The sequence below is a fragment of the Pseudonaja textilis genome, chromosome 3, assembly GCF_049901715.1.
Source record: "Pseudonaja textilis isolate UNSWEBS1 chromosome 3, rPseTex1.2, whole genome shotgun sequence".
In the NCBI taxonomy this organism is placed as follows: Eukaryota; Metazoa; Chordata; class Lepidosauria; order Squamata; family Elapidae; genus Pseudonaja; species Pseudonaja textilis.
Window position 1 is genome coordinate 37,013,282 of NC_141992.1, and position 288,358 is coordinate 37,301,639.

Sequence of the window (288,358 nt, forward strand, 5' to 3'; positions counted from 1 at the left end):
GGTCACCAAACTTTTGGACCTCAGGGACCACTAAACTCATAATTTTAAACCCTGGAGACCACTAATATGAATTTTGACTGACGGTGGCTTTCTGGCATTGGTGGGAGAGAGAGAGAGAGAGAGAGATCTGATCCAACCTCTCTCTTTTCCTCTCTCTCACACACACAGGCAGGGGTGGGATTTAGACCCTTGATCTAAAGCTGTCAAAACTCCAAAAACTGGTCAAGTAGCTCTGGGGAGGCCAGTCATAAATTAGAACACTTGCTAAACAACCAGTCATTAAGTGAGGACCGCTTGTATTTGGTTTGCCAGTCACCTGGCCACGCCCACCCAGTCACATGACTAGCAAGCCATACCCACCCAGTCATGTGACCAGCAAACTACACCCTCAAATTAGGCCACCCCCACAGAAATTTGAATCCCACCCCTGGGTAGGGAGCACCGAGGATGAGTTTGTAGCACCAAGGGGGTAGTGGACCAAAAAAGGTTGGGAATCACTGGTATAAGGTCTGAGACTAGAAAACCTCCCAGATCCCTTCCAATTCTGTTATATATTCTGTAGCTATGCAGATGAAGGCTGTAGGAGATAAAATTACAACTACTACAAATAAAAGCATGTTTCTGCTCATTTTGTTATATGGAAGCAAACGTTAGCACGCCTATTATGGTTAGTTAGAATAAATTGAGGCCAAATGAATGTGGATTAAGTGAAAGAATGACTGGTACAAAAGAAACAATTTGAAGTGATTGTCCATATGGAAAGAAAGAATATCAGATTACTAAAATACATGGTTGATAAGGAAAATACCAAATAATTTGTGGTCTTTCCCTTATCAACTGTAAACTACAAAATAATCCAAAAAAAAACCCCTGGCAAACTGTTTAAGGACTTAAAGTCAATGCATGAAGTGATATTGCGGCGGGCTGCTGGGGGTTTGCAGGGGTCCGGGAGAGCCCCTAGCTAAGATTCTGTGCAGTTCAGAGAACCCCCACTCCTGGCTGGCTACTACCACCCCACCTTGCCCCTCCCAGGAGTCCCCATGTGGTCCATTTTGGATGCAGGTAAGTGCAGGGCATGTGCAGAGGCTCAGGGAGGGTGAAAAATGGGCCTCCTGGAAGTTCGGGAAGGCCAGCTTCCAGAGAGTCTCCAGAGCCCAGGGAGGCTGTTTTTGCCCTACCAGAGGCTCGAGTGGTGCAGGAGGCTGACGAGGCCACACCCACCATGGCCACACCCACCCAGCAAGTGGGCAGAGAACCCGTTGCTAAAATTTTTGAAGCCCACCCCTGAATAATATGCAGTTATTGTGGAAACAGAGATGGTCTATCAGAATGGAAAGCTACAGAGAAACATAATTATTTACTTATAGAGGGTTTTTTTTCCTTTTATATCCTCTCTTTTAATTTCTTTTTTAACCTCTTTTCTGTACTTAGCCTTATGCTATTTGACCTGAAAGGGAGTTGTGCAATGTAAGTTAAAAATGGCAAATATGCTGAGCCCAAACAAGCAAACCACATTATGATATGTGGTATGTGAACCCAGATAATTGAATTAAAGGACTACTGCTCTGACATCAGTGTAAAATTGGTTCTTATGATCCATTTGCTTTACTGAAATTCTTGACTCATTACAAGGTCATTTGGTCAATATTTAATAAATATGAGACAGAAGTTGTGTTCTTTCTTACATTATACAGTCCTGTTATAGTGGAGTATCAGAATACAACAGTGGTAAATAATTAAATAAAATAATTAATTGGTTTAACCACTTGACTTTGGCTTGTTGGAATTGTGAATGTTTGTTCCAGTGTTGCAGCAAGTGTTGAAACACGTGATACTAAAGCATAGAAGGTTCTGTTCACTTGTGCCAAAAATTAAAGATTTTCCTAATCATTTGTGGGTGAATGTCTGCACTTCCTTAGAGTGCATAGCAGATAAAAATGTGCTCCATTGTAAACAGATGCAACACTGCTGATTCTAAAACTTTAAAACACCCAGAGTTATATTCAATGCTGTCAGTCAGCCAGAAGAAAATATTCCCACCCATAAAACTGTTCTGGAAGGAAGGGGATCATCCAGACAGATTGAGGAAGTCTAGAAATGTTGGGAAGTGAACAAGGGATACTTCTAAAATATGAACAGAGTGCTTGGGATTTTTTTCCTTTATTATTATTTGTGGGGGGCATGGTGTTAAAAGACGATTCTTAGTTCTTATTGACTTTTTCCAAAAGTACTTGAAATATTTACCCAGTTTCATGCCTGTTTTCTGTAAAGGCTGTGTAGGTCAATACTCACAATTTACTATAAAATTATAGTTTTGTTCGCATTTTATAAAAAATAGATCAGAACAAAGCTGCCAGGAAGTAAGTTCATGGCTTTCTAATTCCTCTATTTATCAAAGATAAGGCATAAGCTTTTTTTTTTAGATTCATCTTGGAGAACTTTCTTTGGCAAGGAATATTAAATTCATAAGCAATGCCATGCTAAAATGCTTGCCAGGTTTATGAAGAGTAATTAACTAATATGAACATGAAACACTGTTTCTGGAGGGGTTTTTAGTCCCAGTTTTGTTCTCAGAATGGGCATAAATTTATAAACTTAAATGGGCATAAGCATAGGTAGAATTATTCAGGAATTAGAAGGACACACTTAGAAAATTACAGAACCACAGCAAATCTACACAGATGTGAACATTTTAGAGATGCCTTGCTCTTTTTAGTAGAATGACTGAATTTACACATTACTGTAAATTATGCATTTTTCAAATGAAAATTAACAGCAAAACACTTTTGGCTCTATTGAACTCATGCAGTGTGTTGGAAATATGTGATTAAATGTATTATAATCTTTAAAAGTTAATTTCATACTCAAGAATCCTATTTTGATACAGTCATTCTGAAATTATGTTTGTGTTCAGTTTAAAAGCGTCTATCATAATCAGCAAAACTTTTTGGGGAAGCAAAACTTTTGGAAAAAAAATGTTATTTGCTTTCTAAACATATGATCCACATATTTTTCAAAATTTTATTAACACAAGAAGAGAGAAAAGTCAGATACATGTAAACCTTCAAATACAGACAAGCCAAAGTCTCTATGTTTAATATGGTAATATAACTGTGTTCTATTATGTTTCAGTGGGTATTTGATGTTATAGTGTAGATGGGCTTTGTAACTCATGAATAAATTTGAGGGGAAAAGAAACTGAAATATTTATTTTAGCTATATACAATGATTTAACAGCAATAAAAAGGACTCAAACCTGATCTGCAATAATCTGCCAGAAATGTCTCTTGGCACTCAGCTAAGTTTTCTATTTTACTTTTTTAGATTCTTTTAATTTAAAAAACAAGAGGGTAGCATGCTACAGAGGAAAATATTGGCTTTCCAATGTCTTTCTCACAGAGACAGCATTCCAAAGCATTCTGAGAAAATAAAATGGGGAAGCAGTCAGAGATCAAAGTTTTGTTTGTATTCTGGTAGCTAGGTACTTGTGATTGGCCACATGGCAACCATTTCATTTGATGACTTGAACATGCTCTCAAAAATCCAATGTGCCACCTAACATAAAATGTCGAAACTGCCCAGGCTAAAACATACATACTTGATTCATATATTGAATTTTCTAAAATTTGATTTGCTGACTGAGACCCTGTTAGCATGATTTACACAATGCACTAAATGTATATTAAATAAAACAAGTTATTATTTATAGCCATGTGGGTGAGTCCAGTCACAATGAGCATATGAGTACTGAGACCTCTTAGTTGAGTGGTCCACTGGAAAATTATTTAGCTGCTACAAGAAACCCTAAGAAATGATAGCTTCCAAACTTCTGAAGTTGCAAAATGAACTAATTTATCATTTTTACTATACCTTCAGATTATGTTTGTGCAAGAATAAACAGTAGACAAACAGTGGGTGTACATACTGTGATTGTAATATTTAACTATTATGCAATGGCATTTTCAGGAAATGTAATATACTGTTTTTCTGTTTAAACTGTAAGCTGTTTAGGAAAAAGACTTTGTTATTTTGTACCTCTAGATTTGAAAAGGAAATCTGAAACATCACCCAAATGCTGCTAGTTTAAGCATAATTTGGAAAGAAGGCAAGCACCATCAAACTGAATGAAACCACACATTCCAAAAGCTATTCACGTTTCTATGGGCATGCATGTCTGTTCTATCAATGCATGGTTGCCAGTATTTGTGTCACAATCAGAACAGGCTTACTGAACTTTGATATCTATGTAAAAGCTTGAATAATGATTAAGCAAGTAATACTTAAAGCAAATTCTATCTTTCCTCTTACAATATTTATCAATCGGTAGAAGTACCATTGGTTAGAGATGCTAAATGTCAATAACATCTGAAAAATCACTCTGCTCTAAATTAGAATATTAGAAAAATATTCAGTGGAATGAATATTCGATTTTTTAAAAGTTCTTTTAAAATATTTACCGTCTACATTCTAGACACGCAGTGCAATTCTATGCATGTCTACTCAGAAGTAGATATATTGAAAGTGATGCTATCAGATTCCTAATTTCCTTCCAGACAGTTGTCCATGAAAACATGGACAATAAATCTGGTTCTTTGTTTTGTAAATTTAATTCAGTGGCACATTCTTCAATATACACGTGCTTTAATTTTGAACATATAGTTTCCTTTGTGAATATGTGATTACAATTTTAAAATTCCTTTCACTTTCCTCAATCTGAATTTCCTATTCACTTAATGGACTTAATGGACTTAGTGGACCTCATTTGGCATCGACATTTTTAAGGCATATGCTGAAAATATTTACAACAGTCCTTTCTGTTAAATCTTCCCTCAGCTTTGGAAAAATGTAGAGAAATGGAGAAATTTTAAGATGTACAAATGCTATAGAAAGGTGGTGGGTAACATATAATCTGTTTTGAGGAATAACTATCGGAAGCAATAAAAAAAAAATTATGAGTATGCTCCTGCCCATTTTGTTCTATGGAAGCAAGAGTTGGGTTTATAAGATGAAATACAAACATTAAATGGAAATTGGATACTTTAAAAAGTGTACATGTATGTAGTAACAAAAGAAGAGATAGAATAAAAATTAATTTACTGGTATGAAGAAGTCAATATAGTTTGGTCATGTAGAATGAATGAGGATGCAATCCCAAAATGTACAAAAAGTGACTGGATGGAAAGGAGAAGATGACTGAAGAGGTCATGATCAGGTCGAATGGAGTTAATGAGATTAGCAAAGGTGTGAGAATTTTAATAATATATGAATCCACGTGTGGACATGCTTTGTCAGTTTAAAAAGATATAGAGAATGGTGTATAAACTCATTTAGCTCTTTTTACACCTCAATTTTTTTATTGCTGTCCTCATCAGTCTTGCATGCACTACACCAACAGTGAACAATCTGATGGATATCTATGTATCTAATATCTAATATCTAATTTTAGTTAATAGCCAATGTGATCCAACAAAATCAAATTTATTTTTACTACTGGCCACACTATTTAGAGCAATATGGCCCTTGCATTCTATTCAAAAGCAGTGCAGGAATGGGATCAGTAATTACAGTATAATTCTGTATCTCTTTTTGTTGAAAGAGTCACAAAATCGGAATGACAGAAGAATTTATAATTTTATTAATTTATAAATGTAATTTATAATTAATTTATAAATGTAATTTATAAATAAAATATTATTTATACATAAATGTAATTTTTTTAACCTGATAGCAAAATATTTTTTTAATAGAAATTTTATTTGGGTTTTCACAATACATAATACAAGTAAAATTTCTTTTTTTGAGAATAGCATGGTCCCGAGTTATCACTTCTCCATACAGGCACAAATTCAATTTCATATTTATCTTTGTGTTCTATTCCATATCTTATTACTATTTTAACATTTTCTCCATAATTTTTCCCTTCCCTTAGTTTTCTCAATCTTACTTTTAATTATCTCATTCCTTTCTAAATTCAATTATATATATGGATATCTTTTTCTAAGTTTCAATATCTTTCTAGTCATTATATTTATACTTTTTTCTGTCCTGCTTCAATTTCATATTTTCTTTTTTCATTAAACAAAAATTTTCCCTGTAGTTACTAATTGGAGTATGACACCTTTGTATCTTTTAATTTTTATCCATTCAACTCTTATTTACACTTCAGTTTATGCCTTTACAATTATAACATTCAATATAACACATAACTTCCAGTCGAATTCTGCTTGGTACATTCTTAAAATCTGCACTAAGTTATTAAAGAGAAAATATATATATAACAATAATAAATAAAATACTTATTCTATTCCAATTCAGCTCTATCATTAATGTTACAATCTTTGACATCTTTAACATTTATTTTCAATAGGGTATCATACTTCTCGGAACACTTATAATATTTCCATATTTTTTTATGTTTCTTTCATATTCCTCTTCACTTAAATTTTTATAACACATTTATAATAAATGTTCCCCTCCTTTCCTAATTTCATTCTCTCATTCTGTTTATTTCATTTATTTACTAAACATTCCATTACAATGAGTATTTTATCTATCATTTTAATCACACTTGTTTTATATTTCAAAGTTCATTTCTATTTCTAATATAACAATACTATCTTATGTACCCTTGCAGAATCCCCCTTTCAATTAAGTTTTCACCCATTATCGCTATGTCTCCTAAATAGGCTTATACCCTTAATCCTTGTACGTTTTCCCTGTTTCTCTATGTCCTGTTTCTGTCCTTTATAATTTCTTTTCCTTTCCCTCTTCCCCCTCTTTTTCTCCCTTCCCTTTTTGACCCCTTCTCTCTCTAATTCTGATTCTCTCTTCTGTAATCCTCTCTTCTGTTTCTTCCTAATATTGTAATTACTTTTCAAACTATTCTTTTGGGGGGTTGTTTTTTCAGATCTTAAATTTTCCACTCTCTTTCCCCACTTACCTTCCTTTTCCCTGCATAGAAATACTTGGTCATTGAAGATGGCTTCTTCTTTGTCCCGCCCTTCTTGTTCTACAGGCATTTCTTGTTGTTTCTCATAGTTCAGGATCTCCATTTCTAAAAATTGAAATACGAAGCCAAAAGAACCTCTTCCTTCTTGTGCATCTTCTGTTTTTTTAAGTTCCATTCTCAATTCTTCCAAGAGTGATACCATTTTAAAAACTTTTAAACAACCACCTGATTAATTTTAGTCCTTTAGATCCAATAGCCAAAAATCCAAAAACCACCAAGTAATCCAAATAAGCCAAAGCTGTTTCTTCTTGCTTCTTTTTTCCACTTTCTCTTCCTGGGGTTCTCTTATCTTGTTACAAAGTTTCAGTTAAAATGTATCTTTTAGGAATCTTGTTAAAGTTTCACTGTTAATTCCTTTCACTTCCAGGTGGCTTCCTCCCTTTTTCCAGATCCCACCCTTTTGTTTTTTTCCTTCTTTTAAAACAGGGGTCTCAAACTCAATTTACCTGGGGGCCGCTGGAGGCAGAGTCTGGGTGAGGCTGGGCCGCATAAGGGATTCCACAAAAAACGTTGTTAAAAAAATATCCTCAAATGTCATCAACAGTTAATGATTTCTCCAATACATGAACTTCCTGAACACATGAATGGAACATTGAATGAAGATCATGACAGTTCCTCAGAACATGGCTTTTCCAGCTTACTCCTTGCTGCCAAAGACTTGACAACACTTCCTCTCACATATCTGAGCCACATTTGGCTTGAGAGAAGAGGCACTTGAGACCCTCAGTATGGCTTGAAGATGATCATCAGTAAGTCTGGACCTGTACTTGGACTTGTTAAAGTTCAGGGTGGAGAAGAAGCCACAACAAGGAATGGCGGGTGGGACTTCCTTCAGAGGTCCATTCCCCCTGCGGGCCGCACTAATATTATACTTTCATATCATGGTGGGGGCCACAGGATATCGTCCTGTGGGCCGCAGTTGGCCCACGGACCGTGAGTTTGAGACCCCTGTTTTAAAAGTTTTTGAGAATCCAGAAATCTTTATTATCCCTTTGACATTTTATTTTCAGCCTAAGTACTTCTTAATGTCAAAGTGGATTTTTGCTGGTTTCTTGCTTAAATCTCTTAGTTGTCAATATAGGGAAGAAAAGAAAAAAAACCAAAAAAAAAACCCTCCCTCTCTCATTTGCCGCTTCAAAATCTTCTTTGGGAACAATGTTGTTCTTTATAATTCAAATTCCAGGGTACCTTGTATTGTTGCTTTTTCAGTTCGACCTGGTCAGCCAAAACTTTCTCTCTTATCTTTCTCCTGCACATTCTTTTCCAGTTGAGTTCTTCTTTGTGGTGGCCATTTCTGACCACCACTGTAACTGCCTTCAGGAAAGGGAGTAGCCAGCTGGGGAGGAGAGATGCGACTCTCCTCAATCCTGCTGGCACTCTCCCCCTTCTTCATCACCTCTACGGGGTGGCTTAACCCCAAAACCAGCTGGCTCAGGACGCTTCAGTGAAGAGCACAGATCGAAGCTGCGCACGATTGCAGATTTCAGTCTGTCACCAAAGAAGCTCAATAACCGGAAGCTCGATAGCAAAATAAATTTTTGACAGCACAATAATTCCAGGGAGAATTATCACAAATCCAGGGAGAATTTACTGTGTTTCTAACATCACATTAAAGTCATTATATACTCTCTTCATGTGCATCATATGGATATATAAAGGGAAATTCACTCATGCCAAACATTGATCTTTATTTGGTTTAGTTCATTAAAAACAATCAATATATGACACACTAGTATGAAAAACAAGGGTTGTCAAAATCAGACATGGTTTTGAAATTGAGATCACCCTAAATACGTTGTAATAAATACGTTGTTAATTTTATAATGAAGTAAAAGCAATTATATGAATTAACTCTAGCATCTGAACCAGTGCAGCTGATGTGCACTATCCTGTTGCTTGCCATACAATCTCTATGTGTGGTATAACAAACATAGAGGCAAGATGTTTATTGTGTTTAGTTCATTACCAGGTTGCATATTTTCCCCCAACATATAGTAGTTTTGCCCTTTTGCAGGAAGCATTGGTTAGTTCGTTCCTATCTGTATTTTTCTTCTTGGGTCAGCTTTGTACTTTATTTGACAAAACGCAGCTATGTGGCTAAATGTTATTAAAAGCATTAAAGCATTAACCTCTCATAACCTCATTTTTCACTTTGTACACTTCCATAAGGATTTAATCGAACTGGATTTAAACAGAGAAAACTTGGAGAAGTCAACTTTCTACATTCCCTTTCGTTTATACAAGGCCAGTATGATAAGCAAAAGACAAAAGAAAGCAGTATGCATAAAATACTTATTTTTTTCTTCATTGTAACTTATTTAAATTGGCTCATGGATATGGGTTAATTTGATATGGGCAAACTTCTGGGTATATATTATGATTTCTATATGCAAAAATTTATTCAAAAGTACCAGGAAATGTATGGATGTATGTACAGAAAGTATTACATCTGAAGAATGAAAAGAATATACATCAAATTCACAACATATTTTTAAAGTTAAATCTTATACTGCTTAGTAATGTATGTCATTGAAGGAGTCTATATGTTTTTTTTTCCAGATGCAGCTTTTTATTTTGTATAAATCTTCCTTGTCTACTTTTTTAATTGTAATATATTATGGCTATGACTGAAACATCAAAATACCAACACTTAGAACTGTTTCTTCCCCATAATGATGCCATGCTATTTTGAAAATATTTTCCCCTCTTAAACCATTTGCTTGTTGGAGGCAACAACCTATTTAATAGCCCATAGTAATTGTTTGACAATAGCAACAGGAACTGCTGGGATAGCTGTTGCTAAGCAATGGATCACATGACATCACACTTTTACAGTGATACCATTTCATGACAGAAATTCTGGTCCCAACTGACACAACCCACAATAGAAAAATGGTTGCTGAAAATGATGGAACTTGCAGATATGGCTCAATTGTCTGCCTTGATTAGAGAAGAGACAGCATCTACATCTATGGCTGACTGGAAACCTCTCACAACCCCTCAAACTTTTTACATGAAACAGAAAACATGCACTTGTGACTTGTACTTTTGAGGATAAGAAGAAAAAATGGGTAACAGGAAAAAAAATGAGGTGTTTTTTTTTTGTAAACCTACAGTAAGGGATAATTTGGTAATCATATTTGCTGCAAAGGAAATTGAAAACTTCTTTCTATTTTTATTTCTGTACTTTTTTCTTTTTCTTTCTCTTTGTTTATTCTTGTGTTGGTTTGTGTTGACTTTTATGATAGAAAGGCAGGCAGGCAGGCAGGCAGGCAGGTAGGTAGGTAGATAGATATACACACACACCCCACACATATTCTGGTGCCAATTACCATTATTAACTGAAAGCTACCTATACTTTATTAGGTTCATATATTTTGCTAAGCCAAATGGATTTGGTACTGACTTACATTGTTGTATAAATAATCTATCTGTAGCTTATTCAATGATTTATGCTTTAATAACATGTTTTACCCACTCTTGGATCAATTGAAATCAGTGGGACTTGAGTTAGTCATGAATAATTTAATTTCTAATTGATTCACTTAGGTGAGATGGCAGATATATAAATGTGATGAATAAATAAATTTCCGTACTATTTAAAGGATGATGTGCTATAGAATTCCACAACATTTTGTTAAGAATCAGCTTGAAGGACACCACTGTAGTCTGAAGCTGCAGTGATTTTTGATTCAAGGTTTAGTCATACTGTTTTAAAAGGCAAATAGTTTTGAGTAATTACAAATAAAGAAAAAAGCAGTCAGTGAACAAAGTCCGATCAAGGACATCAAATCAGTAACAGTATCTTCTCTTAGCAAATAAGTAACAAAGTTTCCAGTCCCCGTTTCAGAATGTCTGGAATGAATGTGTTTCAAACGGAATAGAAAGGTCTGTTATGAAGACGAACAAATAAGATTATTAGATAAGAAGACATATTGACAAATCTCAGCCTGGAATTCATTAAACACTATTTCAGATGGTATTTAAATAGATAACCAGGGCCTATCAGGTCAAGGAGAGGAGTTAACATGCCATGCAAATACACCAATCCAACTATTTACAGTATCTACCATAAGAACAGTGAATCAGATACAATTCAACTAACATTCAGTTAGGAAAGCTGTTTTAAGCCATATTCCATGGATTCCTTGGGTTTCCAAGAACTTGATAGGATTTTGTGAAAGATTAAAGCAAAGTCTTTCACAAAAGTCCATTTCTATTCCCACTGCTGCTCTATCAGGGGCTCAGTGGTTTTTATTAATACGTTTCTGAAAAAGTTTGAATTCCAGCAAGTTAGAGCATGAACACACATAGGTCAGTTTTTCAAAGAGCACACACATGCTGTAATGATTAGACCAGGTAGATAATCAGACATTTGGAGATGTTACTATTGCTCCCATTGGCCACCCTGACTACTGCAGGTGGGAACTGCTGTTCAACAAGAATTGCAGAACCAAAGATTAATAATGCTGGATGAGTTAGTTGAATCTTTAGTTGCACTGAAATCTCCATTTGGTTATGAAACTCACTGTGAAATGTCTCTCGGTGACAAAAGTCATACAATATACTAATCTACAATGTGGTTAAGGCTAAATACTCTGTGTAATCCCAAATAATTGTGGCTAGTCAGCAAAATATGGTTAAGTGAAACATTAGAATTGTTGATTTATTACAAAAATGAAGAGCTTATATAAAAACGTGAACTGTTTTAAGATAATGCTTTTTCTGGGAAGAAGACATAACATATTACATTGTTAAATAAAATTAAAAATTCAAATGGACTAGTCCTTTAGCAATGCTAACTTCACACATTGAGCCAACAAACTAGCTAAACACCTTTTATTCTAGCATGGTGTGAACCTAGCCATTAGTGTCATAAGTTGGCTTATGTAAGCCATAAGTTGTGTGAACCTAGTCATTAGTGTTCACAAGAACCCAGAAAACTGGGTTGAATAAACAATGTTTAGGTTATATACAGTTAGAACAAGTATAGTTTATGTATTTTGCCTTTTGAATAAAGATGGCTGTTTCCATTTCTGCCACATTCTTCAGTGATCATTCTTCAGTCCATGAGGTGCATTTGCATTTAAATACAAAACCAGGTCAAAAGCTTTCCTACACAAAGTCACAGAGAACTCAGCAAAGAAATTATGAGAAGAACAAGCTGTAATCAAAATTGGAAATATTAATATTGTCAAGATAACAGAGCAATGCTTTTATATTTAATGGAAAAGGAACACCCCTCAGATTGTTTTCTGAGAAATATTTGATTGTTTAGAAGATTAATTTTGTCCCCCACAAGTTATTCAAAAAACCTGAACAATCGTACACAAACTTTTACCATCAAAGCAATAGAGAGATTTCAGGCCATTTATTTTGCAAAATACTTGCCATATCAGCTCCACAAATTCAACAGCAAATAAGAACACAGTGCAGTGGGATCTGTTTATAAACTTTTGTTTACAGAAATGTTTAATTTGCCAAACTTTTGTTTCTTGGCATCATAATGGTTTAAAAACAGCATTCCTTACATCATCAAATTCCTTCCTTCCATGAACAGACCACTCTAATATAAATTGTGGTGAGGAATTAAGAGCCCATTAGAGAGGAGATACATAATACAATTTTGCAAATGTGTATTGGGCAGATTCATTTAATTGCTTACACTCCGGCTGCTAAAATCTCTGTGGTTTGCTTGATTTTAATTTACAATTATGTGCAAATAATCCAGATATTGTAGATTATAAACCATGGTGTATTGTATAAGCCAAAAACTGTTATCTTATTCAACAAACTATGATGAAACAAACCATGTCTTAATGCAATGAGATTGACCTGGTTATTGGCTGACTTAATAAATTTAGTATATGTCAATTTACTTAAGTGTAAGCCTCAGTGTTTAACTCTCAAATAAATATGCATCTCAATAATAAAACTTGTTTAATTTTTGACCTAATCTGTATTGTGTGAATCGAACTCTAATGATTTATAAACTGTTGTTTATGGTTTAGTATTCTGCACAAACTAATTGTTTTATTCTATAAACCATGGTTAAGCATATCATTTTAATATATGGTCCTAGTCTTTAGGCCACACTTGTTTTAAGTAAGCAAAGTGGCTTACTTTAACACAGGCAAATCGTTTAGCACTTTGTTGAATCAACTGCTATTATACAAATGTTGAGACTAGCTTTTAAGGCAGATATTTTCCCCTTAAAATGATTCTGATGATATTTTCCAGCAGCAATATACTGTATATGCTTAGCATTTGTAGCACATGTAATTCAGATAAGACACTACACTGGGCTACTTCTGTAGTATTTTTGCAGTCTTGTTTACATTTATTCAGAAGAAACTTTTGATTTTACTCAACAAATTAATATGCAAAGTTTTAATAATTTATGCACTGCACAGCTTTTAATCTTATAGAAGGAATACAAATCAACACAGCATGAGAAAGTATAACGGTACAAACATAAAGCTAGTAGCTCAAGGATCAAGAGTATATATATTTTCTAATAATCAACAAAGTATTGTGGTCTTCAACTCCACAATGAACCTGTTTATTCAGGTGCAGGTGCAAGTATGTGTATGAGCATTAGAGACCAAAGCATTCTAAAAACATTTTGCCTTAGTGTGAGTGCATGTGTGCCATCAGTCTGTTTTTTATTCAATTTGACAAATAGGATTTCTAACTGGCCAGCTACTAAGACAGACAAGGTTGAACAAGTGCTTTTTGTAATAGCACCCAAACTTTCTTTATTTGGTTTTGGGGGGCTATAACTTTTATTATTCTATGTAACTATACTATTACTCGGATACTTATTTGACAGAAATGTTATATTTTTGTTGCTATTTTAAATATTTGATGGTATTGTATGTTACATTTGGACATTATGATTTATTGCTTAGAAAGGACATCAAAATTCAACTTCTGGGTATTTTTATTTCATTACCACCAATACCATTTGGTTACTGCAAAATTGGAAAGATATGGCCTCATTTGCTCAAAATATTTGCATTAGATAATTATATATAGAATTGTAACTTTTTACTGAAATGACGTTTATGCTTTATAGCTTGCTTTTTGTACTGTATTTTTTTTCACTAATTTTAAACTAATTTAAAACATGTATTTTATTATGTGTGTCTTTTATGTATATGTATTTTGTCTGTTCTGTTATTTTAAAAAGCAATACATTTTTTTAAAAAAGCATTGACATTAGCTATACAAGGCTTCTGATGTCTGGAATATTTTGTATTAAGCAATGAATAATAGTATAATGGTAGACAATGTTCAGTTCTTAAATTATTTTCTTATATTCATCTAATATACGGGTGGCCCTTTACTTACAAACATAATTGAGCCCAAAATTTTCTTCGCTAAGCAACAATTTGTTAAGTGAGTTTTGCCCCATTTTATGACATTTCTTGCCACAGTTGTTAAGTGAGTCACTGTGGTTGTTAAATTAGTAATATGGCTGTTAAATGAATTTGACTTTCCTACTGACTTTGCTTATCAGGTCGCAAAGAAATAATCACGTGATCTTGGGACACTGCAACTGTCATAAGTATGAGCCAGTTTGCCAAGTGTCCAAATTTTAGATATTGTAACCACAGGGATGCTGCAATGATAATAAATGTGAAAAATTGTCATGTTGTAACTTTGAGCGATCAGTGAACAAAAGGTTTTAAGTTGAGGACTATCTGTAACAGATGGAAAAGCTAGATGAAAAGGCTGAAAAATCTCCCAGAAGAAAATGGCAAGCCATATGCTGTCGCATTTCTTGCTGCCAAGAAAACTAATAGGCGTGTGGTGACGCCATCCCTGAAGGAGCAAGTCTTCAGCTGGATGGAGCCTTCTGCTGGAACAGCAAGTATAGGCTGCAGCATGGGATGAATGAGGACTTTGCACAAATTGCAGTTGCTGCCCTACTTGGAAGAGGAGGACCTCGCTACAGTGACTTGTACCTTCCTTACCACCCATTTAGACTACTGTAACACACTGTACCTGAAACTGCCTCTAATCACTTGGAGATTGCAGTTGGTTTAGAGTGCCAAATATCTTTATTTGCCTATGACTTATATGTAAGCCCCATAGTGGTTACTACTAGACTTCTGGATGCTAAAGTGCTAGTGCTGATTTATAAAGCCCTACATAGCTTGGTATCATTTCTGTAGGACCATCTTCTCCCACTGGAATTGGCCCAGCTAATTCAGCTGACCTAGGCAAAGCTACTAGTGGTCTCCCACATAAGGGTAGTGAGGGGGGCTAAGGATCACATGGTTTCTTTTTGGGGTGGTCGCACTAAATTTTAGACCAGTGTGTCAGTTCAGCAGCATTACCTTCCAAAAACAACTTGAACCCAGCTCTCCTGGATAACATTTGGGCTGCAATTCCATTTTGGTTGGATTATCAATGGTTTTGTTATTTTATGTTATTCTTTTTAACAGTTCTCAAAGTTTTATTTATGTATTTATTGTATCTTGTTCATTGTGTATTTTATCTTATAAGCTTCTGATAATCATTTGGGATAGCGGTGGTTCATAGATGTGATTAATAAGTTACCTGAAATGAGATTCAATTTTAATATTTTGCTTATTACATACTTGGGGTAAAGAAGATGGTAAAATCCCAAAGAATATTGCAGACAAATTTGTCATATCAACTTACAAGCTTCTTCTGTGTTCAGTTCCAGTGGGGGAAAAGACACTGGAAACATGGAGGCTGTTTGGAAGGATGGTTTAATGATGGACAAGACCACATGGCTTGGAGCTCCAAAGAAGAAAGGATGATCACATGCTTCAAGATGTTGGGTGAAGAAAAAAGAGAAGGGCTGATATGCTGAGAGTGCCTAGTTTTATACCCTCTGTTAGACTTGAATTTGAGCTTGTATTCTGATTTGTTGTCAGACTTCCATGGGGCCATGCAGGGGCAACTTGTGGGCTGTCCTGAGTCCCAGGCTTGGTTGAGCCTTGCTGGATGATGATGTAATGAAAAGGGCTTTGGGAAATTCCTATAGCTCTACCTGGAGATCTTTGTTATGTAAAATAGCCTGGCCTAAGCCAGAGTAATGGCCCATTAGCAAAGGTGGAGGGGGGCTGAGTTTTTGCTTTTGAGAGGAGTTTCTGCTTCTGAGTTTCTACTCAGAGGAAATATTCTGCCTTTTTAATATTTCCTAGGATATTTCATTTTTCTAGGAGAGGGGTGGCTGATCACTTCCTCAAGCACAACTATATTTCTGTATCTATTTACCTGGAAGTAAAATATCACCGGAATGCACTTCTTCGGTATTCATATGTGCCAAGAGTGCCCGCGAGAACATTTGGGTTTAGTCAGGGAACAAGGCAGCAGTTTTAACCAGAGTTAAATAATTATGTTAACTCCGCTCTTGATTAGGCTGCCTGTTGGACATTTTACCTGCTTCTACTCGGGCTCAAGTGCTTGTCCGCTTTAGAGATCCGTTAGAGCAGGGGTCTCCAACCTTGGCAACTTTGGGACTTGTGGACTTCAACTCCCAGAATTCCTCAGCCAGCAAAGCTCCAAGTCTCCAACCTTGGCAACTTTGGGACTTGTGGACTTCAACTCCCAAAATTCCTCAGCCAGCAAAGCTGGCTGAGGAATTCTGGGAGTTGAAGTCCACAGGTCTTAAAGTTGCCAAGGTTGGAGACCCCTGCGTTAGAGAGGCTGCTACTTTAGGGGCTCTCCAATGGCTTTGGAGATATATTGCTGTACAGACAGCGCTAACCTCCCGCATCACTACCATTGCCACTAACAAATGCAAACTACGCCAGATGAACCGCCAGTTTGCACGTATAGGTCCCATGTCTCCCCTCCCCTCCCCGCCGCTTCACTGGGGAGCGGAAGTCCCTTTGGAGAACCATGACGTCCTTCGTTTCCGAAACCGAACATTACACCGGAAGCGACGACAATTCAGCGACTCGGAGCCCGTGACCTCTGCGCCCTCTAGCGGTTCTTACCCACTCCTCGTTCCTTCAGCTAAGATCCAGTATTGCGTGGCCAAGCGGGGCCGCCACACAGGTGTGTGCGTGTGTGTGTGCGCGCGCGCGCGCGCGCGGGCGGAAGAGAGAGGACGTCGCGGGGAAGGGGCTGTAACGCGGTTCCTCGGGATTTCCAAGTGAGCGGTAGGGAATTTCCTTCGTCTCTCCCCCTCCGGTCTTAAGGTGGTACAGACCAAAGATTAGACAGTGCTGTTTTCCTGACTTGTTACTAATAGCTAAACCTAAAGCCTTGAATTGCGGTCACGGTGGCGCGATCTTCTCACTTTTCTTGTTCCGGCTTGTTCTACAACCTGATGCGAGCCTAAGCTCTCTTAGCAAATGCTGGCAAGGTAGGTATTGATTCATTTCTTTAGCCTCCCCTCACCAAATCGTTACATCCTGTGAGCTTGGAATCTGGAGTCTCCCCTGTCTTCTCAGGAAATGGCCTGCACAATAGAAAAGATCTTGACAGATGCAAAGACGTTGCTGGAAAGGCTAAAAGATCACGATAATGCTGCCGAGTCTCTCATTGATCAGTCTACTATGTTGCATAAGAAAGTAGTAGCCATGAAAGAAGCTGGTACAACTCTTTCACACAAAGTGAGTTCAGGTTTGTTAATGGCACAAATGGATTGGCAGTGCGGGTTAATGGATGTGTTGCACTGTACAAGTCCCTCTGGCTCATACAAAAACGTTTTTCTTTTGCAAGTATCAAGAAGATGCAGCTGAGCTAAAGGATTTCTCTAAATACAAACCTCACATTCTCTTATCTCAGGAAAACACTCAGATCAGAGATCTGCAACAGGAAAATAGAGGTGAGCATTGTCCTAATGAAATAATTGTGACCTAAAATGATTTTTATGGAAGTATTGATTTACCATTAATTGAGGGCTTTACTTCAGAGCACAATTTAGAATATTTTAGGAATGTTCTGAGGCTGGAAGTATGTGAGATCTGATGTAAATAACTTTGATAAAATGGGTATTATTTGAGCCACATTTCAGTGTATATCTTATTTATGCAACAAATCATATGGTAAAAATACCAGCTTAAATCATTTTATTATTGGTGTTCCCCATGGCATTATATACTGGTTATATAAGCATGCCAAGACAAAAAAAACTCTCAAATTTTGTTCAAGTTTATTCAACTGCAACTTATTCAAAAAATAGATTGTAACCTCACTGATTAACTGTTGTTATATAAATAGGTGACAGATAGTCTGCCACACATTTGCATAACAATAAGCTTCAGTGAAAAACAGAAATGTGCCCTCAAATGCATAGGATTAGACTATAAATCAAATTTGTTTGATTATAAAATACTAATCCAGAGTGGCCTTGATCAAAAAAGTCTAGTCTTTCCCTGGTCTGCCATCAGGGAAAGAATTTGAAATGGAAGTGTAACCAAACAAATAGTAATACTAGGGACCAATGTGCATCCTACCAATATAGTCATAGCATGGAATTACACTTTTTCCCCCAGAGCTATGGATCTCTTTAGAAGAACATCAAGATGCACTGGAACTTATTATGAGCAAATACAGAAAACATATGCTGCAGCTCATGATGAAAAGAAAAGATGTGGATTCTCAATCGGTTTTGCAAGTACATCAAAGTCAGTCTGCGGTAAGAAATTACTATGTTCTCTCTAAAAAAAAAGTAGAAATAGATTTAGGAGAGTTGCTTGGATGTATGCTCTGTTCCTTTTGACTCTTGCTTTTTCCTCAAGAGTCTCTTCTCTGAAATATTTCAGAAGTGCCTTTTCTTTCTAGGAGAAAGTACTGCAGCTGAGACGTAACTTAAGAGTTCTTATAAAGTAAATAATTGTAAATACCATGGATGATTAAATTATTTTTATGCCACAAAAAACCCTACAAAATTTCATTACATTTTGCCTCCAAGTAGGTCTATAAATTTATGACTGTTCAGAAGGCATTCCATATACTACAGATCAGCTGTCGCCAACTGGTGGGCCGTGGCCCACTGGTGGTCTAGAGGAAATTTTAGTGGACCGCAGAGAAATGTCCACCACAAAGCAAGTAATCCAGGCTGTGCAGGAACACAAGGCTGTGCAGCTCACATGGCCTGCCCACCCGCTGGCCCCCACCCTTCGGCCAAGCACAAACCTGCAAAAAGCAGCGCAGCCCTCGCCAGCCAGCGTGAGGTGATGGTGCTGTTGCAGCAAGAGGGGGTTGGCAGCACAGGCGGGCTAAAGCGGCGATGGGAGATGGTCGGAAGGTGCAGTAGCGCCATGCTTACTTGCATTTGCGTGGAACTCCCGCACCTTCCAGCTCGCATCTCTTGGCCTGTGCTCTTTCTCAATGGCTGCGGGCTGTAGGGATGGCCCAGGGCAGGAAAAGTACCAGCTGATGGTGGTGGGAGGGGTGGAGTGGACAAGTCTGCACTCACCAGTTCAGAGGTCCAGAATGAAGTGGCGGCAGCATCAGTTTTCTCGTCCCTCTCGGCGCTCTGCTCTGCTCCCCTCCCCTCCATCGCTGCCCGGGGAAAGCACAGGAAAAGTAAGCAGAAACATAGCTCTCACTCGGGTGACAGAGTGGAAATCAAAGAAGGCACAAGCAAGAGAAGAAAGAAACTGTCCCCTTTGAAAAGCACCGCTTTCTGTTGCCTGTGCTTTCTGATCTCCGCTCTTTCGCCCCAGCAAGAGCTATGTTTCTGCTCGCTTCTTTTCCTGTGCCTTCCTCAGGAAGCAATGGATGGGACCAGCGGGGGGCAGCAGAGACATCAGGGCTGCTCTGCCCCCTCAGCAAGCCAGGCCTGGAGGAACGCGAAGAATTGTGGGCGAGCGCCGGAGAAATGTGTTTTGGAAATGCCAACACACATTTCCAGCATGCTCTCCTCTGTCCTGAAGTAGGATTGAGTGGGGGGAAGAGAGCAGGGGGAAGGATAGGAAGGAAGGAGAAACCTGGCTGGCTTTCCTTTGGCGTGGGGGTGGGGTGGGGGGAGACCAAATGCCCAAACCAAAAGAGCACTGAGGAAGATGGGTTCCTCATAACCAGCCTGTTTGTGCAGGCAAGAACTTTTCTGGGCTTGACCCCCACTTTGCCCTTCACATAGGGAGGGACTTTCTCTGCTTGGAAGTGGCAGGAGAAACCTGGAGCTTAGCCTATGGGGGGGGGGCATCTTCTTGTGTGGAGGCCGAAGGGGGGGGTATTGCCTGGTTATTAGGAGCTCATCTTCCTCAGCGCTTTTAGCCTGGCCCTCCTTCCCTCTCCCAACTCCAGGCAGCCACACCTGGCTAAGGAGAGAGAGGTTTCCTCTGACTTGGAGGAGATATGAAATGACAGGAGACCAGATTGGAGGGGCTCTGCTTTGCTTCCGTTTGAGGGGGAGCCATATCTGTCCATATCTTCCCAGTCTCCAGGCCCCTCTTTCTTCTCAGAGGATGAGAGAGGCACCTCCTTTCCCTTTGCTCTGCCCCACAATTATGATTTTGTTACAATAAACATTGCTATAACTTTAAAAGCACAACTATAAAGACATGGGAAAATACCCGAACAAAACTAAATATCATATATATAAATACCCGCGAAAACATAACCCATATATGTAATATTAAATTTATATTTAATATAAAAAATAAAAATGTTATATTAAATATAATATTTTTTTAAAAAAATTCATATTAGTGGTCCTCGGGATTTAAAAGTATGAGTTTGGTGCTCCCTGAGGTCCAAAAGATTGGCAACCCCTGCTACAGATTATTTGAGTTTTTTTGGAATGGAAAACATGACTAGCAAAGTAGATTCACAAGAGAGGGTACCCATCTGCTAGATCCAAAGCCTTCCTGTTTTCCAGTTTGCTCCTAAACTGGTGTGTAAAATAATAGTCATGGAGCTAATGAGAAGTAACAAGAATAGCTTGTATAATATAAATGTTTTTTATATAGGATTACGTAGTCAATGCTGTGATTGTGTTAGTAATTGGAGCACCATGTCAGTAGCAATACTATATCCTTGTTAAGAGGATACAAAAATCATGGATGCATTGCAAAAAAGTTGAGGGTTGAGGGTATCTGTGCAATCTGTGCGGGTATTGCAATGAGGAAAAAGGTCTTTTCCAGCTCTTAAATGAAAACTGAGTATGTTGGTACGGCATGGCGAGACTGGATCATGACTACATTGTATAAGAATAGCACATATTAGAAATATTTCAGAACAAAATGTTCCTTACTAAATAATAGGGCCTGTCTTAAATTATGGAATAACAGGATTATTAAAAAGTGTATGATGGCAGTAGTTGATTCCTACTTAATGTAGTTCCAAGACATAAACCTGCCATGGTATTGTATATTAAAAAAGTGAAATATATGGTAAATAAAATGTAGTATAAAGGCACAACTTAAAATTAGCCTTTTAGAGTTCAACAGTCATTCATTAAAAGTTTTCTTGACTTAGATGGACATGTCTCATTACAGATACTTTTACTTTTACAATACCTTATTATGGACTGATTATCATTTAAAGTATACTGCTTGTCTGCTGCATTTTTTTTACTTTCTCTAATAAATTGCATTAATTTAAGGGCGTTTTTATAATCTGAAAGATTTCAACAGTTCAGTCTAGCGAAAAGGTTTATTGAAGCCTCGTTACAGTATCAGCTGTTCCCCCTTGTTGAAAAATACAAATTTAATTAAAGAAGCCAATTCCTCCAGCCGAGCATTATTTTTCTCTCTTCATTAGAGTTTTTAATTTGCAATAGTGATGAATATCTGTTTTTACGTGTTTTTAATTGAAAATAATTTTGTTTTGCAACCTATCTTCAGGAGATTGAGAGTCAGATCGACATAATCTGTGAAATGGGAGAAGTTATGAGAAAAGCAGTCAGTGTTGACAGTGATCAATATTATAAAATACAAGAAAAGCTAGCACAGTTAGAGGTAAGTACTGAACCACTGTGAAGTGTGGGATTGTTGAAAAGGAAGATATTTGTGATTTTTCAGCATCCAAATTTAAAGGAGCATTGAATGTTCTCTATTAAAGGTTGTTACATGCATCATACTGAAGTAGCTTCATAGTTGTATAGTATGAATAACAGAGTTGGAAGGGTTTAAAATTCTTTTAGCCCCTTAATCCATTATTAATTTTACAAAATCCATATACCAAGCCCATATATAAAACATTTACAATTAAACTTACACAATTATCATCTGATGAAAAACCTTGCCAGTTTGAAAAATCTTAATCTCTACAAATATGCAAACTTTTTTTTTTTAATCCAAAAAAGTGATTAAGATATAAGGCTCTCTCCAGGTTAGTGTCCATAATGGTTGCTTTGAGAGGTTGAACTTGATGTAAATCCTAATTCTCAGCTACTCCATTCAGAAACTGATCATAAAAAGCGATAGTTTTGGTGGTCTATTCATGAGGAGCAGCTATTTGGAATCGCAAGGATGAGCTCAACAATCCTTTGTTCCAGAAAGATTACATTGACTTGGATCCAGCATCCAATAGTAAAATTCCCTTAACAAAGCTGTATTGCTAGTTAACAAAAGCTAGTACTATGTCTGTTCACCATGGTGCTCATAGGAAGTGTTGGACATTTATCTGATGATAGATCTTTCAAAAAGCGGCATGGAAAGATGATAGGAGTGATATATGGGAAGTAACTACAGATGTCCCCAAAATTACATTTTTATGGCACTGAATGAATATATTGTCTCTGTCACTAACAGATACATTATTATTTTTAATTTTCAGCTTGAAAATAAAGAGTTGCGAAAATTATTATCAATCAGTAAAGAATCTGTTGAAGTGAGGAAAGAATTACTTGATGTTGCATCTCAAGCTACAAAACCTCAGTCCTGGAACAGTTGATCCTGGAAATTGGAAACTCTACTGCAGGAATGAGTATGCTTCATTTCTGAGTGTTCCTTTAATTCCCTTTAGTCTTCTCTTGGAAACCATTCCAAGCCTGTTACCATATTGTAAGTTCTGTGCTGGGGAGGGGGCTGTAATGGCCCCTTTCATTAAGATTTGTTTTGCTTAATCCTGCAGTAGAGTGAAGTAAATGTTTTCTTTAGGTTACCCCTGATTTTAGAAATCTCAGCAGGATGCAGCAAGGATCATCTTAACTTTTCTAGTGTGAGCAAAGAATATTAAAGTCAAATCTTTTAGCATGACTTAAATTTAAGTGGCATTCAGTTCTTAAATATGTTAAGGTGCACTGTTGTACAAAGCTTGGGCACTCCTACCCTTAATGCTAGAATTTCTGCTTCTAGCATTGTTTTTGGTGCTGCATTTATTGTATCATTTAAAAATATACTGTCATATTACCTATTTCTTAATATCAACAGTCACCCAGTGTCACCTGGTAGGGGAGTTGAAATTTAGCATAGAAATTTAATAAATGAAATAAATAAACCAATACTGAAAGTAACACACAATGCCTGACTATTTCACGCAGGAGATGTCTCTGCGGGTTATAACAAAGTCTGGTATTTCTGCCTACCTAGAAGGTTCAATGGGTATGATAATCCATTATGGGGCATAACCTTATTAGTTCCTTTTCTGTCTTTCTCAATATCTACTTGATCAAGGAAACTGACTTTAATTTCTTAGTCACATTAAGCCCCTGTGCATAGATGTCAGGAAGGAGAGATGCGTAGAAACAAGTCTCTGTTATACCCTATAAAGATTACTCTGTGTGTAGGCATTTGCACAAATATATATATTATTCCTGTAAAAGATGAATTTACTTTTTTGCAAGCACCTGCCAATATTTTAAAAATTATTTTTCTTGAAAGATTGATGGTTGAAGATAAATATACTTAATATTTGTTAATATTGTTCAAATGTACACATTATAAATGTCTCTTTTAAAATTTCTTGGGCATCCATTCTCTGATGGTAAAACAGAATCTATGAAATGTATTGGGCATATTTATTCTTGCTGTCCTGGTTTAACTAAGTTTTAGAAATATAACTAAACAAAATTTATGTCATTTTGCTAGTTTCCTTCTTGCCCCATACGTTTGATGGAAAGGAGTGATAGGCTAATTGATTAAATTCATCTGGGGGTATTTTCAGGTTTTCACATTGGAAATTTTATTTTAAAGGCTGAGCAGATTTTTTAAAAAATTCTTAAAATGTGGGCCCTATTTGCATAATGCAATCAGCTGAACAAACTCAGAATCTTTGCAGCATTATGCCTTAAATATACGCCTTCCATGCCATCTTCAGAATCAATAAGCTCTTGTTATGAGCTGCAATTTGCCCAGTTTTTGTATAGGCTGTGGATTATTTTGTAACTATCCTGTAGGATGTAAATTTAATTACCTACAGAGATGCTGCACTATTGTTTACCATCTTATAAGCCTATTCTATTCAGTAAATTAAAAATATTATCTTTACCTCTCGTCTTATTAAATATGTATATTGGCTCATTTTCTTGAAATAAATGTTTTGAGGCAGTATTGTGTGCTAAGGCTTTTTTGTACAGAGAATTATTTATGGCAGAGGACGAGGCACTATTGGCCATTTAGATGTTGTTGTACAGCCCCAGCCATAATGGCTGGTAATTAGGGATATTAAAACTAATTTTTCAACATGAAAAGGGCCATAGGTTCCCTCTTTTTTTATGTTTTTGGACATATTTTAAATTTGACTGTTATCAAAGTTTCTGGTCAAATCCTTGGACATTCGAGTTATATTCTGTATTCTCAGGTTGTTAATTAAATTTAATAAAGAAATGCTGTAGCTTCACGTTTCTGAAAGTGATACATTGACTGTGAATTGAGGACCAATAGAACACTCCTCAAATAATGTGATCAACTTGTCAATTCTATTTTGCAAGTATAAAAGTCTGCTAGATTCATGTACTGTTTTGACCCTGCTTTATTTACCAAGCCAAAAACAAACAAGCCATATTGTAACTTAGAGCAGAAAGATTATTCTTTCACATGGCTACTAATAAATTTATTGTTGCCTTATGTTATGTATCAAATTATTTTCTTCACATCCTGTAAGCAACCAGCTGCATCCTTCTGCCACTCAAAAAGCAGGTTTGCCTACATTTTTATAAACATGCACCTAAGCATTACTTTGCAGTAACTAGGCTACTCCTAGAATAAACTGTATGTCTTAAAGTGGAAAAATTATTTAATGACACACATTGCAGTTGCCTGTTTTACAATTGTCATAATGGCTCAGGCCCAATATAAGCGTGTTTGGTTATGGACTGTTTATTTTCAGCTTTTCTTATGGTTACAGACCATATTGTATAGAAAGCCTATCCTAAAGATTAAGCAGAAGCAGTGCCTTCTGAATTTGGGGAGATAATCTTATTAAGCTTGTGGAAAGGGTGGCTACTTGTTGCATGCTAAATCTCTGGACACAGTTACAGTATTGATTTTTAGGACTGATCTAGAGAAATAAAATTATAATGAATCTAGATAAGATGGACGCAATAGGGATAGAAAAGCCTGATGATAAAGAAGAGGACAACCACTTCTGAATGGATTTTGAAAGGGTGATTGCCTACTTATAAAATAGTTACCATGGAGATAACGGCCAATCAAAAAAATTCATTTATTGGATGATAGCTCCACTATATTATCTGCCACCCCACTTTTTCCACTGACATTTCTATAAATAAATATGGTACTAAAATTATGTACTTGGCTGATATGCCAGATTTTTTTTTCAAAAGCAATGGAGCAGAGTGTCTGGTGGGTATTAATGGAAGTATCTTGAGTCAAAGTAGTACCCAAGAGACTTACTTCTCTACCCTATATCAGTAGCAGAAGAGAAGAAGATAGATGGAGAAGAGTAGACCTTTATTGTCATTGCATTCTACAAATACAATAAAATTTGAAAGCTACTCCAGCACAGTGTCCCAAACACCACATCACAATCACACTACAGAGTATTTAACAACAACGACGACAATAATAATAACAATAATAATAATAATAAACCTAGTCTAAAATCTATCTGAAACATACAGTAAGTTAGTTTAAAAATACCACTATATACATAGGACTAAATCACATATGCATTGTTTGATTCAAGACAATTATTGCCTTGGAAAAGAAACTGTTTCTCAGTCTATTAGTCCTCATTTTAAGACACCTATAGTGTCTCCCTGATGGTAACAGTTCAAAATATGAATGACCAGGATGAGAACGGTTGTGGGGATTTTTAGTGCTCTAGAGAGGAGTCTGGTCTTCGCAATCTCTTCCAAAGAAGAATATAGTATCCTGTAAAACTGTAATGATGCTTTCTTAAATCATGTTTAAGTTGTCATATACATGTTTGGTTACTCTTTGGTAATTATTAGAATTGTAAGTAAAATATGATGCAATATTCTGATTTGATTAATTTTATTTCACAATTGTATTTCCTAGTGTCAAATTTAAATTGACTATAGCTCACAGTGCACATATTGCTGGTACCTTTGCCACAATTTACTTGATTAGCTCAATTTTCTCTCATTTGTGTGATGCACTGAACAACAAATTAACCACTGAAGCTGGATGTCTGTGGAGATTCTCAGTTATCCAGGTCACAGTTGTTCCAAAGGTGCTTTTTCAAGAGGCAATTTGGACTTTCTGGTTTTTCTTTGAAGACATTTTGCTTCTCAACCAAGAAGCTTTTTCAACTCCAACTAGATGGTGGGGAATGGAAGGATGTATACTCCTTGCAGACGGCTGGTACTTATCATTATCAAATTATCAAATGACCAGCTGTCTGCAAGGAATATGGATCCTTCTATTCCCCACCATCCAGTCAGAGCTGAAGAAGCTTCTTGGATGAGAAGCAAAATGTCTTCAAAGAAAAACCAGAAAGTCCAGTTGCCTCTTGAAAAAGTACCTTTGAGACACTGGAACTGGATTTGTATATCACACTAAGATAATATGTTTCTTAAAACAATAATCCATAGAATATCAGGGATACAGAATAAGTTGAAGGGATTCCATAAAGTGAGTTTGTTATGCCACCAAATGCCTTGTAATGCCACTATTTCAAAGTAGACAGAAGCTCAAAAACAGCACTTTATAAAAGTAGCCTGTGCATTGTAACAGCTCAGGAAGGACTTTATCAGATACAAGGCCCGAATGAAAAAAATTATATCTGTACTGCTGTAAATTTTAAGAAGACAGAAAAACAATCCTTGGGATTAACTATTTCGTTAGCTGTATTTATTTTTTCACATAAACACTGCTGTAACGTGGGACAATTTTTTTAAAGCCCTCACAGATTAACTCTACATTGCTTTAATCAAATCTTAACGGTCCATTTCTTCATCTAAGTCAAATATATGCCTGTGAGGTTATTGCTTCATTCAAAAGGTGGGACATATATGGTGCTAAATGGCAGATGGGATAAGACACCAAAAATCAAATTTCATCGGTGGCTTGTGTGGTGTGAGCCCTAATCTTTTCATACTGCAGCAAAATTTCCTTCTGTGCTTCCAAGCTCTACTCAATTCTTTCAAACTTTTGAACATTGTAGTGAAGTGGTACCAGATTCAAGGAAATCCAGGGAATCCACCTGCCTTCCAAAAGCTATAACCACTAGTTTTCCTGCTGGTTTTTTTGCCCCCAAGTGAAGCTTTTTAATAATATTTAATATATTGGCAATTCATTTCTGGATGATGATTTCATACCACAATGCTGTGAAGAAATACCTCACTTCTTGAAGCTTATTATTTCTGCTCTTATCAATATGAAACCTGATAGCAATTTCTCTTCGTTCATGAACCTTTCTCATGTGAAATTCATCAGTTGCTATCATGGATACTTTGTTCTTGATCACACAAATCAGCTCTTTGTGCTTGATTAATTTTGGGGGGTGGGGCTGCTTTGGCTCACAGTATTCACATAGTTATGCTATGCTGTGCCTCTACATTTCTTTTTCTTCTGGACCATCCACTCCCTTTGAAAGAAAAAAAACCCCTTCTTTTATTTGACTTTTTTCTGTTTGCCAATGGGTTTCTACTCCATTCTCCTCCCACACCCATTTCAAAATTTTATGTTTATTGACATCCCCTCTTCTAAGCTGGGAAGAAAGCTCAAATAGGAGGAGAAGGTAGAAGAGGTGCTTGCATTTTTTTCTAAGCAGACAGCTTTTCCACACTTAACCAAATAATTGTACATAAATTTTAAGAATTGAAATAGGTTAGCCATATTTTCAGTGTTGACAGCTATATTAACAAACTTTTCAGGTGATAACATTTGTGTGAACAATTGTCTGCAGATATAAAACAATTGTCTGCAGCATGGAATCTTTGAAGGTTTTCTTTTGAGCTGGAATTCCTGCTGCAGCAATTGTGCAACACCAGTGGCGTCAAGCTAGTGTCGTCATGGCATCATGTGACGTATTGTGACCTTTTTCCCCTTTGCTAAACTGGATGTGGCCATGGCCAGCACATGATACATCCGGCCCATGGGCCATGGATTTGACAGCCCTGTGCAATACTCACACAGTAGTTGCAGACTGTCAGGGAAACTGAGAAGAGAGAAGGACTCCTTGCTCTTATTCATGACTTCAATTCTGCATGCAAATATAGAGTTTAAGCAGTTACCACCATGGGATATCTAACAGCAGATCAAAACTTTAATCTAGATTACAAAATCCATTTGGCGATGGTGGGAGTCTTAGGATGCAAAATATATTATGCCTCCTGGATGCTTAGTTCATTAAAAAAAATTGGGAAGGATTAAAAAAAATTACAATACCACCAAAAATTCATGCTTTTAAAGTAGTTTTACTGCCAGACTTGCTCTGGTGATGGAGCTATTGGCACTGGGTTCTCTTTGCCATAATTTATAACACAGCTCTTTTTTTTAATTAATTGGTTGCTTTTCATCTTCAATCTCTGCTTTCTGGGCTGTTTTCTAATTTTATCCCAAAAATACAGAGTGTTACTGGCTTAATCAAGTCTCCCCAACACAAGTCCAACGTCTTAACCACTATATAGGTTCACTATAGATACACTAAGCCAAAAACAAACCACATTTTGGCTTAGCATATTGTGTGAATTTAGCCAACATGTTCTAAAGCTGTTCCCTTTATGTCCAGAGATTTCCAAAGAATGAAGTAACTACCAACTGATCCTTGCAATTAAACCCTGGGATAATCTGCCTGACATAACTATTAATTACAGCTGTATCGCAAGGTTAATATAATACATTTTGCCAACTAAGGCAAGGCTGAAGAGCTAAGAGCACTTCTCACATATAAACATGAGTATTTTCAAAACCTATAGATCCTAAATACAAGAATTGGGCAGATGAAGCTGAACATTTCTTCAGTCCTTTCAACCCCCCCCCCCACACACACACACAAAAATAACAAGTTCCTAACAATTTGCAGCTTCCCAGAAGACTGAGAACCTGCTCCTTGAGGTAATGCTTCTTTTAATGACCTTTGTGAACAATGTTTTTCAAACTGTTCACTGGTCATTCCCAAGTGATACAGTAAAACCATGTTTGGATATGCTAGTGTAACACAGTAGTTCAAAAGATAGTCTTGCTTATGGCTACTATATTGTGACATTGTATTAATACATTAAGGGGTGATACAATTAACTATGCATATCTGCTTTCTGACACACTACAGTAAAAGTGAGATAAATAAGGGTTGGACTTCAGGATAGCTCTTCAAATTTCTTTTTTTTTTTACAAAGTTTTTATTTTTTACAACAAACATACGAACAAAACATAAAAACATAAAGCCCTCTTTCAATTATATACATACAGTGTGTCAGTTGGTTACAATCTTTTGTGCTATCCTTTTTTTACCATTACTCACAAGTTATGTAAATTCTCACATTATCGGTCTAGCTTGTGCTTATATAATAACAATTATTAAACATTCATTTGACTATTTTTCCATCATTTTATACGAGATATTCTAATTTTCATTATGATTTAATCGTATACATTCATCCAATGGTTATATATTTTATATTGTATTCTTCATCAGTCTATTAACTTTTATTGTAAGGCTTACTAATCTATTTCTTTACCATGTCCTTTTATCTAACCATTGATAAAATAAATCCCATATAAAATTGTTTATCCTCTTGTTCTCTAATTTCAAATGTCAATTTACTCATTTCGGCGGTCCATAATTTTCTTAATAATTTCCTCCGGCATAGGTATTTTTTCGTTTTTCCAATTCTTAGCAAATACAATTCTAGCCACTGTTAAAACATTTACAATCAAATATTTCAATTCTTTACAATATATTTCTGGTATAATTCCCAATAAAAATATCTCAGGTTTAAAGTCTATGTGTTGTTTTGTCATTTTTTCCAACCATGTGTGGATTATAGTCCAATATCTTTTTGCATCTGAGCATGTCCACCACATGTGGTAATATGAACCAGGTATCTGATGACATTTCCAACATTTATCCGATTTATTCTTGAACATCCTCGCAATTCTCGTCGGGGGTAAGTGCCACCTGTAAAATATCTTATACAAATTTTCTTTATATGCAGTTGACATTGCCATTTTATAATTTTGAGACCACAATTTTTGCCATTTATCTTAATCAATCCCATATCCGAAATTTTTCCCCCACACAATCATTGTTTCTTTTACTTATTCTTCTTCTAATTCAAACTCTAGCAAATGTCCATAAAGTTTTTTGATTACTTTTTCATCAGTACCTGTCAAAATTTTATCTAAATCAGTCAACTTATCATAGATACCTTCTGTTTTAACATCTTTATCAAATCTAGATTGTATTTGCAAATATGAAAACCAATTCATTTTTACACCTTGTTCTTACAACGCTTGCATAGATTTAAGTTCACCCTTTTCATTCAATATCTCACCATATCTAACTGTTCCTTTTTATATATTATTGGATAGGAAAAAGCTTCAATAGTAGATAACCATAGCGGAATTTTTAAATAATATTGCTTTTTTATCTTCTCCCAGTTTAGAAACAATGCTTCTCGAATATAATGTCTTCTAAAATACCCCTGCGTTTTAGTTCCCTTATACCAGAGGAAGGCATGCCACCCTAACAGCAGGTCATGTCCTTCTAAATTCAAAAGTCTAGTATTCCTTAGTGTTATCCACTCCTTTACCCACATCAGACTCATCTCTTGGTAGTATAATTCCCAATTGGGCAAAGCAAATCCTCCTCTTATTCTTGCATCTTGTAACAATTTAAGTTTTATTCTCGCTTTCTTTCCCTGCCAAATGTATTTTAGCACTATTTTGTTTAAATCTTCAAAAAATTCTTTCCCTAATCTGATTGGAATTGTCTGAAATAAGTATAAGATTCTAGGCAATACATTTATCTTGATTGTAGATATTCTCCCAATCAGTGATAATTGTAAATTTTCCCATTTTATCAAATCTGTCGCAATCTGTTGTTTAAGTTTAAGATAATTGTCCTCCTTAGGTGTGCTACATCTTGGTGTTATATGTATCCCTAAATACTTAACCTTGTTTGTGACCTGGATCCCCCAAACTTCCTCCAATTCTTTCTTTCGTCTTACTAACATGTTCTTTGCTAAAATCTTTGTTTTATCTTTATTTATTTTCAAACCTGCTACTTTCCCATACTCTTCTATCTTTTCTATCAGTTTAGGTGCAGACTCCAATGGATCCTCTAATATAAATACCAGGTCATCTGCAAAGGCTTGTAATTTATACTCTTCTTTTTTAATTTTCATTCCTTTTATTTCCTTTTCTTCTCTGATGTTCCTATTCAGCACTTCCAGCGTTAACACAAACAACAGAGGTGACAGTAGCCAGCCTTGTCTGGTCCCTTTTCTTATATCTATAAAGTCTGTTAACTCTCCATTTATCATAACCTTTGAAGTTTGTTTATATCTTTTCGATGGCTTGAGTAATTTTTTTACCGAAGCCCATTTGGTCCAACTGTAACAGCATAAAACGCCAATTCACATTATCAAAGGCTTTTTGTTCATCTATAAACATCAGAGCCATTTGTTTTTCAGGATGTGCCTCATAGTATTCCAGTGTATCTAAAATTATTCTCATATTATCTTTAATCTGTCTCTTCGGCAAAAATCCCTTTTGATCAGGATGAATAAAATTGTTTAAGTATCTTTTCAGTCTTTCTGCCAGAATTGAAGCAAACATTTTATAATCTGAATTTAATAGTGATATAGGTCTGTAATTTTTAACTTGCTGTTGGTCTGTGTCTTCCTTCGGTACAAGTGTGATATATGCTTCTGACCACGTTTTGGGTATTCTCTTCTTTGTCATAACTTCATTCATAATTTCTAATAAGTGAAGATTCAGTGTTTCCTGGAATGTCTTATAAAATTCCACTGGCAAACTGTCCGGACCTGGTGCTTTCCCAATGTTTTGCTTTTTTAAAGCTTCTGTTAATTCCATCATTGTTATATTACTTTCTAACATTGTTTCAATATCTTTGGTTATCTGGGGCAAATTTGCTTCCTGTAAGTATTGTTGAATTCTTTCTTCCTGAACATTCTCTTGATGGTACAGTTTTCCATAGTAATCTTGAATAATTTTTTTCTTCTCCGCATTTCCATAGCATACATGTCCTTCATTTATCGATTGATTTATTCTTCTCTTTCCTTTCTCAATTTATATGCTAGCCATCTACCTGGTTTGTTTGTATCTTCAAAATATTTCTGCTTAGCATTTTTAATTTTTTGTGCTATTTCTTCTTTTTCCATTAGCCCCATTTTATGCTTAGTTGTGTCCATTTTAATTTTAATGTCCTTTTTTGTGGTGATTTCTGTAGTTTTTTTTCCAACTTCTTGTAGTCATCTTCCAATATTTTAAGGATGTTTTTCTGTTTTCTGTTTCTTTTCCTTGTATAGTCCATTATCAAACCTCTTGTATAAGCCTTCATCGTGTCCCAGAGGTTCTGTAATGATGTATCCTCTTTTGTATTTTCTTTAAAGAAAAAAGTCAATTCTCTCTCAATTTTCTGTTTAAAGTCTTTTTCCTTTAATATTGTATTATTTAAAATCCACCTAGATCTCCATTTTTGTCCTTTCCATACAAGTGTTATTGGATTGTGATCTGCCCGGGTACTTGTTTCTATTTCAATGTCTTGTGTGTTAGAAAGCAATTCTGTTGATATCCATATCATATCTATTCTAGACGATGATGCATGTCTATTTGAATAAAAGGTATATTGTTTATTTTCCGCATTTTTCTCTCTCCATGCATCTTTTAAGTTTATCTCATCTACCATTTGAAAGAAGGATTTTGACAATGTCTTTCTAGTTTTCTTTGCTGTTTTTTGTGTTTTATAATCCAATTTGTCATTTATTATTCCATTGAAATCTTCCATCAGACAGATATTAGCATAGTCCAGTTCAATTATTTTCTTATGTAATTTCCTGTAAAAATCTTGATTATATTTGGGGCATAAATTGCTATTAAAAGTGTCTTTAGATTATTGTCCGTTATCTCCACCATCAAAATCCTTCCATCATCATCTGTATATATTTGTACCGCGGGGATTGTATCTCTAATGTATAACACCACTCCTCTCTTTTCACAGTGTGTCAACGCTGTAAATAATTTCCCTAATTTTTGTTGTTTCAATATATAATCATGTTGTTTTCTAATATGTATTTCTTGTAGGCAGATTATATCAAATTTTAATTTCTCTAACTTATGAAATACTTTTCTTCTTTTAATAGCTGAATTAAGCCCATTTATATTAATTGTAATCAGTTTTCTCTCATCCATTTTAGACTTTATAAGATAGATTTGTTGCTCTAGTACAGGAGTTCCCAACCTGGGGTGGTCGCACCCCCTGGGGGTACGAGACAATATTCCAGGGGGTGCGAGAAAAGTCCAGGTAAATAATAGGATATTGGCTATATGTTGGCATTTTTATTTTCTTTTGCAATGGATTAACTTAATTGAGCAAAATATAAATTTCAGGGGGTGCAAGGTTTGAGTGAAATTTCTTTAGGGGTGCAGGGCAAAAAAAAGGTTGGGAACCACTGCTCTAGAAGATCTTGGTTCTCGTTGTTCTCCGGGTACACCACCTACAGCTCCTTCTTTCAATTATTGCTGTACATTCCTCTTGAAATTCAATTAACGACTCTTCTTTTCTTGTATCTTCCTCTCTTCCTCTCAAATTTTCCAGATAGAATAACTCAGCTTTTTCAACTGTATCAATTCTGTGTCTTTGTTCCTGCCAGGTAAACATGAGACCTTCGGGTATCAGCCATCTATAATTTATTCCTCTCTTAAATAACTCTTTGATCAAAAATAAATATTCTCTTATCTCTCTCACTCTTCTCGGTACTTGTTTCAGTACCACTATTTCTTTATCTTTGTACTTTAGTGTTTTTTCTCTTTCCGCCTACAGTATTTGTGATTTAATTATTTTCTTAGTAAATCTGATATGAACTTCTCTTGGCAGTTTATTTCTCATCGCATATCTTGTATAAACACGAAAAAACCTCGTCCATTCCATCCATCATCTTCTCTTTAGTTACCTCTAATGCTTCTGCCAGGATTTCTGTCATCATTTCAGCAAGGTTTTCACTCTTTTCTTCTATATTTTGAAATCTAAGATAGAATTCTGATCTATCAATTTCCCATCCCAATGATTGCAGAGTTCTGCCCTTGTCTCTTTCCACTTCATTCAATCGGTTATCCATATCTCCAATCTCCTTATCTCTTTGTACATCTTGTTCTTCAATTTTCTTGATTCTGTCCTCGTATTGCATCATCATCTGTTGAATATTTTCAATTTTCTCATCTGTCTTTTCAGTTCTTTGCTCAATATTCTCTTTTCAATATTATCTGTTTTTACTTGTATCTTTTGAATTCCTTGCATAATCATCTGCAGTGTCACTTCTTTCTCCTTCTCTTGTTGTAACATCACCTGTATTGATCGTTGTCCTCCAGATGGTGAGGAGGAAGAAGTCGGGATTGAAGAAGCTGAGGCTTGTATCTTTCTGCTCATCTTAGAATACTTAACAGGAAAATTGAGAAGAGAAAGCAAGAGCAGCCAACTACCACTCCAATAAAAAATAAAATAAAAGCAAAAGATAAAAATAAAAAAGGGAAGGGAAAAAATCTTCAGGCACTTGAATACCTTAATCGAATTGGTTCCAATTATGTAGGAAAAAAATATAAAATGGAAAAAGGATGAAAAAATAAAAAAATTAGGAAAAAATTTAAAAAGACAGAAATCTGTATATTCTCCTTGCTAAAAAGGTAAAACAAAGGGAGGAGGGAGGCAGATAGCTCTTCAAATTTCAAATGCTACTGAAATAGAATGGAGTTTAAGGCAGATTTCACATATTTGCTTAAACCAAATGCAGGCAGCATTTTGGTGATTGGAACCTATTTCCTAACCCCCCTCAGGAGCTTTGAAGACTATGTGGGCAACAAAATGGAAAAGATGTATCATATGTAGTGATTTGGTGGGTGGATGGAGAATATAATTATTTTGATTCCAACGCAGTATTACCCTTTTATTTCCCAGTTTAAAGCATCCTAAAATTGTACTGTTCTCACTTGGAGGAATACAAACAAACCAGCAACCAACTACAATCCCTAATTTATATGATCCCCAATCATGTATCATTTACTCCTTTGCTCAAGCATCTTTTACTGCATTTGTGTGAATCAGAACTAAAACCAAAGGTTCCAGGAAACGATATTCTTGCACCAAATCTATGTTTCCAGGGACAAGCATGTAAAACATGCCTCCTGTAATTAGGTTTTGGGGTGAACAAAACTGATGTATTATGCAGGGAATAAAAAAGAGGAAATGGGACTGACAGGTTTCTCTCCCAATCACCGTTTTCGGGTCTTTTAATAGTTGCATGACTGGTAGAAATAGGAAACTGCAAAAAAAAAAAAAAAAAAGCTCCCGAAGTTTCTTAATCTGTTCAGTTGCCTCACAGGCTGCTGTGTAAAAAAAATGGAGCGCCAGGTATGGGAACGGGGAATGAAAAAATGGTAATCTTTGCCATTTTCAGGTTAGCAATAGATGCTCAGTGAACCACCGGTGTTAAAACTTGTCTGAGAACTGCACTGCTTCTGCAAACAGCACTGTACGCATGCGCCGTATGTTTCTACTTACTCGAACCTCTGCGCTTCGCTCCCCGACTCTGCTTGGCCTGGATTCCTGCGCATGCGTGAATCGATCCCGCTTTCCCCGCGAATCTCGCGAGAAGCCGGGATTTATTCCTACGTGCTGTGCCGTGCTGCTCATGGCGGCGCTGGAGCGGGGGCGCTGAGCTGTTGGGGTAAGTGAGGTTCTCTGAGAGGAAGACTAATGGCCGTTCTTGTCCTGCGTCGCGGCTTCGTGGAAGACAGACGGGGAGCTTGGAGTGGCTTGGAACACCTCCTGTCACAGTACCTGGGACCAACGGTCTAGTGCGGGTGGGACCCCTCCCCCACCCACCGAGTGCCTGCCGATTTGACAGCAAAAGGGAGCGGGGGGGGGGAAGGAACGTTGCCGAGACAAGTTCGCTCTCTTCGCCAACCCCTCGGTTTGCCCTTAGGCAGGGCCGAGAGAGAGAGAGACGGAAAACCAATGGGCCCAAGGCTCGACATTACTACGCTTCCCAGTGTGCGCGACGCGTTTTGCCTTTTTTTTTTTTCTCCCCCGCAGGGGCCGATGGGGGATTGAGTTTAGGGGTGCGGCGGCAGCGGCGATGAAAAACACTCCAATTCCCATCGTGATGCCTCTGAAAGATTAGGCTACTAGGCCTGCTGGGGGATGGAGTTCTAGGTATTTTACAGTGTACGGAGCGAAGCTAGCCGTGCAGACTACCTCTCCCAGCATGCAGCGTGTGGACGTGGGGAGGGGAAGGGGCGGTCAATCTTCCTTTGTGTGAGGGGGAGCGGCCGCCATTTTCCCTCTCTCTTTCTCTCCCCCCCCCCTTTCTTTTTCTCCCCCCCCCTTATCTTGTTCGGGGTGGGGAGCAAATAGTGGACACGCCTCAGATACTTGGGGGAATTATCTCAGGTTGGGATAGTAGCTACTATGTAGCCAGCAGCGGAGCGTGCATTTCTAGATTGCACTCTTACGTTTTTCAGTAGCGGTATGGGAGCAAGGCTTTTGCACTCTTTCTATTCGGATATAAAGCCTAGCCTTACCGCCCCTCAGTAGCAGGAGCCACCATTTTGCTGCCTAAGGACTGCATGCTGTGGCTGAACGTCTTTGTAAATCTACAGGAGGAAATGGGGTGGTAACTCACGTTTCCCTTATTTTCTTTAATGAAAACGTTCAAACAATATTTTTTCCAAAGTCTTAGATTCCCATTTGAATGCTACTAATACAATTGGACACTGGTCACTTACTGAAATGTATAATTCGTTTTATTCAATTTGTGTCTGAATGTCTCACAAAGCAAAAAAACAGGGTAAATGCGGTATAGTAAAAAACAACATAACAAAAACCCCGGACTATAAAAAAAAGGGGGGGGGAAACAAGATGACAAACCCAGTAGATGCCCATTTCACATTTCACATCCAGCATGTTAATATTCAGAGTGGTGGGTTTCAACCATCTTAGCCCAAGGCCTATGAGAACAACCATGGCTTTATGGTCTTCCAGAACACCAGATGGGTGGAAGCCACTAGATTTGGGAGGCCTGGGAACCTCATGCCAAGAAGATTTTAATTTTAGAGCAAATCATTGAGGCTTCATTGCCATATACTTTTTTTAAAATGCCAAATGTATTGCTGAGGACATTTTTTGTAGATACAAAATGGTTTCTAAGTACAATTTGAAATTTTAAGAATAGATTTTAAAGAATAGGTTTTTTTCCATTTTTGTTGATGAGTTAATTTGTTTTGAGTTTACTTTGTTTCCAAGCCAGAGGCTCCAATTCTGCTGGTTTTTCCAGTGAGAAAAGAGTGTAATGCCCTGTTTTCAAAGTCATGTAATCTAATTACAGGTCATTCCTATGCAGCTATATTTAAAAGCAAATTTCAAATTCAGTGGTGCCATGGTTAAACCCTTATTGCACAATGCCATGCATGATTATTCCAATGTAAGCCTCACTGAAATCTGTGGGAGTTAACTCTAGTATAGGATAGTCATTATAGCCTTTTGCTATGTCTTTAATAAAGTTATATTTAATTCCTAATTCTAAGTGAAACAGACTTTACTTCATATTTATTTATATAAAGGAATATCAAATAGCATGCATTGACTACAAATGAAAAGATATTTTGAAAAATATTTTAAAGTAACTTAAGCTAAATTGTCTTGAATATTATGCCCAGAAAAACTTTTTCATATCAGCAATAAGGGCTACTATTTAATTTATGTGTGCAGTTAGCTATAAAAACAATATTCATGTGTCCGAATCAAATAATAAATATTCAGAAGGCAAAAAGTCTGAACTTTATGCTCTGACTGACTTGGGCTAATCCTTCAGATCACATGTTGTATTGGAGACCACTGAATTGAATGAAAGCTTGGCAACTGTACTGGGTGTTTACCATCAGGAGGAATATTTATAGCTGCTGAGTTGAAAAGTAAAGAATTTAAAATAGAGGCACAAGTTAATTTCACGAAAGCTCTTCTAAGGTTTTGCAGCTTTGCTAAAACAGATTTGATCATCGGATGTAGGAAGTATTTGGAAATAATTTTATTTATGTTGTCATATTTCTTAGAGGTGAGCCCTGGTGAATTTAGGCATAGATACACATTTATCTCTTAGTAAAATAGAGAAGATTGGGATTTTGTTTTCTGTATTCAGCAGAAAGGATTTTCTGATTCTATGAATACTTACATTGAAAAAAGCACCTTTGAGATTTCATCTTCTACATAGGCTAGAGAGATCTTTTTAATGAAACTTCAGAGTTCCTATTCCTATGTTTAAGCAATCTTGATGTAGTGATTAAGGTGCTGGCTTTAAAAACTAGGAAACTGAGTTCTAGTCCCATTTTAGGCATGGAAGCCTGCTGTGTGGTTTTAGGCCAATCACTTTCAGCCCAACCCACCTCACAGGGTTGTTGCTATAGGGGAAATAGTGGGCAGGAGTATTATGTATGTTTCCCTACCTTGAGCTAGTTAAAAAGAAATAAAGGTGGGATAAGTAAAATATGAAGATGGGTACTTTTCAGTTTTAATTATTGGGATTGTTTTTAAAGCATGCTATGCTGGAATATAATACACGAAAGCCCTTCCAATTGGAAATGTTATCTTCCTCCCAAAATAAAGTTGATGGAAAAGGGTGTTTTAAAACTGGAGGAGGCATTACTCTTTCTTCTCTCCTATTCCCTAGCATTTGTTTCTGATTACTTCTGCTCCAGATTATAATCTTAAATATTTTACCTTTTCCTTTGGCTAAATGACTCAGTTGTTTCTTAACAGCATTCTATATTACATGCCCAGAGATTGTTGGTTGCTCAGAAAACTCCTTCAACATTAAACATGTTGAAGGGGATGTTGTTTACCCAGCATCCTGTCCTTTAACATACAGTATTTAAAAAAAACATCCTTGCCTGGAATGGAAAATTTGTAAACAGTTTCTGAAGGACTGCGTCTTTTAAAATATTCTTTTTCTGGGACATAGAATTTGAGAATAAAATTATCTGTAACACCATTGTCCCCTGTTTGAATATAGAATCATTGCATAAAAACTATTTTAGGAAAACATTTTAACAGTTTAATGTATTGGTGGAAAACTTAATTTAACTATATTAAGTACAGGGATTAGGTTAAAAGATACTTTTATTCAGTGTGCTACCTAGTTATGATTTTTTGTAATATAAGTACAGAAATGTATGCTACTACAGAAATTAATTTTGTGAATACAAAAATTTATGCTAGTAAGGAAAATAATTTCAGAAAAAAAACAAACTTTTATTGTGATTAAAAACAATTTATCTAAAACATGACTGTGAAGTCCCAAAACATTTCAAAGAAAGTAATTGAGTTTTGGTTTAAAAAAATCTAAATATAAGAAAATGGAATTTTAACGTTAAGATGTAAACCAAAAACACCTGCATTTCTTAATCTTCAAGTTCTGCCAGCTTCCACTGGCTTCAGTTATCCCTATGTTTGTCTTTTAAGAAAACTTTTCCCCCCATGACTCTTCCTCTTGAGGTTGTAGGAAAGTTTCCACAATAATTTTTATTGGGATATGCTATTATTAACTTGTAATCTTGCAATTCTGACTGTTTTTTCTCCCCTTACACTTATATCCAAGTATCTTAGCGAGAAGCCAGCCTGTGTCTCTTCCTAATACTGCCTTCTTTCTTAGCTCAAGGAATACTTCTGCCCCAGCATCCCTTTTTTTAATAAACACTTCTAAATTTTCTTTGAAGACCATCTCTGTAGCTGTTTACAGTATTCAAAATGTATGTCTTCAACTAAATATATTTATATACAGAACTTGAGGTTTCTTCATTACTGCTAATACCGTTAATTCTGTCTTCTATTTATATTGCCAATATTCTACCCTTCCCTTATTATTTAGGGAAGACCTTCCCTAAATATCCCAGGCCATTCCATGTTACAAGACAGGGGGGTTCAATTTCAATCTTTTCAGAAATTTCATTTTATACTGATATTTCTAAGGCCTTGATGAACAACCACAAAGTCCAAAACAAGACATGTTTTAAAAAAGAAAATCAATGACAGCCAAGTTGTAAGTGATCATAGTTGAGTGCTTTATAAAAACAGGATTAGGTGATGTTTATAGTTACTACATTTCTTGACATTAGAAAATGTTTCAAATTTATAATTACTCTTGTTTTTACCTATTATGTTGAAAAAAAGTGGACATTTAAATTTCAAATATGAAAATTGTGAGCCATGATAATACTTGTAAATAGTGAAATATCGTGATTAGCGTGATAGATGAGAATTTGCAAGACATCAAATTCAGTCATGAAGCTTAGCATGTGACTTTGGATCAGTTAGTATATATTTGCCTAATCTACTGGCATGAGTTTAAAATAAGACTTGAGAGAGCAATATGACTTTAGTTTCTTGTGGAAATGTTCTATATGAATCAGTAAAATATGTTTTTGTTTAATTGGTTTTATATTTAGTGCATTGGCAACACTTGTTTTTCATTGAATTCCTTGAAATTTGATTAAAACACTAGTAATGTCTGGAATTTTTGTGAGGAATTTTTCTTCTCAAAGGTGGGGTCGTATTCATAGGATACAGAATTGTCTAAAACGTACATCATAATAAATTTGTTTATTCTTTTTCCCCTCCAGTATGAAGTGTAACAGAATAGAATTTACCACCTGAAACTGCTGCTTCAAGTTCAGATCAGGAAAGGAACACATTACATCGTAACAACAAAAGAAGACCAAAGAAGAGTAAACTTTACACTGAAGACACAACACTTGATCTGAAACAAGAAGTTTGTGCCTACTCAACAGCTTCAAAAGAGCACGTCCCAACGCTGCTAGTAGTCTTTGTTTTCTTCAGTACTGTGCTGAAATTGCCCAGTGCAGCACCAGTTATTCTTTATTAGCTTGATAGATCACTTGTCTCTTGCTATTTCTTTTTTTTTTTAACAATAGCAATCTTCAAACTTTGAAACGTGTGCTGAAACGAAGAATCGGCAAATACTACTGAAAGTGCAATATTAGAATATCACTGCGAGGTTGGTCCATGTACTGTGTTGAATAGCAATATATTTATTTCAAATTAAAGTGCCATATAAAATGAGTTAAATAATTGTTTTTTTTAAATCTTGTCTTCATTGGTCAAAATATCAAAGCAGATCTTATATTTGGCTATGACGCTTGTCTTTTAAAATTATTGAAATTCTTTAAAACTGCCATTTTGTTCTATTTGTTGAGCTAACCATGGACTGCAGTCTTATTATTGTAACTTTCATTAAGCTTTCTGCTGCTATTTTCCAGTTTCTTGCTTTTGAAATCAGTTTACTCTAATGCTATAAATCTGGATCTCAAACTTTCTCCATATCCTTCTCTCAGTTACTGGTATCGGTCAGTGAGTCTCCATTTCATAAGCTGGTAGGCTAAATGTGAATTTTATGCTGTAAAGATAACTCCTTAATAGTAATCATGAGTTCAATTAGCAACCAGCTTGTGTTGTTCATTTTAGAACCCCCTCTAAAAAACAAAAAACAAAACCTAATGCTTTCTTAACTAGCACATCAATCCCTTCCTGTCTAATATTCTTGGAAGCTGCCACAATGGCAGCTTTTTTTATGACACTGGATAAGTGGCAGATATACATTGACAAGGTTGTCTTGTTTGATTTTGTTATATGCAGCATTATAAAATTAAGTTGAAACAGGCGTAAAAATATGGCAAGCACCTGGAAAGAATTTGTTGAATTTTCCATGCCGTCTTCTCCCCCTACTGCATACGTTAGTGCCAACCTGGGCAATGCATCTCCAGTCGGACTGAATTTATCACCTTATGGCCAATCAGTAAGTTCTTTTGCCATACTAGCAATATTCTTAAGGGTAAAGCCAAATTAGCTCAGATGGTGTGATATAACCCTTGAGCAAAAGAAAAAGTGTGGCCAATTTGCAGATAGCAGAAAACACTGCTCATTTTGTGACCTCTGAGCCTTCTTTTAATCATGCCAGAGTCATGAGCAGACTAAATATCCTTAGCTTCAGTTTGGAATCATTTCACACTCACACCTCATTCCCAATCATTCTTTTCATTGGTCATTGTGCCAGGCCTAATTCCTGTTTGAGGGCAATTGGTTACCTCTCCAGCTGTTTAAAGGCAAAGCTACCCTGGAACATAGATATCCACATCCTATGCAATTCAAAATTTGAAAGTATCCAGTTGAAAATAGGCAGTGCCCACATCTGTCAAATTTGCTTGTATGAGAATTTCACTTCTTAACAAAATATATTTGTTAATTATTTAATCTTTTTGTATCATGGTCCTTTAGAAGTACAGAAATTATGCTGGTTCTCCAACAAGCTTTTTAACAACAAGCTTTTTAAAATTAGCCAATAATCACTAAAATTTAGTAGGGTGGTATTTTAAGTTGATAGACAGGTCTTCAAACTTGACAGCTTTAAGACTTGCGAACTTCAACTCCCGGAATTCCTCCTCCAGTCATGTTAGCTCAGGAATTCTGGGAGTTGAAGTCCACAAGTCTTAAACTTGCCAAGTTTGAAGACCCTTGATCTAAGAGGTGCATTTTGTCTCTTATGTTTGGTGTATCAAAACACTAGAGAGAGCTGTCTTAACATTTCTAAAGGCTGGCTTTTTATTAAATAATAAAGTATAAGATAGTCATGACCCTGAATTATATGAGACAGCTTTCTTAGTACCTTATTTACAAATAGTTCAGAACTGTTGAAACCGAACTTTCAGAAGTTGGAAGGGAGCGTCTTAGCTCAATGATAGAGCACATGAAAATGCCTTTGTTTAATCTCTGATATCTCCTGGTTAAAAACATACATAGCAGAAAGACTTGGAAAGACCTTTTCTTAGGACCATGGATACTGCTACCAGTCAAAAGATATAGCATTGGCTAAGATTGATAGATAGATATGGGCAATGATCTGACTTGGTGTAAGGCAGCTTCATAGTTTTAATACAAGAATCATTCTAGGTATAGGCGTTTGCCTTATTTACTGACCTAAACTTTTTAAATTTATGTTGCATATGTACGTAGAAATGTCTTATGTCATAGATTTTGGCATACAAACAGATGACCAACAAATTTGTATGATTTAATATTAGTATTATAATGCATTCAGTAGTATGTAGGTCATAAATAAGTGATAAAGCATTGTCACTTGAATTCATCCATGTACAATTCAATTGATATTTGCTTAATATTGTGTATATTTAAGTTGCTGAAGAACTGTGATTTGCTGTAATCTTGCCATTCTTCCTAAGACTAAATTCAGTTAACCAAATTTTAAAGTGCTTGTACCTGATATTCAGGTCTTTCTATAATTTGTCCCCTAAATTAAGGATTGAGAAAATAGGAATGGCAGTCTCTATAGTGATGTGAAAATAGACTAGTATCTTAATTCTAAATAATAAATTATAACTCTTCAATTATTTTGGTTATAGCTTACTAAAGTCTTTGGGACTTTCATTCAGTTGAAAAATTTCAGTCACAAATGCAACTTGCATAAGTATGTGTTTGTTTGGGTTATTTTTTTGTAGCCCAGTAAAATTAATAACAGTTCTTAAATTCCGAGTTATGCTATCCCTTTGAAGTGGAAAAGGAGAAAAATAATAGATAATGAGTATATTATCTGCATTAGTGCAAGAATATTTGAAGTGGTACAGCTTTTAGCTCAATCCACTGTTTGCATATATTTCTTCCCAGTGACACATGTTGGATTTTTGAAAATATAAAACAACTATAATATTGTTGGAAAGAAATTACTGACTTAGAAATAGAGCTTGGTCATACATTTACACTAATTCCAGAACAATAAGGATATCTAAATGGACTGCTTTTGATTTCCAGCTAAGTCTCTTGAACCTGGATTTAATAGTTATTGGATATTACTAAAGATGTGCTAATTATTGACTAGTTATATTGTGTACTATGTTATCACAGCTGTATGAGATGGAGAACCATTATACTGTGTCATCAGATCCTCTCCCCCCTCCTGCAGCTCCCCCTCCTTCTCATCCTTTACCTTTTTCTTCATCTTCTACTTCATCTGGGTCTAAAAAACCGAAGAGGACCCCACTTTATCAGAGATCTGTAAGTCAGGGCACCTATTGGCAGACATGCCATCTCAGCATGGAAATCTTTAGCGTTTAACTATTCTCTGCATATGTTCTCACTTCTAACCTCACTGGTATTAAATCTCGTCAACAGGTTAAGGAGTAGAATTCATCTATACCAATGGGCAAACTTGCTGAGTTCTCAAAATTTGCTTTCCTGTATCTGTTTTAGAAACTTGATGAAAGCCTGGTATTCTTATACATACGTTGATTGTATTTTCATTGTATGCATTCAAAGGTGTTAAAATTATTTTATTGGCTTACAGATGTGAACAAAATGAACAGACTTCTGTCCTAAGCATATGCAAAAATTATTGTTTTTCTCCTCTAGATGATGTCAATCATGTCATTCTGGAGGTGGTATGGAGTTTAATCCAGCTCATGCTGTTCTGGATTAAATGGAACCATTTGTCAAATATCATGTGTTTTTTTTTTCAATTCAGCAGATTAACCTCTACAAAAATCACACCATCTCTGAAATGGCCAAATGGCTTAAATCTGGTTGATTATATTTATAATAGGAAACAATAGGATGGTGCAAAAATTGTAATTACTTAATGACTTCCATAGGAAAGGGTTGCATCTTATGATGCTATTCCTGAATTGTAACATACACATTTGTAGTTTTTAGTTTAGTTTGATTTGTAATTTTATGTATATATGAGGGCTTTCTGTTCTTATTTTTTGACAATAGTATTTCACATCATCACCAGTTCCTGCACTATTTGACTAAAAAAAATCTAATTTGTTTCAACTCTCCAAGGTACACTTAATCAGAAAGTTCTATGCTTTTGAAGGGATTTACTTTAAATAATTCTGTTTAGTGGAACCTTTGTAGCTACAGCAGCTGCATTCCACGTTAATTCATAGCATTGTCTATAAAGACAACCCTCTCTTAATATGAAATACTTTTAAAAAACCAAAACAGTTTGATCAGTCTCTGTCTAATGAGTAATTGGCTATTCATCAAATGTAGATTTTAAAGCTGCTTAGGTTTATAATTCTGAATACTTAATAGCTCCTTATGGTTATAGGAATGTTAGTTTGTTTTCTTAAACAGATACACAGGAAATTGCGTAAAATACAGAGGAACAGTATGCATGATTTTGGCATTGCTTTGCCTTGAACTCTTTGACTTGCATGAGATGGTTACTGTAAATACTTACAGGGAGCTTCTGATACTAACCTCTTTTTGGACTTAATTTAATTTGATAGCTAAACAGATTGGAGTTTTTTTGAAAGTGTGGTTTAAGAAAAAAATACTATAACATTTTGATGAGAACTTAAAATTTCAAACTTTCCTTTATTTTCTGTGGGTTTAAAAATCTCCATGGATGGAAAAGTATTTAAATTCAGTGGAGATCGCAATTAGCTTTGAAATTTAATAAATATTAAGCTGCTGGCTATGTTCAGAGAATAGATTATGAAAATTGCCATGACACTAATTTGATTTGGAAAATATCCTAAAATTGCATTTGTTAGGTTTTTTGTGGCTTTGCTTCGTTGGTTACCTCCATTGGCAAAGTCAAATGATGTTAATAGGTAACTTCAAATCGGTTTTATGTGTGTAAATGTGATATAGACTAGCATAGTAACTTTCAGTAGAAAGTTACTACTTCATTGTGGTGTACAAAAGTGTCACACAAAATCTGTTCAAATTGCTAGAAGCCTACATGCCTATTTGATATTGTTTAAGCATTGGCTATTACGTTATATTTATCCTGAATTAACAAGTAACAATATAAAGGGAAAAGAGAATATCCCTAGAGGAACTTACACATTTCTTTTTAATTCCAGATGAGCTTTGATCCAAACCTTCTCCATAACAATGGACACAACGGGTACCCCAATGGTACTTCTGCAGGATTGCGCGAAACTGGGGTTATTGAAAAACTGCTGGCCTCCTATGGATTCATTCAGTGTTCAGAACGGCAAGCTAGACTGTTCTTCCATAGTTCACAGTATAATGGTAATCTACAGGAGCTCAAAGTAGGAGGTAATTAACTAATGGAGGGTTGTTCTTGTACGCGAGAAGGCTAATTTCTTCTAGAGACATATCTACTACTGTAAAGAGTAGTGGCTGAACCATTAGATAATGAAAAGTAAAATCAAATTTCAGTTCAAATGTTAATAATGGGATCAAATTAATCATATGAAAGAACTTGCTGCTAAAAAAGTTATTCTTCATGCTGCATGTTGGAGAGAGCATTCTAGAAAGTTTAGTTAGGATTCCTAAATTGAGAAGATGAGAAATGGCAATAGTTTTGCATATTAGTATCTTTTACTGTGCACCTTCAAGAAACAGTTATGTATACACTAGGACTGCGCAAAGATTCAAAGGATTCAGAGGACAAAGTATAATTCAGAGCAAGTTGAAGGCACAGATAACATTTCTTAAGAACTTAAATATGTCTTGAACTTGTATTCATCTGAGGAGGATAAGGCACATCTATGGTATGTAACTAGGAAGAAACACAACTGCTTGAAGTTATGGACATATAACACATGTGCATTGCAACACAGGTTTTAGTATTTGATTCTGGATTTTGCATTATACTAGAATGAATATTATGGGACATGTTGAGAATAGTGAAATTTGAGCTATGTGGTATCTTCTATTTTTCTTTTTAAACTATGCAATGTTTTTTGGTACACAATGTGAAACAAATTCTATGGAATCGGAAAGTTAGAGTATAAGATGTTTATTACTGCTTTTTGAAATTGTGTGAGTGTTTTATTGACTTAGAAGTAATCCTAACATGGTTTTACCACTGAATTGAAGCCTATAAATTAATAAATATAATTTGTTTACAGATGATGTTGAATTTGAAGTATCTTCTGACCGGCGAACTGGAAAACCGATTGCAATTAAACTGGTGAAGATAAAAACTGAAACTTTACCTGAAGAACGAATAAATGGACAAGTTAGTGCCTATTCTTAGGGGGGTTTTGTTTTTCTTTTCAATATGCATGCCATTTTCAGCTGCTGTGATCAAACAAAAAAGGATAGAATTAAATGTAGCATGCCTCTCCTTAGTTGCATTAAAATATTTTTTTCAAATATACTTTTTTTTCCTCCTTTTGATAAGCACATAAAAATTAAGAAATTTACCTAACCAGGAACAATTCTTACAGTTAATAAAAGTACTGTAAGATAAAAGCTTTGCAGCATGGCATACTGTTATGGGTTACCTGTTAAATGCATCCCTGGGTGTGTTATAGAAATCTGATGCATAATGGTGCCTCTAGAAATAATTAGCAATGGATTTTTTTTTTGACTGGTAGGTTGTGTGTGCTGTTCCTCACAACTTAGAGAGTAAATCTCCAGCTGCCCCGGGTCAGAGTCCAACAGGGAGTGTATGCTACGAACGTAATGGGGTAAAAATTATGTATTTACTAAAAAATGTTTCACTGATCCTCCAGTGTAGTTTAAACTAAAATACTTACCAAAATAGACCGTTAAATATGTATTTGCTTTAAAAAGTTTAAATTGCTTATTTATTGATATATAAATGCATAAAGTTTAGCATACTGATTATAATTATGAAATATTTTCAAAATACAGATTAGAATAAAAGGTCAGTTAAAATATTATTAGCAAACAACTGCATTGTTGGAATTTATTTATTATAAAATTCTATAATGTAAATTTCTGACCACTTCCTAAAATTCCAAAATTCATGTTTAAACTAACCTGGAGATTATATTTTGTCTCACTTTAAATATGATAGCGAACTGTTCATGCAACCAAATTATAATTTACAGGAAGTCTTCTACTTAACTTACACCCCAGAAGATGTTGAAGGAAATGTTCAATTGGAAACTGGAGACAAAATAAACTTTATTATTGATACAAATAAACAGTAAGTGGATATCTTGTATTGTATGAAATCATTTTTAGCTGGAATGCTAAGATTTCTTTTTTAAAATGTATTTTTACTTGAAACATGGTTAACAAACTATGAAACATTCTTCTTTTGGATATAGTACTGTATATCTTAGGGACGTGGTGGCTCAGTGGCTAAGACACTGAGCTTGTCAATCAGAAAGTCGGCAGTTAAGTGGTTCAAATCCTTAGTGCCGCATAACAAAGTGAGCTCTCATTACTTGTCCCAGCTTCTGCCAACCTAGCAGTTTGGAAGCACGTAAAAAAAGTAGAAAAATAGGGACCACTTTGGTGGGAACAGTGCTCTGTGTGCCTTTGGCATTTAGTCATGTCGGCCACATGACCATGGAGACATCTTTGGACAGTGCTGGCTCTTTGGTTTAGAAACTGAGGTGAGCACTGCCCCTAGAGTTGGAAACAACTAGCATGCATGTGCAGAAGAACCTTTACTGTATATCTTGGAACAGTAATTGATAAAGCACTGTTTCAAGGGTAATCTGAGGTAATGTCAATCAGGGTTTATAGTTCTTGTTTTGTTAGATGCAAACTTAGAATATACTTTTCAAACAAAGTTGTAGCAATATGACGTCATCTAGTTTGTTCTAAGTTTTCCAATTATAGGAAATGACTGGTTTGTTCCAAAACTCAGTTATGAGAGAAAGTTTGTGAATCATCTAGAACTACCTATAATCTTGCAGGATTTTATCTTAAAATGTGATTAGAGCTTCATGTATGGCTTTATTTATTAATAAAGAGAAAACTCAGTAAAGAAATAGTATCCCAAATTGTGTACTATGTCATATTTGTATTGGAAATACTGAGCCAACATTTGTTGGCTGACTCCTTGATAGGAGTCAGCCTGCAGGCCAGATGTAACCTCCTCTCCATAATCATGCAGCCCATAGTCCCAAAACCAAATATATCCACTCAACCTGTGAGATGAGAGAGAACAATTGTTCATTTGGCTGCTCTTCTAAGCACTCATAATGTCTTCAGGCAGGCATTTGATAATGGTTTCACTAGCTGCTTAAGTTTGGATAGAACAAGTACCCTGCCTGATTCTGGCTAAAGCAAATGATGAGGATGAGATCGCAGTGGCATGGCTTTGGGCTCCTATGCAGAAGATGATTGCTTATTCCTGCCCTAGGATTACTAACTCTGGAGTAATTAAGTTAGAAATTCTAATCAATGAGATGATGTTTATGTAGCAGTTTGAGTGGTCCTCTCCAATCATTAACATACATGCTCTTTGGCATCATTGAAGTCTGCTGTTCCTGACACGGGTTGCCATCATCAGAGACTGCTCTCCAGGTATATGTCCAGTCAGAAGAGACCTCTCAAGAAAAAAGGGAAAATTGGTGCTCATGAACCTGGAATGGATTACAGAATTATTATCAAAGACCTTGCTTTCTATCAGATAGTGGTTAAGCAGTTATTATACAAATGGAAAAAATACAATACAATTGTTACCCTTATAGAAATGACTATCCAAGTCATTATAAGACCAAGGCATGCAGTACTTTAAAAAAATACAGAGAACCTCAAGGTGACAGCAAAGGAGTTGCAGGCCATTCGGATGTCAATGTTTATGAGTCTTCTATAAGGAAAACATTGAACAAAAGTGTGTATAGATAGAATTGCTATTGCTAAGTGACTGTTAAATGATTTGCAGCATCAAGGTTTAGACATTTCTCTGTCCTTGAAGGAACAATAGGTTCTGGGTGGCATCAGCAAATTCTACAGGAGAATGTCTGAAGTATCTATCTGCAAAGCACTTGCCTGAGCTGTAGCTTAAACTAATGTGAGTTATAGTACCAAAACAGCAATTATAGACACAAAAGCAAATACATAACAAAATGACTAAAGCAGAAGCAATTTCATATTTTTAGAATAGTTAAGTCAAAGTCCTGACATTAACCCAATTTAAGTATTGTAGGATGCCCTCTAGGAAGTAGTTCATAGAAGAAAACCCCAAATTATCAGTGAGTTGAGGTGATAGGGCCAAGATGTCTTCAAGCCAAATGTGGAATTGATTTAACAGGTATAGCAATTTGGTTGAAAACTTTGCTGTTAGTACTGCATAGTGTATTGTATGTTGCTTGTTTAATCAGGATCTATTAGTGGGATATAGATGAAGCTCAGATCACACCATCTATATCAGGGGTCACCAACTTTTTGGACCTCAGGGACCACTAAATTCATAATTTTAAATCCTGCGGACCAAGAGACCCTGGAAAAATCCCCCCAAAAGTCTGCAGGAAAATTCCCCACCCCATTCTCCTACTGATCGATCATTCTTTATTTGGGATCGCAGGGTACCGTCTCCAACTTCGTTCTCAGGGGGAGGGAGAGAGACAAAGAGACTTTTGGCTTTATGCGAGGAAAGCAGCAGAAACTACAGAAGTCTTTCTTTCTCTCCCCCAAACTCTGCCAGAAATGAGGCTTTGTGAGACTTGTCAAGCTGGTGCAGCCTCTTGGAGCAGGATATCTTGCAGGCTCCCAAAGACTCATTTCTGGCAGAGTTTGGGGGAGAGAAAGAAAGACTTTTGCTGTTTTCCTTGCATGCAGCCAAAAGCAGAAGAAGAAAGAAGCAGCCCAGTGGCCAGGCCAGGCACGTGGGGTGAGTGGGGCAAGTTCCCCCACTCCGCCCTTTCCCCCTTCCCCTCACTACCTCATGTTGTTCACAAGCCTTGTGTACCCATGGGCCATGTGGGCAGCACAGCCTTGTGTTCCCGCACAGCTTGGATTAATTGCTTTGTGGGGTGCTTTAGGGATGACATTTCTCTCTGGACCACCAAAATTTTCTTGTGGATTACCAGTGGCCCCCGGCCCACTGGTTGGCGACCACTGATCTATATCTCACAATAATATTGCAGAAATTTTATTTATTTTAGATATTTGCCGCCCATGTCATTTTGAAGTGACTCTGGGTGGCTTACAGCATTAAAAGCATTAAAATCATAGATAAATATTTCTAAATAAAAGGATTATGGTTCTAATTAATTCACAAACTAAAAATAAAACAACATTTTGTGCTATTCCCCCCAAAACCTTCCAAAATCCAAGCATTTTATTTTAAATTTAAAATGCTTTTCTTAACCATACTATATAAGAGGTTATTTCATAATACATTTGTTGATTTTTAAGATAAAGATTTTGATGAATGGCTGAATTTCCTTTTGAAGATTATGTTATAATGAGGTGTGTTTCTAAATGTGGACTTTGCATACAAAATTAAGATTCTCTGTAATTGGTAAAATAAGTGAGTGATCTTTATATAATCTTAATTTACTCTCTTCCTAGTACTGGTGCTGTAAGTGCTCGGAATATTATGCTTTTGAAAAAGAAACAAGCTCGATGTCAAGGAGTAGTTTGTGCCATGAAGGTAAGGAATGCTTTACTAAGTTTAGTTACATGTAATAGAATTAAATATGATGTTTGTACTTTTAGTATAAAGCCATAGAAATTTGAAGGCAATCTTATTTTTTATTTTATCTCTTCTAAAGCTGTAACTCCTATGTATCCTTTCTTGGGAATAAGACATATATTGTATCCAAAAAAGCTTCCTTTATGTCTTTTGCCATGCACCTTATTAAGAGTTACCGAGCAGGTGTTTCATACATGTAGCCCTTTGGGTTCTTTTGTGCAGCCATGATGACTCAAAGAGTTTATGACATTGCCAGATCAGATATTACATCAATGGTTATATAGTATTTTACTTTTTACATTGTATACATCATTTTAAATTAATAGCTAATATTAATAGTTGTCACATTTGTTCATGTATATGAATATTGCCCATTGATTATTGCATTTTATGTATTGTAGTGCTAATGTTCATTGGAGTTTGAGACCATATATATGTGTTCTGTAGCTGTGGAACTTTTTAAAGTCATTTTCTCTTTGATTACTACAGTAACCAATTACCAATTACCAGAATTGTCACTAAGTGATGTGGTCGTTAAGTGAATTGTGCCTGATTTTACAATCTTTTTTGCCGTGTCCATTAAACAAAATTTGATCACATGATCCCAGGGACATTGTGACAGTCATATGTGCAAGGACCAGTCATTTTTTTCATCACTGTCATAATTTGAATGGTTGTTAAATGAATGGTCATAACTTGAGGACTACCTGCAGTGACTAGATCTATCAAGTAACTTAATGTTTGAAGACATTTTCGCTAAATAATTGTGATCTTCCCTTAGGAAGCCTTTGGATTCATTGAGAGAGGTGATGTTGTAAAGGAGATATTCTTTCACTATAGTGAATTTAAAGGTGACCTAGAAGCCTTACAGCCTGGTGATGATGTGGAGTTCACAATCAAAGACAGAAATGTAAGAATAAATTTCATACATTTAAATTTTATTAAACTTAATACAATTAAAGATTAAACTTAATACAATTAATTAGTTTATTTATTTATACACACACGTGATTTATTGCTGGACTTTTTATGATTTGCATGAAGTTGATCATTTTTTTCAATGATCTCAGTGAGAACCAGTTAAATGTAATGGTTAAGCCACCAGGCTAGAAACCAGGAGGCAGAGCAGAGGCATTGAATTTTAATACTGCCTTAGGCATGAAAGCTGACTGTGTCTCTGAGCTAATCACTCTCAGCCCAACCCACTTCACAGGATGGTTTTGTAGGGAAAATAGGAGGAAAGAGTATCAGGTATGTTCACCACTTTGAGTTATTTATAAAAACAAGGCAGGAAATTAAATAAATAATGTTTTTTTTAATAGGGTAAAGAAGTTGCAACTGATGTAAGGCTTTTGCCTCAAGGAACTGTTATTTTTGAAGATATTAGCATTGAACATTTTGAGGGAACTGTAATGAAAGTAATTCCAAAAGTACCCAACAAAAATCAGGTAACAAACACTTTTTAAATTTTCCCATTTTTATTACTGTAGCTCCAAATGTGTGTCATAAGGGACTGATAAATGAGGTAATAGTGACCTAGTGAATTATGCTTGCTATTGGGAAAACTTTTTTAAAAAGGGAATAACTGAAAATGTAGGTTGAGTACAATCAGTATTATCTAAATTTCTTATGTGTTATAATTAGAACGACCCACTACCTGGACGCATAAAAGTTGATTTTGTGATTCCTAAAGAACTTCCATTTGGTGACAAAGATACAAAATCAAAGGTGACACTTTTGGAAGGTGACCACGTTAAATTCAACATTTCAACAGATCGGCGTGACAAATTGGAACGAGCCACTAATATTGAAGTTCTTCCCAATACTTTTCAAGTCACTAATGAGGCTAGAGAAATGGTAAGCACTTAATAAGAAATGTGGCAGAATGAAGCTGGAAATATGTAACGCATAATAACTTTTAGCTATGTGGGTGTTGTATTACTAGGAATGTATCATGGTGCCAAATTTATTATAGTGATGAATGTAGGGATGGGGTAAGTACCTTATCAATTCAGCGTGCTTTTATTCTTAGGAAAATATCTTGTAGGAGACAGCGCTGTGCCCTTAAGTTGAAGTTACAGAAAATTGAAGCATGGAGATTACAAGTACCAATAAAGGAGAGTAGCTCAGGGTTAAAATGCGAGGTCCATGTTGCTCTGAACTTGCTTGTTTTCTTGTAGGCATTGCATTATCCAAACTAGATAACATCATCAATAGCTGATCAGTAGCACTGATGATGATACCTAATTTGGGTAATGAAACACCTCCAAGACAACAACCAAGCTCAGAGAGTACCAAGGCATTTGTAAGTGTCTAAACTGCAAATTAAAGCCCTGCTATAAAATAATAAAATAAAGTTTTACTTTGCATCCATTTAGAATAATAAGTATTCCATTACATGTCTTTGTCCTTTTTAATGGCTTTTCCCTCCCTTCATAATGGTTTTCTGTATGTGTGAAATGGATGTCTATTTTTTCTTTCTTATTTGCATGGGTATATTCCTGCCTATTTAGTTCACTAGTCTTAACTGGGTTCTATAGGAGAAGCAGTGTAATTTGAAATAGGTGACCCCATATAGTTAGGGTTGAATTGAACGTAGTATAAATGTGTGGCCACTGGATAGTTAATATAGTGCACAGATTAGAAGATTAGATTCAAATTGAGAAGTCTGTTTTAACACTTTTCTCTACCACATTCTGATCAATAAGTTAATAAGCAAAGTCCTTCTAGCCTCAGCTTAGCTCTATTGTTGGGATAATAACACTGACTTTCTTTGCAGGGTTTTTGAAATCATGGCATATACAAACAGCATTGGTAAAAATCTTTGTATGCCCAGGGACAGGCCTGAGCATTTTATGGTCCACAAGCCAAATCTGGCCCTTTTTTGCTGTTACTGTCTGGCCTGGGGCGGTTGGGGATGGGAGGGTAGTGTCAGTCCTCCAGAACTGTCTCAGGCTCTAATGTGATCCCTTGTGAAAATTAATTGTCCAATAGTGTTCATAGGCCTTAAGCCTAAGCTTGCACAACTAAAAGTACAGGCTATTTATGTCCCAGTTTTTATCCTAGCTGTTAAACTCAATTTCTTTTTGCTTCACTTTCAGTATGAATTTATATTTGGCCAAATGCCTTTATTACTCCTGTGTTGGATAGATGTATTGGATAGATATCCTCTAACCATTCTTCGTTCTAGTGATAACCAATATTTCTGTTGCTTTTATAGGGTGTGATTGCTGCAATGAGGGATGGCTTTGGTTTCATTAAATGTGTTGATAGAGATGCCCGCATGTTCTTTCACTTCAGTGAAATTTTAGATGGTAACCAGCTCCACATTTCAGATGAAGTGGAATTTACTGTTGTTCCTGTAAGTGGAATCATAATTATGTAGAATTTGGGACACTAAATTTAGAAACTTTTAGGAAGCTTTCCTTGTTCAGGTAATGACCTGCTTCTTCCATTCAGGATATGCTGTCTGCTCAAAGAAATCATGCTATAAGGATTAAAAAACTACCGAAGGGCACAGTTTCATTCCACACCCAATCAGATCATCGTTTTATTGGCACAATAGAAAAAGAAGCCACTTCTGTCAAATCCACTAGTCCAAATAAAGGCAAAGAAAAGGTAGCTGTTTTATTCCTCCCCTTTTTCAAATCTTTATAATTGCCTTTCAGAAAATATTTAATTGTGTTTTATCCTATATGCATAGAATTATGAATACTTGATGATATTGCCCCACAATATTTATTACCCCCAATCCAGGTAGTCTAATGTCTCTTGTTCATTGTAGCTTTCTAGTAAATAGACATAGAAATTATGCTTGTCATAAATGCTTATTACATCTAGTGATTGGCTTGATTGGTGGTGGTGAAGCTTCAAATCAGATCAGAATTCTTCCCTCCTTTCAAATTAATAAACCAAATAAAATAAGTTTAAGTGCATAGCTTGTAGTGGTACTATAAATAAATTGCTCTGCAGTATCATAATTAATGTCCCAAAGATGCTTTTTTTCTTTGTCAGGAGGCAACTGAATTTTCTTGTTTTTTTCTCATCCAAGAAACTACTTGAGCTCTGACTGGATAGTGGTGAATGGAAGGATTTATATTCCTTACAGATAGCTGGACATTTGCCATCCTTTTAGAGGGTCGTTGAAGCACTTGGAAGTTTATCTGTGTCCTCAGGGTCACTTGAATAGTGCTCCTGGTTCCTACTCAGGTGATCCTGAGGATACAGATAAACCTCCAAATGCTTCAAGAACACTCTAAAAAGATGCAAATGTCCAGCAGTCTACAAGGAATATAAATCCTTCCATTCCCCACTATCCAGTCAGCTGAAGCAGCTTCTTGGATAAGAAGTGAAAAGTCTTCAAAAGAAAAAACGAAGTCCAGTTGCATCCTGGAAAAAAATGGGGGGGAAGCACCTTTGGGACAACCATGACCTGGATGGTTGAGAATCTCTTCAGACTTTTATCATAATTAATGTATCAGAAATACTTTTTAAACATGTTGCCACAGAGAATTGAGACAAGAGCAAAGTCGCACAGTATTCTTAATTTCAGCCTCAGAATTTCAGGATGGTTTTACCTCGGCCATAATGATATTTTTAATTTAAATAAACCCGTTTTTCATTTGATAATTTCCTTTTCTAAGTGGATGTTTCATGGTTAGTTACTTGGTAGATACACCTTATAGCAGTTGCCAATATTACAAGCGCAAGATCAAAAACATGGTGAAATTCTTTGAGAAAGCTTTTAGTAGTTAATTCCATTTAGGTCAAGGTAAAAAAGATTTAATGGCAAATCATTCCTTATCCAAAAATTGAAGCTCTTCTAACAAACAATGCATGCACAAAACTAAGTAATACAAATTATTTCCATACTTTTAATTTGTATCAAGTATTGTAGGGCTAAATTTTTTCATCCAGTATGATATAGTATTGAATTGTTATGAAGATTTTAGAGATGTTCCTATGTTGGAAATTTTTAAAGATAAACTTAACTAGTTTAGAATTCTGTACATAAAAATATTTCAGTTCATCATTTCGAATAAGATTTTGTTTTCATTGCAATTGTTTATGTAATGCTTTTGTTTTAATTTAGTAAGGTTCTATTTATCAAAAGAAAACTAGTAATTTATTTTTCAGAAGCAGACTTTTTGAATGGCCTGGATGATTAGGTTAAATGTACAATACATTTTCAATGTTAGTGTATTCTTGTTAGCAGTAAAGATACCGTACTTGTTACAAAATGAAGATCATATAAAAATCTTGAATTGCATTTTTTTTGTCTTAGCACTGAATAGTTATCCCCCTACACTACATTTGTGTTATTAGACTCTGGCCAAATGGATGAATTGAAGAACAAAAGTTCTGACATTCTTGCTTCTCCTTTTAGGAGCCTGAAGAGGGAATAATTGCTTATGATGATTGTGGTGAAAAGCTGACTATTCCCTATCAGGCTAAAGATGTGGAAGGATCTTTTCCTCAGATAGGAGATAAGGTAATATATTCATAAGTAATTATTTGAATATTTTATTGTAATTTGTTCTGTACAACTATTCCTAATGACTAATCAAGGCTATTTTAGTTGTATAGCTTTAAAATATTGACAAATCTTATGTTTCTTATGGTTTTTGCATAATAGTTGAAATTATAAGACAGTGGACCATATGTAGGGTGTATATTAAGTGTAGATAAAATTAGATTTTACTAATAACTTCAAATTATATGAGATTCTTTTAAAAAAATTAAATTGTAAAAGTTAGTATAAAATCACCTCTCTTGTTTTGATAGCATTAAAGTAAGACAAGTAGTCTCCTTTAACTTTTTCTTGTTGATACTTTAATGATAAAATAAAAAGAAAGCTTAAGTGTGGAAATAGTCAGGAAAGCTCTAATAGGACCATATGCCATCTTATTTCAGAAGACAGGAAATATATAGAGATAAATTACTCCTAAAGTACATGTAGCCTATCTAACCCTTCCAGAAAGTATTATTATTGTTAATAGGTACATTTTTTTGTGCAGGTTGAATTTACAGTCTGTGAAGTAAAAAGAACTGGGTTGCAAACAGCTACTTCTGTTCGACTGCTTGGTAGAAACTATAGTTCAAAAAGACTTTTGGGATATGTTGCAACTCTCAAGGATAACTTTGGATTTATTGAAACAGCCAATCACGATAAGGAGATCTTCTTCCATTACAGGCAAGTGATACTAGTAAAGATTGACTACATTATGTGAAAATGGAGTCTTTGTGGCATCTCTTACATAACCACAAAGAATCTCTTTACAAGATTATTGTTTTTTAAAAAAATAAAATATTTCTTTTAAAAAGTATATAACATTTGGAAAAAATAAATATACACTTCAGGGAAACAATGCAGTAGGATTTGATGACAAAACTTTACTAGTTATATATAGGGTGAATATTCACTAACATAATGTCTATTGAGTTATACTCATTGGATTATTCATTAGATTATCCACAGATTTAGCCACAGATGGTGTATCCAAAATTGTTGCTGCTTTATGCAGTGGTTTGTCTGTTCCTTTTTTAGTTAAAATTCAAGGTGCTGGTTGTCACCTTTAAAGTCCACCATGGCTTGGAACCAGATTATCTGAGGGACCATTTCTTACTGGTCACATCTACCCGACCCACCAGAGCGGGGTGGCAAGGAATGTTGCCGGTCCCATCCCCTAGTGCAGGAGTTCCCAACCTTTTCTATACCCCTATAACATTTCTGATATATTCTTGCACCCCTTACAAAAGTAAATGCCCCGTTTGAATTATGCATATACACTATAATTTTGAAACTTCTAAATCCAAGTTTTTGTGCCCCCTAGAATATCGTCTTGCATCCCCAGGGGATGTGAGTATCTCCAGTAGAAAACCCCTGCCCTAGGGAGATACACCTGGTGCATTAGTTTTATTGTTTTTATATGAGGTATTTATATTCTTGTAAGCCGCCTTGAGTAAATCACACAGGATATATACCATATAATATATAGAAATATGGAGGATGTCATGTAAAGCCTCATACATTTATTTATTTATTTACTTGCCTATTTATCATTTCTATATCCATCAATCTCACTAAAGGGTGGCTCTGAGTGGCAAACAACAACTGGATAAATAAACCCTGTATAAAAACAACAAGATAAAAGATATAAGAACACTTGAAAAATAAATATTGTAAAAATATACAAACCCTAAGTGAGAAGAGGATAATAGTAAACAACTCAGCAATGGAGTTATATCTCTTAATTCTCTGGGGTTCTCAGGTCTGATAACATAACCAGATCTTGAATCATCCAGAATGTCAAAAGGGATGGAGTTAATCTAATTTCTGGGGAAACAATTCTCCATGATACAGGTACCATGGCACAGAAGGCACATCTCAAGACTGACCAAATGCAGGTTCCTAGCTGTTGGAACTCACAGCATGATTTTTCTGCCATATCTAATGAGATATAGCCCTATGTATTTTTCTGTCCATATGTCTTTCTCTGAGAGCCTAAGGGGAAGAATGTTGTATATTGTACCATATTATTCTTATAGAAGCTTAATACTAACTCATTGTGTGGAAGTCAGAATAAAAACTTGAATGTGTTTTTGCCATCTCCACCCTCAACAAACTACTCAGTGGCATGAACAAACAATTGTAAAGCAATAAAAAACAAAGTACCAGAATTTTATTTAATAAAATTCCCATTAGTACAGTGACTATAGAGTACTATGTGGTGTGACTGTACATACCTTTAAATTTGAAGGGGTAGATATATATTGGAGTCTGCTCACATAGCACCTTTTGGCAACTTTTTGAACCAAACATTTTCACAGGATCGCTCTGCCTTGTGGAGGGCAGCTGCATGATCCTTGAAAAAACATACAGCTTTATGGAGTTGCTATTCATTGCTGTATGAGCTTTCTTTGCATACTTTTAGGAATTGTTTCCCCTTCAGATCTGAAGCTTTGTAATGCAGGGCTCCAAACGACTTGCGGACTTCAACTCCCAGAATTCCTCAGCCATCACTGGCTGAGGAATTCTGGGAGTTGAAGTCCTCAAGTCTTAAAGTTGCCAAGTTTGGGAACCCCTGTCCTAGTATTTGGTGTATTGGCTTAGTTTGTAAAAAGCTGAATTGATTAATGAAAATATTTATTGTAGCAAGAGAAAACAGTACAAAAATTCCTTTCATGTTGAGTTTGCATGTGACATGTATAATCATGTGAAAAAGCACACAAATTGATATTTGTGACTTTTTCAACTTATTTCAACATACAAATACTTGATCTTCATTTCAACAATATTAAAGAGGATATAATATAACTAATTTCTTGAACTTAGAGTTACCCTGAGATGAGTGGCCAATAAATAAATGTACTATTTATATTTTGTGGTCCAATTGTGTAATTTAAATAAACATAAATGCAAATTTCACATGTGAGAAAAGTAAGTACACCCTAAATTTATCATTACCTTAAATATTTTAAATAAGAATCAGATGCACCAAATTCTGTGCAGATGATTAGACCAAGTGCAGGTGATTAGATCAGTGTTAGGGGATCTGGAAGGGACATTGTAACTTAAATACTCAGTTGATTTGTTCTTCGTTGTTGAAATGTGTAATATAACCATGCCTAGATTGAAAGAACTCTCTGAAGTCTTCGGAAATAAGGTTATAGATACCTACAAGTCTGGGAAGGGATTTAAAGAAATCGTCAAATAGCTTAACACCAATCATTCAGTTGTCTGGAAGATCATCTATAAGTGGAAAAGATTTCAAACAATTGCCAACTTGACCAGGACTTCCAAGAAAGTTCAACCCAAGAGCAGAATACAAAATGCTGAAGGGAGTCCCTTTTATCACATGACCAATAGCCATTATTGCTATCTAAGTGCATGAGTCTACCATTAGAAAGAAGCTGCACAAATCAGATCTGCGTGGGTGGTGTATCAGGAAGAAACCTTTGCTGCCCAGAAGGAACATTAGGGCAAGAGTAAAAGATAGTTATGAAAACCTAGGCAAAGACCAGGGCTTCTGGAACAATGTGCTTCTGGACTGATGAGGCAAAGGTAGAGTTATTTGGCCACTTTTGTTAAAAGACAGCACTTCACCAGAAGAACCTGATAGAAAAGCATGGTGCTGGAAATGTTACGGTTGATGGTTACTTAGCTGCATTAGGACCCAAGCAGCTCACCGTTGCAGAATTCACTATTAATTCTTTGTACCAGAAGGTACTTGAGGATAATGTGAGACCATCTATCACAAGATTGAAACTCAACGGAAAATTAGTTCTTGTAATATGACAGTTACCCTGAACATTACAGTAAATCCACCAAGGAATTGGGGGGGGGGGGTAAAAGAGGATCTAAATTCCCCCAAAGGTGCTTAGGGGTGACTTGAAATGGGCCATGCGTGCAAGAACCCTTACACATTCCACAGGTGAAAAATTCTGCTTGAAGCAGTGGGAAAAGATTCCCTCCCGTCAATGTGTGAAACTGACATTTACAAGATAAACCTCCTCGAAGGGGCAAATACCAAATACTACATTCAAAGGTGTACTTAAGTCGTTTTTCATAAAAAGAAACAGCATCTCTGTTAAATTGAGTTTGCCATTAGTTATTCAACATGTTTTCATTTTTGAATTTATGTCTTTATTTTGATATACTGTTTTCAATGAAGATAAAATATTGATATGTCCATATAGGTTAAAAAAGAAAAAAATATGGGGTATAATTACTTTTACATGATTGTATATGGTAGATGTTAATATTTCTGAATAATTAATATTTCTGGAAATAATTCTTCAAAGAAGAGCTTCTTTAAGGTACTTGTCTTTAAATCCTATTTTTCTAAAATGTAAATTTATGCAGCAGTTAAACATTGATGCTTTCTGAGGGAACACTACTCTATAACCACAATTTATGTGGCTGTTTTCCACATTATGCTTTAAATGTTCAGCTCTTTTGCTGAACATTTAAAGATAATCATTAAATTAAACATTTAAACATTTTAGATCATATTTATGCATATTCAAGATTTTCATGTGATTATTTTCAGTGAATTCTGTGGTGATATCGATAGCTTGGAACTTGGAGACATGGTTGAATACAGCTTATCGAAAGGCAAAGGAAACAAAGTCAGTGCAGAGAAAGTGAACAAGACACATGCAGGTGAAGTTCTTTTTTTTTCTTTTTGATTTAAACAAACATTAGTCCTGGACGGTAAGAAGAAAATATACTTAATAATGATAGTTTTACGCATGTCTCTTTCTGAGTGTAACTATTTGAATCCTTGTTGGATTTCTAATGCAGTCCTATGTTATGAGGATGGCATCAGTAAGATCAAATCCAGTGCCTAGATAGATATCTTTACATAGTAAACAATTTGTCTCCTCAGTAGATTTAATCAGGTTCTTTCTGATAACTTTGTTTCATCGTGGGCCAATGTGATGTATAAGAAACCAAAGTTTTAGGTTTTTCTTTCATTGAGTTGCATGTGCTATGACGTGAACCTGAAGTAGAGGCAGTCAAGCAACACCTTAAAATCATGGATATTCAGTCAGATCTGACGTCTCTTAAATATGTATTTTATGTAGCTCCCGCACTTTTCCACACCTGCCAGGTACTTAAATTACTATTCCCAAACTTGGAGAAGCCTAATCTTGACACATGTCAGTGCACTTACAGCAGTTGTTTTAAAGGGCACTCCATTTGAAATTAGAATATGCCTATGTAGAGAAGGAAACCCTGGAAATTTTAGAGAGCTCTTAATATACTTTGTTTTATAATGATAGCCACTGTGAGTGAATAACTCCTACATAACCAGATTTCCCACTCATTCTGATCAGTTTTATTTACAATTACTACTTTCAGACTCAAATCATTTTATTTAATTGTCAAATTTTGACATATAATATAATATGTAAGATACGTGGCAGTTTGGCATGCACAATTAATTTCATAACTAATATTAGTTTTATGTATGTGGTATGTTTTAAAGATTGGTCATTGGCTGCAAGAAATGGTCTTACCCATATGAAGGGAAGCAGCATTTGACACGCTACAAAGTTTGTGAATTTTTCAGGGAAACAATTCTTGAAGGAGGAGAAAAAAACAAAATAGCTCTTAGTCTCTCAGAAACTGGAAGAGGTCCTTGGCCTGAAATATGTGTACATAATTCATGCGGCCTATAGTAAATATAGTGTTCAAAAGGTCTTGATTTGTTTCTTAGGTTCCTCTACAAACTTGCCCCTATTTTCCTTGCAAGGACTTGTCATATTCAAGTCTAATTCAATCTCTGCATTTTTTCCTTTTGAACACATCTCCTTTTTCTACTTAGTCTTGCTCCTGAGGTTAATCCAGAGTGGTTTTACCAAGGCCAAACAGGTCTATTTTCTATAATCTTCCTTGTCTATCTCTTGGTTTAGGATGGATTATGTAAGAAGACCTGTCTTTGTAGCTAATAGGTATAGGATAATATTATTTTGTCATATATTTCCAATAAGTCAGTGATACATTCTGTTAATTTTTCTCCCCGTCTCCAATAACTATATTGCTACAGAAATGCATGAAACCAAAGATGAAAACCTCCTAGAATGCATATGGGTGAATATAAAAGAAAAAAAAGAATGACATGGCCATAAGTGTATATTATAGGCCATCCAATCAAGCAGAAAATATAGATGTCCTTTTTGCCAGCCAGCCAACTAACAAACACACAACAATAGTAATGGGAGACTTCAATTATCCTGATATAAATTGGAAAACTAATTCCACACCAAGTGAGAAATCAAATAAGTTCCTAACCAACCTAGCTGACAACTTTGTTGTCCAAAAGGTAGAGGGTGAAACTAGAGGGACAGCCATACTGGACTTAATTCTTACGAACAGAGAAGATGTGATAAGGGAGTTGAAACTGCAGGAACCTTGGGTGAGAATGACCACGTCATACTAGAATTCAACATAACAAAAACACAAGCAACAGAACATAATGACACCAGAGTCTTGGATTTTAAAAGAGCTGATTTCAAAAAACTCAGAGAGAACTAGGGAAAGATTCCACGGATGAAAATCCTAAAGGGGAAAACAACTCAAGAATCTTGGGAAACTCTAAAAAGTATGATCATAGAAGCTCAGACCAGCACAATATCCCTGAGAAAGAAAAACAACAAATCCAAGAAGAAACCACCATGGCTACACAAAGATCTCTCTGGCAAATTGAAAGAAAAAAAGGACAAGTACAAAAAATGGAAAGAAGGACATACAACTAAGACAGAATATCAGCAGATAAAGTCAGGATAGCAAAGGCTCAGAACGAACAAAGACTTGCAACAAAAGTCAAACATAATAAAAAAAAGTTTCCTCCAACATATAAATAACTAGAAAAAAATCAAGGAAACAGTCAGTCCACTAAAGAGAGAAGATGGCAAGGAAGTAACAGACAACAGAGAGAAAGCAGAACTGCTTAACTCATTTATTGCATCCGTCTTCATGCAAAAAGAAACTATAGCTCAACCCACCAAATACATAACTAAAAGATAGACCAGAAATAAAAGTTAAAATCAGCCAAAAAAAAAATAGTAAGGGAACACCTGTCTGATCTTGATGAAAACAAATCACTGGGGCCTGATGGATTATATCCCAGAGTTTTAAAGGAGCTGGCAGAGGTCATCACAGAACCAGTGCACCATATCTTTCAAAAATCCTGGAGTACCGGGGAACTACCAGAGGACTGGAAAAGAGCTGATGTGGTTCCCATCTTCAAAAAAGGAAAAAAAACCAGATCCAGAAAACTATAGACCAATCAGCCCAACATCAATACCCAGGAAAATACTGGAAAAGATAATAAAAAAACATCTGCCAACATCTAGAAACAAGTAAAGTAATAACTAGCAGTCAGCACGGGTATGTTAAGAACAGATCATGCCAAAGCAATCTTATTTCATTCTTCAACACAGTGACTAAATTAGTAGACCAGCAAAATACTGTGGACATAATATAAGGCATTCAACAAAGTAAACTACAACCTACTTTTTAGTAAGCTAGAAAAAAGTAGAATAGATAGCACCACCACTAGATGGACTCACAACTGGCTGGCAAACCCTACTCAATGAGTAGTCCTTAATGGGTCTAAGTCTGCATGGAGGGAAGTAAGCAGTGGGGTGCCACAAGGTTCCGTCTTAGGCCCAGTACTCTTCAATATCTTCATTAATGACTTAGATGAGGGAATAGAAGGGGAACTTATCAAATTTGCAGATGATACTAAGCTGGCAGGAATAGCTAACACCCAAGAAGATAGGCTCAAGATCCAGATGGATCTTGACAGACTAGAACACTGGACCATATCTAACAAAATGAAATTCAGTGTAGAGAAAATAAAGTCCTACACTTAGGTAAGAAAAACCAAAAGTACACATATAGACTGGGTGAAACCAGGTTCAATAGCAGTAATTGTGAGAGGGATCTTGGAGTCTTAGTGGACAACCAGCTAAATATGAGCCAGCAGTGTGCAGCAGCAGCCAAAAAAGCTAATGCAATCCTAAATTGTATTAACAGAGGGATACAATCAAGATCAAGGGAAGTACTAATACCACTTTATAAAGCCTTAGTAAGACCACACCTAGAGTACTGCATCCAGTTTTGTTCATCACATTATAAAAAAAGATGTTGAGACTCTAGAAAAAGTACAGAGAAGAGCAACCAGGATGATTAGGGGACTGGAGGCTAAAACATACAACAAACGGTTGCAGGAACTGAGCTTGGCTAGTCTAGTAAAGAGAAGGACCAGGGGAGACATGATAGCAGTCTTCCAATATTTGAGGGGCTGCCACAAGGAGGAAGGGGTCAAGCTATTTTCTAAAGCGCCTGTAGGCCAGACAAGGAATAATGGATGGAAACTGAACAAGGAGAGATTTAACCTGGAAATGAGGAGAAACTTTCTGACAGTGAACCCAATGGAACAGCTTGCCCTCGGAAGTTGTGGGAACACCATCACTTGAGACTTTCAAGAAGAGACTGGACTGCCATTTGTCAGAAATGGTGTAGGGTCTCCCACTTGGGTGGGGGGGAGTTGGACTAGATGACCTACAAGGTCCCTTCCAACTCTGATTATCTGTTAAATCTGTTAAATAATCACATCCTGTTCCCCTTTTAATTGCTATATGCTTTAGAATTATTGTTGCAGAAATCCTATTACCCTTCTCCCTTCTATTTTGGTTCTCTATCAGATCAGCCACTTAAATATTTTTGTCACTTTCTCCAGCCAGACAGTATCAAAGAGGCAACATTCTCTTTCTAGACAGGAGAAAATGTCTCTGTCTGTCTGCTGCTGCTACTGCTCTTTTTTTTTTACTGACATTAAAAAAAAAGAAAACTTGCAAATTTATGATTATTAAGAGCTGTGATGGTGCAGTGATTAGAATGCAGTACTGCAGACTAATTATTGTGCCTGCCAGCTGCCTGCAATTTGGCAGCTTGAATCTCACCAGGTGAATGCAAAATAGCAGACTAAATGTGCTGACTACCAGGAGTTCGAGTCTCACTGGCTCAAGGTTGACTCTGCTTTCCATCCTCCTGAGGTCGGTAAAATGAGGACCCAGATTGTTGGGGGAAATATGTTGACTCTGTAAACCTCTTAGAGGACTGTGAAGCAGTCTATAAGTCTTAAGTGTTATTGCTATTAGGAGGATGAAGATTTCTGGATGAAATGGCAAATTGTACCCTTCCCAGCCATTCTAGCTGCAAACTTACGATTTTCCATTGCAGTAAGCTAGAGACCAACTCGCTTGGAGATTGGGAGGAACCTCTTTGCTTAGGGTGTGTGTGTGTGCATGTTTGTGTGTTTGTATCTATATATGAAAAATGAAAACTACAGATGTATTGCACTTCAAATCCAAAGTTTAAAAGTTCCTTTGAAATGAGCATCGGTATGTATGTCATACCTGTTCAAGTTCTCTGCAGTAATTTAAATCTATTTAATTTAAAAATAAATCTATGCAATTTAGTTATGTGTTGTATTTTTAAAAGTTACTGTGCTTTACTATAGTATGTCCTGAATATTCCCTGAATTATTCAACTTTTTAGTGTAACCCAAGGTTTTGGTATTGTGAGAGAGTTGGATATTTTTATCCCTTGAATTAAAAAGCAGTTTCTTCATAGTGTATTCGCTGTAGCGTAATATAGTTGGTTACCAACTACAACTCGTTTTAGTGATTATATACGTACATAGTTATTTAACAAGCTGATCAGCCAGTCAATTTCTGTTGCAACAGGAAATCAAACAAGCAAACAAAAGCAGGCCTTACTCTTGAAGGAAAGTACTAATAAGCACATTCAACATAGATTTCAGTGATTTTCTGAATTATCTCATGTCAGTAAGTTAAAACAATGTAGTTTCTGCAAATTATACACATTGTTTTGCCAAACTTGGTAATTTTATTGCAGTAAATGGCATCATTGATCTTTTATTGCAGTAAATGGCATCACAGATGAAGCTGACCCAACTTGTTACACGGGTAAAGTTATTCGCCCTCTCAGGAGTGTAGATCCTAGCCAAACGGAATACCAAGGAATGATTGAAGTCATGGAGGATGGTAAGTAATACGTATCCAAACTGTACCTTTAATATGTTGTTCTTGGTATGTATTAGGTAACTTTTTAGTCTAAAAGTACATTAGTTATAATAAGGATTTGCATGCTATTCTGTAACAATATAAATTCACAGAACTTAGTATTTATTTAGACTACAGGTAGTTCTCAACTTAGAACAGTTTGTTTAGTGACCGTTCGAAGTTACAGTAGCATAGAAATGTCACTTTCACACAACTGTTGCAGCATCTACATGATCACATCATCAAAATTCAGGTGCTTGGCAACTGACTTGTATTAATGACAGTTTCACTCTCCTGGGGTCATGTGATCACTTTTTGCAACTTTCTGACATGCAAAGTCAATGGGGAACCCAGATTCACTTAACAACTTTGTTACTAACTTAAGAACTGCAGTGAATCACTTAACTGTGGCAAGAAAGGATATAAAATGGAGTAAAATTCATTGAACAACTGTCTCACTTAGCAACAGAAATTTGGGGCTCAACTGTGGTCACAAATTGAGGACTATCTGTATTAGCTACTTCTTTTTTTTAGTGAAAGCACATCTTTGGTTTTGTGTTTTTTCTAGGAGAAATGAAAGGTGAGGTCTACCCTTTCGGAATTGTTGGCGTGGCAAATAAAGGGGACTATCTGCAGAAAGGAGAGACCGTGAAATTCCAGCTTTGTGTCTTTGGTCAGAATGGGCAAACAATGGCTTGCAACATAACATCTTTCCGTAGAGCCACTGTAGAATGTGTGAAAGATCAGGTAAGAAGATAATTCTTTATGCATAGCTTGTATTGCTTGCAAATAAAATAAATTTCAATTTGATATATATATATTTGGAATATATATATATATATTCCAAAGAGAATATATATAACTCAGCATTAAATTATAAAGTCCTTTGTACTCTTTGAGCTTGATTGCTTGCAGACATTTCATTACCTGACTAGGTATCATCAGTCCTAGTTGGTGTTAATCCATAAAGCACATTGATTTGGTAGGGGGGTGTTCTTGGGATATGTACTGTGCATCAGCAATTAACGTCTCCCTTTGCTAAGGTTTTTCTAAAACCAGCTTGACCACCTAGCATCTCCCTTTCCATGTAGGGCTCTAAATCTGTATTGGGTGTTTTTAAGTATTAGCATGTTATATTAAGAATGTTGTACAACAGTTTGAGCACTTTTGTTAAGTCTCCTTTTTTGGTTTAATATGTAGACTGATTTCCAATGTGCTAGCCACCATATTCTCCAGATTTATTGGCATAATTTGGTTAGAAACTTTACAGATCATTCTTCTGTTGTTTTCTACTTTTCTATACATAATCTTCTATATATATAAAAGCGATGCATGCTTTTATATGCATGCATCATCACAAAATCTCCAGAACCGTAAAGCCTACAAACTTCAGTACAGAATAGTTGAGTTCAGCCACACCCAGGGTCCTTGCTATCTCCTTAGTCACATAGCAAATACTGTTTCAGTTTCTAAACAGCCCTCAACTGTCCCACACTGACAGGACACTAGCCAGCTGAATACCGATGGATACTGGTAGGCAGAGGCAGAATTCCCCCCCCCCTTTTTTTTTTCCTCCCTAAAAACTAAGCCCAACCACATTGCTTCGTAGCGAAGCGTGGGTTTCGAGCTAGTACTTTAATAAACAATATTGTTGGATTTAAGAAACCCATAACTAGGAAAATATGGTGTTATGTGTATGCAGAATGTTATGTGTATGAAACTGCTGTTTTTTGAGAGCACGTGTTGGAACAACCACAGGTTTATTAGTAAAATGAGACTATTGTGGGCTCAGATAAAAATATGGGTATTATAGCAAAACTGACTTAAGGGTGTGAGAGAATAGCAAAGGGCATCAAATGATGAGAGAGAGGAAAAGGGAAGGTGCTGGTGGGTATTTCAGATTGGTGTCATGGTGGTAGATACTTCATGCTGGGGAGATTGCTATGGTGGTAGCTGAGGAGAAGCACTAAAGGAGAGAAGAAAAACCACGGGGAAGATTGGGAATTAGGTTGGCCAGTTAGATTTCTTGTGCTGGAAGCTAGAGAAGGAATTGGGGTAGCATACACCAGCGGTGTCCAACTTGTCTTATAAAATCCATCTGGGAGTCTTCTAGTTTAGAACATCTAGGATACGATAATTTGTTCTAAATGTGTTTAATACAAGATTTCACTTGAATGGTCTCCAGTTTCTGGAACATACCACCTAGAAACCTAAAAATTACTCCTGTGATATTCACATTAACGTTATTCTGAATATATGGAATAGTGGCCAAGTTTTAGAGGCCTTGTATTTGGCTTTGAACTAAATAAAGTAGCTAGTTTTAAATTTTTTAATTTGGGTGGAAGACTTAAATTGTTATGATAGGAAGCCTTTTACTAAATGTCTTAGGAAATGTGTGGTGACCGGAAAACAAAATCTGCAATCTGAAGGGTATAGGAAACATCTGTAGAAAACATTGATTACGTTGTTCAATTAACAAGATAATTTCCATTCCTCTTTCAGTTTGGTTTCATAAACTATGAAGTGGGTGATGGCAAAAAGCTCTTTTTTCATGTGAAAGAAGTTCAGGATGGAGTGGAATTGCAAGCTGGTGATGAAGTAGAGTTTTCAGTCATTCTCAATCAACGCACAGGGAAATGGAGTGCCTGTAATGTGTGGCGTGTTAGGTAAGAAAGTGCTAATCATTAGCAGTATTGTTCTTTTCACAGAAATAAATTAAGCAATCCTGATCTCAGGAATATTACAGAAATATTTCATTAGCTGTTCGTTTCTTGCAGCATTATATCAGTTTGAGTGAATTAATCGGTACCAGCATTTGTGCATGTTTTTTGCTTACCAAAAGTATATTCTGTTTAATTCATTTATTCACTGATAAATATAACTTGAAACCTTCACTGGTTGTTATGATGTTTCAAGAAAGCATCAGATCTTTTGAAAATAAGTATATAGGAAAGCATCCTGCCTTCTACTTGATTATAAATCTGTGTTTTGAGAAGTCTGCTAATACAACATTCTTTCCTAGTGTACCCATTGACAAAATTGTTATCTTGCAAAATAGTGTCATAATCAACCATTAATTGGTTCCCACAGATGCTATCAGATTTTTCTCCTTGGTATCAGGGCAGAAAGATATACAGCCATAGTTTATAATTCCCCATGTCTCATTACTTCAAATGACCAATTTAGAATACGCAATGTAACCATTTCTTTTTAGCTTTGATTATTTATATCAGATAAGCAATTTGTCTCCAAATTCAATTGAACTTTATTTGTGTGTGATTAGACACACAAGGAATTTGTCTCAGATCCAGAAGTAGCTCTAAATGTCATTTTAAATCATATTCCCGAATTTGAATTTAATGTAGTTTTTTTATTTCAGCAGTCCCCAACCTTTTTGATACCAGAGACTGGTTTTGTAGAAGATAATTTTTTCATGGACCAGGGTGGGGATGATTTTGGTTTAGCTTGCTCACCCACTGGTCACCTCTAGCTGTGTGGCCAGTTCCTAATAGGCCATGGACCAGTACCAATCCATGGCCTGGAGGGTTGGGACCCATTTTATTTACATTCTCAGAAATTAATAGCATAACACATTGATTGGAAATGATTTGGTAGGCCTCTCCTTTTTCAATTTGTGCAGAGGCTTATTTTGTTTTGTAAATGCTTTCTAAATATATGAATTATTGTGGTTAATACATACACCTTTTATGAATTCCCTATTTTTCCATGTTCATTGTTGATCCATCATAGTCACTTGCAAAACATGGTTTTTTACATTCATATATCTGTGTAGATTATTCTTTGTGTAACCATAACTTTTCTATCCCTAGTTTTGCCTGCACTTCTCCATACATTTTGTCTGAAATATAATTTTAGTGGCTGAAGTGTGAGAGGAATTCCAGAAATCAGGAGTTAGCAGATCTGATGTTTGGACTTATACTAAGAATGGGAGGGAAAGCAATATAGTACAGCTAGCCTTATTATGTAGCATTTGGACACAACACATTTTCTGATTAGTCTCTTTTTAAAAAAATTAAACTTTTTTTTACATATTTATTGGGCTGTCATTGAGGTTTTAAATATGAAGGTGACAGTTCAATTATGCTTATTGCAAAGGTGGTTCTATTAGAATCACCAGAACAATTTGACATTTCTTTGATTTATTCTGTACTAGAGCTTACATTTGGAATTTTATGTAGACATAAAATATTCTGAGTTTCATCTTAGTGCTCAAATTAGTAATCATTTAGGATTTTATGGAAGAAGAAACCAAAAGCCATAGTATTTTTATGCGTTAGTTCTTTTTGCCGCCTCTCGCCCCCCCCCAAATTGATTGGATTGGTTTCTATTAACAGTGAAGGTGCTAAGGCTGTAGCTGCTCCACGCCCGGACAGACTTGTTAATCGCTTAAAGAGCATTACTTTGGATGATGCCAATGCTCCTCGTCTAACTGTGCTTCGTCAGCCAAGGGGACCGGATAATACAAAGGTATGTTACTGGAAGTTTGCCCATATTTCAAAATATTGGAATTTCAGCTTTTATGAAAGAATGACATTATTTCTGATGGCTACATCATTAGAATGATATAATGAATTTATGAATTTCTTACATTTCCTATTTGAAATGGACCATGGTAGGAATAGGGTAGGAATAGACAATTTAGTATTGAAACATTTTAAACTACAATTCTTATAATCCCTTAACATTAGCTATTTTGCTGAAACAAATTGGTGTTATACAGTAGTCTAAATATTCTTGGCAAAATGATGTCCATCAGGCAACGAAGAATCAGATAGGATTGAAAAATGATGTTGGCATAAAACAGTAAATAAATAAACAGTTTGTGATGTTTGATTAATAAATGTTGATATAGCACCTTATTGGGCTTTGGTATCAGACAAATTAAATCTAGAATATCCAGAGATTAAACCCATAATAATATGACAATTGCTATTTGGAAGGGAAGGAAGAAAAAGGCAAGGAAGTATGATCATGAACAGATAGGAGTTACCTAACATAATTCAGACAAAAGGAAGAAATGGTTTTGAGAAGGAATTTGAAGAAAAAGAAGTTGCACCATTTGTTTGAAGGATATGTTTTCAGTGTAAGTTTCAGCAAAGATTAGGGCAGCAGTGACTAACATTTTGGGCTCCTGTGCCATAGGTTCACCATCACAGGATTAGGGTTTTAAATCTTTGACTTGTTTTAAAAAATAAATGTATCACAAGAGCTGGTAGTTAACATGGTTGTAATGTATCTTGCGCTTCAAAATAACAAAAGATAGATATAATAGCTAATATTAAGGTTATAGTCAGGATGTGGGCCTTATTTCTGAGGTTTCCTTTGAGACAGGACATGCATCTCTGTCTCCTTCTTCCACATCTGACAGGGAATAGAAACTCTTAAAGAGAACTCTATCAAAACTCATTTCAGATCTTTGTTCACTGAAAACATTCCATTCCAATATACCTTTTTCTTGCTCTTGCTTGATGATATTTTTCACATTTCTGAAGATATTCTTTGTGTTAATAATCTGCAGTTGTTTATTGTACTCCCTTTGCACAGCTGCACAACTCTTAGGTGTTACTCAGAATATATTCAGAACCTTCTAGAGCAGTGGTATCAAACTGATGGCCCATGGGCCAGATGTGTCACTTGAAGGCCACACCACCCCAGCTCCACGAATGGGGAAAACGTCACATGATGGCAACATGACATGGCGAGTTTGACATCCTTATCCTAGAGCTTACAGAATTATTTGCAGAGTACTATTTTCTACATCCACCCTGTGACTAGGTCTGGCTCCCATCAAGCTCATTTTGTTTCTCTATCAAACATCAGTATATTTGACCTTGAACTCTGATATTTATTAAATATTGTTTTAATTTTTATTTACATTTTTCTTTAATGTCACACTTTTTAAAAACAATTCTTGTCAGTCATACATGACTTACTATCTTAAGCCATCTTAAGGCCCCATTTTTGCAAATTTCTGCATTGTAGGAACAGAATCCCTACCAAATTTCTTCAGTTTATAATAGGTGGATCTATTTCCCAATTCTGTGTTTCACTATTTTGTTTCTCCACAGCTCTGAGAATCTATAAAGCTAAATGGAAAACTTTTATAAACTTTATCTGAAAAGAACAATTTTATTACCTCCCTCATATTTGACATTTGTTTCATTTAAAACAGCAAGTGTCAATTCTTCATTCAATAAAGGATATACTTTCTGATCATCTTTTTTTCTTTATTGAATTCTTCATTCAATAAAGGATATACTTTCTGATCATCTTTTTTTCTTTCAGTGGAAGATACCCTCCTTTTTTCCTAAATCATTGATAAAGCAGTTCATGAAAAGCTTGGCATCTCTATATTTGTGCACAACTCCTAATCCATCTTGGAGCTTTTTCCTTGTTCTTTGCTAATGTTGAAATTAGAATCATAGAATAACAGAGTTGGAAGGGACCTTGGAGGTCATCTAGTCCAACCTCCTGCTCAAGCAGGAGAGTCTATTCCAAAGATTAGCCTCTGCCTAGGATCGAACTGACAGCCTCTCAATTGTGAGGTGAGTGCTCCACCTCTAGGCCACCTATTCATCCCATAAAAAGAAGGCGCTGTGAGCAGGATAAATAAAATTCATTGAGCTTGTGGCTACTGTCCTATTTAATTGTTATGGAACGGAGCATTTTTGATAGCAATAATATCTACTCATCAAGCTAGAGAACTTTGTCCTATTAAAAATGCTCTCTTCCTTAGGTTTCATGGGGCAAATTAGTTCTTCACTCAAATATCTCCTTCCAAAATTGATCCCAATTTTTTCAATGCCACACAGTCCACTTTAGCTGCTAACCCGACACAAATTCCTGTTTGCAGGTCCTACTTAGGACCTGCAAATAAAGTGAAATAATGACTTTATTCTCTTAATATTTATTTTGTATGTTATTTAGAATGCATAGTATGATTCTGCAAAGACCAGCATAGATTTCTGACTTTCCAAACCCCACTTAAAGGTTGCTGATATTTTTCTAAATAGATACTGGCAGCAAAAAACTGCTTTGTTCAAAGTTGGCAAAGCAAGAATGTCCCACTTCATATTGGGCTCTTTATCCAGAATTAAGACTAGTCTTGTACTCCCAGAAAAGTGCAACTTTTGGAATGCTCACCTTTCCCCTGAGTAAGAAGCTATTACTCATATATATATGTGAATCACATGACCTGTTCTCTTCACCCCCTGCCCCCTTAGTATCAAATGACCTCAGTATTTCTTTGGATCCCATGTTAGCCTGTTAGCCTTAGGAATTAAGGTCTGGTGTGAGCTACATTTAACTGCCATGGAAAATTGGAAGAAGCTGTTGCTAGCAAAAAGTGCTATAAGCTCTAGGTTTCAAAATAAAGCTCAATACAATCTTTCTGCGTATATTCACAAATGACCATCCAAAGATTTTCAGTAAGAGATAAAAGTTACTAGTTCTTGACCAACATTTATTTGCCCCTTATAGACAAATCAGGCTTTAGTTAGGACTTTGCAATGGTTTTAATTATATTATTATTTTTGGTTTATATTTGGTTTTAGGAAAGAACTATAATTATTTTTCCCTGGAAGAAAAAAGTATATTTGGGCACTTCAGAGGCTATTAAAAAGGCAATTACTTATGATAATTTTTAATAGCAAAAAAGAAGACACTAAGTCGGACTTGCAAGCAGGAATGTGTAGAACATTCTATATTCATTTTTGGTTAATTGTAGGAAATATCGCGTCCACAAATGCATTGAGGTGTTTTAGAAGATAGCATAAACACAAATAAGAGCAAAATGGGGAAAATGTGAGCTTGGTAGCAAAATGAATATATGTGATGCCTACAGCTGTCCTTATTTTCACTGTTATTTCAACATCCAGTTTAAACTCATGATATATTTTGCCATTTACAGGGATTTGGTACAGAGAGAAAGATTCGTCAAGCTGGTGTTATCGACTAAGTGGTCTCAAAACAACTAATATTGGAATAAGGGTGGGGTCTGGTGGAGGGTACTGAATATCCTTGTATTCATCCCTTCCAAAATCTAAGGAGCTATTACACCAGTTTTAACACCTTCCTCATGTTATGTTTAAAAATAAATTTATGAAACAGTTTTAAAATATGCACAGTTGCATCCTGGAGAACCTAAGGTGGCGCCTTATATTAACACATTTTAGAAGCTTTTTGAATGGTGCATTTAAAGCAACTGGTAACTGCAAATCTACTTTGCCTCTTTAAGTAAATATTATAGACAGTTCTATTCTGGATGACCTTATGAAATTCTGCACTGAAAAGAAATATATATATATAGACACAACATGCATATATTTTCCTTAATTCAATTTTGCCAAGGTATTACTATGCCTTAGGTCTCAATTATTTTGTCCTCTCCAAGGCAGGAAAGGCTGATTTGCTTTCCATTTTCATCCAGTTTTGAGGCTCATATGAGGATAGATATACTAACTGTATTATATAGAATGTTATATGAGTACTCAGACATTTATTTGATGGCCAGATGTTAATGTTTTTTATGTCTCATTTAAATTCAGATCCATTTAGCAAGCAAAATTATCTCTTAGATCTCATTGAACGTATTTTCCAAAGTAGACTACTCGTTTTTTTTTTTTCTAATTAACTGCAATTAGCATGCATAGTGCAGAATTTCATAAGGATAAAGTGTGCCATCAGTATGGTAACTTAAAGATATTTAAAACAATGCACAATTTGCTGCTTACAACACTGCAGCTTCTAAACCCGGTTTATTTTACTGATTTAAAAAAAATTAAAAATTTGTGCCTGAAGTGAATACATTTTTTTTCAGCCAACACCCAGTGTACTGTAAAAGAATACTTAGGCTTTCCATAGCTGTATTGAGACTTTCATCAAGGTGAAATAGTTGATGTCTGTGTGCTTTTTTTTTCTCCCTTCCTTCCAGGCCCCCCTCTTCCCCATCCTTTCACTCCCTCAGCCACACTTTATCAAGCAAACAAACTGAATGATTGGTCTAAGTATTACTTTAACCAAAAAGATCAGGAGTTATTTACTTTGAATAGAGGGCAGTACTGTGTTTTTTCCATGTTACCTCTATTCTCAATTTAGGGTTTTTCTTCTCTGGGAGATGCATTATCTTTGTAAAACAAACATTGCTTTCTCCAATTTTTCTGTTAATGGCAAAGAATGGAAATAGAATAAAGTTTTACTGATTTTGAAAATTTGCCTCTGTCTTGTAACTTCATAAATATCTCCCACCCACTTTCCTGCTTGGCCAATTTCTGTTTTCAGAAGACATTCCAGATCCTGAATAAAAAACAAGACTTCCCCCATTTTTATGACCAGGCAATATAACTCGAAAAAACACTTTTTTAAACTTGCAACATTTTCTTCATTTTCTTTTCTCCATTTTACACACATGAAGATTAACATCTAAAATCCCAACCACATTTGCATATGCACTAGTGTCTGATGAACTGAATATTGGGTCGCATTAAACATGTCTTGGTATCAATTTACAATTCACACTAACCCAAATATGCATTATTTGAATTTGTGACCTATCTGTAATCCAAATTTCTGGCTTCATATTGTTAGCATTAAATATTGAATACTGAATTTTACTACAATAATTGAGTTTGTAGATGTTGTTTATCCTGAATCAAAATAATTCTGGATCTGGCCTGAAGCCAATTTAATAGGATTGTGCTTCAGCTTCAGTTCCAGAAAGATGCTTTCAAAGTGCAAGAACAAGAATTTATTTTATACATCAAATTTAGAAACTGCCCATCTCATAGAATGATCCTGGGCAATGTACAATTGAAACAATATATCCCACTAGGAGGCAGCTTAAACAAAAGTAGAAAGATTACAGTTTAAAAGGTAAGGAGAGGATCTTCTTTCTGACAGTGAGAACAATCAACCAATGGAAGAGCTTGCCCTCGGAAGCTGTGGGAGCGCCATCACTTGAGACCTTCAAGAAGAGATTGGACTGCCATTTGTCAGAAATGGTGTAGGGTCTCCTGCTTGGGCGGGGGGTTGGACTAGATGACCTATAAGGTCCCTACCAACTCTGATTATCTGTTATCTTCAAAGTTGTGGCTCCAAGGTTGTGTGTTTCTCTGAGAAACCCAAGCTAGTTGGCCGAATCAAGTCTTCAGATACTTCCAAAAGGCCAGGAAAGTAGAGGCCTAACTCACCTCTTGAGAAGATTCCAAAGGGCGGGGGAGAAAGCAAGAGTAGGAATTGAAAGTCTTTAACTGAAAAGATCTGTAACATACCCCCTCTGCCTAACTAGGTGAGACAACAAGCCAATGTAATAGGGAGAAAACAGTTCTGCCAGTAACCCATAAATATATGAAAGTACACCCTATAGAACCCTATTTCAGTTCTATGGTTTTATGTATCAGGGCATAGTTAAAAAAAAAAAATCACCCGGGGCTTTGCAATTCTTAAAAGTTGGTAAATGCAACCTCAGATGAACAACATATGGCATATTACACCATGTCATTTATTTTACATCGTAAAATCCATCAAGCATTTGGTGAAAATCATGCAGATTTTCAGTTGACAATATAGTTCTCAACTTACAGCCACAATTGGCCCCAAAATTTCTGTTGCTAAGCAAGACATTTGTTCAATTAATTTTGTCCATTTTATGACCTTTCTTGCCACAGTTGTTAAGCGAATTACTGCAGTTGTTAGTAACACAAATGTTAAATGAGCCTGGCTTCTCCACTGACTGTCAGAAGGTCGCAATAGGTGATCACATGACCCCAGGACATTGCAACCATAATAAATACATGTCAGTTGCCAAGCACCTGAATTTTGATCATGTGACAATGGAGATGCTGCAACATTCATGTGAAAAATGGTCAGAAGTCACTTTTTTCAGTACTTTTGTAACTTTGAATGGTTAATAAATGAACTATTGTAAGTCAAGGACTTCCTGTACAGCACCAACTACATGTGAAAGTACATGCGCATTTACATCCCCAATCAACACATCTCTCAGTACTAGCATGTTACATAATTACTGATACATGTATTAAAGATAGTCCTTGGTTAACAACAGTAAATTGGAACCTGAAACTTGTCATTAAGCAATGTGGTCATAAAACATGATGTCATGCGACCACACTTGATTCCAGCAATTCTGGTAGATCCAGTTGCTGACATTGACACATGGTTCTTAGTTGCAATATCACACAATCACCATTTGCAACCTCTTGCCAGCTTCCCTGTTGACCTTCCTTAGGAAAACAGGCAGTGAGGGCTGCAAATGATGATCACATATCTGCAATGCTGCAACGTAATTTCAAGCAGTTGCCAAGCACCTGGATCATGAATGTGCAACTGCAAGTATCCTGCGATAGTAGCAAATTTGAGGACCAATCGTAAATCTCATTCAGCACTGCTGTAACTGGTTGCTGAACAAGTCCTTGCACGAGGACAGCCTGTATACAACAACACACACTTTTGTCTTCCTATTTACTCTTGAATTGCATAAAATGTTCCAAAATTCAAGCCTAGTTAGTGTTATCATACACTCAGTCACACATTTCTCTATGACCTGAAGGGGACAAAGCCCCTAAATTGCATACCACGTGAAATAAAGCAACATTCGTCTTCCCAAATATTGATCATTGTCCTCTTGTTCCCTTTCCATCTAACATATTATAAATCCAGGTATAATTGTTATATATATCCTTTTATCAATACCCTAATTGTTATGGAAATGTAGTAGTATGGATACTACAAGAGTCAAGACTATAAAAGGCGTGCAGTCCAGAAGAATAAGACACCCAGCAAACCAACATGCTATTGCCAAAATCACATGGTGTACGTGCGGTGCATTTACACACTCAGAACAAACTCCTCGGACTTTATTGAACTCACAGTATTGGGTTTCATGGACAAGGGACTGACCCACAGTAAGATGACTCCATAATCTTTGTATTGTATCTCCAAATCTGATGTTCCGTGCTAGCCAGGCATGTGGAGCAGCCCTGCCATAAGTTCCTGGAGGACTGCAGGGGAACCTTCAATCGGAGACCAGAAAAACTTTTTTTTTTCAAGGCAAGGCTGCTCTCAGGAATATACCCCTATTCTCTCCAATTTGGACAGCGAGTCCTAAGCTTTCGTATAGTGAATTGCTTCACACCAGAGGCGACTTTATCAAACCCCAACCAGACTCCAGCATTCTCTGACCACAGCTCCCTCCCGAGGCGTTCGGCACCGGTTGATGACGTCAGCGCTGTGCTACGTCGGAAGGGCGTTCCGGCGACCGCGAAGCCTGGAAGTGAAGTAAGTGGAGGTTCATACTTAACTTGCCAGCCGTTGGGCAGGGAGGGCGGTGGGGGTCTCTCTCTTTGAAGTGTCTTCTCCCCGAGTCTGGGGTGAGAGGAAGCGTGGAAACGGCGCACCCGGTCAGGAGAGACAGCGGTCTCTCGTCGAGCCCCACCCGCTGTTGAGAGACGCTGCCTTGGAAGGTATTTGCTACCCTCAGAGTTGGGTGTGTCCGTCGCTCCCGCTCGAATCCCGTCTCCCTGTCCTCAGTGGGTGCCCGATGGGCTAGATGCCTTTCCTTCCTCGGAGAGCAGGGCGTTCAATTCAGCTGCCGGGGGTGGGTGGGTGCGCAAGCAGAAGCGGGGGGTCCTCCGAGGCTGATTATTCTCTGCCCGGGGATCTTGAGGGCTTAGTGCAGTCTTAGCAGCCACCAGGAGCTGATGGGTAAGGCTGGCTTGTGCTCTGTTTAGGTCACCCCAGGCCAATCAGGTTTTATTTAACTATGGTTGATAGAGCAAACCGTAGCTGGCATTCTCAATAATAAGCTGTGGTTTACAAGCCATTGTAGCTAGGTTGATAGACAGCCCTAAGGTTAAAAAAAAATGGTTTGCTTGTTAAAGTTCCTTGTCTTATTAAGGAAACGGGATTTCCTGTCTCGGTAACGATCCTACCATATATGTGAGATTGATAGTTTACATAAGGCTACCGAATATTTTTTTTTCTTTGCAGAATATGAATTTGAATCATTTTGCCATTGGTGCAATCTGATATGTGTGAACTGCCCAGAATCACTTTGGTGAGATGGGCGGTGTAGAAGTTACGTGATAATATACCTTCAATACAAAGTACGCTACACATTTATGTACTTATTTAGCAGGAAGCCTAACAATGTATTTGGTATCCCTTACAGTTAAGAATTGGGTTCAGCTCAATTGTTCATGTGTTTTCTTTCTGTGTTTAGGTGACAACAATATCTTTCTTGGGTGCTTATTAAAATTTTGCAAATGTAGTTTTGAAAAGCAAAATTGTTTTGGTTGAGAGTTTTATGTAAAAGTGACTTGGTACAGTTATGCCAGTCTGAGTAGCTGGGGTGGGAAAAGGGATAATTTATTTTGCTGCAACTTGAGATCTGATTTTAAGGCACTATATTAGTGCTAGGTCAGAAAGGGGGGAATCTTTGTAAATGGCAGTACCTAGTTAGGGAAGATGGGATTGACTAGATTGGATAGATTGATGACTCTTTGATGAAGAGAGGATGTCCCAAAATCTTGAATAAGGTTGTGGTGTATACATGCTTAAACAAAAAGAAGCCGTCCCAGAAATTTAGGACAAGTGCTGCCCCCATTTGGAGAACTCTGGAAGATCTTGAGGAAATTGGATAACATCATAGCCCTGGATTTACTGCTGAAGTAGTTATCCTGATAGGAATTTAATTGCCAGGAGAGCTACAGTACAGGAAACATATATCCTAATATCAAAGCAACTTTTGATATTGACCATCACTTGAATTGATTCAGGTTTGGGCATTTGAGACACTTTTTAAAAAAATCCTGCTTGCAGGATCTGCCCAGGAAGTGTGACAAGATACTTCTAAACTCTTCATGAAAGTTGTGCCATGTAGAGGAATACTGTTCAACATTCTAAACTTTTAAACATCCACATTAGGAATGGACAGTCTCTTACCAATGTGATTCTTATTTTTCTTAGGTTTTTTTTTTTTTGGTTGAAGATTTTGCTTCCGCTCATGTATAATTCTGTAACACAAAAATGTTGCATCCCTGTAAATAAATCATTTTGCATTGAACTTGATGGGATAATTTGGGAGTGCTACAGTACAGCCTGCAGACTGCGTATTTTTCATATCTGTCTAAAAGAATGGAAGCTCTGGATATGTAAATTAATCCTCTTTTTATTCCAGCCTATCCAAGAAATGTGCCAGGTGTCAATTAAGAAAAAAAGAGAATAATACAAACTGCAAAGATAAGAGATTAAGAAAATAAGATGAAGAGGTGGTGGTTTTTTTTGTATTTTAAGAGAAGGTGATGAGTTGCTAAAATTGTTTATACTTGTGATAAAGTGGTCATTGTTACTAATATGATTGGATAAGTGAATTGTGTTTTATTTTGCTAACTGTATTTTTCCTAATTACGTTTTTTGATGTAACATTGAAGTATATTTTATTTATCAAATTTATATGCCACTTATCTCTGCCTCTTTTCTAGGCAGTATACATTCTTGTTACATAGGATATTTTAATGGAGGGTGATTTGTACATAGAATAATATATATTTGTGTAACAAATAGGCCCCTGAGGAAGGCAATGACTGAGTACAAACTGGTGGTAGTAGGAGCTGGGGGTGTTGGAAAAAGTGCCCTGACCATCCAGCTTATCCAGAATCACTTCGTAGATGAATATGATCCTACTATTGAGGTAAGGCTTTGAGAGTATTAACATCTAAGCATACTAAATGTGTTTATGTCCTTTTCATTCTGTTTATGGAAGCTGTACTTGATTCTTAAACATTTTGTTTTATCACTTTTTGCCATCAATCACTGGTCTCTGATATTTATTTTCACTGCCTTGAAAAATTAATTGGAAAAGACTTGTTAGGAAGCATGTGGCAGAAGATGTTGTAGGATAAAAGTAAGGATGAACAATCAAACAGAGAACCATATTAAGCTTTGATGTTATAAACCATGCCACAAAGCTGAGGTGATATAAAAAATTTAATAGGGGGGAAATTAAATAAGAATATGTTTAATTAGATTGCTGAATTTTTAAAATTTAAGGTATTATGATTCTCCACCCCATCTTATCTCAATTATAATTTCAAAAATAGTTTTGCTCATTAACATTGAATGATTGCATATTTACTTTTGAAACCATTGATTTTCCATAGGATTCTTACCGCAAACAAGTTGTTATTGATGGAGAGACTTGTTTGCTAGACATCCTGGATACGGCAGGACAGGAAGAATATAGTGCTATGAGGGACCAATATATGAGAACTGGAGAAGGCTTTCTTTGTGTGTTTGCCATTAACAACAGCAAATCATTTGCAGATATAAATCTTTACAGGTAAGTTCTCTTTATCAATGACAAGAGATAAGATTGAGGGGCACATTGTCCACTAGCTCTCATAGTTTTAAAAGCGAGATGGTTAGTAAGGCAATGATTAATAACTGCTGAGATATTTTACTTAATATTGTATATTGGTGCCAAATTCAACTTTGAAAATTTACCTGACACTAATTGTGGTAGATTAAGAACATCTGGTTACTGAATGGATTAGAACAGTGATCCCCAACCTTTCTACCTTGATGGGGGGGGCATATGAGTGGCAGGCGCACAGCTCCATTGGTATAAGTGGGCCTGCGCATCCTCTGCTCATGTGAATGGAGCTTCGCACGCAACTTCCATGCAGGAAACTCCACTTTGCGGTCATGCATGAAACTTCACTTATGAGTGGCAGGCACGAGTGGAAGGCGCTTGAGCGAAGAGTGCTCATGTGTGAAGCTCTATTTCACCCTGAGTGGAGCATGCATATTCACTTGCCCACCACTCGTGGAGCTTTATGCACGCACTTGCCCATTGTTTGTGTGGCCTGGTTTAAAATTGGCCTTGGCCCAGGGGTTGGGGAGCCCTGGATTAGAAAATATATATATGAAGGTAACCATAAAATAGACTTGAAGGATATTTTTTTTCAACCTCGTTGTTTTACTAGCATAGTAGCAAGTAAATTTGATTTCATTTCTACCCCCTTTTATCTAGAAAATAATGCAATATAATATTGGATTTAATTCCTTCAATAGAGGGCGTTAATTTGGCAGAATTTTGGATTACAAGTCTTTTCATTACTCAGAAGTAGGTATCAGTTTTATCTGGGCTGTTCATCTTGGGCTGTTCATCAATGACAGCAGAAACTGTCAGAAAAAAAGCACAGAAAGTATGTGTTCACTGTCCCACTAACATATCCCATCATATCTTTCCTCAGAAAGATTCATTTTTTTCCCCTATCATCTCTTTCCCCAGGGAGCAAATTAAAAGAGTGAAAGATTCAGAAGATGTACCAATGGTTTTAGTGGGAAACAAATGTGATTTACCAACAAGAACAGTAGACACCAAGCAGGCTCATGAAGTAGCAAAGAGCTATGGTATTCCATTCATTGAGACATCTGCCAAAACAAGACAGGTAATGAATTCTTGTATTTCTGCTCAAATCTTAAGAAAATAGCTAGAGTTATTGTTAAGTATATTGACAAATCTGATTGAGAAGGGTGACATAACATTAAAACCTATGGGTAGGAGCAGCCTTCTTGTAGGCTATTTCATTTTTTTAATTTCTAAGAGCCACACTGTCTAGTACTGTTTGCATATTTATATTAATTATTAATCTAGTTGCCGAATTTTGAAGAAGTGCAGTCCACTTCCCTAAATATTTTCTGTTACTTAATAAGTTCTTAAGCATTTATGTTTTCTTTACTTTTAATTGTGAATAGCTGTGTAAGAAACAGTTTATGTTTGGGATGCAAAATCCTAGTTCTTTAAAAATAGAGGAGAATTCTTAACATTAATGAAGAACATTAAATTCACCATAGAGCTTTTCAGGAGGAATATGAGAAAATAAAGTGTAGGAAATAATTTACTTGCTTACACCATATGTTTCTCAACTTTCCATTCAGGGTGTTGAAGATGCTTTTTATACATTGGTTAGAGAAATCCGTCAGTATCGAATGAAAAGGCTCAACAGTAATGAAGATGGAAATCAAGGCTGCATGGGGGTGTCGTGTCTTGTGATGTGATGAGGTAGGATTAGACTAGCTAATAGCTTATGTTTGACAAATATGGTACAAATGTGGTGTTTCTCAGCCGTGATAACTTTAAGATCCATGGACTTCAACTCCGAGAAATCCACAGGCAGCACATTCTGGGAGTTGAAGTCTGCAGATCTTAAAGTCACCAACATTGAGAAACATTGAGGAATGATATAACATTTTTGAACTATTAGGTATTTTGAAGACAATTTGAAATGTATTGTATTTCCTTTTTTGTCATCAAGCTGGTAAGACTGATAAGGATATGCCTCTACAAAACTCATTTACATTAAAGGATTAGCAAAAAGTACTTTGTACTCTCATCATTACTGGGGGATGTTGCTTTATTATGTTGCAGATCAATTGAAGTTGGTGCAATTGGTACCAATTGCATCAAGTGTCTGGAAATCAGAATTAAATGTGCAGGTCTTCTTGGATTTTGAAGAGACATTCTGAGACAAATCTCTGCTAATAATATTTTACGTCTAATAGAACAGAGCTAACAAAACATATTTATCTATTTCAGCTGCCTTCGAATCATCCATCCAACATTGAATCTTAATTCCACTGTTGCATTTCATGAGGATGCCTTGGCCAGTATCATGCAAGTTGCCAATTGATCAATACTAAAACATTATATCAGCACCAGAAGATACTGTTTCTGAACATCTACCTCTTTGCTCAGTTGAGCATGCAAAGAAAATCCCATATGTTATGTGTGGGATTTTTCACTTTCCTTTCTTGGGTAGGTTCAAACAGAGAAACTGATCAAATGAGAACTATAGAGGCCCAATGCCTTGAGAGAAATAACATCTCATTTTCTGGAAAGAAGGCTGGAATGAATTGTGATCATGCTATTCCAAAAAAGCAATTGCACAGCATTGTATGGTAACATTATGCTTGATTTCCTATGCGCCATTTTAAACTAGGATAATATTTGTCACATTTCCTATACTATGTACTTAAATATTCCTATTGTACATTAAGTTAATCACATCTAGTTCTAACCTCTGTAATTCTGGCCTTTTTATAACAAACGTAACATTATTTGATTTTTCAAGTGCCTCTTTACAAAGGCAAGCTAGACCGTAAGCCTTATCATGCTGGTTGCAGCTCTGATTCCTAGCTGACCCATCCTGAATGTTTAAAGCTGACTCAGTTCATTGGTCTGTGTTAACCCAGTATTATCTATGCTTGGCTTTATTGTCTTATCCTTATGTGGGCTTCCCAATGAACTGTATGTGGGAACTTTTGCAGAAGGTATTTACCAGCACTGGGCTTAGTTGTCAGAGTTCCTCACATCATTGGCTGAAAAGCACTTTGAGATTAAGATTTTCCTGAGGAAATAGCAGTCAATTGCTATTTTCCAGTTTTAAATATAATACATTCCATTTACCTTGTGCTTGAAGGTACTGGTGTTTTCATCAGGACCACTTATTAGCTGTGAATACTGTCAATAGCTGTTACTCCATTCTCAGTCATAAAACATGGCTGTGTGAAGTTTGTGTAGAAAAAAATCTGTTTTATCCCAGCTATTTCTGCACTTCTATTTTTAGTTAAACTTGTTTACTCCTTTGATACCTTTGTCAAGCACAGTGTCTTTAGACGTCCTAGCAAAGAAATGTATTTAGGGAATCAACTTCATTGGCATTTGTTTTGAAAGCTCTCTCCCAGCTACTGCTGTGCAGTGAAACTAGAAGTAAAGAGCTAGGGTAAAATGGAACTAGAGAAGTAGAGGGTGACTTTAATTTTCCTGCTGCTTAAAAGTAGGATTAAACTGATAACTGTACATTTATCCTTACAAAATATGGAGCTGGATTCCTCAGTAGTCTCCATACCTCTATCATAAAAGAAAAGGAGCTGTGAGTTTTCCTTGGCTGAGGAGTAGTTGATTGGGTTACTATTTATATGATGTATCCAAAATCTGGTCCTGAATACCATGTGTGTATATCATCTCACTTTCAAGTGAGTGAGGGAACTGCCTTCACTGAAAGTAGATGCTTAAAATGATGTGAGGTGATATAAAAGCTGTCTGTGTGACTGTTTTACATATCTGATTGATGTGGTTATGTTGATTGAAGCACAGAAATGACTTCAATAGAAATGGAGTTTGTAGTCATTAAATGTTTACTGGTTTACAATATTGCCATTTTACTGCACACATTCTAAAGTTGGATAGAAAACCACTGTCCAACCTAATCCAAACTATCTAATCACCAAGTGAGAAAGTTGGCATATTATTTCCTAAATATATAACTTAATGGATCATTTCAGGCATACTTTATCTGAAGTTAATTTCATACAGCATTACATAGGGCTATACAGTAATGTGTTCATATGCTTTACTGCTGGCTAATGTGCTAATATTTTACCAAGAAAATCAGACCTCTTTTTCTTGAGAAACTGATGTCATCTGAGCAATACATTGATACTATTTAAAGTCCTTTTGCATGTTGCTCAGTGCTCCATAGAGTTCAATTTTTCCTTAGTATGATTCCTTTGTTCTGTGGTAGATATGTGGCATATGCACTGGTGAACATAGTGAAATTTGTTTAATTTCAATAAATTGGCCAGCTGTGTAAAGTACAGGAGCACTACTGCAGAACATGGGACCGCTTAAATAGAAGTACAGTGAATTGTTGGGCTCAAAAGAATTATTGATACATCACACCTCTTGGTTAGCATTTGCAGTTTGAAATTATAATTCCAGGAACCTGAATATTAAATGTCATTTTTGGCTTAGTGTTCTGCATGTTTGCCAATGAATCTGAGAAGCACATAGTAATATATTAGTAATTTTCCATCTGGGGTTCACTTGTATTAAATGATGTTTCATCACAAGTGAAACATAGGTTAATTAAAAAGCGGCTTGTAGAATGAAGTAGGTGAAATCAGTTAATTTGGGTGAGGGAAGCAATTTTCAAACAACTTTGCTTCAGCATGTAAAACATTTTATCTAAAAGTGGTAACATTTGTAATTCTTGCCTTCTTTCAGGTCTTGAAATTTCCTACATTTACATTTGTATTATATGCAGAGGATGTTTTGGTGGCTAATCTGGGCCACAACAATATATTATTCATGAGTAGTCTGATGTCTTCTCCAGATCACTGTTTGTCTCTTTCTGTAGCACTAAGCAAAAACGGGATTCAATGGAGAACATTTTAAATAACACACAGCAGTGATAAATATGAAGTTAAATCTCATGTACATGTAGTCCTTGACTTACAGCCACAATTGAGCCCCAAATTTCTGTTGCTAAGCAAGGCAGTTAAGTGAGTCATAAAGTCACTTTTTTCAGTGGCGTTGTAACTTTGAATAGTCACAACCAGTCGTTAAATGAGTGGTTGTAAGTTGAGGACTATATATTAGGAAATTTAGGAAAGCAAGCACACAGATTATTTATATAGAATGGTTGCTCACAAATTGCCATGAACAGATATATAACTAAAATAAGTGCATAGTTTTGAATAAGAGCATGGTATATGCTGATAGTGTGTGTTGGTTGCAGATTTAAAAAATAGTGTTTTAAAATAACTTTTACAACCATGTTCCTCGGCTGATCAGGCATATCTTTGTTATTATTTTAGAAAAGAATCTCACTGATTCATGTAAATCTGCAAGGCCCTTTCCAAAACCAGCTGGATTTTTATTTTACTCAGCTCACAATATTGAAACTTAGATATGGAGGAAAAAATCTATTGCAAGCTGGGCTTCCAGTTACGGTTCCTTTTTTTTCTTCTAACTGATTATAATAATGCTGTTGAAATTACACTAATAATTTGCTGTAGGTGTCATACATGTTAATTTTGCTGGACTGTTGAACAGAAAACAAGATTACAGTGTTTGATCTGCTTAATATTTTTAAACATTTTCCATTACTAAAAGGATATGCCTGATACAGCAGGATAATAATATGCAAACTTAGACAAAATGTTGATTCTTTTTAAAGGAAATGGTTTCCTTCACAGGATGAATGGCTTCTGTAAGTTGCCTACTGTGTCATGTGTGGATTGTCTTGTTTAATGTTTCAGAATGTTTAATATACTGTTTCAGAAATATTTGTGCCCATATGAAAATGTAATTGATCCACTGAATCTTATGGTCAGTTTCTTGTGTTATTTTCTATCTGTGGTTGTTTTGTTTTGTTTTGTTTTTTTAAATACCTATATTGATCTCTAAACTTTGGTAAGATACATTTGGACTGTTTGAAAACAAAAGTGCCTTTGTTACCTAATAAATTTGAATTCTTGGAAATGTATGTACAAATAGAAATTTCCAATCACAGCAAGTGACAGCAATTTGCCGATTTGGGCTGATTTTGGAAAAGCTAGGCGGGGTTGAATGAAGTTAGTATCACAAGACTAGATAAAAAAATCCAACAAACCATTCCCCTTTCACCCACCTTCATACTATTGCCATATAATCATTAGGAGTCAAACTTCACTAGAAAGACTTTAAAAATTCCATCTTTTTTATGTAAGCATAAAATATGATTGTGTATTGCTAGTCCCTTACTCATCTACCATAATATACTGTATGATAGAGCCTAGACATGTTTAGGCTCTATTTTACATGGACAAAACAAGAATGAATGGCAAGATGCTATGTATATCAGTGAAGGTCATCATTGATAAAACAATGAAGTCAAGATTCTAATCATAATTTAGAGGAAGCTAAAAATAATTCTTAACTTCTGGAGCTGATATTCTATCACTTTATGTTTATTTGGATAACAAAGTGACTTATTTTAAGAATACTGTAATATTTGCTGTAACACCTGATTTCACCTTTAGTTATGCTTATTTTGAGGTCTCATATAGCTGAATACCAGTTAATATGGGACAATAGATGCTGTGTGGATTAAAAAAAATAGGCCATGCTTCCATTGTATAGTATTTCATGAACTTACTCTCTGAAGTTCCAGACCACTAAATGTTAAAGGTTGACATATTGTCAAAGCACTAAGTCTAATTCCATTGTAATGTAATCATTTTTGAATATGTTTAACTAAATACTGTTTTCCCCCCTAAAATATACAAATATTTCTTTGGTGTGTTTGTTCAGTAATTGGATCAGAAACAACATCCCCTACTTTACACTGTGAAATGTGGGCAATTCATAATTACCAGAACCTGTAACTATTACAAAGTGAATGCTTCTCAATTGATGTGGACCACATTCAAAACACCTGGAGAGCTTTGAATAATTACAGTACATTTTGGCCGGGTCAGATCCTTAGATTGTTCAGTAAAGCAGTCCCAGGTATTATGGTCAGTCACAGATCTTTAGCTAAATGTTTGGAAATTAAACAAAAAAAAATTGTTGATATTTTAGACTGGCAGAAATATACATTTCTGTTAAAAAGAACAAGAAAACTTATGTTCACCTACTCTATTTTTTTTTTCTAAAGTACATTTTGTAGTATGGGTGAATTTCACATTCTTCTTCCTTAAAAAGTAATGGAAATTCCAGAACAACTCATTGACCACATGAGAAAGTTGTATGCAAGGCAAGAAACCACAGTATGCTATTTAATACTCGTTCCCCCTCCTATTTTCTCCACAAAAAATAACTCTGTGAAATAATTTGGGCTCAGGGAGAATAACTGGGCCAAGGTTATCCATCCAGCTTTCATATTGAAAAAAGTGGAAGATATAAGATGACAGCCAGCAGCAAGATAGATGGCTTCAGTTACAATGGGGATGAGTGTACCATTGGAAGACCTGAAAAACCAGATTAGGGATTGATAATTATGGGGAAAACCTATGTGGTCACTAAGAACTGAAAATGACTTGATGGCACATGATCACCTACAGTTTAAAAGATATAACCTGAAACCAAGGTTGGAAACAGATGGCCCCAATAACATCTTACTTAGCAGTCAAGATATGCAGAAAGCATCATCTAATAAGTCCTGGAGGGAACAATATCCTAATCAAGGACCTATCAAGGAAGAAGCTATAATCCTAGCCAAGCTGTTACATATAAACAATTAGCAAGCTCCACCCTCCTATGCACTGATGATACTATCTAGCCCTGGTAATGAAATGTTTGCAGGAAAATATGCTCAGAAGTCAAAACCCAACAGTTTAACCCTATGCTATGTATATTTTCTACTGGTGTTTCATTATGATTTTAGAAATACCAATTATTTCTATCTTGCAGACAATAAATCCTGGCCTTGAAAGAAGCAGAAGTTTCAATTTTCAATTTTGATATATTAAATATATATTTTACTGTAATTTTTAAAAGAAAAAATAATAAAATACCATCATAAAGGAGCAACTGGAAAAGACATATGAGACAATCAACATCTTCAAAGGAATACAATTCACAAGATAAAAAACAATATGCTATCCTTCCTGGATATCTGAGATGGATGGTTAAGAAATATAAAATATAAATAAAAATATCAGCAGAGGAAATGGCAGCAAATTAGAATGACTAATATCAAAAAAACTACTCGCACTAACCAAGTGTTCCACTATTAAAGTAACAACTCAAACTCCCACAAAAGGAGCTGTGTAAGGATATTATTCAGATGAGCAGAAACAACTGCAATAACCAAGAACAGAACAAACTGACTGCCTATACATCTTCCAACAAAATGGGTGTTCATCCCAAATTGTGAAAAGAAGCAAAACATCTTCAAAAAAAAAAAAAAACCAAGAAAGTCCAGTTGCTTCCAGAAAAGGGGCCTTTGGGACAACCATGACCTGGATGACTAACCATTTGGGATGAACACCCTTTGCTTAAGTAAGAATGGATTTGCAAATATTTCTTTATATGTAAAATTAAGGTAACTCGGCAGCTTACAATCATAAAAGGTAAAATCTAAAAACAAGTTAGTACAAAAAGTAAAACACTGGCACAATTAAAAGATGGGGAGGGCAGGAGCAGGATGGGGAGAGGTGGGATCTGTTGTTAATTGATCAACTACTTCCACTGTAGTTGATCAATTAACAAAAGTTTGCTATGGTTTATAAATTACAGTGAGTTCACAGAACATATGTGGATTAGCACCATGTGTATTCTAGGCCACAGAGATGTAGACTGGGGAATTGTTGCTATCTAAGGATCAAATAAGTTCAATTTATAAGCTGTCTCAATCATCCAAGTGACTCTAAGCAACAAATATTAAAGCAGTGACCAAAAAATAGCAAAGATACTGAGTAAATATATATTATGATGTTGGATGGAAATACAGAATACAACCAAGAATAAAATATCAGTGTCAGTGCACAGTACTAAATCATCTGAAGCCTGCTGGAAGAGCCACATGTTTTCCTAAACTGAGGATAAGGCTGGGGTTGTATAGATAACAAGGGGAATGTTGTATCTTTGTAGTTCTCTATCACAAAGCCACAACCTCCAAAATATTTCTGCACACATTTTTTGTTCTTTTTCTGATGACCCGACTCTACTTCATCTGTCTTTTTGAATAAAAGAGGTCACAAGAGCTCAAAAGGGAATTAGTGTTACTGTAAAGCCTGAAGGTCATTCTTGGTTTCAGATGCAGTTTTAATACCTTTGACATTAACTGCAGAAATATTAGAAGCAAATGTAGTTTTTACCGCCAGCTATAGAGGGCAGATAGTTTTCTGAAAACAGATTGAGAAAGCTGGGAAGGTCTTCCCAAGGATGACAGGTGGGACTGGACTGCCGGGATTCAGTAAATTAACATATTGAGCTGGGCCTGAACACTAGGATTCAGAAATGGTTCCAATTGCATTTCAAAATGAAAAAATATTGGAGGAAATTCTAACAAATAATTAGCCTCTTTGAGAGATCAGTAACTTGTGATTCCTGTACTCAATTGTAGCTGATGTGAAAGAGATTTTCTGGAGTTAAAAGTAGTTCTGCAGGTCATGGGTCTCCAACTTGGCAATTTTTAAGACTTGTGGACTTCAACTCCCAGAATTCCTGAGCTAACATGACTGGAGAAGGAATTCTGGCGGTTGAAGTCCACAAGTCTTAAAACTGTCAAATTTGAAGACCCCTGATTCTAAACCCCAAATCTTATCTGCACATATTGTGGTGAGTCCCTGTGGCAACATTCTCAGGTAGGAGATGCTGGGAGAGCACAGATTACAAAGATTTTGATAAGGAGAACTATGTTTCCTATCTGACCTGACCTTCAGCCCTTAAGTTAGCTTATTATTATTATTGGGCACAGTGGAGAATGCTGATCTGTAATCAATGCTAAAGTAAAATTTGGCTAACAAGTCAATAGAAATCCTTTGATGGGATCTTCTCCTTCAAGACAAGCAATAAAATAAAAATATTGGGGGGAAAAGTCTAGACATATTCTGACAGAATATCCTTTCAGAGGAAAAAAAGTATCCTTGTTAGGTGACAGATTTAGTAGTTAGATACTGCTTCTAATTTTTTTTCAGTCCCTTGAAAATATGCTGCCTGGGGAATTCTGGGTTGGTGTCCAGACCTGTTAAGTTGTCACGGTCCAGAAACACTGCTCTGAATTATGGGCAGTCTATGCTAAGTCTATGCTCTTCCATCAGACTTCATTATAGTTTAGGGCAGGGGTGTCAAACTCACAGCATGCAGCCGGATGTGTCACGTGCTGGTCCCACTCCCACCCAGTTTAGCAAAGTGTGGGGGAGTCCTGATACATCAAGTGACTATGCCTTGAAGACGCATGTTTGATACCCCTGGTTTAGGGTGCTGCATGAACCCAGTCTACTTTATAGCTTAGATTTTCTTTCATATGGGATACCTGTGGCTGGAAGCAGAACCTTTTTTTACAGCAATGGCTCTTCAGCATCAATTATTCCTGATTATTTTTTTGTTTATTTACGGAGAAAGAAGACTGTGGTTATTGATTATGGTTTTTAATACTGTAGTTCATACTGAACATTTGAATAAGCATACTTTGTGAATCTGTCAAATGCATAATAAAAATAAAACAAGACGTCACATTTGGTATATGCAAAATGCAAAAATGCTTACATAATAAATTATATATATGTATGAATATAGCATTAATATTTATATAATGTAAATGTAAGTATGTGGGTTTATATTATCTTGTTTTGGTTCAAAAATTGCTAAATGGGGTACATAGCCAACACAGTGAGGCACACATGCAGATTAGTGCACTCCTCTAAAAAGAGAGAGAGAGATAAATGTTGCTCAAGTAGAAAAGATGAGTGCCCATTGATGCCAACCAAAGCCCTACATAGGATGCTGCCCATAGTATTTCATTTGTGATGGTTTCAATATACATTTCAAATAACCCTAAATAAGTCCATGGCATTATTGGCTGCAGCGAAAAGTTAGTCTGACTGCAGCTTTAAATAGTCTGTTGCTTACTTGTTCATTCCTTTTAGAGAAGAGGAGTTGAGTTACAAGAGCACAGATAAATAATAAAATGAGCACTGGCTGGCTGAGAACTTTCACTCTTCCACTTGCCTATTCCAAAGTCAGTTCCTGAAAACTTTACTGAGGTGGTAAGAAAATGCCACAGGTGAAAATTCCAGGTAGGTCTACACCCAGTAGGTTGATAGGTAGAGTTAATCTCTAACTACATTGACTTGTACCTATAAAAGCTATTTTCTATTTTTTTTTAATTAAGTATTGTACTGGGGTAAAAATAATTTGAATGAGGGGTTTGTAAGCCTTTTAATTTTCCCCAAAGGAGTCATTTGATAGATACCAAATATGTGAAAAAAGATGGAACAGACTGTGAACTCAGTTCAGCAAAACCCATTCCACTCCCATCCCTGAGCAGAAACTTATAAGGTAATGAGTAAGATGGTAAACTGAGGCCAAATTAAATGTGCTAACCGATGCCAGCCGGAAGTTTACTCAGAAATTTATTATGAACATGGAACAGCTAGGAAGCTGAGAAAAAGAGGGGCAGGGGAACCAGAGAAATAATAAAGATACCACTTTTTGTTAAGTATAACTGTTTTGTTTAGGGGCAACTATTGAAATATTAACATTCTCTCAAAAGAATTAATAGGCATTGCAAATCTACTAACTTCTTTATGGAGCATGTAGTACATAGTATATGTGAAATATATATTTTACTAAGAAAATATTCATATCCAGTTCATTGATTTTCTCTGCACAACACTTATCTTTGAAGGTAGGAGATTCAGCTTGTGTAAGAGCTTTGGATTGATGTCTTAGGATCTGTGCAGTTAATATTTATGAATATGTAACTATTAAGGTATACATTGGAAGATACAATATATATTTGAAGAATGTGTGGAAAGCACCGTTGGTGATGTGACTCTCAGATTTATGCTTACCCAGGCTGAGTCTTTGAGAAACATTTAAATTTCTCTTGTGGAGTCCATGATGTCATCCAATGCTTTGTTAATGCAGGATCTAATCTGGGTCGGTGACCAGGACCAGAAGTTTAGTCTTCCAAGCTTTCGCACTCATGCTGGAGCCCGTCCTCAGGGAACTAACATTCCCTCTCACCAGAATGTGCTGGATGGGCTCCAGCATGAGTCCAAAAGCTTGGAAGACTAAACCATTGGTTCTGGTCACTGACCCAGATTGGATCCTGCAACATTAACCTTGGATACATTTATTTGCCTTCATTTGCTTTGTTAATTTTCTTTCTTTCTTCCTGTTGAACAATTAATAAAAAGTAATATGCAGAAAGCTTAAGCCACAGTTTTTTGGACGTTTGGCTATTGAAAATAAGAGAATGAAACATCTGCAATGTATTAAAGAAAGTATTGTCAAGGAGTCGATATTTGAGATACAGGTAGTCTTTGAGATATAACCACAATTGGGACTGGAACTTCCATTGCTAAGCAATGAAGTTCTTAAGTGAATCAAATCCAATTTTACAAACTTCTAGCCATGATTGTTAAGTTACTTCTTTATTAAACAAACCCAGCTTTCCCCATTGACTCTGCTTGTCAGAAACTGGCAGAAAAGGTCGCAAATAGCAATCACATGACTCCAGAATGCTGAAACAATCATAAATAGATGGCAAAAGTGTGAGGATTTGTCACAAATCACTTTCATCAATTGCATCATTGGCACAATTTACCCTGGGGAGAAAGCTGTCTGGCTATCTGGCTACTGCTGATAGAGCTGAATGTGAGTCACTCTGTTCAGCATCTCTGTATCCACCTCTGTATGGTGCTGCTAGGGCTTCTCTATTGTTGTAGAATGTGGCTCTTGGCAACAATGAAATGGGCTTATCAGATGTCCGGACAAAGGAGGGCCCCTTTTTGTCTTCTTGTCTTTTGGTCTGGCAGGCAAAAGCTTAAAATAGTTGTTTGGCTTTTTTATTGTCTTGTCTGTGGGGTTTAGGGACATTTTTCACAACAGTAGCTCCTCAAACTTTTGTGGATTGTGACCTTATAAATTCTCCACTTCTTCCTTTTTCTCATCTGTCAATAGTGTCAACATCCTTCATTTACATTATTTAATTTATTTCCTGATTCCAGCAATTACCTTCAGTTCAGCCCCTTGCAATCTATGATCATGGAGTCTGCTGGTCACATGATTCATCATATGTTTCTATTGTGAAATTTGAAAACTGCATTGTGGACAATTTTACGTTATTGCCATCATATGTTATTGAAAATAAAGATTGGTAGAAAAAAAAAGTGCAATTGAAAAGTCAGTCTTTTGATTTCATATATATGTAGGCCTAGGTATTTTTTGTGTGTGTGCATTTTTGCTGTAATTTTTGACATAGATGCCAAGTAAGCTAAAAAGCTAGCGAGTCTTCTCCCACACCCACACATTTGTCCTCTTTTTCAACTGTCTGTATCGTTAGCTGCTAACTCTACACAGAAAGAACATCTCTAGGCAGGAGGTAAAAATCCAGAACAGGACTGCCTCTCTTACCATCTTCTATTTTTTGTCTTCAAGTAGAGATGGCTGCATTCTTTCTAGCCCATTCCCAATATACAATGTCGCTGGCATTGCACACAGCTGTCACTAACCTCGTCTCCAGCATATCTCTTTAATCATTATGACACTTTATGCTTATCTTGTTTATTCCACCTGCCCATCTCTTGCCAAAGCATTATCGCCTCCTTGCTTCTTTGTATCAACAGATCAGATACCCATCTGATTATTACTTCACCTCTACTGTAAAATGGTAATATTAGTTGTAGTTTAATGTTGTGCAATACATTAGCAATCATTTGGATGTGTTGGGAATGCAGACTACAGGTACAATACTGTACATCTCCCTATGATTGAGAGATGGCTTTATGAATGTACACAGTTCAGCAATTCCAGCCCTTCCATGTGCTGGCAGAATTTGGCAGAAGCCCATGGAGAGAGGCCTGTAAAACACACTTGTTGTTTTCCCCATTTCCCCATCTCATCAACTTCTGATGAATGAATTGCAGTTTTAAAAAAATCTGGAGAAATCCAGGTAATGGGAAAAGAACAATTGTTTCAGGGAATGTCTATTTTCATAGTCATAGGAAAAATGTACAATCAGGAATTTTCATTAAGTACTTTATTTCAGTTTTTTCTTTTTTTTCTTTTTTAATTTCTTTTTTAATTTTAATTATGAGAATACAACACAATACACCCAACTTAACTTTGTTATACATATATACATTTTATTTCATCATTTGTAATCTCCTTATTTAATATGTTAATTACTAATTAATCTAATCATAACTACTAATATTTCTACCTTGTCTTCTGCTATATAACCATTGAAAAAAATTATTCCATGTTTTATAATATTTAGACTCTCCTTTGTCTTTTATTTCTAAAGTTAATCTATCTGATTCTGCACATGCCATAATTTTTCTTATTATTTCTTTTTCTGGAGGTATGATTTCATTTTTCCAGTATTGTGCATATATTATTCTAGCCACCGTCAATACATGTACTATCAGATACATTATTTCCTTCTTTATTTTTTTATTTTATTTCAATTTGATGTGATGTGTTATGCTAAATTTTGTTTCTTTGTATTTGTGCAAGACATAGAATGAGTTATTTAGTTCAGCTTTCAATCAGATCTCAGGCTTATATTTATGAAGATACAGTTTTCCTTTAGAACATACAGGCAGTTCTTGACTTATGACACAGTTGGGTCCACAATCTCAGTAATTATGTGAAGATCACACAACTACTTAGCTCAATGACTGCAATCAATGACTCCTGGATCACCCAATTGCAGTTGTTAAGTGAAGCATGGGGAGGTCCAGGGCTCACTGGCAAATGGAAACATGATGCAGGCCAGAAGGCATCAGTCAATTCCCCACCCAGTCACAAATGGGAGCTTTCAGCCAGCTCCAAGGTCTACCAGCATGTACGAAGTTGCAATGTGCCTGGATGCTTTCAGTGTGCTTCCCACTGAGTCACAACGTCACACACAGGCTCAGCCCTTTAGGAGGCTCCGTTTTAAGATTGCAAAAATAGCACCCACTTTCAGAATAGTCTATGCAGGAAGGCCACACCTTGTATTCGCTGTGCTTGTCTCTCAGAAGCTGCAGAAAAACAGAAAAGGAAACTGTGTGCTGCTGGATTCTGGAAAAGGCTAAGGTCTCCTGGTCATGGCCAAAGATATCTGGGCCATGGCTGCTTTGTGCATACTGGTAGGTCCTGAAACCATTCTAGGAGCCTCGGTGGCACAGTTGTTAGAGTGCAGTAAGCAAGCTACTTCTGCTGCAGCCAGCTGCCTGCAATTTGGCAGATCGAATCTCACCAGGCTCAAGGTTGACTCAACTTTCCATCCTAACAAGGTGGGTAAAATGAGGGCCCAGATTGTTGGGGGGCAATATGCTGACTCTGAAAACCACTTAGGGAGGGCTGTAAAGCACTGTAAAGCGGTATATAAGTCTAAGTGCTATTGCTCGTGCTACAGGCTCTCATGTATGGATAGAAAGGGAGGGAATAAGCTGAAAACCTCCAGGGCTCCTGGATATGGCTGGGTGGCTGGAAGCAGACTTTCTCTCTGTCCCCTCAGCTTATAACCTTTCCTTCTGGGAAAGCTGGCAGTAAAGATTGCAAATGGTAATCACATGACCGTAAGGTGCCAGACATAGGTATGAACAGGCTGCCAAGGGCCTAAAATGTAGCTGTGTGACCATGAGGAAGTGGTAGTATGAACTGGAAATGCTTTATGGGCAATTGAACACCGCTTGTGAGGCTGTCATAACTACGAATGGTCAATTAAGTACAGGTTGAAAATGAAGACTCTCTGTATAGTAATTTGCTCCCTAGCATTCTGGCTGGGGACTTCTGAGATTTGAATTCACGCATCCTAAATTGCCAAGGTTGAGAAACATTATATTATATTTTCTTTGAGATGTTTCTTTTTTGACTAATTTGCCAATTGACACAAGTGGTACCACTACCAAGCTAGAAACTGGGAGACCTGCTTACCTAGGAAAGCCAGCTGGATGACTTTGGGCCAGTCACCCTCTCCCAGCCCAAACTGAGAGAGGGTTGTTGTTGTGGGGAAAATAGGAGGAAGGTTTGACACCCTGAGCTGTTTGTAACAATAATAAAGGCAGGATATAAATATAAATAAATAATACAGAAAATTCTATAATTTATCTTCTATGCTGAATATTTGCATTTTAACCTTAAAGTTAAATAAGAAAAAGGGAAGTGTTACAGTATATTTTATTTTTTTAAACTAAGGTTGATTTTATTTATCTCTTTCAAGAGTGGTTTATTTCCCCAAAACAAGGATACCAGTTAGCATGAATCTACCCTACATAGCCAGGAGATGGCATTGTTGGAATTATTTCAATTTTTGCATTTTGATCTCTTTTGTTTTTAGTTCTTCATCACTGTCTGTTTCAGCAGTTTTCTCCCCACCTGTTCCCACATCACCCCATCACATCAACTATAATCAATAAAAGAGAAATGCAACTTTTCTTTGTAGTGCTTTATGTACAGGTAAAGCCACATTTAATGACTGTATAAATCTACTATAAGGTTATATTAACAGAATCTTGCAAATCTGAGAATATATACGTATATCTCCCTTCTTGTCTTTACTTTCCAAAGAACTAAGAAGGGTCCCTTTTGAAATGCTTTCTATACCCCCATTTCTTTAGTGTGAGGGCCAAGCAACATGGACTCTGTAACACTAGCAACATTATATTCCACAGATTATTGCAGCCTTCTTTTGCTGTGTTCTCCTTATAACCAATACAATTTTTTTCCACATGGGTCGCTATTTCCATGCTTTTTTCTTAGCACTACAATTTGAGAGGTTGATCTCTTCCCAGGATATATACAAAGTTAATGTGCACCTTTCTGATGGATCTGGTGGATTAAGATGACCTACTGATCTATTGCCTTTTCCCCACAGAAACAGATGATGACATGCGCTCCTTTGCAGAGTCGGTCTTTGCCTCAGAGGTGAAGGATGAAGGAGAACGGCATGAAATCTCTCCTTTTGATGTGGCAGATGTCTGCCCTATCTCACATCACGAAATGCAAGATCACATGATCAAACAGGACAACACAAATGCTTCTGATAAAAGGTGAGAATTGGCAGAGGTGGGATTCTACTAGTTTGCACCTATTTGCTAAAACCGGTTGTTAACATTCTAAGCAGTTCGGAGAACCAGTTGTTAGAAGAAATTACTGGCCTAATCCTGTAAGGAAGGCAGGAAGGAAACATTCTGGTGTTGCTTACAGAAACTGCCTCTCCGTTAACCCTTATTACATTCTTGGCAGGACTAGACTTCCTGTCTCAGGAACTTCTCTGGAGTTTTTTTTTCCTCCTTTGCTAGTACTTTGTTTGTGTGGAGTGACCATTCAAAGTTACAATGGCACTGAAAAAAGTGACTTATGACCTTTTTCACACTTACGACTGTTGCAGCATCCCCACAGTCATGAGAGGCCAGGTGAGGAGCTGCGTGCCTCGATGTGAGTGATACTGAGTTGGCCATGCCCAGCCAATAACATGACCACCAAGCCACGCCCACCAACTTAGCCATGCCACAGAACTGGTTGTTAAAAATTTTGAATCCCATTCCTGAGAATTGGGCATATGTCCTGAAAGTTTGGATAAGTAACAAGGCTAAGGTCTCTGCTATGGTGCCAGTGCCTGGCTATAGCCATCTTTCTCCGTACCTATTATGCTTTCAGTCCCACCTAATTATTTTAAGAGAGAAACTGACATGAAACTATAGCAACTATATATTTAACTCCATATAAAATCCATGTGCATTTTTGAAAAAAGAGAGAGAGAGAGAGAGGCAGGCAGAGTTTTGTTTGAAAGGGTGGACTAAGAAAAGGAAAGGAAAACACAAATCTATTAGGGAGTATTCTGCCAAGAAGGACTAGTGTGGGATGCTAAGTAAAATGGCAAATAATTATCCACCTATCTCTTTCCGTACCCATTTTATCAATAGGAAAATTCAGCAACACATACTCACCATTCCAAATATTTCACCAATACAGAAATCATCTGTCATAAGATGTGGCTGAAGAAGGAGTTATGTGGGTTTTATGTTACCCGTATTAATAAACACATGCTATAGATACACTTACATACTCTGATAAGCAAAATGGATTCCTGCTTGGAAAAGACTTTCAAGACTAGGAGGGTTTACAGAAGAAGTGGGCTGGATTCTTTGTGAAGTTAACTCTGCCAAATGTGGTCTTGACTCCTTCTCCTCTTAAAGTAACAAGAGAGAGGATCAGGAATTGGATCGTGGCTATGGTCAATATTTCCTTGGGTAAGGTGGACGTGCCAGTGGCCTGGGAAGAGATATTCATTTGCCACTTTCTCAGGGGATCTGCCTTAAATCTAAAACTGAAAGACAGTCACTGGTTCTTTATCTTTATTTTAAACAAATAAATATTGTTTCAGTAGGTCTGAGGATATAAGAATACAGTTATTAACTAGGTATTGTTTTTATAGTGTTAATATTGTGAATTGCTTAGAGCCCTGCTGGATTTAGGCAGTATAAAAATCTTATATATGAATGAATGAATGAATGAATGAACGAATGAATGAATGAACTAAACTGCTGCCAAAATATGAACAGTTTGAGCTTGTGTTCCATTCCTTTTACTGGCCCTCAGGAAGAAGATGCTTTTGCGGCTGAAAACCATTGCATTGGTTGTTCCTATTGCTGCACACTGTTCAACAAAACTGTCCACTTTAGATGAGGTCATCTCTACTACTGCTATGTATGAAGATGTACCCAAATTTCAGCGTGTGCAGATCACAGGGGATTATGCCGCAGGGGTCAGTAGCTAAAGATCCTGTGCTTTGTCTGTCTTAGCCTTCTTTTATTACTTCTTTGCACCATTCAGATGCTTCAGATGTGACATAAAATTATGTAAAATCTAATTTCCACTTGGAAACATTTCACTGTACTAACTTAGACAGCAAATAGAGGATAATAAGTATAAGAGGACTAATATACTGTCTAGCAAAAATTGCAAACAAAGGAAAAGCTAAGTGTTATAGACCTCTATTGCAAAGATGATGTTGCAAATAAGAGATTTTGCTGATTATTGATTACACAAAGTATGTAGGGAGAAATACATACTTTCAAATATGCATTAAACACTTTATCCTATGTCAGTCCCTGTAAGCTGGCAAGAGAGCTGCAGAATGGTATGGACAGAATAGAAACCTGTGACATGAGAACTACTGTAGGAGGCCAATATATATCCTGAGATAAAGTTTTGTCCTGAGTATATAACATAGCTATAAAATCTTTGAAAGTATAACTGAAACTATCTCTGACTAAATGGAGAGACTGCACTCTACATTAACATAATAAAATACTGTAAAAAAGTATCTTACTGTTACTTGTTCCCAATCCTTATTCCACATTCTAAATCCCAAAGGATATAACCCAGAAATGGAGTAGGGAAGAAAAGATACTAAGGCTTTTTTTAAAATGATAAATTCTACTTACTTTAATTAGCAGCAGCAACTATATTATGAATGACATAATCTGAATCCAAGAAAAATTTGTCATAAAAGAGATTTGGCATCTTATCACATCTTTTGATTTCCCTTAATTGCTGTCTCAGATGATGGTTCATTGGAGAAGATGGCTGCTGCTATAATATTTATTGGCCACTTTTCATTATGAATATAATAATCTCAAAGCAAGGCTACAAGATTAAAAGCAAAACAATTCACCTCCTTAAAAATTTGTTACACCCTCTCCTTCTCTTCAATACCTCATATTTTCTCCATCCGCTGGGATGGAGTGGATGGATGCTCCATCCACTGGGTGACTCCAAATTTGGCAAAGTGCTTGTCTATATTAAGATTTGTAAGGATTTACAGGTTGTAAGTACTGGGAGACATACACAATCTTTCTCTCTCCCTCTCCCCCCTCCCCCCTCTTTCTCTCTCTCTCTCTCTTTCCTCTCTCTCTCTCTCCATGACAAGTCTTACCAAGGGGTCTTATTGGATGTACTCCATCTTTACTGTTATTACTACAATAGCACAATGCATATAGATCCATAATAGATTATTGTAGTTTTCAGCCATTCTTGTGTCTTATGCTCTTATGATTATGAACTATCTGGAACTAGGAATCTTAACATATGTTACATTGTAGGTATCGGTGGAGGACTTTGAACTAGTCTGCCAGGGTCTGTATCGTGCTCTATGCATCCGAGAAAAGAATATGATGAAATCTTTCCAGCGATTCCCTAAGACTCCTTCCCAGTTCTTATGCACAATTGAAAATGATGTATGGAAGCCCAATGAAGAGATGTGGCCAGGTAACTTATGAATAAACTTCTTATTGGCAAGACTTGCTGAGAGTACATGGAAAATATAGCTATGCTTGAAAAGAAGGCTACTTGGGCTGTCCATACAGAATAAATGGAGTTGCCTTTAGAGTGAACAATACTTGAGGGAGCCCAGTCAGTTTCCCCTACAAGTGGTTTCCAAAGCAGAAATACCAAGTGATTATGGAACTGGATTCTCAATAATAGTAAAAATCTGTTGGTGCAGAGATTGAATACTAAAGATGAAGATACTTTTTGTCTTGTGTCATATCTCTTAGTGCAGTGGTCACCAACCAGTGGGCCAGGGACCACTGGTGGTCCGCAAGAAAATTTTGGTGGTCTGAAGAGACCACCAAAGCACCCCCCCAAAGCAATTAATCCAGGCTACATGGGAACACATGGCTTTGCGAACAACACGAGGTAGTGAGGGGAGGGGGGGGAAAGGGGGGAGGGGGGAACTTACGCAATGTGCCCCAAACGCCTGGCCTGGCCACTGGGCTGCTTCTTCTTCTGCTTTTGGCTGCATGCAAGGAAAACAGCAAAAGTCTTTCTCTCCCCCAAACTCTGCCAGAAACGAGTCTTTGGGACCCTGCAAGGCATCTTGCTCCAAGAGGCTGTGCCGACATGACAAGTCTCAAAAAGACTCATTTCTGGCAGAGTTTGGGGGAGAGAAAGAAAGACTTCTGCTGCTTTCCTTGCATGAAGCCAAAAGTCTCTCTCTCTCTCTCCCCCTGAGAATGGAGCTGGAGGTGGTATCCTGCGATCCCAAATAAAGAATGATCGATCAGTAGGAAAATGGGGTGGGGAATTTTCCTGCAGAGTTTTTTGGGGATTTTCCCTGGGTCTTTGGTCCACGGGATTTAAAATTATGAGTTTGGTGGTCCCTGAGGTCCAAAAGGTTGGTGACCCTGTCTTAGTGAGATGTGATTTCTGCCAGGCCCCGTGAGACCAGTCTATTAAATACAAAAGTGGAAGAGATTAACTTTCCTGAGGGAATTACAGAAGTCTGATTCTCATGTCATCTTTGACTGAGCAAATATATTCTGTTAAAGCATGCCTAACTTTGCTATCTTAGGTAGGCAGATAGTCAGCTAAAGCAGCTCTGGGTTTATAGTTAATGCGAAGGGAAAATGCTAGTATCTCATTTTCCTATATACGGATGATATTCTTCTATAGTACATGAAAGAGAAGTGAACCCCTGAACCCTGAACTGAGATGTCCCCTACCAATTGCATGTAATTTAAACTTTAATTGTTTTGATGGAATTTCTGTTACAAGTTTCTTGTGCAAACAAATGGACAAAACCTTGAATGTCCAATAGCACTAGAAAAATGTACAAAGTTCCTTAATGATAACAGAATTTAATCTCATCCTCCCTTTACTTTTTAGAATAGCCACAATACAGGTATGGTCAAACTCAGCCCCCGGAACCAAATGCAACCTCAGCAAAACTATTCCAACCTTATTTGCTTACCTATGTATCGGGGTGTGGGGGAGTGAAAAGGGGGAATGAAGATTACGTGGTGGAACAAATATATGTTTCATTCACTGGTGTTGTTAGCATGTAGTAGATTTTTTGTGTGGTAAGATAATTTAATAGGAACAACTCTGAGCATGTGATATAGTAGTTCTGCAAGAAACATTAAAAAGACAAGCAGGAGAAAGGCAAAGAGAAGTATTTTGGTCAGACAACCAAAATATAATAAGCCAACAGAAAGAATCTCAGCAAAAGTTCTTACCTTTTACCAAGGAAAGCATCACCAGAGGGGGGAATCTTCCCCCCAATATCAAGTTATTTTCTAATGATTCTAGATTTGTAGAATTTGTACAGATTTGGGGAGTGCATAAGAGCACCAATCATGCCTATTGTCCCTGTCCTATTGTTTCTTTTTATTTTTCTTATAAGTGTCTATCTCATGTATTCAAAACTATGTTCATTCTTATACCTGTATCTTGTAAGTGATTGATAAATCAAATAAATAAATAAATAAATAATTTGGATGTCTGGCATAGGTCCTATACCTTTCCTTATCTTCGCTTGAGTGTTTCTTTGCTTGATTTTAGTGTTCACTTCACCAGTGAAGGATAGTGCAGATCTTTGGCGATCTGACAATCTTCCCGAGAATCTGAACTACCATACAGAAATGAAGGAAGGGGTGGCATATGTCTATGCTGACAAAGAAGCTGCTGCCAGGGGTGAGCCCATGGACCTGTCCTATCCTAACCTGGAGGTCTTTATTGATGACATGAACTTCTTGCTTACCCTTATAGCAAAGGGGCCTGTGTAAGTGTCTTAAAGCAGAAGACGTTGAGGTGGAGAAAAGCAGCTTTTCACTCTTCTTGGGGTACTGAGTATCGCAAAGTAGATGGAGCCATAGTACATATCAGAGAGAAAAGAGAGTGTTTTCAATAGAAATTTGCTTGGTTTCCTTGCATTCCTCATCTGAAAATATCAGGAAGCTGTGTTGTTAATTTTTAATAGTCATATTCAGGGGGCTTTGAAAGCTCTGACAAAAATGGTCTTCCCTAGAAATGCTTCCTTGTGGTATGGATCATTGATATAGAAACTGGGTCAGCTTAAAAAGGCTAAGAGTGTATGTGCAAAATCTCCCAAAAGTGATTTTATGCAATTAAAAGAAGTAATGGTAAACCAATCACCACCAATTCCCTATACAGTATCAGTGTTTAGTGTTTCTCAGCCCTGGAAGTTTTAAGACGTGTAACTTTCAGTTCCCAGAATTCTACAGTCATTGCCCTATATTGATATTTGAGATCTATAGGTGAATGCAGCAGTTGTATAATAGAAGTGTCTTTCCTGTAGACACAAGAAGCAAGAGCCAAGTTGCCCTACTTGGTAACAAGTATGAGCCGGCTGTTCAGTTTTAAATGTGAGCTTCAATAAGCTGTCATTAAGTTTACAACAGTGGGGGCCATCATGCCTGGCAGATGGTGGTGATACTGGCAAATGCTTTCTTACTTTTACATCTATGTTTTTTTCCTAACTCTATGGGACACTTATGGGAAAATATGTGGTCTCTTTTTTGACTGTTGCAGTAAAACCTATACCCACCGAAGACTTCGATTCCTCTCCTGCAAGTTCAAAGTACATGAGATGTTGAATGAGATGGAAGAATTGAAGGAGCTGAAGAACAATCCCCATCGGGACTTCTATAATTGTCGGAAAGTGAGAGATTTGGATATACATTATCTCCTTATCAGAAAGCATAATGTCAAATAAAAAAGCTGGAGAGATTTCTCACAATGACTTTCACATTGTTACATTTCCACTAAATGTAGCAGTTATAGAAATTATTTCAGACGCATCATTCTTGCACGATTTTTGGAAATATATGTGTGTGAACAAATGAGCAAAATGTTAACCCCTCAAAGACAGTATTGCTTATTCCTGCTTGCAAAAACACATATCAAAGCTCTGATCTCCAAGATTCATTTTTTTCCTGCTTCCAAAAGTCTGTCTCTTCCTCTTTCATTCCATTCAAAATCTTCTGACTTTCCAAAATGAGGAAGGTAGGATGTGCTAAACTACATGCCCAATTATTTCATTTGTTTCACATATTCTATTTTGAGACACCAATTTTCTAAATGAAATTAGTGTGATTTTAATGCACAGAACTGAAGAGCTCCCTTTTTTATGGTTTGCTATGAATTCTGGGGGTTTTTATAACAGGGAAGCACCAGAGAAGAGCAGGCTGATCTAATCATATATCATTTTTATGATGGGTTTTGGGGGAGGGATTCCCAACAGTAACCACCATATTCTTCCCAACTGACCTTCGGCTTCTCTAACAGGTAGATACACATATTCATGCTGCAGCTTGCATGAATCAAAAGCATCTATTACGATTTATTAAGAAGTCGTACCGGTTAGATCGTGAAAGAGTGGTATACAAATCCAAAGAGGAAACATTGACGCTGGGGCAGCTATTTGAGAAGCTCAATCTTCACCCCTCTGATCTGACTGTGGATTCACTTGATGTACATGCAGTAAGTTCTGCCTATTTCTATTACTTAATTAAGGGTAAATCATACAAATGGTACATCAGTCATAATATTAAACAAGCATTTATGGCTTTGTGTACTTGACTATTCCTTTATGCTGCAGGGCCGCCAGACTTTCCAACGCTTTGATAAGTTCAATGCCAAGTATAACCCAGTGGGGGCCAGTGAATTGCGTGATCTCTACCTGAAGACTGAAAATGCCATCAGTGGCGAGTACTTTGCTACCATCATTAAGGTTAGATAGCATGATATATACATATTTTTGAGTCTGAATTTGAGCATGAAGAAATCTACTGGAAGCAGACAATTTATCTTTTAATTCTGATTTATCAGGAAGTTGGCTCTGATCTAGAGGATGCCAAATACCAATATGCAGAGCCACGACTTTCCATCTATGGATGTTCACCAGAAGAATGGCCCAAGTTAGCTAAATGGTTCACCCAACATCGTGTATATTCGCCCAATATGAGATGGATGATCCAGGTACCCAGAATTTAGTAAGTACAAAAGGGTGAGGTTAGCATTTACAAAAGACAGATTAAAACTTGGGCTGAACTCTTGGACTTTTCATTAGTTTTGACTCTAGCTAGGTTTTAATAGTTGCAAGTCATTATTGGGTTCCTGATTTGAATTTTTAAAGCAATTGCAAAGTAGCTTAGAAGAAACAGAAAGTAAAATTAAAATGCAATATATACACATACTGTACGCATTCTTGTCTGATTTGTCCTGGGTTTAATTCTGCTGTCTTTTTGTCCACCTTTTCTGTGGGCTTCTTCATGCCCTTGCTAGGTGGCATAAGGAATGAAACTGGTGAGGCAATGTTCCCAGCTAGATAGAACTATTATATATCAGGAATTTTAGGTTAGTCAAGCATCTGTTGACTTAGAAGAGCAGGAGGGAAAAAATAAAATGTGAACTTTGGCACATTTATATAAGGATTTTGGTTTCTGTTTATACCATGGAGAAATCTGTGTATGTATGGCTTCATTCTTGTTTGAAATAACAAGACTAATCAAGAAGGATAAGATCTGAAAGACTTCTGCCAAGTAAATCAATTTCTGAATAAGGGCTTCACTGTCTTGAGAGCAAAGATTTACTGCTCAGTCATATACGAAACCTGACAGCTGTTCGCTGGTTATGGCCATTCTCAGAATGCCAAGGAAACTCTAGCTCCTAATGTATTTCTCATAACTAAGGAAAAGTGTGAGATGGAAAATCCTGACCGTTACTCCAAGGCCTTGAATCTAATTCATTCTTTTTTTTTAGTTTTCTAGGGCTGTTACCAATATCTTTTAATAGTCACGTAGGAGAGGTAAAAGAGCCTGGGACTTGCAAGCCATATTTTTATATTGCAACCTTCACGTTGTGGGACACTCTCCATCTTCAAAGTAGATGGCAATTGTGGTGATGATTATGAAAACGATGAAGAAGAAAGAGGATTACATTTAGAGGTTGCTTAATTTCAGAACGACTCTGGCAGCTTTACAGTTTTTAAAAAAGAAAAAATTAGAGCAATAATTTGAAGTGTTCAGACAACCATATCCTATAATCTAACCTCCCTCCAAAAACGAAAACTAAGCCCCCATAACCCAACCCTCACAATCCTCACCAGTCCCTTCTGGGGAGCCATCAAGGAATGAATGGTCACTGTGATACAGTATTTACCATTTTTATATTGCTTGTGTTTATTACTTGTTTGTATTGTAAACTGCTGAGTATAATTTCTGTTGAATCTGGTGGCATCTAAACACAATCTATAATAAAAACTATGACTTCTGGAGAAGCTTGTGGGGGCAGGGATACATCCAAGACTTTTGTGAGGCAGCAGGTTTTACATCCTCACTGTACACTGTCTTTTCAGCCCATTTGCTTCTGTTGTGCTATAGGAACTGAGCTGAATTGATTCTCTTTCCTCTCTCTTCCCTCAGTGATGTCTTTAAGGCAAAGAACTTTCTACCACACTTTGGGAAGATGCTGGAGAACATTTTCCTGCCTGTGTTTCAAGCAACAATCAATCCCCAGGACAATAAGGAACTGAGTGTTTTCCTACGTTATGTGAGTACTTCCTGCCCAGAACAAAGAACATCCTAATCCTAATTCCATGGTTGGAAACTGCTCTTTAAAACTGCTTGCCAGAGACCAGGGATAGTGCTGTATCAAAAAGTCTGAATTTAAAGCAGCATATCCTTAACTAAAGCAGGTTAACAACTCATCAAATTGGGGGTCTTGACCCTAAGAATAACAAGAAATAAGATACAAACTACACCACTATCAGATTTTAGCATCTTGGATTAAGATGGCCATCTTGTACAATGTTTTCTTATTATTTGCAGGTTACTGGTTTTGATAGTGTAGATGATGAGTCCAAACATAGTGGGCACATGTTTTCTATGAAGAGTCCCAAACCTGAGGAATGGAACCATGAAAAGAATCCATCCTATACATATTATTTGTATTATATGTATGCCAATATCCTTGTGCTGAATCATCTTCGACGGTAAGCTTGCAAAGGATTATGCTTTGATGCTATGCTTTGATATTCCGAATTCCCTTTACTAACCCTTTAGTCAAGCAATGTTCTTAAGTTTGATGATTCTGATATCCACCCACTAACCCTGTTAGTGTATTATTGCCTAATGTATTTCAAGAATGTATTTGCATCAATCAGATCCCTTCATTAAACCCAGTTCTTAAGAGTCTTCATTCCAAATCCATTACAGAAGAACAAATACATGTAGATACGGTCAAGATGATTGAATTACCCTGAAATATAGATGTCCAATTGCATTCTGCTCCCCTCTCACTATACTTTTGAAATGGAAGGAAATCTCTCTCTCCCTCCCTCCCTCCCTTCTTTTGTGTGTGTGTGTGTGTGTGTGTGTTAGTATCCAATAAAGTCTTAATTAGCTGGATTCCTCTGTGGGACAGATCCTCCTATCCTATTAAGCTAAGATGTACAGTACGCATAAAGACTGCTTTATTATTTCCAGGAAGCGTGGTATGAACACCTTCCTATTCCGTCCTCACTGTGGAGAAGCTGGTTCTCTTACCCACCTCCTGGCTGCCTTCATGACTGCAGATAATATTTCTCATGGCTTGAACCTGATGAAGGTGAGTTGTAGCAATCGGAAAAAGAAAACAGATAGAAGCCACCCTTTTAAAATGCTTGTATGATTTTCCTGCATAGTAATACACTAAAATTGCATCTTCAGTTTGAAAACATGGTCTAACTGGCTTCCTTAAATGTTTAGATTTTTCTAGTATTCAGATCTCATCATAGATTTCTAAGAGGGGATATAACTGAAATGATTGGAACTTTTATGTTTTCAAGGGCTGAACAACAAGTAATGAATAACATAAGAGGGATAGAAACATTATTCAACTTTCTCTTAGAACAAACCTGAAACCTATATTCTCTCAGACAGGAAATTAGAAGTCTTGCTTCATGACTGTACTAACTCAGTTCTACTGTCTTTTTCCCCAGAGCCCTGTGCTGCAGTATCTCTACTTCTTAGCCCAAATCCCAATTGCCATGTCCCCGCTCAGCAACAACAGTCTCTTCCTAGAGTATGCCAAAAACCCACTCCTTGATTTCCATCAGAAGGGACTGATGGTATCTCTCTCCACTGATGATCCCATGCAATTCCATTACACCAAGGTAGGAAGCCAGTTCCCTTTCATGGATATTTATTTATAAAAAGGGATGGGAAATGGCTAAAAGGGATGGCTGCATGTTTGGCATTTGTCCTTTCAGCACTTTTTTTTATTCCTCAGGAGCCTCTCATGGAAGAATATGCAATTGCTGCTCAAGTCTTCAAGCTCAGCACCTGTGATATGTGTGAGATTGCACGCAACAGTGTCCTGCAGTGTGGCCTATCTCATGAGGTATGATGTTTCTTTCATTCAACTCTGATTCTTGGAGACTGCCTAGACATGTCCTGCTGTTTTCTTGGCAAGGCTTTTCAGAAGTGGTTTGATATTGCCTCTTTCTTAGGGCTGAGAAAAAGTGACTGGCCCAAGGTCTAGCTGGCTTTGGGACCAAGGTAGGATTAGAATGCATGGTCTCCCAATTTTGGGCAGATACCTTAACCATTACACCAAGCTGGCTTTCCATGAGGCTTACTAGAAAATCTCAAAGGAATATATAAAGTTGCTATATACCTGAGGATATGACAAAGTTGATCAAAGGGACGAAAAAAGATAACAGAGAAGGAAGAGGAACAAAAAGAAGCTCCTTTTTTAATTGGAGAAATTAGGGAAAATGTGATTGGAATGCATGTGTGACCCATTGCATCCCTTTGACAGGAAAAGCTCCATATTTTGGGCAAGAACTATCATGAAGATGGGCCACAAGGTAATAACATCTCCAGGACCAACGTGGCGCAGATCCGGATGGCCTACCGCTATGAAACATTGTGCTATGAGCTTGATCTCATGGCTGAAGGGATGAAATCACTTGACTAGGTTGGCGCATCTTGTATATCAACGGTTGGAACCATGGAGCTGGCTGGAGCCAGAAGAATAGCATTGCTATTTAGCATTAGTCAGTTGTGGGGAGGAAAGATAGCTTAGACAATATTGTTTCAGCTTACATTATATTTTCAAAACAAGAAAAAAAAGTACAGCATGTTTCCTAAGCCTTTTGGTACTGTTGCACTTCTTTATTCTACAAACATCAGTTTTTCTGACATCCTGGATGAAAAATCCTATTACAACTGAGTTCAAACATTTTGTTAAGCCATTATACTAAAGAATAAAAAATATATAATAAGAACCATAACATATTGTATATAACAAAAAGCACACTAGAAAAGAGGGAAAACAACAAGACGGTGAATGTGGCACAGCAAACAGAACACATACTTTAATATCCAGAAAGGGGCTCCAAATCACCTTAGCCCAAGGCTTGGGAAAACAGCCAGGTCTTCAAGGCCTTCCAAAACACAATCAAGGCAAGGCAAGTATACTTTGTTGAATTCACACACAATTGACAACACACAGCCTCTGGGCCTAGGTATCCCATGCCTTTCTTTTAAATGGATCACTTCTCTATCTCCCCTCAGCTCTTGTTTTTTTGTTTTGGTGCCTTTCAATATTTGTTGACTCTTGACAATTGCCTTGATTAGTCCCTGCAGTTTTCTTGGCAATATTTTTTTCCCCAGAAGTTTGCCACCGCCTCCTTTCTAGAATTGAGAGACTGTGACTGGCCCAAGATCCAGCTGGAAAATGCTCAACAAAGACTATTTTGTTGCGGTAGTAAAAACTCTCTGTCTGGAGAAGGAAGATCCTGCAACTTCCAGCTCTAATCCGACAGCTAGATCTTTATTTTGCTCAGCTGCCTTGGGCATAGTTGTCATCAAAACCAGCAGGCCAACTGCCCTGGATTCCTGGGTTTATACTCACAGCTCTCCTAATAGAAAGTTGTTCTTTGCATAAAAGGGTTAAAGAAGAATACAGTAGTTACTTGAAACCATGCTAGAGGACTTTTAGGTTTAGAACTGACATAGGAAAAGCATGTAAATATAGATACAAAGTACAACCCTATTTCTAAAAAAAGAACAGGAAACATTTGGCCTTCCAGTTGTTCTGGACCTCAACACAGCCTCTTCATGCCGCTGAGAAGATTTAGTATTTAAATCTTCATTTTAATTCATCCAAATCTATTCCTAACCAGATACCCTTACGAGAGATTCCTCCCCCAAATAGGTTTTCTCACAGGTCTTTTTCCCTCTCCAGATAATGAATCTGTCCATTTAGAACTATTGACCATGATGTACCTAGAATCATTTCCAAGGCTATCTGCTGGGCAGTAAAAATCTGGGTGACCAAGAGATGTCAGCCACAAAGATGGAGGTCTTTCATTTTTAATTCAGACTTGATTTCTGGCAACAAATCCATGTAGTTTTCTAGGCAACCTTTTGCAGAAGTAGTTTGCCTTCTTCCTAGGCCAAGAGAGAATGCCCTACCTAAAACTATGCAGCTGACATCATGACTCAGGCAGGACTAGAACTCACAGCCTTCCAGTTTCTAGCCCAGGGGTAGACAATTAATTTTCCCAAGAGGCCACATGAAAAACCGGGATTGTTTTGGAAGGCTGTCAATGCCGTCCTGCCCCCCCCCCCACAAACATTGCCCTCCCCCTGACGCTGCCCTTCCCTCTGGCATTGACACCACCGATGCTATGGTCTGAACAGGGACAGTGAAAGGACCAGGTGTGGCCCACAGGCTGTAAAATGTACAGGTCTGTTCTAGCCTGATGCCTTAACCGCTGTATTCTACTAACTCTCGGGACTAGGATATTGACTGTTAAAGCAGTAGATTTCCATGCATGTTCAAGGCAACATTGAAGTATAAGGTGTAAGAGCAGCTATATAACTAAAATATTTAGCCTATTGGGAAATAAAAAGTTCGAATCAGGGATCAACAGTCTGTTCTTTCATATAAATTCATTTAAATTTCCAGTTTTAATGGTCCAATAGCCAGCCTCTTCTAAATGATATTCTAATCTACGAAGTACAAATCTGTATGTGATTAGGCAAAAATAAAATCAGTCAAGTACTACCTCAGATATACAGACATTTTCTGTTTTGCTTAAAAATTCTGAATACTTAATTCAGTTGAAACTGAGGCAACTCGGACCACATCAACATAACTGCTGATATTTCATAAATATGGAAAACATCTGGCATTGAGATTAACTAATTTAACAAGACAGAAAAGTGTATCTGATTTGGATAATCATTCATAAAGGATTACCATACAGTGTCATGCATATGGAGCTATTTAATACAGCAATTGCTATACTAGGCATTAAGATGACAAAAATCTTGATTCATTATTACTTCATAGTTATCCCATTATACTATAGTAGGTCTGTCGCCATCTACTGAATTCTTTTCTTTTTCTGCTCAACTGTGTATGATTCTGAGAGTGTCTGGACAAGTTCCTGTAGTTTTCCAAGCAAGGTTTTTCAGAAATGATTTGCCATTGTCTTTCTAGGCTTGAAAGACTGACTAGCCCAAGGTCACCCAGTTGGTTTTTTTCCTAAGGTGGGACTTGAAGTCATGATTTCTCTGATTTCTAGACTGATGCCTTAACCTCTATACCAAACTAGCTTGCAACCAAATCTTGTTACAAAGATTCAAAATACTTGTTGATGTTGGATGATACCTGGGCTTTAGAAGATATCCACTGGAATTGAGTGGCCATAAAATTTAAATAAATAAAATGCAAATTATAATATTTACACATCTACACATAAGTACACATAAACCCCAATAATATTGATAGCATTTAAAAACCCATACAGTACTGATAAGTTTAAAACAAGATAACTTCAGGAAAGGAAATTTTTAGTCCCCTGGATTTCAAGAAGAGAGTTTATGTTTCCATCACTAGTGTTACTATTTCAAATTTTGGTTGTAATTAGTGTCATTATATTAAGTTTTGAAAAATGTCTTGAGCACCTGGTATATAATAAAGCAAGTTTCATTTTAATTTAGAGTCCAAGGGCAAAACAATTGAACATTAGCCATATGCTAATCCTGCATAGCTCATGATCATTGATCACCATACCGAATCTAGACCCTTACCTATGTATTGTGTCACAGTGAGAGACTGACTATTCCTCAAGTTGTATCCATATTACACAGATCAGTTTTCAAGTTTATGAGAAATGCAGTTCAGGACTCTAGGAAAGCAGCAAAGTCCTGCTAACATGCTCCTCAGCAATCAAGTCCATTCTACCTGCATATTCCATTCATACTTTACTATTTGGATAATGACAAGAGATAGTCTCAAGCTAAAACAAAATTGGCAGAACAATTGCGTTCAACTATTGGGGGGGAGGGGCAGACTAAAAACATTGGGACTACTCAGAAACTTTATTAGTTTGTATACATGGGGGAAAAAAATCAGCATTTATTCATTTGAAATATATCACTATGATGATATAGGATATTCTCTAGGAAATATCATTACCAGTATTACCAATTTGAACATGTCTCTCTTTCAACAGAGCCCAGTATACTGAGTGGATCACTTTCTTTCTCAGATTTAGCCTAGTTATTGAACAGAATAACCCCACCATCCAACCTCTGACGTGAAGTTTGTATCCCCAGAACTTTGTCGTTTTGAATTCTATTGAAATTTAGCCATAACTCAGGAAGAAGACCCTGTAAATTAGTCATGTGTTTTTGCAGTATGCCACAACATCTCACATTATTGCTCTAAATAGCCATTCTCCTTTCTTAATGTTCAAGTGTAAACAACAGCTTGCAGCCATTTGTTTTAACATTCTCCCATTTGCTGATCTGAATGAAATGACACTACATCGCTACAGTTCTAACGTGTGAATGTGAGAAAAGGTGAAAGGATTTGCCAGACCAAAGTCTCTCACAGCTTTTCAGCTGCAATGGTGAAACACTTGATTCTCCTATGTTGCAGTGGGTGAGTGGGTGGGCACTATGCCATTACAGCAGCTGAGGAGAAGTGCTCAGTGGGTGATTATTCTGCAGGTGTGTCTTCTGTGGGCGTAAGGAAAAAAATCAAGTGACTTCCAGTGACAACATTGCATTGAGAAATTCAGCTTTGGCAACAAATGCAAACATTCATTTTGCCTTCTGCCTTAAGAGTTGCATCCGGTCTGGGATAAAGTAATATTTGGAAGAACCATCAATAGCTTAGCATTGTTGTCTTTTTTCCCTGAGATAATCATGACTTTGAAAAAAAATCCCAGTTTTGTTTCTTTTTAAAAGATGACTTGGGATGTTACAGGACCTTTCTTCATTGCATTTATCTACCATCTCACTGGTGTCAAGCCTTCAGGGATCCTCTCCAGCTGTGAAAGCTGTCATCAGACAGGGAGACGTATCAGTAAGAAGGGCAATTTGAGTTATCTCCTGAAAACAGGAGGAAAGGAAAATATTTAGGCTGGATTAGGCCAAAGGTCTCTCTAAAAGACTTTGATCCCCAAAGTGGGCAATCACTTTGAGAGCGCTGCAAGGCTGACATGGAGGCAGAAACAACTCTCTTGCTTGTGATCCAGCAACTAGTATTCCCAAGTGATTGATCCTAGAAACAAAACAACTTATCCCTCCAAGAATTCTTGATTTTATGTTTGTTCTAGCAATATACAAGGCACTGGCCTCACAATTGAAAGTTGTGATACATTTTGGCTGTTAGGGGATCTACATAATCACAATTATCCATGAGTTGTGTAAAGTTGGCTAGTGGTTATTCAAAGAGGATCCTTGAGGTGTTTTAAAAGAAAAAGCCTAACACCAAATACAACTTCATATTGTTTCACATCTTCCTATCCCTTTTGATCCAGTTTTTACATCCATCTGTGAATGTCCGTCTGAACGATCCCACGGTATCCAAGTTAATTTCAAAGTAATTGGCTTGGCCCCGCTGCTGAAAAACTAGGGTTGCCCAGTTCTTTCATAACGAAAAACGGCAGCCTCTGCACACGCGAAGGTACAACGGCCTGAACGTTTGTGCTATCTGCGCGATGCGACGCGCGCACATCCAAGACGGCCAGCAACGAGGTTATATAGACGGGCCTCTGAAGAACAGCCAAAGCCGCGGCACAACAAGCCTAAGTTCTGTTGCTTGGGAAGGCGCCTCGCGTTTCGTTTGTTCATTTGGCTTTCTTTCTTTCTTTCTTTCTTTCTTTCTTTCTTTCTTTCTTTCTTTCTTTCTTTCTTTCTCTTTCTTTTTTTCCTTTTTTTGCCGAAGGGAGCTCTGACGGCATATTTCAGACATCTGTTGCCAGCCATCCTTCCTTCCACCCCGGGGCTGAACGGCTGGGTGTAGCACATGGCCAAAAGCGCCCGGCAAAACCAGCCACAACTGTCCAAAGTCGCGCCCACGTGTACTTGGGGGGTGGGGTGGGGTAGGAGAGCAGACAAGAGGGGGCGCAGTTGTATACCAGCCGAAGAAGGGATGGGCGGGGCCTGGCGTCGGAGCGACGGAAGCGCTAGCCAATAGGGCCCTGCCCAAATGTGTCAACTTCGGAGAGCCGCTCTGCTAGGTTCTTGCGAAGTTGCCAGCGGCGGCGGCGGCGGCTGCAGGAGCTCGAGAGGGAATTCCGTGGGAGCAGGGCAGCGATGGAAGTCGGTGAGTGGAGAAACGCGGGAACTGTCCTGCTATCGAGCTTCCTGTTTAACTTGAAGGGTTGTTTGCCTAACTCGGAACGGGAGGACTTTCTGGCTTTTCCTTCAGAGGCTGGCGGGGCATTTTGACCGGTGCTTCTCGTGGAGGGCAGGCTCTGCTTTCCTGCGGCGCTCAAACCCGAGGGATCCTCAGTTGTTTTGCGGAGACAGTTTATCTGGCCCCCTTCCTTTCCCGTGGGGATCTTTCATCGGGAGGATCGAGGAGAAACTTCTTCGACCCTCAATCCTGAAGAAAGCCAAGGAATGGCAAATCCGGCTTGAGCACGCGTAACTTCCCAAAACGTGAAAAACAGAATGGTAAACTGATGCCCATAGAATGGCTGGTGGATGGTTGGAATATTCTTGAAGGTTGAGGCAGATCCTCCTTTCTGTTTTTCCTGTAGTTCCTCTTAAATAATAACTTGAGTGATAGGATGCCTGGTTGATGCTTTATTATAACAAGACTGTTGCTAATTAGTCTATCTGAAAAAGTAGCTCTTCCCAGAACTCATAGTTAAATGAGTGAATTCCACCCACAAGATGGGGTTGATGGCCACTCATGTAGATGGCAAATGAAAAGGTGAAGAGAATTCACCCAAAAGAAAGCTTCTAATCACCAGTAGTTGTGGTGACCACATTTATCTTCCATGAGGTGGCAATGCCAATTTCTCGAAGAAAGAGCTATTCTCAGGTTCCACTTGTTGATTTCCAACTGGCTTCTAGTTGCTACTAAAATGAGAGGTTTTTGTTCCAATAGGCATGGTCTGATTCAGTAGGACTCTTTTTATCCTGTTGTAGTGACGATTAATAGCATTGGCTCAGGCTTCAAGCATTACCTGTTCTTGTGTCAAATAAGAATATGATGCTGAATGATTGCTCTGACTGTCCATCATAGCCAGGAGCAATTTTGCAGTTTTGTGCTTATTTGTTTTGTGTTGAGTCTTGTAGGGAAGCTTGCTGATCCTAAACAATATCTATTTATGTGAAGAATAATTTGGTGGGGTGATGGTGGTGGTGACTGTAGACTGCACAGTGGTGTGAATTCAAGAGGTACTTGAATTCATAATGTTCTGATACAGTCCTGAACTAGGAAGGCAACTGCTTCACACATGCTGTCAGTAAAATAAGATTCAAAGACTACATCTTGTTGCTGTCAAAGCAATCTATTCTTCAAACCTGTTTCTGAGTTTACCAAAATATTTCAATTAAAATGTATCTATATTGATATTTGAGTCTTGAGGATTATAGTTAGGATTTTAAATAAATATTTGGATTTAAAAGGTAAGTTGGAAATCTAATGCACAAAGCTAAACTCAGAATACAAGTATTCAGGTCACAAAAATGAAATAAACACGATAACTTTTGGGAAATATATGCCACTCTGGATTAACAGAAGGTGAGTGGCAACTTTCTGGAAAAAGGTAAGGACAGCACTATATGCTGTTAAGAATTGTGTTTGCAAACTCCAAAGGTTTGTGTTGGAGAAGAGTCAAAGGGTCTGCTTAGTTGAATTTTCCCCCTGCAATGTTTTGAAGCAGTTTCACAGCACTACCAGGAAATGGTGTAATGGTGTTCTGTGACCTTTTATTATATTTAGGAGAGAAGGACAATGCTGCTTTTCCTAGTAGAGAAACAAAGGGAAAATGTTGGCTAAGGAATTTTGAATAATGCTATAACAGCCATTGTAGGATCAAAAGGGAGTGTAATTGTATTGAATTGTCAGATTCCTGAAGTTGCTGATAAGAAAGTTAAGAACCTAAATTCTGGCCTTATATCCTAATGTAAGCATTAGCAAAGTTAAAGTTTACAGGACATAACTTATGTTGTGTTTCATATAACACTAATATTCACCAACTAGAATCTGTTATAAATTTATATGACCATACATTTTGTTTTAATTTTCAGCACTGGACAGACTTCTCAATCTTTTCCTATAATGTAAAATTTGATTAGTTGATGTAAAATTTATGGGGATAAGTAATGGTTTATTATTTTTGTTGCTTAGAAACAAGAGCCAGAAATCATTGCTCATCTACTGCAAATTGCTCAAAAAATTATGAGTAGATCCCAATCTACCTTCTATTCATTCTGCAGTTTAAAGGAAAGATATAGGAACTATTCCTTTCTGTGTTGTCCTGTTAAAAAGGGAAGCTTATCTAACAGGAAAACCACTTCCTTGGGCTTGATGCCTCTTTATAAAAAGAATGTTTGTCTTTACAAAAAAATAGAAACTTTTTTTCTATTATATCTGGCTATTAAAGTAATAATAACATTTGGATTGGGGAGAGTAACATTTCTTCAGCTTTGGTGACATTGAAATGGTTTGGATTGTTGCATTTTTAAAAAGAAAAATATTTTTAATGAAGTTCAGTGTATAACATCTAATTGTGTTGCAAGAGTCAGGAGCTCTAAGCCAACACAGATTTTAATTCTAACTTCCATCTGTTGTGTCCATTATTTTGTATGAGAATAAAAATAAGCCAAACTTTGTGGTTATTTGTAACTGTTTTGGAGGATCACTAAGAGTAGTGAGATTCTGTCCTTCTTTGAGGGAGTCAGTGGAGAGTGAAACAATTCTCTGTGGATGCCTGAAACTAATACATATTGCCATCCTAACCTGATGATTTGATAGTATGTGTGAAATCTTTGTGTCTCTGCATGCTTCTGAAATAGCCTTTGAAACATCCTTCACCTTAGCAATATGTTTTTGTGTGGTGGGTGATACCTGTATAGCTGGTTTGCCACTCTCACTGGGTTATAATTTTTTTTTTTTATCATCCAAGGAGATGAATCGCAAAGCTGCTTTTTCTATAAAACATGCCTGAACAGCCACTTGGTTTCACTTTTACAATTCATTGCATTTTCCAGTTGAGTGCCTGTAGTTTCTCCTTTTTAAGTTGCTTAAGAACAGAGAAAAGTTATAGTTCTTTAAGTAGAGGAGTTTTAAGAATGGGACTCCAAGCAAGAGTAAAAGGGGTCCTTGGTGCTCTCTGAGCTTGGTAGTTTTCTTGAAGCTGTCACATTTAGTGAATATCACTGAATTCTGAATTTCCACAGGATTTGATATTTCGGAGATATTTTGCCACATATATTTTTAAGGTTAATCCCTCTAATATATGTATGTGGACCACATTCATATACCCTGCACAGCCCTTCCTTTAGGAATTCTGCTAAGAAGTTGTACTGATTTTTTAAAAAAAATCAAGAATTAGAAAGGGCATTGAAGCATGTTGGAATCCTTTCCATAGGGCAATAGGTTGGTGAAGAATGGAGTGTAGCCAAGAGGAAAAACAGTAAGAGCCTTGTTGTGAAACTATTACAACTGGAGAACAAGGTTAAGTACTCTAATGTATGTATGTGGAGCAGATTCCCACATTGTATCAAGTCATAATCTTGTTTGCTGATTTAGATTATTGTGTGAGCCCAGACAGTGATGACTTGTAAGTTGTTGCTTATTAGTTTCTGCATTAATATTCAGTGACCTTCTAGTTATCACAGATTATAATTAAATGTAGAATCTAGAGAGCCAGTTTGGTGTAGTGGTTAAGGCATCCACTGGAAACTGGGAAACTGAGAGTTTTAGTACTGCCTTAGGTACAAAACCAACCTGGTGACCTTCGGCTAGTCCTTCTCACTCAGCCCTAGGAAGGAGGCAATGGCAAACCACTTCTGAAAAACGTTGCCAAGAAAACTGCAGGGTATTGTGCAGGCAATCTCCAAGAAGTGGACATGATTGAATAGAGGAAAAAAGGATTAATTGTGCAAGCATTTATTTGGTATGTTAAAAGAATATTTAAGATAAGTTATCTATTTGATATGTGTGTGAAAAGATTAACCCTAAACATTCTTTATACATGTTTTCACAGTGTGGTATATCGGGTTTGCCAGTTGCTCCCATGAACTGTGCTTCACTTCTTGACTATCTGTAATACTGCAGTGAAAGAACTTGTAATCTTGCATTTTCTGTATTTTTTCCACTTTGGCAAATCCTTCTGAGAAGCGTGGCCTTTACAGTCCTGTTTCCTGCACTGTATCCTGTATATCCATTTGAAAGATTTACATGGAGAACTTTGGAAACTTTTTCAGTAGGACTGCAGTGGTTGAAATGGTGTGTGAGAATGATCTCGGGAGACAGGAGGAAGAGCCACTATCTGGACAACAGGCATCTAAAGATGTCTCAGCCCACAGCAGAGGAGGCATAGGAAGCATTTCAGAAGGGACCTTCCCTTGTTTTCCAGATGGGGAAAATCTTGTTTTGCAAGATTGCGTTAATGTAACCATACAATAAAGATAGAGTATACACACAGTTGTGTTCTAGTTTTAGACTACGAGGCTGAGTTGATCTTCTGGCTTTGATGGTCTTCCTGTAAAGTGATACATCACATGTAGAGCAATTGATGACAAAATCTTAACTGGGTAATAGGATAGAGATAGAATTCATAGGGATGAACTTCTTGTAATCCCACATTTCTGAATAATATGGAAAGGCTGTCTGAGGTTGGATGGCACGCCTTTTCTAGAAGCACCAGGTTTTGGGAACACCTTCCTGAAGATGGAGATCAGGCTGGCTCCTCCTTTTGGATTTCTGAAAATGTTTAAGAGCTGAGTTGTTTTGGAGGGCCTTTCCTTCAGTTTATATGTGATGCTGTCTTGCTTTCTGTTTCTTGTTCTTTGCTATTGTTTTTGCATCATTATGTTTTTATGTGGGGTTCTTTGTGGTTTCCCACACAGTTGTTACAATTGGATTGATTGGTTTTAACTGTATTGTATATGTTTTAATTTTTGTTTAGATAGCTTGAAAGATGTTAAGAGTTGCTAGAGTGTGGCAGAAGTAAAATAAATAAGGATATCTTTTCATTTACAATTTAACATGCACATCCATGGATGAATGCAGCAAATGCAGATCCTTACCTGCAGAAAATTCTGCACCATGAGAGTTTGTCCATATATTCTCCTTTCTAGAACCTATCACCACCTCTAGGTAGCCCTTTAATTATGATCACAATTAACCAGGTTGTGGATAAAGTGATCAGTAAGTAACTGGTTTATTCTACAACTGCAATCCCAACTCTCCCAATTGTGGTCATTAAATAATTGCATAGTTCATTAAACAGCACAGGGGTGCTTTAGTGCCAGCTAGGTTCCTTAACAATTTCATTTGTTTTCATTTGTTCTGGAAAGCTAGTGAACACAATCGTTCAGAAGGCTAGAAAGAGGTTCTTTTATAGCCTTCCAAATAATCATGAGACCTGACGCTCTTCTTGAGAGTCTCCTTCTTAAAATTGTGCAATTTGGAAAAGGAGCCTTCTAATTGATCATGAAAGTGGTGCTTGCTTGCAGAATGACGTGATTCTACCTTTATAGGAAAGGCATGCTTCACATTGAGTAGAAGTGCCTATCATCAGCTGCAGAAAAATGCAAAGGTGGGTGGAGCGATTTACTTGCACTGCTTGGCCCTGGAACCAGTTGAGACCTTCCAAGTTTGGTGGAGGGAAGAGTTGTCCAGTGAGAGATAGAAGGATAGGGACAGCTGTGGTTGGTTGTAATGGGGGAGAAGGCTGCCAAGTGCTCAAATTTTCATCACATGACCATGGGGCACCACAATGGCCATAACTTTGGGTATAGGTTGTAAGTCTCTTTGTTCAGCATTGTTGTAATTTTGAACAGCAGCTGAAGAAATTGTTGTTAAGCAAGGACTACTCGTAGATGGTTGACTTGCATTCTCCCTTTCTGGCCAAACAGCTGAAATTGCTTTAAAGTGTAACGTATCTGGTGATCCTCACATTAAGGTAAGCTAATGTTTGCCTTTCACCTTTCTGTGCATGCAAAGTAATCAGCAAAAACCCTAGCTTTTATTTTATGAAATAAATATAATTGCATTGTGTACAATACTTGCAAGGTGCATGAAAAAAGTTCCAGGTTGTACTCTTAGGTAAAATCAAGATAGTTAACAACTGACATTTTTACAAATAGACATCGACTTATAACCACTTGTATAGCAACCATTCAAAGTTATGTCACTGAAAAAAATAATTGTCCTCGCACTTACCACTATCACAGCATACCCACAGCCACCTGATCAGGATTCAGGCACTTGGCAAGCAATGTGTATTTATGATAGTTGCAGCATCCTGGGGTCATGTAATTGCCATTGTGCCCTCCAGAGGCAGCTTCTAATAAGCAAAGACAATGTGGGGAAGGATTCACTTAACAGCTGCGTGATTCACTTAACAGCCATGGCAAAAAAGGTCATAAAGTACTTAACCACCTTGCTTAGCAGTGGAAATTTGGTCCCAATTGTGATCATAAATTTGAAGGCTACCTGTAGCTGTTTATGACAGATAAGATACAGGTGAGTTGTATATGACTTGTAAAATAGCTTTTAAGAAAGGCCCTTTTCAGTTTTGTGGGAGACTGTTGCAGCCCTACACTCTAGTGTTTAAAGAAATGACAGGCAAGAGCATGTATGACTGACACTCAAAGCTGTGTGAGATGCAAGATGTGTAAACTGCTTCCGTTGTGCCAGATGTGTAAAATGCTCCCATTGTACAGGGCTTAGCAACCTGATGCCTTCCAGTTATTTTGGTCCACAAAAGGCTCTAATCAGAAGGTCTTGTGGTCAGGAGTTGTGGGGATCCAAAGCATTTAGAGGGCACCGGTTGTCTACCCCAAATCTATTGTGTTGTGTGCCTCCCAGGAAACCCAGCCCTAGTTCAGTCTATATTTATATAGATTGCAAGAAATTGTTTCCCCAGTGCTTCCCTTCTGCTGCTTTGTGTTAGCTGTGAATCTCTGGGCTCTTTGCCAGAGTTTTAGCCTGTATTTGCCCTGGCCTCCAGATAGGAGGGAGAGGGTGTTGGCTACGAGGGTTGCTGGATAATCTTGTTCACATCACAGTGCAGAGAAGCAGGGAAGTTGCCAGACGTGGTCATCCTCTTTGTGGACGCTCATTGTAGAATGCCCAAGGAAAACGCAATTACGCTCCATTACATCTTCGGCTGCTGGTCAGAAACAAGGTTCTCTGTGGGTATTTATTTGAATAGCAGTGGGGGAGACTAGCTTTGTAGTAATTTGGTTTACACATTGTGCTTAGTTATGTTGTTTATTTGATTTTATCTTATGTGTTGTGGACCGTGGGATTATTGTGTGTCAACCCAGGGATTGTTATGTGTCAGCAGTGAATTACTCCTTACACGCTGGGCATCCTCAGGCATTGTGGTTTGTTCAATAAAATATGGTTCTATGCAGTGTGTAAATGCAGTCTGTGCTTGCACGGAGCCTGACCCTTCAGCTGATGACATGGGTGGGTTCCTAGAGCAGTCTAAGCTGAACTGCAGTTGGCTAGTTTGTGATGCACTCTGCTGTGTAAACATAACCATGGACTGATTTTTCAGGGCTTTGCTTCTCTGCAACACTTTTGGATTGCTTCCTGGATTAGCCTTTTCTGCATCCCACTTTTTTTTTTTGCCTGGTTGTGCTATTTCTTAGCTTGCTATGTGATGGAAGTACATTTTTCAGGAAGCCTTATATTACAGATATAGTACTCACCATCCATTTATTTTGGTTGCCGGCTCTGTTATAAAGCCAACTGCTGCAGTGAAACTCTGTGGGCTATCTCACAATTGGTGCCATGGTTACCCATGAGGCACACTATTTTCTAACAAAAGCCCTTGGCTTTGTCCTGCAATTGAGGAAATGTTAGAATGCCCCCAATGAGCCAATACTAAGGGCACTTAGGTCTCTTTTCTGGTCCCCTTAGTAGTTACAGCCAATTGTCCATCCTGTTCTAAACTTAGCCAGAGAAATGTTGAGTTTGCTACTCCGGCCTCTAAGTTAGCAGTCTACTTTTAAGAAAGGAGAGTCATGTTTGTTTTTAGTTCCTGTAGAAGAGAGAAGTGAGCCAGTAACCACGTAGACCTTACTGCTGATTACAAATTTATGGTATCTAAGTTGTTTTCTCAGCGGGAAGTGGTACTTCTTGCTCAAGGTTTGATATTAGAATCCTGATCCGATATGGGGTGCTGCTACTAAATGTGCAGTTGTTCTGTGAACTCTGAAGGGAAATTAATTTTATTTTGGTCAAAACTGGCAGCAATTTTCTCATATAGGAGTGTATGTCTTTCTCACTGTGGCCTTGAATTTTCAATTCTTTTCCTAACAGCTTTTTCTTATTGATGCATTTCCATTCTGTCCTAAGAAAACCTTAATCATTTTGCTGACATCATTCAAATGTTGAAGGTACCTCATTTTGGGGAGAAAGTAGAAGAAAATGATAATGCTGTCTGAAGCACATGGATCAAGTTTTTGGAAGAATTTGCCAACTCAGATCTCCCCCTCTCCTCTCTCTCTTGCCTGCCACAGTTCCTAGATTAATCACCACGAACAGCAAATTATTTTACATAGTCATAATTGTTTTGTCCTCTGTTGCATAAAGTTGTATGGCCAGAGACAAATGAATGAATAAATGATGGAATGGATGATGAAATGAATGAATGAACTCCTCTACCTAATAATTGTGCAGAAGAGTTTTGAAGAGTTATGATTGATTCTCTGGATGAGTTTGTACAATATGTAGAGTTGAAATGTGGTTGGCTAGTTGCAGTTCAGTGTAATATGCAAAAAAAAGGTAAGTTTCTGAATTCCATGTGTTGACTCAGGCAACTACAGCAGTTAATTCACTGATCATGGGTTACTGTATTGCATGAACACAATCATGGTATGACTCAAGGCATTTGCTGAAATCCAGTTCTGTACAGTATTCAGCATACAGCATACTTACCCATGGTCTATTAGTTCAGTTTCTGGATTCACATGATGCATGATAATCATTACAGATTGATATATATATATATATATATATATATATATATATATATATATATATATATATATCATATATAAAAACGATTACCTAATATTTGGTTCTCTGTGTTGTATGAATATAGTTTATATCTTGTTAGACTTGTTTTCAGGGTCAGTGAATTAACTATGCAATGTCTTTTTGAATACAGTTGAAACTCCATAGTTCTTTTCTTTCATTTCCTTTTGGCTGCCATCAAAGAAACCGTGTGCAGCTTTTCCTTTAGGAATCCTGTTAAGAAGTTGTACTGATTTTTTTTTTAAATCAAGAATTAGAAAGGGCATTGAAGCATGTTGGAATCCTTTCCATAGGGCAATAGGTTGGTGAAGAATGGAGTGTAGCCAAGAGGAAAAACAGTAAGAGCCTTGTTGTGAAACTATTACAGCTGGAGAACAAAGTTAAGTACTTATTTCATTGATTTTCTCGGGATGCTGGTACAATTGATTTTTCTTCTTTCAACTTGTTCTGAGCAAGGAGAAAAACATGGGAGGAAAATAAATGCGAGATGTGCTGTCTATTTTCTTCAGGGAAAATATTGCAGAATTTCAGGGAAAATGGTGTTACTGAGACAATTTTGTGCCTCCAAAAGCAGGCAAAACCTTGGTTATAGGTTGATAGTAGTTGATGTCAACTACATGACAGAATAGGGGTTTGAAGGGTGATGAATTCTGGGGGAGGAACAGTGGGATTGGAGCCGAAACCAGCTCCTGCCTAATGTTGTGTCCTAGATGAATCACTCTTCCTGCTCCACACCTTTTCTGGAGATGAGTGAAACAGGGTGTTTCTAAAGGACTGTGTCTTTACTTATAGTAAATGATATTTTAGATAAACTTCTTATTCCCTCTAGCATATTATCTACATGAAGGAGTCATCACTGAAAGATCTCTGCATGCCCATAGCTAGTTTGGCATTATGATGAAGTTGCTATTGAAATGTCTCCTAGTTTTCTTTGCTTTAATTCTCAAGATAGTATAGATTAGAGAATCCTTGACATGATCTGCCTTCTTTCCTATACTCAATATGCTCACAATATAATTATAGTATATCCACCCTTTCAATATATCAACAGATTGGTAGTATCTACCACAGATAATTTTCTGAGTGAATAAGGGAGAGAAGAAAGATTGTGGCTGTTTTCTTATCTAAAACATCTAGCTTATGTTTTTTTACTCAGTTATCTCAATTTTTTAAATTTGCATGGTAATTATTACAACTTTCATTTATAGTTCACTGAATTTATACAACAAAGTAGCCAGCTTAATTTTAGTCTCACATGTTGTGAAAATGCAAGAGTTTTCATGTACTTTCCTATTTTGGAAGGGTATTTCAGATCTTTATGGGAAATAGTTTGTGTGGAATTATTGCATCTTTTATTAAAAACTTGTGTTATTAAAAGTATCACTTCCCTTCCTCATTGCTCTTTTTAGGTCCTACATATTTGCCTAATGGGGCAACTAACTGGTGGGCCAGATTTACACTTAGAAAAAGACATGTGAAGAGAAGGTTACCGCTTGCTGTGATCTGATACCTGTTGTCTCCTCATGTCAGATAGTTTTGAAAAGTATGTCTAGAGATTTGAAATCTAATAATAGGTCTTCATTTCGTCATCCGATTTCCTTGCTGTGTATTTTTTTTATTCCCAAATGATGCAAATAACTGTTGCATTGACTATTCCTTTTTGGTACAGTGCAGAAAGCATACACGTAACCAGGGAGGACTTAACAGAATCAGAGAAAAATAGGCTATTAAGTCTAACTCCCAGCCTAGTGCAGGAATCCAAATTAACCTTCCCCAAGAAATTTGTATCCAGTCACTGCTTCAACTCAACCAGCAAAATAAACACAGTCTTAAGTCATTGGCACTGTTAGGTGACTGTTAGAATTAGGACGTTTCTGCTAAAATTTAATTGGAATATGCCTTCTTGCAACTTGAACCCCTTATTCTTGAATAATAGAAAAACAGACCAGTCTTTTTTTAAGACATGGGTACTACATAGAGAACTCCCAAATTAACCAATATTTATGGAGGGAGGGGTGAAGAGAAATGGCAAATAATCCTCTTTGTTCAAAACTATATTAACTACATCGTTGTCAACTCTTAATGTTAGCCAGAGTTGACTATAAAGAACAATTTTACTTTCCCCCTCACAGTTTCTTCTTTAAATCCTTCCCTATTCCTAACACCAGAGGGAAAAATATGCTTACCCTAATCTGAGAGAGGATAAGGCACAAAACCCAAACCTGGAGCGTCATGGGAAAGTAGGAAGACATTGGATCCAAGGGTTAGTTATGATTCAAGCTAGGGCATCCTACTGGGGTGCTTACTTTTAGCTGAAAATCTATGTCCACATAATTTTTTCTAGGCATAATGGGGGCCTCAATGTTGGATGGATCTCCTGCCCTACTCTCAAGTTTCTTCTCTGCTGTGAGGAAGCTCCACCTAATCTAATTGTCCAAGAAGTTTGAGTTGGCTCTCCAAGTCCCAGAGAACATACTGTCTAGAATGTTTTCTTTGACACTTGGTAACCCAAGTAAAATACTCCTGAACTATTATTAAGTGGAATGCTTTGTAACATAAATACAATAGATTCGGAGACTGAAATCACCATTTTCAAGTTAGAATAAATTTAAATTAGCCAAAATAAAGATATTCCACATTTTTGTACAGAATTGTACTAGGTTGGGATGTTATTTTGGTTTGGTTTGGGTTTTTTTTAAGCCCAGCTTTTTTTTACTGAGAATAGAGGAAAGGGGTGCTGTGTTTCCGCAACAATCAAAGTTTGTCTGGTATTAGAAAGCTTAAGGAATAACAACATGGATGTGTTTTTGCTTGCATTGCTACAAAGCTAAGTTTTATGCCTTATTGCTTCTTTGGTTTTCTTAACACAACATACAGTCTTCATTCAGCCTTGTTCTGAAACAATATTAGTTCCATGTCAGCATATAACTTCGGCTGGGCAAATCCTTCAAAAGAACTATTTCAGAACATGTAGGGGCCTGTGCAAAACATTTTTTAAAACTGGTGCACCCAGCCTTTTCTTGATACACGTGTGTGTACAATTATTTTATGTCCTTTCCAGCAGATTGAAAAGAACGTGCATGCAGAGACAGTAAGGAACAACATCCGAAGCAGCTTCACAAGTTTGGAAAAAATGTGGTTAATTTAATAATTCAGAAAGATGTGCTTTTACACATTTCTGTACACTCTGAAGTGCCTCTTAAAGCATTTACACAGTCCTATTTTAAAAGATAATTTGGTCAGGTGATCATCTGTGCAGAGACATGCCATTTGTATGTATAGATTTGGTTTTGGGGTATTCAAATGGAGAACTAAAACATCAGCTGGATTAATAGCTGGGATTTCCAAATGATGAATTCTGTTTGAGCTAGTTTCATTGTTTCTTCTTCCTTTTTACTGAAAATATTTACAAGCAAATATGCTTCTCGTGTGTCTGAAGAAACCTTCTGCAGCAAAATAGAAAAATAGATCACAACCGCCAAAAATTTATTCTTATTCATATCTCATTAATTGAAGGTGTGTCAGCATTATATCCTTCTAGCTGTCAGATTATAGTAAATACAACCCAGGATGAATTGAAGCACTTGCAGCTTTTAAGAATCATCTCAGAAAATCTTTTTGGTTCTCATTCTTGCCCGTGCTAACAGAATTGTTTCATGATTTGGAAACAGCTGGAGCCAGCATTTTTGATTTTTGACTCATCCATCTTTTGGATATAATTCCACACTGGCAGCATATGTTTCAGCAGAATGCTCTTCTAAATTGATACCACCCCACCACTTTGAGAATTTTACACTGAGTCACAGTAGAATTGAGTATTTATTTATAAATTAAACAAATAGTTATATGCGGCTATGCAAACTAATAAAATCATATAAAATTATTTTTAACCCCCCCAGACCAATAAGGGAAAACACACCAAATAGCAGCATTTAATACAAACCTTGAGTAGATTCCGGGGGTCTAAATTTAACATCAAAAGCTAATAAGACTTGCCATCAACTATCTCTAAACAGGAAAGCTATTGCTTAGCTAGAGCAGGGGGTCTCCAACCTTGGCAACTTTAAGCCTGGAGGACTTCAACTCCCAGAATTCCCCAGCCAGTCAATTCCCAGAATTCCCCAGCCAGCTGGCTGGGGAATTCTGGGAGTTGAAGTCCTCCAGGCTTAAAGTTGCCAAGATTGGAGACCCCTGAGCTAAAGGGTTTGTTTCTTGAAGGCCCTCTATTGAATGCCCTTGGAGCAAATATCAATCAGAATAGAGCTGGACCGTGCTCAAGTAGAAGATCCTATCAACATACATGGTATATGGTACATCAACATATACTATTCCAGAGAAGTGACTGTCCAGTCTTAAAAACCTCCAGCGATGAAGCAACCACAACTTCTGAAGGTAAGCTGTTCCATTGGTTAATTGTCCTCACTATTAGGAAGTTTATCATTAATTCCAAGTTACTTCTCACCTTGATTAGTTTCCGTCTATTGTTTCTTGTTCTGCCCTCTGGTGCTTTGGAAAATAAGTTGACTCCCTCTTCTTTGTGGCAGCCCCTCAAATACTGAAATACTGCTGCCATGTCAGTAGCCCTTCTTTTCTCTAGACTGGCCATATCAATTTCCTGCAACTGTTTTTGATACGTTTTTGTCTCCAGGCCCTTAATCATCTTAGTTGCTCTTAGTTGCAGACCAGCCACGAATCAAGTGGTGGAACCAGAAGAAGATGGCGGGACCCCTCATCAAACCGGAGCAGTTCCCGCAGATGGTCGACGGGCCACAGGAAGCGTGGTCCATGCTGAAGAGCACTGTTCACACTGCTGGCTGCCAACAGCTTGGTTGCACCAAGCCAGGACGGAGACGCATCGAACGAGATACATGGCTCTGGACACCGGAAGTACAAGATGCCGTACACCTGAAGAAACGGCTCTACAAGGCCTTTCTTCAGGACAAGACCAGCGAAGCTCTGCGAATACAAGGCGGCCAAAAAGTCAGCCAAGAAAGCAGTAGCGACAGCCAGAAGCTCCCACTACGATGACATCTACGAGAAGCTGAACACGCGAGAAGGCGAGAATGAGATCTACCGCCTAGCCAAAAGCAGACACAGGAAGACCCTGGACATTGACCAGTTTCATGGGATCAACGACGAAAGGGGAAATTTGATCGTCAACCCCAGAGACGCTGCGGAGAGGTGGCGGCAATACTTGAGAAGATCTCCACCGAGGAGTTCCCACACCCACGAACCCCGCGAGGTGACCCAGTTGAAGGCCCAGTCTCAGGCATTTATGCCAGCTTAGGTCGCCGACGCCATCAAGGCCATGAAAAACGGTAAGGCAACAGGACCAGACGACATCCCTGCCGACTTCTGGAAAAAGGCACTACCGGGCTCGGCATTGTGGCTGTGCGAGCTGTTCAACAACATCGTCTCCACGGGAAAAGTGCCACACGACTGGTACCGCAGCACCACTGTTCCGATCTGGAAGGGAAAGGGCAGCCCAGCGGACTGCTCCAACTACAGACCGGTCAGGTTACTGTCACACACTATGAAGATCTTTGAACGCGTCCTTGATAAGCGCATTCGGGACACCGTCGACATCAGCGTCAACCAGGCTGGATTCATCAAGAACTGCGGCACCACCGACGCCATCTTCGGTGTGCGGATGCTGATGGAGGCTCACAGAGAGAAGAAAATCCCGCCCACACCGCCTTCCTAGACTTGGAAAAGGCCTTCGACCGAGTCGCACGATCTCATCTGGTACGCACTGCGAGACCACGGCGTGCCTGAGCTGCTCGTACAATGGGTCCAACTCCTATACAGATGTCACAAAAGCCGTGTAAAAGCGGCAGCTGGGATATCAGAGGAGTTTAATATTACCATCGGCGTACACCAGGGCTCTGCTCTCTCACCACTGCTGTTCATTCTGGTGATGGACACAATTACACATGACCTGTACACGCCCGCCCCATGGACGCTGCTCTACGCCGATGATGTGTTCCTGGCCAACCTGTGCAAGGCTGAACTAGAGCACCGAGTCCAACAGTGGCATGACCGCCTCGAGCAGTTCGGGCTCCGCTGAACCTAAAGAAGTCCGAATACCTGACCACTGACAATGAAATGACAGGCTCCATCCACGTGAACGGGCAGGAGCTACCGCGCGCCTCCACCTTCAAGTACCTGGGAACTACTCTTGGGGAAGAAGGCCTACTACAAACTGAGGTGGCAGCCAGGATCAATGCAGCGTGGGGCAAATGGAAGTCCGTCCACGGGCGTCCTCTGTGACAAGAAGATGCCGATGCGCCTGAAGGCGAAAATCTATAACTCTGTGGTGCGCCCGTGGCCATATACGGCGCAGAGTGCTGGCCGACCACCAAAGAAGTCAAAGCAGACTCCAGATAATGGAGATGCGAATGCTCCGATGGTCGGTAGGCCTCACCCTACTCGATCGCGTCAGGAACGAAGAAGTGCGTGAGACGGTTCAACGCCGTGCCCATCCCCACGGTCATGAGGCAGTCCGGCCACGATGGTTCGGCCACGTGAGCGCGCCAAGGAAGAATCCATCATCAAATCTGTAATGAAGGTGACTGTCGGAGGAGCGAGACCGCGTGGTAGACCTAAACAACGCTGGATGGACACGATCAAGGCCGATCTAGAGATCGCGAAGGCAGACCCGACACACGTGGCAGACAGAGAGGTGTGGAAGCAGTACTCAAGGACATTAGCGGACCTCGCCCGAGCGCGAGACAAACGCTGAAGAAAAAGAAGAAGAAGAAGAAGAGAAGAAGTTGCTCTTCTTTGCATTTCTTCCATAGTGTGGCAAAAATGGCCTGTTCTCCAGTGTGCTGAGCAGAGAATCCAAAGAGAATCCGCCTTTCTGCCCAGAGACTTTTAAACAGTGTAGCTAGGTTAGCCAGACCTGTAAGGTAAATAGATCAGAAGTTCCCCAAACTAGAAGTCAAAGAAGAGGTTTGTGGGTGAATGGGTGTGAAACCCTATCATGCTTCAGAAGGCAAAGCAAGAACACTGTCAAAACTCTCTTCAGGTTTTACTCTCCACTTTGCCTACACTAGCCCAGGCAGTAATGGATAGTTTTGGTACATCAACATTTAAGAACCCCAGTGGACGTAACTTAAAATTACTACAAGTTGATACAATATTTATTTCCTGATCATATCTGATTCTAAGGAAAAATTCGTTTATAATTTGAAGAAGTTTTAGGGATATGTGGTGAACGCAGATTTGAGATTCCCTGAATTTGTATAAATTGTTCTGTTTACTCCATATTTCCTATTTTTTGATACATGTATTTATGTGATTGTAACATTGCTATCAAGAGGTGTTTAGTTGTAGTACGTATATCATGAAAAGAATCATAAGACAGACACTTCTCCCCCGCTTCAACTTCTAGGTTGCCCCAAGTTACACTTATACATTCTTGAATGAAGAAATCTAACCATACACTGGGAAGAAAGTACATATAATTTTCAAATAGTTTTTGACTGCATTGGTTGAAAGGAGTCTACCACTTTTGTGCAAATTTTTGTCAACCCATACCCATACATTACTCAATTCCTGCTTAATGTCATTTCTGGACCAATTAAAATGTAGGCACAAAATCCTTTACGGAAAAAAGACACAAGTTTTAAAAGCAATTACTTCCTTCATCATATAAATCGTTTGATGATATAAAACCTTCCTGAAGATATTTCTAAAAAGTAATTAGATCTTAATGCTATTGGTGACCTCTTCCAACACCTTGCTGACTAATACTGAAAGTTCAGTGGTGGGATTCAAAAAATGTTACTATTGGTTCTGTGGGCGTAGCTTGGTGGGCGTGGCAGAAGGATACTGCAAAATCCCATTCCCCCACCCACACCCCACTAATCTGCTTTCCGGTCAGTTCTGTTGTGCAGGGCAACAAAAGAAGATCCAGCTGATTAGCTGGGACTTGGGAAGCAGCGAATAGATGGGGGCGGGGCCAACCAGAGATGGTATTGGCCAGTTCTCCGAATTATTCAAACTTTCTGCTACTGGTTCTCCAGAACTGGTCTGAACCTGCCTCTGTGAAAGTTGCATTTCTAAAGCAAGTGGCCTGTTAGATGAATTGTCTTCATTTTATATTTTATATTTCATTGTTCAAGAAACATCAGGCAACCCCCAGAGGTGTAATATCACCCCTTTCTTCTTACCTTAACTCTTCCACTGGTGCAAGAGGCTGGAGATTGAGGATGCTAACGGATGCAGTGGATTAGATTTTAATGCAATCTGTTGAACTTTATACTAAGGACAACAAATGCCTTTGGAGAGCCCTTCAAATTCAGAATTGCTTTATATAAAATTGTTTTTCAACCTTAGCAACTTTAAGACATGTGGACACTCCAACTCCCAGAATTCCCCAGCCTGCTATGCTGACTGGTTGATATAAATAATTTGAAATTAGTACATAGGGTCTCCCTGTGGAATTGAACTTCTGAAGAGGGTATCAAAACATTTAACTTGGTTTTCATGGATTTATATCAAATGGTAGGAGATCTCAAATATTTAAGAAGACCCAAGGCTATATTTGGATGGAGAATATCGAAAGTGACTTAGGAATCTCACCTGCTCACAAGCAATGAATCTATTAACCTAACAGGCTTCTTCAGATACAATCAAATCCCATGAGACAATTTGTACTGTGATGGTCGATGCTTTTGTATTGCAGCAGCCCTGGTTTATGCAGGCAAAAATACTTTCCCTGGGTGGGCTTGACCTCAGCAATGAGGGGAGCAGTGATATTCAATCATCTGGCAATTCTGTAGTTTTGGAACTCCTGGCTTCAGGAAATTAAATTAATTCCTGTTGGGAATTTGGAATGGAAAACATTTAAAATGTGTTTTGGCTTGCAGTGTTGGAAAGAGGTTAGAAAAAAAAATGCCTGTCACATGGTATGAGCACTTTCCAACAGCCCTCTCTTCTGCAAAGAGATCAGGAAAGGTGCTCTCTTTTTCAATCCTGGCAATGTTGCAAGGGGAAATTTAAAAATAAATAGAAATCCATCTCTGGAACAGTCTCTGTAGAGTCTTTTTAAGCATCTTTTTCTTATTACTGATGCCCAATAGCCAATCAAATTTCAAAAATAGGAAATTTGCTTCTTGCAGCGTCATAAATGAATATGTGCTTAATGTATTTAGACAGTGTTTCTCAACCTTGGCAGATTGAAGATGTGTGGACTTCAACTCCCAGAATTCCCCAGCCAGCTTTGCTTGGAATTCTGGGAGTTGAAGTCCACACATCTTCATATTGCCCAGGTTGAGAAACACTGTATTTAGATATTTAGATATTTAAGACTGAAAGGCAGTGATTTAAAAAAAAAATTAGAGGGAGGAAAGGAGGGAGAGGCTGGGCTCACACACCATGCAAAGCAATAAACAAAGTTTGTTATAATATATTATGTGACTCCAGCCAATGGGATTTATTGGTTAATATGTGGGAAGAAATCAGCAAGATATTTGGTAAACCATAGTTAAACAAGGCCTGGAGCACAGCAAGAACAGGTGAGAAAGTTTATAATGAATGTGGTTGAGACAATTTTAATAATCAGAGACTGTGTGCCTAATAATATGCTAGATACAAGTGTGACTGGATCATTTGAAATTGGCTCAGTGTGTTGAGCAATTTCAGCAATTGCAAGTTAGTTTACTGTTTAATATATTATATGAATTCATGCAAACTAAATCAGTTCAGTAACAAATGATTAGCATATTACAGGTAGTTCTGGACTTACAGTTACAGCGGCAATGAAAAAAGTAACTTATAACCCTTTTTCACATTGATGATTTTCGTTGCAGCATCTCCATGGTCACATGACCTAAATTAAAATGCTTGGCAACTGACACATATTTATGATGGTTGCAATGTAAGTGATCACCCTTTGTGACCTTCTGACAAGCAATGTCAGTGGGGACAGCAGATTCACTTAACAACTGAATTACTAATTTTACAACTGCAGTGATTCCTTAACAAGAGTGGCAAGGAATGTCATAAAATGGGGGTAAAACTCACTTAACAAATGTTCCACTGACCAACATAAAGTTTGGGCTCAGCTGTGGTTGTAAGTTGAGGACTACCTGTATTCTTTAGTAGCAACTATTGATTACTTTTTAAAAATGAAATTGGGAGGACATAAAGACAATTTAAGAAATTGTAGATACATTCAATTATTTCTAAAGTCTTAGACTTAATTCATATTGTGATCTAGCTGTTCTTGCAAAAATGTTATTTACTGGTAACCAAAGGAAGGTTCAATATCTGACTTCATTTGTTCCATTTTGCTGTCTTCAGACACTATCAATTACCACAGTGGAAGAATTGTCTTTTGTCAGTCACACTTAGGCTTGTGACGTTTGTAGATTGCTCATCTTACTTTATAAGGTCACTGAATGTTAAAAGGTTTCCTAAAACTTCCATGAGGCTGTTTCAGTTTGTAATGGTTAAGTCTTCAGTTCTCTTGAGGGTGGCTTCACTTAGATAGACCGTCTGTCTTTCTAATAGGAGAACTTAAATGCTGTCAGAAAAGCAGACCTTCTGGTGGTCTGAATGTGGCCATGTTCAGCTGGTATCCTGTAACTCTTTAATAGAGATTCCAGTTACAGCATCTAGGTTACAGGAGGATGGCTTTTGATTCTGTTTTTGATAGGTAAAAAAATTGGGGATGAGCCAATTAAACATGGTTCTATGATAACTGTCATTCCGTAGGGCTTTTCTGTCAGTGTTTTGGCCAGACACAGCTTGCTAGTCATAGCCACAACTTTCCATTGAAGACTAGCAGATATTCTGTCCACTAGGTGCCTTACCAGAACAGGATAGTAGACCTTATCAGGACAAAAGTCACCTATTCTGATGACAGATACAGTTACATGGTTTGCAAGCCTGTGCAAGTTCAAATACTAGTATTCTATTCTTTCCATTGGGTGTGGAGGCTCATGAAGGGTTGGGCCTTGAACAAGAATAGCCAGTATTTCTCCTGAGATAGATTAGGATATGATCATATTTGAAAACTTTATCAGATTTCAAGAGCAACATACTAAAGTGCTATCCTGCTACCCTGTTGTAGTGAAAATTGTAGATTTGGTCTTCCTTTAAAAACGAGACATGCCATTAGACTAATATGGACTGTGTCCAATGTTCAAAGAATGTCATTTGGTCAGGAGAAAATGTAGAAGGGATCACTGAAAGGCAATGAGAACCAAAAACTGACCTCCGGCATTTTATAAAGACAAGCTTTATTTTTATTTAAAGCTTTAATTTTGGGTGCATGCTATTTCCTCACGTAAAGACAGAAAGTTCAGCAGTAGTTTAATTTGTCCAAAGTAGACGATTCTACAATAGTTTTTTTTTAAATACCAGTGTTCAAAAAGTTCACCCTTTCATGATATTGTAATCATGTCCTGCTGACATCATTTTTTAAAAAAAATCCATTCAATTATTGACTGGAAGATTCTCAGAGACCATCTAGACAAGTCCCTGCAATTTTCTTGGCAAGGTTTTTCAGTAGTGGTTTGCCATCACCTTCTTTTACCTCATGTGGCTATTTCATGATCTGTTCCTACCACATCTTAACTTATAGGGCATTGAATTAACCTGATTGCCTGGGTTTACATAACATACTATTGAAGTGGCCACAATGGTTAGATTTTATAACAAACAGAGTCATATATTTATTCTAGTGTGTCTTACGAGCAATATTTGTTTAATTTGCAGTTCAGTATGTTGGACTAGCCCAGAAACAGAGTTGATTAAACCATAACTCAGTTAACTAAGTTATGTGAGCAGAATCAGTCTCTTAATGGATGTAACAATCATATGACACCTGCTTTGCAAGGTAGATCAGAAAAGCTTCAAAAAGATTCCCAGGATTAGCTAAATATGTGGGTTGAAGCAGGAGTTAGACTGGTGTTGAAAAGAGAAATGACAGGGAAGCATTGAGGGAAAGAATCACTGTAAAGATCTGAATCATACAGGCAACGCTACTTTCTTTTCCCCTTTGTATGAGAATCCTGCATTGTCAGTTATAAATTTTTCACATTTTGTGAGAGGATTTCTACCCCTGCATGTTACACTACTGTATCCTTCTTTGGTTTCCAAAATTTCCATGGATCTTTTGAAAATCATTAGCCCTTGATGCCAGTCTCCTCTGAAGAATGGCCTTGTTGCTGCTCTATATCAAGCCAGGAGGAATATAGACAAAAGGAATGTAGAACAGAGTGATTTCTTCGATTCCTATCCATGTTGTTTCTAGATAGGTTTAATTGTACTTAATTCTGATTCTAATTCTTAATGCTAGAAAAGAGAGTCTGAACTGATAATAGGAACAGAACTGTCTGAGAGAATGAGAACTGCCTTGTGGTACAGGATGAGCACTGTGAAATTGTGTGAGATCTCTATGGATTATGTCAGTGATATTTGGGGAAGGCCTGGGGTATCTATAGGGATTAGAGGTCAAGGAAATCTTTACTAATTTGACAGTATTTTCTATCACTGAGGTCCCTATTTGTCAGATAAGGGTTGGATTAAATATGCCATCCATACAGGCATGAGGTTTTCCATTTGGAAACCTCATTTCAGTATACATCTATATTTGGTGTTGGCAAGTTTTTGCATGGTAGGGTTACTTTCAGTGCCATTTTTGGTCTTCTAAAGACTGTAGAGCAGGGGTGTCAAACTCAAGGCCCGTGGGCCACACCTGGCCCACAGAATGCTTCGATCTGGCTTGTGGGCCTGCCTGGAAACAGCAAAGGACCAGCCCATGGTGCCTCTGCCAGCAAAATGGAGCTCGGGAAGGACATGCGTGGGCCTCCTGTGCTCCATTTTTGGCCACGATGGCCTCCTGCAGCCCTCTGCCAGTGATAATGCAGCTCAGAGTAGAGTAGAGCTCCGTTTTCACTGGCAGAGGGCTGCAGGAGGATGTCGCAGCTGAAAACAGAGCCTTGATGAAGCTGGCCACACCTCCTGGCTATGCCCCTTCAGCCCCTAGAGGTCAAATACAACCCTGATGCAGCCCTCAATGAAATGGAGTTTGACACCCCTGCTGTAGAGGATATATGTAGTGATGTCAAAAAAGAGCCAAAATAAGTAGGGCACTTTTTATCTATTTGGAGGGGGGCATCAAGGAACAAAATAAGTATGTTAAGATTCGTAGGAATTAAAATAATCTTTTTTTTTTCTTTTAAAAAGGAAAAAAATAAGTGTAATTTGGGATGAAGCTGTCACAGAGCTGGACTTTGTCACAGACAATCTTTTATATTCTGAAAACTCCAAGAGTGAAGGGTTTTCTTAATTTTGGTACAATGCTCCTGCATTTCACTCTTCAGTTATAGCTTGGGATCTCAGCAACTAGAAAGTGACTTGCTGTGACAATGACGTTTGTCAGTTGCTGGTTAGCTCATGTAGCCAACCACAAAATGGGTGAATTCTAGGACCGAGCAGTGCTTTGAATTTAGTTCCAAAATGGTGCTTTGGAATGCATCAGAGTGCAAGGGTACTGTGTGATTGTACTTATTGTACCAATATCTCATATTGGTTTTGTGAAACAAAGGGCTTCTGCTGCATAAAATATTATCAAACAGCCTTTGGCAAGCAGCAGGAAACAATATCAGCATAACATCTACTCCTTTACTTCAAATTTTGATTCTGCTTATTCTGGTCTGCCATCAAATGGTGGTGTCTTCATTTGAAGGGTGCAGGGCATTTTAAGGGAAGGCATTTATTTCCTTTCCTGCCTGCAAAGCATTACTGACTGGTGGAAAAGCACCCATCAATCATTAGCTTTCATGTAGAAAAGGGCTGGAGTAGGGCAAGAGACAGGTTTTGACAGATAGATAGGCTGATGGGTTTAGCCATCTGTCAGTCTCACTCCTCACTTTGCACAAATGTTTTGTGTGGGTGAATTCAAAGAGAGATAGACTAACAGCTGATCAGCATAGGTGGGAGAAATTGCACAGTGAAGCAGTAAAGCCTTTCCACAGTGCTCATTTTATTCTTTATTTAGAGCCATACCTCAAGGCCACAAATTAGCTTGGAGATCTGGTTGATACTGGGAAGAACCCAGTTTGCAAGAGCTACACATCACAACGAAGAAGGACTTCGTTTGACATTTCACCCTGAGATTAATGCAAGTCTCTATCAGCTTCAAATGTAATAGGTATGAGCTTCCAATCCTTTGACTTGAACTGTTGAAGCGTTTTGATTTTAATGGTAATTTTTCTGCAACTACTGTTTGAATATCCAAGACAGTAGTAGTAACAGTGGCTGAGGAACTATCTTTTACTTTGTTCTCAAATTTGCTTCAATTTGATACTCAACTCTATAGGCAAGGAAATTTCAGTGTGGCTGAGCTCATTTCTCTAGGTCAGATTTTCTTACCTATATTCTTGACTTCATCCAGTGCTAAATTTCTAGATTTGGGAGCGAAGTTGTAAGTTGATATAAAGCCAATTCTCATAAATATGATGGTGGGTTTCTTCTTCTCTTAGCACTGTTTTAATTGTATCACAAATATAGAACATAGTACGTGTTAAGAATATCTAATGAGATATTCTTAAAAGGGTATTTTTGAGAATCAGATGAGTGTACATCAGGGCTGTCAAACTCCCAGCCTGCGGGCTGGACACATTACACACTGGCTGAGCCCCTACCTGGTCTAGCGAAGGGGGAAAAAATCCTGATATGTCAGGTGACAGTGACGCTGCCATGATGATGTAAGTTTGACACCCCTGGTGTACATCATACAAATTCATTGGCTAAAATGCTTGTATTACTTGCAACTTCTGTCAAATGTATATTTTTTTCCCATTCTGTTGTGTTCAGTTCTTAGAGACAAGACCCTGCAGTTTTCTTGGCAAGGTTTTTAAGAAGTAATTTGCCATTGCCTCTTTTCTATGGCTGAGAGATAGTCGACCACCCCAGGTCGCTTTGTGCCTAAGGTAGGACAAGAACTCACAATCTCCTGGTTTCTGGTCTGATGCTCTAACCACTACACCAAACTAGCTGAGAGTAATGAAAAAGTTACATATTTTTTATCGGTGAATAGGCTGGAAATCTAGGTCTGTTGCTCTGCAGTATAAGGAGAGAAGATCATAATTTTTTGTTTGTTTTTAATAAGGGAGTCTTGTGGAAAATAATTTATTTGTTGTGACATTATCTGATTGGGCCTTCTAGTCTTGATAAATGTCCTTTGTCTCTTTTTCTACAGTATAGCATCAGGATGCCCTTCTTTCTGCAAAAGTTGGATCATTCCACAAACTGGATATAATTAACGAAAAGGAATTTGAGTTTTGGAAATTCTCTAATCTCTAATATATATCCAAAGGCAGCATGCTGTGATGGGGCTCTTATGAGTTTAGCTTGCCTGCCATGCACCCCACAGGGAGTGTAGATACCAGCTTTTCCCGTACGGCTGTGCAAACCTTGTCCCGTAGCCACTGCCGGAACATAAAGCAAAAGATTTCTCAGTGGGAAGGTCGGACAAAAGGGGTCTGCCAAGAAGAAAGGCAGAAACTGAAGGATTTTGGGGTCAGATATGGCCTCGACAGCAGGGAAAAGCCGTCGGCTCCTGCACCTGACAAGAGCATAGAAGCAAATGTTCAGAGTTTAGGTTTAGATTTCTGGGAAAACTCTAATCTCGGCTCTGTGACTGAGGAGGAAGAGGAGGAGGAGGAGGAGGACCATCACTTCCAAGAGATTTCCAGAAACCATTCAGTGGAGCAACTTTCTAGTGACACTTTATCTGAAACAGCAGATGCTACAGAATGGCCACGGGAGAGACTGCCCCCTGGGAATTTCTACACCTCACGGGGCCTATGGAAACAGATAGGAACTCTTCCTTTTGATGAAGAAGCTTCTGTTGCACTGGACTTAAAAAGGAAACGGGAAAGCTGTGGTTCGACAGAGAAGGAGCTGAATGTAGCTCCAGCAAAGAGCCTGGAGACAATATATTGTGATGTGGAAGGTCAGGAAAGGCGGCCAGCCATCAACCCAGTGCCCAAACCGCAGAGGACTTTCCGTTACCATTCTGAGAAGGACCAGGCAAACTTTGCTAATGGATATCCCAGCAATAAGAAGCCATTGGAACAGCTGTGTAATGGGATCTATCCTGCAACTGCCTCCCATGAGTCTGACCGCAGAACAGGCAGCAGAGGAATCCGAGGCAGGTCTAAGAGGTGGGTTGAAGCTTGACCTCTTCTGTAGGGGAGGAATCTAATTTGCTCTGTTTGTTGCAAGCAGTTATTAAGACTGTTGTGTTCTGGAGTAGTATGTAATTGGTGGAGAAAATCTATTTATGTGGTGCTCTATATGGGGTGGCCCTTAAAATAATCAGAAGCTTCAGGTGGCCCAGAATACAGTAGTGTGGACAGCCTTGGTATGCCCATGTAGCAGTGCTGCTTCATGAGCTGCATTGGTTGCCAATTTGCTTCCAGGTATGATTGAAAGTGCTGGTCACTTCCTATAAGGGCTACATGGCAAACGTCCTGGTTACTTGTGGAACCACCCATTGTTTCCCATTGTATGTCCAACTGGTTTGATCTGGCTGGGTTGGGATGCTGCGGATGCCATTGATTAAACAACGTCATCTTTCAGGACCCCAGAAGTCTCCTTCTCTATTGCAGTGCCTACTCTCTCGAATGACCCCTCCCCAAAGAGTTTTGACTGCTCTCCCCCCGCCCCCCATTGCCATTTTGAAGGGCCCTGAAGAAGTGACTCTTTGCCCAGAACTTTGACAAGACGATGGACACCATTTTTCTTCCTTTTCCTTGTTCCCAACTGGGTTTGTTTTCCCTGCTATGTTTGATTATTTGTTTTGTGTTTCTTATATTTTTACTTGTTTCTTAAATTATTTTAATAATTTGCAAACTGTCCAGTGTCACTGAATTATTATCATCATCATTATTTTATTGCCAAGAGTCAACACTGACTTGTTAGCGCACATAATCAGTCAATCAGTAGGTCATTTTTTCTCCTATAAACATTAACGAAGAAGCTTGCATAATTCTTGAGAAAACAAACATTTTTCCATTTAGAAAATTGCTTCCATTTACTTTCATAATTTTGCTTCATAATTTTGTTCATTGGAGTGGAGTAAATGAATGAAGAAAATGTTAATTTTTGCAGTAGTTGCAAAAAAACTGTGTACTAGCATGCATCCTTGTAGGTGCTTTATAGCAGTGGTTGCCAACTGGTGGGCCGGAACCACTGGTGGTCTGCGGGAAAATTTTGGTGGTCTGCAGAGAAATGTCCCCCCCCAAACACCCCCCAAAGCAATTAATCCAGGCTGCGTGGGAATACAAGGCTGTGCCACCCACATGGCCCACCCACTCACTGGCCCCCACCCTTCGCAAACCTTACCTTGAGTAGAGTCACGCAAGCTGGAACTGGAAGGTAAGACCAACGGCGGGACAGGTAATTTCCACCCCAGGTTGGCTTGCTGACATTGGTGGGAAAGTCGGTCCCATATTCCAGAGCTGCAGTAGTCACAAGACTGGCCCTTTGATCTTCCTGGAGCAGCTTCTCCAGTCCCTGGCAGGCCGATGCACCCGGGTAAAGGAGCAGCTGCTCCGCGACGACCAAAGGGCCAGTCCTATGACTACTGCAGCTCTGGAATAGGGGATCAACTTTCCCACCAACGTCAGCAAGCCACCGTCAGTCAAAATTCATATTAGTGGTCCGCAGGTTTTTAAATTATGAGTTTGGTGGTCCCTGAGGTCCAAAAGGTTGGCAATCCCTGCTTTATAGGACATGCCTTTAATTTTTTATTTTTGGCATGCAAAGTGTTGCATTAAAATAGAATTTCAGCCTTGAAAATGAAAACATTGCATTTGTTGCTACGTAACAGGAAGCTAGGTAATCATAAAATAAGACTAAAATGGGTAGGCAGTCCCTGATATGACTGTGTTTGAAAGATAAACACATTTACACATGTCAGATTCAGCATTTATGCATGATGTAGATTATCCTGGTGCAGAAATTTCTTTTAAAGTGGAATATGACAGTTTATTAGTGTGTATGGAAGCTGACTTGAAAAACGAACACCTTTCAGAAATTGCAGATGTATTTCACATTTTTGATCCTGTGAAATGAAGGATGATCTATCACTGATACGGTTCGTATCGTGCACTAAGAGCTATTCCCCTCTGTTGAAATAAAGTGCTATCTGTTGATCTTTTAAGGTGGCAGAAAATTATACTGATATTTTCTGCTCCTATTGCCAATCCCTATCCTGTCTCTGTTGTCCATGTTGCTGTCTTGGTTATGCATATGCAGTGTGTGATGGGCAAAGAGATTGACTGATTCCTCTGACTTTCCTATTCTTCCTTTTGTGCAAGTCATCAGCCAGCAAAAAAAAAGGCAAACCAGCCAGTTACAAGTGCTGCAATGAGAATGACTCTAGGCTCATCCCTGTCCTCCTTCTGTTCAATTACATTCAATTACATTATATTAAATATAGAAACAGGTAGCCCTCAGTTTATAATCAAATTGGGACTGGAAATCTAGTCATAAATCATTTTGGTCATAAGTCCAGGTTCACATATGACTTATCACAGGTTTTTGACATTTTTCGTGGTTGTCGGGCAATCACATGGCTGCTAAATAAACATCACATTCATTAAGTGAAACCATTCTCCTGAATGGGCCTTTTTTTTTTGCCAGAAACCAACAAAACTCACCACAAACTGGCAAAAATCATTCCAAATTGCAGTCATGTGACTGCAGGGTGCTGCAAACGATCATAGTGGCAATTCAGTTACCAAGCACCCAAAATGCAGTCACTTTATCATGGGGGGGGGGGGCACCATTTTACAATAGCCTCAAGTATTTTACAGGCCATAAAGCACAGGTTTTGAGATCATCGTAACTCTAAACTGTTGTAAAAGCACCGGTTGAGAACTACCCTGCAGACTCATGGAGACATAAAGTATCTGAGTATAACCAGATATAGAATATATCTCCCATTCATCGTTTACTTACAGGCAACAAATTCTGATTTTCAGATTCCTTGTTGTGTTGTCTTGGAGAGAATGATACTGTGGCAGTGATAGTGAACCTTTTTGTTGTGGTGTGCTGAAAGTGCGTACACACCCGATAACGTGCCAACACCCACAATGCAATGCATCCAGCCCCCCTTGCACATGCACCCACCCCTCCCCCTTATCTGCATTGTGCATGCGCGTGTGTCCCAGCTCATTGTCGGCCCGTTTGAGCTTATTTTCGCCCTACCAGGGGCTTGAGGGAAGCCTCTGCAGCCTTAGGAGGCCAAAAAATGGGGCTTCCAGAAGTGTCCATTTTCAGTCTCCGAACAGCCTCTGGAGTTCAGGGGAGGCCATTTTTGCCCTTCTGGAGGCTCAAGGGAAGACTCTGGAGCCTCTGGAGCCTAAAAATGGGTGCATTTTGGCACTTACAGTATTTCCGGAAGGCCCATTTTTCGGCCTCCCGAGGCTGCAGAGGCTTCCCTTGAGCCTCCAGAAGGGTGACAACGGGCTCAAACGGCCCGAAAATCAGTGGGAGGTGTGCACATGCTCAGTGCAGGTAAGTTTGTCTGGGGCTTGCATGCCCACACAAATGGCTCTATGTGCCACCTGTGGCACGTGTGCCATAGGTTCACCATCACGGTACTATGGGGTTGGTCCTATCATTTCAGTTTTGCTTTTTAAGACCTGCATTAAAATGATATGGTATACAGACTTAACACACTTAAAATATTGCTGGTGGTACTACTATTTGATTGTCTACCAAAATCTAGGGGACACCAGATTCAAGAGAGCTACTGTACTATCTAACTAAGTTCTCTTATTTTTCCTTAGAAGAATAAATATAAAACCAAATAAAAATCTGGTGTGTTTTAAAGTATTGTGAGACTCCAGTTTTTGTGGTTTGCAAACTATATTTCATGATTTATATTATGTAACTGAAGCACCAAGCAGGTGTGACTTGGATAAATAAACTGTGCTTTAGTATCAAATCAAATTGACTTTGATGGCTCCCTCCCCTCTTCCATTCTACATTGCTGGTGGAAGATTGAGAAGGACAGATTTTCAAAAATTGTGCACATAATTTTATTTTCTAAAACATCGGTTGTTTGTGTATACATATTAGTAATATACATATTATTATTTATATATACATAAGTATTTTTAAAAATTCATGCATTGCTAGGTAGCACACTTAAAAAAAGCTAGGAGATGAATAGCAGTGCTTGGTTTTGCACCTAAGATGTGTGATAACATATCCTATTCTTATTTATAGAAAGTCCTTTGAATTTGAGGACATCCAAAGTTATCGAAACAGACTAGCAGCCATCGAGTACCAAAAGCTTCACGAAGAACTAAATGGCACCACACCTGTCTGTCTCTATTGCACACAGTCAGAGGACAACCTCTACGAGGATATTATTGGTAAGATTCCAGATCTATTTAAAAGAGACAAGAAACAGCCTTCTGAAAGAAAAGTAACTGCTACGGCTCAGTTCTAGAGCAATACATATTCTGATCTCCTGTGCTAATATATTCAAAGTTATCTGATGAATATACACAGCTCCTCCACTGGGAAGCTAGAAATTAAAGACAGTCATTTGGGGATTTACTTTGATTGGGAACCTGGTGGCTCACTTGCTAAGACGCTGAGCTTGTCAATCAGGAAGGCTGGCAGTTCAGCGGTTCAAATCCCTAGCACCATGTAATGGAGTGAGCTCCATGATTTATTACTTGTCCCAGCTTCTGCAAACCTAGCAGTTCAAAAGCATGTAAAAATGCAAGTAGAGAAATAGGAACCACTTTGGTGGGAAGGTAACAGCGATCCATGCGCTTTCAGCGTTCAGTCATGCCGGCCACATGACCACGGAGACGTCTTCGGACAGCACTGGCTCTTCGGCTTTGTAACGGAGATGAGCACCGCCCCCTAGAGCCAGGAACGACTAGCACGTATGCGCAAGGGCAACCTTTACCTTTGATTCCTCTGTTTGTCACTCGTTGGGTAATACTTGATGCCAGTTTGTGCCTATAGAAAAATAGTAATTGGCAAATGTATGCGGTTGGTTTGTCTACCCATGCTCTGCTTCAAAATACTTTTTTTTTCTAGACCCTGCAAAAGAGAATCCCTATGAGGACATTAAAGTGAAGCCTTTGTGGAGGATCCCATCTAATTGGAAGCTGCCTCCTCCTCGAAATACCTTCAAGCCACCCAAGGTGAATGCACGTTTAGTGATTGTCCTCTCTAGTTAAATATTGGGCTTTGTGCCTGTGCTCTTACTATGCAGAAATCTGAACAAAATGAAGTTATTTGTCTACATCGCTCTGTGATTACAAATAAGTAGGTGCCTCGTTGTTTTGCCTTGTCTTCACTCTCACGTGAATCATCATATTGCAGTTGTTCACTGAAGAACATAGAGGTATGTACATTCACTTTTAAGAGAATGGATGCCCATGCAGCTGATTTAACTTTCTTTGGTCTCTATTTGACCCGAAGAGAATATTTTCCCTTCCATGCACAGAAAAGTTGTAAAAGGAGAAAATTGTACAGTATTTGTACAGTTGTGTTTGGCATAGGTTTTCCTTTTCAGGAATAGATTCATATGGATGTGATCCAAACCAAATGCTAGTGTAGCTTGCCATTTGTTTAACCAACCCAACTATTTCTTTTCTCTTCCCTACCTATACTTATGTAGCTGCTGTTGCTTAATTAAATCTTCAAATTTTTCTTATTATTGGCCATACTGGCTGGGTGTTAAGATTTGTAATTTAGAACCTTTAGAGAATTAGATGTTATGAGCTCTTACCTACCTACTACTTACCAAAGTTACTTATAATAATAGCTCCAAAATGTTCCATCCCAATTAATTTTTTGTACTTAGTACGTGTAGTCCTTGACCTACAATAATTCATTTAGTGACCGTTGAAAGTTACAACATCATTGAAAAAAATGATTTATGACCATTTTTCACACTTACGATCATTGCAGCATTCGCATGGTCACATGATCAAAATTCATACTGTTGGCAACTGCCTCACATTTATGACGGTTGCAGTGTCCCAAGATCATATGATCACCTTTTTTATGATCTTCTGACAAGCAAAGTCAATGGATAAACCAGATTCACTTAACAACTGCAGTAACTCACTTAACAATTGTGGCAAGAAAGATCGTAAAATGGGGCAAAACTTAGCAAATGTCTCATTTAGCAACATAAATTCTGGGCTCAATTGTGATCATACTTTGAGGACCACCTGCAGTGGATTGGAAGATGGGAGTAGGTTGCATATCTCTGATGGTTTGGGGAAAAGGAGATGTTTCCCTGGCAAATGAAATTATAATATTGGTAGTGCCTACTTTTCTATGCTGGGCCAGATGCGTCACATGCAGGCCAAGCCTCCCCTGGCTCCGCAAAGGCCAAAAACGTCGCGATATGTCATGTGACACAATTGAGTTTGACACCTGTGCTGTATACTGTTCTGAAATATAATGTTCTGAAACATATTCTGAAATATGTTAATTTATAGGTGTTTAATGAAGTACTGACAGCTACCATTTAAAAGGAAGAATTATTTTAGGCAAAAACCATTTTGCACAAAAAAGGGAGACATGGTGATATAAATTGTTCTCATGCAACTGCTTACCCTAACACAAATACTATTCCATTTTTCTTCATGTAATTTAAATCAAGGTTTTTTTAGTCGTTATTTATTTAGCTATTTATTAAAATTACATGGCCACATAACTCACTCTCAGCAACTCCAGGCAGTTTACAAGGTTTAGCCCCAAAGCTCATTGTTGTTTTGTTTCTTTGTGCAATTTAGTTACTTTTTAGGCGTAATCAAGTTAGTTTTTGGAGTGACTGCATGAACCATCATGCCCTTTATGCAATAATAACGTGTAATTCTCCCTAGAACATTCCTGTAGCTTGTTTGATCTTGTCCATCAATATAGCCTGTTGTCTTCTTCTTTCAACCTGTCAAGCATAAAAACTTTTCAAATCCATCATTCACTTGCCTCACATGTCCGATGCTCTTTAGACTTTGCTTCCTGCCTTAAAGAGAGCAATCGGCCTTTATTTAATCCAGGACTAATTGACTACAGTCTATGGTACTTTTAATAAGCAATATAATACAATTGTCCTCTTTTTACAGGACAGATTAGCAATGGAAAAACTGCTGCAGAAGAAAAAAGCCTTGAATTTAAGACTTAACTGTCTGTGCTCCTCAATGAGTAGAGCTATTGTGCATACAAACATACAAACATATATGCATACATACATATTGGTTTCGCCCAGCCATTCCTAATGTATACTAACACTGTAAGTTATGCAGATATGGGAACAATATGTAAACTTATTGCACTGTTTTACTTATTCTGAACTACTGTGTTTTCCTCTAAATTAATTCTTAGAACAGCTTCTTGCTCATTAGGAAGTTCCTTCTGATTATTATTTCTGTTAATTCTTCTGTTATTTTTCTGAAAGAAAAACTGGTCTGATTGGGCAGAGTGGGCATCCTCCAGCTTCCCCCTATTTAGCAGTGCCATCTGGTGGGACCTGGAGGTGTGCCTTGTCTCTAACAGCACCTGTTGTTTGGAATCACCTCAGCCATCTCAAGATGCATTTGACCTCCCAACTTGCCTGCGTTTAAAACTTAGTTTTTCTCTTGGCCTTGGTTTGAATGAGTGGTGGGTCTTCTTTGGTTTTTTGCTAAGAAGGGGTCCCTCCCCCAGATTTTGGAGTTTCCACCTGTGTCATTTGTATTTTGTGGGCAGTTTTATTGTGTATTGCCCGGAGTTATGTTACGAAAGTGACATAAAATAATTCTTTTTTAAAAATCTATTTATGTTAACAAATTCTACATTCTGGCATTACCTCCATAAGATCTTCTCTCTATATGTATTTTAATGATGAAATCTTAAACAAAATGTGAAAATTGGGTCAATAATTTGTTATTATTATTACTGTTGCTGCTTTCCAATCTGCACATTATGTTGTTTCATATTAGTTGACATGGATTTATCTGGATTTCAGCTGTCTTTGTCTTCAGCTTTAAATGGTTCAGGAGATATTTTATCTGCACTTAATACTTTCTTATTAACAGCGGATCTGCTGCCTGTCGTGTCTCATTCTCTTGTAGAATTGTTCCTGAATGTATTTTGCTTGTACGGATATTCCAGTCAATCTATAATATTATTTTCTAAAAGATCTTGATATTTATGTATTTAAAATATTTCTATGTTACTTTGTTTTGAAGTGAAATCTATGAAATATATTTTTTCACTATTCTTGAATGCCCCAACATTAACTATAAATTTTCTGATGATTTTTTTGGATCCTCTTAAATAGATTCCTCATTTCCTTTTCTTGTTATCTTGGGCTGTTTGTTGATATTTTTGATTAATATATCATTCCGTGCCCTTTCTTGCCTGATGTTGAAATTTGTTGACATATGATCTCCTTGTTGTTTAAGGCAATAGGGTCCTCGTTCTTTTGATGACTGCTTGTGCAACAATCAGCCCATATTCTCCTCTATTTAAATTTTGGATATTTTTCCAGTTTACTTTTCCTCTAGTCTCAGATCTTCACGGGCCATACTGTATAGATTAAATATCCGATATGTGTTGCTTATATTAAAATATGATTATGTATTTTTCATTTGCTCTTTTTAATTTATTTTTTTAAGTTTAGCCTATTGATGATTGTATCTAAGTCCACCTCTTGGTGATTGTATCTATGCAAGTTTTTTTAACTTCTTAATTTAGTAAATAGAACTGAGATTTCTGGCAATTTCCCATCCAAATACTAATCAGGCCCCACCATGCTTAGCTTATGAGGTCAGCTACATATGTCTATCTGCTGAGGTTGAAACTGATACATTTGACCCTAGTAATTTCCTATGTTCCACAGTAATATCTCTTTTTACGTGGAAAAGCTAAGAAAGAAGAAACTGCAAGGAATGGTGGCTTTCATGGGATTTCTTATCTTGAACAATCCTAAATTTTTCTGTGATTTGTAATCTGGCCCAGTGGTTGATGGCCATGATGGGTATAATGATTAATTCATTCCTGAAAGCTACATCTCTCTTTTCTTTCTCTCTTTTAATTCTAAGTAGAATTCATGGAGAAAGGGAAGATTGGGATTGTGGTTTACAAGGTGGGATGGACAGGAAGAGGATTTAACTTTTTCCCTTATTGCACAGTTCAAACAAAGAGCTCTCATATCTATTAGTCCCATTGTTGCTATACGTTGATTCCCTAGAGAGAAAAGAGAAAGGGCGAGATACCTTTCCTTCCAAGGCCTTATTTAGCACCACCTATAATTTGGGATAGAGACCTTATATAGTCTATTAAAAGGGAGGGAATATCTAATTAGACTTACCTGTTTGTGTTTGTCCCTAATCCAAGAATTATTTTGATTCCGTCTGACTTTTAATTATATCTACTGAAGACTTTCATATAATAATAGCAAACCCAATTTTTAGATCTTGCTGCTTTCACTCTTCTAAAAACCAAACTACCCTTTTGCATGGTGAGATGTTTCATTTTTGAGTCTATGTCTGTTTGTATCAAGTTCAGTGGGGATTGCTTTGTTTGTAAAACACTGGCATTCCTTTATCCTTCTTTCACATTTCTTTAGCTTCTTCACAAGCCACACTTTTTTCACCGTAAAACGTTGGAGCTAAAGAACACACGAATCTGTTTGCGCGGGAAGTTGCCAAAAGATTCAACACTGCCAGTTACGTTGACCGAATGGAAGTTCTTCAAAGCAGGAGATGCTGGAAGCAGGAAGAGAAAGAATCTTCCCCGGGTAAGCCAAAATATTAATAATTCGTTTCTGGGCAAATACCAGTTTTTGTTGCCATTTCTTCTCCTTATCTCCTCTGTACCACAACCTTTGGTTGGGTCATTCCTGTCATTTTTAATGAAAAGCAATTGCTTTCTTAAATAATTTTTTATTGCATTATTTAAATATGAGAGTTGTTGGTAATATCAGATTTTATTATAGTTCTCAACTGTGTTAATTGTACTTGCCACTCAGAGTCAGAAGCATGAGATGAGTGGCTGTATAAATTTAACAGAGACCTAGCTGATCTTTCTGAATTGGGTGCCCCCAGTTGTGTGGGATGGCAATTCTTAGAATTCCCTGTCTGGTCATCATTCAAGCTAGCTGAATTTTGAGAGTTGCCATCACACTACATGGGAGCTTGAGAACTGCTGTCACACTACATCCAGAAGGTCTTGCAATAACAGTGGATTATTATTTCAAATGTTTTCAATCTGAATTCAAAATAATCATAATAAAATAAATATTCGGTAAACAATATTACATAAAAAGACCTGAATAGGAAAATAACTGAAATTATATCTTTAAAAAGTTATCTTGACATCTTGTCTTGCTATATTTAGATTACGGTGCAGGTTCACTAGATGTCAACAGCAATATTGGGCAATATATAGTTAATACGCAGTTAAGTTCCCACTTACACCAGGAGTAACTGGGGAACAGAGTTTCTGAGTTAGATTGCTTAAAGTGACCTTGTTCATTTTACTTTGCCTGGACTTCTTTCTCTGGGGTTGCTTACTTTTGACTCATGATTTAACTTTCAACTGTTCTGTACTTTAAAGCTGTTGAGCAGCTCATTAAAGATGAGGCTATTAAATAAAATTTCAGTATAATTTCCTAATGTGCTTCTGGATGAATGATTAGTAGAAATGTGCAAGTAAGGTGAACATAGGAAAACTGAGAAGCATCAGTTATCACCTAGAGTTGTATAGATTTGGGTTAGTCTGTAATTACTGTAAATAAACAATTGCTGCCTGTTCATTGAAGAAATTGGAATCTTTTACAGTTAGTATCTTTTTATCAATCTTAGTAATTTATTAATTTTTAATAATCTACATACATATGTACTGTCTTTTAATGAATCTCACAATCATGAAACATTGCAAAGGAAAAGAACTGCAGATCAGACATCATGTTTACTTAAGAATTTGGGCAAAAGAAGGTCCCATTTTTGGTACTCAAAGCCAGAAGGCAAAAAGAGTCACATTGTTAGTTAGAATTTATTTTCATTATGATAGAGGTGGACAGAAGGAAAGCTAGCATATATACAAGTCAATTTTGCTCGCTTTCTAAGTATTGCATATCAGTATTGTGTGGAGCATATGAAGATGATTAATTGAACCATGAAGGATGACTAAAAAGTCCTATACGAGCATTATTTCTCAGACAAAATGATCACCCCAACCACATTCAGAAATGTCAGAGTAATTTACTGAGAGAGGAAGTGTATGTTATTCTGTCATCCTGAACTCATAGGACTTGGCCATGATTGCTGGAAGAATGCCCAAGTAAGCCAAGCATTCTTATTCAATTCCAGCATGGAAAATAATGTATTCTCCAGCACCTTGACATCATACATTCAGCATTTTCTAGTCATTCTTGAAGCCATTACAAATATTGCAGGCACCAGACTTTGCAACAGTCAGCTTAAAACTTATGCATGGGGAATGCATATTTCTAGTCTCTGTCATCTACGTGTATTCCAGAAAGCATCAGTCGCAGCTCCCTCCCTATCCTTTTATGTGGTACCACATATTTCTGAGTCCACTTCATTTTTTAATGTTTGACATCCAAAATCTGAAGAAGCTCTTAAACCAATGATTTAAACCAGGGCTGGGAAAATTTGGGAGGAATTGAAAAGAAGCTGAAGGAAAGAGTAGAAGGCCTGCAGAGTTTCTTGCATAGGTGCAGACTTTTCCTGAGGTCAAATTGTATCACCTTTTCCTTGAGCTGCAGACTGGATCTCTGAAATTCTTTTTACTCTACTTAGGTTCCTATAGTTAAGAAAAGAGTTGGGACTAAGAACTGTTTACCTGCTAACTGTCTTCTCCATCTCTATATGACTTGCAGTGAAGGGAATAACTGGGCCCCACCCTGTTGCCTTTGCATGGAATGCTGAATGCATTCTTGAAGCCGGGCAAGAGTGAACTTGGCCTGCATGCCATTGTCTAAAATAGCAAGTAGCTGAGCAGGAGCTGAGATCGTCAGCAAGTTTTGACTAGACATGCTGTGGCGAAGATCTTTCTGTCTTTTGCCTATGGCTTGAGACACTTGACACCACATGATGCTTGATGGGTTGTTGAACATGTGGCTATTTCTCTGCAAATTGGTAGAAACCAAACTACCCAAGAAAAAGTGTACAATTAAGAATTATACTATTTTCTAACAGTTTGTTCTAACAGTATCTAGCTAATCTTGACTGAACACATAAGCTAAGCAGGATTGGTCCTGGTTGGTAAATGGGAGAATGCCTGGCAGTTCTAGGCTCTTTTCTAGATAAGAAGTTAATATAAATCCTGGAAAAAAACTAGTGGCAAATCATTTCCATAATGTTTGCAAGAAAACTGTATAGATGCAAGATCAAGCTGAACACAATGGCATCTTCAAACTATGTGTGCACCAAAAAAAACCAAAACAAAGCAAAACCCTATAATGCTTGGAGACTGGATGCAAATAGGTTCACTGATGCTATGTGGTAAATGCATTCACCAGTTAGCATCAGTGAACCTATTTCCATCCATGTTTTATTCAATTTAGCTTTCATCGTGAGTTAGAATATTTTTGATATCCAGATTAAAGATCATTGTACATTACTAGCACTATGTAGATGAAAGTAGTCTTTTCTGTTTGGGGCATTCATGTTCCCATCAGTTCTTCTATTATAGCTCTGCTAAATTCTGTAGTGTTTCCTAACACTAGCCCCTGTATAAAAATGCAGTTTTTCTTTTTCTGAAACTTGTCGTCCCTCTTGATGATTTTTTTTCTTATTGGGTTTCAGCTTGTATTGAAGATACAAGAGATCTTTGATTCCAGAAGAGGAAAGAAACATGTGAAGTTGGTGATACAAATGGGAAAAGAACTTTCTCCAGCCAGAGGTATAAATGCTGGACTAAATGCAGTTCTTCTGGTCAATTCATTATTCTTTTGTTTTTATTTATTTATTTATTGTTATTATTATTTTATTTTATTATTTTTTTATTGGTCATCCACCTTACCACAGGGTAACTCTGGGTGTCATACAATATTAAAAATAAACTATATAAAACCTATACAGAATATGAATAAAAAACTATAAAAAAAATTCCGCCCTAACTAAAAGATGGGAAGGGCAGGACCAGAATGGTTGAGGGTGGAAGTGGAATTCCTGTTAATCAATCAACCGCCTCTACCATGATGCTGTCCCACTGGAGTCCCAAGCCAACTAGCAGAGCCAGGTCTTAGGTTCTCGCAGAAGGTCAGGAGGGTTGGAGCCGATCTCACTACAGGGGACAAGAGGTTCCAAAGAGCAGGAGCGATGGCAGAGAAAGTTTTTTTTTCTGGACCCTGCCAGCCGGAACATCCTGGCTGATTGGGCCCACAGCATGCCTTCTTTGCTGGTATGGGTGGGGAGGACCAGTCCTATTAGAACGAGACCTTTCAGTAACCTGGATTTAATTATGTTAATTCTGAGAAATATTGTGAACTGTGATTTCTCTTTTTTATCCTGTTGCCTCTTTAGGATGGTATAGATTTTTTGTTGCTAAAATAAGAAGAGCAAGATTGTGGTATTTTGTGTGGGTGTATATATCTTATCAAGGAATGTGGTGGCTCAGTGGCTAAGATGCTGAGCTTCATGATCAAAAGGTTGGCAGTTCAGCGGTTCAAATCCCTAGTGCCGCATAATGGGGTGAGCTCCCGTTACTTGTCCCAGCTTCTGCCAACCTAGCAGTTCGAAAGCACGTAAAAAATGCAAGTAGAAAAATAGGGACTAGCTTTGGTGGGAAGGTAACAGCGTTCCGTGCACCTTTGGTGTTTAGTCTTGCTGGCCACGTGACCACGGAGACATCTTCCAACAGCGCTGGCTCTTCAGCTTTGAAATGGAGATGAGCACAGCCCCCTAGAGTCGGAAACGACTAGCATATATGTGTGAGGGGAACCTTTACCTTTACCTTTTATATATCTTATCAATAGTCATTCCTGTTTTAGATGACTTTCTTCTTCCACATGTGTTGAAATATAAGCTAGAGCCAATGGCTGTTTGTGTAATCTACATTTTGCAAATCAATGGTGCCCACTTGCCTAGTAATGTTAAACAATTGATGGTGATGCATCTTTCCTCAATCCTCTGCATTGCATAATGAAGAAGGTGCCGCCGCAGAATTGTATAGTGAGCTCAACTTGCTTTATTTAACACCTGACCCATATGTAGATATGCTCCTGAACAGATACCTTTATGTTGCATACAATTGTTCCCAACTTTCAGAGGCATAGGAACATAATTGATTGTTGCTCTGTCAGGTTGCTTCCAACTTTTCCAGTTCCACCCAGTTGGCAAACGAGGGAAACTTTTTGTCATTTCAGGTGAAACCAGTGGATATGAGAGTGAACCAGAAAATCTGCCGAAAAGTGAGTGAGTGAATCACTGGGCCTAAGACAGGTCAAGTGGCATAATTATACCTTGCAGACAACTGTTGAGAGTGTCTATGTTCTATGCAAAATCTACCTAGTCAATGAAGTACTTTGGGACTGAGATCTATTTGAAAAATTGGAATGGTCACTATTTGCTGGACAAAATGGATGCATTATGATCATTTAAAGCCTTGTAAGTCTCTGTTTTAGAAATCATTAGGAATGGGGATGATTGAGAGAAGGAATAGATGGGTTTAGAACTCAGGATAATAGCAATAGCACGTAGACTTATATAATGCTTCACAGTGCTTTACAGCCGTCTCTAAGCAGTTTACAGAGTAAGCATCTTGCCCCCAACAATCAGAGTTCCTATTTTATTGACCTCAGAGTCTGGTGAGATTTGAACTGCCAAATTGCTGGCAACCGGCAGTCAGCAGAAGTAGCCTTCAGTATTGCATTCTAACCACTGTGCCACCATGGCACTTTTAATCACTTTTAACCTATGAACTCCTGGGGTTCATCAGGAATTTAATGACAATGACAGCCTGTTTATAATTCTTAATTTTTAGCTGCAATGTAACAGCAGATTATTATTATTTATGTCAGTAGCAAAGGATGATAGTTACTTTGCATATATCTAATAGCGGTTGTAGTAGTGTCGTAGTATTGTCATTCAGAACATATTTGAATACTTGAAAGGCTTATTATGTAATATAGTAATGAAGGAGTTGGACTAGGGATGGTGCATCCTGGTTCTGCAAACTTCCTGGTGGCCTTGGGCCAGTCACTATCTCTCAACCCAATCTACCTCACAACACTGTTGTGGAAAAATAGGATGAATGAGTATTATATGGGCTGCCTTGAGGGTCTGTACAACATTAGCAGAGTATAAATCTATTGAATAAATAATTAAATGGTACGAAGAAAACAATAAAATGCCAAGAGATCTTCTTTGATGGGACATTTTTTAAAGCCATTCTTTAGTTCCCTAAGAGAAGGGACACGTGGTTATCTCAAAGTCAGGTTGCAGTGCCTATCTGCCAATAAGTGGATAAATATAAGCGGTAAGTGTGATTTGTCTACAGTGATTTTTTTGTGATATTCTACCAAAGCCTGTGACAGTGACACAAAATGTAACATCACTTTGTTAAGACTACTGTGATTCTTGGTGCTGGCCTGTGTACTGGTGTGTGTGGTAATGACCCAGGAAGACAGGGCAGAAAGTTGCAGACTAGACATCTTCCATGCAAAAGGTATCACAGTCCACACAAGTGGAGGAGGTGTGGGAAGTGTTTCAGAAGGGATCCTCCCTAGATTTCCAGAGAGTAAAAGGAGAGGAGGGCAGAAATGCTTTCGCTCTTGCAAGATTCTGCTCATGTAACCTTACAGTAAAGGTAATCCAAGCTTCCTTGTTGCGCTTCTTGTGTGGACTACCTTGAAAGTTTAACAGCATGGCACAACTGCACTTGCTGCTTCTGATAGGCTTCTCACCACTCCCCTTAAGTCACGGTTGTCAAACTCGCTGTGTCACGTTGCCTCATGTGATGTTTTGCGACCTTTTTCCCCTTCACGGAGGTGGACATGGCCTGTGCGTGATGCATCCGGCCCACGGGCCGCCAGTTTGACACCCCTGCCGTAAGCATTTCAGACAGCTTGCAACTGCTTGACACCCCCATCTCTTATGCACCAAAGCTTGGCAGCAGTGGCTAATTTCTGCAAAGAGCATGGGAACCATCAACTGCATGGCCAGGGTGCTGAGGTAAAGTTAAACAAGGATGATTCTCAAGTGCAGATTTGGACCTAGCATGTAAAAGAGAAAGCATGTAAAAATGGATAAGCAGCAAGTTGCTCAGGATAGTTGTGTCTTTTGTCAAGGTGAAGGAAAATAAACTGCCCAGGAAGGAAAGGATTACCTGGCAAGAACCATGCTGTTTCATTGGGCTGTAATTAGAGGCCCTCTTTATTTTGTAATGCCATAAACACAATAACAAGGAGTTGAAGCAACTTGGCACATAATCATCATCTGCTTCTGGGTCGAGTGTTTTTCCTTTTGATCGTTTCCAGTGCTGCCTCTTGAGAACTTTCCCCTCCCCCGCTTTCACTGAAGCGAAAGAAGCCCAGTCATGTCTCTGTCTCTTGTGATATTATGAAACGCCCTTCGCTGGGAAAAAGGAGTAACTGGAGTGAAATTATATATAACGCTTGGCCCTTGCATGTAAACACTGGAGGAAGAACAACTAGAGCAGCAGGCTCCAAACTGGCTCTGCATCGTGACTCATCTATCCTAATTGGCACCAATGGCCCTGGACACACCAGCATTTCCTGTTCACCATGCCTGGAAATTGTCAGAATTAAGCTTTGCATATAGCTTAGCTCAGCAATTCCCTGGTAATAATAAAGGTGTAGTGCCAAGCAAGCTGTGGTTATTTTCCTCACTTCCTTCCTTCAACAGTTTCATGAAGGTGGTCAGATCAGCATTTTCTCTAGAGAGGGGGAGACACTTAACATGTAGCTATTTATTTGGTGTCCATGTAGTCTGTGCCATTGCAAGTTTCATAACTTTCACAGTGCTTCTTAAAGCATTATGTGCATTTAGAATGAATGGCTTTATGTTAGAGAAGTTAGGCTTTGGGGGTTGTTAATTTAATATGACTTTGTTTGTTACGATTTTTTTATTGGACGGTTAGGGTGTTATTGCTACTCACATTTTCTTTTGCTTATGGGAATACTGTTATTCCAGCAACATAGCTATTACTTTTAGTTATTCTGGATGCAGCTCTAAAAACTGACCTGCTGTTGAGCCATAGGGAAACTGCAGAGCCATTGTTGCAGTCCCCCTACTATGCCATTGGAATGGAAGCCATGCCATTTCCGCATCCCAAGATGCAAGGTTGGGCAACTGAAGAACTGCTTCTTTTCCCTAGGTCGCCATAAGCGCCTTCTGCAGGTCCAGGCTCAGTCCAAACGGAACCCACACTACCAGACATTGGAGCGAGATCTCATTGAGTTTCAGGAGCAGCAGCTCTTTGAGCTATTCGTTGTGGTATCTCTGCAAAAGAAACCATCAGAGGCAACATATACTCCACAGGTTATACAACAGTTTCCATGTAAGGTTGGTGTCTGTTTACTTTTATCTATGCTCCACAAAATTAAATTTAGGTGCTTTTGGTTGGTCAGGTGGAATGGAACCTTCACTCCTGCTAAAATTGAACACTAACTACTGACAGAGCAAACACAAGATAAGCACTGTGCCTTTGCTGAGATGTGCTTTCACTGATTCAGAGTCTGTTTCTGGATACTCAAAATGCCATGTTGCAGGAAAATATGTTACGGATTTAGCTGTTCATGGATTCCCAATGAGAGGTCCCTCAATCTTTCTTGATTCAGACTCTAAGAAATAAGTAAATTAGTGCTCTGTCTGCCTTGACTGTGTATAAGTATAGATCAATGTTTCCCAACCTGGCCAACTTCCAGATCTGTAGATTTCAATTCCCATGACTATTGCTCTGAACTGTGGGAAGTGAAATCTGAACATCTGGAATCTGGGAAGCACAGGTTTAGGTGAGGTAGAATATTTATGGTTGAGTTTTTGTCCGCAGCAGTATTATCTGTGCTACAATCAGCAGAAAAGCAACATACTGTCTTATGCATTAACCATATTTCATTGCATGTTTTCACCATCTGCTCTGTATGATCTCAACCTCATGCAAAAGAGTATGATTTCATAGAATAGTTTTCCAGGGCTTACAGTGTACTGTGGAGGTGCACAGTTTTTTCTGAGCCTAAGTGGTGACTTTGTCCTTCGAATAGGATGCTAGGAGCTAGATTCCAAAGAGTAATGATTAGCCTTGGAAAAAAAACCCTTTATTTACATTTTAAATTATCTGAATCCATATAGAGTTAACTTGATAATTCTCTGGGGATACAAGTAATTATCTCTTACATTCAGAATTATAATTTGGTAACAATTTCTGGGGGCATCATTCTAAAATCCGACAACAATTAAAGGTCTTGGAAAGATTTAAACCTTCTACGTGCACATTTGCATCCTTGGATGTATATTTGGAATCCAGTGAATTGGGGGAAGAAGTTTGAGGCAGCAATTATTTGGAAAAAAGGGAACAATGGGATGAGGACAGAATTTCCTGTATTTGTTTCCTCTTCTCCAACCACCATTTCTTTTGAAAAAATACATATGTTACACCAGTGAGGTTTGGGGGCAGGGAGGACTCATCTGCAGATTCTGAAAATGATTTGCACCTTGGTTTATTGGGGGAAAACATATATTACTTTCTTGTGACGTATGGCTAGTATTAGACTCAGATGAGGAATGAAAGACAACTGAACCACAGTAATTCCAAAATTGTGCTGATTTAATACAAACCACTACTGATACCAAAACAGCACTGGCCTACATTGCTTAGAAATGTAGTGAGTAATGATTCACAAGGTCACATGGTTGTTGCACTCTTTATGTCACTGTTGACAAAATGCATGATGGCATTTTGTCAGTCCATTTGTCTTCTTCTGCCTAGGAAATGTTTTTGGAGTTTGTTAACAAGATTTGCACAGAAGGGTCTTTCAGACTGGGATCTAGCAAGAAACTTTAATCTAGTAATTATGGGGCAGTGATTATATAACATGAGCACCGTTATTACAGACTTCCACCAGCTCCCAAAATAATTCTGTTTCCAAACTGTCTGCCAGTCACTTGCTTGAACAGACCATGTAGTGAAGGAAAATGTCCAAAGGAATAATGCTGTAAAACCTAAGGACTTGTAACCCTTTAGAAAGTTCTGCTTAAAAAAACATACACAGTGAAAAGTAGTCTCAAAACTGCTTTTTTCAAAAGGCAACTGGACTATGTTCTTTTTTTCTCCCTTGAGGAAGAAGAAGACGTTTTGCTTCTCATTCAAGAAGCTTCATCAGTTCTGGCTGAAGAGTGGCGATGATGTTGGTAGACGGAATGAAAGGATTAGTTCCTACAGGAGATCCTTCATTCTCCTCCCCCACACCATCCCAGCCAAGGACAGATGAAAAAAACACCTTTGAGACAACCACGACCTGGATGACTGACTGAGAATCTCCATAGACATTTGCTGTGAAAAGTAGCTCATTGAGAACTAGAAATGAATAGTCAGGAGACAAAATGTTGAGACTTGATATTGTTCAGGAATCAGAATGTATTAATAGTTATATTTGGAACGTTGACAATGAATTGTGAATACATTCACAAAATGACTGCCTTAGATGGTTGTCCATTCATAAAATGATAGTCTCATTAGATCTGGCACATCAGAAAAACTTCTCAACTGAATTGCAACAGCTGCCATTCCCCCTCCCCCTCAATAAATGCATATAGTGCCTGTGTGATGAACAGAAACCTTTTTCAAAATAAATTCTAGAGGCAGATAGTTTGCCTAGCAGATGGCAGCATTCCATTTTTATTATTTAAATCATATGTTTAATTTAAAAACTTGGTGGGTGTCTTGAAAGATTCTTGGATAAATTGTGGCCCACAGCTTCCAGATACCGTTGAAACATAATCACTGTCTCTGCATCTAATTTAGGTCAATCTGTACAGAGGAAAATATTAGCCTGGTTTTTATTTGTTTGACAGCCTGGCAATTTTCTATTTGCAGTCTGACCATCCTTTTCGTCAATCTAAGGACACTGAAGACAGACTAAAGGTCATTCCCAAATTTTGTTTCCCTGATCCCAAAGATTGGTGTCCAACCTCAGAGACAAAGAGGTGAGTGGTGGTGCCTAATGCCTTATTCATTTTGACCAGAGTTTTGAGGCATATGGGAGAATTACTTACCATTTTTTGGTGATTAATCATATTGTTGGTTTAGTGACTGTACTTTGCAAATCGTATAAACTATTGCAGTATTAAGCACAATTTAATTTAATCTGGTCTCCATTACTTTGCTATATGAACAAAAAATTCCTGATGTTTTCATCAAAATGTTTTAAACCACAGCCTTAAATATAAATTTCCAAAATGTCTGAGTTTCTTCATAAAATTGTATTAGTGTTTATATGCCCCCAAGTGGATGTTTTACCTACCTACCTTCCTTCCTTCCTTCCTTCCTTCCTTCCTTCCTTCCTTCCTTCCTCCCTCCCTCCCTCCCTCCCTCCCTCCCTCCTCTTTGATACTATGATTGTCATGTTTTCCCCTCTGCAGATCAATTTGCTTTATTTTGTTTTGTTTGAATTAAAATTGTTTTATTGAAACGTATTTATTGTTTTAATAAAAGCAAAGTCAAGAACATAAGACAAAGTAAAAGAGATTGGCACTGAATCTGTCCCACAGTCTCTCTTTCAATAAGGAATATTACCTTTCTCTCTTATTCAGTTATAGGGCAGAACTGAAGATACCATGGGCAGCATAAGATACCATGCAATTTAAAATTTAAAAAAACCACCTTCTTGTGCGCTTGTTATTTTCTGGCTTCTAATACAGTGCCATAATGGCCTAGATGTAGCTAGCCCTAGCATTCTCATCATATTTACACTATGGTGAAGTGATCATTTCTAAGCTGCCAATTATGGTTATTTGTGGTAGGGTGGAGAACTTGGGAAGTCAACATATGATAAAATATCTCTTGTAAACTTTCTGGAGCTCTGAAAAAAAATCCGTATACAGAAGTTGATTGGAGAAATATGTTTTATATCCAGTTGTGATATAATAGCTCTTTGTACTCTTGTTTCCTTAATAAAACTAACAATCATTTTTGTGTATGTGTGTTGTTCAGTGAAACCTTTTCCTTTGTGCTGACTGGTGAGGATGGCAGCCGCTGGTTTGGATATTGCAAAAGGCTCTTGGTAAGTAAACCCCTATATTAATAAGAATAAGAATATTGACACCCCTACCCGCCAGTGAGGCACGACCTGAAATGATTATGGGTTTTGTATGCTCTGAGGAAGATGAGAGCTATGCCAGAGGTTCAACCATACTGTACACAGAGAAGCCAGATAAAGAATGTCTCTCCCATAATATGGTGAGATATAAATTACAAAAACACATATCATTTTGGTCATTGCCTGAGTCAAAAAGGGCTACTAGGTTCCTGGACATCTGGTGAAAAATGGACTATAGGACTCAGGACTGTTGGCCAGTAGTTACAGACCTACTGGAAGAAAAGATGTTTACCCATTACAAATAAACAGATATATTTGTAGAATATAAGAAATAATGATCTGTTATTACAGATCAAGTCCAGCAAGAACTAATGCCCAGATCCAGAATCAGAAACAACAGAACAGAGGCTAGCAGATCAATGTTGATTTATAATACAAAATAAAGTATTCAAAGAAACAGAATTGGTGGGACCATAAAATAGATAAAGCAATAGAAAATGAAGAAGCTAAAGTGCTCTGGGACTTAAGAATTCAAACAGACAGGCACCTGCCACATAACATCCCAGACTTAACAATTGTCGATAAGAAAGACTGCACAGTGGATGTGGCAATACCTGGAGATAGCAGAATAGAAGAGAAAAAACTGGAAAAGATAACAAAATATAAAGAATGCAAATAGAAATAGACCGATGATGGCAAAAGCAAGCAAAGGTAGTACCAATAGTAATAGGTACCTTGGGTACAATTCCAAAACAACTGGAGCATCCCTTGAACACCATCGACAATAAAAAAAAAATCACCATTACTCAATTACAAAAGGAGTTTTCCTCAAAACAGCTGGTACAATATCTTTAACACCATCAAACATAGGGAAATAAACATGGCAAATATAGTATGAACATCTGTTTGACTATGCAACAAACCATAATAATAATAATTGTAATAATTATAATAAGCCATCTGACTCCCAGCAATTCTGTAGTGTAAAAACTGAATGAAAGTATTTGTCAAGTGTTGCCTTTGGAGTGAATGTAGATATCCTGCTGTTCCAAAATTTTGCAGTGGAGCAACATCAAAATCCGCCAACATTTGTCTTTTCCACAGTCAAAAATTTCTGAATGGAATCAGAAGAAAAATCACTCTAATGGAAATTGAATACAACCAGTGGTAGTTGTTATTTGACAAAGAGCTTATATTGAGGAAAAATACATTTTGAAAATCTGTAATGCAGGACCTTACACATCAGAAAAAGTCAAGCATCTATGGAAGGTGCTAGTCTGTGGACTTGTTATATTAGCTGATATTGTGAATTTTGTATTATTTTTTAAAAAAGAGAATAGAACAGAATACTTTATTGTTCCAGAGTGATTAGATACACAAGGAATTTGTCTCTGGTGCAGAAGCTCTTGGTGTACATGCAAACTACAGATTAATAATCATCATAGTAACAATACTAATGAAAGGGTGGAGTAAAGAAGATAATAAGAAGGATAAGTGATAATACTACAGCCATACATAGACATTAGAGAGAACTGTGAGAATTAGAAGTTCAGCACTTTACTGGCGTGAGGGTTAAAACTGTCCCTGAGTCTAGTTTTGGCCTGCAATGTAGTGCCATCCTGAGGGGAGGAGTTGAAACAGTTTATGTCCAGGATGTGAGGGGTCTTGCAAATATCTTGTCAGCCCTCCTTCTCTGACCCCTTGCAATATACAGATCTTTATGAAAGGCAGGCTGGTTGCAGTTGTTCCTTCTGCAGTCTTAACTATCCGTTGGAGTTTGTACCTGGAGGAATCTGGATCCAGATGGGTTCTTGCTAAGGATGATAATAAAACAGAAATGTTCAGCAATTTGTATTTATCTCCATTGTGCAGGAGCTGGTAATCAGCAATTATTTGTAAGCAGTCTTGTTAATAGATAGTGTGCAATGTGCTCTGATGCTTTAGTACCATAGATAAATGAGCCAAACTTAGACGAAAAGACATAAATAGCAAAGGGTCATGAAAACAGTTAATGAGACTGGTGTGTCAAGTAGAAAAAAGAAGGTAGGGAAAGCCTCCCTGGGAGACTTGAGTAACTCTTCCTTTCTATTGCCTTTTAGCCAGAAGGAAAAGGAAAGCGGCTACCTGAAGTGTACTGCATGGTTAGCCGTCTAGGCTGCTTCAACCTTTTTTCTAAGGTGAGAAAGTTTGCATTCATATTGCTGCTTGCTTTGCAACAGCAAATATCTATGGGAATTGCACTTCTTTTTTGTACAAAACTGGTTGCGCAGAAAAGGCATGGCAACCATTTCTCTGCAGAGGATTCAATGTTCTTGCAAGTAATCTTCCCCGGGCGCAGGATGTGAATAGAGTCCAAGTCTGGAAGTGATATAATTACCCACTAAGTTCTGTTCTGGTATGCTCCTTTCTATTTCTGCCCATTGAAGCTACGAAGAGGAAGGACAGCTTTATAACTCGTTTTTGCCAGATGCCTGAATTGATTACTTGAAGAAGAAAGAAATACATTGCCTACTTCAAGGCTGTCCTAGAGCCAAGCAACCTAGGCTGTTGCTTAGGACACCAAATTTTAGGGGGCACCAACGTTGAAAAGAACCCCAAAATACTGTGCAGAACCTGAGTATAAAATCTGATGTTTTTTCTTTGATGGTTTAGATCTTTTTTTGGGGGGGGGGGGTACATTTTTCAAAAAAGATTTACAAAATCAGAATGGTAGTTTACTGCACGCTAACCAAATGTTGCAAGACACAAAAAAGAAATTACAGCTATGGACCTCAGGAAGCTGATATACCCCTGAAGTAAGACAAAAGTCTGATGATAGTCCTTGGCTTACAACAATTCGTTTAGTGACCGTTCAAAGTTTCAACAGCACTGAAAAAAGTGACTTATGACCATTTTTCACACTTTTGACTGCTGCATATCTCCATGGTCACATGATCAAAATTCAGACGCTTGGCAGCTGATTCATATTTATGACAGTTGAAGTGTCCCAAAGTCATGTAATCCCCTTTGCGACCTTCTGACAAGCAAAATCAATGGCTTTGGGTCTGAGGCTGACAATTGTAAGTGTAAAGTTGAAAAACTCAAAAGAAAAATAAAACAAGAAGTCACTTTTCTGAAATTCCAAACAAATTCAGAAGATGAGCCAAACCTTAGGGAATGCCAGAATGTGGCTTTGCCAAGGCTGTTGTAATGCTTTGGTGCTAAGATAAATTGTGTCCTGCTGCTGAATTTAATGCTTGTGTATCAAAAATTCATAGTGTCCAAGGTCCACCAAAATGCTGAGGAGACATTCTGAAAATAGTGGACATGACTTAAAATTAAAAGAATAATGAACAGAAAAGAGAAAAATTGAAGGCTACCCGGGAAACTCTTAAGGGCCTGGACTACCCTTTTTCAGGATTAATAATCTGAAAAATTGGTTTCCATGAAGGTTTGAAAAGCAAAATATTTTGCAAACTATAAATGTTCACATTGAGAGCCCATTTGATGCAGTGGTTAAAGGCATCAGCCTAGAAGCCAGGAGACTATGAGTCCAGACCTGCCAGCTGAATGACGTTGGACCAGTCACTACCAGTATCTCTCGCTCCTAGGAAGAAAGTATTGGCTAGCCACTTCCAAAAATGTTGCTAAACAACCTGCACTGACTTGAAGGCGCAATGCACATGTGCGCGCACACAATTATTATTTCAGTCCTCTTTCCACTGCCTTAAAAAGAACCAGACAGGTAACAGCAAATTCTTTTTATGCAGATATTAGACGAAGTGGAAAAGAGGCGTGAGATGTCCCCTGCCCTAGTTCACCCATTCATGCGCAGTGTGATGGAAGCACCGTTCCCTGCTCCTGGGCGTACCATCACTGTGAAGAGCTTCCTGCCTGGAGCTGGCAATGAGGTAAAAGCTAAGACATAATTGTCATCCAACGAAGGCTCCCGCAGTTGTGGTGATCTAATAGTCTTATTTTATCATCCAGTAGAAGTAATTAATTCCATTACTTCTACTCCCATAGAAGTAATGGAATCAATTTGACTAAAGCAATCTGAAGGCTTTCGATCTTTATACTGGATTCTATTTGTCTGGTTTGTGTATCTCTTCCAGCCATCCACCAAAGCAAATACAATAAAATAATGCATTTCTCATCCATGGTTCTTTTTCATTTATTTGCTTTTAGGTGATTGAGCTTTGCCGTCCACTGGATTCCCGGTTAGAACACGTTGATTTTGAATGTCTCTTAAAATGCCTCAGCATCTCTCATTTGATCCAAGTTTGTGCTTCTCTTCTGCTAGAAAGAAGGGTGATCTTTGTTGCTGACAATCTAAGGTGACTCTTGCATGGTAGTGTAAACATGTAATTTTTGTTATGCAATGTATGTATAGGCTGGACAAAAGATGTACAGGCAAACAATCTTCAGCCCAAAAGCAGGCTAATAATTTTCATTTGACTGGGAAGAGCGTACATAGAAAGGTATCTATTTTTCAAGAGGAAAAAATTGTCAATCTATCCTAACATGTATTTGGATAGAATATTTAGTGCCCATGGAGACAGAATTAAATGCTCTTCTGGGAATCTAGTATAGACTTCACTTTTGGGAGAAGGGGATAGAACTGCCTTTCAGGAACTGTTATATTCCCTCATGCTGGTGACACCTATGTGACTGCTCTTCTATTTAAAATAGTTTGCCTTGGGAGTACCAGCATGATTAGGAGAATTCCAGACCTCGTGAGTGTGCTGCCTTGTATCTTTCAAAACATTTTTAATGTGGAACAACATTCAACTTTGCACTTCACTTGTTTTGAATGAGCCATTTCTAGTTCTTTTTCTTATGTAGAACCACTTCATACATTACTTTTTAGCTTCTTCATAGAACCATCTCTTGAGGGGTTCAGACACTGTTTTATTTACTGATACAATTTTCATTTCATGTTCTTTCCATATAGTACCTTGTCCAAATGTGGTCATGCTGTGGTTGCAACCCTCTACCCATTTACCTGGCAACACACTTACATCCCTGTCCTGCCAGCCTCCATGATAGATATTGTTTGTTCACCTACTCCTTTTCTCATTGGCATCCTCTCCTGCTCCTTAACACATCTTCAGGATCTGCCTATAGAAGAGGTGAGATCAGTGAAACCAGAATGCAGAGCATTCTTACTATGCTATACAGCTGCTAAAGCCTATGGTAATGACTGTATAACTTGCTTTCTTTTAAAAACGTCTTTGAGGTAGAAGACACATTGATATTGTGCTGTTTTGTCTTTTTAAATATGAGACTGGTAGTTATCCAAAGGCTACTCCCATAGCTAATTAAAGCAGAATTCTAAAAGACTTGCTTTCTCTGTTGAGTGTTCAGGTAGCTGTATCCGACCAGTTATTAAGCCTGCAAGAGCTTTCCCTTTTTTCTTCAGTGGGACTGAATTTAAATTAAATTATTATGAAATAGTAAACTTGCTGCATTCCAAATTATTAATAGTTAATGAGAACTGCAGAAATTTAATACAAAAGAGAAGCCCCATGGTCAGCTCTTAACATTTCATGCAATTGAAAAGGGGGCAAGGGGTTGCTTGAAGCAATTGAAGATTTACATTAATTGTATGACTCTTCCTTTTCTTAGGTACTGATCGTTGATTTGTGTGCTGATAAATTTCTGCAAAAGGTGAATAAAATAATAATCTCTGCTTTGCCATAGGAAATAACAGCACCAAGCTGCTGTGACAGTATTTGGCTCAGCACCCCCCACAAGCTAAGAATCATCTGACTTGGTTAATATTTGGATGAGAAACTGCTAAGAGCTACATGTTACACTGGAAAATTAGATGGGGGGAAGGGATCCCAGAAGAAGGAAATGGCAAATCTCTGTTGTCAAGAAAACTGTATAGATGTATACATACAGTCCTTAGGAGTTGAGCTCAGCTCCAAGGAAGTCTTCACATTTTATCACTATTTCTACGTTACAGAAAGCAAATGTATTGTAGTTTGAATTATAAGAAAAGTTTAACTAAAGCAAGCTGGATAGGTTCTGTCCTGAACTTATTTTTAAATATGTTAGTTTAGAATACAGTTGAGAACAATTACAGTACATCCTGTTTTGATTGATGTAAAACCACCATGCAGATCTTCTAGGTTTCAGCTACTGGTGGTAGGGGTGGGTGGCGGTATATAAAATCATTCCCACAACAGTAAAATGTATGAACATGTCATTATGATAAATGCCAGGCTTAGCTTTATATTTTTATTTTAACTTATATAACAATAGAAGAGCTGGATTAGAATCGTAACAAGTGTAAATTAATTTAAACTTTTCCACTCACATCATACTGTTGTCAACTCCAACCCCATGCTGCAATATGCTACCAATACTATAAATAACAAGGTTCATTCCAAAAGTGCCTTTTCAAAAGGCAACTGGACTTTATTTTGAAGGCACAGAAAGGAAAGTTCATCCTTCTTTCCGTGACTTGTTTCATCAGCTGCTGTTTAAAAATAATCATATCATACAGAAAGCCAAATCACACATGCTGTGTATCATAGAAGATGGCACTTAGGAAAACCTCCAATGGACTTCTTCTCCTCTACTTCCCTTCATTGTCTAGACACATGTGGGCTTTTTATTTACTTTCAGTTTTTTGTTCCTTAAAATAATCTGTCCTGATGTCGTAGTTGCTGGTGACCATTGTCTGCTGTTGACTAAAGTGCTGCTTTTGCAAATACTAACTGACTAATTGCTCATTGTCTTATTCTGCAAAGCAGAAGTTAAAAAGGTGTTGAGTTGTGTTGTTCTAGCTGATTGTCTGAACCCTTTGTTAATTTTAGCACTAGGGTACTTGCAAAAAATCCCTCCCTATGCAATTTCTAATACAGAAAGTATCAACTTCCATATTTTTATACTGGCAATTTATATTATACACCCTGTTGTAAATCAATTTACATGTGGCTAATTTTGCCTGCACTTTATAATATGTGACCTAAGTGTGCATCTGTACACTGACACTAAAGACATTTCATAAAGTTGTAGGTACTGATGCTTAATACAGCATTTTGTTTAGTTATGAGGACACCAAGTTCACCCCATTATCTTTTCTCTGTCTCCTTCAATATTTTCTTTCAAAGGTTTCAGATGAGGATGAAATTCTACCTCACAAGCTTCAGGCTGCACTTGTACAGATCTTGGAAGAAAGGAATGAAATCTTGTTTCAGGAACGCTGCTACACACAAGGTGACGTTGATTGAAAAGTAATTCTGCCTCTAACCTTGCTTAGACAAATAGATGTATTTCTGCTGTGAGTGAATCCCTGATGGGGTGAAAAATAACAAGAATGAAGTCCGACTAATGTTTATCTCCCGCCCCCCCCAAACACTGTAGCTTTTAAACATATGCTTACATCTTCAATCTGAAAAAAAATGGCCTTACACACTAATAGCTTCTTCTCCATTACTTTATTTCCTGGATTGACTGTGTAATATGGCATTTCTTTCTGCAGGCAATGTGACACTGGACTCTCTAGTATCAGAGGCTTTTGTGCGCTTTTTTGTGGAAATCGTGGGACACTATTCTTTGCACATGCATGTCACTGAGAAAGGAGAGAGAGTATTCCAGCGGGAGCCCTTCCGGAAGTCCCATACATCCCGCAGTGTGCGCCATTTCCTAGATATCTTTATGGAGACACAAATGTTTGCTGGTTTCATCCAGGACCGAGAGCTACGGAAGAGTGGAGTAAAAGGTGAGTTTGTTTGTGTAGAGCAAAATAGTACCAATTCAGGATGACGTTCTCTCTACAGATATCTGCTGCCTTTCTGCTTGGAAGTGGAAGGTACTGATGTCCTCAAAGCATTTGTTATTTTGAATTTTAGTAAGTTTTTAGCCTGGAAACTAAATATTCATTGCTGCCATAAAGCATTGTTGTAGTTAGACATAGGGGTTTTGAATGATTGAATAGTTTAATAAGAACAAATACCTCTTGCTTTTAAAAGATTGTTCTAGTTGCACTAGAAATATCTGTTTTCAAAGCTCTAGCCCTTGCCACAACTTAAAAAGCATCTAGAAGGTAAAGCCATACTTAAACTTGAGCTTGATTCTTGGTACCTCCATTAACATATTCATGTTGATTTTGTGCTAATAAGAGGGAAGTGGATTGCCATTGCCTTCTAGGATTCCTCCCCCTCCCCACCCCCCAATTACCTAGTCTAGTGGACAGTCCTGGGATTTCCTAGGGTTATCCTATCCTACTCCTACCTAGCTTTGACCCTATGTAGCTTTTTTGAAATTAGTCAGGTGTTGCCACATTGCAAAGGTGTAAAATTTAAACATATTCAGAATTAAATGTATATACCTTTAAACGTCTTCATTAGTTTGTTACTGAACAAGAAAAACACTTGCAAGTTCAATGAACAGAGGCAGCTCTTTCCCTTCACTTTTGAAAGGTGTGGGAACTATCGTTGTCCAGATATTGCTGAACTAAAATTCTTTCCAGATGGTGCTTAACAAGCAGCTTTTGGCCCTGTTGCATGGGAGTTGCAGTTCAACATCTGGAGGGTTTCAGGTTGCTATCCTTGACTTACAACAAGGTCAGAATCTGAGAGACAGAACCCATAAGAAATTGTGCCTTTCGTGAGGTCTGTCCTAACTTCAACATTTGCTTTCATAGTTGAGCAAAGGGGTGGGGGGGAAAACATCCTTGTTTTTATTTGAGAAATAATCGTAAAACTCCATCTCCAAACATGGGGAGTGGTGTGCATCTATTCATTAATCCATGCAAATTGTATAATTTGTGAGTGTGCACGCACGCACACGCATGCATATTTCTGTAGTGAGTTGTATGTTGCATATTTCATCCAACTTCGATGCTGGAGAATTGAGAGATTTTCTACCCATGAGTTTCAAACATCCTTTACAAAGCCTTCTGATTTTCTATGTATATTTTTGCTTCTTCAGAGCTCAATTTTTAAAATATAGACATTAAAAAAATGTAGCAAAGACGTCTATTGAAATCTTGCTTTCTTTTTCAAGGCTTGTTTGAAGTTCGTGCCTTGGAATACTTGCAGACCATTCCAGAGTCTGAGCCAAGTGGAATGAACAAAATCCTTCGCAGTCTGGGTGAGTCACCTTCAGATTTGTTCTTGGTTAATCTAGTTGTTTTTGATTCACTCTGACCTTGATAATATTACTTTGATTCCTAAAATGGTACTGACAGCTGGAATGATTTTTATGGTATGACTGTCTAACTTTGTTTAGTTGAGGGTTAGAATCCTTATCTTTAATATCCAAACAGAAATTCAGTAATGTAGATGGGGAAGAACTTTTGCCTCTTACACTTTAACTTTTTCTTCTTATGTTTTAATTGAAACTTACACTTCAGCTGAGCTATGTTATTACTTACCCTTATAGTCTACTTTTCCTCAGGAGATCAAGGCAGTCCATGGCATTGAGCTTGCAACAGTTCTGTGGTAGATTGAGTTAAGAGAGATGACCTAAGTCATCCAGTGAGTTTCTGTGCCTGAGGGTGGACTTGAATTTGGATCTTCCTGATGTCAGTCCAATACTTTAACTTTTTAAGCCACACTAGTCTCTTGATTCCCTTAACTGGCCTCATGTTGCATGCTAATCTATAAGCCACTCATGCTGCTCAGTTTCCAAAATCTTTTAATCAACATTTGTAATCCTTGTTGTGGCTTAGCACAATATATTAACCTCATCTTTGATTTTGAAATCTTAGGTTCCCCAGTGCTCTTTTTGCCACTTACAGTATTAAGAAATTGATTTTGCAATATGATGTAAATGGATCAGTGAACCTTTGTGTTAACTGCTTCTGTTAACAGTTATTCAGTTAACAGTTACATAGTCAGTTACCTGAACTCGTAGGTGGATATTTTTGCCTAGTGAAAATCTAGAGCATTGCACTGGAAGTTAATACTGGGATCTAAACAAATGGAATTTAAAGCAGCTTCTAATAGCCATCCTCCTGGTCAAAGTCTGAGGCAGCCATATTCACCACTAGGCACCACAAGTGGTGAGAAGGCTCAAGCAGGGCAGCTTCACTCCCTCCTTCCTGTTGCTCTTGTCTTATACTTCTGCAAGTCCTTGGCATTTCTCCAACCATCCTTCTATCTCTGTCTTGAGATTTTTTGTTTTTGTTTTGTTTTGCCTCATTTGACTATAATTTGGGCAGCAGTGTTTGTTATTAAAGTAGGTAATTTGTCTGAACTTGCTCCAATTAATGTAATTCTAAAAATTACATGCACAGTATTTAGAATGCTAAGATCAAGGCTGAAAGAGCTGTTCTTGGCATATTGAAATGTAAATTGTAAATTGCAATCGTCATCCCTTCCTCACTATCACTCAAAACAGAATGCTGCAGTTTGTGTGATAAAGAAGCTTAAGATTTCAGGAGATGAAAACCGTTTGGATTCCATCAGGCAAATTTCTTGCATAAAACTTTGTGTTCTGTCTTCTCTTCTCTCAATAAACATTGTATAATTGGGGTGTTGCTATTAAAAGCCTGCTTAACACTCCTGCATCACATTTATAGGGGGATCTGGAGATCCTCAGAAACTGTATTTAACTTTTGAGTGCGTTGGGAGATACTTTTAAAATATTGCATTTCCTCTAACATACCCTGAGTGAAAATTTTCTGTTCTGAAAAATCCAAGTCTAAAATTCTACTGGTCAAAATTAGTCACTGTGAATTCTGACTCAGATAAACAAACCTGTGTGTCTGAGTCAAAATTCTGAGTATTTTATTTGCAATTGTCTTCCACATGGTAATATATCAACCTTTTAATCTCCTGTTGTATTTTAGGTAATAAGATGAAGTTTCTACAAAAGAAGTGAAAAGCCAAATGCAGAATCGCTAAGCTTTATTTTACGATCCTGGCAAGCCATAACAAGATGGCTTTGTCGCTGTGGTCTTCTATTAGATTCTTCAGGTCCCACGTGAAGAACTTCAGCTGGTTGGAAAAATGAGCACCAAATATGAACAGCTTGTTTGATCTCTGTTCTGCTTGGTCTGGTTGGAATATTACTGAGCAAAAAATGAACTCCTGTTTACAGAGATGATTTATAAAGCAGAAATAACAGCAGAAACCATATCCTTATTTATACTGCATGGCTGGAAAAGATTCTTCCTTGTTCCTCGTGTTATTAAAAATATGCTCAAAGCAAAGGCTTCAGCTCAAAGCAATCTCAAGGATTCAGCTGATACCTATTAAAAAGAGGAAGAAACCAGGAAAGAATCAGGATTCCAGCAAAGTGGCTATGACAATATTTCCTTGAATAGATTCTTTGCACAAGAAAGCCTTTCCTAAAGCTGTTTGGAGGTTATAATCACTCCTTGACTCTAACACCATCGCATCACATGTTCTGTTGGCTTGATAATTCATGTTAAGTATTGTTTGGACATATTACTACAGTGTAAAGCTTTCTTTCTCACTTTTGAAAGTAAAAGACTGTTTGCTATGTTAGTCTTAATTGTTGTGAATGTACACACTGTCTAATTACAAGTCCAGCTCATATATGACAGAGGATATACCTCATGCTAAAGTATTGTTTACTTGTCAGGAGAAGACTGTTTTCCCAAATGGAGTATGAATATTTTTCAAAGTCAAGATGTTGACATTGAAATAGACTAATTTGCTGCAGAAAGGGACAGATGATAACTTTCATGCGGTCTCAGTAAAAACTGGAATAACAAATTATTGAAGCATCATTCTACTCTTTCCTCATAGCTGAATATTATCAACAATATGCTTCTTCTTTTAACGTTACATCTGTCAACTGCTTTCAATAAATATTGAATTTTCTTATTAGCCACCCCTGGAGATGCCTAGCATTTGATATAATCTTCTTAGGATTTATTACCTAATTATTGGATTCACATAACACATTAATCAAATATGACAGAAAATCTAGGTTCACGCATTGACCTAAGCCAAAATGCAGTCTGTGTTGTGTGAATCCAGATACTGTGGCTTTTAGACCATGGTCATTGGCTTGTTGTAATGAGTATACTCAGCCAAATATCATTTATGTAATAAATAATGGTTAAATCATGGTTTATTATGATACAGACTTACAGCTATCTCATGATTAGTTACATTCACCTCTGCAGATCTTTTGCACGGTATGTGGCTCCTGTCTAGTAAAATGTTGCCACAGGTTTACAAAAATGAAAGGTTTTAGACTATGTTATGTTGCTTGTGAGCAAAAATGTCCCAAGTGAAAGGGATGTGGTTAAATTGTCCTTTGGAAGAAAACAAGTTTGTTGGTTTGCCTCTTATCAAAAAAAATGCTGCTTTTAATGGGAACTGTTTACTGAGTCTTGTTCCCTTGCAGTATATAAGGTAGATCTGTCTAAGAAGAAGGGAATTCAGTAGCTTCATAGGAAGATAATATCAAAAAACTGGTGAAATTTTATCATGAATTCAAGCTGTACTCAGAGAATATGAACATTGTCCATCTTTGAAACAGAAAGGATAGGCAGAAGTTTGACTTGTTGATTCTCCATGAAGTGTCAGACAATTTATTGAAAGGCTTAGGAAATGTCATTTTTATTTTCATTTGGCCAAATTCAACATCCCACCCAATGTAAGTAAATTCAGAACAGCACTTTTTAGAATCTGGTGACATTTACTTGCAGGTTGATACTCATGTGGTGGTTCAGACTGAGGGTTTTTCTGCAGTCTTCAGCTCCTTATTTCCCAAAATAAATACCCTGAAAATGAAGTAGTTTAAGAAATCTGTTTCTGGATTTCAATCTGTTTCTTTATTATGGTCATAGTGATGATCAGGTATTCTACTTGGACTGTGATTAACATGACCTATGATTAATAATACCTCTTCCGCTTTTACTCTGCCTATGCTGTGAAAATTGGTGCTAGTTGCTTTCCATTCTATTTTGAGGACTGGGAGGAAAAAAAGCAAAAAGATTGTGTTTCTTCCTATCACTGGATCTAAAAAGGAAAACTTGGCAGAACTCTTGTCAGTTTCACCCAGTTAAAACGAAAGAAAACCAAGAAGTGTCAAGCTTTTCATCATCCTTGGCTGAACATGCATCACCACAGTTCCTGTCTCTTAGGCTGGAAGGAAAAACTGCTGAATGTGTTAAAATAAAAAGAGAAAAATGTCCAGCATTTACTATTGCACTACTGGGCTACTGTATAAAAAGATCAAGCTCCATCCTGTCATGGTATGCATGCCAATATAAATGGCCTCTGAGACACTATAAGAATGGAGGGGGGGAAGGCGTATTTGCCACAACAACTGGAACAGAAACTTGTGTAAGATGGAATGAAGTGCAATTGGTGGACCAGACTGTCTTGCTTGTGCCAGAAGAGTGGATGAAATACCACTCTTTATATCAAATGATGGTTGCCTTCCCAGAAGCCTAGAGGTGAACTGAGGCTGATGCTTTCCATTCCTCCACACAAAACACATAACACAAACAATTTATGCAGCCATCTTTGTACTGGAAGGGAAGAAATGTGGATCAGTCCCTGGATGGGGTCAACCTTGTCCTCCACAGCATCTTCTAAATATGTTGGGATTCAGAATTCAATTACTATGATCAATCTTGCAGTCCTATTTATATGGAAGGCAACAATTGGGGAAGATTATACTAGAGTATATCAGAGGCATAATATACATATAACACTTGACACAAGTCCCAAACACAAACAGAATCTGAATTAGTTGCTTTGCTTTGCAGGTTTCAGAATATGGCTTTGGAAAATGTAACACCCTCCCTGTTTCATGAATAGCAGCAATTAAGCATTTCTTTTTGGAGTATATTTCAGCACTTAATCTATGCTCTTATAGTACTCAGAAGAACAGGGAAAATGAGCCATGCCCGCTTTTGAGAAGTAATTGTGTTAATCTAGCCCCAGACTTGTTCTTTAAGACTGGGTACTTCTCAGCAATCAATCATGATTTCCTCATAGCTGAATATTGTTTTGCTCATTCTTAATTTATGCTGTATAGAAGAAACCAAAACTGTATGTACAAAGATCAAATTATCAGAAATCAAAATCTTTTGGGAATAAAGTGTACTATGTTTGTGTTTTGATGAATCTTTGTTTTATCTGTTGGAGTTGTGTGTCTAGTGTCCAGTATACTTCTAATTTTTCTTCAGTTCCTGCTCAACACATAAAACCAGGCGGACACAACAATGGCTTCACTATACGCTGAATGTATATATTTTAAAGTTTTTAATGAGTTTTGATAGCTACAGAATGTGTAGAATGTGACCTATCTCATGAATACTATTGCTTGACAGAAATGCATTAATAGGTAGATAGAAGATAGAATTCTTTATTGGCCAAGTGTGATTCGACACACAAGGAATTGGTGCATATGCTGTCAGTGTACACAAAAAGAAAATTTACATTCGTCAAGAGTCAAGTATCATAAGGTACATCACTGAATAACAGTCATAGGGTACAGTAAGCAATCAAATCCTACTAGGAAACTGTCAATATAAACCGTAAGGTTACAAGTGACAAAGTTACAGTCATACAACAGTCACAAGTGGAAGGGGATGGGTGATAAGATTAATAGCAATAGTAATGCAGACTTTGTAAATAGTTGAACAGTGTTGAGGGAATTATTTGTTTAGCACAGTGATGGCATTCGGGAAAAACTGCCCTGTGTCTTTGTTCTGGTGTGCAGTGTTGCATAGTGTTGTTTTGAGGGTAGGAGTTGAAACAGTTTATGTCCGGGATGTGAGGGGTCTGTAAATATTTTCACAGCCCTCTTTTTTATTTGTGTAGTATACAGGTCTTTGATTGAAGGCAGGTTGGTAGTAATTGTTTTTTCTGCAGTCCTAATTACTCCCTGAAGTCTGTGTCTGTCTTGTTGGGTTGCAGAACCAAACCAGACAGTTATAGAGGTGCAGATGACAGACTCAATAATTCCTCTGTAGAACTGAATCAGCAGCTCCTTGGGCAGTTTGAGCTTTCTGAGTTGGTGCAGAAAGAACATTCTTTGTTGTGCTTTTTTGATGACGTTTTTGATGTTAGGTGTCCATTTTAGGTCTTGTGAAATGATAGAACCTAGAAATTTGAGGGTCTCTACTGTTGGTACTGTGTTGTCTAGTAAGAGGTGGTAGTATGGGAGGGTTTCTCCTAAAGTCTACCACCATTTCTATGGTTTTGAGTGCGTTCAGTTCCAGATTGTTCCAGTTATACTATGAAGCAAGTTGTACAACCTCCCATCTGTATGAGGATTCATAGTTAGAAGTTAGCTGCCTAGCTTCACCTGCTGCTTCCTGTCTATTAGGAAGCTAGTTAGAAATTGCTGTAAATTTATGGACATAATTCAAGATAATTGTAGAGAGCAAGGAAGATCTTGATGGAAATACTGTATGCAGGTGGAGGTAAGGCATTTTCTTTTTAAGACCAGAATGTCCAGATAATATTCAGAAGTGATACAGTAAATTCTCCCATTTACTGAATTATAAGAAGGGAGCTGTGGTGCAGTGTAATTAGACTTGTAAGATACTGCTGTTATAGCCAATCTCAATAAAAGTAGTTTTAGCCTTCCTGGGAGTTTATTTCATGGTCTAGTCTGCCTAACAGTGCTGCCAGTGATTGAAGATAATTCGATTCAGAGCTGACTCTTAGTGACCACATATATATATTTTCTCCAGGAGGATTTGTCTTCAGTTTGGTCTTTTGAGTATTTCAGCAGTGTACCCATTGCTAGTCTACATCCAGTTTGCTACTGCTCTTTTTGATATATTTCCCAGCATCTTGAATAACTTTTTCAAGGCTTCACGATTATTCTACCTTGTCTATGGTATATTTACTGACTGAATGTTTCTTTATTATTGATATTATTCTACAGTAGTAATTATAGTATATACAATAATACTACGAGTTTCTAAATGTGAGGCAGCCTTTTGATTTATAAAACAACCAGGGGGACAACTTGGAGGCTTTTGGCACTTTAATAACTTAAGACATAGAGCAAAACATTCTTACATTATGTAAGACAGAGCAAAACATTCTGAACAACAGTAAAGAGCAAGCATAAATGGAATCCAAAACACGTTAAGCCAATTTAATACCCAATACCTTTGCACCCCCCCCACCCATTTTCTTTTTCAAGCTGGCTGGGGAATCCTGGGTGTTGAAGTCCACATATCTTAAAGTTGCCAAGTTTGAAAAACATTGCTATAGATGACAAGGGAGATGATTATTTTGACATTAGCTCACTAAGGAATGTCTCATTATCTTTTTTTTGGCAGTTGACTTCGTAATGTACTTTTTGCCTACATTTGGGACGAATCCAGGATCAATAGCCCATCCTGGAAATGTGCAAAGTAAGATACGTGCTTTCTCAAACTCCTTACTGAGTCTCATGTTTTTCAGACGTGTTGGACAGCAACTCCCCGAATACATTTTGCCAAGCTACAGTAGTGCGCAAGCGCAGGACCTGAAGTCCAATCATCCGAACAGCATGAGCTAGGGAGGGGCGATCGAGCAGCTCCGTGATGTCCGCCGCGATGCAAAGATACCGATTGGCCGGAGGATTTCCAGGGCCTCCAACCTTGGCAACTTTAAGACTTCAACTCCCAGAATTCTTCAGTCAGCCAAGCTGAGAGTAAACTTCAGGCGGAGGAGCCTAGGCTAAAGTGTACATCCGCGCAGGCGCTGTAAGAGGAGGAGAGGCCTAAGTAGAGCTTTGTCGCGGGGCGACTGAGAAGCGGAAAGGGTTCGTGCGCGGTCCAGTATGGCCGGCTCGGGCTTAGTGGCGGGCGAAGTCGCTGTCGATGCGCTGCCCTACTTCGACCAAGGCTATGAAGCGCCGGGCGTCCGGGAAGCGGTAAGAGTGGCGCGTCGAAAAAGGCGGGAGGCGGGCTAGGGTCCGTTGCGCCTTTCGGAGGAGCTAAACGAGTCGCTGTCCGCTTTTCTCTCAGGCCGCGGCGCTGGTGGAGGAGGAGACGCGGCGCTACAGACCCACCAAGAACTATCTGAGCTACCTGACTACGCCGGACTACAACACTTTCGAGGTGAGCGCGACTCGTGTTTCGCGTGAGATCAGGCCCCCGGGCGCCCTTTCTGTGACTGCGCTGCTCTTGCAGTTCAGGGAGTGTAACGCCGGCTCCCTACACGTGAATTCCCTACGTGTGAATTATGGGAGTTGGAGTCCAGCTCATCACGGGAACACTAGATTGAGGAAAGGCCTCTCCTTGAAACCATTTAAGAGTCTTCATCAGGGGTCCCCAATCTTGGGAACTTTAAGATTTGGGGGCTTCAACTCCTATGCTGGCTGGAGAATTCTGGGAGTTGAATTTTGGTCTACATTTCAGACATTTTGGAACACAAGCGCACAGATGATATTGGTGGAGGGTGAAATCTGCTTGGTTGACTTATGCTTTATTGACACTATACCTGATGCAGGTTTGCTGTTTAGAAATAGGAGTAGTTCTGACCTTGCCCACAATTCTTGTTTTCTTGCTTGCTTGCTTACAAGAATTTCTAATAAAAACAGATTTTGTAAGGCATGGTGATTGGACAGGGAAGGGACAGTAGCACTTGCCCCAAACATAATATACTCTGCAGAAATGGTGGCAAGTAGAGGAAATGTATTACCTCTCTTCCTTTCAAATGCTAAAGACAGATTTCAAAGCTTCTCCTTATTTGTGTGGGTATGTTCTATGTGCAACTTCTATAATACTTTAAAAAGAAAAAAATCTTTTACCAATAGAATGGACCAGATGGAATGGGGTGGAATGACATCATCAAGATTGTGCTGCAGAAATTGCACGCTTCTAATTTCTGAATATCTTACAAAAATCCCCATAACAGATCTGTTTGCAATGTTAAACCATAACCTAGGCTATGTGGAGGGACTCTGGGTAAATGTAGACATTTTAGAAAAGCATCTGTATTAGAACAAATTGGAAAAAAAAGACTTGAAATTGCCACATTTATTTGCAATTGCAGTAACACTTTCATAGACTAGAATAACCAAAAGTATGTTTCATATAACAGAAATGGACTTTTGGCTCACAAAAACTGATAGTAATGGTGCTTTGTCCCATAAAATTTACTATCTGGCAAATTGCACAGGATTATCTGCATTCATTCATCAGATGTTTTGTATCTTGCTTTTTTTTAAGTAAGAATTATATTTTCCAGTTCAAATAACAGACTTCAGGTCAATAATTTGTGAAGTGCATGTTGGCAAATTAGCATTCCTTTCACAGGAAAGAAATGAGGGGTTCTTAATTTTAGGATTTTTCTCCATAGGTAGTATTGCTGTTTGGTTTGTATTCATCTGGTTAGCTATGAATGGATAATTTACCCTGCATCAAATGTGAAACTTTGGTTGCAGAGATATGTGTATAAATGACATCCTCCAATTGTAATTCAGGAAAACTAATTCCACAGATCTCTATTTCTGATTATGATGATCAATGCACTGCCCAAGAAGTGGTTTATAATCAAAACCACCAAAAGATAATCAAATGGGATAAGACTAGTATACATGTATGGCTGTTGCATAATTCATTGATTATAATCTTTCACCTCCTGCTTTTGGGGATATAACTAATGTGTCTTTAATTTGATTCATAGACTGAAATAATGAGAAATGAGTTTGAACGCTTAGCAGCTCGGCAACCTATAGAATTACTGAGCATGAAAAGGTAAGGCTAGCTATTTGTAGGTACAGTGTCTGAATCTATACTAAGGCAAAACATAGAAGTAAAATTTGGGATTATTAAAAACTATTATTTTACTTCTTACCTCATTGTGACAAGCAAGAACTAGTCAGTAATCAGTAATTCTTTTAATCTTAAAAAAAAAGAATGGTTTTGGAGTTACAGAGAAAAGAGGGATATGTATTTTACAAATATTGATCTTTGGGAAAAATCAAACCGTGAATCATTACTTCTGTTGGTATAAGCCTAGAATTTTCAGGTACCGTATTTTTCACACTATAAGACACCCCCCAAAAAAAGTGGGTGGAAATGTCTGTGTCTCTTACAGAGCCAATGTTGCCGAAGCTCTGCCCGCCCACCGGCCCCCACCCTTGAGCCTCTGCCTCCCAGCAGTTTGCCTCCTTGTAGCAAACAGCAAACAGCCTGGTCAGCTTCAGCACAGCCTAACTTAAGATCAGCTGATTGGCAGTTGGCTCGACCTCCTGGAATAACGTTGATCAGCTGCTCCAAGCTGCGGGGATCGCCATTGCTGTGGCCGATTACTGCTGTGTGCCTCATTTTTGGCCTCCCATTTTTGGCCCGTTCCAGGTGCCGATCACTTCTGACAGTGTTGATCCCCGCTGCCTGGAACGGGCCAAAAATGGGGTGCGCGGAGGCCAAAAATGTGGCATGCAGAAGTGACCATGTTCGGCAGCAATCCCCGCAGCCTGGAACAGCAGATCGGCGGTATTCTGGGAGGTTGATCCAGCTGCCAAGCAGCTGCTTGTGCTAAATCAGGCTGTGCTGAAGCTGACCAGGCTGTTTGCTGTTTGGTGCAAGGCGGCAAATTGCTGGGAGGCAGAGGCAAAAAAAATTCTTGTCTTCTCCCGAAAAGCTAGGTGTGTCTTATGGTCTGGAGCATCTTATAGTACAAAAAATATGGTATTTGAATCATGTTTAACTTACAGAACCGATACATTTATAAGTTTAAATCTTAAAAATAATGGGTTATTATCACTTATATTCTAATGAGATACAATGATTTTTCCTCTCGTTTTCATTAAAGATATGAGCTGCCTGCACCCTCCTCTGGGCAGAAGAATGATATTACAGCATGGCAAGAATGTGTCAATAACTCGATGGCTCAACTGGAACACCAAGCAGTTCGAATTGAAAATTTGGAGTTGATGTCTCAGTATGGCTGCAATGGCTGGAAAGTATATAATGAGTAAGCTGGTTTGTTTAGCCTTAGTTATTCTTTGAAAGAGGTTATCTACAAGACTTGGTATTCCATTTCCATTTGGGGGCCTTCATTTTTTTTGGTAATAAAAGAATGCTGTCAAGTGACTTAATTGGTAAATTAAGATTGATATGAATCCAACATATAGCTACAGATAGTTCTTGTTTAGTGACTGCCTCATTTAGTGACCTTGTCAGGGGCAATGAAAAAGTAACTTTATGATCAAATCTTGCATTTAGGACCTTTTCAGGTCAGTAAAGCAAAGGTAAAATGAAATAAGGTCATGATGTCTGGTCCCAATTTTGGTCACCAAATGAGGATTATCTAATTTATTTTCTGATGGAATGGGAAACACACATTTTCTGTTGAGGCTGAAACCTAATACAAATTGTCCTTGACCTATGACCACAATTGAGCCCAGAATTTAGGTTGTTAAGGGAGACATTTGATAAGTGAGTTTTACCCCATTTTAAAACCTTTCTTGCCACATTTGTTAAGTGAATCACTGCAGTTGTTAAGTTAGTAACATGGTTGAATCTGACTCCAGATTCAACCATGTTTTTGCTTATCTGAAGGTCACAGAAAAGGGTCACATAATCCCGGAATATTGCAACCATCATAAACAGTTGCCATGGGGATGCTGCAATGGCTATAAGCGTGAAAAACAGTCATAAATCATTTTTTCCAGTGCCATTATAACTTCCAGTGATGACTAAATGAACTACTTGAAGTCCATGACAGCCTGTACTCTTTCTTTCTTTGTAGCACACAGCAGGCATATGCAAAATATGTTTTGTAACTTCCTTTAATAGATCAGATGTTTTTACACTTTAATATTTTTAGTGTCAGGTTTAAAAGATGGTAAATTAACAGCAGTAAATATAAAAGATGTGGGAACTAAATAAGCTTTGTTGTTTATTTTATCCAGGTAAAATACTTTAACTCATAAATATTGAATGTTCAGTTTTAATAAAAATGAGTCCCCAGTCTGGCACTAAGGCTTCCATTGTACCATAGACATCTTTGTTAGAGCTGCGATCTTGATAATCATTTGTAGTACTGCAACATAGGAAAACCTACTACTTTATTTAAACACCATAAGTTTGTATTTGCAAAATGGCCTATACTGTTCCATGTAGCAGGGGCTATAAACCTTACCATAATACCACTATTCCATAGTAAATCCTTTTACTGTTAGTTCCACCTTCAGATGACCAAGTCTGGTACGTAGAATTATTGTGAAATAATACTTCATTATTTTTCCTTTTTATATTTGAATAATATAATGAACTTGTATTTTGTCTGCTAATTAGGCATTTAGTCCACATGATTGAACAGGCACAGAAAGAGCTACAAAGTTTAAGGTAAGAGCTGCTTTTGCTTTCAGTCAGAAGAAACAAAGTTGTGGAGTTTGTTTCCATCATTTTTATCCTCATTGGTAACTTAGCTTAAATTGAGCAAAAATTTTCTTGGCCACAGATTCTACCAGACTTCCATTTATATAAGAAAAACACAAATTTTATGAAAACTATTTATTTACTTATTTTCTATAACTATCTGGGGGGACTGCCCTCTGGGTAGTAAAACAATTAAAAATACAAAAATGTATATAGCATCTGAGAAAATTGTCATAACAGTTGTCAGTATAATCAAGAAACAGCACCCTTAACACATTAGGAGTCCCAGGTGGGCACATAGCCAGTTTTTTAAAACAAACTGAGTCAGGGCCATTCTGGTTTTGAAGGAAGGATGTTCCAAAGAACAGGGACCAGAGTAGACAATGCATGTCTTCTGATCCCTGCCAGTCATAATTTCTTGGCTGGCAGGACTCACAGCATTGCCCAATGTGCTGTACTGATTTGGATGGATAGAAGCTATTGGCAAAAGATGGTCCCTTAGATAACCCGGTCCAAAGCCATGGAGGGCTTTAAAGGAAACAACTACAACCTTGAATTGCACCTGGAAATGCCAGTAACCAATGCAGCTCACACAGTAGTGGTATTATGCAATATTACTGATACTACCCATATCAATTAAAGCTTCAAATGTTCTTCAATGATAGCCCTGTGTAAAGCATGTTGCAATCCAAAGGAGAGGTTACAGTGCATGGGTGACTCTGAGCAGAGTCTGCGGGTCCAGGAATGGGCACAATTGTACCATCCATGTTTCACCATTCAAAGGTATGCAAAGGACCTCCTAGTTACAGCTGTCACCTGTTCTTCAAGCATGTACATCTTGTACATTGGTTCTATCCTGGGCAGTAATCCAGCTACGCATTAAGTCTTACTTGTAGCCTGTCCAGACCCTCACAGTCTCCAGATACTGGGACAGGATATTCACCACATCACTCAGAGAACTTGGGGTAGAGAGTTGGACACATGGATCTAACACTGCAATGACCAAACTAGGATCTGCAGGCTTTAACTGGCTCAGTCCTCCCAGATAACCATACAAAACCTGGCCCCTGCAGCCACAGATTCTGCCTATGTCCCCAAATCCATAACACTGTTACTGCTCTGACAGAAAAACCAGGTCAGGTGCATTATCACTATTATGTGTTAGGCTCTGGATGACTTGGGATAGGCCCATGAACTCTTGAGCTTTCTCTGACCCCAGAGATTCGCAGGAAAGGCAAATTAAAGTTCCCCAAGACTATAAGGGGAAACTACCACCAGCCCAACCATAATGTCAAGAAGCTCAAGCAGGGAGGTTTGTATGCAGAAGGGTGCTAGTGCAATAGCAACAAGCCCAACTGATCCCTCTTTGGTGCCCAACTTAATAAACTGTGTTTCCTGCTCAGCAGTCTGAACAATAGGGCAAATATCTTAGTTCTCTCTCTCCCCCTCGCCCTCCTCTCTCTCTCACACACACTAGATTCTTGGCTTTCCAAGTCCAAACAAAGCATAAGATAGACAGTAAACCAGTCCTGTTCTCTCTGCTTTGGTGACAATCTCAAAAGGCTCTACCACAACTCAACCAAAAACGTAAACCTCCAATCATTACAACATACTAAAATTCATCTACCAACAGCACCCATGATTCTGCCAGGATGGTAAAAAAAAATTAGATTTTTGAAACATCTTTTCTAATGGGTAAAAGTTGTTGGTTTGCAGTATATTTAAAGTTGATGGGAAATATTTTCATTTATTAAGATATAAATAATAAATAGAATTTATAAATATTTAAAATAATTTACATAAAATTAAAATAAATCTTAGGTGTTCTGCATCGGGGTTGTTACAGTAGGGGTCTTCATTCTGTTACAGTTTGGAGGCATATCTGCACAATGATAGTCCAAAATGATTGCCATTCCTTTCTGGTTAACACATCTAGAATCTAAAACTATCCTGCTTTTCTCACTGAGCTTTCTGAGATGCTCCAAGTGTATCCAGTGAGCTGTTTGATTTTTGTGATGTCATTTTAAAGACCAGTATTATGAGTGTTTGTAACTCTAAGGATTATTATCTTAAGGTATTGGGCTGAGGAATAAATTACTATTTAATTCATTATGCCATTTTCTTTCTTCCAGAAAACACATACAAGACCTTAATTGGCAGCGTAAGAACATGCAACTCACAGCTGGTGCTAAACTTCGTGAAATGGAATCCACGTGAGTAGTTTTTCTCACTAGTATTTCACCTACTTTTAAAACAATTTCTGCAGAACTACTGAATTAATCTGTTAAAATGTAACTGGGTTTTTAATTTATAAAACATTTCCATATGTAGAAATAGAAGTTAGCAATTGCAAGTTTTTTTATTTCTCTTTTGAAAAAAAAAGAAATAAATAAGAATTTTTTGAAATTCAATATGGAGCAGATTATTGGAGCTTAAATGTTACAAAATAACTTTTCCAAGTTACCTGATGTGTGTCATGCCATGACATAGGGTAGTTTATTTTGTTCCGTTGGCTATCCAGCCATTATAATTTGTTAAAAATGGCTTATGGTTTAGCATAATTTGTAAATCTTGGCAATTGTGACTTGGTCAACAACTCGCTTAACATAGTTAAGCAAACATGAGTTATTATAAGGACCAGATTGTAAATCCCTGTTTCTATGTATTAGCAATTCTGTGCAGTATTAAGGTGTTGCCTTTTCATGTTGTCCCTTTATTATTTTCCTTCCAATGACAGCCGTGTTATTTCTGTCATCTCAGGTGAAGTTCTGTTTGTGTTAAGCACATTCTACTACATAATATGCTATTTTGCACTGCTTTGCTATCTTTTATTGACATGGTATTGCACACTCTAAGGTGAATATTCCTTCTTTCAGCAATAAAACTAGCACATTCATTTACAATGTTTTTTCTTTCATTTTTTTCTAGATGGGTATCACTTGTCAGTAAAAATTATGAGATTGAACGAACTATTGTGCAGTTGGAAAATGAAATTTCTCAAATTAAGCAGCAACATGGAGAGGCAAATAAAGAAAACATCCAACAAGACTTCTGAGTCTTGCTTTAGTCTATTGTTGCTAATACGATATTGCCTGAAGCTTATGCATAAGTGAAGATGTTGATTTCTCTCTGTATATAATGATACAGAAGCCATCACCTCTGTTAATAGATTCATGAACTTTAGTTTAATAAACCGATTGCAAAGTTGAAACCCCTTCAGAAGATTTGTTAACTTTTCAGATTTTTAGCATGAGAGATTTATTTTTATGAAGGATTGTATCTTTTGTTAAAGGAATACAAAAATAAAACATACCAATGTAAATTTTCTAGCAGGGACAAAGCATTGTAGTTGAAAAATCCTGTCGCAAAATTTATGTTACCAATGAATGTCAAAATACTTTCAAATGTCACAAAGTGGTTAGCAAGATCTAAAAGATGGAATAATTTACTTATATTTTATATTTTTTTGCTCTTAGCAAAAAAAATGGATTATGTCTGTATTAAATACAAAAATGCATGTTGGAAGCAAAGACCTTAGTTCAAAGTATCATGACAATATATTGGATTAGTGCAAATGGTATAATGGGAATTTTTATGTATGGTTACTTAGGAGATGTGAGCCATTGCTTTGGTTATTTAATTTGAAATATAGTTTCATATTTGAAATATAAATAAAACTTGGTTTAATAGAGCTTGGTTTTACAGACTTCAGATGCAATGAACGTATTTTGTGTTTGGACTTTTTAATGGACTAATGAAAATCAAAGTTTGGGTTTTCACTGCAAATTATATTTATATCAGTTATATATTTACATAACCGATATACATAAAATAGATTTACCAGATAACCAGTGGTCTTTTAAATTAAGATTTTGCTGCAAATAACTTCGCTTGTGTCACTTATATGGTTATGGAAATGATGCAAATTGACAACTAATTTAGATTTAGTAAATAACCCCCACAGTACTTAAAAATTGAGAAACTTCCTAGCGTAGTAACTGCTGCACTTATTATTAATGGCAAATTCTTGATAATGGTAAAATGCTTCCAGGTAATTTTAGGACAAAGAAATATAGTAATGGTGCCAGAAGGTGAAATTTTCAGAAGATTATGTTCAGTTGTATTGTGTTTAATGAATGCAGATGAATCTTGTGGCAAATCAGGATTTCTCTCTCATAACATTGTAGTTATCTGTAGGAAAAAATATCCAAGATGATTCCATATGTGTGGTGTTTTTTGCTTTAGAATCATAATATACTGTCATAATACAGTAATTGTCCCCAGTCTTTCTTTGCTTGATTACAAAATTTGTAGTTTTCTTTTAGAGTAATAATCAGTTGGGATTTATTTGCAGCTTCAGCAGCAGTACAGTACCTGTTTGTTTTCTAAAAATGAGTACTTACATTGTTTTAAAAATGGAAGTGGAATGAACTGTACCAAAGCACTTACTTCTCTTATGGCAGTTGGGGCAACAGAATATGAATTTCCTTTATCCCCTTTATTCTTCTGACTAAGGAGTACAGGGTACTACAGAAGGAATTATTTTTTCAGAGCTCTTATATAGAAGCATTTCTAACTATAATGAAGCAATCAGAATTTAGGCAAGAAAAAGGATAAGTGGAATAAAAAAGAGTACTGAGAAATGAAAAAGTAGGGGAATTTAAAAAAAAGAGGGGGCTGGGAGTGTTCATTCTAGTTCACTTTTGTGCTTGCTTCTAGGATCTTGCTGATTTATTTTGTCATCTATTAAAATCCATTTAGCTACACAAGTAGCTTAATCACCTAACCAGTGACAAGCCATCTTTTCACAGTTCCTTTTCCGGTGCTTTCTTAAGAGCTTGAGGAATTTTAATTCCCCAGCACTGCCTGCGTCAGAAGTAGATCTGGATTTCACTTTCTTAAGGCTAATGCTTCCACAATCCAAACCTCAGCCACGCTTCTGTAAGCAGGAGTGTAAGTTGCAGATGTTTGTGCACGTGTCATGTAGCACAAAATTGGAAAATCAGGATTAAGTCAGGAAAGAAACGCTATCACAACTGCATAGTGAAGTGTAACAATATTGTTTTGTTTCCAATTATGTCCCTGGATCCCAAATGTGTCTTAAGCTTTGTTAGAAAACATGAATGGTGAATAACTGCAGTATAATTAGGAAGTGCACATAACTGCCCAGAAAAAAAAAATCTATAACCTAGTGGTAACAAACATTCTGTGGAACAGATAGAGTGGCAAGTGGACTTCTCATAAGGTGTGCTTTGCAATTGGTCATGATTCGTGAACTGACAACTGTAGAGTTGTAATTGCAGGAATGTTCCAATCTTGGATGGCAAACCTCAGATAAAGAATGTTTCCAAGCAAATACAACTCAGGTAAACAAAGTCACTAATCTAAAGAAGGATTAGAGAGAGGAAGTAAACATATGTTAGACTTTAACTAGAGATAATTAATTGTATGGATTACTGTGCTAAACAGTAACAAAAGTTAAGCAGTAACCAAAGTTAACCAGTGATGGAGGATAACTAAAAATATGTATAAATGCAAGACTAGACTCCAATAAAGATCATCATGATTCAGTTGTTTATGATCAAACAACTCGACTGCCTCGTCATTACAACAGACAATAGAAATCAGACTGTTGGTTTGATCTCCAAGCTTGGCAATTGCAAACATTTCATCACCATTCAAGGAGACATTGTGAGTGCACTTTGAATTGTACTCATCTGTCAGAACACTGGCCTTTAAATACCTTTTTATGTGATGCAAATTAGTATGGATGTTTGTTTGGCTACTTCTGAGTCATGGTCTGGTTTCGGACTGTTTGGTTGGCTGTTGACAATTCAAGAACAGAAATACCACACAGCCATTTTGCAAGAATACAACAGATCAGCCTTAAAATGTTACACTATTTGATCTACGCCTAATTAATAAATTGCTTCAAGTACAATAGAAAAAATAAGATAACATTGCTGGGATTCAAATTGGGTAATTATAATACTCCTTTGCCCTGATACTTATTTTATTCTTTACAGTGCAACCTTCCAGATCCTCTGGCAAGCACTTTCTTTAAAGTTATGAAGGCTGAACAGTCCACAAAGCCAAATGCCACAGCCACTGGTCTATAACAAGTGAAATAAAAGCTGTTCATGCATTATTTTTTTAAATTTAAAATAAATATTCTCTAGGTATTTGCATTAAAATCGAACAACTGAAAATTTCAACATGTAAAATCTGGAGGATACCTGCATTGATACTAGACATGGGTATTTGTCATGATTTCAGTTCTACCATCTTAGGCATAATTTGAAGGCAAACCTTCAAGACCAGATCAGGAAACAACTACTATAAGAAATGCTGGGACTATATTTTATTTATTTGCCCATAGCATTCAAATCTTGAAAAAGTTATTTCCTTTTATTTATTTCTTTAAAACATTTGTACGGCTGACTGTTTTTCCTTGAATTGTAGTTCACAATGCAAGGATTAAATGCCATCAATGAAATAAATGAAATAAAAAATACAACAAAAAATGAAAAATACCTAGCATCACAGATAAAGTTTTCAATGCAACTTCCAAAAATTTCTGGTTCATCCCATGCTAATTCCTCCTATTCCCTTCTTGAAAAAGGAGTGTCCCACTACCGCCTTCAATGCAAGTAGTACCATCCCTTCCACAGATGGGTTAACCATCACTTGGTTCCAATTACTCAAGGCTCTTCCTGGAGGCTTTAACAACTAGGAGGAACATGGGTGATACCATTGTCCAATCGTGTGTCAGTTGTACCATAAATAAGATGGATCAAGTCCATGGTTGCTACAGTCATGAAGCCCTGTCAATCAAGGGAGTTCCTTTGTATTGTTAGACTAACTGCCTTGCCCTATAATTAATTAAAGGTTGAGGTGGGGGAGGGGGAGGTAGCTGTTTTTGTTGCCTTCTTCCACCTTTTGTTGAAACATTTCTGGAAGGACTTTTGGAATTCCTTTCTGCAGCAATCTGAGACAATTCCACCGGGCAGACAGTATATTGCAAGACTATAGAAAGTTGAATTTCAAATTGTAAAGTCAAAGAAGACTATATTTCATTTACTGAGATTATTTTTTATAAATCATCCAAAAGTTGATACACAATCAACTAATGAATGATTGCTTTCCTCCTATCAATAATAACATTGTAGTATTTTTGGTCACTTTCAAAATTCCCCCTAATTTTCAAACCCTGTCCAGTTGTCATGGCTGGAGACTATTATGAACAAAGTTGCTGATGTATGAACTTGCAGGACAGTTTTTAAACATCTCAATATAAATATAAAGAAATGTATTTTTAGCCTAGTCCACAATTGATCATGTCAGAAACATGCTTTTGATCAATATAGCATGTTATTTCTAGGTAAGATATTTCATGGGAAGTTGTAAATCAAAACTAGCATTTGTTAGCTATTGGAGAAGAAAGATATTCCTTGTTTTTGTTCTATGTTACAGAATATGCATTTTCATATACTAATTCTTTTTTCCCTAAGAAGTTGAAGCAGACAAAGTTTGTCTGCTTCATCTTCTTAGGAAAAAAAAAAGAATCAGTATCTGTTTTTGGTGAGAATGGAGAATGGATGAAGGAACTGATGCAGAGGGTTGTGAACTAGCCCACTGACTGCCGGAAGGTTGCAGTACACCACTTTGTGGATCTACAAGACCATCAGAGGTCTACAAAACATTTGAGAATCACTGCTGCATTAGGAGACATAATGAGGAAAGGTATACATTGAGGACAAGTGAAGTTCTAAAATGGTTACAAACATTTGTTTAGTAGCCGTTTGAAGTTACAATGGCACTAAAAAAATTACAACTGGTCTTTGCACTTACAACCGTTGCAGCATTTCCAGAGTGTCATGATCAAAATTCAAGTGCTCAACAACTTGACATATATTTACAATAGTTGCAATCCTGAGTCATGTGAATGCATCTGCTACCTTTCTGGCCAGCTTCTTAAAAGCAGTCAATGTAGGAAGCCAGATTGCTTAACGACCATATGGCTTATTTAAAAACTGCAATTGTCTTAATCACCATGGCAAAGAGATCGTAAAATCAGGTGTGAATCACTTAATAACCACCTTGCTTGGCAACAGAAATTCTGATCCCAACTGTGATCCCAACTGAGATTTTTTCCCATTTTGAACTGTAGTAGTACTCCATTTTTTTTGTCAATTGTATAAGAAGCCACCCTTCAGTCAGTTTGTGAATATAAGCTCATGCGGAGAGTCAATTAGAAGGAAATAGCTGGACTTTGGGAAATGAACAAAGAATGTAGAGTATTAGCCATTGGAAACTAATTCTGCTCAGTATTATTAGGGACAGAAATCTGATTTGAATTTTAAGTAAGGATCAGTAACACTTCTAAGCAACTTTTCTTTCTTCTCACTTATCTCACCAGATTATACACAGTTCATAACTCAACAAACAGATTTATTTACATGTTTTATTGCATTATTTTGTTACTAATAAAGTTTGGACCTCTTAAAATCTGTCTCTGATTATACCAACCTTACTCTGATGGCTAGAATTTACACACCAGAGTAACCATTATATTTCTGGAATCATTTTCAAAGAAAAAGAAGCATCAAGTGAGTTTTAAAACTTTGAGAGTTTATAAAAGGGAGTTTTGTTTAGAGAGAAAATAAGAATGGCGTTCCCTTTGATCTTTCCACATTCCCATTTTAAGCAAGCATGTCATGTGATTTTTAAGGTTTCTTTTAATCTTTTGTAATATTAATTCATTTTTAAACTTACGATTGTTTTTACATTCATATGTTTTGTTATGTTGTATGCCGCTTTGAGTTGCCTTGAACCATAAAATGAGTGGCATATAAATTTAATAAATACAATTTAAAAATAAAAAAATAAAATTTGAACATAGCCAAAAATTGGTTTCATACAATGTATAAAACCATACTGTGTTGAACAAGTCATAGTTTGCTGAGTATACTAAATATTCTAAGTCACGAACTGTTGTTGCTGGAGACTACAAGAGACTGAGAAATTAGAATCCAAAATACTTTAATTTTTCCAAATCTACTGAAGTTATTTTTGATTCTCAGAATTAGTTTAGACCGTTATCCAAAATCAAATTATTACTATGTAAGAATATAAAGACATTTTGGTACTAGATTGTTATAGCTTCATACCTTTGAATTGTCATTGATTTGAATTTTACTTGGTCTGTTCTCTAACAGGGGAAGTATCATTTTTAACCTCAGATTAAGTAATGCATTGTCAAAGTAATTATGAGGATTGGATGAGGTAATACCTAAAATCACATTTTTTATGAGTATGAAAACAATTCCAACAATTTAACTATGTCACTTAGATAAAAACTAAATTTCTCCAGCTTATTATCTCCCAACTAATTTTCATATTAAGAATCTACATATTCTTTTAGACAGATGTACAACTGCAAAATATCACCATTTTAAGCAGCCTCTCTCCAATTACTGTTTTCTTCCTAACACCCACATTAATTCCACTGTGTTCTACAACTGATTTTGAAAATTTCTGGAAACAGAGAAAACATGTTGACTAGATCATCATGTTTTTGCTTGCGCTTTTCATTATAGTGGATGCTATAGATAGCTATGGAAGTTTACTGTTTCATTATGCTGCTTTTTGTTTTCAACTGGATTGGTATTTTAATCTTGAAAGCTGTTAGTGAATCTTCTGTTCGTTCTAAGATACTATATGAATAGATTAGATTAATGGAATAGCTAACATCTGCATGCTTAACTTTATTGCACATGGTTCCAGAAAATAGTATATGTGTATAATTTTTAGTACTTAAAGAAATCCCATTTATAGCAACACTTTATTATTTAGAAATATATTTACTTTCATATTTCTTCCTATGCTGAAACATAAAAATAACATTCAATAAAATATACTCATTGAAAGGATGCCTGATTCTTATAATAGTCATATTATGAAGGCCTGACCAAAGTGAGAAGTTTACAACAGGCGCCAGATTTCAGGGACAGAGCATTCCAGAGTGTGGGTGCCACCAAAAAGACTTACAATATTTTTCGGTCCATAAGATGCACTTCCGCCCCCCAAAGTAGATGGAAATGTCTGTGTGTCTTATAGAGCATATGTTGCTGAAGCCCCGCCCACCTGCCATCCCCCACCCGCTGGTCTCTGCCTCTAAGCAATTTGCTTCCTTGCAGCAAACAACCTGGTCAACTTCAGTACAGACTGATTTAGCATGAGCAGCTGCTTGGCAGTTGGATTGGCCTCCCAGAATACTGACGATCAGTTGTTCAAGGCTGTGGGGATCGCCATCACTTGTTGTCACAGCCTATTGCCACCTCCACATGCCCCTTTTTTTGCTCCTGCATGCCCCATTTTCGGCCTCCGCATGTCCCATTTTTGGCCCACCCCAGGTAGCAGGGATTGCTGCTGCCATTTGGTGGTGTTAGACAGCAGCAGCAATCCCCATCGCCTGGAGGCTGAAAACAGGATGCGTGGAGGCCAAAAATGGGACATGTGGAGGCCAAAAATGGGGTGCGTGGAGGCAACAATAGCCAGCAGTGATCCCCGCAGTCTGAATCAGCTGATCATTGGTATTCTGGGAGGCCAATCCAATCACCAATCATTTGCTCCTTGTTTGCTGCAAGGAGGCAAATTTCTAGGAGGTAGAGGTAGATTTTTTTCCCTTGTTTTCCTCCTGAAAAGCTAGATGCATTTTATAGTCCAGAGCATCTTATAGTCCGAAAAAGATGGTATCTGTGAACATTTGCCAGGTGTCATTCAGCAATCCTCAGTATAGTTTGTGCAGCAGAACCTGCCCTGATATCAGTGATGGACCAGATCTATAATGACAAAAATGAACTGATAGGTATCCAGGTTTCAGGCTATATATAGGCGTTTTTGTCGAAACCAAAACTTTGAATCTGGTTTGGTAACTAATTTGGCAACCCGTGCATTTCCTTCAACAAAGGTGTATCATATGTGAAGCAATCTGTCCACATATATATTGCTTCACTGTGATCTTACCTAGTATTTTCAGGCAATATCACAAGAGAAATAATAGGATCATGTCTCTAGATACTTTATGGCAATAGCACTTGAGCTTATATACTGCTTCACAGTGCTTCACAGCCTTCTCTCAGCAGTTTTCAGTCAGCATATTGCCCCCAACAATCTGGGTCCTCATTTTACTGACCTTGGAAGGATGGCAGGCTGAGTCAACCATGAGCTGGTGAGACTTGAACTCCTGGTAGTCAGCAGAATTAGCCTGCAATACTGCAATCATCAGGAGATGGTGGCTTAGATTAATTTATTCATTTTACTTGGCTTAGATGCCACTTCAACTGCAAATACAACCACATGATTTATATTCTTAAATGCAGTAGTAAAATTAAAAAAGCAAACCACAAGATAGTATAATTGATTTCTTTTCAGCCAAGGAACAAGCAATAACCAAGTAATGACATTTTCCTGTAGGTGGGACCAGTACATCACATCAGAATATTTGATCTGAAGAGGAATAATATTGCAGAGAAAAGGAGGTGGGAGAAGAGCAGGGATTTGCAAGGTGTTTCTCAGTTCTTATAAAAAAAGGCAGAATCCACAGCGTGTAGAAATTCTTGCAGATAGCCAGGTGACAAGCCATATAGGGAATTTAAGGTAACAATTAGATTTGGATTGCACCCAGAATCTGTAATAAGTGCAACTTTTGAAGTAATGTTACACGGCAAACTGTTGTTCATCACTGATTGAGCTGTAATTTGTAGGTGGCCTTGAAGAACAGCCTCATGTACAACATGTTGCAACAGGCTAAATGAGAGAAGTTTCTAATCTTTGATCCTCTGGTCCTCAAATGGCTTCTTATCATTATAAAAACTTGCTGAAAAAAAACACAGCCTTGATCTGCTTATAGAATATTAACAAGATACAAGATACACATACTTTTGCAGGAAAGCAATTCAATAAAGTAGGAGTTGCCACAGAGAAGGAATGTCATTTATCTACACTTCAAGTCTCAGATATTAAATTTTTTATCCTGATGATCACACTAGATGCATGCTTATTATTGGCTATACTGCTGCACTGAAACTTTTCAGTCAGTCTTCAAAGGCAGCACCATGTAGAGCTTGAGTATCTGAGCTATGAGTAGGACATGAGTGACTCAAGGGCATCCAAATCCAAGGAGTGCAACTGGTACCCAAGAGAGCTGTTGCAAAGCCCCTTTTGATCATATTTGTCATAATCTAAATGAACATCAAAAAGGAAGGAAAACCACATCAGTTTTGTAGCTTTTGTGCAATATTTCAAATCAAGTGAAAAATCTTTATTAATTAGATCTGTTTTCTAGAATGTATTGTTGGAAGAAAAATCTGGTCTGGTTCCAAGTCGGGAAAAAGGCACTGGAAATAAAAATGGAGGCTAACTGGCTGCAAGGAAAGGAGGCTTATTTACAAGCAGAACCAACAACAGCATGTTGTTCTGGGACAGCTGAGAAAGTAGTTTTGATGAGTACATGGATTTTTATAGGGTTCTGGGATTTTGTGATTGAGATGCTGCAGTTGTTGTGTAATGTAGTGAGCTTTCTGTCTTTTACTATTCTAATGGTGGTGAGCCAATCCTTTTATGTCCTAAAGGTCATATTCTGTTCTTAGAATTTGGGTGAGGGGATGTAAATTCTTAATCCCATCAGCTGGAACTGAAGGTGCTGTTTGTGAATAGGCTGTCCTGGATTTCTTAATGGGCACAAAATATCCATCTCTAAAGACTTCAGGCATCTGCTGGAGGTTGTTTTACTATGCAGGAAGCTCCATTTCTCCTTTGGGGAAATATAATATTCTGCCTCTTTTAATATATCCTAAAATATTTCATTCTCTGGAGGGTAGGGGTTTCCTACAGTACACTGCATCTAGTCTTATCGATGGAAATGTTTTCATTGGAAGTCAATTCAATTGTGCAAAAGTTACACAACCCTTTTAGATATATTGCTCCTTTAATGGTTCCAGAAATGGCTTGTTTCGCACTAATATGATATCTGAAGCTTCTGTTTAAAGCAAGCTTCGGAGAATATCCCCCAATCTGGTACTAAAACTCCAGCCTTATTTCAGAATTAATTATGCCAGCTCGAATGTGCAATACACCAACTTTTAAAGTAGTGGCCAGACAGGATGCTATAGCAACAAATTCCTTTTGAAACTTGTGCAGACAAATTCAGACGTGTAGAAGTTGCTATGCAAAAACACCTGCTCAAATTATTCAACAATTAAAATTAACAATTAATTGACAATTATTAAAAATGCAACATCGCTGTCATTTACTTGCACTAGATGGCATTAGTTGTCTCTGAAAATCAAGTCCTTTAGAAGCAAATTATATTGTATTTTTCATTGTAGCATCTGAGATTTAGCCCATTTGATTTCAGTTCTGATGTCCCAAAGGTACTTTTCCAAAAGGTAACTGGATTTACTTGGTTTTACAAGTTTTTTTTTCCTGAACATGTTTCACTTCTCATCTAAGAAGCTCCTTGGATGAGAAGCAAAATGTGTTCAAGGGAAGAAAAAAAACCCAAGAAAGTCCTAATATCTATTTTATATCTTATAACTCTTATCAACCAAATTCGACTTCGTACTTTCCCTTAAAAATACACACTAAATTCTAAAAAAATAAAAAATAAATAACAATAATGAATAAATGGTTATTCTATTCAAATTCATCCTGATAACTAATATTGATTTCATTATAAATCTTTTACATTTCTTTTCAATTATATTTTATAAATCATTAAGAACAATTAAAGTATTTCCATTCCTTCCTCTTATTCCCTCTTCTTCTACTTTTGTTTCCTTTCTCTCTTTACTTCATTTAATTAACAAACATTCCATCGCATAACAATACCAGTTTTGTCTTTCACTTTAATCACCTATATTTCATATTTTCTACCTCATTACTATTTCTAATATAACAATGCTGTCTCTTGTATCCTTGCAGAATTCTCTCTTTCAATTTATATTTTTAACCATTATCTCTATGTCTTTTAAATAGGCTAATATCTTTAATCCTTGTACATTTTCCCTGATTCTTTATTTCCTGTTTCTGTCCCTTATAACTTCGTTTCCTTTTTATCTTTCCCCTCTTTTTCTCACCACCCTTTTTGTCCCCATCTCTCTGATTCTCCCTTCTGTAATCCTCTCTTTTGCTTCTTCCTAGTATTATATGTACTTTTCAAACTATTCTTTTTTTAGTTGTTTCCTCAGACCTTGAGCTTTTTATTCCCTTCCCCGCTTTTCCCATTCCACATGGAATTGTTTGGTCGTTAAAGATGGCTTCTTCTTTGTTCAGCCCTTCTTGTTCTTCAAGCATTTTTTGTTGTTTTTCATAGTTCAAAATCTCCATTTCTAAGAATTGAAGTGCAAAGCCAAAGGATCCTCCTCCCACTTGCAACTCTTTTTTCATTTTTTAAGTTCCATTTTTAGTTCCTTGAGGAGTACTACCATTTTAAGCACTTTTAAACAACCACCCAATTAATTTTAGTTCAGACCACTAGAAATCCAACACCCAGAATTCCAAAAATCACCAAATAATCCAAAGCTGTTTCTTCTTACTTCTTTTTTCCACTTTCCCTTTCCGGGGGCTCTGTTATCTTGTAACAAAGTTTCAGTTACAATGTATCCATTGGAAGTCTTGTTAAAATTCCACTGTTAATTCTTGTTATTTCCAGGTGGTACTCTCTGCTGTTTCCAAGTCCCATCCTTTCTTTTTTCCTCTACTTTCCACCTTTTGAAGGCTTTAGAATATCCAGAAAGTCTTTATTTTCCCTTTGACACTTTAATTTCATCATAAAATTGCCTGTTAGTGTCAAAGTAGATTAACACAAATTTCTTGCTTAAATCTCTTCTTTTTAGCATTCAAAGCCAATTGCAGCTGTCGATATGAGAAAAAAAAACTCTTTTCCTTTTCCCTCTCTTCTCCGCCACTTTAAGAATATTCTTTTAGGAGTAACACTCTTTGTAATTTAAATTCCAGGGTACCTTACATGCAAGCTCTCCCCTTTGTCTTCCTCCTGCTCAATCTTGTCCGGTCGGGTTCCTCTTTAAGGTGGCCATTTCTGACCACTGCTGCAACCACCTTTGGGAAAGGGAATAAAGACTGGATGAGGAGAGATGCAGCTCCCCTCAACTCAGCTGGCGGTCTCCCCCCTCTTCGCCACCTCTACGGGCTGGCTTCAGTCCCGTATCCAAGGGATCAGGGCGCTCCACCAGTGAGCACGGATCAAAACCGCACACAATTGCGGATTTCGGTCCATCGCCGAAGAAGCCCAAACCAGAGGCCTAAATGTATAAATTAAATGTTAAATGAGATTTGAATGGATAACAACTATAAGATATAACTGTGATATACTCTATTTGATAATCACAGGGGAAACCTTGCTTTTTAATGCCTGGAAGGGGAGGAAATTTTTCTTTTCCCTTTGGGGATGATGATGGAAAAAGAATGTATGAAATTGTAAGCAGGACAGACAAAAGTACAAATATAATGATTAGAAAGATATAGAAATTTAGAAAAAGATATGTAATTGAATTAGAAAGGAATGAGATAATCAGAAATAAGGTTGAGGAAAGTAAGGGAAGGGAAAAATTATTGAGAAAATGATAAAATAGTGACAAGATATGAAATAGAATATAAAGCTGAATATGTAATTGAGATTATATCTGTATGGAGATGTGACAACCTGGAATCATGCTGTTCTCAAAAAAGATATTTTATTTGTATTATGTTTTGTGAAAATCCAAATAAAACTTTTACAAAAAAACCCAACAGCCCAAGAAAGTCCTGTTGCCTTTTGGAAAAGCATCTTTGGGACAACTATAACTTGGGTGATTGAGAATCCGCACTGACGTTCACCTCGGATCACAAGACCCTTAATTTCCTTCCAAACTCCAGCCGCCAAAAATTATCTGGACATCCACGTATAACACACTGAGGCGCATGCGCTGTTGCCTTATAGGTCCACCAGAGTTGCGCGCCTGCGTTGCCCTCCACATTCATTCCGTTCGCTTTATTACATTGTAAAGGTTGCTAACCACCTCCACCTCTTTTTTTTTCCCTCTTAGAACGCGCACGCTTGCACGTTCGCTCTCCCCTCGCCCCCCACTCACAATCTCTGCAGTCCCAGCTCTAGAAGAGTGTCGGAGGCGCGCGCGCAACCCGATGGCGTGCGTGCGGACGCATGCGCTATCCGATGCGTGAGCAAAGCGGGGAGTCGGGTTCAAAGGAGGAAATATGGCGGAAAACAAAGGAGGAGGAGGAGGAGGCGGCGGCGGTGGCGGCGGGGAGGGGGCTGGAGAGGCCGGGCCGGTGGGGGGTGGTCCCGAACCTGCCGCTGCGGCGTCGGCTGTTGTTGTCACCTCTGCGGCGGCAATTGCATCTCCGTCTTCTCCGGCCCCGATCCAGCCCGAAGAAAGAGAAAGCCCCGCCGCGGCGATCCTGGCTGCGGCGGCGGACAAGGGCCCAGGGGAGGCGGAGGCCGCGGCGCCGGTTGTGGTAAGCGTAGGCCCGGGTTCCACCTCTATCCCGGCACCTCTGGGCCCCAGCCCTGCTCCCCCCGCTCTGTCCAGCGCCGCGCCGGGCCCGCTGTCGCTCCTAGACACCTGCGCAGTGTGCGCGCAAAGCCTGCAAAGCCGGGAGGCCGAACCGAAGCTCTTGCCTTGCCTTCATTCCTTTTGCCGCCGCTGCCTGCCGGAGCCTGAGCGCCAGCTCAGCGTGCCGGTGCCCGGCGGTGCCAACGGGGATATCCAGCAGGGTGAGTGGCCATAAGGTGCTCGGTGACGGTGACAGAAATCTTGACTGGGGAGGCTGCCCTGGTAAGGTGTGTGTGTGTGTGTGCCTACCTAAGGGAAGGGGCTGTGAACGAAGGGAGGAGAGTAGGCTATTAGAGTGCTTGGGACTTAAACTGGCACCATTTTGACCAGATCAATAACCCCGTATGATGGATGCAGCGATACAGGATGGGTTAGAAAAGGAATCCCAGGACTGTCTTGCTTGATCGGAGGCTTGTGTCAAGGGCAATATAGACGTGTACATAAAAGGTGGAATAATGGTGATACCGTAGGATGCAATTGGTCCGGAGCTGATCTTTTGTGTAGAATTTGGCACATTTGTTGCTATGTGCAGCATCAAGCCTGACCTTGGAAAATCTCTTGTGTGTCTAAGTGGTCAATTGCGGAGAAGCCATATTAGATTTCATTGCTTTGAGGTAGGTATTTAAACCATATGGCTTTCTACAGATGACTTGTCAGTAATACTTAATAGATTTTACTAATTGGTAAATATAAAACAAAGACCCAAATTTTATGGTGGGTGGTCCAAATCTGATAAATTTTATTTTCTTCTCTTCAGTCACTTTCAAAATACAGTATAGTATATCATCCCTTGCTGTCAGTAGACACTAGGCTTTGAAGAACTTGTTTTTATTTGTTCATTTGCATTATATTAATAATTTGGAGTTTGTTAATTTGCACCTGTTACAAAAGAGATTACACTTAGAATTAAATCATTCTGAACTCAGAAATGTATGTGTATTTGAGCACTAATACATACATTCAGTAGTTTGGATGAGTAATACTGTATTGTTGAGAGCATGATAGTTTTTTGTATGATAAGAGTAAATGTGTAGGTATCAATACAGGGTCTTTTCTTTTTCTTCTTAGTTGAAGAATCCCATCATGTCTAATCCTAACTGACAAATAATAACTGGTTCTGACATTCCACTCTAACAGACTCATTCCTCCCTCTTTATTATACAGTTCAGGTCTGTTCAGTGCCTTTTCTGGGATTGCTTGTCTTTTCTTTGCAGTTGCTGTGTGATCCTGGGGGGTGGAAATGTAATTTCTCTAAAGTCTTCCATAGACACTCATAATACCTTTTTGGAGATCAAATTCAAATATTCCCCTCCTCCCTCTCTCCTCAGATTTTTGCATTTTACTGGCTCGCAGTATTTAGGAATAAATTTTGTCCAGCACTTTTTGTCTGCCTTTTAGTAGTTACTGTCTATATTATAGATACTGGAAGCCTATACTCACCTTGGCCTGAAAATAATAGTGGATAGTGTTTTGTTCTAGATGATATTATTGACAGTAAATGAAATGCATGTCAAGTGCTTCTAGAGACTTTCTTTAATATTGCTGGCATTTTCTGTTTTGGAATTTCACTCTAGGATGCTTTTTCCTCAATCCAGATTCTCTGAAGTATGTTTTATATGAGCCTTTTTCTGCAACTTTGGAAGATACACATTAAAAAGATTTTCAGGGAATTGTGCATCATATACTTAAATTGGGTTGGGGTCAAGTATTAGACAACATATTATATGTGGTGAGCTCCCCCCCCCCCAATTTTTAAAATGGTTATGAAAGCAGTATTATTTGGGAAAATGTTTTAAACCATCATGTAGGTCAAAAGGGGTGATTGTGAATTTTTTGTGACTGGAATTTACTGTTACTTTCTTTCAACTAAGTCATTGATTGAGATGGACAGCCACAAAAATTGAACAAATAAATAAACATCACTTGTGATGAGATGTTGTACACAAATTTAATAAATATGTAGATTCCATGAATTGCTATACAATTAAAAAAAATTATACCCGAGAAAACCTCATTGCTCTAGCTTTCATGAACTGCCTATGATGCTCAGTTAATCCAGATTTTTAATGCCATACCTATGGTTTTTCTAATTTCATCTTTGCAACCCCCCGAAAATAAAAGGAATTTACCAAAAATAATTTTGAGCTTTCTGAGATGATTCAAAATCTCTGATGTTATTCTCTGTCAGAATGATACTGGTACAAATTCTTAACAAAAGAATTATCAACTTTGCTGTTGATAATTATTATGTATAATATTAATTTACAAAAACTCATATAAATTACTTCAATAATCTGTATTATCTCTACATTGTAGCTGGAAGATAGAATGACTTAATAAGGCTGTTACCTGTCCTAATAACAGGTAGTATGTAACCTGCACTGGACTTTTTGGGGATGGAAATGGCAGTCTTAGTGGCAACTCAGAGCCCTCCAATCATCCAAGCTGGAAAAGAGCAGTGATCACTATCCTTATATTTTGCCTTATTTCCTTTTTTCCTTTTCCCCTTTCCTTTGGTGAATGAGAGGCTATACAAATTTAATAAATAATATACCTTCGAAGGAAAGCAGCTTATTTGCACCTGCCCATTTAATGTTCTGAATCCTGCTTTCAATCATGCTTCACTTTTAGGGGCTTCTTGAGATCAAGGTTTGTGATTTCAGAAAGGCTAATTCTGATGTGTAGTTCTCTTCTCCAAGGTCAGAAACTTGTGGCTGACATTTGAGGGGGAGCCAACCAATCTTGTGGCCTTAGGACTGTAGCCTTATTTTCTTATTTAGTCTTTTTATCAGTTAATGTATTTTTACATTCTGCCTCTTCAAATAGACTTAATTGGATGTTTTAATAATGTGGTCTTGAAAAATTGTTTTTTTTTAACTTGGTGACCATTTTTATTTTATTTTTCTATGAATTCATGTAGACTTGAAAATTGATGGACATTCATAGAACTATTTAGACAGATTTCAATAATGAGATGTTTTGTGAAGAATATACAGTATATAGCTAATCCTATTTACATGAAGCGTTTGGGTGTGTTGTGCTTACTTGCTGAAAATGTTGAGATTTGATAAGCTGTTTTGGACGTAGTATTAGCACATAGGTTAATAATATATAATTATTTTGTATGCAGTCCAGTTTTTCTTTTAACTGTTTGAAGTAAGAATATTGTCTTTTATTTGTCATTGTGTAATTATATTTTTCAGTATGAGAAAGTTGTATAATGCTGCAATTAGTCACAGGAGTAAATATAGAGGAAAAATTGCTCTTTGAAAATTATTATAACATACAATACAGAAAAGTGAGTTTTAATCTATTTTTTTAATCTTCCTGACAAAATATTTGTATTATCTGTAAATGTCAAACACATAGATTGAATGTTTATTATGGTTTCTGTCTCAGTGGAGCTTTTAGAAAAAAAATGATAACATTTTGGAAATATAAAAATCTTACGTGGTCATAACTTAAAAAGAGACTAATTTATAAGCAATTAGAACGAAAGGGGCTAACACTGGGTCTAAAATAAAGAACTCTAATAAAGTGGAATGTTTGTTTTTAATCAAACCATTGGTCCATATAATTTTGTATTGTCAGGACTGGCCATTCTCAATTTGATAATCTTCAATTGTGTTGTATTTCTATTATTTTTATTTTGAGCCAGTGCGATCAAAGGCGATAACGATCTGAAATTAGTCCAATATATCAGGAAAACCTGCAGTTGAGAAAGGATGCTTTAGGCTATATAAGTTTTAGTAGTTTTTTCCAGATCTGTTTGCATATGCTTAATGTTGAATGATTAGGTTTGTTCGCTGAGCGACTTTATAAATTGTTCAATAATAGATGAAAATGTCTACTTTCAATTTTGAAATCTGTATTTTAAGGAAGAGCGTGTCTACCGATTTGTCTAGGTTTCTGAAGTTCAAGTCCATTTTCTTCTATTAAAATCCACTGAATGATAATTGACCAGCCATTATTTCTCAATTCAGCGTATACTGTTGTTCTTGGGAAGAATGCAGAATGAATTATATATGTTTTATTGAGCTCCTGTGGAAATATCAAGATTAAATAAAAATGCCAGGTCTCTTGTATTATCCTTTTCTATGCAAAAGTTATAAAGGATTTTTCTTTGAAGTAAAAAATTTAAAAATGAAACTTAGTATAGTTTAGGTTACTCTATAACTAATATAATGTAATTTAAAATTGCAGATTAGTTTAAGACAGATTATTTATGAATCAAAGCAAATACATTCCTGTTGTTCAATCTTATAAGTAGTAAAGCGGATTGTGTGAATTGTTAAAATAGATCATATATTTGAGGTATTTTGTAGACATTACTCATTAACTTTTTTTTAATTATAACTCATTTTGTAAAGTCAATTGGCTTAAGAATTGTATTCCTATTAAGTATTGAGACTAATTTAGCAGCATCAACAACTAGTTTAAATCTCATTTGGAATGTAAATTACTTGATTGAAATAATGAGTAATTAGAATACAGTGATTTATTTAAGATCAGCAAAATGGTTATGTAAAATAGGACAAGGAGGTTGCGTGCAGGATATCGAGAGTGTTGTTGTAGCCATTTGCTCCTAGAGGATTTGGTTCTATGTTCTATAATACCTGTATTTTATTTTATTTTTATTTATTTTATTTTGACAAAAGCTTATAATACAATAGAAATAAGAATAATCATAAATTTAAATATAAGAAATAGGAACTAATAATTGGGGACAATAGGACAGGAACAGTAGGCACGATTATGCACTTATGTACGCCCCTTACAGACCTCTTAGGAATGGGTGAGATCAATAGAGTTTTGAGGGTAAAGGAGTGGGGTTTGAGCATATGACAACAGAATCAGGTAGTGAGTTCCAGACATTGACCACTCTGTTGCTGAAATCGTACTTCCTGCAATCAAGTTTGGAGTGGTTTACATTAAGTTCATATCTGTTGTGTGCTCTTGTGTTGTTGAGGTTAAAGCTGAAATATTCATTAACTAATAAGACGTTGTAACATACGATTTTATGTACTATGCTTAAGTCCAATCTTAGCCGGCGTAGTTCAAGGTTGTCTAAGCCTAGAATCTCAACTCTGGTGATGTAGAGTATTCTGTTGCGAATAGAGGAATAATTTAGGCACATTAACCTGTAATATTCATACCACCAATATTGAAAAACCGATCTATAAACCAGAGTATTCTTCTAGGCTAGCTCTGGGAGTTGTGGGTTCTCTTCCTTCTCCAGCGTAGGTTCTAGTAGATATTGATGGGGGAGAGAGGTCCAGCCTGCAGTCCTTCTCAAGGTGCCTCAGGGCTTGGTACTTTCTCCCTTCTTGTTCAGCATCTACATGAAGCCATTGGGTGAAGCTGTCCAGTGGTTAGGGATGAATATTATCTATATGCTGATACTACTCAGCTTTATATTTCCATCCCTGATGCCCGAAGGATGCCATGGAGGTTGTCTTGGAGTCTGGATACTTTGCGGCCTGGAAGGGAGGCAACAAGTGTCAGCTCAATCTGAGCAAGACTGTGTATTTGGATGTCTTGGATTTGTAGATCTTTATCTTTGGTTCTGAGTAAGTAGCACTGCCCTAGATATTGCACTATCGGGGTGGGATGGGGGGCTTCTGGAACTTGTACTATTCCTTGACTGGAGCCCTGTTAATGGCCACCCATGTCTGTATTGTTGCAACATGTTTCTCATGAAGGTGATCTTGAAGAGCATTTGGAAGTTTTAACTGGTTCAGAATGTGATGGCATAGGCAGTTAATGGTGTTGGTTATTTGACATATGTAACACCACTGTTTTTTGAACTGCATTGGCTTCCAGTGTGCCTCTGGGTGAAATTCAAGGTGTTGGTATTCACTTTAAAGGCCTTAATGGCTTTGGATAGCACTATTTACAGGACTGCCTCCCCAGTTGTTTTTGCTTAGCCTACCTGGTCTGGCAAGAAGGGCATGGTGCAGGTACTATTAGCAAAGGAGTGTTGGTCAGCAGGGGCCAAGAGGAGAGCCTTTTCTACTATGGTGCCCACCCTTGGAAACATTATTCCCTCTAAGCTTAGGTTAGCCCTCATCCTGCTGGTCTTCTGCATGGCCGTGAAAGCCCTGATGTTCAGCTGCTTTTATTTTTATATCATTATATTTTATATTATGTATTTTACATGTTCATCTTTATGCTGTAAGTTGCTCTGAGTCATGTATGTGACATGGGCAGCTATATGAAGGAATAAATAATTTGTAGTATGGAAAAAAGCAGGCTAGCGTGGAAGATGTTTTGGACTGTTGATAAAATAATGTACATAAGATAAAATTGGGAAATTTACTAACGTTTTAGAGCAGGGCTGTCAAACGCCTGGCCCATGGGCCGGATGCATCACGTGCTGGCCACGCCCATGCCCACGCCCGATTTAGCAAAGGGGAAAAAGTCCCAATATGTCATGTGATGTTGTCATGATGACATGAGTTTGACACCCCTGTTCTAGAAGGTGTTTATTTATTTTTTTATTTGTTAGATTTATTTGCCTACTCTCTTACCGGAAGGTGACTCTAGACAGCTTGCAACAATAAAACAAATAAAACCATAAAAATTAAATATTTCTGATGACAATAAAAATACAATTAAAAGATGGGGATGGAGGGAACGGGATGCGCAGGGGGGTAGGTGGGATCTTTTTTTTTGTTTGAAAAAGTTTTTATTTTTTTAAGACAAACATATACAAACAAAACATAAAAACATAAAAACCATCTTCCATCTTATATACATACAGTGTGTCAGTTGGTTACAAATCTTTTGTAGACACTTCTCAATTTATATAAATTTCCACATTATCAGGCTAACATATGCTTATATGCTTATCAATTATTAATCATCCATGACCAAACTATTCTATCACTTTATATGAGATATTTCAATTTTTTTTAAAAAAATGTTATACTTTCATCCAATGGTTATATATGTCTATATTATATTTTATATTTATCTATTAAACCTATTATAAAATCAACAGATCTATTACATTACCATGTCTTTTTGTCCAACCATTGATAAAACAAATCCCATATCATATAAAATTGTTTATCTTCTTGTTCTCTAATTTCAAATGTCAATTTACTCATTTTAGCACAGACCATAATTTTCTTAATAACTTCCTCCTGCATAGGTATTTTTTCATTTTTCCAATTCTTAGCAAACACAATTCTAGCTGCCGTTAAAACATTTATAATCAAATACTTCAATTCTTTATTGTATATTTCCAGTATAATTCCCAATAAAAAAAATCTCTGGTTTAAAGTCTATGTGTTGTTTTATCATTTTTTCCAACCATGTGTGGATTTTAGTCCAATATTTTTTTGCATCCGAGCATGTCCACCGCATATGGTAATATGAACCAGGTATCTGATGACATTTCCAACATTTATCCGATTTATTCTTAAACATTCTTGCAGTTCTCGTTGGGGATAGATGCCACCTGTAAAACATCTTATACAAATTTTCTTTATATGCAGTTGACATTGTCATTTTATAATTTTGAGACCACAATTTTTGCCACTTCTCTAAATCAATCCCATATCCAAAATTCCCCCCCCCCCAAGCAATCATCGTTTCTTTAACTTGTTCTTCTTCCAGTTTAAATTCTAATGGATGTCCATAAAGTTTTTAAATAACCTTTTCATCAGTACCCATCAAAAGTTTATCTAAATCAGTCAACTTATCATAAATACCTTCTGTTTTAAAATCTTTATCAAATCTAGATTGTACTTGCAAATATGAAAACCAATTCATTTTTATACCTTGTTTTTCCAATGCTTGCATAGATTTAAGTTCACCCTTTTCATTCAATCTCTCACCATATCTGTTTGTTTCTTTTTATATATTACTGGATAGGAAAAAGCTTCAATAGTCGATATCCATAATGGAATTTTTAAATAATATTGTCTTTTTGTCGTCTCCCGGTTCAAAAACTGTGCCTCTTGAATATGTCTTCTAAAGTACCCCTGTGTTTTAGTTCCCTTATACCAAAGGAAAACATGCCATCCTTTTCTTAAACTGGGATCTCTTCTTAAACTATAGACTGATACTCCACTGATACTCCCCCTTTAGTGCCCAAAGCCAACTTGCAGAACCAGGTCTTTAAACCCTTACAGAAGATGAGAAGGATGTGAGCAGATCTCAGCTGTTTCAAAGGGCAGAAGTTACAGCAGAAAAGACTTTTTCTGGACCCGCCTGTCAGAATTCCTTGACTATAATTTTTACATAGATTTTTTTTTAAGTTAGAAGATTTAAAGGTAATAAATTGCCTTACACTATTTAAATGTTACCCTCTCAAAAAGCTAATAATAATAAATTCAAAGAACCAAAGAAAATATGCTAATAAACATTCATAAATTTCAGAGAATTCGCTAAAAATTAGCACATGCAGACAGAAAAAAAGGCACCATTACTTTTATTTTAAATTCCAAAATTGGGACATGCACATTTCAAAGACATGTTTCTTGCCTTTTGCAACTCCTTCCTTCTTCATAGTATTTTGATGGCAATTTTAATAAGTTTCTTATACATGGGTCAGCTTTAAAAAGTCAGTAGGAACATCCAAACAAGGAGAGGAAATTATAGAAATAAGTGGCAGAGGGAACATCTTGATGGACTTTAATAATCAAGCATCTGAGCTATTATGAGCAATTAATTACAGTGCTTGATACAACTATTTGAGATATTTAACTAGCCTTGAGGAAGGTGAAGGTGAATAAGAAATTTAAACAAGGCATGTTTCTAATCAAGTAAAAGTGAGTCTTAATTGAGCTCATTTGAGAGACTTAATCAGTTAAATATCTTAAGGGATGCCGGAATGGTTCAGCAGCATTGAGAATTTAGTAGAATAACAATGGAAAACCAAAGAAGAAAATTCTAAGATACAGCGAAAAAAAGGAAGAAATAAAAAATAAAGGTATATAATTTGTCCTTTTCTGAAACCCTGTGAGTAGGTACAACATTATAAATAAAACAGGAAGGAAAGGGAAAAGTAAAACAAGGGAAAATTAAAAAAGGGTTTTCTTCTTAAAACTGTAGTAATCCTCTGTGGAATGATCTTGGGAGACAGGAGAAGGAGTTGCAGACAAGACAACATTCATCTAAGTGCCAGCTGAGTCCCCAGCAGAAATGGAGGTGTGGCAAATGCTACAAAAGGATTCTCCCTAGTTTCTTGAACTGTAAAGGAGAGGTGGGGAAGGATGTTTTTTCAGACTTCAAGATTTGGTTAATGTAACCTTGAGGATAGAGGTTTGTTCTCTGAGCACGTGGGTTGGTTTCTGAACATTTAATTACCAGACTAGGTAACATCTTCAGTGGAATTAGGGGATGTCAGTGCTAGTGTTCCTTTGCTTATAAGGGCTTTGTGTGGTCAGTAGGCCTTGTGATGGTGAAATCATGCCTGACCACATGAAACCTCACCTGATGTGATCGATATTGACATCCCCTAAATTCCATTGAAGATGTTACCTAGCCTAATAACGAAATGTTTGGAAACAAAACTACAAGCTTGGAGAATGAACTTCCACCCTCATTCTACATCCAAGCTACAGATATTCACCACTAATGTAACCTTAGAATAAGATTAGAGATAGTAGTTCTGGATATGCTTTTTGTCCACCTCATTTTTGTAACCCACTGTGAGTCAGTTTCATTGGAATCCTTTTCAGTATGGTGAGCCCGAATAACCTTAATCCAGTCCAGGACATTTGAATAATTCACCTGGGTGTATACAAGATGAAATGGCGCAATGCAATGTGAAGTTGAGTGCAAGGACTATTTGGAGCAGACTGCAGGAATTTGTCCTAAAATCTAGAATTCCACAAAAAAAGCCACTTTTATCTCGCAAAGGTCGAAAAGACTAAACTGGGCTAAAACCCATGTTATCTGGACAGAGGAACAATGGGACAATGTTATTTGGAATGATGAGACCAAGATCTCCCTATTTGGTAGTGACGGCATAAAAATACACCTTTCCCAAAAGGTTTCCACAATTTTGGCCACTACTGTATAATGACATATATGCCAAGGAATTTTTTTTTTGTAAAGGATTGGCCTCTGAGACTGGACAATTTTGGATTTCTTATGACTTGGGAGCAATTTTTCTTGCTCCGAATAATAAATTATTTTATTTATTGCTTTAGTTGACTAGATATAGATTGATAGGAAGTGGAACTTAGGCTGTCTTCATATTGTTTAATTTGCTATGTTTAATATAAATTAATTTACAACATAACCAACTTTTAGCGTCTATGTTGCTTATGTGTGTACCTTCTGGGAGATTTCTTTCATTGACTATGCATGCTAACATATTCATTCACATTATTTCACTTCTTAAATTGTGGAAGACAGTAGAAATCGGTTTTTCATGACCTGGAATAAATTTAACACATACAAGTTAGAGACAGATTAGCTTGCTGACAGAACAAACTTTGTCAAGATTGTGGGTTCATACTTGCCTATATAGGTAGCATGTGCTTAACATCCATTGTTCAGTGATAGTTTGATGTCACAATGGCGCTGAATGATGGTACTTATGACTGATTTAAGTTCCACCCATTGAAACATCCTTGCAATAATGTGAACAAAATTTGTCCCACTTGGGACCACTTACATTTGCGGCACTCTTTTGGCTTCCTGATTATTCACTGCTGCCATTTGCCCCCACCCCCTGGCCCTGCTGTACCATGTGCCATTACCATACCAATCAGGGTCCTTTTTTATACCAGTGCAGTTGGACCATCTCATGCTTTGGTCAAGGTGACGCTTTGCACCTCACCTAGGGTCTTTTTTAATCAAATAAGTCTGGCAGAAAAGAAGCACCCTGGGTGGGGTGTGAATGGAGGCCCTGGCTGGTGCACAAGGAAGATCCCAACTGGTATATGTAGTAGTGGAGTGCAATGGCATAGTAGTGAAAGGCAGGGCTGGGTAGGGTGTGTAGGGCCAACTGGATGTAGTATATTGGTAGGCAGGCAGAGATAATAGGGTAGTAGGAAGGGGTAGATAGGCAGGTGTGGGAAATTAAAGAGGAGACATTCTCCTCCATACTGCATCGAGAGCCCAGGATGGGTTGACTCCTTCCTATGACATCATAGCTGAGTCTGTACTAAGATATAAAAGCCAGCCCCTGGGAGAGACCCCACCTTTTGACTCAGCTCCTTTCAGTCAGTAGCTGTGTCTCTGAAAGAGTTCTGTTAGATAGAAATCACCAGCAATCTTCAGTATTTTTTTCCTCTCTTCAAGCAGCTCCCAGGGATCTGGGCAGCTGCTCTTTCAGGAGAGCCTTGCAACGTTGGGAGCAGTGTCACAGAGCTCTGTGCAGGCAAGCAGGGCAGCATCTGCAGACCTCCCCCATGCCTGCAGTTTGGAGCGATCGTAAACACGATTGGCAAACTGATAAGAGCTCCAACCAGCTGATCGTGTAGCTGATTGCTGTGTTTTTCCCTTGCTGACTTCGCTCTGGGCTCTGTATAGCCTAAGGAACGATTCTTCAATCTTGGGGCCTGTTTTCCTGTAGTCAGTGGCCATCTTCGATTCAAGCCTTCCATCATGAGGTGAGCGGCCATTTTGTAAGCCCGGGGGCCATTTATACCCTAAGGGGCTTAATAGAAAAATTTCTAAACAGCTTCTTTCCAATGCAAGAGCCTTTATTTTACAATTGGAGCAAGATAAGGCTCAGGCAGAGCTTTCCCCCCCAGTGGAACAGTCTTTTAAGCCCAATAGGAGAAAAATATGTAGGCAACGCACCCAATCAGTCCAGAGGGAGGTGGCTGCTAAAATCAAAGCTAAGTCTCTAGCACCTAAGAAGGCAACTCAGGCTGAATTGAGGGCAGAGAAGTGCAGACATGCAGCTCTAGAGAGGCAGTTCAACAGAACTATTCAACAGAAGGGAGTGCAACTACAGCATGTTTCAGGCGATACTCGTGGGCCCCAACCAAGCCCTCCCAGGGGAGGAGAAGTTATCTATGAGCGTTTCCATCCTCCATCCTGGTCTCCTGAGGCTCTTGCTGTACAGCCAGATCCTCAGGATTTAAGCAGATCTGGGCTTTATTTCCAACAGGCTTCTGTGCCCTATGCTCCTCCCCCTCCCTCCAGGCCTCGAACCTCCTCAATCTAGGCCTGAAGCCACCTTCATTCCCACAGCAGCGGGCCTTCGGCCTTCTGCCTCTACCTTTGAGCATAGACCAAGGGATATCCAAGATGTAGTCTCATCAGCCATTAGGCAGGGATTGGTTGAAGGCTTCAAGCAAATTCTTCAACCTCTGGAAAGGGTTCAGGCCCTTCTCCCTTTTCAATCTATAAGTTGCTTGCCTCATCATCCTGATTTACACAGGCCTCAGGACCTCAGGGTCCATTCTTCTCTACCAGAATTGGAGGAGATTGATGAGGAAGGAAGGCCTTCACCATCTGAACACAGTTACTCTTCTCATTCAGAGTGTGAAGAGGGTAAGATTTTTGACCAAAATCTTTCAGAGGATGAGGATTCTCACCTAGATCAGACATCCTCTGCATTGGTCTTCAAACCTACTCTCTTTAGACCATTACTCAGCAAGGCCTTGGTCACTGCCAAGCTGTCGCCAGAGGAAGTGGCTCCCGAGCCACAAGGAATTCGCTCTTCTCCAAGCCTGTAGTGCATGCAGAGGTTTTGCCTTCTCCCATTTTGTTCCTGGACAAGGTCAAGGAACAGTGCGCTTCTCCTTTGGCAGGTCCTCACGCCTCTTCTCTAGGTAAGCGTTCCTACAATGTCAGCGCAGCTCTGGACAATGCCCTGGCAGTGCCTTCTGTTGACATTCCGGTTCTGGCCTTGTTCTCATCTTCTGGCACTCCCATGGAGCCAGAAGATATCCTGAAACTGCATAATAAGCACTCTGAACAGACCCTCAAGTGCAATCACCAGGCTGCTGCTTGGGCTTCAACAGCAGCATCCTTCTTCACCAGGGTATCCATACGGTGGCTGTGCCAACTCCAGAATAGATTGCCTGCTTCTGACCTTCGGTCTCACCAAGACCTTAATAAGATTATTGCAGCGGCGGAATTCACTGCGGATGCCACTCTCAATTCTGCCAAATTTGCATCCAAGGCCATGGCATCTTCTGTAGCAGCAAGAAGACTTTTATGGCTCCAAAATTGGCAGGCAGAGTCACGCCGAAAATGGAAGCTGGCTTCAGTTCAGCTTTTTGGCGATGCTCTGGAACCTTATCTCATAGAAACCAGAGATAAACGTAAAATTCTCTCTTCCTCTGGGAAGAAAGCCAACTATCTCCCTGCTCCTTATTGCCCTCCTGCCTTCCGAGCGGAGACCTCATCTCGCTTCCCCCGCTCTCATAGACCATACTCCCAATGCCAAGACCAATGGGCGGAAACATCTGGCAGGCAACAACCTTCTACTGATAAACAGCCCTTTTGGGGGGGAGGGGGTCGTTCCTTCCATCGTTCTAAGTAATCCCTCGTTCTCCCCACCCATTGGAGGTCGCCTAGCCTTCTCTGCCTCCAAATGGGAGGAGTCAACGATGGACGCCTGGGTGCTCAGCACTATTAGGTCATGGTTACAATTGGACTTCCTAACCCCACCCCACCCCAAAATTTTTTGATCTGTCCTGTGTCTTGGGACATTTCAAGGCAAGCCCTCATGAATCAGGCCATTCAGCACCTTCTTGAAATCAGGGCTATTCAACCTGTTCCCCCATCTCAACGGGGATGTGGACTTTACTCTCACCTTTTCATCATTCCCAAAGCCTCGGGGGTGGCAAGCCATACTTGATCTAAGATTTCTCAACCAATTTGTAAAATAGAGGCGATTTTAAATGCAGACTCTGCATTCTATTTTAGAGAGCGTTTGGGAGGGCGACTTCCTCTCTTCCATTGATCTCACTGAGGCTTACCTTCACCTCCCAATTTGGCCTCATCATCGCCAGTTTCTCCATTTCTGTTATCAGAATACCCATTACCAGTATTGAGCACTTCCCTTCGGCCTCTCACCGGCTCCAGGGGTCTTCACAAAGGTTCTGGCAGCATTGGTGGCATCTCTCCATTCTATTCCAGTGAGGATCCAATGCTACTTGGATGACGTTTTGATTCTTTCATCTTCCATCCTTGCGACCCATCAGGATCTGCAAATTACCCTGTCATGTCTCCAGAGCCATGGATTTTCCATCAACACCAAAAAGAGCCAGCTGTCTCCTACAACCAAATTGTAACACTTGGGAGCAGTCATCGATACCATGTCATGCCAGGTTTTCCTGTCCCAGCTCATGGAAAGAGCCTTGCAGAGATCATCAGCCAGATCCAGCAACATCAAATTGTCCCCCTGTCGCTGCTGTCCAAACTTCTGGGGGAGATGGTTTCCTGTATTGGCATCGTCCCGTGGGCTCGGCTCCACTCCTGAGCCCTCCAATGGTTTCTGCTTCCTTACCAACGAGCAGGAACCAGCTACTCATCCATCAAGGTCTCACTCCTGCCACAAATCCGGAGATCTCTCAATTGGTGGCATCCCCATCTATCTGGAGCGGACTCCTGTTCAGGGACCCAGACAGGCTAGTCATAACCACCGATGTCAGCCTCCTGGGTTGGGGTTCCCATATGCAGGGCCAGATAGCTCAGGGCCTTTGGTCCAGATCCGAACAGACCCTTCCCATAAATTGGCTAGAGCTCAGAGCCATTTTTCTGGCTCTTAAGCATTTCAGGCAATCAGTGACTGGCTCTCATATTCTAGTCTTTATGGACAACATGGCTGCAAAGGCTCATGTCAACCGGCAAGGGGGGACGAGGTCCAAAGCCCTCATGAGAGGCTCTACGGTTGGGGTTATGGGCAGAGAAACACCTGTTATCGATCTCGGCAGACTGGGGTCAGCAACTCCCAGGCCAACTGGCTCAGCAGGAGCCTAGTCGACCAGATAGAATGGTCCATTCCTCCGTCTCTATTCAGGGATCTTTCCCTCAGATCCGGAACACCAGAGGTGGATCTTTTCTCCATTCCTCAAAACGCCCAAGTCACCAGATTCTTCACCAGGTTTCCTTGCCAGGGAGCAGAGGGGACCAATGCTCTTCGGTGCAGATGGCCCAAGGGTCTCCTCTACGCCTTTCCCCCACTTCCCATCATTCCGGCAGTAATTCGGAAGAGGTTGGAGGAACGTGTGGAGCTCCTCCTGGCACTCTATTGGCTAAGGAGGCCCTGGTTTGTGGACCTGGTCAACCTATTGGTGGCTTCTCCTTGGAGGATCCTTGCCCATCTAATCTCCCTTCACCAGGGGGCCCTGCTCCACCCAGAGCCCCAGTGATTTAAGCTGACCATGTGGCACTTGAGCGGCAGCGGCTAGAGGAGGCTGATCTTCCAGAAAGGGTCATCCTCACTATCCTGGCTTCTCGCAAACCTTCTACAAGGTGCATCTATGATGCCACCTGGCAGGCTTTTTCCCGATGGTGCCTCAGGGAGGGTCTTTCTCCTGCTTCAGCCCAGTTGGCAGAAGTTCTTAGCTTCCTTCAGCATGGGCTGGAGAAAGGTTTGGCCCCCAACACTGTGCAGGCAGGTTGCGGCCCTCTCCTCAGTCCTTTTATGGGGTTCGCTTCCTTCCTTATCCCATCACACTTTAGTCAGGAGGTTTTTGAAAGGGGCTTCCAACCTGCACCCTCTGATGGTTCACAGGTATCCTTCCTGGGACCTTCATTTGGTCCTTAATGCCCTTACAAAGCTCCCCTTTGAACCCCTTAGAACAGTGTCTCTCTGTGTCCTGACTCTGAAGGTAGTGTTCCTTGTTGCCATCACTTCTGCCAGGAGGGTTTCCGAGCTTGCTGCTCTTTCCATCAGACAGGACCTTTGTTCCTTTCACGATGATAGGGTTGTTCTTTGTCTGGACCCCCTCATTTATTCCGAAGGTTAACACCTGGTCTCACAGGTCCCAGGACATTGTTTTGCCTGACTTCTGTCCTCTCCCGCACCATGACTTAGAGCGGCAGTGGCACACGCCAGACGTAAGAAGGGCTCTTAGAATATACATTAAGCGCACTTCCTCCTTCAGGAAGTGGGAAGCCATGTTTGTTTCCTTTTTCCCTTCTCACTTGGGGCACAAGGCCTCTTCTCCTACTATTAGCAGGTTGGTCAGGTCTTGCATTGAACAGGCCTACAAAGCTGTGGCCCTTCCGGCTCCCCGAGGTCTGATGGCGTACTCTACCAGAAGCGCGGCCACTTTTCTGCCTGGGTGACCCAAGCATCCTTGGAGGAGACTTGTCATGCGGCCATGTGGACATCCCTGTCTCCTTTCATCAGACACTACTGTCTGGATGCTTTTGCCTCGGCGACTGCAGCCTTCAGCAGACTGGTGCTTCAATGGGTGGTTCCACAGTCAGCATGATGAGCCAGACGAGGCCCCGCCCATGGACATGCAAGCTTTGGTATGTCCCATTCTGGGCTCTCGATGCAGCATGGAGGAGAATGGGCATTGGTAGAAGTTACTGTGAACGCCCTTTCTATCTATGCTGCGAGAGAGCCCAGCCCCTCCCTTGATTCGTCCGGAGAGGGTAAGACATATTTGTGTATTTATTTTGGGCTTTCAGAGACACCTTTCAGTCTGTCAGGTATCTTCGCCAAAGCTGGGGTCTCTCCCAGGGGCTGGCTTTTATATCTTAGTACAGACTCAGCTAAATGACGTCATAGGAAGGAGTCAACCCATCCTGGTCTCTCTCGCAGCATAAATAGAAAGGGCATTCATGGTAACTTCTACCAACGCCCAGTTCCTAATGGAGATTTAGGAATGGGGAGGAACCAAGCTGAGATTGGCTTGGATCAGGTTGGGTCCTCACCTAATGACTCGTGGGAGGGGTGGAATTCAGTTAATGTTGGTAACAGAGATTGCTGGGATTGCTAAGTGATGAGGTCACATGACATTGCGCTTTATGACTGCATTGCTTATTAGTAGAAATTCTGCTCCCAGTTACTGTTGTTAGCCAATGACTACTACGGTAGCAAGCAAAAAAATTTTCAGTTGTGAAATTAACATTAATTAACCTGGTGCAAACATTTGAAACCTGCATCCTTGAGGAAGTAAGAATTTGATGTATTACATTCTGCAGGAGATAGCTTCTGAAATGTTTTCAACGACTGAACTGTATTCAATTTTAAGATCTTCAGTTGCTGTACATTTTCCTCCCTAGGCCTTTTTGAAATACACACATATAACCTTTTGTTAATTGGAGTGTTTTGAGTACATTGTAAGTAGCTTTACTGCATCTTCGGTAATTAAGCTAAGTCAAAACTGTGGCATATATTTTTTGGAGAAATGCTTTTTGATCCCTTTTCTCCAATTTTCCCTAATTAGTGGTATGGGGTAATAAACTTTTATGGAAGATCTGGGTAGGTGCTAAGATTTTTATATTAGATCAACTAGTGATGATAATATTGAATTGTTATCATTTGCTGTAGCGAAAGATAACTGTATCAGTTGCTACCCATTTGCAATATTTACAATTACAACTCTGAAAATATTTCTGAAAAATAACATATACATTGGTTAATTAAATCCATGGGAGCTAGCAAACATTTTCAGAGAATAGTCTGTCTTCTAGCCCTTCTGCTTCTGTTTCTGTTTCAACCTTTCTGATTTTTGTTTGTTACAGTAGCAATTTGTGTATTTAGGCACAGTGTGAATAAAATATTTAGGCTCTCAGTACTAGCACCTCATTAAAAGATGAACAGTTCACACTATGTAATTAATGTTTAATATTTGCTGCTGCAAGATATGATAATGTCCCCTTTCTTGGATTTATATGGCCAAATTAATGAAAAGATCAGGCAATTAATATGTTAAATTTTCATTTTGAATTGCAATGTAAATCCTGTCTTGTAGGTGTTTACATTGGGTGACCTAAAGTCTCTTCAAATTCACATTCTATGGTTTTTATGAATATCACTTGTTGCAGAGCAAACAGATGAGAGTCCTTCTTTCATTTTTATATTCTTATGAAACTTTATGAAGACACTTAGATGGTTCTTTTAGAAAGCAGAATTCTGATCTAACCTGCTCCAATCCAGTATTTTTAAATGTTCCTAATCTGAGAAATTCTCCATCATCTCCTTTTCCCTTTGTTAATAAGAAAATTTTTCTTACACTCTATTTGAAAACAAATTTATTACATCTGTGTATTTCGAGAAATTTTTATTTTTATTGTTTGACTGTACCAATAAAATGATTGGTTTTTTTTCCTATTTCAAAATAGTTAATGTGATTGCTCTTTGTATAATTTTATTTTCTAATTCACAGGGCAGTTTTATAGTGAGAACAATTTTCTTTCTAGCATTGAAATTAGAAGAGTTATTATAAAATATTTTTAATTGTCTCTCAACTTTTTCTCAACTGTGTATGAACTTCCATTGGGGTTAATTATGTGGTTATTGTAAGGTGTTTAGTATGAAGTGTAAGGTGACAGTCTTCAGGCTTAGTTGCTTTTAAAAAAGACCCAGTTCCTTAAAAAAAAATTAAGTGAGTAACGTATTATCTTTCATTCTTACACAGTTATAAAATATATTCATTTCATTGTTCTTCTGTATCAAACTTTTTCCTCAATTCTATCATTTTAGAAAAGTTCCAGATTCTATATCCTGCTGTGAAAGCTTTTAATCCTCGTGGAATTCTGTGTTGATATTGTTTGTCAAAAATAAACTAATATAGTCCTCCAGGTTTTATTATTTTACTTCTGTTGTTTAACGTTTGTATGAAGCCACTGGGAGAATAATTTATAAATTTAGCGTGCTGATGAAGTTTGGCTCTACATTTCTATCCTGTGCCAAGCCAGAGTTGCATTGAGGTCTTGAACTAGTCCTTGAAGATTGGGGCTCTCCTTGTGAAGAGCACATTGATGATGTTGTAACCATCTTGGACTCTATGGCTTCTCATAGATAGAAGCTTTACAGAGGTCTGCTGGTGTATTCGTTGCAGCCCTATCTAAAGTGGGAGGCTCCAGAATTGGTGTCACATGCACTTAATGCAGCTTTTAGATTATAGGTAGTCTTCAACTTATGACCACAATTCAGCCCAAAATTTCCATTGCTAAGCGAGACACTTGTTAAGTGAGTTATGCCCCGTTTTACAACATTTCTTGCCAGAGTTTATTAAGTGAATTACTCCAGTTGTTAAGTTAGTAACGTGATTGTTACGTGAATCTGGCTTCCCCATTGACTTTACTTGTAAGAAGATAGCAAAGGGTTTCACATGACCCCAGGACACTGCAATCAACATAAATATATCCAGTTGCCAAGTGTCCAAAATTTGATCATGTGACCATCCGGACCAACAATGGTCATAAATGTGAAAAATGGCCATAAATCACTTTTTTCAGGGCCATTGTAAATTCACTAAATGAATGGTTGTAAGTCAACCATTCATTTAGTGAATGTACAGTACAGTCATGCATTCTACATTGGGATGTTTGTAAAGATCTCAGAAAATGCAGTTGCTACATAAGGCAGTGCAATCAAAATCTTATATTAATATAATACAATGCAATTTAACATCATTCTGCAGCATGCCTATGGGAGAATCCACACATATGAGTTGAATCGGCCTTTCTGCCCAGAGAATGAGTCATCAATCTTTGCCACGCCTCTTCCTGTCAGGCCAGGAAGTCCCCTAGCCCCAGTCATGACTCAGTCTTGGCCCTATAGAGATGTGACAAAGGTTGGTCCAATAATTACAGCAGAAAGCAGCATTTTGATTTGTGGATTCTCCAAAAGGATTGCAAAGCTTTAGAAAAGATTGTAAACAGGCAGCAACTGGAACTTCTGCCTGCTCCATTTTCATGGCTTCCCTGAACTACCGATTAGGGTCTCACAGCTGAGTCAAACAGGAGAGCTCCAAAACAATCCCCCCCCCCTTTGGGTGGGCACGGAAGCTGCGATCACCCCTAGTGCACTGTTTGCACTCCCAGGCTCAACCAGGTAACTCGGGTAGCCGTTCGTGCTAATAGCACCTTACAGCTGATTTTTGGGGCCGGCGGTGGCCATTTTGCTTGTTGACCGTGTGTCGAGTTGTTCAGGCTACTGCGGGAAACTGGTAGTGCTGCCACTGTCACAGTCCAGGATAGGAACCCAGGGCTGTAGAGCTGTCCAAGGAAGAGGATTGGAGGATTGAGCGCAGCTCTCTTCCTTGCACGATCTGGGTAGTAAGCACAATGGCTGACCAAGCAGCAGCCATCATGGGGCCTAAACATGCTAAACGGTCCAAGCAGAGCCCCAAGCAGGCCAGATCTTCAAGTAAAGAGGCAGCAAACAAGATAAAATCAAAAGCCCTTTATTCCAGAAACCCCACAAGAGCAGAAGAAAGAAGGCAAAGAGCATTGGAAAAACAGTTCTCCAGAGCTCAGAAGCAAGCAGAACAGGAGAGGTATTCCCCCTCCCTGCAGCCAGAGCCTGGTTGTTGTCAGCAGCCATTAGTACAAGATTTGCCTGCAGATCCTGGAGCTTGGTCACCAGAGGGAGATAGAGAGCAGGAATACATTCCATCTGCAGAGGAAATCCAAACTCAAAGATTTCCATTTGATTGCAAGATCCCTACAGGTCAGATTTACACGTCAGAGACAGAACTAGGGTTCCTGAGGTCACAATTACTCCCACAGCAGTGGGGCTCTGCTTAGCAGATAGATTGGCTCCAGAATTATCAGATGAGATCAAGGCATTTATTTCTCAGGCCATTTCTCTGGGGGTGGCCTCTACCCTGAGAGGGAGGAGCCATCCATCTTCCCTAAGGTCTGATCCTCAAACATTACAATCTGTGCAATACTAGGCCTCGATTGAATCCCTTAGGCACCAGAGGGCTGCTAATCCAGCCCACTCCATCAGAAGTAGGGCATCAATTATAGAGGAGGAAGGTCAGGGAGAACAGGAGGAGTTTTCAGAAGATGAGGACTGTTTAAATCCCTACTCCATAAGGCTAGGACCACGGCCCAAATTGATCCTCAGCCTAATGTTCCAGCTGCTTCATCCGAAAATCAGGGACCCAACAGCAGGGTTTTTCCCAAACCCACCATTCTACAGTAGGATATTCCGTGCTCCAAACTGTTTTTGGACATAGTTCAGAGACAATGGATGCAGCCGGGCTCCTTCCCCACACCTATAACGATAAGAAGTTTTTCAGTATGGCTCCTCCTTACCAAGTAACTTCAATTGCCTCCTCTGGATGAACCATTGGCGTTCTTGGCTTCACCCTCTGTGATTTCCGGTGATATAGCAGAGACCCTTAAGACAGAGGATAAGAAGGCGGAACAAAATTTCCGCAGGACGCACCAGGCCAATGCCTGGGCGGTCAAAGCAGCAGCGGCCATCTTCACCAGAACATCCCTCCTCTGGCTTCACCAATTACAGGCCAGGATTGCCTCGGAGGAAATCAGAATGCATCGGGACATCAATCAATTGGTGGTGGCCGCCAAATTCGTGGCCGATTCTTCCCTGCATGCAGCCCAATTTTCTTCCACTGGCCTCCAACATTACTTCTTGTCGTTTGCTGTAGCTGCAACATTGGCAGGCAGATGCTAGAACTAAATGGAAAGTGGCTTCAGCTCCATAAACGGGTTCATCCCTATTTGGAGAGGCCTACTTTTCCTGGTAGAAAACAAGGATAAATGTAAGGTGTTCTCTCTTAACAGGAGGGCTGATAGAAGAGCTTCTCCTTACACCCGTTAGGCAGCCATTTCATTCCTCAGACTTGGGTCAGGAATTCTCGCAATGTCAAAGATCCTACCAGTCCATATCAGATCGATCTCCAGATAGGTTGGGATTTTGACATAGAAATAGATAACAGTTCCAATCCAAGCAGCCCTTTCGTGGAACAGGAGGTCAGCCCTTTTGTTGATCCAAATGACTGCCGGACCCCTCCTCCCATCAGTGGCCAGCTGGCCCTTTTTGCAGACTGATGGGAGACGATCACATCTAATTCTTGGGTCTGGAAAACAGCGCAATTCGGTCTCACACTGGATTTTTTTTCTGCTCTTCCAAGGACCTTCACCCGTTGCTCAACCTCCAAAAAACTCTTGAAAAAAGAGCTCATGAACAAGGCAGTCCAACACTTGTTGGACATCCAGGCCATCGAGCCAGTACCGGAGGACCAGAGGGGGCATGGGTTTTACTCCATCCTATTCGTAGTTACAAAGCACTTGGAGATTGGTGGAGAGCAATTCTGGATCTAAAATGGTTGAACACCCACATAGAATACAAGACATTCAAAATGCAATCTCTGCAGTCAATATTGGAAGGCATAAAGTGGGGGGGGCAATCTCCTGACATCCATTGATTTGATAGGGGTCTACCTCCACATTCCCATCTACCCCTCCCATCAGAGATTTCTCAGGTTCTATTATGCAGGGAACCACTATCAATACAAGGCCCTGCCATTCGGCCTATCATTGGCCCCCAGGACCTTCACAAAAGTGCTGGCAGCACTGACAGCGTACCTGAGAACAATCCTGGTGCACATCCAGTCCTATCTGGATGACATCCTTACCCAGTCCAGTTCCAGCCATCAAGCCTGATCAGACCTGGTTTCCACAATCCGGATTCTACAAGAACATGGATTTTCCATCAACTTCCAGAAAAGCCAGATAGTTCCATCCACTGCCTATTACATTTAGGCATGGTGATAGATACCAAGCTGTGTGATGTTTACTTGTCCCAAGAGCGCCAGGACAGCATCAAGTCCTTACCAGATTACAGCAGAGTGGGCTGCTCCTTTGGCGGTGCTTTTCCAGCTCCTGGGAAAATTGATCTTGTGCATAGCCATAGTGCCTTGGGCCCGATTACATGCCAGACCTCTCCAATGGTATCTCCTGCCGTTCCAGAGGGCAGGTACCAGCACCTCCAATGTCAAAGTTCAACTGAAGTCAGATTTCTCAGGTCCCTCAGGTGATGGGTTTCCCCAGCGATCACCAAGGGGTCCCTTTTTAAGGAACCCAACCGCATAACAGTCACCTCGGATGTGAGTCTGTTAGGATGGGGAATCCATCTACAGTCCCAACTCATGCAGAGACAATGGTCCCCAGTGGACCTACAACACAACATAAACTGGTTAGAACTATGTGCCATTCACTTAGTTCTCAAACACTTCCAAAGCACAGTAGCTGGCCAATATGTATTGATCCTAACAAACAATGTGGTGGCCAAAGCACACATCAGTTGCCAGGGAGGGACTCATTTCAGATCCCTCATGACCGAAGCAGAGCAATTGGGAATCTGGGCAGAAGCTCACCTATTGTCCATCAAGGCGGAGCATATATCGGGAACATCAAATGTACAGGCACATTACCTGAGCAGAACCAGGGTGGACAACTCCAAGTGGCGTCTCCATCCGGATCTCTTCCAGAAAATGTCTTGGAAGTTCGGGAGGCCGGTACTCAACCTCTTTGTCACTCCAACAAACACCCAACTTCCCCGATTCTTCTCCAGATTCCCGTCGCCAGGCGCAGAAGTGGTGAACGTACTTCACAGCCGCTGGCCCATGGGTCTCCTTTACACCTTCCCTCCTCTTCCCCTCATCCTGGTGGTAATACAGAAAGTGCTACTAGAACAGGCAGAAATCCTTCTCATAGCTCCCCATGGGCCCAGATGGTCACGGTACACAGACCTAGCGAGTTTGTCAGTGTCTCGTCCTTGGAGGAGTCCTCAGGACAGGATCTTTCTCAGCCAGGGGGCATTGGAACACCGAAGCCTCAGTTTGACCACCTGGCACTTGAGAGGAGGATCCTGAAAAAGGATAACTTTTCAAGAAAAATGATCAGGACAGTTCACACCCTGTCAATCTCAAGCCAGCAATGATTCACAGGTACCCTTCCTGGAACCCTTCCTGTTTACAGTCTTACAAGCCCTTACCCAGGCACCGTTTGAACCTTTTCAATCTGTAAGCTTGCACTACTTAACACTCTGAGTCGCCTTTTTAGTGGCCATCACCTCAGCCAGGCATATATCGGAATTGACAGTTCTTTCAGTCAGAGAAGACCTCTGCACCTTCCACACAAACAGGGTAGTTCTGCGCCTCGACCCCTCCTTCATCCCTAAGATAAACTCCCGCTTCCACAGGACTCAGGAAATTGTCCTACCTGACTTCTGCCACACTCCATCTCATGATATATGAGCCCACTCCATTTCATGATATATGAGCACAGATAGCACAAACTGGATGTAAGAAGGGCATTCTGTAGATACATCAAAAGAACATGGACATATCTCAAAACCGAAGCCCTGTTTGTCTTATTTTAGCCATGTTTAATGGGTACCAAAATCTCTTCCTCAACCATAGGCCGTTGGATCAGGGCTTGTATAGCCAAGGCTTACAAGACTCAGGCTTTTCCTGTACCCAGATGAGTAACCACCCATTCAACTAGAAGTGCAGCTATGACAGCTGCCTGGGCGACACAAGCCTCACTTGAGGACATCTGCAGGGCAGCGATGTGGTCCTCCCCGTCTCCTTTCGTAAGGCACTACAAACTGGATACATATGCCTCAGCAGAGGCAGCATTCGGCAGAAGAGTGCTACAACGAGTGCATACAGATGGGGGTTCACAGGACCAGACTTTTTCCCGCTCATAGCATCTTTGGTATGTCCCATATGTGTGGATTCTCCCATAGCCATGCTGGAGAATAGGAGTTGGCTTACCTGAACGCAGTTTCTCAGCATGCCTTGCCTCCACTCCCACCCTGGCAACTATCTGGTCCAGTGTCCAGGTGGGAGGCAGAGCCAACGCCCCAAGGAAGATCATCAGGTGGCTGCGCCTTCATCATGGGGACTTCCTGGCCAAGATTGATGACTAAGTCTCTGGGCAGAAAGGCAGACTCAACCCATATGTGTGGATTCTCCCAAGGCATGCTGAGAAATTGCATTCAGGTAAGCCAACGCCTATTTTGTTCCTCCTTTAGCGTCCTTCTTTAATGATTCATTCCACCATTTCTTTGATATTATCAGATTGTGGAATGAAATAATTAAAGAAAGGATGCTAAAGGAGGGACAAAATGAAATGTGATTGACAAAAATTAAAATAATGGTGAAGAAACAGCGGCAGATAACAGAACAATTCTCTCACATTGAGGTATCCTACGTTGAATTGTCCTGCATCAAGTTGTCTCTCATTGAGTTGGCTGGGGTAAGATGGCCATGGGAAATTGTCCTAGACCCAATTTTCTCCTTAGTCAATATGATCAGTGTCTAGAAATGTTGAGAACTAAAATCCCATAAAATTCAGAAGTTGCAGATTACCTATTCATGTCTTATAATATGGGTTACCTTATGAAAATGATTATGAGCTAAATGGAGAATACTTGATGTACTCCAAAAACTTAGTTGTATTGTAACACACGTACTTTAAAAGATGTTCTTGTCAGGGCATTTGAAATATTTTTTGCTTGGCCTTTATTAACGTAGAAGATTATTGAATCAGAAAGTATTCTGACGTTTTTATGATTGGGCACACTTTGCTAATAGATTTAGAAAAATATGATCAATCTTTAGTTTAATAAAAAATCTAGAAAACAAAACAAAATCTGGAAAAGTATAAGAAATATCCTCTTTTGGTTGCAGTTGGTGTGATCAGATGCCCAATTTGTCGCCAAGAATGCAGACAAATAGATTTGGTAGATAACTACTTTGTCAAAGAAACATCTGAAGTACCAAGCAGCTCTGATGAGAAAACTGAACAGGTATGTCACTTCCAGCTTTTCCTGTTTGCAATGTAGTTTGATTTACATTCTGTGTAGGATAATATGTTTGTGCACTTAATAATTTCCAGAATTTGTCAAGATGTAAATATTTGAAGATAACATTTTTCTTGATTCTAGGTATGCACCAGTTGTGATGACAATTCTAGTGCTGTTGGGTTCTGTGTGGAATGTGGAGAATGGCTTTGCAAAACTTGTATAGAAGCTCATCAACGTGTAAAATTTACAAAGGACCATATGATCAGAAAAAAAGAAGATGTCTCTTCAGGTGAAAATATTGATTGAGTAGTTATGATGAAATACTTCGAGACATGTCATTTGCCTAAAATAATGAAAATCTGTGATGTCATTTTTATAGAAAGATTAAGGAACTTGCATTTAATCAACTTAAAAATACTATTGAATATTTATATTGTGGATGATTTTATTCAGTTGGAATATTTAGAGAGCATAATGCAAATTGCCATCACATATCTTATAATTTCATTTATATCAATATTTTATGCCAATTTTTCAATGCTGTGCTTGAGAGATATTTTAAGTTTTAAATAATATCTATCTCTTATATTTAAACACCGCATTTTGCAACATGTACAAAATATTTCCAAATCCTATGTCAGAATTAGTCTGACAAATAAAGGTAAAACCAGTAATTCTAAAACAGTTTAAAACAGATTAACATTTAAGGCCAACATAAGTCTTCATTCTGAAAGGTACTGAAACTCCTCCTGCTCTGGCCTGAAAAAGAAGCACACTGAAATACAAGCAGGATTTCCAACCCCAGAGAGGATTATTGCAATAACCACTTTCAGCCTTTTTCAGCCCCAGTGTGGTCTCTCTGCTCTGGGGCTGAAAATCCTGCTGGGAGTTTGCTAAGGACCTCTCAGCAGATGGCAGCAGTTTGACTTTCTGAAGAAGCTCACAGGAAGCATTGCAGATGGCAACCACATGATGGTGGGATGCTTGCTTGTAACTGCGGTCATCTTTTCTGACTCAAAAATGTTATTAAAAGGTATAAGGTTTTGTGAGCTGCAGCTGCCTTCATCAGGTGCATGGAGCCCCTTGACTGATGAGAGGATTGAAATTAGGATGAAGTAGATGGAAAAGGGAGCAGAAGACCGGTGTAGTTGTACAGATTTAGGATTGCACATGAGACAGATTAAAAGTGTGTTACCAGTTTGCAGTTGTTATGTGTCAAAACCTACTGACCCAACAGACTTTGTGAAAAAAAAAATCTGTTTAGCTTCTACTTCAGCACTGAAATCTAAGAGTGACTTACAAAGCACAAACTACATGAAATGCTCTCTCCCTCCCTCCCAAATAGAGTGGTGTTATTTGAATTTTGTCAGTGTCTTTCACCTTAAGGAGGCGAAAGGTAGTTTTCTTACAAATGATGTATAATTAGCAAGGTACATCTTTTTTTTAAAATAGATATGAACAGAGTTCAATCATGCAGGATTTATTTTTAAAAATATTTGACAGTGACCAACTAGTATAAAAGAGTTTTTAACATAGAGAGTAGTACTGTATTTACGTTCTGCAGGAGTTGAGAAATGGCAATTGAAATTAAGTGGTGATGTTAGAGACAAAAAATTACAGGTACTCCTTGATTTATGATGGTTTGTTTAATGTTGGTTTGAAGTTACAATGGCTTTGGAAACTGTCACTTACTATCCTTGTGATATGATCAGAATTTGGGCTCTTGGTAGCCACTTTGTATTTATGATGGTAGCAGTACCTTGCAGTCATGTGATCATAATTTGCAACCTTCCCAGCTAGCTTCAGACAAGCAGTCAATTTGGCTTTGTTCAACAGTCATGTATTTCACTTAGTGACCACAATGATTCACTTAACAATCACAGTAAAATGGATCTGATCATGTGATGATGCTTTAGCTACCGCATTGCTTAGTGAACAAAGTTGTCATGAGGACTATTTAACAATCACAGTAAAAATGGCCATAAAATTGGATCTGATCATGTGATGATGCTTTAACTACTGCATTGCTTAGTGACCAAAGTTGTCATAAGTTGAGGACTATCCTAAAAAGAAAAAAGTTGCAGTGGTAAAATGAGACAAGGTTGGTTAGTTTTGTAAATGAGAATAATGCTGACCTATTTACAGCAAAACAATTATCTCATATCTTTTTCTTAGGTATACAAATAAATGTGAATACTGCCTTTGTCCCTTTGGCTGGCTACGTAATTAAATAGCTAGCCATGGGTTATTGCAACTAATCTGCCCCTTAATCTAGGTCAGGGGTCTTCAAACTTGACAGCTTTAAGACTTGTGGACTTCAGTTCCCAGAATTCCTCTTCCAGTCATGTTAGCTCAGGAATTCTGGGAGTTGAAGTCCACAAGTCTTAAACTTGCCAAGTTTGAAGACCCTTAATCTAGGTATTGTTTTGCTGAAGAGATATTAGTTAGTGCTAGTATATTTCCTGAGAGAAGCAAACAGTTTAACAAGATAGTTCGTGTAATATTAATTGGAAATCAGTGAAGCATTTCAGTCAGAATAAATATGAATAATGATAAAATAACAGTCTTCAGCTAGCTTTCATTGTCTGCATTACCAGTTATATTGGATTCCTTGGAATTTTGATTTGTGATTTAGATAGTCTGTCTCTTACAATACAGAAGCTGTTGGAGCATCTGGTCAACGTCCTGTTTTTTGTCCTGTGCACAAACAAGAACAGTTAAAACTTTTCTGTGAAACCTGTGATAGGCTGACGTGCAGAGATTGTCAGTTACTGGAACACAAAGAACATAGGTATAGTTGTCTGTGTCTTTCTTAATGCACCTTTTCTTATATAGATAACTTTGAAAAATAATCATATAATTACTATATTTAAAGTCTTCTTTCCTTTTGCTTTTGTGCCAAATAGCCGTGCAGTAATTCAGCCTTTTGTTTCTAATCCTGATATAGTTAGGTCATGTGACAATTAAAAATAAGTAGACATCTAAATAAAAAAAATATTTGTCAATGTAATCATGACTTTTAATTGTTAACTTTATATATGTTTGTACATTAGTAAATGTTCTTTGATTTTAGATGATACCTGAAGCAGGTGCCATTTTAGAAAGAAACATTCCCTCCAGTATGGTGGTGGTGGGTGGGAGGAAGGAAGTAAATGTCTCTTCTAAGTTAGTACCAGTGCTTTTGGTCCTTGTAAGTACACTTATCTAAAAAATATTTTTTCTAAATTATATTGCCTAATTAACCAGAAGTATTTTTAACATATCAGGATTTCATAAATAATTTAAACTTGCATCACTGAAATTGCATCACAAAGCATCAGAGATGTTTGTAGTTTTCTTTTGCATTGTTGTTTTTTAGATCAGCATTAATACATTGAATAAAATAAGAATAACAACCAATTTTAATGGTAGCTGAGCTACAAAATTTTCATTATATAATTTAGGTCTGTGGAACACATTGGATCCTAAGGGAAAAATGTATTTTGTAGTAAAAATGTAGTAACTTTTAAAACCAAATATGTATTTTCCTGGATTCACTCTAAACTTTGGAGGTTGGCAGCACTATGCCAGGAATAGACACAAATATTTTAATTGTTGCTGGCAGATGCTTTGTGAGCACTGCTATATCCTCGGAGGCACTTATCTCATTCAAAACAGAAATGCAGGTCCAGTATGATCCTTGAACTGATTAAGAAAATTGCTGGAAGAAGTTACATTTCATAAACGCTGAATTATTACTTGCTAAGTTGCTATTGGAATAAGCAATGTTACTGCTGATATTTTAACAACAGCTGAACTTATCTTTTAATTCAGTACATAGATTATAACATAAGGTTACACTTTACCTTACACTTAATTTTTTTAAAACAGTTTTTAAGAGAGATATAGTGGTAATTAGTTCTAGCAAGTTCAGTTTTGTTGACTGGACAGAGTAAAATTTTTGTATAGAAACTGTTCAGATCTTGTGCAAAACCAAAGCAAATTCTGTTCTGTTAGAATTACAGATTTGGAAGTCTGTATCAGTTTATCAGTTTATTTAGTTCATGTCATTTTTGTCTATGAAGTCTATATAAATGAATAGAAGGCACAAAAATATGGAAAGCATTCTTCTCTCCTTTCTTAATTCTCATTAGGAATCTTAATTTGTGTTAGGTAGTTACTAGCACTAGTAAAGATATAAATAGCAATATGTTCTTATAATGTTTATATTTGAAAATATCTTTAATGGTTTACATTTACGCTATATCTTTCCCTTTCCCCCCTTTATTACTTAACATAGATGTTAAATTACTTTAGTTGCTATCTGTTTTTAAAATAATGCATTGTATTAATGTATGTATTAGGATACTTTGGCAATCTGGGTTTAGCATAGTATAAATAATAGATATGTACCATAGAGAATATTTAAGTACCCATAGTAAATTTGAAGTAGCAATAGGGAAAATGTAGTGGATTTCTTTTTGATGGACTATTGGTAATAGTCCGGCTACTTATCATATACCAATTGTAATCTGGATGACCACAATAGACAGATTTGTATGGTGTGTATTCTGGTGATAAAAGGAGATAAAATGTGTCTTCTTCAGAGTTCTTATCTATCTTTCCCAATTAAATCTCAGTTTATTGGAAGCAGGCAAGTTACCATCAGTCTGCAAAAACAGCTATTTTTATAAGTCTGTTGTTGGATTTTATATATGAGCTGTTTTGACAAAATGCCATAATGCAATAAATTTCTCACATTGTTTAGAGTCTTGATCTCTTGGAGATAATCTATTTTGAGACACGTGACAAGTTAGGGTATGATTCTGATGACATAGAGTTAGATGCATCTGTTCATACACCATAAAAATTGTTGATAATGTCTAAATTTAGAAAAAACCTGTGTTTATTGTAATATCCCCCACAGTATGTGGTAGTTTACCACCTTATTAATAAAAGGTAGTAATACTCTGACTTTTCATAGTATGTGTGTTGTGTTTTCTGGTTTGGAAGGTATCAGTTTTTGGAAGAGGCATTTCAGAATCAAAAAGGTGCTATCGAGAATCTCTTAGCCAAACTCCTTGAAAAGAAGAATTATGTTAACTTTGCAGCTAGTCAAGTACAAAATAGGTAAGTAACAGTTTCATTAAAAGAGCTGATACTTTATTTAAATTGAGCAAATTGTTAAACTTTGAATATCAGATGGCTTTCCTTAAAAGTTAAACAGTTGGTAACAGCAATAACCAAGTTTCTACAAAAAGAAACTTCTATATACCAGCTGCATAAAAGAGCACAGATGACCATGTAGAAATATTGTACAAATGTTTATTTTTAGGGATATTTACCTACTTTGATGTTTTGGTCTCAGGTGAAACAATTTAGTGCTTTTTTCTCATTTTAAAAGTCATTGTAAGGCATTGCCAAGAGGAGTCAAGAAATGTTGGCTCACTTAACCAATCATTTAAAATTCTACTTGTCAGAGCTTCTTGAGTCAAAGAAAATATGGTGCATCTGCCTGCAGTGATCTATATAGCAGATCAAGAGATCCATAATGTCATTAAAGAATATTAAATATTTTATTATATTTAACACATTAGTGAACATAGTATACTAAATACAAATCTTTTTATCCTTTCTGTCATTTGTTGTAATTGGCTGTCAGTGTCCTTCTTATGATCAAAGTCTGCCATAGAAAGTCCATCTAGATTTTCTTTAGATTGTTTTAGCCTGTGGGAAAGAATAAACCAATGTATAATTGTGGTCAATGGGATAGCAGTGATTTCAAGATACTCTGCCAGGGTGAGACTATTTGCAATTTCTTCAAAATGTTTTCAAAGAAAAAAGCAAGAAAGCCCAATTGTCTTGGAAAAAGCCCTTTGGTGCAACCATGATCTGAATGATTGAGAATCTCCATAGATAGTCATTGTGCATCTTTGTTTATATTTGATTCTTATTTTAGACAATCTGATTCAATGATCTAATTTTACCGCATTATGCTACTAACACATCAATTAATATCCAGATATAATTGACGTACAACTCTGTTCTTCTAGAACTCCCCTCCCCCTGCTCCAAATGGTGGGAAGGAATAGACAGAGAAAGGAATAATAAGATAAGGGAATTCAAAATTAATTTTTTATTTTATCACAGCCTCAAAATCAGATAGCTGGAGTTTATTGCAAGATGAAGATTGGGGAAGCAAATCAATCACATAATGGCAGCTTTATTTTCTGATGTTCTAACTTCATGGATACGTAATTCACATTTCAGTTACTACAGTTTAGAAACTATAACACAATTCTCCTTTGAGCTGCTCGGATCATCCAGAGAGTGGGAGGTGCTTCAGTCCGTGTTGATTGTAGGCTGAGTTTAATTACTGAGGAACGCCCCTCCCTCCATCACGTGGCTCCATCAAGGCATTCCCCAGTTTATGCTCAGCCTTCGTGAGAGTTAGGCTGCGTTGTTTATCCCTCCTTGGCCGTTTCAGGACTTCTCATATTTGCTTAATGTATTTACAGATCAGAATTTTGTTTTCCAAATAAAAAAGACATTTCTTCTTCTAGGATCAGTTACTTTTTCTGTTTGTAGCTTATTTAACTTGTGCATTACTTTTTTTAAAAAAAAACCCAATCATATCAATTCTTATTCTTGGCTTCTGTTTTTTGATGTAGACCAAGGGTCTTCAAACTTGGCAAATTTAAGACTTGTGGACTTCAACTCCTAGAATTCCTGAGCTAACCTGACTGGAGGAGGAATTCTGGGAGTTGAAGTCCACAACTGTTAAAGCTTTAGGTTTCTCACATTTTTTCCCGTTGTTTTAATATATTTCTTTCCAAAGTAAACCAAACATGAGACCATCAGCAGTTAGATGCTATTCCGACATTGGATTATATTTCAGGAAAGTATCCCTCCAAGGGATTATATTCTTTGCCTTTCTTTCAAATCAAATCTTTATGTTGCTTCCCAGTTCTCTTCAACAATTCCTATGCACATGCAACAATTCTTTATGACTAAATACCCAGTTAGGATCCTGAAGCATGAGAGAATCAGTTCCAATAACAGCAGAGAATGAAATTCTGGTCAGGATTGAGGGAGGTAGATTATGAGAACCTATGATTATGATCATGCGAAATAAAAAATGAAGTAAAAGCAATTTGAAAGAAGTATTGCAAATACATTTAATAGACAGTGTGAATTCTTTTGATTGTTTCCTAGTTTGGAATACATTATGGGGTTCTTTCTCTCTGAACTTGATGATTTGCTAGCAGATGTTTCATTATCAAACTAGGAAATATCATTGCATGGCTAAATAGAATAGATACTCTGTTCTGATTATAGTTTTACCATACTGAATTTTTATGACGGTACTTTCTGTACTTTACAGTCACTGTAAAGTTAAAAAAGGCAGTCACCACAGTACTCGATATTGTAATTTCTATCAGATTCCTATGGCAATAATAGCAGGATAAGCAGCTGTAGGAGAACAGTTATTTGTTATGAATGGAAAATAAGAACGGCTAGCTAGGTGAAATAGCTGGGGATTTTTTAGTTGTGATAAATGATTTTTAGTTAAGTTTTACTATTTTTTTATAATGAAGAAAATCAACATAAAATTGACTATCATTTACAGCATGTAAAATACTTTTTTTAAAACCCAGGAGCAAATTTAAATGCATAAACATGCTTTACAGTGTAGTAAAAAGAACCTTAAAAATTATAAATAATAGTTGTGATTTTTTAATGCTATCTTTACTTAGGATAATGATACTTTGTATGAATCTATCAGTTTATTTTTTGAAATTTCATTTGCATGGGAATGGGAATAATGTTGAAGATGTTGTAATGTAAGTGCCTGATGACAGATTTCTCTCTTTTCAGGGTAAAAGAAGTAAATGAAACTAACAAACGAGTAGAACAGGAAATCAAAGTGGCTATTTTTACCCTCATTAATGAAATCAATAAAAAAGGAAAATCTCTCTTACAACAGCTTGAGGTACAGTTAAATTTAACAGTGAACATAATGTGGGTATCGATATGTATTATTCTTTTGATTCAAATGACCCTTTAATAGCTCTTTTCTTGATACACCATGTTATCAGTGGCAACAAACTCAGTTTATATTTCTTTCCAGTTTAATCTGGTCATAGGAAGATCAGAAGCATCCATTTTCACTTGGAAACAAAGTTCTGGAAAATTTTGTTGAATTAATTTGTCTATAGTTTCTCAAAAATAGTTTACAATTTGATTAGTTTATAAGCATAGCAAATAAATATACAGTAGTTTAATTCAATCTATACAAGGTTTAAGATATTTGTTTTTCTCTTAAGATTCAGTCTCTACCCCAAGATGCTAGCCTATCTAATGGAATAGGTGCTCTCAAATCCACAAAAGGTGTTATAGCAAATGACAACTCTTGATCTATGTGATATCTTGATTTTGTTGGCTTTGGCTTAGCTTTGGCTTAGTAGCTAGCAGCCAGAAAAGTCCAGACTAGCTTGGTGAATTAAACTGAATATGACAGTAGGAATGCAAAAAATATAAACATGCACCTATCATCAGTAAAACACTAAAAGGGCTAGAGACAGGAGGAAATCCAATTCCCTTCTTTAAAGAGGGCATGTTGGAAGACATTGGAAAAGGTTTGAGATCTGGCCAGATAAAAATTCTAAACTACCATTCCCACTTGCTCAGAAACTGCTGTGATCTCATAGTCTTTGTGGGAATCTGACAAGAACATTATATGATTCCATCCAGTTGAACCTATTTTATTAAAAACATAGTTAAATGTAATAGTATGATATATAAAATAAAACATAATATTAACCTCTTCTTTAATGTTGTTTGGACATCTCCCTTTCTCAATATGGAAATGGTCTTCATTCATTAGCTATTTGGTTTCTATGTCTGCAGATCCTTATTCAGGAGCAGGCTAGCTAAAACTATTGGTTGCCACTCTACACTAATGCAAGTGCTGAACACCACCAATCCCTTTGTTCTATCCACTACAGCAGCTTTTCTTTATCCACTACAGCAGTTGCCTTATTCTTAATTTCTCTATTTGAGTGTAATTGAGCTGAGCTCTTCTTCATTTAATTTTTATTCAGACTTAACATAAAGTTTTATTTCTTCTTCATTATGGTCCATGTACTTATGCTACATTTTATTTTATCATAAAATTGTTATAATTTTTTTTTATTTTTTAAGACAAACATACAGACAAAACATAAAAAACATAAAACCATCTTCCAGTTATATACATACGTTGTGTCAGTTGGTTACAAATCTTTTGTGCTATCCTTTCATAGTCTTTATTCATAGGTTGTATAGATTCTCACATTGTCAGTCTAACACATGCTTATATATTTATCAGTTATTAATAATTCATTTGACTAAACTATTGTTTCATCATTTTATATGAGATATTCTAGATTTTATTATACATTTATATTATGCATTCGTCCAATGGTTATATATTTTTATATTATGTTCTATATCAATCTAACCATTGTTAAAATAAGTCCAATATCATATAAAATTGTTTATCTTCTTGTTCTTTAATTTCAAATGTCAATTTACTCATTTCAGCACAGTCCATAATTTTCTTAATAACTTCCTCCTGCATAGGTATTTTTTCATTTTTCCAATTCTTAGCAAATACAATTCTAGCTGCTGTTAAAACATTTACAATCAAATATTTCAATTCTTTATTATATATTTCTGGTATAATTCCCAGTAAAAATATCTCTGGTTTAAAGTCTATGTGTTGTTTTATCATTTTTTCCAACTATGTGTGGATTTTAGTCCAATATCTTTTTGCATCCAAACATGTCCACCACATATGGTAATATGAACCAGGTATCTGATGACATTTCCAACATTTATCCAATTTGTTCTTAAACATTCTCGCCATTCTCGTTGGGGGTCGATGCCACCTGTAAAACATCTTATACAAATTTTCTTTATATGCAGTTGACATTGTCATTTTATAGTTTTGAGACCACAATTTTTGCCATTTCTCTAAATCAATTCCATATCCAAAAATTTTCCCCCTATTTTATTTTATCTTCTACGTATATCCTTAGTCTTGACTGTGGCTTCATTGGCCACACTTAGAAAATCTGCTGTTGTGAGAATACATTGCCCTTAAAAGGCAAGGATTGTTATAAAGGTGATTCCTCTTGCTTTTTTGAGATTTTTTTTTTAAAATAGGCTTATAATAAATCATCTAGACTTCATATGTTTGAGAATACTTTAAGATATATATGTGTGTGTGTGTGTGTGTGTGTGTGAGAGAGAGAGAGAGAGAGAGAGAGAGAGAGAGAGAGAGAGAGATGTCAGTGCAGGCATTTATACCTTTACTATCTTTTACTAAATATCAAATAAATAAACTAAAACAGGACCCTATCTGATCTGGTCTGGTCTGGTCTGGTCTAGTTGTTTCACTAACTGCCAGATCTTAATATAAGAAAAGACGCCACACTGCTACTATCATAAAATGTGATAAACACTATTATCCGTATCTTTGATTTCCAAGAAATGGGAAACCATTTCTGAATTCACAGAAATAGTTATGAAGCATATTTTTAAATCATTTGATCTTTCATTACTGAATTTGCTCAGTTAAAAAAAAAGATGGAAAAAAGGCAGAAATTAAATTCTGGAGATGTTGATTGCCACTTCCCTACTGATTCATTTATTTTTCTAGTATCAGCATTTCCTATTAGAGAAAATGAACCAGGAATGAGCATTCCCAGAAAACAAAGTGCAATGTTTTAAGGCCATGATGTCTGTTAAGCTACAAATTAATGCAGAGCTGGCAGCATATAAATTTAATAAATAAAAAATAATTGGGTTCTGGAACAGATGCTGCTATAGTACGCTAACTTATTGATACTGTTTCTTCTGACATCTCTTTTTGAACTTCAAGGAATAGGACTGCATTTGGCCTTTGAAAGGCAGATCAGAAACAACATTCTGGGGAAAAAGGGCAAAGCCAGAACAATTACTACATTGGATTTAGCTGATTTAATTTAAATGTTTATTGATTTAAATTTAAAATATGATTTCTTCCTATATATTTAATATTTTTCCTATTCTTCCACTTTAAATGCTACAATTTAATAGAAACATTTGGAATACAAAGGGGCTTTATGTCATTTTTTTCTCTCTCACCAGTGTCTTAACCTGCTTTACATCTTTCATGATTCATTCAAATACTTCTGTTGATTCTTGGATATTTGAAGGTGTCTGGAAACTTTTCTTAGGCAGTTGTACCTTTCTACCTCTTTTGGAAGACATCTCTGCTCTACTGTGCAAAGGAGTGATAGAAGAGGGTTATTATGATTGGATAGTACAGTTCTTTAACACATTTCACTCTTCTCCAAAATGTGATGTGTGATGTTAAGTCTTCGGGATATCAGCATTTTAATTACATTGAAAGAATCTATAAAGCAAATGTTCTGTCATCATGAATGTTGAAGTCTTGTTTACTTATCAAACATAAAGTTATTTTTAAGTCAGTTCCAGCTCCTGGTGACTTCAGGGACACATTCATTCAGTTCTCTTGGCAATGAGATGCTTTGCCACTGCCTGCTTCCAGAATATCTTTTTAGCTTCCTACTCTGGTCTGTAGCTTTGAAATTCTGGCAATGTCCCATCTAGGAACTAACTAAACCCAGCCCTATTTAGGTTTCAAGTATAAATTGACCAAGTGTTGCCACCTGCTAAGACATTTATTATAACATATTTTTAAAATTCTTTACCTTCTGTTAAATAGTAGTCATACTAATCATAGCAATCATACTAAACCACACTTTTCATTGGTAGGATTTTTACATTCTTACGCATGCTAACATGAAAGCTAAATGAATTCCCCCATCAATTCAGGTTCCAAAACTTACTTGAAATTTATCAATGATTCTTGCAGAATTTTTGTTACTACTTGAACTTTTAAATGACCTCTCACTGCTGACTTTTAAACTATCTTTCTTAGTGACAATCACATTAATGTAACAGCCTGACAAACTTTATATCTAGTGTATTAATCATATATAAAATTCCACAAAACAGTTCTTTGACCTGATTTAAATCTTACGAAAAATACTTTTTTTAAAAAAAAAAAGGCATCTCCTTATTATTGGTAAACCAGCTTGCTGGCCACTCACTCATGTATGTAACACAGAAATCTTGGGAAGATCAGATTACTTAGTTGTAGCTGCAGTTGTAGCAATCTGTTCTTGTTGTCAGTTTCAGTTGGCACAGTTTCTCACCTTTCTCAGTGAGGGCCTGCCATATATATACTCAACCATACAATGTTTCTTCTTGGGGTTTGATGTAGAACCCTAACTGTGAATAAGGCAATGTGTAATCAAAAACCTGTAGTTACAGGTAAGCAACCTGATTTTCCTATTTAAAACTGTTTACATAATTGTAAACATTCATTTGAGAACAAAGTAAAGGAACCAGTTGCAGAAGCCACTTGACTGTAACTAAGTATACTTCTTTGTTGTGAAGTGTTATTAAAATCTTTGCCTGTGTTAAGTGCAATACGATTCATTTCAGATCTCTTACTAGTAATATTTTGCTCTTTTGGTTCTGTTTTCTGATTATATGTTCTCTTATTTTTAAGTGTAGGACAGACTGCTGGATGGGACTTAGAAGCATATTAATAAAGCTGCTCAGGCAGCACCCCCTCCCCCATATCTAGTTGAAATATCTTCTACAATATTGAATAGATAGATTGGAACAATGTTAGAAATGTTATGCTAAGTGTTATAGTAGTTTATTCTGTATCCATGTTCTGTCAGTAGAAATTTTTAAGTTGAAGCTAGGACATTATTCAGTGTATTAATCTTTGTACTTAGTACTAGATTTCTTTCCCTCAATTTAATACTGTAATTTTGTAATACAAGTATTACAAAAACATAATACTCGGAGAGGATCAGAAACTAGACTAGATCACTTTGAATAAAATCTCTTTCAATACCATTGATATGAATACAATGTTAGTAAAATAATTATAGAAAACAAATATTGAGCAGAAGATAAATGAGAAAGAATGATTAGTATTATGCTGAATGATAAATACTTTTAGAGACCGAGGTAGAGTAACAGTCACAGTTATGATTTGTCATACTTACCATAGTGTCATTAGGTTTGAGTTTCATCAGAAAATGTTGAGATTTGTTTAGTTTAGATCCAACAGAGGAGATTTGTTTAGTTTAGACCTAACTTATCCTATATAGTAAAGTTGCGGCTTCTGAAGATTTACTTGAAATACTGTGGGATTTTGATGTCGCAAAAGTAACTTATACTTTCCATTGAGAAATCATAATTCTGTCCATGGTAATCTACCATTGCACTTCTCAGAAATGTAGTGTACCTCATCTTTTAATTTTAACAAGATTTTCTGTTTTAATTAAGAAACATCATTTTATATATGCAATACACAAACCTGATGATGGCAGATGAGATTCTGCCGAAATGTCGCTACAACTTTAAAAGCACAACTATAATGATGTGGGAAAATACCCGAACAAAGCTGAATACCATACATATAAATACCCACAAAAACTTAAGAAAACATATGTATGTATGTATGTATGTATGTATGTATGTATGTATGGTATTCAGCTTTGTTCGTTTATTTTCCACGTCATTATAGTTGTGCTTTAAAGTTGTACAATGCTTTGGCAGAATCTTATCTGCCATCATCAGACTTCTGTATTGTGTTCGTCTGTATTGTGATGAACACAATACAGAAGCCTGATGATGGCAGATGAGATTCTGCCAAACGCTGCTACAACTTTAAAAGCACAACTATAATGACATGGGAAAATCCCCGAACAAAACTGAATACCATACATATAAGTATCCGCGAAAACTTAAGAAAACACACACACACACACACACACACACACAAAATATATGTGTATGTGTATGTGTGTATGTATATGTATATGTATGTATATATATATATTATATAAAACAATTACTGAATTTATTTTTAAATAAGATATGGTAACCACTTGATCTTGTTTTATTCATTGCTTAGCAATTGACACAGAATTTATTCATATTCTGTCAAAATATAGGTTAAGTGCTAGATTTAGCACTAAAAAGCATTTTTCTAAAACAATATGAGTATAATAAAATACATGGGTAATAATGATACGTTTTAGTACTGATTTTCAATATCCTTTGAGCATTTATTAGGTGGCAGAATTATATACATTTCAAACATAAAACAGTAAAGTTTTAGATGGTGTTATTAAATAATGAGACAGATGACAAAGATTGGGTATTTGTTACTAAAATTAAAAGAACAGCTGTATTTTGTTGCATAAAACCTTAATACTGTTATCTCCAGATTTTAGAGTTTGGGCTTAATTGTTTCACTTACGTCACTGAAGTTTAGCTGGTGGACTTGATTTGTTAGTGGTCTTTATTAAAATATCATTTTAAAGTGACATAACCGTGGGATTTGCTATTTAAAGAAAGTTAAAATTCCAGAGACCCACAATAAATAATGTTTCAGTAACATTATTTTTAATAATAAGTGGTATCATTTTAAAATAGAAATCTTAAAAGACAACATGAAAACTGCATGATTAGAAGAGAGATGGAGTTGAACTTGTCTACATTCGACTAGTCTTTGGATGGAAGGTGGTTTAGTTTGACGTTGGTTTTAAAAGAAAGTGGATATAAGTGCAATAAATAACATCAAGGCACATAAAGCCACAATTTTAACTGAATTACAATTACAATCTGGTCTTGCAGGTGAATCTAATTTAGAAATATTGCCATAGGAAAGCATAATTGTTAAATTGCATATGACATAAATAGATTTCCATGCTGGAACTTTTTTTAAAAAAAGCTTTGCATTATTATTAGAACACTTACAATCTTTCGGTACCTGCTAGATCTTGACACTGTGATTGATAAAAGGCTTTTTATGTATTTTAATTGATTCAATATGTGTGTATTCTCTCTGTTCAGACTGTGACAAAGGAGAGACAGATGAAGTTAATGCAACAACAGAATGATATCAGTGGTTTATCAAGGCAGGTGAAGCATGTGATGAACTTCACTAATTGGGCCATTGCAAGTGGCAGCAGCACTGCATTGCTCTATAGCAAGCGACTGGTAAGAAAAATAAGATTTTATAGTTGCAGCTTGGCTATAAATTCTATTCTTGTAATAAAACAACAATTTTTATTATGAAAAACTGTATTTTTCTTATTCTGAGGTCTTGGAGGTAAGTACCTCTAATGAAATTTTGTTTGGTTTTCATAATTTTTTCAACATAATACTTTGTATTTCAATTGTTGATATTTTTAGTTCATCAAAGCCAAGCTGTAAAATTATAATCCAGATGTTAGAGGTTTTAAATCGGCGGTGAGCCGCGAGAAAATTTTGATGGGTCGCAGAGAAATCTCACCCCCAGAGCATTTCCCCAAAGCAATTAATCCAGGCTGAGAAGAAACACAAGGCTACACTGCCCACATGGCCTGCTGGAACCCTCCCCGCCCACTCACTCCTTACCTGGCAAACTTGCCTCTAAATTGCTATATTTCCAACCATGAGCTGTGAGATTTAGATTAGCTAGGAAGCAGGAAATGGTTGGATTTCTTGCTTTCTAGCTAGTCTTTAGATCTTCAGCTCTGCTTTTAAGCATAGCCGAACCTCCCTTAGGACTGAAGGTTCTATTATTTAGTGCAGACTCACGGCAAGCAATTTTTATGTGACAGACTGAGCTAGCCGATGGCAGATAGATCGATCACTGAATGATTCTGTGAGCAACTCAATCTGCCTGCCTGCTTTGCCTGTTTTTGGGTAAAAATTGCTCTTTTTTAATAAAAACATTCAATATTTATATAAATATTTATAATATTTACATACAAGCCATGCCCAACCAGTCACATGACCACCAAGCCACACCCACAAATTAGGCCACGTCACATAACTGGTTAGTGGTCCCTGGGATTTAAAATTATGAGTTTGGTAGTCCCTGAGGTCCAAAAGGTTGGCAACCCCTGTTTTAAATGCTGAAATGGGATGATATTCTCTTTCTAGCAATTGTGTTTTCTCATCTGTAACTTATTCTCAAAGCAATTCAATTATTAATATGCTGGACTATTAATATAGTGTAGCTAAAATGTTAGGTGATATGTTTTATTTTAACATTTATTTTGTAGTGGAACTTTTAGTAAAGGCAAAAAAAACTGATAAAAACCAATATACATAAAACATCAGTAGTAGTTGTTTTCAAAACAGAAGAAAAAAATCTTGTTAGTTCATTATTCTCAGAGTTATACACACTTGCACAACAAATTTTCTTTCTCTTCACTATCTGAATTAGATTTGAAGGTGCATAGAGAGCTACAGAATGGAGAGAAGTTTATCAGTAGTACCTCCTAATAGAAAGATACGTCTGTGAATCTAGAATGGACTGGTCCTTGGTGCTCTTTAAACTTGTTGTCTTGTTGCAGAGTTTCATTACCCAAATTAGGTAACTCTATCAGTGCTAGTCATTGTCAACTCTAGCCCTGATAATGTTACCTAGTTTGGGTAATGAACCATTTGCAAGAAAACGGCCAGGATTGGAGAGTGTGATGATCCAGGGTGGGATACAAAATAAATAGTCACAGAAAACAGGTGAAGCCCCTTTTATTCCTTCACTTTGCTTCCAAGCTCCAAATATTCTTGATGGAAGACAAAAACCTCCCACATAAGCAGTTACAAGAAGGAGAGAAAAAACAACACAAATCAGGCAAGATAAGGGCTAGAGGACGTCCACAGATAACAGAACACACACTGGGAAGGATGCCAAACTCAAAGAGGAACCATAAACTAGAGATATTTCCACGCTTTATTTCCAGCATGGCTGTCCTCTTATTCAGTTGTCACAGTTGCAGCCCATGAAGAAGATCAAGGCCCTCTCCTCCCAAGTAGACCATGTCTCTCCCTTACCCTCTCCTCCCTGCATGCCCTAGCATGGAGAGGGGATGGGCCTGGGTCCTCCTCTGACTGCCCAGCCAGCCTCTGCCCTTCCCCAGCCTCCTCCACAACCTCCGGAGCCACACTTCAACTCCCTGTCAGCTGTTCCTCCTCTCTGGTCTCTCATGTCAACTCTGAACTACAAATATTCTCCTTTATTAATCTAGAATGTATTGGTATTTTGATTGGAGATTCTGCTCAATGATATGTGGGCAGCAGGATGATGGTTTACAAGGTATTCTTAGAGATCCTAGTTTGCAAAGAGTACGTTAAAGTAATTGGAGTAAAATTGAATCTTGATTAAGCTTGTGGCTCCCTAGCCAAAATGAGCCCATGTGACTGGTTTTATTAAGAAATGTTGTGTGTAGCATAGGTTTGGTAAGGGCAAAACCCACTTTGCTCATTCTTTATCCTCCTAAAATGTGTTTTATGAATGCTTCAGCTGACTAAAGCCATATGGTCCATTAGAGGTCAATATCTGTAGGCTGTACGTTGACTACAATGGTGCATAGATTATGGCACCTTTGGATATGAAAAGTGTTACGTCTCAACTTTACAAAGAAGATGAGAAGTCCAAACTCCAACCAAATACAAGCAGGCAAGAAGATTCAGTATTTACAGAGTTAATTCCTTTGAGCCGGCAATGTTCTTGGCAGTATCACACACGCTGTCTGCCAAGTCCGACAACATAACAGAGACATTAATCACGAAAGTTTTCAAGAAACAGGATACACCGAAGCTCCACAGAAAAATTCACACTTTGTCCCGTACGGAGTTCCCAGAGCAAACACACCCACTTTTATTCCCTGTGAGGTGTGTCACTAACTCAGCTCAGTCTCTGATTCGTCCAAGTCTCCTGCGTTGCAGCTCACACTTTTTCCTGCGACGCTGCCTAGCATCAAGCCAGCATTCATCTGCTTGATTCTCTGTCAAAGGCTGCTCCGATATGCCCTCCTCCTCCTGATTAGCCTCAGGCTGTCCCTCTCGGTTATCTGCCGAAACCTGAGACATAATCAGAGAGGAAGGCATTGCCGAAGAGGCAGGTCCTGAGGAGGAAGGCATTCCCAATTCCTCCTCCTCCTCATCTTCCGAGTCCTCTTCCTCTAAGAATGCAGACTCAGGACTCAGAGCCACAGCAGAAAAGTATATGATAATGAACATGAATTAATTATTGAAAAGAAATTTGTAAAACTCTAGGGAGCATGTAGTGGGGTTGAATGGCAGTTTGAGCTTATGGTATGAAGTTGATAAATGCACACATGGAATTGAAGGCGTTTCATTCTGAATGATCTGGAGGAAAGTTTTCGGTTACATGGTTGAATGGAGATGGAATGACAGTATACCAAAAATGCATAGGCTACACAGAACCCCAAAATGGATGGAAATGGTGATTATTTAGTATCTGCTTAGAAAGATATCTGTTAATTTCAAATCATGGTTGAAGTTTGAATGTGGTCGTGCATGTGTCAAAGAAATAAATCAAAAAGCATTATTTGGTTGGTTAGGATGAAAGATTATAAAGGATACAAGGTTGCTGAAACCTCCTGAATGTCGGAAGGCTATTTTTATCAGTGTAATGGGAAAAGAATAAGAAAATAAGAAAAAAATTAATCAATATAGAGTTGGAAGGGATCTTGGAGGTCCTCTAGTCCAACCCCCTGCTCAAGCAGGAAATCCTATATCATTTCAGATAGGTGGCTCTCCAGTCTTTTCTTAAAAGCCTCCCGTGAAGAAGCGCCCACAACTTCTGAAGGTAAACTGTTCAACTGGTTAATTGACCTCACTGTGAGGAAGTTTCTCCTTCATTCCAGGTTGCTTCTCTCCTTAATTAGTTTCTGTCCATTGTTTCTTGTTTTGCCTCCTGGTGCTTTGGAAAATAAGTTCTTTGTGGCAGCCCCTCAAATACTAGAATACTGCTATCATGTCACTCCTAATCCTCCTTTTCTCTAGACTGGCCATATCCAATTCTTACATTCTTCATATGTTTTTATCTCCAGGCCCTTAATCATTTTAGTTGCTCTTCTTTAGAGTTAGTTAGTTGCTCTTCTTTAGAGTTAGGAAAGTTAAGTTAGGAATGTCATATACATTATTTGACAATACATTATGCTACAAAGTGCTACAGAAATGCTGTAGTTACACTAATAGGAAGCATAGATGATGAAGTGAAAAAGGTTATGAATGAGGAAATACGATTGCAAATAACGAGAGAATTGTGAATTATGGGCATAGAGGAAAAATATAATTGAAAAGTATAATTAAAGACAGCATGGAATAATTATGTTTAAAAAAGAAAATGAAGAGTGATTTTGATTGAAATAAAAATTGGTTTGGAAGTAGGTGAAAAGGACTGAACAAGGTTCTTCAGCAGGATGAACAGAATTAAATGATTTGTCATGAAACCAAGTGTGGAAATTACTGGATGGCGTATTTTAGTCTCTTATAAGACTAAAAGTGGTATGCCAAAGATAAAGATGATTATCTTTGCTTTATTTCCAAAAAGAATTCCAATGCAAATGAGGTTTTCCATTTGTGCCTAATTTGTTTAGTTCATTGTACACTTGTACTAATGCAAATGGTGTTTTTTTTTTTTAAGAAAGGAAATTTCCTAACGTCCCTTTAACGATCTTGGGAGAGACATCTTGAAGTATTTGAATTTGTTTCCTTCTATACTTAAAAGTGTCTGGCTTGTTTAAAAATCTGATAAGAGTATTTTTATTTATTAAATGCTGCCCATCTTCCTGATAAGGTGAAATTATAAACAGGTATCAAAAGCCGTCCGGTACAGGAATGAGATTTTACTCCATCAATTATTTCTGGTGAGTGCCCCCCTCATAGCCTAAGACAACCAGCAAAGCCCAGTTTTAATACTCTTCCAAAATTCCAGAAAGATGCAATTTAACTAAACTGTGAACTACATTGTGTGTCGTCCGGATGTATATGTATATACAATATGCAGTTTATTTAATTTGTTACAAGTTGAGGGAATGTTAAAGGGAATGAAGGAGAGAGAAAAATAAAAAGATTCTGAAAAGGTTTCTTATAAGTAATTGGTGAGAGAAAGAATTTAAGAGGATCAAAGGAAATAATATTTAAGAGGGTAAAAAAGGGAGGTGGGAAGTTTCGAGTGGGAAAAATGATGGTCACCTCACTGAATTATTTGAGTTCTACTTTATTGCAAAATAAAGCATCTTGAAAATAATAGATTAAATAATTTTTATCTATCTACAACATGTTAAGAGGGGACTGTATGGAAAAGATCTTCATGAGTTATAAAGAAAGAAGAGAGACAAAAAGAGGACTAGAGAAAGAGGAATCAGGCTCAGACATGCATAACCAACTGTTCAAGAAATTAATATCACAAATGTCAGGGTTAAATGAAAAGTTCCAACTATTACACAAGAGAGTATTATATAAAACACAGTGAATAAATGCAGAATTAAAAAGTGAAATTACAATAGAGTAACACAGAAGAGATCTCAAAGTTAAAAGAAAAGCAAGAAAACTACGAAGATTCTGAATTTCATCTAATTATTCCAGTTTCTAATATGATTTTCATTACTGAGATCTTAAATTGTGTTAAGGTTTCAGGAATATGTATAATTAGAAAAAAGCTTATGGAACAGTTCTCTGAACTGTGTAGCAAGTGTGAGAAAATTCATCTCTGTATGACACCTGAAAGAATGCTGTTACTCCTTTATGAAAAATGAGGGCAAATAATTGAAATTTGTAGAATGTTTAATAAGGATAAGAAAATGGATGGAGAAGTTTTAAGATGTGCAAATGCAAGTAGAAAAATAGTAGGTGGCTTGGGTTCTTTTAATATAGGTGAAAATATCTGTGTGTGGGCGTGCACATTCATCCACTTCATCAAAGTAAAAGTTGGGTATGTCAGATGAAATATATGTGAGTTAAATGCAGTGGGAATGAGTTACTTAAGAGCCATATGTGGTAAAACAAGAAGAAACAGGAATGTATGATTGAAGAATAAACATTGACTACAAAAATGAGCAGAATGGTTTGTTTCTTGTACAAGAGAAGGAGGAGTGAATCTCAGAACAAATACATGAACAAAAAATGAATTGGTTGGGAGGGAAGGAAAAATGGAGAAACAGGTAGTTGTCTAGAATTGATGAGATCCACAAAAAAAAGAAAGGTAAGTATAAAGAAAAAAGGAATATAAAAACTATGCATAGAAGTAAACTGGTTTACAAGGATAGACGAACAGCAAATAGTGTTGGTATAATCTAGATTTAATTAAATTCAGGTTTTAAAAATTATTTTTGGTCTTTAATTTCTTTTTTTAATCACTACTTTTTTCCCCTTACATTTCATATAATGTTGCTTATCCAAGAAGGGAATAATAGCATTGGTGATGAATGGAACTAACTTGTTGCAATGAAAGATTGGCTTTTAAAAAAGTACTACCTGCCCTTTTTAACAATCATATTTCTCACAGTTATTAGTTTAAAATAAGAGTAAAGTATAGCATGTGTTGAGCATATTTTTGTTGCTAACCCATTGGGAGGGAGGATTTTTTTTGGGATAATCTGTTCAAAATTACCTGGTTTCTTTTGATACAAAGTAGTTTAATTTCACTATCTGTTTTTGAACATGGGTACAATTCAAGTTTTACAAAATATTAAGAAAATTATGGAATTTATTGTTTGAAACTAAAACCTCTTATCTGGATTCTTTAATATTATGGATATTAATTTGCTTGTGATGAATCAAGAAATCTTTTCATCAAAGTATATAAAATGGATAATTAGCTTATCTTACAATTTAGATAAGAAAAGAGTGAATTTTTTCAAAGTCACTCATTTGCAAATAGCTTACTTTAAATTTTTTTATGCTTTGCATAACAGTAATGTGAGATTATTTGTTTTGCAGATCACTTTCCAGCTGCGACATATTTTAAAAGCACGGTGTGATCCTGTTCCAGCTGCTAATGGAGCAATTCGCTTCCATTGTGATCCTACATTTTGGGCAAAGAATGTAGTCAACCTAGGTAGAGCTTTTCATATTTCTGACAGATTTAATGTGAAAATTTGAATTGTAAATGGCATGTTCTCTATAGTGTTCCTTATAGATGTAAGAGATTTCCAGTAAAATAAGGTTTGTTACTGGACTTTTCATATGGAGGACAATATGCCTCCTTTAAAATTGCAGCTATCCTCCAGGAGAATGTCCAGAAGTTCTGTGCACCATGATAGTTGATATACACATGATGAAGTGTAACTTATTTATGTAGGCCTGGATTTAAACCAGTGATACAAATGCAATCACAACCCAAATAAGGTTCTTTTTCTACCCTGTTTGCTTGCCTTTTTACTTTCCTTGAGAATAAATCTTTGTGCATGTAGTAATTGACCCTTCTTAATAGTAGGTAGCAATGTTTTTCTCAGAAAGGCACTGTGAAGTGAGATTAGTAGCAAGAGGTATGACAATTGTGGAAGAAAAAGAGTATTATTTGAAAAAAAACGGAAAAAAATACGAAGGTATGGTGTATTACATAATTATATGGTCACTGTCTTCTACTAAAAATATTAAAGAGACAAGTGTTTAATTATAGGAAAGTAATTTGGATTCAGTCCAACTTCATTTTTAGCATATCAATTATAGTTGGGAAACTCAGGCGCATTAACTATGAGCCCCACCTACAAACGTATCAAAATCCTTCATATTCTAAAAAATAACCAAAAATAAGATTCAAAATAACTCTAAACTATTTTACTTGATACAGGCAGAAACTTTGTCTTCCTTTTTTTGTCTCCCCTCCCACCAAGCAAGATATAAAATGCAAGATGCTCTCTCTTTCAAAAAGAATTTTCTTTATTCCTTTCTTTGCAACCCTTATGTTTGCAATATAAACTCTGGAGTAATGGGGTAGACACTCTTAAAGGTAAAATTCTTTCAACAAATTCATGGTTGAGCTGAAAGTATGAGGCTGTTGGCATGGAGATATTGTAGTTTCCAGTGAAAAGAAAAGTCCAGGATAATGAGTCTTACTTGCCTTCTATTCTAGCCCTTGCATTTTTCTATATGTAAAAAAAAGGTCCATGTATGTCATTTATATCTTCTCAATATGTATCCGATAATGTATACCTATTTCTTATAGTGAAATAGATCCCACTGAGAATACATTTAGATTTAATAAGCAAGAACTAAGAGTCAGCATCTAAATTACAAACAGCCTTGTGGGTATGTACAAAGGCTTACATGTCCATACCAGGTTTTTCCCATGTTCTTCTCCACCAGCAGCACCTCTTACTCTGTTGGAGGCCACTTTTGAGGTTCCCAAACTTCAGGGTAGTGTGAGAGGATGCTTCTGGAAAGGGGGAGATACCCAAACTCCCTGTTACATGTGCAGAGCTCATCATATGGTCCTTTGGAATGGGAATATACATTGGGAACTGAAAAGGTATTGGAAATGAAATACTATAAAACTGTTTGAAAAGATCCTAGAGGGTGCAGAAATGTTTAAACTGTATTTTATTTTATTGACAAAAATATTTAAGTACAAGTTTTGATAAATACACGTGACAATAATACAATGCCTGGGTTATTTTAAAACGGAGATGACATTGTGTATCACTGTCAGATTCTTAAACAACAATAATTTTTAGAGAAGGAACAAAATCTTCCATTTTGTTAATTAGTAGTACGGAGCAACAATAGAGTATTTTTAAAAAAGAATTATGGCCACTGTTCTAGAGACAAGAATATTTCTTATTTTATACAAGAACAAACTAGTACTTAATACAGCTGTGCAATCATCAGATTTAGCTTCAACTTTAAAGGACAGCCATGTAATCCTGGGAAAGATGCAGCTGCTGTAAAGAGTTATAAGGAAGTATATTTTTGTAATCAAATGGAAATACTAAGCCATAATATTAAAATGTGCCAGAATAGCACAACTAAGAGAAAATGGTTCATCAAAGGATATTCAAAATAAGGGTTTTTAAATATTGAATAATCCTGAGAATAACTCAGACCATATTTTATGGCAGTAACTACAAGTGTTAATGAGATTCTGCTGTTGTAATTAAAATTATACTCAAATTTTTCTTTTTAATTTTTTCAATAATAAATAACTTTAAGGACTTAAGTAAAAAATATAATGTAGTTATTATACAAGAGGTAAAAAAAAATTCTGCAGCTATGCATCGAAGTTTATGGGAAATCACATGTGTATTGAAATTAGATGCTAATTTTTTGAGGAAAGTGTTCCGTTAAACATAGTCTGATCAAAATAAATAATGCAGATATATTAAAATCCACATCTTATGTATCCATTAATTAAAAATATGACTTTGCATCTTTTAACATAAAAAATACAGATTCCTTTTGGCCTCTGAGCTTGGTTGTTTGCTTGCAGACATTTCATTACTCAACTAGGTAACATTGATAATGTTACTTAGTTGGGTAATAAAATATCTGAAAGCAAATAGCCAGGTTCAGAAAGCATCAGGGACTCCAACTCCATGCTACATGTATTATTTTCTATTGAAAAAAATACACTAGTTGTGTATTTTTAAAGCTTCATCCCTTAATGTGAAGCTAATGTATACTAATCACAAAAAAAAAAAAAAATTACTATTAAACTTTATTTAAAATACAAGCCTTGTAGTTAATCATACTTTCTCCTATTGTCTAGGTAATCTTGTTATTGAAAATAAACCAACACAAGGTTACACTCCTAATGTAGTAGTGGGACAAGTTCCTCCAGGAACAAATCATATCAGCAAACCTCCAGGGCAAATTAATCTTGCACAGCTTCGGCTCCAGCACATGCAACAGCAGGTGTTTGCGCAACAAAAACACCAGCAGTTACAGCAGATGAGGATGGGGCAGCCTGCAGGGCAAATCACACGCCAGGCAGGTCCACAGATGCTTCAGCAACAGGCAAGTCTTCAGACTCTTTAAATTAAGATACTCATATAAACTCAAAAGATAATTTTCAGGCATAGAATTACATACATTTAAAGTTTATCTAGAGCTACATTTTGTTAATAATATCAGTGTAATGCAGTTTATTCCCTTATGAAGAAGAGGAAAAACATGGGAAAAGAGACTAGTGTTTTTTCTCATGTACAGAGCTAGAATTTTATAAAATTCATTATATTTTGTAGCCTCCACGGTTGATAAGTATGCAGACCATGCAAAGGAGTATGAACTGCGGTGCTTTCCAAGCTCATCAGATGAGAATGGCTCAGAATGCAGCCCGTCTCCCAGGGATACCACGCCACAACGGGCCCCAGTATTCAATGATGCAGCCACACTTACAAAGACAAGTATATGCTGTGTGCACATTTTGTTTCCCACCTTACATTTTAGAAAAGTAAAGCAGCTTTTTGAAATTAAAAGGATCATTTGTATTCTGGTACAGTTTGCTATTTAAGGAAACAGATTCAAATTTGGTTATAAAAAATCTAAAATTAGATCCAAACATAGTTTTCAAACATAAGGCATGCAATATTCATGGTTATTAGTTTGCCACAATTTTTATTGCCTTGATTGGCTCTTACACATTTATTGATATGTAAGAGCTTATTCTTTGATAAAGGAAAATTTCTAAATGTCTAAAAACATCAGCATTCAGTTATGAATGAGAAGATATTATTATTTTGACTTATTAAAAGTAACAGGTGAAAAATGAATATTGCCCTTCTGTGTAACTAACTTAATGATAATTTCTATTTTTCCCCCTCCCCTCTTTTTAGCATTCAAATCCAGGACATGCAGGTCCCTTCCCAGTTGTTTCAGTACATAACAATACTATCAATCCAACAAGCCCTACAACAGCCACCATGGCAAATGCTAATCGGGGTCCAACAAGCCCATCCGTGGCAGCAATAGAGCTTATTCCATCTGTAACCAACCCAGAAAATCTACCTTCCTTGCCAGATATTCCTCCCATACAGGTAAGCATATAATATAAAGAAATAATGAAAGTTAATTGTTACTGAAATTGACATTTAACAGCTTAACACTGGAGTAAAATGATTTACAATTTATATAAAAATGATAACATCCAATCTGTTAGGATGTCATTATTAGAATGTCTCTTTTTCCACTGGAGACAGTAAGAATGACAAGATTTATGTTTAAGTCTTCACCCAGTCTTGAAATTTATTGCACAAATTAAACAATCCAAGGTTGATATCTATTTTGATCAAAGATATATACAGAAGTTTGTGTGTGTTTGTGTGTGTGTGTGTGTGTGTGTGTGTATAAAAAAGTCAAAATGGCAAATGCAAATGCTGCTCAGAGTCACCTTGTAGAGAAATGGGTGGCATAAACATTTAATAAACAAAATAATCTATGTGTTCTCTATATTTTGATAATTTGGCTTTTTGACTTCTTTGGTATCAATGGTTTACAAACATACCCAGGGTCTTTTGCTATTGATTTACATTTCCATCAAAACGGGATGAAATTTTTTTTCTCCATAAACTCCTGAGGCACAACCTTAAAGATGTCTCCAGAATATGAATGCATATTTCCTTGCATAGCATTGGGTTCCACTCTTAGTTGCTCCATTAATTTTGAATAGAAACTAACTACTGTGCTGTTTACTCAGTATTTTGAAAAAGATACTTGACTGAAAATTACATATTTGCAAATTGTTTCTATTTATCAATTGTGCTAATTTGTTCTGGGAGGTGGGAAGGCATTTCAATTTCTTTTTTAATAGTTTGGAAATATATAGTTCCTTTGTCACTATAACATTTATCTAATCTCACCATAGAATTGATCAATTAGAGGTACAGGTTGACCTAATGTCACTGTAAAATTTATAACCTACTAACATATGTGAGATGATTTCAATTTTCTTGTCCCTGCATGGACAAATAGAGGTAGTCCTTGAGTTACGAATGTAATGGAGCCTGCCCATTTTATTTGCAACCTGAGGATTTGTGGGAGTGGAACTCTACCTTGAACAAGACTCCTCCTTTTTTCTCCCGCACATTTACTAATCAAATGTGAGGCTCGTTAAGTGCATACAAGCTATTTCAGGATGGAAAGGCCACTGGGGAGAAGGGCTATTGGTGGAACAGGACACCCGCCTAAGACCACCCAAGCCCTCCCCGACCCACTGAAATACCTCATGCTTCCCACAATTGTTCCCTCCCCCAGCCTGTCTTGCTGGATCACTTATCTTGTGAAGATCTAGCAAGATCTCTCTCTCCTCTCCTGCCTCTCAGCTGCCTGCGCCCCTCTGATGTTCCGTTCGAGCCTCCGTAGGCCTCGCCTGGCACGTTGCTGACTGAAATGGAGCTTCTGAGGGTGTTGCAGAGCCTCTGCGGTTGTTCGTAAGGATGAACAACTGCCATGGTGCTGCAAGATTTGTAGTTTCGGGACTTTTTTTGTAAATGCTAGGGGGTGCTTATTGCATAACTTTGAATGTTCACTAAGGGAACACTCATAACCCTGGGATTATCTTTACACTCAGCTATAGAAATTTTATTATATCTGCCTTGAAGAAATGAAGAATGTTAAATCTAGCTTTAAAGAATGTGATTCTCAGCTTAAGAAAAATTGGATTTAACAAATAAGTTATGTACCCGTGTTAATTCAAATTCTGGCATGATGCGGAAGCTTGTTAACTTCAATCTGGAACTCACATCCCTTATTTTTTAAATAATTAATTGTTAATTGGATCTCTTTACTTAGATTAAATAGGTGGGGTAGAAATTTTACGAATAGTGGAAAGAGAGAGGCTATATGAATCCACCGTGTTCTACTGCCTGTTTCCAGGACATTGTCCTATTATATTGCTGGCTTTAGTTTTTTTAATATCCTTCAGAAAAAATAGAGATAGTTTCAAGAGGTCATTTCTGGCATACTGTATTTAGACTTGACAAGTTCACTGTATGACTGTTTTTTTATTTCAGTTAGAAGATGCTGGTTCCAGTAACTTAGATAATTTACTAAGTAGATATATCGCTGGTAGCCACCTACCCCCTCAACCCATAAGCAGTATGAATCCCTCTCCTGGACCCTCAGCACTATCTCCAGGCTCATCAGGTAAGTTGAAAAAGACATGATAGACATTCCAATTTCTGTATTTAAAACAACCAATACATATTTTGAAATTTTACCCATCTTTTTCTAGTAACTTGCACAGTAAAAAGGCTGAATGTTTTTTGCTTCAATGTATGGACTTTTTATATTATGATTATTTAGCTAAATTTAATCAAAAGTAGATTTTTTTCCCCATGAGTAGGCAGTTTTCCCCCCCCTCATATAATAGCTTATATATGAAAAAGCTAAAAGAATGTAACTTCATTATCAATAGAAGAAAAGGTTTAGCTAATACATTTGACAAGGGCTAAAAATGGAAAAAAGAAGAAATGAAATGTCATAACTTTTAAATTTATACCAGAACCTTTTATCTCCAAGCTGTTGTCTTCAATGAATGTGCCAAAACATTTTCAAAATAAGTGTCATTAACACAACACCATTCTTTTAAAAAAAAATGGAAATACTTTATATGGTGAATGATAAATTATAATACTTTATATACTATAATGCTTTATATGGTAAATGATAAATCTCTGATTTTGCAAAATACTGAATATAGATTCTATTTGTTAAGTGAGCATGATAGCTGAATTAGATTTAGAAGGCTATAGGGTTTGAATTCTGGTAAGCTTCATAATAGCTAGGATTAAAAAATGTAACACCGATTTTTAGAATATGAACTGTTGAAACTGTGCATTGCCAGAAATGTTCCCTGTGATATGCTGCTGTTATAAACTCGTATTTCCTTCTTTAGGTTTATCCAATTCTCATACTCCTGTGAGGCCACCCAGTACATCTAGCACAGGCAGTAGAGGCAGGTGAGTTAACTGGCTTCAAAAAAACGTTCTCAATTTTAAATGCATGGTGAAGTTTCCAGAGTACATAACTAGGAACATAAATTCCAGCTTAAGACCAATGTTGGGGCTGTACAATTTATCTATGAATTAAAAGACATGGAAGATATAACTATACATTATTTTAAATTTCTGCATCATATAAGAAGTAATGTCATTCTCTAATGCTTTTATTGTGCTTATTTGCAAATTGAATCTATACTTATAGTGGAAGAGAGAACCCTAAAAATAGGGTTGTTTCCTTTGCTCTACTAGGCAGAACTAAAATAAAAAGGATTGCCACAGTTCTTTGAATGAGAAGAGGTCTCTTCCCTTCCATTTACGTTTTCATTTAACTTCATGTGCCAGCTATTTTTCTTCCCCTCGCACACATGTAAAAATTCCTCCCTCTTCCAGCAGAAACACAAAAAGGAATCAGGTAAAGAGATGTAGATGAGCTAAGAGGAATAGATAATTGTATAGAAAAGTAAACAAAAAATGGAAAAAGGGGAAAAATGGATGGAGATAAGGTTGAGAGAAAGGAGAGAAGGAAAGGAGAGAAAATATATGCTCTATTTAGATGTTACAGAAATAATTAAATAGGATCTCTTTACTTAGATTAAATAGGTGGGATAGAAATGTAATGAATAAAATAAACAGATAAATCTTCCAAGTAATAGCTGTTCATATTTTGCAGCAGCCTGGTCTTCAGCTAGTTTTTTAAACCCCTGTACATCTTTATTTTCAACAGCCTTTGTTCTTAACATGGAATATGTAAGTGCTTCTCCTCAATTTAATTCAGTATAATTATTTTGTGGGAAAAAACATTAGATTCCCCAGGTAAATATAATAGGAAAAATACAAAAAATGATACTGTAACCTCATTCTACAGTACATGTTCAAGATGAAGACATTTAAAGTCCTTCTCCAACTAAATTTTCTCTGTGCATTTTTTCCTTTTTCAATGCAACATTCATATTAAAGCTAGATTTCTTCTAAAAGAAAAATACTCCACTAATAGACCTACAGGAAAAAAAACTATTATGTAAATCTTGGCCCAGAGGGGCAAGGCCCTGTAAAAGGATAAAACAGTCTGGTGCATTTCAGTGAGATCCATAAAATAATGGTTGTAAATTCTTTCAGGTTTTTTCCCTTGCTTTGGAAAATGGGAGCACACTTGCCAACTTTTTTTTATTACTATTACCTTTATTGTAAGAGTACAACATGTGTACAATGAGATTGGCTGAGCCTCCCTTCATGCACCCTCCCCCCCCAACACAACTCACAGTGAGGAGAGAAGTCCCAATCTTATTACACTATGTGACCTTGTGGCATAATGTGCCAGCCCCACAAGTCTGTGCTATTTTCCGTTCAGAAATCTGACAGCTCACGGGTAGAAACTGTTCTTCAGCCTGTTGGTACAGCTGGCTCTTCTTCTATATCTCCTTCCTGATGCTGACCAGGATGTGAGTCATCCCTGAGAATTTTCCTCACTCTCCTAGGGCAGTGAGCCCTAAGCGATGTCATCTAGTGGTATTAGGGAACAGCCCACAATGTTTTGTGCTGTGCTCACCACCCTCTGTAATGTCTTTCTGCCTGTGGCTGTCAAGCCAGCATACCACTCCGTAATGCAATATGTGAAGACGCTTTCTATTGTGGACCGGTAAAAGGAGGTTATCAGTTATCGTTCCACTACATTTTTTCGCAAGACCCTAAGGAAATGGAGTCTCTGTTGGGCCTTTCTGGCCACCTGGGTTGTGTTGATTTTCCAGGTAAGATCTTTACTGAGGTAGACTCACAGGAATTTAAGGGTAGAAACTCTCTTCACACAGCCCCCCTCAATGTAAAGTGGGGCGGGTTCCTCTCTCTCCTCTGGAAGTCTAACTCCATCTCCTTTGTCTTGCTGATATTTAGGTGCAGGTTACGTTCTAGGCACCATGAGGATAATTTTTGAACCCCCCCCCCATATGCTGTTTCTTTCATTTCTTTATTTTCTATAGCAATAAGCATATTGGCCTATTCCACTGAGTACATCAGCATAATGGACAATGAAATATTTTTTCCCAGTATTCAGTCAATATCCAGTTGTACTGGCATATCTTTTAGGCTTTAGACTCAGAGATGGACTTTAAGTGTTCATAATATTGAAACACTCTAGATGAAATGGAAATATCTACACACAAAAACACACACACACACACACTCATCACTCACTCTACATTATAAGAGGATTACAGTGGTGATAAATGGACATTGTCATTTCTGTAATAATTTATGTAGCTTGAAAGATTCTGAAAATAACATTTGTGTTGCAGACCTTTTGTATCTTCTGCTTTATACTATCAACCTATAACCCTGGGGACCCCAACCCCTGATCCATGACAGGAATCGGTCCACAGCATGCCAGCAACCAGCCATGCAAACAAGCAAAGCCCCATCTGCGGAATGCAGACAGCATATGAAACCACGGCCTTTCCGGACCGTGGAAAATCCTTTCTCCACGGAACTGGTCCCTGGTGCCTAAAGGTTGCAGACCACTACTATAACTCACTGCTGGAGTTCCTTCACATCTTGACACCTTGGTTTTATGGTGTCGCTATACCATCACTGTTAATTTGTGTCAATCTTTTCATGTTGTGACTATAGCTTCTGTGGCAATAGTTTCTTCATTTTTTCCTTTAGAACTAAAAGTTCAAGATAAAATAAAGATAAATAGTTTCTAAATTGGAAATTAGCACAGTACTGTATACTGAATACTATATTGTATTTTTACTGCTTAGGGTCTCCCATGGTGTTTTTGCTGCTTATATAATTTTGAAAGAATTAATAAACAAATGCCTTCATAAAGAAGAGCTAAACTTTTTGAAATAAACCTGACTTTAAAACACAAAACAAACTAATGAAAATAATCGGTATAATTTACTTTTGAAAATTTCGATTGCTAAAACAAACATTTGAAGTTACTTGCAGAAAAGATATTTGAAAATGTTTATTTCTCAGAATTTTAGCAGAGGGATGTTTAATTTGTATAACTTGTATACTTTTCAGTTGTGGCTCATCAGGCAGAACCGTTGAGAAGAACAATATTAGCTTTAAATCTGACCATGTGAAAGTTAAGCAAGAACCTGGCACAGAGGAAGAGGTGTGTGGTTTTTCCGGACCTGTGAAGCAAGAAAAAACAGAAGATGGCAGGAGAAGTGCCTGCATGGTAAAATTCTATTTCTGTGTTATACCTTTTTGACACAGGATTTCTAAGCAGTGGGAAGAATTGAAGACATCTGTTACTTTCTACAGAGTAGCTGCTATTTCCACAGAGATTATTATAGTGCTAGAAATATTTAAGAATTCTATTTTAGTACCATGTTTTGTTTTCCTTGAGCTTGTCCTTGATTTGAAACTAGATAACCAAATTGCTCTGGTTCATAAATCAAACTAAGATAAAGGGCAAACTAAGGTGCTCATACTGAGCCAACTGTTGTTAATTTAATAAACCATAGTTAAACTTGGCAGCATGATGCCAAGAACACTGAACTGGATCCACATTTATTTATTTATTCAACCAAGCTCAGAGAGCATTAAGAACCCCTCATTTCAACCCTGAGCTACAAATATTCCCCTTTTATTGGTATTCATGTTTAGAATAGCTTATTAAAATAAATCGGAAAAAAGGGGGACACCCAAGGAAAAGTTTCTTAGTCTTTTAATTTTACCTTTATTTTAGCTTAGCAGTCCTGAAAGCAGTTTGACGCCACCACTTTCTACAAGCTTACATCTGGAAAGTGAGTTAGAAGCACTGGGAAGTATAGACAACCATGTAAAAACTGAACGAACAGAATTGAATGAAAGCTGTAAACAGTCTGGACATGGTCTTGTAAATGGCAAATCTCCAGTACGTAGCCTCATGCACCGGTCTGCCAGGGCTGGAGGAGAAGGCAACAATAAAGATGATGACCCAAATGAAGACTGGTGTGCTGTGTGCCAAAATGGGGGAGACCTATTATGTTGTGAAAAGTGTCCCAAAGTTTTCCATCTGACATGTCATGTACCTACTCTGCTCAGCTTTCCAAGGTATGAAAATACTATTATGCCTCAAGGACTTGGTGTGATTATTTGTAGTAAGGTATAATATTGAACATTAAAAATATAATATTAGGTGGACATGATCCCTCTGCAGGTTGTTACTATATTGAAATGATGTGTTCTTGGAGCATTAGGACTTTCGATTATTAGTATTGGTAGTTTTTTTAATGTTAGTGGCCTAAAATGTGTAATAAATACTAAATACATAAATACAATCACTTATACTATATGGTAAAGGTTCCCCTCGCACATACATGCTAGTCGTTTTCGGCTCTAGGGGGCAGTGCTCATCTCCAATATGAAGAGCCAGGGCTGTCCAAAGATGTCTCTGTGGTCATGTGACCGACATGACTAAATTATACTTATACTATAGCAGTTACTTATTTAACATGAGATTTTGGTACTGGCCAATGGCCATGATCTGTGTGAAGCACTTGTGCTTTGTTTCATAAGAAATAAGAACAAATACCTTTTCTGCACAAGAAAAAGTATTTAATCACCTCTTATATGCGTCGAGGAGAGCTTATCCTCATAATCATACATATGCAAGGCAGTTGGTTAAAAAAAATGTGGGTTGAGGTATGTTAGGCAAGCTCTTATGGCATTACAGTAACTGAAAATCATGTGACAGATGAATTTGTGTTTGTTATTCTAGCGAAAAATATTAAACATAATTTGCATTTTATTTCTTTTTTTTTTCCTACAACATTCTCAATTTTTTGTGATTACTGATTATAATACATGTAGTCCTTGCTTAGCAAACACAACTGGGATCATTAACTCCATAGCTAAGCAAAACTTCATGTGATTCTGATGGACACTCGATATCACTTTCCACATTGAGTCACTGTGGGCCATTAAACGAGACATTACAGAACATCAACTTGCATTATGTTGTCAGTTTTTGTTTGTTGGAAGCCAGTTATGAAATGCTTAAGTGACAATTATGACTGGGATGCTGTGACAGTTGTAAGCACATACCCATTGTGAGTGCCCTAATGTTGATCATACAATTGCAAGGAATGCTGCAATGGTTGTAAATGTAAGGATTAATTGTAAAGTTACTTTTCCAGCCGTTTGAACAGCATTTTTTCTGCAGGTGCAAGGTCCACTATTTTCTGATCAACCAAGTGTTGATCTATTGGTTGTGACAGCAATGGACTGACCAGCATGCACGCACACACATACACGCACACTCACATATATATTCATGATTTGATTAATTGGAGATTTGGATTTATATATTTAGAAGATTTATAATATGTTATCTAGATTTCTAGATGATTTTTTTTCTTTTCTAGTGGAGAATGGATATGTACATTTTGTCGAGATCTTCTCAAACCTGAAGTAGAATATGATTGTGATAATTTGCAGCACACCAAGAAGGGAAAAACTGCACAAGGATTGAGTCCTGTGGACCAAAGGGTAGGTGTCTCATACTTTACATATATTGTTCTCAAATCAGTTAAACCTAATTATCTTGGCTTTTTTGAATTACATCTTTTATTTAGATTATATTTTATTTTACATAGTCAGCAACTATCATCAACACTATGTAAACAAAATCAAGAAACCAACTCTATGAGTTTCCCTCCCTCCTTCCCTCTGTTGGTTTCTCTCTCCCCCCCTTTCTCCCTCTCTCTTCTCTTCTGCTCCCCTCCTCTCCTCTCCCCTCAAATTTTCATGTACAATCGGGAAGTTTCTGTCTAAGTCTTTTCCGTATACTTTCTTCTTGTTTTAGACTTCAGTGAATATAGAAAGTCTACACATCCCTGTTAAACTGCTAGGCTTTTGAATATAAAAAAAAACAGACCAAGATAAAACACTTCAGAATTCTTCTGTCTTTAACATAAGATTCAAGCTGTGCAATTAAATTGAAAAGCAAACTAAAACCTTTTAGGAAGAAAAAAAACCCTTTGCAATAATGTGATTGCATAAAGATGCATACCCTTGAACTAATGCTTCGTTGAAGCGCCTTTTGATTTAATGACAGCATTCAGACATTTGGGTAAGAGCCCAAAAGTAATCACCATGGCACATCTTGTTTTGGGAATCTTGCAAGTGACTCTTCCTTACAAAAATGCTCCAAATCTGTCAAATTGCAAGGGCTCTCCTGTGCACAGTCCACTTCAAGTCACTCCACAGATTTTCAATTGGATTCAGGTATGGGCTTTGTCTGGGCTATTCCAAAACTTTGATCCTCTTCTGGTGAAGCCATTCTTCTGTCAATTTGGCAGTGTGCTTTGAGTCACTGTCATGCTGAAAAGGGAAATTCTTCTTCGTCTTCAGCATTTTATCAGAGGCCTGAAAGTTTTGTGCCAAAATTGACTGATATTTGAAACGGCTCATAATTCCCTTCATCTTGATTAAAACCCCAGTTTCAGCTGAAGAAAAGCATCCCCAAAGCATAATGTTGCTGGCACCATGCTCCACTGTGAGTATGGTGTACTTCTGTGGGATACATAGTGTTGTTTTTTGGCCAAACATACTTTTTAGATTTCTGGTCAGAAAGTTTAACCTTGAAGTGATTTATCTTGGTCTGATTTTTTTTTCTACGTTTCAAAAATCTGGCATATTAACAGGAATATTTAGACTTTCTACATAAACTGTAAGACATGCACACCCAGCTTTGAAACATAATAAAGGTCTACTTTTTTTTTTCTTAACCAGGTTTCCGTTTTCCTCACTCCATTGACCACAGAGATAATGGACACACCAATTATCTTAAAGTTTCCATTCATATCATTTAAAAAAACATGGCTGTTTGCTAACTCTCAGTGCATTTGAAACTGTTTTATTAAACCATACTATTTAGTTTGCATTCAGCAATTCAACCAATTTTGTACATAAACAGAGATGAATGTGATGTTATTCCTTGTTTTCCCTGGAACTTTAGTTATTACACTAAAGTTGTTACACAGTATGATAAGCATATAATATGATATGATAATGTTTGCTTAGAAGGAATGCCCTAGACTGAGAATAAGCATATGATACGATTTGCTTAGAAGTAATGATATAGAGTGTGATCAAACAAGTTACTGGACATATCTTTTTAATCAGTTATCATTTTTCATCCCCAGCCCCATTGCTTGCGTTCTTGTGGTTGTTTTTGTTGTATTTTGGGCTGATAACTGGCATGAACTATATGAGATTCTGAGCTGCGCTTAGAGGATTTTAATTGTGATAATGACAATAGCCAATTGTAGGAAATGCATGATCTCACTACTTCAATAGCTTAATTGAGACTGCTGTTTGTAAAGTATAATTCACTGGGCTGGTTATAAAGTAGCACGCCATGTGTGATGCAGGATGAAATGTCTCTGGGGACCATAAAACTACAGTTTGTTTGGTAATTGGAAGACAATGTGCCCAATATAAAATTTTTGGGGAGACATTTTACTCTGAAGTATATCTGGCAGAAATGTGAGGTACTGTCTTTTGAATGGCTATACTTAGGCTTTGGGATTCTTTGCCAAGGAAAGCTACTTTGCCTTATCTGCCTTTCACTGATAGCAAAGACTATTTTCTTAGATTACACTCATAAGGTATCTTATAACTATGCTTCATTTGGATTTTCCCTGTCATTTTGGTTGACATTTTAGTTGATATTATATTTGCTTTATTGCTATTAAACAGAAGTTAATTGAAAAATAGATTATTATTGATGCATGGAATATGTTTATTGTATTGTGATAGTATGCACAGTGTTTTTTAAAAAATGAATTACACCTGTCGGTGACTCTGACCTTGAAATGATGCCTTGACATTTAGAAGTAGCACATAACATTTAGAAACATGCCAGATCATAAATAACTTTTGAAATACTTTACAATCCTGAAAGTTATTTCCTTATGACTTTGTTCAGATCCAAAGCTATGAAGGCAAAAGGAATTAGTTGCATGGATATTAAAATATGTATAACTAATCTCTGTTGATTCCAGGTAATCTAGATACTGGTAGTTTTTTTGCAGACAGAATTAGGCTTTGAGAATCTTATTCTTCTGAAAATTTTAGGCTAAGCATATAACTAATTAACAAAAATTCAATCTTTTAAAAATGAAGCAATTTTAATTGAATTTGTTTTTCTTCTACAAGAAATGTGAGCGCCTCCTACTTAATCTATATTGCCATGAGCTGAGTATTGAATTCCAAGAGCCAGTTCCAGCCTCGGTAAGTGATATCATATACGTTACCTAGAGATGATAAAATGTAATTTTTTTACTTTTAGGAGTCTGAAATTTGTGATCAACTTTTGACAGTCATAGTTATGTTATAAATGGGATTTTGCAGATACTTTTTAAAAAGCATCTATCAGTATTTACAAATCATTGGATCAGCAATTTTGAAGGAGCTCTGAATCAGAATTTCCATATTTAAAAATAATACCACAATTTCACATTTTATAGTGTGTGTTTTCAAAATGCTTGGGTCTGGTTTTAAAAATGAAAATGCTTCATATAGAAAAAATATTCTACTGTAAAAGTATGTTTCTTACATTTTCTCTCGTCTAATGTGAGTGCAATTTTTTTCTGAACAGATACCAAACTACTATAAAATAATAAAAAAACCCATGGATCTATCTACAGTCAAGAAAAAAATGCAGAAGAAACATTCACAACATTATCAGACGCCTGAAGATTTTGTGGCAGATGTTCGGCTGATCTTCAAGAACTGTGAAAGGTTTAATGAAGTATGTTAACTTCCAACCTGTAGAATTGTTTTGACAAATGAAAAAATATCTTCTGTGTCTTTACACAGACTTTAATTACAAGTGTTTCCAAATTCTGAATGTGGGATGGAAATAGTGTCCGATATGTAAGCTGTACAAAGATATGGCTGGGCACAGATTAAGCCTCAAACTTACAGTCTCTTATTATATACAGAAAAGATAATACAAATTGGATCCCGAAGACATGCTTGCTCTTCTGGCTTCTTTACTGATTTTAATAGAATGAACCTATTAAATACTGGGTTGCATGCACAAGCTGTTTCATGCCTCCTTTTTGTGAAGACATTGTCTTTTCAATAGCACGTTGCTACGTAGTCCAAGCAGCAGAAAAGCAGAAATCCTCTTTGTGTGAATGAAATTTAGTTTATATGTAAAAGCATTGAAAGCAATAGCAAACAAAATAGATCATTAATAAATAATTTTGCAATTAAATGCACGCTCTATTCATAGATTATCTTTAATTCTAGAGCATTTTGTGAATGATAAATAGTTTTGAAAAGTTGTAATCTTAAATCAAGATTACATGGAGATTTTGATGTAATAAAATAAATAAAAAAGCAGGATTTAAAGAAATGCAGGGAGACATAAACTATCAGTCGCTAAAGGATTTATATAATAGAGCAGGATTTGTGATTGAAATAGTTGTAGAATACCTAGCCTTCTGATAACTGAATAGCTGTTGTTTAAAAATGGACACTGAAGCAGATCGACCCTGTGACTGCTTAAATAGCATCTTTCTGCAAGGCAGTCTGTTAATTAGATTCCTTATTAATTGAAAGTTATCTTGCTAGCTGAGGCAATTCAGATAACAGAGTCTTCTGAAAATAAAACCAATAATTATTGATAGTTTCAAATATGTAGAAAAAATGCTGAAATAATATGGTGTTTTTGAAACATCAAAAATATCACATGTGAACCTCAATTAATATACAATATTGATGGGAAAAGAAATAATCAGCAGGCACCTAAGATATTTTTTGACTCCAGGAAAATTGGACACATTTAAGCATACTTAAATCAGAGGTGTTAACATCTATAGAAAAGACTTGGATCCAGTCTTTATTATCGATATTATATAAAACCATTCTTCTATTTCCCATTGATTAAAATATTTATTTAAATATGCTCAGAGACTCTTGAAAAAGAATCCTGAATTTTCTATAGGACAGAATTTGAAAATTCAAATTCATTTGAAGTAGGTTATAATCTTTGTCTTGATTTGATATTAATACCTGTATATAAAATTCTAATACTCAAATCTCAACAATGTAAATGTTTTAAAGTGTTGAGTTATCCTAAGTAGTTGTAACTTTAATTTAAATTTGGATTGTAATAGGTGAGGCCAAAGTATTTTTAAAAATAAATTAATTTTAAGCAAAATGAACGCATGCACAGTGAAAGGAAATTTTCATGGACAGATAAATATAGTTAGAACAGACTAAAAAATATACTTGCCCTTTTTTCTTACTGCAGTTATCATATTTATATCATGATAAGAAGAACTGAACTGGAAGGTAGTGGGATAGCACTTTTTTGAGAAGAAATGACAAAGGAATCCTGATGGAAGAAATTACTGCCAACCATTTATAACACAATTATTTTATTTACTGTACAGCTCAAGTTTGGATTTCTGTGCTTGGTATCAGTTTGGCAAAACTGATCATTTGTTAATGGATCACATATCCAAATTTAGCAATGGGACCTTATAAAGTGTCACCTCTGTGTCACAGTTTTAAGAAATAAATTGCCATCATGGCTGAGTTTCATCATCCATTCCTGTACAGTCTCATAACTTTAGAAGGGATTATAATTTCCTTTGTTTTGACTCTGGTATCCTTTTTAGATGATGAAAGTTGTTCAAGTTTATGCAGAAACACAAGAGATTAATTTGAAGGTAAGCTTTTCAGACCATGCACACTTGCTGAAGAGATGTGCATTACCAATTGATGAATGTTACTATCTTTTTTTTACTTTGCAGGTTGATTCAGAAGTAGCACAGGCAGGGAAAGCAGTTGCATTATACTTTGAAGATAAACTTACAGAAATATACCCAGGCAGGATCTTCCAGCCTTTACCTGAATTCGAGCAAGAAGAAGATGATGCTGAAATAACTGATGATTCAGATGAAGATTTTATACAACCACGTAGAAAACGTCTAAAATCAGATGAAAGGCCGGTGCATATAAAGTAAACTGATTAAATGGACCCAAACTATTGTAAAGAAAACATATTTAAATGTTCCTGGGATATTGTGGCTTTAGTGGCCATTTTATTGATAGTGTTCAGACAGTATTAGATTACAGAAACATTTGTATAGAAACATTCTTGTCTAAGGGGAAAAAGCTTTCAACTTCTGTTATTGCTCTTGTGTTTTGTGTGTGTGTGTGTTTTTAGTGCTGGATTTTTATTTTACTTTTTCACTCCTTCATTTACAGAAGATCGAGTTTATGAACATTCATATCAGAAACAAGTTTTTATATGATGACATTTGTATGAACAATGCATTTTTGTCACTACCTAATAACTATTTCTGTAGGACTGGACCAAGACAAGTCATAATTTCACTTTCATACTGGGTTGTGGTTTAAATTCTAAGCAACCTTTCTCTTCATGTAACCAGAACTGCTGGTTGTGTGATTTTATTTTTTTATTTTTGAGATTCAACATCTTATCCAAGTAATGATGAAAATATCATACATACTTTGTTGGGTCAAATAGCCAGGCTCTGCAGTCTTATTATGTATAGAAGTATCATAACATCATTAAATCATCTTGAATTTGAGAATGCAGGAGTGCGAGTTCTTCATATGTGCTTTATTGACTTTGGTTGCAATTCATGTTTTTAAGTAGGATTCATGGTATTAAATGGAAGTCCCATGCACAGTACACATCAGCACCATTTTTTTGTATTTTGTATATTTCTCTCCCCTTTTAAGGCAAGATGTTGGCTACAAAACCAACTAAAATATAGATTTTAGTATTTTCAGAACTAGCCTATGATGTTAATAACTGGTGACTATCCAGTCTTCCCTACTAACAGTTTCTGATAGACTGCTATCAGCAAACTTGTAACTTTGTCAACTACCAAATGTGTAAAATTTCCTGTATTCACTCTGTCTTATTTGTAAATAATGGTACTGTAAATTCTTTCAGGCAGCAACATTTGCTGGACTGTTTTTAAGCTAATATGTATTCTTACTAATGTTCCTAATCAAGAACAGATTTGTAATATGCTCTTTATTTCTTAAACAGTTCATAATTTGAAGTTCTATATTATTTTGTCAGATCTATTCTGTTTTCTTCAGAAGCAGCTTAAATGAAATATTGAAGAGAATAATGTGCCCTTTAGGTTAAGTTATTTGTCTATTCTTAAATCTAGAAAATGGACCAGCATATCAGGCAAGTAACTAGTTGAATAATAATATGCAGTAGTCTGTGCATAACAAAGCTCTTCGAAGACAAGAAAAATCTGCATTATTGTAATTCAATGTTGAACAGGTAAAAATCCTTATATGCTTGGCGTAGGTCTGTATTAAATTATTTCAAACCCTTATATAGAATATTTTTATGCCTGTTTCAAAAAGGCAAACTATACCGATGTAACCAAAATATAAACTTTACTGTGACATTAAGTGTATTCATTATGACCAATAGTTCACAGTACATGAAGAATTGATCTATAGAGTAGAGTTGAATAGTTTCTATTATACAATGTATTCCCACTGATTCCCTAAAGAGTTTGGATTCAAATGCCTAATTTCATTTTCCTTGAAAGAGTTAGACAGGATGGTTCTCTAACATGAAAGTAATTAAGGGTATTTATGACTTTAATTCACTTTCTTAGATAAACAGTATATTAAAAATGAAAGGAGTCCAGGGATTTATTTTCACAAAAGGTTTTATTTAACAAATTCTAAATTGTCTGTTTTATGAATATATATTAGTCTACATTATGACCAAATTAAATTTAGCAAAGTCAGTTCAGAGATTGGAAGAAAACTTCATGATCATACCTGTCATTTCCATATAAAAGGCAACATTCTAATTGGACTGTGTGATGTTTTCTATATATAGTGTTATCCCTTTTTTTTCAAATGTAGATTACTCAGTTTGAGAGATTTAACATACAGGTAATCAGCATAACCTAGTTTGAGTGTCACTTTTTATTTGCAGTTAAAAATGGGAGGGTAAATGGGAGGGTGTTCCCTCTCAGTGTGTTCACTCTCTGACAAGTTCCCACAAAATATCCAGCTATGCAAGCATCAAATGCAAGAACAAAATTCTAAATAACCGTTGGATGAAATAGTACTTCTTATGTATACTGAAGTTCTTCGTATCTCAATTTATAATGAATAAAACTATTTCTTATTTAAATTAAATCTATGTAGATTTCAAAAAAGAACTGGCATTGAGCTAATTTAGTTTTTTTTTTCCATTCTGAAACTGCAATGGAAAAGTAATAGATTTTAGTGTATTAAAATTATATGAATATCTTTTTACTTTTTTGCAAAAATGTAATTTGAGACATTAAATTGATTATCTACTACCTGAAACATAGTGGATAATAACATTCTGCATAGACTCTATATAAATTGCTAAAGTCATTTCTTGAAGTATATATTCATAGATGGAAATGATTTGCAGTCTTGATGAGCTTTTCCCAGTGATGGTAAGAAGTATATCACAAAAGAACTTCTGCCACCTGTACTGCTGAAAAGAAGCCTGTGTTTGGCATATCGCAGGCACTGTGCAATTATTGAGCTACACTGGGTTTGAAAACATAGTTTATTTTGGAGTATGTTCTTCATATATCTACTTTCTAGTGGATAATGGGGCTTTCCTTGCATGTGAAATGGATTTACCTGGGCTTCATAAATTATAATGTAACTTATATCTGATATGGTCCCAAAATATTTTGTCATATAATTTGACTCTTAAACCATGACTTCCAATACTCTTGCTAAAAAAGAAAACAAAAACTCTTTCCCTGGTTGTATAGGTTCCAAACATTTAAGTTAATCCAAAGAAGAAAAAGGCAGCTTGCTTTGAAACAGGAAGGATAACAAGTGTACAGCGTGCTGATTGTGGACTTCTCAATTACCTCAGCAGGTCCCCTGCCTTGTACTTACTAGTGATTAGTGTTAGTTTAACCAGCTAAGTATGTTCAGGTCTTACTTAACTGTGCCCTGCAATTAAGTGTCCTATCATATACTATTAAGGCTGATTTACTATCCAAAAAGGGTGGCTTTGCCCCTAGCTTTTAAAGTAGATACTGTATGCTGTAAAATGTAGATAGCCTTTTTCATGAGAAAAATTCCCATTAATAATATTTGAGGTGGCATTGACTGTCAGCGTACTCAACACTGGATAGAAGAGCAAAATGTTTTATAAACATTTCTGCAAGCCACTGCTTCAAAGTAGTATTTTTTAACAAATCACCCCAATTTGCCATTCTGTTGTATAATGTAGTTTTATTAGCCAGTCCCATTTATGTGAAAATTATGGCAACACTATCTTGAAGTTGAAAATGTTATGTGCTGGATGTAGGCTTTCTCTCTTTCTTTTTTCCACCTCTCCTTAGCAAAAAAGCAATAAAACTGCTTTGTCTGTTGCCTGTTTAGCATGGCAGGAGTCCATTTCCTTTGGGTAATGGTTTTATAGGAAAGTTTTTGTATGTGTATCACCCAAGTCAAGCTTTTAACAAATAAAGTGTGCAGTTATAGTGTGGCATTTTATTTTAAAAATTGGGGAAAGTTAACATATTTTTTTAAGAAGTAGGTGTTTCAGTAAATAATGGAGGTACTTTTTTAAAAACTTTATATGCCACAATTTACATAGACCTATTTCAAAGTAATTCATAAGATTGTGATTTTGGATATGGCCACCACTTCTTGCTTCAGTGATGCATGTGCAGTAACTCCACTCATTTGTAGGTTTTTGTGTCCGCCTATTGATTAGTCTACTTTTAAAATGCATCCTAATCAAAATTGTTTTGAAAATAGAAGTTATTTTGATTTCTTACTTTAGTAGCTGATTGACAATGATAACACACAACTTTCTCTTTTCAATTCTTTTTCAAGAAGGGAGCTGCTCTTTTCTTTTAAAATATTTGGGGCTTTGTATAAACAAATTCAAAGAATTTTATAGATCTCTCACATGTTTCAGCATTCCCGTAATGAACATAAATTTTGAAATGGAAAATGATGCATGTTAAAGACCTGCCAATGTAGGCATTTGTTAATTCAAAATGCCATTAAACATGTATATATGAGGTCGATAAAGATTTGTGCAATTGAAAGCCTGTTTTAATTTTATATGTAAACATACAAATCAAAGGGTTCAATTCCCAGTATTCCTTCTTTCTTTCTGGTAATTAAAACTGGTACTTTTTGCACATAGTTAACTTTACTGATTCTTTTTAAAAAGTGCTGTTTCTGTGGTATTGTATTCTCTGAATAATATTTAATTTTTTTTAACAAGTTAACGTTTCTAATTGTTCAGTTCCTGTGTTTTTTGGCTGATGTGTAATAAAAGCATTTTTCTTTACATGATTATTTAATACATTTAGCAACCTGTAAATATTTCTTGTTAAGTGCTCTGGAATGTGGTGTAGCAATTGTATTAGAACAGTTTTAAAAAGCATTGTTTTAAAAACCACTTTGTTTTGGTTATTTCTATTAAATTAGAAAAGGAAGAACTTTTCAAATGAGTATTGTTTTGTAAATTCAAAACCTCCCTAGACCTATTGACTCTCTTTTATTTGATAAATTATTAGCATGGAAAAATTAGGCTAGCATCTACACAGTGTCTTAAGAATAAGGGTTATGATTTAACATTATTAAATACACACACAAGCCTTTTATAATATCTCTGTATGATGGATATAATTTAGCTAAATATCAATATAAACATGCCTACAGAAATAAATCCTCAATGTACACACTATGATGTTTTACTTTGGAAAAGGAATGAGATTGAAGAGATAACATTGTCTCAGTTATTAAGAAAAAATGTATTTCCATCTTTCTATTCAGGATGCCCTTTCACTTTGAATATTAACTGCCCTGTGTTTTATTTACCAGTGTTGTAACTGAGTGTAAATAGATGAATTGGTATCGAAGGTTATTTGTGGATTTCATTTAATTATGATTGATACAGAGACTGGATGATAAGAATTGAAAAACTTTATAGAAACTAAACAATGTTGCCGCACTGCTTAATGAAATGAGAAGAACTTGACTTGCAAATTAGTTTTGTTCCTTGCTGTGTTACCTCATGACATACAGATTTTTGCTTGTGTGTGTTTGGAAGGTCTGTTTTCACAAATGAATATATGCTTAGCCATTGTGAAGTGCAAATAATACTGGTTTTGCATAGTTAACTCCTATCTGGAATCCATAAATCCAAGATCCAAACTTCACTATCAAACTGACTACCATGCTGAATTTGTTATCCTTGAAGAAGTTTCTGGGATAAATATGTAGTGTTATGAGTTGCTCAGATGGGAGGTGCAATCCATTTTTTTCTTTGAGTATCAGGAGCAGGGTTTATTCCTTACCAGCCCATCTGTTCTCTGCTCTGCCCTGGTATTCGGTTTAGCTAACTTGTTGTATTGGATTTAGTGATTTCATCTTCTTGTATTGTCTCAGTTTAACCTCTTGAAAAGTCATGCACCTCTTGTAATCTTTTGGAAAAGTTGGAATGTCAATCTTTGGAATGTATAGTCTTTTTTTCTTTGTATACTCTCTACCTAATCTATTTACTGCTAGTGAGTTGTATATATTTGTATTCCACAAATAGGCAAATTACATACCAACAAACAATAGATCTTTTTGGTGTTGGCTTACCATATTGTGAGCCCTGCAAGTGGAAAGATAAGATAGAAATAATATAACATTATTTATTAGGATGATACTTCACTTTTGGCATCTGTTGTGGTGAAAGAAGATAGTTATGTTAATGGAAAGAAGAACTTTCTGAGAAAAAGTATTTCCATTTAAACTATGATTGGGAAATAAAGTTTGAATTACTGCCATATACTAAAAGCAAAGAAGATGGCTGGAGGCCATTTCCCTATCATTTTTGTTAAAACATAAATAATTGTACATTTGAAGAATCTAGAAAGGTTTTACTGGAGTATAGGAATATCTTTATAAGGTTTCCTTTTTCAAACAAAATACTTCTGTACTATCTGCATTTAAAAGCCTGTAAAGTCCTTAGCAAACACATAGTGGAATTAACATATAGAGAGAGGGAGTAAGAGTGGTAACTAGAGAGATTTCAAAAACTATCAGTATTAGCCATGTCTGCCAACAGTAAGGATGCTACAACATAATAGGTCCTTTTCCCGGATTTCTTTGGCTAATCACAGAAAAAAGAAAAGCATCAGAGATGATGTTCAAGTTCATATTGAACTATTAGAAATCCCTGCTTGACATATATAGGATAAAAAGTATAACACATTTAATAATGCTTTGGAAAACTTTCTGAAATGAATGTACAGCCTGTAAAGTTGTTTAAACATTAGGAGGGGTTGGAAAATTACATTGCATAATCAGTTCCATAAATAGTCTACACTGAAGACCATGGAAAGGTTCTTTGGACAATATTGGCCCCCTCGGCTAAGTAAGTTATACTAGATTACAATAGGGTGGTGCGATGGCTCAGCGGTTAAGATGCTGGCCTTAATCACTGGAAAGCTGACAGCTTGGGCTTAAGCCTGAGCATCACATGATGGAGTGAACTCCCATCCTTGGCCTAGCTCCTGCCAATCTTTCAAAGTTTGAAAGCATGTAAATGCGAATGGATATAGTTACCGCTGCAGTGGGAAGGTATCAGTGCTCTGTGATGTCATGCTGGCCACAATTGGCAACTATTAGCAGAGTAAAACTGCAGGGACTCCTTTAGTTTACAACAATAGTATTTTTATTTGGATCACTTAGGAAGCATGTAAGAATGCTTTATATTTTGTTATACCTTTCAAAACATAAGATAATTCTGAAAATGAGCAATAGTTTGCCATTATGAATACTATAGTATTTAAGCTTTGACTGTATCTAGGATTCCCATTTAGGTGGTTCCTAATAACAATGCATAATAATGTGCAATATAGTTGTATGATGATAAGTTGTTCTGTTGCTCTAAAGCAGGGGTGTCCAACTTGTGGACTTCAACTCCCAGAATTCCTCAGCCAGCAAAGCTGGCTGAGGAATTCTGGGAGTTGAAGTCCACAAGTCTTAAAATTGCCACGGTTGGACACCCCTGCTCTAGAGCAAAGTGAATGGGAGAAATATGAAGCAATTACAAAGTCCCCTAAATAACCATTTTAAAATATGGAAATGAATATGGGATGATTAATCTTTGACTATTTGTCTTATTCCAGTTTTTTTTCTGAACAATTCATAATTACCTATTAAGTTTTGTTATAGCAATAATTTAAAAAATGAGGATTGAGGAATAAATGCCATAAATTGTTAACACTCCTCAACTACTGAGCAATACCTCAGTTGCTCTTGAACTTAATAATATTAAAAATGTATAGTAATGTATAATTAAATCCAAACTGATTATATAGCATCTGTTGTGGGAAATTACAGTGAGAACACACTGCATATTAATAACATTCAACTGTTACTATGTTTACTTCACAACTGTTAATATGTGGTAAACTATATGCTGGTGAATATAAACAGACTACAGACATGAATTAAGAGAGAAAAGTACCGGTATGTATTGTTAATGTATATGATGCATGCATTTGTGTCATCTAATATGAGCAAGGGACTTGTGGCCTTTATTGAGTTGCATCTTGAAGTAGCCTCAACAAGAAGTATGGCCAATGGTGAGGGATCATGTTCACAAGATGTGAAAAAACAGGTTTCAATCAGATCCAAGAAAGCAAATAGCTTTACAATATTTTCAGTGAGTAAAGATAAATAGGGTTAGGGAATGGGATCTCTCGTATCCCTATAGAAAAAATATCTAATGCAACTGTCTCATCTTTAGTAAGCTTACAAAAGCACATTTATTGACTCACTTTACATATGTAAGGCATATACACGCCTTTTATAATGTAGCATGTAACAGAAATGGACCTGGCAAAAATACTTAGATAGGCCCATTATATCTTGTAATGAAATCAAGACTGAACTCAAGAATATGCACAGAGTGGAATAATATATTTCACAAGTAACTAATCAAAAATCATGGGGAGCATTTTTAAACTACAAGCAGACTAATACATAAAATACAATGATAGGAACATAAGCAACCCCAAGCTTACCAACCAAATCAAGAAGGGTTTTGTTTTTTTTTGCATTTGTAAATGGTGACAGACCAAGAACATACATAGAGTGCAATGATAAGTCCACCCCACCTCAAGAAAATTGGCAGCCAATGGGTAGTCATATTATCTGGATCAATAGATAAACATTTCTCCCTGGGTTTGTACACCTGGAAAAATACATGACTTTCATCTGTTTCAATGACTGGATCCCTGCAATAACTTATGCAGGTGGAAGCCTTGTGAAAGAAGTTATAAAGGATCACATCAGGAAGATGTTGATTTTTGACCCTCATAGAAATTGTTATGGTGTTTTTCTCTTGGCATATGCCAGTTTTGAAATTCCCTAAATTGGTCCATGGCCCCAACAAAAAACACCAATGTTTTATAAACTTTTGGCTTTATTCCAATCTGTCTTAAAGAGAATATTTTGATTGTTCCTCCCTCTTTTCATGAGAGTTTCCTCAACCTATGTAAGTTGTCAAACCACTTGAAATTTCAAATCCCTTTTCGAAATTTGCAATTGTGTCTATCTCAGACCAAGTTTTTACTATTTTATCTTTAGCTCTTGTCTCTGAGGTATGTGATGCAAACTCAAGAAACTAATGTGGCATGTCATGGGTTCTTTTGGACCTGAAGCAAGATGCTGACCTTTTCTCCTTTCTCAAATTTTTTTGTAGCAGACCTGAAGATAAAGAATTTGAACTGATTTCTGAGAAACATTCTTTTTTGTAGTGTTCTTTATAGTAAATCATGCAGTTAATATTGTGTTAATCTGGTTTATAATACATTTGACAATAAATGGTGAACACTGTTCTTTTTCATCAAAAGATCATTTCCTTGCAGCCACATTTTATTTATTAGTCAACCAGCAAAAGCGTTTAGGAGAGGGAAAGCATGAAGATATTTTTTCACTAGGTCAAGATTGGGACACAGAAATGTTTGCTTCTTGGAAATAGTAAAAGGTAAATTCAAGAAGGAGACAATGTGAAAAACAAGAAATGAGGTTTCCCTCACTTTATAGGCATTCACTAATATGTGAATTTGTTGTTATGAAAGTGATTATTTTTGTTCAGTAATTCTCATTTGGGATTTGTGCCAGCATAACTACTTAGCTGGTCTAGAAACAGGCCAAGATTTCTTCCCAACATTTGAATATTTTCCCATTTAAATCCCTCACTCATGCATTTACCGTCACATATAGTTCTGGTTGTGTCTGGCTGTGTCAGTTCTCTACCTGGAATACTTATTACATTTACTATGGAGTCAAAATGTCCATTGACATCTCGTGCAACCACTTTACCCAAAATGAAAAGGAAAAAACCTTGCTAAGGTTAAAAACAAAGTTGGATATGTTACATTGCATCAACGCTGATGAAGCCTCAATCCTAGGATATGTTTTTAACCTCAGTGAATTTACTGTTTGCAACATAATGGTGCCAAAGGGAGAAATACTTTCATTGTACACAGAACATGAGGCAAGGACAAAAATACATTTGAGCAACATATTAAAGTTGTAAGGTTTTAAAATGTATTAGTGCATTTGTCAATTCATTGGGGTTACAAAATTTGATACCAAATGCCTGCAAGCCCTTTTTCTCCCACTGGTTCAGTGCATCACTGCATTTTTTTAAATGCAAGGCCTTAAGGAGAATGCAAACCTAGCACAAAGTGTGGGAAACTTTGTAGGCATATGAAATGTTAAATGATTGCTCTTGGAAGTTCCTTAATTAAAACATAAAAGGGGACGTCCCAAAGATGCATTTTCCAAAAGGCAACTGGACTTTCTTGTTTTTTTTCCTTTGAAAATCTTCCATTTCCCATCCAAGAGGTTTCTTCATAGCTAATTGAAAAGAGAATGATTCACTTGGAATCAGGAAAGGTGAAATTAAAACTGTTATGAAACAAGCGTTCATGATCTTCAAACATACGCAGACAAATTTCTGCAGATAGAGTTGCTAGAACGAAGATATTCTGATGTAGAGAAAATTCCTATCTAATATAGGAAAATGCTGGTCAAGCAAGGTCACTATGGCTTTTTCTTATGAGAGAGAAAAAATAGTGAGCTACCATGTATGCTGGCTGGGAGTCTGCACATCTTAAAAGTTACCAAGATTGAGAAACACTGGTTTAGTGACTTCAAAACTACAAAGATTAAGAATAGTCTACAAGAATATAGTGGTAAACAAAGCTTGTTATTGCTTCCAAAGCAAACCTCGATTTGTATAGAATCCACAAAGCTAATTAAAGATTGTGTCCTCCTTATGTGGATGCTGGTAGGTAGCCTAGACTGCAAACCACGGTTGTGACACTTCCAATGTGGCCACTAATCTTTGGCAGGGAAATTACCCAGAAACAATGGATAGTGTCATGGGCTACAATAGATCATCCCAAGTCCAGATAGGACATACCCCAAAGGTCATGGAGGATAACAGGGCTAAGATACTGTGGATTTCTAGGTCCAGACAGACAAGTACTGGCCAATCAATCAGGCATTGTGTAGTGGTAGAAAATGATCAGAAGACGATAAGATGTAGCAGTGCCAAATGACAGCAATGTCAGGAAGTATGAGACTGAAGAACAAGGGCCTGAAAGAGGACATATCTATTCTGTTTACTTTTATGGGAAGGATCAATTATCCTTTACATTCATTTGAATTTTCTCCAGGTCCATTTTTGTAAAACAAAAAACAAAAACCAGATTCCTAGCCACAGAGAGTTTGTGCATGTTTGTGTATTACATTCTAAATGTGTTAGCATAACATTTATTTCTTCCTAAATAATAAATGAAAATATTGTTTCCTGTCTTTTGGGTTTTTTTACAGAACCTGTGCAACTTTTCTACTATATCAATTCAGTGATGCCAATAATAGCTGAAACTGATCCTGAAAATTGCAGTCCCAGATAAATATATGCACGTGACATGTTTGTAGAATTTATCTCTCCCCCTCTTATACAAAGAGAATTAAGATGGGGAAGTTCAGATTCTTTCTTACCCTCACTTATCTTTCAAATATAACTCCTTATGTCAGTGCTATTGCATTCCTTCTTCAAGATTATTTCTATATTCCTTGACATTATCAAAAGCTACACACTACACTTACCCTCCATTCTTCCCCCCCATAAATTGAGTGGGCAGGGCATGGAGATAGCTGTCTATAGTTAATAACTACAAATTATAATTAACTAAGAACATCAGAAATTGATTCTAAAGGAACTAAGCCAGGGTCAAAAGCATGGACCTACCCTATAATAGTATAAATAGCAGGAGAAAGGATGGTTTCCACTACTTCTATTTATTTCTAAATAAAGCTGACTCAAAAAGATACCAATCACTGGTGAGTAGGAAACAACTGGGCTTTTTCAAGAGGCATCCAACAGAAATATTAGCAGTTGGGAGTTTTGAAGATTTGTTTGATTATATTAGTATAAATTAAGTTTTACAAAATTAGAGCTGTCTAATAACCACCAGTTAGTAGTTAGGGGCTTTGATATATGATTTTATTTAGAGATCATTGGATTTTTGCATACCAAATCAGTAGCCCTAAGAAGACAGCACCTAGTTAATAATGGGAGTTTAATAACATTGGCAGTAGAAATGATCACATCTAGACTGCAAAATACTGATGACCAAAGCATGGCAGCAAAGTGAGTTCTCCATCTTTTTGCTGCAAGTCTGTTTGCCTTTATTCATGTGGAAATTAGAAGTTTGTTGGCTGTGTATAAGCCTTGCCTCAATTATTAAACTCCAGAAATAATTAATGCTGTTGTCAGGGTTCCAAGTAATATACCTATAGCAAACAGAACTCCTCTATTTTGCTTCTCTTTCTAGCATTTTTTCCATCCCAACAATTCAAATGCATAATCATGGATGTAGATCTACACATTTTTCAACATTCAGGGTCATTGATAATAACTACCTTTTGGGGCAAGGTTTCTTGGATTTTCATTCTTCCCTTCAATTATAATTAAAAAAAAACTGCATAGCTTAAAGCTTAGTCTCTATTTTATTTGTTTAAAAATACATACTATTAATTTTTGTAGTTGTTTACACCAGTATTTTGGTGAAAGACTGCTTATAAAACTAGTGAGTTTGAAATATCGTGAACACTGATCAGAAAATGCTGTTTGCAATCAAGCTGCATTTGGACACATAGTAAGTCCCCTCTCTTGGGGTTTAGGATAATACTTTGGGAGCTAGTAATGTCCCCATGTGAAACTATCTTACAAGTCATCTGAATCACATATCTAATGAAAATAAGGGAGTTCAGAATTGTACTTAAGTCTGCTATAATGAGGATGAACATTTCCAGATTCTGAGAAATTAAATCTTATTCTACTATGCTTATTACATCCTGTTGGACTATAATGAAAATTACTTGTTTTTTACCCCTTCTGTTTTATTGGGCTTCCTCTCATTTGTGCACCACAAAGCTACAATATGCCAAATGCTTATCTGTGCTTACTTTATGTCCCTAGGACCTGAGCTACTGATTTGTTGGATATAATAGCTAGAAGTTCTATTTCTGTTAATCATTGAAGCATTTACTTGTTGCAAATACTAATTGAAAAGCAATTGTTTCCAGCATATCTGCAATTCTTTCTGACTGGTAGATGCCCAGAGGCTTTTCATCAAAAGATATGAAGGGATTTCAGTTTAAACAGCATAATTGTGCTGAGTATTTCAGAAAAAAGTGAAAACTGGCAACTGCCTTTAGTTTTGTTTAGATATATGGTGGACCCCAGAGGCCTCTCTTGATATGGTCTGCATGGAATTGTGTGGTAAATCAATCACATTGGCATTGGCAGTTGGCAAATAAATATTTGCCATGCTGATTCAGAATGTGAATAATCTTAGAAGTGATACTATATTATCCTAATCATTCTGGACAATAAAACAAATCCAAATCAGTCAATCAAACTACTTCTGGAAGTTCATAGGCTTCTCATAGCTGACTGTTGGGCATTCTGAGAACAAAATCTTGGAGAAGGCAGGTCTTTAATATGATTAGATAGTGTTTATCTGAGTTGCTAAGTAGTTGTAAGGATTTATTTTCTCAGTGCAAGAATCCAATCATAGTTTTGTTTGTATTGTTTTTCTGTTTCATATTCTACCCTCAGAAGAGCTCCTGAGACCAGAAAAAGCCATTAAGAATGGTCACCAAGAGAAACTAGGACAGCCATTGTCAGCCAGTCAAATTTCTTTGTAATGCCTGAATGAAGAGAAGCAAAAGACATCCTAAATTGGTGCTTGAATGCAGTGATAGACTGGATGACGACCAATATGTTGAAGCTGAATCCAGAAGGTGGAAGTACTGAGTGAATTGCTGACTTTAGGGGCTCTGCTCCTGTTGTCACATTATCTCTTTATGTTGGTGACTTCAGCTGTTAATTCTACCTATTTTTTTTTGGTGATCCTTTCTTCCTGTTTTACTAAGTTTTCTTCTGTTTTGTATTCATTTTCTTCTGAAAATGTTTCAATATTTTAATGGAAAATATAATGAAGAAAAAAGCTGATTTTTGTTGCAAGTTCTGCTGTTGGTACATCTTGTAGTAAATGGAGATTGCTGTACACTGAAGGATGTTCCCACATAAATCTCTGAACCTGTTGTAAGTTAGTGATGGATGAGACTGAATCTTGTTATTTCTTCTCTTCCATCACTGCTTTGTAGAAGATATTGTAGTTTTCTTTTACCTAATTGTATCTCTGTCTGGAAAGAAAATGAATCCAGGGAAGCATCTGACTTGGAAATGCCACAGACATTTGCCGCTTCCAGATTCCTTTTTAATTAGAAAAAATCCTTAATCAATCATTATGTAGGATAAGATCTGGCAGAGCAGAGGGAGAGGTAAAAAGAGGAATCAGTTTAGAGTTGTCACATAACCACAAACCAAGTCCAGTCCAGCCCTGCCTAGATTGCTGTTAAACCTTATTTAACCAGGTGTTGCCCATTAATTGAAAAGATTCCTCATGTATCAAATCAATTAAACAGGAGCTTCATGTGTGGATCATGTCTTTAGCACCTGACACATTAAGTACAAGGTATTTTTCTCAGTTTTAATAAATATTTTAATTAAGCTTTCCATTAACTTTATTTAATAGGTAAATGTTTTAACAAATCTTAACTCTTTGTTTACAGTAATATTTCCAAGCCTGGTCAACTTCAAGTTGAGTCGACTTCATTCCTAGAGTTCTCAGCAATAGTCATGCTGACTGATGAATTCTGGAATCCGAAATCTACACATCTAGAAGCTGACAAGGTTAAAAAACATTGGTTTAGATCATGAAGCTTAAAGTCTCCCGTTATTTAAAGGCTAAGGATGAGAACTTTTTTTCTGTAAAAGCATATGATCTAAGCATATTTATCTGCAATATCTAGAGCTGAGCTCATTGACCTTTATTTCTAACTACTATAGATTGTTCAACTTTCTTACAATACAAATGGAGGGTTGCATTTGTACTTAATTAGGAAAAACAGTTTGGTAACAATGTATGGGTTCCTTATTCAAACATTCAAATAGTTTTAAAAGGTTTGTAAAATTACCATCAGGAAGAAAAAGATTCTGGAGAATTAGCTTACAGTGCCTATTGTGTTCTCCTTTTCTCATGCTTTAACGATTGATTAGGTATTATTAGGCCAACACAAATGTTATAAAGTAATTTAGAAGTCTTTGTGTTCACTAATATACTTTATCAGCAAAATATTTCATTTCATTTTACTTGGAACACAATTCAGTCACTGTCATTTCACTGTCAGCCTAACTTGATACACAAAGAAACATTTAAATAATATATAAAGAAGAGAGAACTATTTAACAATTTAGGTTGTAATTTAACTATACCTTATGTACAGTATGTGACTACTTTGGGAAAATATCACAGAGGTTTTCTAATTTTGTAATCTGTTGAACTTTAAATGCCAATACAGGTAATTCTGTTTCCTCAGAAGTCTTATCTCCTACTAATCAGAATGCAGACTGTATTGGTGATAATACACACTAGATGGTGCTATATGCTATAATTTACTCTGAATGGAGATTTTGTGTGAATTTATGTATATTTCATGTGCGGGACAAAAGATGGAATTTCTACATAATAATTTTTTATCTTTCAGCATCATCTGTGAACAGATTCTAACTCCTAGCCTTGTTTTTCATTTTATGTAAAAAGGGAAGAAAATGAAAGAAAACCAACAAATATATTTGACATACAAAACCAAAGCAGACTTTAAGTCAATTATTTATTAAAAAGGGGATTCACTGCATAAACGAATACATGCAGTCCACATATGAATAGTTCTTCAAATGAGATTCTCTATGATAAAATGTTTGTTCATATAAAGGAACATAAATTAATTCTTCAGATCATTGTGTAATTGACTGGGAATGGATTGCAGTTTTATTTTGTTTTATTTTGCTTTCTATTATGCAATCATAAAAGCCTGCAATAGCTAATTAGTGCATTCCAATAATTACTTCTAAATAACTTATGAGCTTATTTATTTTAAAAATGAGGAAATACCAAACTGTACCAACAGTTAATGGGTACAGATTTATTAAGATCATCATTAAAATTGCCCTCAGTAAGTCCTGCAGAAGTTAAAAGAATAATTTCACAACAGACAGCTGGCAAAACCCCCAGGACAACAATATGTTCCTACCAGAAATGTTTAAGGCATTGCCTGTCATCTATGCTAACCTCCATGTTTATTTATATTAATGCCACTGGGCAAAATCCTGTGGGTTGGAAAAACAGCGTGGTAATCCCAATATTTAAAAAGGGAGATTTCACAAATCATCTAACATTTGCTGTATAATTGACATAGGGTGCAAGCTATATATAAGGTATCTTTTAAACAGGCTGATTCCTTGAGAGGATACTAGGCAGATGAGCAGAAGAACAAACAGGCATCAGAAAGGACATGATATTGTCAATCAACATTTCACTTTACAATATCTGATACACAAATCAATAAATGGACCCTCAAAATGGCCTCAAATGGATCTTCAAAATCAATGCAGAATGAATTACTTTAACTAATATATATAGATTATATGAAGACACTTACATGGAAGAACAGGTAAAACACAGCAGCTCCCTAACAAAACAGATAAAAAATACAAAAAGTGTCTGCCAAGGCTGTATAGTGGCCCCTTTTCTGTTTAATTTTTATATAAGCAACATTGTAGAAGAGCTTAATAATCCTTCCATTTATATCCCATCAACTGGAAGAAGAAAAGTTCCTGTATTATTGTATGCAAATAACATGGTACCCATGTTGATAATATTAATTGGAATGGAAATAATATATTCAAATGTCAGAATTTGGCACTTTTTCTAGGAAAGAATACTTACAGATAAATTGTTCTAAAACTAAGATAGTAGTATTTGCTGAAAGACCAAAGATGGACCCTAGATGGTAAGGAGCTTGAACAAGTGGGGTCATTTCAAAGGTGCTTTTTTAAAAAGGCAACTGGGCTTTCTTGGGTTTTTTCTTTGAAAACATTTCGCTTCTCATCCCAGAAGCTTCTTTGGCCTGATGGATACTTTTTGCAATTTTTATCTGCTCTATTAAGAAGCTGTTTTGGTTTATCTGTACTTGCATGAAAGTCCAGTTGCCTTTTGGAAAAAGCACTTTGGGACAACCATGACCTGGATGATTGAGAATCTCCATAGGCAGCAAGTGCAGTCATTTAAGTATTTGGGCATCTAGTTTACTGAAACATTACCACATATATCAACAAGAACAATGGCCATGAGATTAATGAGAGCTATTTTATCTTTCTACCAAAAGGAGGATAGTTATTACTGCCTGTGTTTAAGATCTTTCTGGAGAAAACAATATCATATTTGACATATGGGCTTTGAGGTTTCAGTAACCTGGAAGAATCAGAAATGGTCCAGAATAAATTCACAAGTATACTAGCAGCAATGTTGAGATTAGAAGTGGGCTTTCCATCAATAAATATGAGTTAAGAGAGTAAAAATGTTATAGGAGACAAGTTTTCATGCCCAATACATATTTGGCAAAACAATGCCTCCAGAAACAATTCAACAGTAATAGATGGATGAATTTGTGTCTAAAATTACTCTCATAATTCTCCCTAGATCAGGAACCATTGAGTGACATAAATCATCACATACTACTGATGGACTACTTAATTTTTTAAAAGATTTTAAAGAAGATAGAGAACAACTTCAGCTTAAGTTGGCTAAGTGGTATCAATATTTTAAAGAAGGACCAGGAGTGTCATATTTTTTACAGTGTCTTACATCCCATTCCCTTTTATAGAACTCCTCTTTCAAACAATGCCAACAGGCTATTTGGTGGGAAGATATAAATGATTATTAACTATAACACCATTTATGCATTTGTAATAATTTATAGGTGGAAGATTTGACCCATTACTCATTACATTGCAAGTGTTATCAAGAAGCTAGATTCATTACGCCCTTGTTAAACTAACTGAAGGAGTCTAGCTTAGAAGAAAAAAAAAGTTTTTGCTGTCTGATGAAGATGAACATGTAATGAAACAAGTTGCACTGTTTGCAATGGCTTCAAGGAAAGCACTTGCTGACAAATAGTATTGCAAATATTAGAAAGGATATATTGATCTCATTATTTCAATTTTATATGAATTTAGCTAAAACCTATGGTTAAAAATAAATGTTTAATGTCAACATCAATTACTTCATTATAGTCTTGGTTCATATCAAATCAGAGCACAATCCAAGTATACCAAAAAGATAAAAGTGAAACTACACCCCTTCCTAATCTCCAGCGATGAGTTCAGCAGGTAGAAACAGGAAAGATTTCATCAAAAAAAAATCATGATTTGTTTGGAGTGAATTCTCTTGGTTCTTGTAGTGGCTCTGACCCCCACCAGCCTCCAATACATTCTGACCCCCACCAGCCTCTAATTCATGCTTGAAATTTTGCTTCAGCATCTGACTCAAGAGCTGAAAACTGTCTTGTGGAAATATATCACATCAGCATGCTGCTACTAACCTATGAAAGTGCTATGATTTTTGAACAAAATAATGTCCCTGATCTGATTCTAAAGTCCCTGAAATTGAAGCAGACTCCCAGAAATAATGCTGAACTTGCTATTCCAGACCAGGGTCACCAACCTTTTGGACCTCAGGGACCACCAAACTCATAATTTGAAATCCTGTGGACCAGAGACCCTGGGAAAATCCCAAAAGTCTGCAGGAAATTCCCCACCCCATTTTCCTACTGATCGATCATTCTTTATTTGGGATCACAGGATACTGTCTCTAGCTCTGTTCTCAGGGGGGGAGAGAGGGGGGGGAGGGAGGGAGGGGGGGAGAGAGAGACTTTTGGCTTCATGCAAGGAAGGCAGCAGAAGCAGCAGAAGTCTTTCTCTCCCCCAAATTCCACCAGAAATGAGTCTTTGTGAAACTTGTTGCACTTGTGCAGCCTCTTGGAGCAGGATGCCTTGCAGGGTCCCAAAGACTCATTTTGGGGGGAGAGAAAGAAAGACTTTTGCTGCTTTCCTTGCATTCAGCCAAAAGCAGAAGAAGTGGAAAGAAGCAGCCCGGTGGGCAGGTGAGGTGAGTGCAGCGAATGCCCTTTCCCCCCTCCCCTCACTACCTCATGTTATTCACAATGCAGGTGATGCAAGCCTTGTGTTCTCGCAGGCCATGTGAGCGGCACAGCCTTGTGTTCACACGCAGCCTGGGTTAATTGCTTTGGGAGGTGCTTTGGGAGTGACCACCAAAATTTGGTCTCAGTTGGCAACCACTGCTCCAGACTATCTTTTTATACACTTCTCAGTGTCCAGTTTTACATTCTTAATAGGCAAAAGATGGAAACAATACATGGGGCTTAGAGCTTGGTGTAAATTTGCTCTTCCCATTTATTCCCATCTTTCTTATTATACGCTCTGTTATAGGAATCCTACTCCTTTGGGTTATACAAATACATTGTTGAAATTCTAAAGAATGATACATGAATGATGGATTGGAAAGTTATATGCTTTGCTCATTGCTAGAACTCCAGCGTATGCCTGGCATTTACTTTTGTTTCACTGCTCCCTTAGCTGCTAAAATTAAAATTTAATAGCAATACTTTGATAATTTATTATAAGGCTTTTCTCATTAAAAAAAAGATGGATTCCACCAGGGAAACAGGTTATTCCTATTAGATTCTTCTTTTTAGAAAATAATCAGCTGCAGTTCAGCACATCTTCTGGCCCCTCCAGTACACGTTACTTGTTCCAGAGTCACTGTGGACGCATCAATGATGGGGAAAATCAACAATGTTTTTCTGACAGAGCCTCTTTATATTTAACAGGTATATACGAAACAGAAATTCAATAGAAATAGAAATTTTTTGGGGGGGACAATCCAGAGTCCTTTTACAGATGCTTAAAAGGAATTCTATTTGCCTTTTTAATGCCCATTCTTCCAGTTTGGAAAGATCCTTTTGGATTCCTTCAGAATCACTCTTTGCTATAACCATTTTGCTGCCATTGATTAATTTAACCATTTTACTGGTCATCTTTAATTCCAGATTTTTCAGGTTCTCAGCAGGGGAAGGAGAGAAACCTGCTTCCTTTCTATTTAATTGGAGGTGTTCAGGGTTGAAATTGGAACATTTTTATGAGTGGGATTGTGCAGATCAGTATTATTCCTGCCATTTTACCATTTTTCTCCCCAGGGAAGATACTGGAAGTGGGAAATATTTGTAAGGATTCCAAAAGTAAACATTTAGAACAATGGTGGGGTTCAAAAATTTTTACTATCAGTTCTGTGGGCGTAGCTTGGTGGGTGTGGCATGGCTTGGTGGGCATGGCAGGGGAAGGATACTGCAAAATCTCCTTTCTCTCCCCACCCCACTAACCTGCTTTCCAGTGTCATTCTCCTGTGCAGGGCAACAAAAGAAGGCTCAGCTGATCAGTTGGGACTCGGGAGGCAGAGAATAGATGGTGGTGGTGGGGAGTCAGAGGTGGTATTCCAAACTATTCAAAATTTCTGCTACTAGTTTTCCAAAACTACTCAAAATTTCTGCTACCGGTTCTCCAGAACTGGTTGGAACCTGCTGAATACCACCTCTGATTTAGAAAAAAAAAATGCATTTAATTATAATATTCTTATTGTCAGGTTCTTTTGTCTTCATTTTTTAATGTTTAGTGACCACAGTTGAGACTGAGACTGATTGTTTAATCTTTAATTTTAAGCATTCCCAGTAAACCTGATGTTCCAGTAGAGAATTTCTAGGAATATCATGCAAATATACAAAGTTAGCCATCTCATTCATTTTGATGTAGCATCCTTGGATTTTTAAAAGAAAAGGATGAAAGTTTTAGACTTTATTTTTTGCTGCATTATTTTGCCACAGATTTAACCTGAGAAGAATATTGAATGGATTGAATTGTGGAAGATCATGAAGTTTTTAAATAAGCTGACTATATATCATTCTTCCTAGAGAAGCTGCAGAACTCCAAAAATGTGTGGTCAACTCTTATTTCTTTTTAAACAGAAAATTGATTAGAATTCAGATAGATTTGTTCATATTTATTTTGTGCATCCCACAGTAGCAGAGCTAAGTATACTCATATTTGTTATATGCTTATAGTGCCGCAGAGAGCCAGTTTGGTGTAGTAAAAATGACTATTTCAACCTCAGCAAAAATATTTAGCAGGTGCTTTACAGTGATTGGTTGGTACTGTTTTGCAGACTTGAAATGTAGTGGACATTTTCCTCAGTTTTCCAGATCTTGCCTTGACCTTAACTATTCATCAAACCTTCTATTTCTTAATTTTTCTCATATTTGAAATTTCTGGCTGACAAGATTAAGATACTTTTTAATAACCTATCCTTTGTGAGAGTGAATTATCATCTTATTTTAAATCCTTGGGCACTGATTAAAAATCCCCTGATTGTTAAAAGTAGACAAAGGAACAATCAGAACCTGAGTCACAGTACTTTTTCACTGGTTGATTTGTTCTCACTTTTGCTTTGATCTAATTCCTTTTTTCTTCACCCCTCCACTGATTCCCTACAAGTATGTGGGCCCTGGCATGTCAACCAACAAACACTCTGGAGTATCTCATGGGGACATACCTTT

At 37.3% G+C, this 288,358-nt stretch overlaps 7 protein-coding genes and 1 long non-coding RNA gene across 26 annotated transcripts; 7 read left to right on the forward strand and 1 right to left on the reverse strand.

The window, feature by feature from the left end:
- The first annotated feature begins 16,991 nt into the window (after nt 1-16,991).
- SIKE1 (suppressor of IKBKE 1) lies at nt 16,992-24,960 on the forward strand. Its single transcript, XM_087929291.1, has 7 exons — nt 16,992-17,154; nt 17,247-17,360; nt 17,449-17,610; nt 17,720-17,825; nt 18,496-18,638; nt 21,796-21,909; nt 22,730-24,960. The coding sequence occupies exons 3-7, from the start codon at nt 17,452-17,454 to the stop codon at nt 22,844-22,846; spliced, it is 639 nt and encodes a 212-aa protein (XP_087785417.1). The 5' UTR covers nt 16,992-17,154; nt 17,247-17,360; nt 17,449-17,451; the 3' UTR covers nt 22,847-24,960.
- Nucleotides 24,961-36,157: 11,197 nt separating this feature from the next.
- CSDE1 (cold shock domain containing E1) lies at nt 36,158-76,804 on the forward strand. Of its 11 annotated transcripts, none has more exons than XM_026712956.2 (22): nt 36,158-36,227; nt 41,173-41,567; nt 42,206-42,365; nt 44,486-44,635; nt 46,456-46,654; nt 47,473-47,582; nt 47,944-48,036; nt 48,424-48,521; nt 51,848-51,929; nt 52,753-52,881; nt 53,294-53,419; nt 53,616-53,828; nt 55,192-55,332; nt 55,431-55,589; nt 57,358-57,462; nt 57,989-58,164; nt 62,024-62,136; nt 67,437-67,556; nt 68,143-68,321; nt 70,077-70,240; nt 71,930-72,062; nt 75,505-76,804. In XM_026712956.2, the coding sequence occupies exons 3-22, from the start codon at nt 42,240-42,242 to the stop codon at nt 75,550-75,552; spliced, it is 2,664 nt and encodes an 887-aa protein (XP_026568741.1). In that variant the 5' UTR covers nt 36,158-36,227; nt 41,173-41,567; nt 42,206-42,239; the 3' UTR covers nt 75,553-76,804. The 11 variants fall into 11 exon arrangements, with proteins under 11 accessions (XP_026568741.1, XP_087785416.1, XP_087785411.1 ...); XM_087929290.1 differs by having other exon boundaries at nt 44,544-44,635; XM_087929285.1 differs by having other exon boundaries at nt 44,612-44,635.
- Nucleotides 76,805-79,793: 2,989 nt separating this feature from the next.
- On the forward strand, nt 79,794-88,945 carry NRAS (NRAS proto-oncogene, GTPase). Of its 4 annotated transcripts, XM_087929293.1 has the most exons (7): nt 79,872-80,074; nt 80,601-80,716; nt 82,176-82,302; nt 82,772-82,950; nt 83,905-84,064; nt 84,555-84,678; nt 85,213-88,945. In XM_087929293.1, the coding sequence occupies exons 3-6, from the start codon at nt 82,192-82,194 to the stop codon at nt 84,672-84,674; spliced, it is 570 nt and encodes a 189-aa protein (XP_087785419.1). In that variant the 5' UTR covers nt 79,872-80,074; nt 80,601-80,716; nt 82,176-82,191; the 3' UTR covers nt 84,675-84,678; nt 85,213-88,945. The 4 variants fall into 4 exon arrangements, with proteins under 4 accessions (XP_026568750.2, XP_087785419.1, XP_026568749.1 ...); XM_026712965.2 differs by lacking the exon at nt 80,601-80,716 and having other exon boundaries at nt 79,794-79,889; XM_026712964.2 differs by lacking the exon at nt 80,601-80,716 and having other exon boundaries at nt 79,874-80,074.
- A 5,082-nt stretch (nt 88,946-94,027) lies between these two features.
- AMPD1 (adenosine monophosphate deaminase 1) lies at nt 94,028-112,043 on the forward strand. Its single transcript, XM_026712974.2, has 15 exons — nt 94,028-94,184; nt 99,980-100,154; nt 101,707-101,872; nt 103,212-103,377; nt 105,451-105,670; nt 106,441-106,570; nt 107,197-107,391; nt 107,510-107,641; nt 107,740-107,903; nt 109,335-109,461; nt 109,740-109,903; nt 110,397-110,517; nt 110,891-111,064; nt 111,181-111,291; nt 111,712-112,043. The coding sequence occupies exons 1-15, from the start codon at nt 94,163-94,165 to the stop codon at nt 111,868-111,870; spliced, it is 2,226 nt and encodes a 741-aa protein (XP_026568759.1). The 5' UTR covers nt 94,028-94,162; the 3' UTR covers nt 111,871-112,043.
- Nucleotides 112,044-117,417: 5,374 nt separating this feature from the next.
- Nucleotides 117,418-175,543, forward strand: DENND2C (DENN domain containing 2C). Of its 3 annotated transcripts, none has more exons than XM_087929294.1 (19): nt 117,418-117,525; nt 141,659-142,625; nt 146,704-146,852; nt 147,535-147,641; nt 152,066-152,236; nt 155,271-155,367; nt 156,833-156,877; nt 159,805-159,992; nt 162,523-162,632; nt 163,639-163,708; nt 165,844-165,921; nt 167,494-167,634; nt 167,912-168,060; nt 168,678-168,855; nt 169,352-169,393; nt 170,848-170,953; nt 171,219-171,458; nt 172,745-172,831; nt 174,534-175,543. In XM_087929294.1, exons 2-19 carry the CDS (start codon nt 141,820-141,822, stop codon nt 174,563-174,565), a joined length of 2,796 nt encoding a protein of 931 aa, XP_087785420.1. In that variant the 5' UTR covers nt 117,418-117,525; nt 141,659-141,819; the 3' UTR covers nt 174,566-175,543. The 3 variants fall into 3 exon arrangements, with proteins under 3 accessions (XP_087785420.1, XP_087785422.1, XP_087785421.1); XM_087929296.1 differs by lacking the exon at nt 117,418-117,525 and adding an exon at nt 117,623-117,878; XM_087929295.1 differs by lacking the exon at nt 117,418-117,525 and adding an exon at nt 124,459-124,583.
- A 4,837-nt stretch (nt 175,544-180,380) lies between these two features.
- Nucleotides 180,381-188,798, forward strand: BCAS2 (BCAS2 pre-mRNA processing factor). Its single transcript, XM_026713009.2, has 7 exons — nt 180,381-180,553; nt 180,648-180,740; nt 182,311-182,381; nt 183,442-183,603; nt 184,929-184,979; nt 187,145-187,225; nt 187,941-188,798. Exons 1-7 carry the CDS (start codon nt 180,461-180,463, stop codon nt 188,065-188,067), a joined length of 678 nt encoding a protein of 225 aa, XP_026568794.1. The 5' UTR covers nt 180,381-180,460; the 3' UTR covers nt 188,068-188,798.
- An 8,524-nt stretch (nt 188,799-197,322) lies between these two features.
- Nucleotides 197,323-201,229, reverse strand: LOC148126076 (uncharacterized). Its single transcript, XR_015742747.1, has 2 exons — nt 201,167-201,229; nt 197,323-200,338 (listed from the first exon to the last, which is right to left on the reverse strand). It is a non-coding gene; the product is annotated as an uncharacterized LOC148126076 (long non-coding RNA).
- Nucleotides 201,230-201,260: 31 nt separating this feature from the next.
- Nucleotides 201,261-271,689, forward strand: TRIM33 (tripartite motif containing 33). 4 transcript variants are annotated; one of them, XM_026713051.2, is made up of 20 exons: nt 201,261-201,810; nt 227,218-227,336; nt 227,475-227,622; nt 229,992-230,124; nt 232,326-232,442; nt 235,191-235,305; nt 242,310-242,456; nt 249,201-249,318; nt 251,968-252,215; nt 252,443-252,613; nt 253,034-253,234; nt 255,209-255,341; nt 256,093-256,156; nt 259,220-259,379; nt 259,893-260,239; nt 261,553-261,676; nt 264,350-264,424; nt 264,792-264,944; nt 266,827-266,877; nt 266,962-271,689. In XM_026713051.2, the coding sequence occupies exons 1-20, from the start codon at nt 201,291-201,293 to the stop codon at nt 267,172-267,174; spliced, it is 3,357 nt and encodes a 1,118-aa protein (XP_026568836.1). In that variant the 5' UTR covers nt 201,261-201,290; the 3' UTR covers nt 267,175-271,689. The 4 variants fall into 4 exon arrangements, with proteins under 4 accessions (XP_026568836.1, XP_026568837.1, XP_026568838.1 ...); XM_026713052.2 differs by having other exon boundaries at nt 252,443-252,604; XM_026713053.2 differs by lacking the exon at nt 266,827-266,877.
- Nucleotides 271,690-288,358: the final 16,669 nt, after the last annotated feature.

Coding starts and splice junctions, on each gene's coding strand:
- SIKE1 (XM_087929291.1), top strand. CDS start 17,452: ATGGCCTGCACAATAGAAAAGATCTTGACAGATGCAAAGACGTTGCTG. Junction 17,826..18,495: donor TCTGCAACAGGAAAATAGAG/GTGAGCATTGTC, acceptor TTTTTCCCCCAG/AGCTATGGATCTCTTTAGAA. Junction 21,910..22,729: donor AAAAGCTAGCACAGTTAGAG/GTAAGTACTGAA, acceptor TTTAATTTTCAG/CTTGAAAATAAAGAGTTGCG.
- CSDE1 (XM_026712956.2), top strand. CDS start 42,240: ATGGCAAGCACCTGGAAAGAATTTGTTGAATTTTCCATGCCGTCTTCT. Junction 48,522..51,847: donor ATTATTGATACAAATAAACA/GTAAGTGGATAT, acceptor CTCTCTTCCTAG/TACTGGTGCTGTAAGTGCTC. Junction 55,333..55,430: donor TGGAATTTACTGTTGTTCCT/GTAAGTGGAATC, acceptor TCTTCCATTCAG/GATATGCTGTCTGCTCAAAG.
- NRAS (XM_026712965.2), top strand. CDS start 79,828: ATGACGTCAGCGCTGTGCTACGTCGGAAGGGCGTTCCGGCGACCGCGA. Junction 82,303..82,771: donor AATATGATCCTACTATTGAG/GTAAGGCTTTGA, acceptor GATTTTCCATAG/GATTCTTACCGCAAACAAGT. Junction 84,065..84,554: donor CATCTGCCAAAACAAGACAG/GTAATGAATTCT, acceptor CTTTCCATTCAG/GGTGTTGAAGATGCTTTTTA.
- AMPD1 (XM_026712974.2), top strand. CDS start 94,163: ATGCCACAGGTGAAAATTCCAG. Junction 109,462..109,739: donor TGAGTGTTTTCCTACGTTAT/GTGAGTACTTCC, acceptor TATTATTTGCAG/GTTACTGGTTTTGATAGTGT. Junction 111,065..111,180: donor TGCAATTCCATTACACCAAG/GTAGGAAGCCAG, acceptor TTTATTCCTCAG/GAGCCTCTCATGGAAGAATA.
- DENND2C (XM_087929294.1), top strand. CDS start 141,820: ATGCACCCCACAGGGAGTGTAGATACCAGCTTTTCCCGTACGGCTGTG. Junction 152,237..155,270: donor AGAGAAAGAATCTTCCCCGG/GTAAGCCAAAAT, acceptor ATTGGGTTTCAG/CTTGTATTGAAGATACAAGA. Junction 167,635..167,911: donor TGCCTGGAGCTGGCAATGAG/GTAAAAGCTAAG, acceptor ATTTGCTTTTAG/GTGATTGAGCTTTGCCGTCC.
- BCAS2 (XM_026713009.2), top strand. CDS start 180,461: ATGGCCGGCTCGGGCTTAGTGGCGGGCGAAGTCGCTGTCGATGCGCTG. Junction 180,554..180,647: donor CGCCGGGCGTCCGGGAAGCG/GTAAGAGTGGCG, acceptor CTTTTCTCTCAG/GCCGCGGCGCTGGTGGAGGA. Junction 182,382..183,441: donor GAATTACTGAGCATGAAAAG/GTAAGGCTAGCT, acceptor TTTTCATTAAAG/ATATGAGCTGCCTGCACCCT.
- TRIM33 (XM_026713051.2), top strand. CDS start 201,291: ATGGCGGAAAACAAAGGAGGAGGAGGAGGAGGCGGCGGCGGTGGCGGC. Junction 235,306..242,309: donor CTCTCTTACAACAGCTTGAG/GTACAGTTAAAT, acceptor CTCTCTGTTCAG/ACTGTGACAAAGGAGAGACA. Junction 264,425..264,791: donor AAGAGCCAGTTCCAGCCTCG/GTAAGTGATATC, acceptor TTTTCTGAACAG/ATACCAAACTACTATAAAAT.